Source organism: Grampus griseus (assembly GCF_964374135.1).
Source record: "Grampus griseus genome assembly, chromosome: 3".
NCBI lineage: Eukaryota > Metazoa > Chordata > Mammalia > Artiodactyla > Delphinidae > Grampus > Grampus griseus.
The window spans coordinates 35520489-35745978 of record NC_139019.1 but is presented as its reverse complement, the minus strand read 5'-3'; the positions used below and the strand labels follow the sequence as shown (position 1 = coordinate 35745978).

The 225490-nt window shown below is 42.5% G+C and overlaps 4 protein-coding genes and 1 pseudogene across 10 annotated transcripts; 3 read left to right on the top strand and 2 right to left on the bottom strand.

Annotated features, from left to right (window-relative positions):
- Nucleotides 1–11644: 11644 nt before the first annotated feature.
- CCL28 (C-C motif chemokine ligand 28) lies at nucleotides 11645–30363 on the top strand (the record flags this gene model as incomplete). Its single annotated transcript, XM_082651988.1, has 3 exons — nucleotides 11645–11708; nucleotides 26653–26779; nucleotides 30171–30363. The coding sequence occupies 3 exons, from the start codon at nucleotides 11645–11647 to the stop codon at nucleotides 30361–30363; spliced, it is 384 nt and encodes a 127-aa protein (XP_082508114.1).
- A 36489-nt stretch (nucleotides 30364–66852) lies between these two features.
- On the top strand, nucleotides 66853–85365 carry HMGCS1 (3-hydroxy-3-methylglutaryl-CoA synthase 1). 2 transcript variants are annotated; one of them, XM_082652048.1, is made up of 11 exons: nucleotides 66853–66973; nucleotides 72631–72691; nucleotides 76494–76951; nucleotides 77277–77402; nucleotides 77928–78092; nucleotides 79247–79412; nucleotides 80219–80389; nucleotides 81215–81321; nucleotides 82172–82297; nucleotides 82520–82683; nucleotides 83652–85365. In XM_082652048.1, exons 3-11 carry the CDS (start codon nucleotides 76504–76506, stop codon nucleotides 83739–83741), a joined length of 1563 nt encoding a protein of 520 aa, XP_082508174.1. In that variant the 5' UTR covers nucleotides 66853–66973; nucleotides 72631–72691; nucleotides 76494–76503; the 3' UTR covers nucleotides 83742–85365. The 2 variants fall into 2 exon arrangements, with proteins under 2 accessions (XP_082508174.1, XP_082508173.1); XM_082652047.1 differs by having other exon boundaries at nucleotides 66910–67026.
- A 6615-nt stretch (nucleotides 85366–91980) lies between these two features.
- NIM1K (NIM1 serine/threonine protein kinase) lies at nucleotides 91981–161676 on the bottom strand. The gene is made up of 5 exons (XM_082651277.1): nucleotides 161592–161676; nucleotides 136899–137020; nucleotides 112454–113411; nucleotides 95067–95335; nucleotides 91981–92739 (listed from the first exon to the last, which is right to left on the bottom strand). The coding sequence occupies exons 3-5, from the start codon at nucleotides 112743–112745 to the stop codon at nucleotides 91990–91992; spliced, it is 1311 nt and encodes a 436-aa protein (XP_082507403.1). The 5' UTR covers nucleotides 112746–113411; nucleotides 136899–137020; nucleotides 161592–161676; the 3' UTR covers nucleotides 91981–91989.
- Nucleotides 161677–169983: 8307 nt separating this feature from the next.
- On the bottom strand, nucleotides 169984–202876 carry ZNF131 (zinc finger protein 131). 5 transcript variants are annotated; one of them, XM_082650570.1, is made up of 8 exons: nucleotides 202130–202314; nucleotides 201774–201912; nucleotides 200697–200798; nucleotides 193092–193236; nucleotides 181662–182022; nucleotides 181337–181559; nucleotides 172496–172626; nucleotides 169984–171849 (listed from the first exon to the last, which is right to left on the bottom strand). In XM_082650570.1, exons 2-8 carry the CDS (start codon nucleotides 201901–201903, stop codon nucleotides 171163–171165), a joined length of 1779 nt encoding a protein of 592 aa, XP_082506696.1. In that variant the 5' UTR covers nucleotides 201904–201912; nucleotides 202130–202314; the 3' UTR covers nucleotides 169984–171162. The 5 variants fall into 5 exon arrangements, with proteins under 5 accessions (XP_082506696.1, XP_082506694.1, XP_082506695.1 ...); XM_082650568.1 differs by lacking the exon at nucleotides 202130–202314 and adding an exon at nucleotides 202807–202876 and having other exon boundaries at nucleotides 181337–182022; XM_082650569.1 differs by lacking the exon at nucleotides 202130–202314 and adding an exon at nucleotides 202390–202404 and having other exon boundaries at nucleotides 181337–182022.
- LOC309820541 (actin-related protein 2/3 complex subunit 1A-like) lies at nucleotides 174471–175799 on the top strand (annotated as a pseudogene). Its single transcript has one exon. The product of its transcript is annotated as an actin-related protein 2/3 complex subunit 1A-like (transcript).
- Nucleotides 202877–225490: the final 22614 nt, after the last annotated feature.

Genomic DNA, 225490 nt, shown 5'->3' with positions numbered 1-225490 from the left:
TTACCTGTTAAGAAGTTGGGAATTTATGCTGAGGGCAATGTGGAAGCATTGAAAGGTTTAAGCCTGAGGTTGGCATGATCAGGTTTGCCTTTTTTCCTGGAGACTCTAATTGGGAGCTCAATCCAAGGGCTCCTGCGTTTTAACTGCCGTCACGTAATCATGCGGCCTTCCCATGAAGAACTTTGGAGGTTAGAGGCACAACAGCAACAAGAAGCCTATGTTCGGGCTTCCCTGGTGGCACAGTAGTTGAGAATCTGCCTGCTAATGCAGGGGACACGGGTTCGAGCCCTGGTCTGGGAAGATCCCACATGCCGCGGAGCAACTGGGCCCGTGAGCCACAACTACTGAGCCTGCGCATCTGGAGCCTGTGCTCCGCAACGAGAGAGGCCGCGACAGTGAGAGGCCCGCGCACCACGATGAAGAGTGGCCCCCGCTCGCCGCAACTAGAGAAAGCCCTCGCACAGAAACGAAGAGCCAACACAGCCAAAAATAAATAAAATAAATAAAATAAATTGAAAGAAGGCTCAACATTTAAAAAAAAAAAAAGAAGCCTATGTTCTCGGTGCCACTTGCCTCTGAATCTGGCTACTCATAATCTAAGAATAAAACACTAGAAATACTATGTAAGCAAAATCACCCCTACCTTAAGCAAACCAGGGATGTGGTCCCTCTCCCGCTGATTGCAGCTGTTTGGTTCGGGTCTGGCCCCTTTACATGGAGCACTGGACTCTCTGCGGTGCCTGGAATGAACCGTGCTCCACAACACCTTTGTGCACATGCTGGACTGGAAGCCATTTCCTTCCCCGCTCAGGCGTCAGGGTAGCTCTTACTCTCCCTTCAAGACTCACCACAAGTGTGTCCTATCAGTAAATCATTTAAATCCTCTCAATTCAGCCTCCAAGGTTGAGCTAGGGTTCCACGTCAGTAAAGTGTTCTGCCTCCCTCTGTTTTGTGGCTATCACACTACGATGCAGGCTAAATGCTTTCCTGGTCCTACTACTCCCCGTCACCACCACCACTACAAAGTCCAGAGGAGAAGTCTTGTAACTAGAACAGATCTGGATGTGCACCCTTTGTTACCAATGCAGGATGCTTGGCAAGGCGAATGCTATCTTAGTATAGCAGCCCCAGGATATTAATTAACAAGAAACCAGTTCAGAGATATGTGAATGAAAGTGTTAGGACTTTCTCATCTCACCAGGGGTTCGCATGGGAATTAATCTTGGGGTGTTGAACCAACCCTAACCCTGCACAGCTTCTCCCCCACACCCATCTTTGCTGGGCAGCAGTAACTGGGCAGAGGAGGAAAGGACGGGGATGCAAAATCTGCAAGTCTCAAAGCACTGGTGAGGACAGAGACTGGATTATTTCCATAGGGAGGCGCCGGCGCCTGTGCGGAGGACCGTGAAATGGCAGAGCGCTGAGGGGAGAGGGCTGCTGGGAGGGAAACGGGGCACTGAGGTGGGAAATGAGGATGCCCTCTGAAGGCCCAGGGAGAAGGCCCTGAAGGAGGCCCAGGTGATAAGCCTTGCCCCTGAGAAGGAATGGCTCAAACAATGTGTTCCCTGCGGAGAAAAATATCAGGAAAATTGATAGATGAGGTACTCAAGGTTCCCAAACTTTCTTGGTTTACAGTTGATGTCCTTAATGTCTCAGTAATTTTTTTCAACATACCACTAGGCCAAAAGAAATACCAAATAGTGCCTGTTATTTGGTTGGATCCAAATGACTTCACAGTGGTAGTTGTGTGGCATCCGACAGTTGTCCTTGTATGTCTCTCAATAATTGAGAATATCCCACAGCACCTCTAAGAGTTCGTTTCACAGCACCTCTAAGAGTTCGTTTCAGCACCTGGGTGGGCCTCAGCACACAGTTTGGGAACTACATTACCAATGCAAGAGCAGCCTTCCTTTTTGAGGACTTGGGTTCTAGGAAGCATCAATCCCAGACAAGACGAAGATTCACCGAAGACCTGTAAGGGTGCTTGTTTTGATTTGCCCCACTTCAGAGTAACCTAGGGCTCACCCTGAGGAACAGAATAGGACAGAACCTATCACAGGAATTAACATTGTAATTTTTGATTTTCTTTCACTCTCCCTCCACCAGCAAGGATTCCTTGAGGGCAAACACACTGTCTGCACCTCTTACTCTTTCCCTAGAGCTGTGCTCAACACAAGGTGGGGACTCAATACAGGCACACCTCCCTTTATTGCACTTTGCAGATGTGTACTGCATTTTTTACAGATTGAAGATTTTGGCAACCCTGCGTTGAGCACGTCCATTGGTGCCATTTTCCCACCAGCATTTGCTCACTCTATGTGTCTCTATGTCACATTTTGGTAATTCTCGCAATATTTCAAACTTTTTCATCATTATTATATGTTATGGTGGCCCGTGATCTGTGATCTTTGTAGTTACTATGACTCCCTGAATGCTCCGATAATGGTTAGCATTTTTTAGCAATAACGTATTTTAAAATTAAGGTATGTACATTTTTTTTAGACATAATGCTATTGCATACTTAATAGACCACAGTATAGTTTAAACATAACTTTTATATGCACCAGGAAACAAAAGAATTCGCTTGACTCACCTTATTGTTGTACTTCCTCTATTGTGCAGTCTGGAACAGAACCCGGTGTCTCCAAGGTATGCCTGTACATTTTTTGTTGAATGAATGACTGAATGGTTATATCTATTTCACCCTTCCCTATTTTCTTAGAAGATATGCGCTGACATGTCCTTGACAGTCCTAACTCAGGACTCTTTCCTGAAATGTCAGCCAAAAAAAGGAAAATATAATTATCCAGGTTCAAAGCCAGCAGCAAAGACCTGGTGGGAGCTTAAAATTTCATTTGTTCTCCACCCTAAGGGAAATGCAAGGGGAAAGGTGACCTAGGAGCACAAACACAGGAAAAAGAAAGATGGACATTACTTTGATGTTTTATTATTTAAGATCGTGGGGCCTTTGTTTTGATGCTTTTAAAGAATTGCTAAATTATTGGGGTGGTTTGGGTACAAGCTAGCACTGAGATAGAGGAATACATTAATCACCCATTTAGAGGCAGTTCACAGCAATATTTCAGGTTCTCATGCTTTTCCAGAGGCTTGCCACTTTCCATCGAGAGGTAAAGTCTATTTCTCCTTCCTTTCAACCTGTGTAGAACTTTGTGACTGCCCCAGCTAATCGAATGCAATAGAAATGAACCTGCATAAGTTTCCAAGACAAGTCATAGAAGGCCATATAACTTCCACCTGGTTCACTCTCTTGCTCATGGGATACTCCTTGGAAGCCAGCCACCAGGCTGTGAGGAAGACAAACTAGTCACATGGAGAGACCCATGCAGAGACCAACCGAGGTCCCCAGCTGACAGCCAGCATGAACTGCCAGGCATGGGAATAAGCCCTCCAGATGATTCAGGCTCCCAGCCTTCAAATTACTCCAGGTGATGCTGAGTGGAGCAGATGTGAGTCACCCACTGCCTCAAGTGCAGATTCATGAGCAAAATAAACGCTGATTTTTTTTTTTTCCACCCCACGTGGCATGCAGGAGATCTTAGTTTCCCGACCAGGGATCGAACCCGTGCCCCCTGCAGTGGAAGCATGGAGTCCTGACCACAGGTCCACCAGGGAATTCCCCCAATGTTGTGGTTGTTTAAGCCACAAGTGTTGGCATATTTGTTATGCAGCCTCAGTCAAAAACTTTTTTTTACCACTGTATTTGAAAAATGTATACATAGTGTAGTAAGGAACACAGAACTCTGAACATAGAATGCCTGGGTTCCAATGCTAGCTCCAATACTTACTAGCTTTCAACCTTGGGTAAATCACTTAACCTCATGCCTGTTTCCTTATCTATAAAATGAAGGTAACAACAGTTCCTACTTCATAGGATGGCGCTAATCATTAGGTGACTTAATATGTGCAAAGTGTTTGGAACTGTGCCCACTATGAAATAAGCTCTACATAAGGATTGGATATTGCTGTGGTGGCGATGGTGGTCTTATAGTTGGTAATGTTGGTGTGTTCGGCAGAATTCTAAAACCCCAGTGACTCCTGCTTCATGGAATCCTGTCACTTGCTTCTAGTCAATAGATGTAATTAAAGTCCCTAAAACTAACCTTAAGTGAATCAAAAGGGAGATTATCCTGGGTGGACCTCACCTAATCAGGTAAGCTCTTTAAAAAGAGCTCTTTAAAAGAGGACCTAGAGATCAGACTCTTGCTGGCCTGGAAGAAGCCAGCCACCAGGAGTTCAACAACTGTGAGGAAATGAAAGCTAACTACCACAGGAACTTGGAAAGGACCCCCAGCCTCAGGAGAAACTGCAACCACGGCTGACACTTTGACTGCAGCTTGTGAGATGCTGAGCAGAGGATCCAGGTAAGAAATCATACTTGACTCCTGACCCGTGGAAACTGTGAGCCAATAAATAAACAGATGTTGTTTTAAGTCAGTAAGTTTGTGCTAATCTTATTCAGCAATAAAAACAAATATAATTGGTAAAAATTCAAACCATAAAAAAGTATATACAATGAAAAGTAGATTTTTCTACCACCCTGGACATTCATCCTCCTCAGAGGCAACCACTAGGAAAAACCTGTGTCTCATCATTCCAGAAATTTTGTATGCATATGAAAACATCTACATGCATCTGTATTTCCTTCTTACACACACACACAAGGATATATATATATAGTGTACATATATATATATATATATATATATATATAATATGGATATATATCTTGAAACATGGGCCAAGGGCAGTGAGTGAGTATGTTATCTCAGAAATCTGTATTCTTTAGAAACAATATAGAACATCTTCCAGCTGAAACAGCTTTTAGGAGAGACAGGATAGGTCCTCTTAAGTGCTTAGGTGGTTTCATGATTTACACTCTGTAATTAAATGTGTGATGGGGTTGGGCATTAGTCTGCCAAAGTAGAGAAGAAAGACTATTTTTCCACTGCTTTCCACTTTTTTTTTCCTTTCACTTACAGACCAGAGACCTTTACTTACAACACCTTATCTTTACTGCTACAGTAAAGTCCATCGTGTTGTGTGCCATGATTTATTTTTCTAGCACCCTACTGATAGGTATGCAGCTTGTCTTTAATAGTTTACTATTAAAAAATGCTACAATGAGATTCTTATGCTTACATCTTTGCATACATGTGTCTGTAGTATAAACTCCAATAGTCAAACTCTTACGTCTTCATTTTAAATTGATAGGTATTACCAAACTAATGTCCTAAGACTTTGCACCAAATCACACTCCTTCTAACCACTTGTGATAAATAGATACTTGCTAACACACTTTGACCTTTGCCACTCTCATAGGTGAAAAATGTATCTCACTTTGTTTTCTTTTTATTTGTTTACATAGTTTTGAATGTTGAATAATGTTGAATAATGTTTATAAGCCTTATTTCTGTGAACTATATGTTCATATCCACAGCCAAATTTTCCATTAAGTCACTGGCCTCTTCCTTATTGATATACAAGATCTCTTTATATAATAGCCCTTTGTCTGTTGTCTGACCAATGTCACCCCCCTCCACGTGCAACTTTATGCCATTTGTCTTTTATAGAGTTTTATTTTTCCATGACAGAATTTCACTTTTTTGTACAGTCAGATTTTTCATTCTTTTCCTTATGACTTCTGAGTCTTGTTTTATGCTTAAAAAGTTGTTTCCTGCTCTATTTTTTTAAGTTCATATTTCCTTTGGATACCTTTATATTTTATTTACATTAAATATGTAATACATCTGGAATTCAAAGCCTCAACTTTTTTTTCACATGGTTAACCAGTTGTTTCAAACAATTCATTGAATAATCCAGTTTTTCCTGATGTAAAATGCTAACTTTACTACGTAGTAAATTCACTCGTTATATTTTCTGGATTTATGCACTGGTGTCTTGTGTCTACTGTAACTCTTTTAATGATAGTAGATTTACAATATATTTTAACATCCAGAAAGACTAGTCATCACTCACAGCTCTTCTTTCTCAGATTTTCCTGAGGAGATTCTTTTTGTTTTTATTAGCTTGAGGTATTTATTTTTGATTCCCAATTTATTGACTAATCTTAGGCAAGTCACTATATTTCTGTACCTCACCATCATAAAAGACTGATGATACTGGACTGAATCTGGATTATTTATATATATGGAAAGCATGAATGCTAAAAAAGAAAAGTTATAAATTTAAGTCTGGAACAGAAACTACAGTGTTAACCAGGAATAAGAAATCCAGTGAGAAGGAAATTCCCTACTGAGGCTCTCAGGTTATACTGTTTCTACTTAGTCCTGCATTCTTTGCTCTGTTTACTTTGGCATACCTGATACCCAGCCCCATCAAACATTTAGTTAAGAGTATAAATCAGAAACTGTGGCACTGAAAGAGACCTAGCATGGCTCTCCTAAAAGCCATCTCAGCTGAAAGATGTTCTAACTCATTTCTAAAGAATACAAGTTTCTGAAATATCACATACTCTCTCACTCACTCAATCATTCACCCTTGACCCTTGTTTCAAGCATACAAATTCCCTGGTGATATGTATTTTTACAACTAACCGTCCATGCTTTAAGGAAAACTCAATGCATAATTTTTTTGTTTTCTGTGTGGTATAGAAAACAACTCCTTCTGAGAAATGTATATTTGAAATATTATTACCAATTAGACTATAGATATTCAGAAGAGGCCACAAGTACCAACCGTGGACATCTGTGACCACATTGGCAAGATTTTGCCCATGTAGTGAAGGCTTGTTCGAATAATCCAATTTCTTGTTCATTCAACACTAAGCCTCTAGTATTTGCTGAGCACTGAATGAGGCACTGGGGGTATAATGATGAGTAAGATACAGGCCCTGTCCTAACTGAGCCCCACTCTATTGGAGGGCAGAGGCACACACGTATATAAAACAGTGTGAGATAAGTTGGCAATATACATTAAAAAGTGACTTAAATGGGCATACCCTTTGAGAAGTTCCATTTCTAAGAATTTATTTAAGAAAATTTTGAGATGAATGAAGAAAGTGTATAGAACTTATTATCATAGCATTTCTGTAATAGTAATAAATACCAGAAAAGGGAAAAACCAAACTACCTAAATATCCAAAAACTGAGTAGAATCTAGTAAATAAACTACGGCAAAACCATGTGATTGAATACTATTAAACCCTTGCAAGATAAAGAAACAATACAGGGCTTCCCTGGTGGTGGTGTTTGGGAGTCCACCTGCCAATGCAGGGGACACGGGTTCGAGCCCTGGTCTGGGAAGATCCCACATGCCGTGGAGCAAGTAAGCCCGTGTGCCACAACTACTAAAGTCCGCACGCCTAGAGCCCACGCTCTGCAACGAGAAGCCACCACAATGAGAAGCCTGCGCACCGAAACGAAGAGTAGCCCCCTTTCTCTGCAACGAGAGAAAGCCCGCGTGCAGCAACAAAGACCCAGCTTAGACATAAATAAATAAATAAATTTATTAAAAAACAACAACAATGCAGATCCATAGGTTTGGCTATGGAGAGCTATTCCTGATTAATATAAAGTCACAAAACAGAGGGGGGAGGGGCAAAATAGGGGCGTAGGATTAATAGATAAAAACTACTATGTCTAAAATAGATAAGCAACAAGGGTATATTGCATAGCACGGAATTATAGCCATTATCTAGTAATAACTTTTAATGGAGAGTAATCTATAAAAATGCTGAATCACTATACTGTATACCTGAAACTACTATAATATTCTAAATCAACTACACTTCAATTTTTTTAAAGTCACAAAACAGAAAGTGTTATATGACTCTATTTTTGTAAGAATAAACTATACTTACAGATAAAAAATCAAAAAGATAAACATCCAAATGTTGGGCTTCCCTGGTGGCGCAGTGGTTTAGAGTCTGCCTGCCGATGCAGGGGACGCGGGTTCGTGCCCCGGTCCGGGAAGATCCCACATGCCGCGGAGCGGCTGGGCCCGTGAGCCATGGCCGCTGAGCCTGCGCGTCCGGAGCCTGTGCTCCGCAACGGGAGAGGCCACAACAGTGAGAGGCCCGCGTACCGCAAAAAAAAAAAAAAAAAGAGTAGATCCCAAATAAAGGTTTATTCAATGAATGAATATGCACAGAAGTAACACTGGAGGAATATGCACCAAAGGTTAAGAAACTTTATTTCTGGATATTTAAACATTTTCCTTCTTTATATTTTTTTACATATTCCAATTTTTTTACAGTGGACCCAATATAATTTTATAATCAGAAGGAACAACATACTATATTCAAAAATGGTAACTCAGAGCCTACCATAAAGTATTTGAAGCTCAGTTTTGAAACAGAGACCCCTGTTTGGCTCTTCATATCACAGAGGTTAAAAGGTGATTATTCTCATCACCCAAAGATTAATGGAGGAGCCCATTAAATTTTAAATTCTTCTAGGACATTTAAAAGTTGACATGGGGACTTCTCTGGCAGTCCAGTGGTTAGAACTCCACGCTTCTACTGCAGGGGACAGGGTTTCGATCCCTGGTTGGGGAACTAAGATCCTGCATGCCGTGTGATGTGGCCAAAAAATAAAAATAAAACAAAAATAAAAGTTGACATGATTTTCAAAATATCAATCTATATACTTATTTCAAGACAAATCTTCAAGGGAAATTAATTTTATTTTGTGAAAGCTACTGTTTAGAAATCTTCATCTCCCTAACCCAAACTGGCCATTTCTAGGGCCTGGATGGCATCAAGTATTTTTATGACAGTCGGAGGTTCACACTTTACTTCTCTTTAAAGTGAAAACGATTTGGTTTTTCCGGGTAAAGTAAAATATATGTATGTGCACGTGTGTGTGTGTGTGTGTGTGTGTGTGTGTGTGTGAGAGTGTATATATAAATTTTTTTTTTTTTTTAAGTTTGCAACCTGGTATTCTTTGCCAAGGACAATGGAAAACACAAAACCATACAGTTTTAGATTGTACTCAAACTGTTTCATTCTATTGCTCTACCCTCCAACTACCTTTCCCCTAGGTCCTAAAGGCATACGTTTCCCAGGCTCCTCCTCATTTGGTTTTGTAGAAGCCCTGAGCCCAGATAACAATATTTAAATAATCAAAGTTGCTCTGATACCACTCGGTTTTGTTTTGTTTTGTTTTGTTTTTGCGGTACGCGGGCCTCTCACACAAGTGGCCTCTCCCGTTGCGGAGCACAGGCTCCGGACGCGCAGGCTCAGCGGCCATGGCTCACGGGCACAGCCGCTCCGCGGCATGTGGGATCTTCCCGGACCGGGGCACGAACCCGTGTCCCCAGCATCGGCAGGCGGACTCTCAACCACTGGGCCACCAGGGAAGCCCTGATACCACTCCTGAAACTCCTTCCCAGTTAATTCTGGTCCACATCTGCCTAGTGAACACCCTGTCACACACAGACCTACACACCCCATAATTACAGCTTGCACCATGTTCTCTCCAGACAAAGTCCCATCCCAATTTTGCCCTCACCCCAGTCAAACTGATCTGCTGGTGGATGTCAGGTTTGCTTTTTAACACCAGGCTGACTTAATGCCTTGCCCCAAGGCTGCCATTCTAAAGGTGGTAATTTCACAAGTGCAAGCTTTAATGCTTTTGGTTCCACGAACCACACCAACTGTCTTCAGGTTACCACTACCCAAGCCACCATCTCAGCAGTGACCCCCAGGAAGGAGAGGGAAAGTACTAATAACCTGTGACACTCAAGGAGGGGCCCCTGTGCTCTCCAAGTCCAGATTCTGTCCCTAGGTCTTTTTCCTGGAAGGCCCATGGTGACATTTCCTAGCAGAGGAGAGAGGCACACAGTGAAAGGGAAGCTTTCCTGTTAAATAGAGAAACAAGTAAGAGTTCTCGAAAAAGTACACAGGGTCTGTCTAATCCCAGGTTCATCAAAACCGAGCCCAGCCTTCCTGTTTGATTAAAATCACTCCTATTACCCAATAGTCATCCTTCATTTCATCTGAACAGAGGCTTTTTTCTACTGCACAGAAGCCACCCTCAAGAAGGCCTCTTAGGGCAGGAACTTCAGGCACAGTGGCAGGCTGGTGACTGAATGTTTATGTACCTGTGTTGTTTCTGTAAATCAAAATAATTTCTTGACTGTGGCTGTTTCAGAACATAACTTCTGTGCAGCTTCCCTGACTCACCTTCAGAGCACCTGGTCCTCTGCTAGGTCCAGAGGCTGCTCAGTTGTGGTGGGTGCATATAGCTTCATGGGCCTTGACAGTCACCTCTGCAGCCGAGAACTTCAGCAAGAGTCTTAAGACCTTTGCTTAGTGGCAGAGTCTGGAACGGCTGCTCTGCATGACTAGGTCTTCCCATTCTTGGCCTAGCCCTGTGCCCACAAAGCTCCCATTTCCTATTGTATTATAACTCCAGTTCTTGATAGTGAAATTAGAGCTTGGTTAAGTACCACAACTTGACAGCTGGGGGACAATTCTGACCTCGAGCTCTTGACCTTATAAAGTAGCGCTGCCCAATGCAAATATAGTGTAAGCTACATAAGTAATTTAGAATTTTCTGAGTAGTCACATTAAAAAAAGTAAAAAAGCAGGTGAATAATTTTAATAATATAGTTTATGAAACTCAATATATCAAATATTATCATTTCAGCATATAATCAATACAAAAATTATTAACGAGATATTTTATATTTCTTTGTACCAAGTCTTTGAAATTCTGTGTGTATTTTACACTTACAGCACATGTGAATTTGGACTAGCACATTTCAAATGCTAAAGGACCACATATGGACAAGAAGCTACTGCATGAGACAGTGCAGTTAGAGGAAGCACGGCAGGACTTTGGAGGTCATGCAGCCTGCCTTCTTATTTAAAGAACATTTGCTAAGGTTATGTAACCAGTTAGTAGAAAAGGCAGGATTAGAACCCAACTACCCTCAGCCTACCCTATAGCTGTATTCACAAAGCTGATTAGTGACAAAGCTGGACTACAGCCCACACCTCCTCATGCCTGCTCACACCTGCTCTGGGGCTCTTTTTTACCAGGCATAGCCCCTCTACCTGTCTTATTACCTTTCTCCTAAATAAACTAACAGCCTCACTGGAAACACTTTGGCTGCAGACCAAGACCAGAATGGGGTTGAATTTTCCCATCTTTCCACCAGATAATGTTTTTTATGACTTGCCACCTTTGTCCCTAGAAACTCAGTTTCAATAAACTACTAAAAAACTGATTCCTTTACGCAATGGTTCTCAATAGAGGTATCCATCAGAATCACCTACGGAGCTTTTTAAAACTTCAAATTACTGGTTCTCTCCTCCAAAATTCTGATTTATAACTGTGGAGGAATTCATGTAGGTAGCTATTTTTAATGGTCCCCAAATTGATGCACACCTCCAAACTCACAGCAATCTCACCAGAGGTCAGATCACCACAGACATCACCTGATCCCTCAGGTGGTTGAACACAGGTCTGGTCTTAAGAAAGAGCCTGGTTTCAAGGAAAGAAACATGAGAAAGAGGTACCCTAGCACCTACCAGGGTGGAGCTTTCTGGCTTGCTTTCCTCCACGCTCTTTCTCTGCACCCAAGGGCACTTTTAGCCTCATTTCCTGATCTTAACAGGCTCACCTGCAGTGCTGTCGAGTTGCTGGGGCAGGCAGGAATGCAGCGGACAGGACTCGCTCTCGTGGCCTTGGCTGCCTGGGTGGCTCTTCAGCCCTCAGAAGGTGAGTGGCCGGCTGGCTATCTAAGCCTCCAGGGGAAGGAGGGGGGCTGCCTTCCAAGATGGAGCTGGAAGGAGTGAGGTACTTCTGCAGTTAGGGGTCAGATTTCCAATTATCTACGTGAGAGTGGCGTTGGTTTAAATTCCTCAACTCCAAGAGGCAATTTTAGGAAGGAACCTCATTTGCACTTAAATATCAGTAATTTGCCACCAGTGCAACTTTGAGCAGTGCTTTCTTTTCTGATGATAGTATCTTAAGAGAATCCCTGGGTAGAGGCTAGAGGAAAGCCCCTATTATTCAACTGTCTTCCCCCTTACCCTGACCTGCTGAACTGTCTGAATACAAGTGTGCATATTCCTGGAAGAAAGACAGACTGGACCTCTGGTTTATGTTTTGGTAAGTTGCAAGCTTTCTGATCAAAGTCAGCCCTGTGGTTACTGAAAACCAAAACTTCAGTCTGATCTTTAAAAAGGAACACAGGATAAAGGAGATGATTGAACCATACAAATTATATCAAAGAGAACTTCTATTGTGATTTGCTAGCATATATATGGAGACTATAACTGCGTCTGGACTGGAGGCAATCTTTTCTACTGTATTTAGGAAACTCTAAATATAGGTATTTAATACTTGACTGATTTGACTCTTTTCCACTGTCTTCTTTTCTGAAACTTTACCCTGAATAGAGTCTCTAAATTCAGAAGAGGTGAAATGTAAGTTTTGTTTGGTCTGCTTTTTGAAAAATTAAGCCAACATTTTTTTTTTAATTAAAAATATTTTTATTTATTTATTTTTGGCCGCACCGGGCGGCCTGTGGGACCTTAGTTCCCCGACCAGGGATCGAGCGGGTGCCCCCTGCAGTGGAAGCGCGGAGTCTTAACCCCTGGACCATCAGGGAAGTCCCGAGCCAAGGTTTTTAAACTGACAGATTCCAAATACACATACTCATATATACACACATACGAATTAGATTTTAGAGCTTCTCTTGAAAAGTCAGATCTGGCAACAATGGTTCCCCACTCCCCGGCAAGAACTAGCTAGAGCAGACCAGCCTCTGTCCTACTCTGGAGGTGGCTATCATTCTATGACTCCCAATAGAGTGCCCCAATCTACTGAGCTTTATTACTGAGCACAGTTCTTCATCTCTAGCCACTTATCTTAGCAAACCAAAAAGGTTTTCAGTTTATATGTTTCTGTAAATTTTTCAGAAAATTTCACCATTAAAATTTTAGGACTCACCCCCATTGTTAAACAAAAGTCTACCAGCTAAGGCTTTATTCCTAGTCTTGGCAATGCAGTTTTTTTTTTTTTTTCCTCACATAAAGCTTTGAAATAAAAGTGTATACAACTCCCCGTTCAGCTTCCGGGCCTATTTTATAATCCAGCCGCAGGAGCAGCAGCCGCCCTCCTCCAGGAGAGGAGGGAGGGAGGGGCCGGTGGAGGGGGCAGGGTAATGAGGGAAGCCTGCCAGACCCAAGGCCAAGGTCTGCATGGGACTGAGCTCTGGCAGAGGGGGTGGGACCACAAAACACAGAGGTGTTTGAAAAGGAACAGTTGGCGATGATAAGAAAGAGCTGAGGAGACCAAACAGTAACTTTCTGGGTTAGTCTTGGGCCTTTTTCCTAAGGCAGTTTGGGTCACAGGGAAATCACATTGTCTGGGAAGCTCCAGCTTTCTTATTTAAAAATAAGTGATGTCGGGGTTAAAATACATGAGAGTAGGCCTGAGAACAGTTGTGGAACTGAGGGGCAAGCCCACTGCTTTCCGTGCCAAACGTCCATTCAAGTGTCTGTGTGTCTCAGGTGCCTTGTGGGAGGTTGTAATGAATTCAGGCTGGGAGAAAGATCAGGTTGGGAGGGAGAGAGGGAGGGAGGGAGGGAGGGAGGGAGGAAAGTGAATACTGAGCAGCGCAGGGAAGGAGGTATACATGGCCCTGGCAATTGTCTCAGGCTGAGGGAGGGGATAGGGAAGTGGCCCATGGCCGTGTGGGACTTTGGGAAATACATTTTGTTTTTTGAGGCATTAAATGTTCCATTCTCTTAATGGTGCCTGAAGTGTCCATCTTGATGTGATGGCTCAGTAACTGGCATCCCCAAAATATTCTGCATAAATCAGGGAGCAGTTGACTTACCCATAATTAGAAGCCCTGGATTCTCCTCAAAGATAGGGCATACTCCACACCTGCTAACGTGGCTGCCGGCTCCCAGAACTCAATTCCGACTCCATAAAAATGTCTATCATCCAGTGGCCAAGAGCCAGATTATTTAAAGCCACAACCTAGGGCTTTGTGGGCCTTGCTGTTTTTATTGTGCGTTAAAGACTAAGCGTCCACTTTGTCCAGCAGATACAAGTTGGGGGATTTTGCTTATGTTCCAAATTGGCTTTCTTCCCATTTCCTGTGACAACCTATTTTCTCAGTGCAGGATGGCTCCTGATTAGAGATACTTGCTAGGGACTTGCTGCTTGCATCCTAAAAGAAAACTTTATCTTTTGTTTGTTTTAATCATAGAAGACTCACTAAGGAGGGTTGGAAGAATATACATTTGTGCTTGAAAGTTGTTCTGAACAGTTGGGACTCTGTTTCACCAGGAGTGCTTCCTGAGAAGCCAGACAAGACGTGCCCAGTAAATCTGCCCTTCAGTTTCTCTCCAAGTGTGCCCTTTAGTTAAAACAATAGGTCCTGATTTCCCTGAGTTCAATAACATTATTGGATTTAGCATCTAGATTTGGTTAAAAAAAACCCAATCATCATCTTTATAATGTAGTTCAGGTTTGTTTGGTTTTTTTTAATGTCCTTTTCTATATCTAGAGAAGCAGACTGGCTTCTTATAATAGCAATCTTCTCAAATTTCAGTCATATATGGGCCCCTTTAAAGAAAAACATTCTCTTTATTCTCAATGATGACTTTTAAATTATTTTACTACATCACTTGATGTATAAACATATAACTAGGTATAAACCCCATATATATGTGTTTATGTATGTATCTTCTGCAACTGTAAAACCAAAATAAATTTAAAATTTAAATAAAACCACAACTACAAAGCCAAGAAGATTTAAATGTAACAATATTAATTTAACCTAATGTTAATGTTTGGCCAAAACGAAAATCGCTATTCCAAACATGAATATAGCACTGATACTCGAGGTGCAGGTTTTGAGTTTCATGTGCATTAACTACCCTGTTCAGAATAAGAAGTGTTTTTTTCCCCACCATCTTTTTCTGTTTGAACCCTGATGGTATAATTTGCCCCTCCCTTAGCATGAATCCATTTTGAAACTCCACTCTGTTCTCTTATTGGCCTGGGACAATTAAGATAGTATCTGACTTGGTAACAACACTAGCATAAACTTAAAGCAAAATTCAAATGTCCTGCAAGTGCTCCTTTAAGATGGTCTTCCAGAAGGTCCAGAACATGTCTATGTAAAGATTATCATTGAGATGAAATATTAAATTTAGGCATTGTCTGGAGAGCTCATGGACCCTGAGAACACATCCCCAGACGTCTATGAAACCCAGTTTAAGAAATGCTGGCATACTGGGAAGAGTGTGAGCTTTGGACTCCAAAACGCCAGGTCAGAATTCTAACTACATGAACTTGGGGAACTGCTTAACCACGTATAACCACACAGATTTTTAAAAACATTAAATAGGACCATGAAAACGTTCCTGTACCCAATTCCAACATTTGTGTAGGTTTCCCCAGACCAACAAACAACACTGAACTCCTCTCAATTCTGACACTATCTACCCAGAGATAGAATCAGATTCCACAGGCAAAGGGGTCAGCCCCACAAGGCTGCCCTCCACTTCAGGTGCCAATCGCAAGCCCACATTGTTACCTGTGCTTCTGACCAACTGGCTATAAATGGGTGGTTCCAATGGTCTCCCTCCTTGGGTTTGATTAATTTGTTAGAGGGCTCATAGAATTTAGGAAAACCTGCTTACTCACCAGATTACTGATTTATCACAAAGGATATCAAAGGATATGAATCAACAGCTGAGTGAAGAGATACATAGGGTGAGGTCCCGAACAAAGGAGCTTCTGTCCTGTGGAGCTTTGGGCCCAGCACGGCAGCACATGGAAGCATTTTGGTTCCCCAACATAGAAGCTCTCCAAACCCCCTCCTTTTTTTTTGCTTTTATGGAGGCTTTATTACATAGGCATGATTGATTAACTCATTGGCCGTTGGTGATTTTTATTTATTTATTTTTGGCCATGCTGTGCAGCTTGTGGTGTCTTAGTTCTCTGACCAGGGATCGAACCCGAGCCCTCAGCAGTGAAAGCGAGGAGTCCTAACCACTGGACTGCCAGGGAATTCCCAGCCATTGGTGATTGATTCAACCTCCAGCCCCTCTCTCCTCCCTGTAAATCCGGGTGGAACTAAAAGCTCCAACCCTAACCAGCCCGCATCCTTAGGCGCTTTGCAAAAGTTACCTTCATTAACATGAACCCAGTTGTGGTGGAAAGGGCTTATTACCAATAATGACCAGACACTCATTTCACCTTTATGGTTTGAAGCATTTTCGGGAACTGAGGACAAGAAAACCAAATATTTTAACAAAAGATGCTCCCATTGCTCTTATTAAAAGGCAATTCCAAGCGTTTTGGGAGTTGTGAGCCAGGAACTCACGTATATTTGAAGATCAAATATATCTGAGAAATATATTTTGGTCATGTGAATGACCTATATTTTGGTTGTCTGAATGTCCAAATATAAATATTTCTTATAAATCACAAAACACAATCTACATACTGCTTTATATTTTTTTCCACTTAATCATAGGTAACAGCATATCTGTACAACACATATAGTCATTTCTTAAAAGTTTGCATCATTCATCTTAACAGACAACAAACTTCTTGGAACATTAAAGTTTCATTCATTCATTATCAATTAAGAGTCCTATCAAGAGACAGAAACCAGACAATAATTAGAACAGCAGAAGTTTAATACAACAAATTATCAACTATAACAAGAGACAGGCTAGAAAGAGGACACTAAAGCATACAGGAATAGCAGATTTTCCCGGGACAAAATAGAGTACTCAGGGAAGAGATCCTGCACCCCTTCCCTGCCCAGCTGAGACCAAGACCTTGTTGGAGGGCACAGCCATGCTCACTGAATGGCAAAAAAAAAATCACCAGGTCTGCCCTCCAGTTTGCAGGGGAAAGTTCTTCACAGGGAGGTGTCTCACTGGAGGGAGAGGGGGCCAAGGATGGGGCAGTCTGGCTCTTTAGTTGTGCAGCTGACAATATGTTTATTCTGTGGATGCCTCTGAAATGGGTGCCTTGGAAATCAAAAGCTTAATGTCAGCCACTTACATTACAATCAAAAAAGGTGGCTTTCAGGCACTTACACTACAAGGGCCCATCTTAATTTCATAGAATAGGCAATTAAGGGTGAATTTGAAGCTAAGGGGCAATACATTGACAATGGACACATTCCACAAACACTCAGACACCGGGATACCTACTATGGAGCTGGCACTGTGCTGTATATTGACCTCCAGATGATGTCTTTTTTGTTTCCATTTATTGTTTACTATTTGTCACTTCTGTTCTAAGCACTTAAATGTATAAACTCATACAAGCCTCACAACCCCATGAGGTAGGTGTATTACCATCTCCATATTGCAGATAAAGAAACTGGGACACAGAGTATTAAGTAACTCACCCAACATCAGCTAGTAAGTGGCAGAGCCAGGGCTTGAACCTGGTAGTCTGTCTCCACACAACTAATAACTGTGCAGTAATGCCTGTCAGCATGTCTCTATGGCAAAAAATTACCTAACCCCCTTCAAGACTACCCCCTGAGCACCCCAGTGTCCATGATGTAAGAAGTACTGGTGACCAAATCTGTTCAGATTAACTAAAGAAAAACCCTCATTCACTCTCCATTACACAAACATTATCTCAGGGCTCTAAGAAGTCTCTGGGAGAACTTTATTTGGGCACAGCAGCTTCATGCATCATATCTTCGTGACCCCTTCTTGCCTATATGGTGACAGCAGTGGACACCTTTGTCTGTAGGCATCCACAGTGTGAGTGGCTCCATTAAGGTGTGAAGTTCACTGGAAGGGGAAATGTGTCCCCAACCATATTTGGAACATTTCTTTAACTACTATCATTCTTTTTATAATTAAAAAAAATTTTTTTGTACCTATTGCCATTCTTAAGTTACACTTATGGACTTGAGATACTGACAGCAGCCAAGTGAATCTTTCTTATCATTTTTATCTTTATCCTGGGAATATTTCTCTAACAATGGCATGTACCTTTGCTCTGTTTCCTTTCTTGTGTGTTCCATAAAGTATTCTTGTAAGGCTAACTGGCCCGAAGCAGGGGAACACAATCGGATTCACAGGTTGCATCAGACCGAAACTCTCCGGACCACCCAGTTCCAGGAACTGACCTGGGGTCTTTGAACCCGGCCCAGCCTTCCCGCCTTTCGAGGGGCGGGACTAACGGTCCCCCAGGATACCCGAAAAGACCACCAAATAAGGAATACCCTGCGCCCTCCCAGATTCACCACACCCCTTTCCCTTCTTCCCCTATAAAATCTTGCCCAACTATCGCCCGGGTGCAACTTCTCTGGCCCCTTTCTCTCAGACCAGTGAACCTCGCCCGGCAGCGCTCCCTAATAAAGCTCACTTGAAGCTTTCCTCTGTTTCGCGGTGCCGTTTGTTAAGATCCGATCTTACAATTCTTTGTACTGGTACTTTTCAAACTGCATTTCTAATAAGCCCCCAAGGGACAACCATACTGGAGCTCTGGGAACCGTACTTAGCCATCCATCTAAGGAAGACAGGAAACTGGGTCACCTCCGTACATTAACAGAATCCTTTCCTTAAAACCCAGAATCTAATCTTTATATCCAAATTTGATGTGCAGTGTTTTAGTGCTGGTCTTAAAAGGTCTTGAGTAGGGAAATCTTTAAAGCCTTCTAGTTACTGACTAAAACTGGATCATAGACATAAAATCAAATCAGGGACAGACATTCCCATTAACCATCCAACTCTGACACTTAATACTGGAAACAATGATGACAACCCAAAACCAACAGAATCAACGGCAATAACACTATAATAAGACAAAATGCTTTTAATGATACTAATATCATCATCTTTAAAATATTAAATATAATATTTAATTATATAAAATTAAATATAATGGACAAATGATTCGTCATACTGAATTGACCCCTAATTACTTGAGGGTGGGGGGATGGTATGTTTCTGAAAAGCACTGTGTAATTTTAGGACACTTGAGACATAAGACCTTGATCAAAAAACGATAATCTTATTTTTTAAAAAAGGAAAAATATTTAAGAGCCTTAAAACAAGATAAAAGGAAACATAATATAAGACTACAACAGAGTTTAGATCAGCTCAAGAGACATTCAGCACTAATGCCAGGCACTGTGCTATGTGGTGTGGGTATAAAGGTATGCTGAGGGAGTTCACAGTCAAAAGACAGTCGTGTAAACGCTTAATTTTATATATGGTAAAGACAGAAAAGCACAGGGCGTTGTGAGACCTCAGATCCATGTGGGGAAAGAGCAAGACTGGGAAAACAGAGGCAACTGGGAGGGTCAGTTGGCCAGGAGCAAACTGATGAGGTTTGGAACTTGGGCAGTGGTAACAGGGACGAAAAGGGGGAGACAAATCTGAGAAATGTCCAGGGAGTAAAATTTACAGGTGTTTGTGACTGGCTGTGGAGTGCAGGAGGATGGAAAGACACACGGGTTTCTGGCTTGGGTAACTGTAAACGATGGTTAAATGAGATGAGAAAATGAAAAGGAGTAAGTTTAAAGTGGCAGGAGATAACGTCCTCAGTTGGATACAGAGGAATGACTGTATTAGGGGAATGAGGAATTTAATGTCTTGAAAATCAGGGATATGGAAAATTTCTAGGACGGAAAGGGTAAAAATGTCACATGCAGCAAGGAGGTCTTCTAAGATATTAGGAAATTGCTAGGGTAGGGACTCTGAGTTCAGGTACAGTGACTCACTAATTTTTGTATACTTAGTGCCTGGAACAATGACTGACACAAGGCAGGCGCTCAATAAACGCTGCTGAATTGTACTGATGTGGCAATTACCTTCATTGTAAAATAATACTTGATTCAAACTCAAAAAGATTTGTATGAGATATTGTTGCTCTTCTCCCAGGGAAGTTTTTTCTTGACCTAACCAAGCCTAAGTTTTCATTAAAAAAACTTTTGAAGGAAATGTATTAACCTTATCAATCCAACCGAAGGGGAAAAAAAGCAAAGAAAAAAGATGACTGAAAATACAAAATAAGATGGATAAATAAATTTAACCAAAAGTTTAGTGTCACGCTATTAATATCAGAAAAACAGAATTTACGCAAAAGTCTGTAATAGCCCTAGAGGAATCTTAGGGAAGGATAAGTACAATCAATTCACCAAGAAGGTTCACCCAAGGCTGAGAATAGGGTGGGGAAGTGATGTGACCGAGGTGAGTCGTGCAAGCGCAGGGTCGAATTTTGTTTTTATTTAAAATTGCAGTATTTCATTCATCATATATGTCTTTGTATTAATTCTTATTTTAAAAAATGCTGCATTAAAATGTGACTTGTCTTCGTTACTGAGTTTTTTGGCGCCCCTTTAAATTTGGCAACCGAGGCTAGTGCTTCTACTCCAATCCCGGCTGCATACCGGAAGGGTACTTGTACGCGTTTGAAAATATAACCCCAAGCGATGCATTGTAAAAGCTGACAGACTGGCAAGGAAAAAAAAAAAAATCTGACATAATCTCAACAACAGTGTAAGATTTCTTACCTATGTGCATGAGAAACGGATAGATCAAGCACCCAAAAACACTAACGAAGGTGGGAAAGACGTGCCCAGCGCAACTGACTTTGCCCCACAGCTCCAGGAAGGACAGCCCGCGGTAGGCCAGGCTGGCCCTGCGCGCCCCGGCCAGGCTCTCCCGCGCCGCCAGAGCGCGTCCTCAGGAGCCGCCGGGCAGAGGCAGGACTCGCGCTTCCGCTCGGGGAGGTCCGGGCGGCGGGCGCAGTTGTCTGCTGTTTCAGGGTCGCGGCCGGGGAGGCTCGCGCTGGCTGACGTCCGTGGGCGCGTGAGCAGCCCAGCCACCACGCCGGTCGCGTGATGTAACCCTCCCGGAGGCGCACTCCTTATACTTGCCCGCTTCTCCGCTCCCGCGCCCTCCCTGCGCCGCAAGCACCAAACACCCGCTGAGCGAAAAGCAGGCCCACCTTGCCTGTGGCGCCCAGCAGGTTGCACAGGCGCAGAGACCGGAAAAGCGGCGGGACGTGGCCCAGACAAGCGACGACAAGCACCACCCGCTGCCCGCAGCTGTCGCCCCGCACTCCTCCTCCTCCTCCCCTTTTTTGGGCCGGGGCTTCGGCTCCAGCACCTAGTCTCCAGATCCACGGCCGCCTTGCCTACAGATAGGTGTAGCGCGACAGCCGTAAAGCGCCGCAGCGTCGTGCTGGTGTCTTTCCCATCTTCGTTTTAGTTTCCTCTGATTTTCCTTTTCTAGGGTCGCGAGTTGAACCTTTTATTTTATCGTGTTTGTGTTTTAAATAAATGCACTTAGGCTAAATTTAGCTGTATCCTACCTGTTATAATAAATAGCACCTCCGCTGTTTTCCAGAATAAATGTTTCGTGATTTCACTTTTAACCAATGAGTTCAATGCATTTTTTTAGTTTCTAAGAAAATGATTTTTGTAAATTTATAAATATATTTTCTTTATTATTTAGACCCAGATTTTTTTTTTTTTTTTTTTTTTTTTTTTTTGCGTTATGTGGGCCTCTCACTGTCGTGGCCTCTCTCGTTGCGGAGCACAGGCTCCGGACGTGCTGGCTCAGCGGCCATGGCTTATGGGCCTAGCCGCTCCGCGGCATGTGGGATCTTCCCGGACCGGGGCACGAACCCGTGTCCCCTGCATCGGCAGGTGGACTCTCAACCACTGCGCCACCAGGGAAGCCCTAGACCCAGATTTTTAAACGGTTACTTTGCACAGGAACTGCCTCTTCAAACACTGTATACTAAAAAAGAACTCAACTGTAGATACGGTAAGATAGTGCTGTGATGTAGGGAAGGAAAAAAAATTTTTTCCTTCTACCCTTCTAGGTTCTGTACTAGGACCCCTGTAACAAAAGACAGATTAACAAGAGAAAAGCATACAAATTTATTTAATGGGTGCCTTTGAGGCAGGAGATAGATGGGCCCCAAGCTAGGCATTTACAACTGGCCTCCCGTTTACATTTCTTGGGGTAGGAAAAAAGTGGGCTTCAGGCAGGACCCTTACAACTAGCCTCCTGTTTGCATTTCCTGAGACAGGAGTTAGATGGGCTCCCGGTTAGACATTTAAAATCAGCCTCCTGTTTACTCTCCAAAATGGAAGCTATAACAGGGACAGGGTAAATAGCCAAGCTTTGTCTCTTGTGGATGCCTTAAGATAACAGTTATGGCAAGAACAAAGAGGGGCAAAACCTTGTTTGAGTAAAGGATCAAGGGATCTCCGTTCCCCCCCTCCTTGGGGCAAGGGAGACACTAAACATGCACAGAAAGTCTCCTTGGGGGTCAAAAGTCAGGGAACAACGCCAGGCCCTGATGAGTCTTGCTTCCCCACCCCCCCCAATCCTTTGTGTGGAGATCCATCTTAGCTGAGAAGTGCGTGCGCACCTACGGGGAGGGTCCTGAGACAAATTAGCCTAGGGGGACAAAGCAAGATGATTGGCCAGAAGGGAGACAAGGACCCAGAAAACTGGCCCCTCATAAAGGATTTAAACTTCCCAAAGGTGCGACTCTCTCTCTCGGAGTTTGCCTGTGCGCCTGTGCGTCTTTCCGCATGTACTGTGCTTTTCCAAAAAACTTTTTACATTTCTCTTTACCTTCTGCCTCCTCGCTTGAATTCTTTCCTGACAAGGCAGGGGTTTAGGCCCTAGCCGCTGGCTTCTGTGGTTTAGCAGTTAGGACTCCCGGTCAGGGAACTAAGATCTTGCTTCCAACTACTGCTCACTGCTGCTTGTTACAAGCTGCTGCTTACTGCTGCGTGCGTCCGAAATCACCTTCACGAGGAAATGAAGACCCAAAGAAGCAGTCTGAGTTACTGAAATGGAGCAGGACCCTATGGTCCTTCCCCCCACCCCCCATGTCCTCAGCCTGCCTTTTATCTGTGGAAAAAATTGAGCCAAAGAATAAGTTTCATCAGAGAAGTGAGAAAATGCAGGAACAGGAAAACAGTCAAAGGAGACCAAATTATAATAGTTCAGTCATTAAGCAAAATCAAGGACTTTTAGTTTCTCCTTAAGGTCCATAGACAATATTCTGAGCCATATCCGGTGAGCTGTACATAAGCTGCCACAGTTCCAAGAATTGGCCTCGAAAGAAATGGGAACAAACCAATCCCGGAACTGAAGATTAACTGTACCGAAAACAATCGATATGACGCTGGTCAGACCACCGATGACTGTCAGAGCTTCTGCACCACGTAGCCCCCTCCCTCTGTCTATAAAAACTCTTGCCCCCTGATTGTCAGGGGGGGAGTCGGCCTTTGGACAGGAGTCTGCCCTCCATACCCTGCCCCCACCCCGGTTTCCGGCATCCAAAATAAAGTAAACTTTCCTTTCCACCAACCTCGCCTCTTTATTGGCTTTTGAGCGGCGAGCAGCTGGACCTGGGTTCGGTAACATTACGACTTATATATTAAGTTGGACAAAGAGTGGTAATTGTGAAAACGTGAGAAGACAAAGGAACTTGGGCTAAAGCAGTTAACCATGGAAAAGTGACTAGGAACATAAGGCTTAGTTTAAAAAGGTTCGTTTGTGGTTCGTTTGTGCAGATTTTCCTTGGCTTCAGCTTCCTGTGGGGTGGAGATACCATCTCACTTCACCCAGAAGGTGGGGTGGTACCACCCTCTGCTGCTAAAAATTTCTTTCTTCCCCAGGTGTTGGGAGAGTACCTTTTACGTGGAAGTTTTCTCTCTTGCTTTTAGGAAGGTCAGAGTACCATTTCTGCATCTGTTGGTTTTTTAAGTGGCTTTAACTTAAAATAATCAACATGCCAGAGTGGCATATTTTGGGGTGGCGTGTTCCGAACTCTTTCAGTGACAAAACATTAGAAATTGTAGATGAAATGTACAATTTCTTAGAAAGCTAAGATATCAAAATTGACTGGAGAAGTTACAGAAAATCTAAATAAACATGTAACTACTAAGGAAGTTAAGTCAGAATTGAACATCTTTTCTTCAGACAGACAGTAGACCTAAATGGTTTTACAGGTTTTACCAAACATTGGAGGGACAGGTAATCCTTGTCTTACACAAACTTTTTCAAATAATAGAAAAACAGAGAAAGCTACCCAACGCATTGTTGAGATTAATATAACGTTAACACTCAGCACATTCAAGGATGATATCAGGGGATAAAGGTATGGAGTAATCTTTTTTATAAACATAGATGCAAAAAATATAAAAATGCAAAAATAAAAATATGTTTTTATATTTATATTTATCATCGAAATCGGAGGAAGTTCCTGGTGGTTCTTTCAAAATGGAAATATTGATAGGAAGCTGCTCTAGAAAACCTCTAGGGGGCGATGTTATCTAAAAGAATCTTACCTTTGCCCTAATGCAAACCACACTGTTAAGATTCTTCATTGCTTAACTCCTTGTGCACGCTTCAGAGGATTCCATCTTTCTTGGCCTTTTACATTTCCAGCTGCCTCACTAGGGCACCAGTCACATCTGTGAACATATGATAAATGCTGGCCTGCCTCTTGCCTTTCGATAGTTAATCTGTCTTAGGTTAAGTGATCTCCAGGTGAGCCCAGCCTACCTTTATATCTGAGAAATATAATTCAGTTTATTAAGTACATATAGGTCCTGAGTGCTTTTCTGGCTTAAAACTGTGCTTTGAATTGATGTCAGCACTCCGAAAACTCAAATTCTTAAGCACATAGGTTTGCCTATGATTCTTAATTCCCACAATGCTTCTGAAAGTCCATTTCATATTTTATAGTTGCCTGGGTTACAACTAATAACAGAAGTATGTGTAGTAGTAACTCTTCATCTTTCTACCCCCAAGGTCCAGCATAGTGATTCACTGTAAAAGAGCTCATAGCCATAAATATAGATAGTATTTCATTTATAAGAATTCACATAGTAATTCTTATATAGTAAGATGGGTGAATGAACGAATGGTTACATGAATAAACCCAAAACCTTGTTTGGGATAGTAAAACAGTTTGACTTGGAGAATAGGAAGCACAGCGTAGCTAAAGAAAGAAACAATTAGTTTAAGGAAATCAATGCATTAATAAATGTGAGGACAACCAGTGTCCTTCTCCCATCGTAATTTTTTAAAAATTGAAATAAGGAATTCCCAGGTGGTCCAGTGGTTAGGACTTGGTGCTTCGCTGCTGTGGGCCTAGGTTCGAAGCTCAGCACGCCCCCACCCTCCAAAAACAGCATATAATTCGGGGAGTTCCCTGGTGGCCTAGTGGTTAGGATTCCGGGCTTTCACTGTCGTGGCCCCAGGTTCAATCCCTGGTCAGGGAACTGAGATCCCTCAAGCTGCGGGATGTGGCTAAGAAAACCCAAAAAACAAACAAAAAAAAGGGGTACAACTGAGTGACTTTTAGTATATTCACAGAATTGTAATTCTAAATTACAATTGTAATTCTAAAAATCTAATTTCAGCCTGTTTCATCAACCCAAAAAGAGACCCTGCACCTATTAGCAGTCATGTCCCATTCCCTCCTACTCCCACCCCTGGCAACCACTAATCTCCTTTCTGTCTTTATGGATTTGCCCATTCTGAACATTTCATATAAATGGGATCATACAGTATGTGGCTCTTTGAATCTGGCTTCTCTCACTTATAATCTCTCCTTGTCCCAAGAGCAGGGACCTCTATGGCTTAGAGCTGACACCACTGAGGGGTTTTACTCATTTCTTTTAACCTCTAATTCAGGGGCTAACTTCTGTCTGTTATTATGAGACTGCAGCCACTGTTGACTATAATTTCTAACTTTTTTTAAAAAAAATGTATTACCCACTTGGAAGAATGGGGAGCATAGAATACTGTGTGCATGTGGCACGTAGGGATTTGCAGGTACACATTTTAGTAGGAGATTAGATTTCCTTGCATATTTCTGTTGCCCTTTTCTCCTTATATCTGGGTAACGTAAGCTCCTCCTAACCTGACTTCCTGCCCCGGTCACTCCTCCCTTATCTTATCCCCACTAGCTCATTACTGCAAGACAAATTTTCCTAAAACCCTTCTCCTTTCTCAAATCTTTAATGGACTCCATTTCATAAAAGATAAACCTCCTTAGACTGACATTCAATGGGGTGTGACCTCAGTCTATGCTTTGAACATACCTCCCATTACTCAGCTTCCCAGCCACTCAGTTCACACCAAGTGGTCTATTTTTCTCTATTCTCTAAATGTGCCCTGGGCTTTCCTATCTCAGAACTCTTGACCATGCACTTCCTTCGGCCTGGACAAGTTTTCTCCATTTTTCTCCACCCATCCAACTCCTTAAAGATTCAGTTAAGAACTTCCCTGGTGGGTCCATTTCAAACCTGCTCCAGGGACCCATGTGGTTGCTCCCTTCGGAGCTCATGGGACACTTTGTCAACCTCACCTCTTTAAGCAAGTACGGTTGCAACCCCAGTAACATCATCTGAAGCTGTTTCTCAACTCTTGCCTTGTTTTGTGTCTTTGCTTGTGCTTAGTTTTATCTCCCCACCCCCAATACAGTGTAAGTTCTGTAGGGTAGAGACGTGTCCTGCCCTGGAGTCTGCATGTACAAAGCCCCCAGTAAGTGTTTGCCTCTTGCTTCAGTGGGTTAACATTCTGTTTCTCTAGAGTCTTCAAGATAAGAGCCAGGCCAGTGTTCGGTAAACTGTGAGAGTTCACATTTCTTTCTTCTCCTCTTTTAGCCATACTTCCCATTGCCTCCAGCTGCTGCACTGAGGTTTCACATCATATTTCCAGAAGGCTTCTGGAAAGAGTGACTACATGTAGCATTCAGAGAGCTGACGGGGATTGTGACTTGGCTGCTGTCATGTGAGTGTTCTTGGGCAGGGAGGTCTAGACCTGCAGAGTGGTCGTTTCTCGTCTAGTGAACAGTAGGTTGGGGAGACTTTGCCTGATACGCAGCATGCATATAATTATTTGAACAAGGGAGGGGAGGGTGGAGTGAATGCGCACTCGCTCTGTGCCAGGATGTCCAGAGGCACTTGCTAACCCTCCGTTCCCTGCACTGCACTGCTGTGTTGAGAGAGAAATGCCTTTAGTCACCAGACAGTGTGCACGACTTTCCTCAGCCAAAAAGGGACATTCTGAGTGAAAACAAAAGCAAAAATAAAAACAGAAGATGACTCTATTCAATTTCATGGCTTTAACTATAATTTTTCCCTGCAAGTAATGGGCTGCTATGATTTTTCCTCTCTGAATTCATCAGAAGTGTATGTAAGATTCAAACAGAAGCGTGGAGGTGTCCATACCTGTCACAAGTGCTACGTGCAATCAAGTTCAAATGCCCTTCTTTGCTTTGGATTCTGGGCTATTGGCTCTTGGTGAATGTTCTCACCCCTCCTACCTCCACCCATGGCTCAGCTATTCAAAACTCCGGACTTATGATGTACTCAACGTCTCCACAGAGACTTTAGAATCGGAAATGCATTGGTACTTAGCAAATCTGGGTTCTGACAATAATGCTGTGAGGAAGGCGTAAATCATATCCATGTCGCACAGGAGAACGCTGTCACTGAGCAGATGACATAGCTCATCTGGTGACAGATAGCTAGTGAACAGCAGAAATGGAATGAGAACACAGGTCTCTTCGTTTAGAACACTATATTCCAAGGTCTCTCAAAACAACGGTGGGACTACCCATAAAATGTTCTCCCAAACTCCAAAGCATTTGGCACCTTTAAATCGTAACAAGGGCACATTAGGCATCTCCCAGGAGTGCTGGTTTTAATACCACTTGTGGCTCCAGGTGACACAAATAAGCCCAATGCTGATGCCTGAGTTCCTGAGTCACTGGGGAACCTCTTCATTAATTGAATGAATTCAACAAATATATATTGATTAGCGATTACCCAGTACCCTTCTATGTGCAAAGATACAGCAGTAACAAAACAGACTCTGCCCTCCTGCAGTCCCCAGGAGACTCTATCCAACTGGGTCCTGCAGACCATTCTCTGAGATTTAAGATACATTTTCCCCCCTTTCAAAGGAATCCATCCATTACTCATCCTTGAGAAACACTTCTCCCAGAAAATATTCTCAGAAGTTCAGAGGAAGAGTTTGTAAGCTGTCCATGGATAGACTTTCTTCAGGTCAGGGGGCTGTGAATTCCCTGAAATTTGTGGGTATGAATGTGTGAGCATTTTCTTAGGGAGAAGGTCCATAGAATTCACAAGCTCCTCAAAAGGATCTCATATCCAACAAAGTTTAAATATCACACTTGGGGTTAGATGTACGGAGGAAGACAATTCCTGACCCAAACTTTTAATAAGCACGGGTGTCTGTGGGGGAGAAGCGAGAGGACCGGAAATTCTCTCAGTGTCTCCTCAGATCACGCCCCTCACTGGCGCTGTCAGCTCAGGAGGGTTAGTCGGCGGGAACCAGTGACTCCCATAGCAATCCGGGGAATACTAACTGACGAGCTCCCTTCTGAGGGGATGCTTCACGTTCCCAACGGGCTTGAAAAGCTCCCATAGTATATGCCTGGCCAAGATCCCATCAGTTTTTATTTAATCTGAATAAATAGTGCTGGTAATAGTTGCAGAGTGAAAATTCATAGGCAGTTCACAGATAGGCAATGCTCTGGAAAATTGGAAACACCTGGGTATTTGTGTCAGCCCTACCTAGCTGAAGTAAATCTGCCTGAGGCTGCTCTCAGAAATGCTAGATTCTCAGCTTTCAATTCCCTCCACCTCACTGGCATATGTCACCTCAGACTAAAAAAGCCTTCAGAACTTGTAAGGGCTCCCATGGGACTCCCAGAAAGCCACAGAGAGAGAACCAGAGGAGGTGTCTGTGTGTATATGAGTAAGAGATAGATGCTGGGGACTCTCAGGGGACACTATTCTCAGAATTTCCAGAGAAGTTTCTTTGGGTTAAGCAGGTGTGAGATAGAGATCTAAAAGGTATAGGGTACAGGGACTTCCCTGGTGGTCCAGTGGGTAAGACTCCGTGCTCCCAATGCAGGGGCCCTGGGCTTGATCCCTGGTCGGGGAAATAGATTCCCCACGCCGGAGCTAAGAAGCCTGCATGCCGCACTAAAAAGTACGCATGCCGCAACTAAAGATCCCACATGCCGCAACTAAAGATCCCACATGCAGCAACTAAGACCCAGTGCAGCCAAAATAAATAAATAAATGAATAAAATAATAAATAAATGTTAAAAAATAAAAGGTATAGGTACAGAAATATTGCAAATCCTCACTTCGATAAAGGAAAATATGATCAAAAACATGATTCTTCATTTTAAAAAGGACTCAATTTTAATTAAAGGGAAACTCTGAAGCCAATCACTTGGATCTAAAAATACTTCATCCAAGTACAAGTTTTTAAATTGGCCCCTCTGTGCTGATAAGACAGCTGAAAAATATAGAGTAGTTATGACCTGGTCTCAAATAAGATGAAATTGGACTATGTAGTATTTTGTAATCATAAATTACAGGTCATCTCTGTTGTGTTTTCTGATTCGACATAAATAAATAAATGTTCTCTTGTTTTCAAATTGTTTTACTACAGACCATGTTTTTACTTATCCAAAATGTAGTCCCTTAACCTTGACTGTGTATAAAGACATTAAGGTTTGAGACAAGTGTTTTAGATGTAGAAAATATTGCAAGCGTTGAAAATACAATTCCCAAAAAGCATGTATCAATATTATTAATCACAATTAACTAATATAAATTAACTTACATTGAACTCACTAGATTTATTTCCTTGTCCTTTCTGCCTAGAAATAGGTCCTTTGGTTCACACCCTTTGAACAATCACTGGAATATTTGATGTCTGAGACAGCAGTTTGTTTAAAATTTCTCTACAGTGATTTCATTAAAGAGCTTCTAGCTCTTTCTAAACATAAACACAAGGCAAAGTTGTATATCTTGAGCAGAGCATTGCGTTTTTTTGTTTCTGTTTTTGTTTTCATCTTTTGGCCATGCCGTGCAGCATGTGGGATCTTATTTCTCTCCTTCCCTCCCCCTCCCCTCCCCCTCCAATTCCTTCTCCTTCTCCTTTTAGTATTTTCTGCAGGTGTTTGAGGAACCACAGGCAGCACCATAGTAAAGACTCATCCTTGTGGTCCTCAGCTTTAGGATTCAGTCTATGTCCAAAGATACACTGTCCCAAAGTGGGAACTGCCTATAAGTTCACTAAGTTTTTACTGACTTGTACTTTCTATCAGTGATTTTTTTTCTTCCCTTCTTGGCAGCCTTCACGTCAAGCACAGAAGAATCTGTGTCAGCCCGCACAATCACGTTATTAAGCAGTGGATGAAAGAACAGTCAGGCAAGAAAGATGCTGCAGGCAACATTTGCCGTAAGAAGAAACACCCCAGCAGGAGGAACAGTAAAGGGGCACATCAGGGGAGGCATCAAACACATGGCCATAAAACTCCTTACTAGAGAGAGTACAGATGAAGCTACACAGATGAGTCCTGAGTGAACTTGGCCGCGGCTGGCTATAAATATATCATGTGAATGTTCCAACAGGGAACAGGGCGAAGCAAAATATAATTTTGTAAAGGAACAATTATACAGATGCAAATGGAGCCAATAATATACTCAACTGAAAAATGAAATGAAGAGAGAATACTTATCTTCACATAATATTTTAAGCACAGCATACAAATGGAATTTCTCCAACCTTTTTATTATGATATTTTCCAAACCTACAGAGAAGTGGAAAGAATGGTACCGCGAACATCTGTATGCCTTTACCTAGATTAATCCTTGGTAATATTCTGCCACATTTGTTTTGTTTTCTCTCTTCTCTCCTTGTACATGTATATATAAAACATTATATACATAAAGATATAATTTTTTTTGCTGAACCGTTAACCATTTGAAAATGTTATAAACATCATGACACTTCATTCCTAAACTTCTTTTAGTGTTACAACTTGGCATCCCTCAAGAATAAAGACATTCTCTATATAATCGCATAATCAGCTTTATACCTAGCAACAATTTCATCATATATATGATATAATATATATGTTCAGATTCCACATTCAAATTTTTCCAACTATCTCCAGAGCATAGATTTTTTCCAACCAATTAATCAAGGTTCACATATTGCAATTGTTATATTTCTTGTTTTTTGGAATTTTGGAATTTTATTTATTTTTTTATATAGCAGGGTCTCATTAGTTATCCATTTTATACATATTAGTGTATATATATCAATCCCAATCTCCCAATTCATTACAGCACCACCCCCCGCCGCTTTCCCCCCTTGGTGTCCATACGTTTGTTTTCTACATCTGTGTCTCAATTTCTGCCCTGCAAACCGGTTCATCTGTACCATTTTTCTAGGTTCCACATATATGCGTTAATATATGATATTTGTTTTTCTCTTTCTGACTTACTTCACTCTGTATGACAGTCTTAGATCCACCCACATCTCTATATATTTCTTTAGTATCTTTTCATCTAAGAAAGTCCCTCCGCTTTTTTTCTTTCTTTCTTCCCATGGCATGAACTTTTAAAAAAAAAAAGAGTATAGGCCAGAACCTGTTCTACATGCTGTGTTTGTCTGTTTCCTCAGGCTTATGTTCAGATTTAACATTTTTTGGTAAGAACGCTTCCTTTGTGAATTAGTATATTTCTTATTGCACCATTTAGAGTTCATGAACAGCGGAGTTCATTTTCTACATAGAAAACTTTTAGCTGAATATCACCTTAAAACATGGAGTAGTTTGAGCATCTGCTGTTGTTTGGACTGACAAATTTGGATGCTGACAAAAACGCCTGCTTTGCTCTGGGGGCCATCTGCCTCCTAGAGTCAGCTCTTGGCGCTTGTAAGCGGTCCAGAGTTGGGTCCTGTGTGGGATGATTTTATGGTTTCCTAAAGAAGGAGCCTACATTCTTTCATTCCTAAACCACCTTTCAAGGCTCTGCTGCTCTTTGGGCCTCCTTGCTCACAGAGGCTTCGGGATGTAGAGTAAGAGGTCGTTTTCATAAACAGCCACCAGATGGCAGGAGCACAGGGTCCACTCAGCCAAGTGTCAGGCGTCTGAGTCGCTGCCGGCCACTCTCTGGCACTGGTGTTGCCAGCATGACTTGGAGGTGTTAGTGAAGCACACGGAGGTGCTGAACCTAATGTAGGTTAAAAATATCACCAAATGGCCGATTGTCTAATACTCCTCATTGACACTAATCTAGCATGTGATTGATTTATTCTTACCATCAATCCTGCGAGTTTTGTATTGATGTTTCCACTTTATGGATGAGGAAACCAGAAGCTCATGGGGTAAAATGACTTGCTCAAAGGCACACAGTAAGTGGCAGAGACAGCCTTGTACCCAGGTCTCCAGACGCTTCCTCTTCTCCCATCAGCCCCAGCAGTTGAGCCTAGAAGGTGTGGACATGGAAGTGGGGCAGAAGAGGAGGAATTCAGGTAAAGATTTGGGCATCAGGTGCTCCACAAAGGGCCAGGGATGCCTGCTGACAGTTTTACTTGGGTCTAGAATTAAGACATGTTGCTACTGGCATCGGTGCCAATACTGGCAAAAAACGTCTTCATAGATTAGAACAGGCCCCAACATGATTTTATTGAGTTTTGCACTCTTAGGAAGTGAAGGAAATTGCACACTATTTATGGCCTTTGTTCTGCAAAATCTCCCTCACCAGCTGCCTCTTTTCAACTTAAAGACCGATTTTGTCAGAAAATGAGGCATGCTTCCACTCAACTCCATCATGCTTTTTAATATGCTAATATGATAAAGCAGGTAATCCTGAGGAAAATAATTCCTAAATGTCTTAGTCCGTTCCAGCTGCAATAACAAAATCTAATACCGCAGATTGGGTGACTTATAACCAAACCTTTATTTCTCACAGTTCTGGAGGCTGGGATGTCCAGGATCACAGCGTTGGCAGATTCGGTGTCTGGTGAGGGCTCTGTTCTGGGTTGGAGACCGCTGACTTCTCTCTGTGTCCTCACAAGGTGGAAAGGACTAGGGAGCTCTCTGGAACCTCTGTCACAGAGCACTAACCCCATTCATGAGGGTTCTATGCTCATGACAAAAGCACCTCCCAGAGACCCCGTCTACTGATACCATCAACTTTGGGGGTTAAGATATCAACATATGAGTTTTAGGGGGACACAAACATTCAGACCATAGTGCTAAATATTCCCTTTTGATATTGTAGTCCTATCATCCAATGTCATCAAATTGCAGGTTCTAAAAGCTGAAGAAAGTGACATTGAATTAAAAATAATTAATAAAATAAGATAATAATATGGGAGTAACTTAAAGTCAATCACAAGTTTTAAAGTTAATTAATCATAACAGACAACATTAATGAAAAATTAAAATAAAAACATTGGTCTCTAGTCCTCTCGACCAACAACTTGAATTATTTTCAATTTTGTCTCCCTTCCAGTCCAGATCCAGAATTCTACACAATTTTTTGTAGCTATAAGGACAGTAAGTTTTATGCGATATTTAAAAATTTGGATTTTACTGCAATGCAAATAAATGAAGCTTTGTATAAGGACCACATGCCTGGGAGAACAGCTTCTTAAAGAAATTCCATTTTACAGGCCATCACATGTGCTTATTAAAACATTACTGTGTCACCAATACTGCACTATGAATATATCACCCAGGTTAACCCTCTAAGTTTTTTTTTTAGATTACATTTTTATTAAAATAATGCAAGTGTGTATTAAAATATAAAAGAAAAAATGCAGCAGAATTTATCATGAAAAACAACATCCTCTCACTCTGTCCTCCCTCTTCCGAGACCTGCTTCTTTGAGGCACCCTCTTAACCTTTTTAAAAGTTTTCCTCCTTCTGGAGGTGTAGGGGAGGAAAAAGTTTTTCTCCTCCTTCTTATTGTCCCTGGCTGGGTCTGCAAACTAAACTGACAAAGACAGATTAACAAGAGAAAACATACACATTTATTTAATATACATTTTATGTGACATGGGAGCCTTCAAAGGGAAATGAAGACCCAAACAAACAGACCTGAGTATTTTTATGCCGAGTTTGATGGTGAGTGGATAGTCATAGAGAAATGTGATAGGTCAAAGAATATGAAGGCAGTGTAGTCAACTGGGGGAAACTTAGAAAAGAATCCTAACAAACAGGTCTTGCTATGTCCCTTTGTCCTCAGAAATAAGGCTGCTCTTCTCCTCCATGTATAGGGAGAACACCTGTCACCTGAGGGTTTTATGACCTGTTTCAGGGAGGAAGGGTGGGGGAAGGTCAGAGTGACCTTCCTGCTTCTGCTGTTTTCTCAAACTCCTTCAGCCTAAAATATTCAATATTCAAGGTGCCGTATTTTGGGGTAGTGTGTACAGAACCCCATCAGTGGTTACCTCCATAATTTCAAGTGAAATGCTTAAAATATTATTTATTTGTTTATCAATTTTAGGCAATCTCTGTTGTCTCCTCATTACTTCCTATTTCCCTTCCCTTCTCCCTCCTCACCTTGATAGTTTTATCACTATTGTTTTTCCTTATCTTTATAACTTACAATATACCCACCTTCCATTCATTAGTCTGTTAATCCTAGAATTTCAGTCTCTTTATGTAAGATGTAGATAATACCCCATTCTCCTTTTCTTTTCCTCCTATCCTTCCATCTTGCATCTTGTGTCATATCAGCTATATTTTTACATTTATGTAACTATATTTCTGTACTATAATAATAATCATCTTTCATGCTTTTAGGCAGGGTCTCTCAACTCTAGCACTACTGACATCTTGGGCTGGGTAATTCTTTGCTGTGGGGACTCTCCTATACCTTATAGGTGGATTAGCAGTATCTCTGCCCCCTACCTACCACATGACATTCAGAAATGTCTCCATATATTGCCAAATATCTCCTAGGAGAGAGGAGTAAAGTTACTCCCAACCCTAGTTGGGAATCACTAGTCTAGAATCTAAGGTAGGTTCTAAAATTGAAAACTATATTGCTGGAAATTTTCTAAAATGATCCCCAAAATTCCCTGCCCTGACACACACCTTCTCCCAAATACTAATCTAGGTATTGCAGCAAAAATTTTTAAGGTCACAAATCAGTTGACCTTAAGATAGGGAGGGACTTCCCTGGGGGTCCAGTGTTTAAGACTCCACTCTCCCAGTGCAGGGAGCCCAGGTTCGATCCCTGGTCAGGGTACTAGATCCCATGTGCTGTAATAAGACCCGGCGCAGCCAAATAAATAAATATTTAAAAAAAAAAGTTAGGGAGATTATCTGGGTGGGAATGATTTAATCACAGGAACCCTGTAAGTCTGGGTCTAGAGGTCAAAGACAGGGTAGTCAGAGAGTTTCAAAACATGAGAAGAATTCAACATGCCATACCTGGCTTTGAAAACAGGCAGACCAAGTCCCAAGGAATGTGGATGGCCTGTAGTTGCTGAGAGAGGCCCCAGGCTGACATATAGCAAAGAAACAGGCACCTCAGTCCCACAACTATAAGGAACCTCATTCAGCCAGGAACAAGAATGAGCCCTGCAGCAGATTCTCCTGTGGAGCCTCCAGAGGGAATGTAGTCCAGCCAATATCTTGAAGATTTCAAATCTAGAAGATTTCAGCCTTCTGAAACCCTAAGCAGAGAACCCAGTCACACCACATCTGGACTTCTGGTGTACAGACAGTGAGCTAATAAATGGGTGTGGTTTTAAGTGGTTAAATTCATGGTACTTTGTTATGCAGCAATGGGAAATTAACACAGCCAGTAAATGGCGCTTTTATTTACCATCCTGACTATGTAAGTTATTGTTCGCTGCCAGGCCAAGTAGTGTGGTAGAGTTTAACATCCTTCTCTAACAATGAACTGTGTATGATTCACTATTCAGGCAGCTTGAGCCTAATGAAACATGACTACTTTCTACATTATTTGTGTGGTTTAGGTATTTTACTTCTTTCTCAAGAGTAGCCAGGTCTCCCTGTGAGCTCTGGGTTTTTATATTATCCATGAACAAATAGACATCTGATGTGTTTCACAATTTACATAACCAATTTGATGCTCTTTTGACAATTGTAGCCATTTTCTTCTTATTATTTTATTTTTATAAAATCATGCTTTCCCTGTGGTAAATATAAGAGAACTCCAAGTTCATCCCATCCTACCCCCAAAGCTGAGATTATGCTCTTCCTTATAATTCACTGACAGATACTTTGATCAATTGGTATATTGTAGTCTGTCCATCTTGTTGCCATTCTGCCACTGCAGAAACTATTGAAAAAGTAAACATCTCCTTCTTTCATTCAGGGTTTAGCACATAGCAGGCACTCAGATAAATATTTACTGAGAAAACATTTGTAGGCAACTGACCTCTTGCTTGGCCAATTCCAATGAAAATAAGACACCACAGAAGAGTCCTGCACTCCTGTAATGATCAACCTCTACCTAAGAGTGACAGAGATACTAAGGCTTAAATTCTGCAAGGTTCTGGCCTGGGAGAGTACACTAACTAAACCCAGGATGACTGGGCTCCATTGTCTTCAAGCTTTTCTTAATCTCAGAATTTTTATGTTTTTTTACCTCTTCCCTACATCTCTGACTCCAGCCTGTTCATAACATGGACTTTATCTTCATTTCTGATTATCTTTCTCCCAGGGCACAATCATCTGTATCAGGGAATTACAGAACTTTCTTTGCAGAGGTGGTAGGGCAGAAGAAACAGCTTCTGGTAGATTGACTTTGCTAAACCCAGATCACAGTGAAGGCAAATTGTACAATCTGCGAGAAAGCCTAGGTTTAGGAAGAAGTGGGGTGATAGGGGTTTTGGGGATTATAAACGGTGAAGAAAAGAGGTGACTCCCTATTTGATTCTCAACTTTCAGAGTTACCCTGCACCCATCAAAATGGCTAAAATTAAAAAGACAGAGAGGGCTTCCCTGGTGGTGCAGTGGTTAAGAATCCGCCTGCCAATGCTGGAGACATGGGTTCGAGCCCTGGTCCGGGAAGATCCCACATGCCGTGGAGCAACTAAGCCCGTGTGCCACGACCGCTGAGCCTGAGCACTAGAGCCTGCAAGCCACAGCTACTGAGCCCGTGTGCCACAACTACTGAGGCCCACCTGCCTAGAGCCTGTGCTCTGCAACAAGAGAAGCCACCACAGTGAGAAGCCTGGGCACTGCAACCAAGAGTAGCCCCCACTCTCCGCAACTAGGGAAAGCCCGCACGCAGCAACGAAGACCCAATACAGCCGAAAAAAAAAAAAAAAAAGGCGAAGATACCAAATGCTGGTGAGGATATGGGGTAATTGGGACCCTTATGTGTGCTGGTGGGGATGCAAACTAATAAAAATCACTTTGGAAAACTGTTCAGTAGTATCTACTAAAGCCAGATACCTACCTTATGACCCAGAAATTCCACACTTAAGCAATATCTGGGTAAGTAAATATGTTCACCAAAACACATGCATAAGAATGTTCAGGGCTTCCCTGGTGGCGCAGTGGTTGAGAGTCCTCCTGCCGATGCAGGGGACACGGGTTCGTGACCCGGTCCGGGAAGATCCCACATGCCACGGAGCGGCTGGGCCCGTGAACCATGGCCGCTGAGCCTGTGCGTCCAGAGCCTGTGCTCCACAACGGGAGAGGCCACAACAGTGTGAGGCCCATGTACCGCAAAAAAAAAAAAAAAAAATGTTCATAGCACCCCCAAAATTACAACTACCTAAGTGCCCATCAACAGTAGAATGGATAGGTTTTAAATGTTACAGTCATAACTGGAGAGGGTATGGAGAAAATGGAACCCTCCTACACTGTTTGTGAGAATGTAAATTGGTGCAGCCACTATGGAAAACAGTATGGACTTTTCTTTAAAAAGGACTTTTCTTTAAAAAACTGAAAATAGAGTTACCATATGATCTAGCAATCCCACTCCTGGGCATATATCCAGACAAAACTCTAACTTGAAAAGATACATGCACCTCAATGTTCATAGCAGCAATATTTACAATAGCCAAGACATGGAAGCAACCTAAATGTCCATCGACAGATGAATGGATAAAGAAGATGTGAGTGGAATGTAATACTACTCAGCCATAAAAAAGCATGAAATAATGCCATTTGCAGCAATATGGATGGACCTAGAAATTATCATACTAAGTGAAGTAAGTCAGAAAGAGAAAGACAAATACCATATGATATCACTTATATGTGGAATCTGAAAAAATGATACAAATGAACTTATTTACAAAAGAGAAACAGACTCATAGACACAGAAAACAAACTTATGGTGACCAAAGGGGAAGTGCTGGGGAGGGGTAAATTAGGAGTTTGGGATCAGCAGATATGAACTACTGTATATAAAACAGATAAACAACAAGGTCCTACTGTATAGCACAGGGAACTATATTCAATATCTTTTAATAAACTATAATAGAAAATGATCTGAAAAAGATCTGAGTCACTTTGTCATACACCAGAAACTAACACAACATTGTAAATCAACTATACCTCAGTTAAAAAAAAAAGTTACATTCATAAAATGAAATAGCATCCATCAATGAGAAATGACAATCTATAACTCATGCATCAACATGGATGTATCTCACACGTATATTGATCAGACACAAAGGAGCCAGTATTATTTATCTATTGATATGTAACAAATAAATCCAAAACTTAGTGCTTAAAGTGGCTTAGCTGGATGATTCTGGCTCAGGGTCTCTCATGAGGTTGCAGTCAAAATGTTGGCAGGAGCTGCAGGCATCTGACGGCTTGACTGGGGCAGGAGGACCCTCTTCTAAGGTGACCTGCTCACTTGGCTGTTGGCAGGAGTCCTCGGTTCCTTGCTTATCTGAGTGTTGGTAGAATGCTTTGTGATCCTCCTCTCGCTGGCACTCGCTCTTGTGTTCTTGGCTTACTTGCTCTATTACTTTCCTAGGGCTGCCCTAACGAAGTACCACAAACTGGGTGGCTTAAACAATAGAAATGTATTGTCTCACAGCTCTGGAGTCTAGAAATCAAGGTGTAGGAAGGGTTGGTTCCTTCTGAGGGCTGTGAGGAAGAATCTGTTCCATGCTCTTCCCCCAGTGGTTTGCTGGCAATTGGCATTCCTTGACATGTCTAAACAGGAGCCTGATCCCTGCCCTCATCTTTGCAGGGTGTTCTTTCTGTGTGCATATATCTATGTTCAGATTTCCCCCTTTTATAGGGACATCAGTCCATATTAGATCGGGGCCTACCTTAACGACTTCATGTTAACTGATTACATCTGTGATGATCCTATTTAGAAATAAGGTCACATTCTGACACACAGGGGGTTGGGACTTCAACATATGAATTTGTGGCACACAATTAAACCCTTAACACTTGTCTTAATGAAGCAAGTTGCCATGTGAGAAAGGCCCACTTGGCAAGGAACTGAGGGTGACCTCTAGCCAATAGCCATTGAGTATCAGAGTCCAGTGGCCTGTGAAGAACTGAATCCAGCCAACAACCATGTGCGTGAGCTTGGAAGTGGATCCTTCCCCCGTTGAGACTTGAGATGACTACTGCCCAGACCAACACCTTGATGACAGCTTGTGAGAGGCCCTGGGCTGACATCTTGATTGAGCCTTTTTTTGGGGGGGGGGGTGCGGGTGAAATAGAAAAGAATAGCTTTATTGCTTTGCCAGGCAAAGGGGGCCACAGCAAGCTGATGGCCTCAAAACTGTGTGTCCCAACCTGGAGGGAGTAGTGAGAAGTTTTAGAGTAGCGGTTCAAAGAGGGTGTGATCAACTCATGGACATTCTTCTGATTGATTGGTGGTGAGGTAAGTGGGAGTCAGAATCATGCACCTTCTAGTTCCAACTGGTCTGGAGTCTACGTGCTGGTGGGCAGCGTACCGTTAACTTCTCCCAGCTGGTGGGGGTTTCAGTATACCGTATTTCCGAGCCCCTAGTACCTCTCATTTTAGGGTGGTCCGGGAAACACATCCGTGTGGGTGTGGATATGCACATTTGGAGGCTCTGGGCCAAAAGTAAATTGCTCTGGTCTCAGGACTTAATGAAGCTCAGGTTCTTGATGTCTCATTGCAGAAAGAATTCAGTCACGGACAAAGTGATGAAGTGGATTTATTTAGAGAGATACGCATTCCATAGACAGAATGCAGTCCGTCTCAAAAGGCTAGAGCAGCCCCAGGGCATGGGGTTGTCTCGGAAAGTGAGAGCGGCCAAGGGCGAAACCAACTCCTCAGAGTATGGGTCATCTCAGAAGGCAAGAGGCCCCTGATTGAGCCTTTTGAGAGAGTCTGAAGCAAAGCACCAAGCTAAGCTGTACCTGCATTACTGACGCACAAATATTGTAAGATAATACAGGTGTGTTGTTTTAAGCCATAAAGTTTGAGGCAATTGGTTATGCAGCAATAGATAATGAATATAAAGAGATAGTGTAATCAAAGAAAAGCAAAAATGGCAACAAATTCTACAATTAAAGAACACACACACACACACACACACACACTGAGGATTGGGAATCAGATGAGGTAGCTTCTTTTTTCTTATTGTACTTTTAAAAATATTTATTTATTTATTTGTTTATTTATTTACTTATTTATTTTGGCTGCACCGGGTCTCAGTTGCGGCATGCGGACTCAGTTGCGGCAGGCATGTGGGATCTAGTTCTCTTACCAGGGATCGAACCTGAGCCCCCTGCATTGGGAGCATGGAGTCTTAACCACTGGACCACCAGGGAAGTTCTGAGTTAGCTTCTTTTAAATATATTAATAGAAAATATGGCTGACAATGAGAGCTATAGATATAAAAGGCAAAGAGAAGCTGAGGAAAAAGGAAGAGCTTAACTTCAAACACAGATATTCGAAGGCTGGCAGTAACCTGAGTGACAGAATATCTGAAGTCAAACGGAGTGAGAATGAGAGGAATGTTTGTGTTTGAATCTGATATTATCATGAGATGTCAGAAAAGACACTGAGGAATAAGAGGAATTGTTTCTTATTTAATAATTTGAGAAGATCCCATTTCTGATTATATAAAAGCCAAATACTAGAATCAAATATCTTTCATTGTCATTGACACGGTGCCATACATCTAAATTTTTTTAAATTAATTAATAAATTTATTTATTTATTTATTTATTGCTTCATTGGGTCTTTATTGCTGTGTGTGGGCTTTCTCTAGTTGCGGCGAGCGGGGGCTACTCTTCGTTGCGGTGCGCGGGCTTCTCGTTGCTGTGGCTTCTCTTGTTGCGGAGCACGGGCTCTAGGCGCGCGGACTTCAGTATATGTGGCTCACAGGCTCTAGAGCGCAGGCTCAGTAGCTGTGGCGCACGGGCTTAGTTGCTCCGCGTCATGTGGGATCTTCCCGGACCAGGGCTCGAACCTGTGTCCCCTGCATTGGCAGGCGGATTCTTAACCACTGCGCCACCAGGGAAGTCCCATACATCTGAATTTTTAAAAATCCTGATAATTATCTGATTTTGTTTTCAGTCAGACTCAGTCTAAAATCTGCTGATCAAAGAAGCCTTTTTCATTGCAGTTCCCCAGGAAGTTCAAAGCCCAAACCAGAGGGCAAAATATTAAAAAAAAAAAAAATACACTTACAAGGAAGTAAATGCTCTAATGGGGAGGAGGATAATAATTAGTAGATGCAATAATAGTAGTGATTAGTATAGGAACTAATTTGAGTAGCAAGAGAACCAGTTATCTGAAGAAAACTAGACAAGATCATTTTTTTCAACCACATAATGCCCTGAGAATAGTTCACTGAATTTTGACTTTTTGCCTTTGAATGTTTATATTTCATTCACAGGAGTGAGTGTGCCCATTTTCTCCCTTCCTCCAACCCCAAATTATAAATATCTTCCATCCAAAATAGAACATTCCACTTAGCTAAGAGTTACACTGAATGCTGCCTCAGACAGCCTCCTCTGGTGAACAGGCTGTTTATTAATCATTGTTTGTTTTAGTTAGGACTCTGGTCCAGATTCTGAAACAAAAAGTAGTCCAAACCAGACACAAGTTTATTTCTCTCTCCTCACATAGCACTCCAAGTGTAAACAGTCCAGGGCTGAAATGGTGCCTCCGTGCTGCCTTTTGCCTTGTTTCTCTGCTGTCCTCTTGTCCACATGATCAAACACGGCTCACCACCATGTGTGCTGGGGCCACCCCAGGCTGCAGTAAGAGCGCCTTAGTCTGCTAGGGCTGTCATAACAAAGTACTAGAAACGGGATGACGTAAACAGCAGGAATTTATTTTCTCAGTGTTCTGGAGGCTAGAAGTCTGAAATCAAGGTGTTGGTAGTCGCGGGTCTTTCTGAGGTCTGTGAGGGAAGGAGCAGCTCCCGGCAGCCTCCTTGGCTTGTCCATGGTCGTCTTCTCCCTGTGTCTCTCCCCAACATCTTTTCTCTACACATGCCTATTTCTGTGCCCCAATTTCCTCCTTATATAATATAAGGACCAGTTATACTGCATTAGGGCCCACCCTAATGACCTCATCTTAACTAATTACATCGAAAACAACCCTATTTCTAAACAAGTCACATCCTGGGGTACTGGGGGACTAGGACTTCAATGTAAGAATTTGGGAGCGGGGAGCACAATTCATCCCAGAAGAGGGAGGATGAGTGAGGTGGGAATGAGGGAGGAAATGCTCTTTCCTTTTAAGCGCATGACCCAGAGGTTGTATATAACACTCCCTCGAATCCTTGAGCCAGGAATGAGACACATGCGCACCCAACTTCAAAAGAAAAAGGAAACATAGTTTCTTGCTGGTGGTCACATGCTCAGCTAAAACTATTATTAGAGGAAGAATGGGAGGATGGATATCAGGGCAACAAGTAGCTTTAGACATATTACAGTTTGCAAAAATCTTAGGAAGCAGAGAGCTAACGTCTTCCTCCAAAGTGCACTGATAATTACTCTTTGAGTACTGCCTACCATACCAGAAATGTTATATTTAGTTCTCACAATAACTCTGAAAAGTTGATATTTTTTCCCCACGTATTTCAAAAAAGGAAACCTGGGCTCAGAGAGATTAAGCAACTTGCCCAAAGCTGAAACTATTAAAAGCTGGAGCCTGGAATCTAGCTGAGGATTTTGTCTGGTGCTGAAGCCTGATGAATTTCACCGCACCCACCGCATCCTGAACACTGGCCAGCAGCTCTCAGCATGCCTGCCTTACTGGTAACTGCTCAATTTCAGCTCACTTCAGCCTCCGTTCTGGTCGATGACTTGAAGATTTGTATGGGAGACATCAGAAATGCCCATTTCTAGACTTCATGGGTTAGCAAAGTGATAGGCAACCAAAATTTCATATACAGACACACAATGGCATAAATATGTAAAAGATTATATACATATAACACCCTACACAATACACATGCACGCATAGGTGCACACACATGTACCCCCCCACTCACACACACATTTTGCTTTTGTGGAAAACTATTATTGAGACAGGAAGGGGGTTAGGGCACAACCTTTAAAAGAATGGCAGCCGTTGAGGACACGACATAAACTGGTTGGAACCAACTAGGTCCAAAATGGCGGACAAGTCAACTTCCACTAGACTTTGAGCCTCAGTATACGCTCATTGTAACACATCAGCATGCTAAATGACACATCCACAGGTGCCATGACAGTTCCAAGGTCAACCATAAAGGTCAAAAAGTGGGCGGTGGCCCAATTCCTGGAAATCCCCACCCCTTCCCCCAAATAGCTGGACTACTCCTCCCAGTCATTAGCCTGTGAAATTACCCAGCCCTATAAAAACTGACAACCCCATACCCTGGTGTCTCTCGCCTTCGAGATGGCCCACACTCTGTCTGTGGAGTGTGTATCTCCCTGAATAAACCTTCTTTCACTTTACTATGGCTCGCTCTTGAATTCTTTCCTGCGCGAAGCCAAGATCCCGCATTTGGCCGTCCCAGGGACTCGCCCGAGACCTGGGACGTGAGCATCTTCTCGTGTCTCACTTTCTTTCCTGCAACACTATCCTTTCTTAATTGCCTCCCCACCTCCACCCCCAAGGCATCACTTTGCTCTGTGTTGCTCTAGTTAAAAAATAATCAGATATGATCTCTCATATGTGGAAACTAAAAAAAACCCCAAATTCGTAGAAATGGAGAACAAATTGGTGGTTGCCAGAGGCGGGGTTGGGGCAGTGGACAAAATGGGTGAAGGTGATCAAAAGGTACAAGCTTCCAATAATAAGGTAAATAAGTCCTGAGGAAGTAATATATAGCACAGTGACTACAGTGAACAATACTTTATCGTATATTTGAAATTTGCTGAGAAAGTATATCCTGAAAGTTTTCGTCACAAGAAAAAAACCTGTAACTGTGTGTGACGATGCATGTTAACTGTGTTGTGGTGATCATTTTGCAATATATATGTAGGTCAAATCATCATCTTTGCACACCTAAAACTAATATAATGTTTCATGTCGATTATATCTCAGTTAAAAAAAAACCCACAATGTTTATTAGAAAATGAAGTCTATAAATAAGAATTCTCTGGAGTTAAGCAGAGAAACTTTCATCCCTCTCCTTCTCCCCAAAGACGGAGACAGGTAAAGCAGTGCTGTTATGGTTTCAGTGGTCTTAGCCTCTTTCCTTCTAGGCAGACAGAAAGTCACCTTGGGATGGTGATTTGCTAGTCTCAATTTTTCTGTGGCTTCCTTTTGCTGCATAAATGTAAGGTCAGTGGACGTAGGCAAATGTCACAGTAAGAGCTCCCTCTCCCCTTTATGGCTTAGGAGCAGTTTCTTCTAAAATTCTGGGGAATGAGTATACGATTTGAACAAGGAGACCAGAGCATCTGGGAAAAGGGACCAACAGTCTAACCTTAACTGCTGAGATGGGAGTTAATGTCATGGTAATTTCCCAAGGTCTGCTAGAAGGCAAGGCACCAGTTGCCACTAAGGCAACCTCACCAGAATGGAAGTATTCTTCTCAGCTGATGACTCAGGCTTGACACCAGGGGCTCGGTGTTTGGGCACAAAGGTATATTCTTTCTACCTCGGTGTGTGGTTGACAGTCAAAGCTCTCAGAACCTGGCCACTTGGTATATTGTCTGAGCCTGTGTGTGACCCAGGAGAGCTGCAACTGTGGAACTAAGCATGGAGCATCTCCCTAAGCTGGTCCGTGTGTCTGGTCCAGTTAGGGCATCATCATCTGGACCATGGTATTGGGAAAGTCTCATGAGGATGGAAGCCATGTCTAGTGTGTTCTCAGCTACATCCTTGGTGTCCAGTGCAGCGACTGGTACATAGCAGATGCTCAGTGAATATCTGAGCATAAAATATCCTAATAAAGGGTCCAGGATCCAGAATTCAGTAACAACACCCTATGGTAGCAACCACACCAACTGTAGACTCCGATCTCTCTACCTGGTGCTTGGAAAGCAGGCGTGCCTTGCTTTGGACTGAATTCTTAGACTATTCAGGTAGAGGAGATAGAGTGTCCTTGAGAAGGAAACACTCTAGTTCTTGTGAATAAAGGTAAATTGATTTGCAATCAATTGATTGGAAGAATAAAAGAAATGTGACTCTATTTATACACCCCAAGCCAGTGGAGCAAGTCTTATGGGTTGCATAAGATATTATTTCAGATATCTAAATCTTGTAGAACACAGGTGCCAATTGCAAGGTTCTGATTCCCTGAAAGGACAGGCCTGAACAAGGTTTATTTCAACTGGGTGTAACCCTTAATATAAATGAGACAGGAAGGGGGCAGGGCACAACATTTAAAAGAATGACAGCCGTTGAGGACACGACATAAACTGGTTAGAACCAGCTAGGTCCAAGACGGTGGACAAGTCAACTTCCACTAGACCTTGAGCCTCAGCATAGCTCATTGTAATTCCTCAGCATGCTAAATGACACATCCACAAGTGCCATGACAGTTCCAAGGCTGACCATAAAAGGCCAAAAAGTGGGCGGGGCCCGATTCCCGGAAATCTCCACCCCTTCCCTAAAATAGTTGGAATAATCCTCCCACTCACTAGCCTATGAAATTACCCAGCCCTATAAAGACTGACAACCCCATACCGTGTGGCCTCTTGTCTCTCTCACCTTCCCAGATGGCCCACACTCTGTCTATGGAATGTATATCTCCCTGAATAAACCTTCTTTCTCTTTAATACGGCTCGCTCTTGACTTCTTTCCTGCGCGAAGCCAAGAACCCACACTTGGCGGCCGTCCCAGATACGCCTGAGACCTGGGACGTGACCATCCTCTACGGCCCCACTCTCTTTCCTGCAACATAAACACATCAATTTTTTTGTTAGAAATAGCTCTTTGATCCAAAATGGGCTCAAGTTGCTTTCCAGCGGTAAAAGGAGAAACTTGACATTTCTAGCTCCCCCAACCAAACCTCATAATCAGGCCAATTTCCCCATATTTCAGGCAGAGAAATTGGAGGCAGTGAAAATGGAGCAGATATTTATATTATTTGGAGCTAATATACTCATAATGATAGCTATGTAAATAACTCAAATAAAATATTAGTTTTAATAATCCTACTTGAGTTTTGTAGTGTTAGCAATTGCTAGTTTAAAAACACACACACAAAACTTAGAAAATATATGTGAAGGTGTTTTTATAAATCAAAATTCTCCAAAACTATGTCATTATTCAATTCGTTTTTATAAATTGAACTGTATTTTAAGTGAAGTAGAACAGTTTTTACCTAATTTCTCCAAAAATACTTGGATAAAATGAATATAATTTTTTAAAAGCTAATGTTGACGTTTGATTTTTTTTTGTTTGTTTGTGTAGCATTATGTGGTAGAAAAAGCACTGGGTTGTTTTGGTCAGACAGGCCTTGATTGGAATCCTTACATAGAATGTTGGTTTGTTTATTTACAAATGGAGATAATAAAACCAGCCTCTAGAGATTGTTGTGTAGTCAGAGAAGGCGATGTGATAACAGAAGAATAATCTGTCTCTAAGAAGAATTGTATGTTGTGACAAATTCTAGGCCGCCATGGCTGCCTTAGAAGATGGAGGGAGAGGACCACAGTCCATGAATGTGAGCAGCCTCTAGAAGCTAGAAAGGCAAGGAAGGAAATGAATGTTCCCCTAGAGCCTCCAGAAAGAATGCAGTTCTGCAGACACCTTGAATTTTGCCCAGCGAGACTGACTTCAGACTTTGGACCTCCAGAACTTTAAGACAATAAATTTCTGTTGATTTAAGACATTTTAAAAAATTGGTGTGGGGATTTAATGTAAAGTATAGTGCTGGCTACATAAGAGGTACTTAGGAACTGTTTGTTCGTTTTTGAGGAAGATTGCATTCTGGTTTGTTTAAGTGAGAAAAACCTTTGAAAGTGAAGCTTTCTCTCCAACCTGACTTACATTTTCTGATTCCTAGTACTTGAGCACCTGTTAGACATTATAACCTGGCCTCCGTCACGCCATGGAGAACTGGAGAAAGATCTGCTTTGTGCTTCAGAAAGCATAACTAAGGGGAAAGCAGTGTCCTCACAAGGCCAGAGTGGTGACATGGGAGCTGTTACTAACAGAACAGATGACATCTGTGCCCCTAAGAGCAGCGCCCGCACATGGGTCATTGGTAGCTGAGGCAGCAACAGGGCAGCAGAAGCAAGGCTGGAGCAAAAGCACACAAATCACCTGTCGCTGAGCACAGGTGGGACAATACCCTTTGGGCCCTGGGGGTCACACGGAAGAAAGGCAAAATCTGACCATTTCGTTGGTGGGATTACAAAATATCCTAATTGGGCATCAAAAGAACGTGTCCTGATCTTTTAGTCATACGTGTTATTTGTTTCACAGCACGGAAATAGCTTTCATTGATTTGGATTGGGTTGGGGAGAAATCTGAGAAAATATCATAGCCGACCCTCCCTTGGCCCTTTCTTTATCTGGAACCTCTGAGACCTGGATGGGACAGAGTTGGAAAACACAAGAGAAAAGGATAAAGTACAGCTGTTTCATGGTATCCTCGGCGGGGGTGGGATTGGGTCCAGGACTCCCATGTATACCAAAATTCATGGGTGCTCAAGTCCTTTATATAAAATGGCACAGTATTTGCAATATTACCTACACATATCCTCCCACATACTTTAAATAATCCCTAGATTACTTATAATACAATGTAAATGCTATGTAAATAGTTGCCAGTGTGTGGCGAATTCAAGTTTTGCTCCTTAAACTTTCTGGAATTTTCTTTTTTCCCAATGTTTTTGAACCTCAAAATACTGGTTGAATCCTCAGATGAGGAAACTGTGGATACAGAGGGCCAACTATAGCTATAGCTCTTTGAGATAAGGGCAAGATGTGGGCAGCTTCATAGTGTTCTTGTTTTTGTTTTTGTTTTCCCTCTGTTTCTACTTCACACCAAGACTACTTCCCCAATGACATAGCTGAAAATCAATGACAGTAACTTTTTTTTTTTTTTTTTTTGCGGCAGGCGGGCCTCTTGTTGTGGCCTCTGCCGTTGTGGAGCGCAGGCGCTGAACGCGCAGGCTCAGCGGCCATGGCTCACAGGCCTAGCCGCTCCGCGGCATGTGGAATCTTCCCGGACCGGGGCATGAACCCGTGCCCCCTGCATCGGCAGGGGGACTCTCAACCACTGCGCCACCAGGGAAGCCGACAGTAACTCTTAACCCCTTTCCTGTGTCCATATCAGGAGTGGCGTCAAAGAAGTGGTTCTTTCCTGTGCTGAAACTGGTGTCTACTATGATCATCCATGGTATATTGAATTACTGGCCCCAATTCTTGTCCTTCCCTGTGGCCACACCCTTTGCCATGTGACTTTGCAGCTCCTCCAACAAAAGCAGAGTGTATTCCCCTCCCCTTGACCTTGGACTTGACCCCATGATTTACCTTGGCAGGTTAGCAAGTGTGATACAACAGGAGCTTAAAAAGTGCTTTTGGAGCTTCCCTGGTGGTGCAGTGGTTGGGAGTCCGCCTGCCGATGCAGGGGACACGGCTTCGTGCCCCGGTCCGGGAAGATCCCACATGCCGCGGGGCAGCTGGGCCCGTGAGCCATGGCCGCTGGGCCTGCGCGTCCGGAGCCCGTGCTCCACAAAGGGAGAGGCCCGCGTACCGCAAAAAAAAAAAAAAAAAAAAGTGCTTTTGGGGTAGGGCTGGCCCTCTTGCATTCCATCATTGAAGAAGAATCCTCCACTTTGGGTAGTTGTTCCCTCCATTCTGGGTCCCAGGGTAAAAACACACAGAGAAGAGACATGAGCTGGCCAGACCCAGAGCTTGAAAAGAGCCGTTTCTGCTGAACCCAGCCTGAATGAGCTGATCCTTGGCTAACACTCAGACATGTGAGGAAATAAATGGTTGCTGTTTTAAATCACTGAGTTTTGGGGTGATTTGTTTCCAGTACTGGTTGACTAATGCACGTTTCTGTGGAAAGGAGGTAGAGGGAAAGGAATACTCTTCATGGGGATTCATAGGGATCTGTCACAGGGGAAATTCTGCTACATCAAGGAATAGAGGAGAAGAAAAGAGGTGATGGGGCCAGAGTGACAATGAGGCTCTGAGAACAAGATAAATCTGATGGATAAGAGAAAATAAAATCAGTAGAGTCTTATTATAGAACCAAACTTGGATCTGCTAACCTGCAGAACAGCAAAGCCAATTTACTGACACCAAGTTGTGGTGAAGGACAGCATTTATTGCAGGTGCCCTGCAATGAGAAAGGGCAGCTCATTCTCAAAAGACCCAAACTCCCTGATGGCTTTCAGGGAAGAGTTTTTTGTTTGCTTGTTTGTTTTTTGTTTTGTTTTGCAGTACGCGGGCCTCTCACTGTTGTGGCCTCTCCCGTTGCGGAGCACAGGCTCCGGACGCGCAGGCTCAGCGACCATGGCTCACGGGCCCAGCCGCTCCGTGGCATGTGAGATCCTCTCGGACCGGGGCACGAACCCGTGTCCCCTGCATCGGCAGGCGGACTCTCAACCACTGCGCCACCAGGGAGGCCCAAAGGGAAGAGTTTTTAAAGGTAACGTTTGGGTGGCGTTTCAGGAATCTTCATAACCAACTTTCTGGATCCAACCAGTCTGGGGTCTTTGTTCTTGTGGTTAGATGTAGTCACCATCCTCCAACTGTGTAGGCGTCTTAGTTCCTGCAGAACAACTCAAGGATATGTGTCAGATGGTTTGTACATCCCTTGAGGAGGAACTAGGACTGTTTTATGGCTGCACTATTGTTTCTTTACTGCTTTTCCTTTGTTTCTGCATCCCCTCACTTCCCTAGTTAGTAACTGCCTCTGTCTGCTCTTTGGAACTCAGGGAAGGCCTAGGAGACTAAAGCCTTTTCCCACAAACAGGAAACGTGGGACACAGAGGGGCTTTTGTGCCTGGGAGGGCCCCGCAGGGTCTGGCTTGGTTTCAGTATCACCCCTTAAGAAGGGGCTGCACAAAGAAACTTCTTCCAAAATGTATAGTATGGAGGGGAGGAAAAGAGTAGCTTCACTGTGGAGAAACCTGACAAACACTACCTGAGCTAGGTGATCAAGGTCAACATCAACAGTGATAAGTCACCTTGATATGATCTGATGAGAATAGCACTTTGACCTCTGATCATCTTCCAAGAAACAACATAACCCCAGAATAACCATGAGAAAAAACATCAGACAAACCCCAAATGAGGAACATTCTACAAAATGGTTGACCAACATTTCTCAAAACCATCAAAAACAGGGAAAGTCTGAGGAGTAGAGGAACTGAATGAAGGTGGTCAAAAGGTACAAACTCCCAGTTTTAAGATAAATAGGTACCGAGGATGTAATGTACAACATGATGACTCTAGTTAACACTGCCCTATTATATATTAGAAAGTTGCTAGGAGGGTAAACCTAAAAGTTCTCATCACAAGGAAAAAAACATTTATCTTTTTTTGGCATCTGTATGAGATGATGGATGTTAACTAACCTGTGGTGATCATTTCACAATATATGTAAATCAAGTCATTATGCTGTATACCTTAAACTTATACAGTGCTGTATCTCAATTATATCTCAATAAAACTGAAAGAAAAATAACTAAAAGCAGGGGCTTCCCTGGTGGTGTAGTGGTTGAGAATCTGCCTGCCAATGCAGGGGACATGGGCTCGAACCCTGGTCCGGGAAGATCTCACATGCCGCAGAGCAGCTAAGCCCATGCGCCACAACTACTGAGCCTGCGCTCTAGAGCCCGTGCTCTGCAACAAGAGAAGCCACCGTAATGAGAAGCCAGCACACTGCGACGAAGAGTAGCCCCCGCTCGCCGCAACTAGAGAAAGTCCGCGTGCAGCAACAAAGACCCAATGCAGCCAAAAATAAATAAAATAAATTTTTAAAAAAAGCAAAACAACAGCAACAACAACAAAACTACAGCAGGGAAGTCTGAGAAACTGTCACAGCCCAAGGTGACATAACAACTTAATATAATGTGGTCACCTGGATGGGATCACAAACAAGCAAAGAACATTAGGTAAAGGCTGAGAATCTAAATTAGTTAATGATAATGTGTCAATATTGGTCCATTAGTTGTGACAAATGTATCATATGTAGGAATTAACAATAGAGGAATCTGGCTGTGGTGTATAGGGGAGCTCTTCTGTACGAAATTTGCAACTTTTCTATAAATATAAAATTAATCTAAAATAAAAGTGTATTTTAAAAATTAGAAGAGTAGATTTTCTTAACTAAATCCTCACTTTTCCCAAAAGGCTTTTTAGCTTGGTTTCACTCATTCATATCTCTTCCCTCTCATTCTTCAAGTCCTAGTTCACCCACCTGTCTTTGAGATGGTGCCCTCAATTTCTCTTATTACCCTTCATTTGTTCCCATGTTGCCTGCTGTCACGCTAGTACATCTGACCAGGTTTCCAGCTCCCGGATTGGTGGGTATGGATAGGACAATGTCCCAGGCTGGATAAGACAGGGCAGGTCAGGACTTGCTGACTTACTGTCATGTCAACAACTCAAACTTTGTCACCTTAAATAGCATATTTTTCTTCTCACAGCAAAGGCTATTTCTTTGAGGAACTGTGAAAACAAGCCAGCAGTCCCATTTTAGGCATTTAAAAAATCTTAGAATTTAAGAACACGGCAGGGACTCTGAAGATCACCTGGCCGAATCCTCTCATTTTAAAGATAAAGAGAATGAGGGCCAGAAAAGATAAGGTTGACAAGGGTAAAGCACAAAGCTGGGTTCCCAGATTCAGAGATCGTATGTGCAGCTCACTACACAAAACTTTTAGGGAAACAATGACCCAGATCAACTGTATTCATATCAGAAAACAGTTATTAAGGATCTACTTTGGGCAAAGCATTGTGCTTGATGTTAGAGGTAATAGAAACATGAGCTAGAACAGTCTCTGTCCTCAAGGAGCTTCCAATCTAGGGATGGATGGGAAATAACAGCAACCTGCAGAATAACTGTAATGTAAGCAAGAGTATATGTGTACCATAAGAGGGATAAGGTAGGAAAGAGGCCTGACATCCAGTTAAGGATATCAAGAAAGGATTCATGGAGGGGGTATCACTCCTGGTGGACTTTGGAGGATGGGTGAGATTTTGATGGGTAGACATGGTGGTGGGAGAGAAATTCTAGGCAGAAGAAGAGCACAAGCTGAGTCAGAAACGTGGGAAAGTACAGACTGCACTGGAGGAAGAGCAAATTACCTGGTTTGGGGAGAAAATTTGGCAATAGGCCAGTATAATATTACAGAGGGCTTTGAATGATTGTGGCTTGGTATTTAATTCTGTACGTAATGAGGAACGCCTGATGTGTGCCGCTGGTAGGGAAGATGGGGCATCTTACCTGGCTTGGCTTGGTGTTTTCACTGCAGAGTGGTAAGAAGGTCAGAGGCACACTTATCCCCAGTCTGGAAGCAGAGCATAAGATGGACTGGGGGAAGCCATGCCGCTTGAATGAGGCGGGAACAGCCCGGGGAACCAGAGTGTCCTGTGAGGATATGGGGCTTAAGTAGGGCAACTCAAGCATAGCCAGGGAAATGTGTGAGCCAGGAGGAATGGGACATGCATCAGAGTAAGGACAGATAAAACTTGCGGCCAGTTTAAGAACCAGGGAGACCAAGAGATGTCCTGAGTAGTGAGCTATGAAATAAGATGGAGGTGAGGCTAGGAGGTTCAGGAAACTACAAATAAAAGGCCCATCAGGGGCTTCCCTGGTGGCGCAGTGGTTGGGAGTCCGCCTGCCGATGCAGGGGACGCGGGTTCGTGCCCCGGTCTGGGAAAATCCCACATGCCGCGGAGCGGCTGGGCCTGTGCGCCATGGCCGCTGGGCCTGGGCTTCCGGAGCCTGTGCACCACAACGGGAGAGGCCACAGCAGTGAGGGGCCCGCGTGCAGCAAAAAAAAAAAAAAAGTAAAAGGCTCATCAGTCTGGACTGTTCTCTTATGCTGGGCATCAAGGGGGTATATAGGGAAATTAAATTGATGTAATAGAAAATTCCAAAGTGAGTGCTAGAATAAGATGCAGCTTTTCAAAGGAAAGAGTAAAGCACTAGTTTGACAATTATAAAGACATTCGACCATAATAAGGGTGTGATGACCAGTTTTATGTGTCTACTTAGCTAGGCCACAGCCCCCAGTTATTCAATCAAACACTAATTAGGTGTTACTGAGCAGGTACTTTGTAGATGCAATTAAAATCCAAAGTCAGTTGACTTTAAGGGAGATTATTTTAATAATCTGGGTGGGCCTAATTCAATTAGCTGAAAGGCTTTAAGAGCACAGCTGAGGCTTCACTGAAGAAAAACAACCCACCTGTAGATGCAGCTTCAACTCTTGCCAGGGAGTTCCAGCCTGTCCTCTGGGAAGGCCTGCCCTATGGATTTGCTTCCACAATCACATAAGTTAACTCCTTGCAATAAATCTCTTAATATACATCTCCTATTAGTTCTGTATCTCTGGTTGAATGCTGACTGATACAAAGGGTATTGAAGAGTTGACAGAGGACAGCTTAAGAGACAATACAGTGAGGAGAATTTCTTTGGAGGGAGGTGTGCTTTGATCTCCTCAGGTTAGGTGGGGCTTCAATGGGACCACTGAGAGTTTGACATGTGTTCCCTGAAGCGTGGGACAGCACAGGCTGGTAACAACTGCTGAGGATGAGAGTTGGTGGGCTCAGTCCTTCAGCCAAGGAGCTACTAAAACCAGGACGGAGACTTCCAAGTGAAGACATGAATTAAACACACATTGACATTAGCTTCCAGTGAAAACTGACTAAAGTGACCATACACAGCTTTACTATAAAGCCATACATCTAAAAAGGTAGGAAGCTTAGAAAAAGAAGCAACAGGAACAAACTTTAGTTGGGAAGGAAGTAAAGCAGTGGTTACAACGAACAAACAAAAAACAGCAAAAGCTATCAGTATCATCTGAACACATAACCAGCTATTTGAAGAGAAGAAAAATTCTCAGTATTCCTTTACAAGGAACAACAGAGAATGCAAATGCTTAACTCCAAATTCTCAGATGCCTTTGGATAAACACAGATTATTTATTACTTTAGTATTGGGTTACCCCGAGTTTTAAAAAGCAGTTAAGAGTGTCAGAAAATACAATTGACTTGATGTCACTACAAAATACAATCAAATCCATATCTAGGTGTACTGCTTATGGATTTGCTGCTTCTTAGCTCCAAATTCACCAGTTTTGCCTGCTCTGTGAAAACAGTTCTGGTACCTTTAAATATTTTTCCTTTGCCGGCTGGCACGGTGTTGAGCTTTGTTGGTAGAGGGGCTGCTACAAAGACACTGTAGGAGGAAAAAGGCTCCTGCAGGACTCGGTGCCTGGGGTGGTAGGGGTGGGTGGCACCCAGAGGCCAGCAGCTGTCCCCCTCCCCTATACTTGCTCCCTGATCCTCAGCAGTTTTGTAGCCCAGCGCCTCTGGTGAGCCCCAGCTACTTCCCCAGCACCCCAGAGGGCAAATTTCCAGCAAATTATAAAGTGACTTCTCTGCCGTTCCACGAGCCACAGCTAAACTCTCGCCAACAAAGCGTGGGTCTCAGCCTGGTGGCGCAGCGCTTCCCTTCCGTGCTCTCCCTCAGCCCTGGGGCTGCTGGCTTCTCCTCCTCTCTGCTATTCCTGTATGCTTTAGAGTTCCCTTTACTTCTGGACTAGTCGATCCCTCTTAGACCAATCATATCATTTAGTAATAATTCTTTCTATTAAAATGTTCCTGTTTAACTATTGTGCATTTTCTCTTTCCTGACTGGATCCAGACTGATGTCAGAGGGAAAAATAGACAAATATTAAACTTTTAAACGTTTACTCAGGGACTTCCCTGGCTGTCCAGTGGTTAAGACTCTGCACTTCCAATGCAGGGGGCATGCGTTCGATCCCCGGTCAGGAAACTAGGAACCCCCATGCTGAGTGGTGAGGCCCAAAAAAAAAAAAAATGTTTACTCTGGAAGTACACATGGAACAATTTGTATAGACCTCTTAGAATCTCAGGGGGCTTAAATAAAAGCAGTCCTCTTCTGGACTCTCTTTCAGAATTGTCAAGTTCTGAAACAACTGTGGTTGAGATTTAAGTATTGCCTTTATTACTGATGAAAACCAAGGTAAGGGATGTGGTCTAGGTGTGTGGTGTCTATGGGCTTCCCAATACTGTGCCCCAGAATCATAGACTCACCCTCCCAGGCATAGGCAGTGGTGGATGAGGGCAGGCCTCCTTCAGAAGGGCCAGGCTGATACGGCAAGGTAGACAGCAACTAAGAGCATCCCCTCTCTGCAGGCCAACCAACCACTCCCAACACCTGGTGTCTTCTTCCAAAGCCTCTAATTAGGTAAATTGCTCCTTCTTCCCAGGGCAGGGGGGAGTCAGTGGTATGGAGAGGCCAGTAGGATTATACAGTAATACCCTCCACATGCTTCCCCCTCACCACCCCAACAAGGTCTATGCCATTTTTATGTTATTTTTCTGGGTTTCACAAGGACCAATTTAAGAAAGACACAGGCATGGTTGGATTATAACACATATCAGTTAAAATCCCATGTTCATAATCTCCCAATACCAATATGGAGAATGAAGTAAATTCAGGGTTCTTTTTTTAAATCATAAAATTCATTATAATAACTTCAGCAAGGTGCAAACATAGAAAGTTAGCCATTGTATCACACACCAATTCTGGCTGATTTAAACAGAAAAGGGATTTACTGAAATGGTATTGGGCGTCTTGGGGAATTTCAGAGAAATTCCTTAAAACCAGGATTGGAAGATGGGCAAAAACGAAGGGAGGCCAGCCAGTCGGCACAGCAGCCGGAGTCACGCCAGTCAGGAAGTGATTGTGAACACACTTTTTGGACTTTGCCCTTGGAAAATGGATGGTGCAGCCACTATCAAAATGATTTCTCCACTTCCTTGCTTCTTCGCCACACTAGCTTCAAAGTCCCAGGTGGATGCATCTGACAGATTGTTTTCTCCCTAGCTCTTAGTTGTTCTGGGAAAGTGATTATCTGTTGTTCTCATCTTCAGGAAGACATAAAGAGACATTCATGGGGAATTCCCCCAATATAGGTAAAAGGTCTACATGCTAAGAAGTCAAGAGAAAAGAATGACAAATGGGTATTGTCATTTTTGGCATCAGTGCAAATAACCAAATGTTTGCATGAATTAAAATAGGTCATGCTTAAACCCAAAATTTTGTATTCTATAGTACCTTTATGATCACCAGAGAGATGAAATACAAAGTGTGACTTAAAAAAAAATACACAGTGAATTTTATTTTATTTATTTATTTGTTTGTTTATTTATATTTATTTTTGGCCTGAGGCTTGCGGGATCTTAGTTTCCCAACCAGGGACTGTACCCAGGGCCACAGCAGTGAACGCACCGAGTCCTAACCACTGGACTGCCAGGGAACTCCCACAAAGTGTGACTTTTAAAGAATTAAAGTCCATAAGACAAAAAAGTAATACAGCAATATTACTTCATATCTTCATTCCAACCAGGAATCAAGAAAACATATAAACCAAGAAATATTAATAGTTCTATGTTTATTATATCATACGTTTTTATTAGTTTTTAAACTGGAAGCATTCAGTATGTGGGGACAGTGCTTCAACATCCTTTTCTCATTTCAGAAAGTGAACCTCAAGCCAATATTCAAAAATGGCAACCAAACTCTCATTTTTTTCCCTTCCTGTCTTTTTCTTAAGTATTCAGATTTGGTGATTATGTTGATAACTGTTCTGGGCATATTGTTCCTTAATTATCCCAATTATCCTAACAGTTGCTACAATTTGGGACTCTCATTTTCAGAGTAAGGTTATAAGGGAATATAAACAGTATTTGAAAATAACTTTTGCAGAGTAACATTTCGTTTGCTAGGTTGGAAGCCATGAGAGTTTAGAGCTCCCTGAACTTTCCCCACAGAAAGGAAACACATTCATCCTGGAAAGGACACACCTGCATGCATCAAAGATACTTTCAAAAATGTGTTTTTTTAAACATTTGTTAACTGACATTTCATGTTCTTGATTACATGTTTTGTCTGTGCTTTTCCAGGCAACTATCTCTGAAACTGGCATTCTAATTATAATACACACCATAAATTTGGTTGATATGAGTTTATTTCTGTGCCTTTTACTAAGAGCTAGCTTCTGAGCCCACAGGGCCAAGTGCCAAATCCTTGAGCATGTTCAGTTCCTCAAAGAAATGAGAACTGGCCTGAGTGGCCTATCTGGAGAAGCGACCCACCTTCCTTCTTTCCAATGTCGACCACCTCTCTCTGTCCTTGGACACCACTGTGATTTTGAGGGGTACACAGACTAGTGGAAAGAACATGAGTTTTGGCACAGAAGACCTGGATTTGAATCCCAACTTTGTCATTTACTGTGGGCAAACTACTTAAATGGTCTGCAGCTCAATTCTTCACTTGTAAACTGGGAATAATATCTACTTATAGTTTGGTGGGTAGGATAATGTACCTAAGCTGCCTATTACAATGCCTAGAAAATATTAGATGCTCAATAAATGGTATCTAGTATTAAAACATTTTCAAGTGATTAGCAGGTAACTCCTAGAATCACAGTGAGGAAGGAGTATGCCACTGAACTCACTCTTTTTGCCCAGACTGGAACAGAGGAAAAACCCAGCACACGGAAGGATTTTTATGCTACTGACTATAACTTCCATATTTCCCCTTATTCTCATGGTCCATTGTTACTTTTAAGATAAATTTCTCTCTTTTGGTTGAAGGTATGGTTCCATCTCCAAGTCTGACTAACTCCTTTTAGTTCTTCAAAACTCAACTCAGTCACACCTGCCTTTTGTCCGTTCTTCAAACAGGCAGAGTTTATTTCTATCTCAGAACCTTTGTACCTGCTGTTCTTCTTGCAACACCCAGAGCCTCATATAGCTGGCTTCTTCTCATCACTGATTTCTTGACTCAACTGTCACAGAAATTAATTTTTTTTCTAACCACCTCATGTATCACCAACTTCATCCCAGCCAATCATATTCTATCTTATTTATTTTCTTAATAATATTCAATATGGAAATTTTCATCTTATTTATGGATTTATTTATATATTTGTTTATATATTTCTCTGGCCCCTCCCCACCTTTGATATTGTGATTTATAATTAGAAATATATTTTTGATCTTCATTCTGCTTCTGGTACAGAGTTCCTAAAACCCTTGGAATGTCCTAACTCATAAAAGTGATAGAGGTATCTCGTTATTCAGTAACAAACTGTGAGTTTCAACCATACCTGAGTTTATGTTAACAAGGTGAATTTTAAAAAGCACCTAAGGATAGGGGCTGGTTGCCAAGGGAAACAACCAAGTGATTAGAAGGTTGGAACTTTCAGTACTCACCCTTAGCACCTCTGGGGAGGGGAGAGGGGCTGGATATTGAATTCAATTACTAGTGACCAGTGATTTAATCAACCATGCCTAAAAAATGAAGTCTCCACAAAGACCCAAAAGGACAAGGTTTTGGAGGGCTTCTAGACTGGTGAACAAGAACATGTCCACGTGCTGGGAGGGTGGCACACTCCAAACTCCATGGAGACAGATGCTTCTGTATTTGAGACCCTTCTGGACCTCGCCCTATGCATTTCTTCACCTGGCTATTGGTTCGTATCCTTTACTAACCTTGGTAATAAGCTAGTAATCTAGTAAGTAAATTGTTCTCCTGAGCTCTGTGAGCCGCTCTAGCAAATTAACTGAACCCGAGGAGGGGGGTATGGGAATTTCTGATTTATAGCTGGTGGGTCAGAAGTGCAGGTGACACCCTAAACATGTGATTGGTGTCTGAACTGGGTTGGGTTGGGGAGCAGCCTTATGGGACTGGGCCCTCAACCTGTAGAATTGAGTTAAATTGTAGGACACCCAGCTGGTGTCGAAGACTTGCTTGATGTGTATAAAATCCAGGTCTGCTTTCAGAAGTGAAGCCGTGTTGTAGCAGAGCATTGAGAGTGGAGGAGACGCACAGTGTGTGTTTTCCTTGGACTACTCCACTAGAAAGTAAGCCCTCCAAGAACTAGACTTTGTCCTGTCTTGTTTCCAACTGCTCACCTTATAGGATGGAGATCTTGGGCAAGGAAGGAGACTTTCAGAGAAAAATGCCAACACCAAGGAAATCATTCTTGAAAGATGGAGACCACAATAATAGTAAAAGACATCAACTGACTTCTTGGATCCAATTATCCTCGAGACAAAACCAACCGCCTGCATTTTTCGTTATGTGATCCAATTGATTAGGTTAGTATGTGTTAGTTTCTGTTCTTTGCAACCAGAACAGTGACTAACACACCAACAAATGGAATCTCCAAATTAGATCAACCAGCATCCAATTAGGGCTTAAAAGGAGTGAACCGTCATAAAACCGCAAGCCTGGCTGGCAGAGTCCTGTGATTGCGTGGCCTCCACGCAGCCCTTAGACACCCACACCCACACATAGGAAGTGGGCTGCTCAAGTGGAACAGCTCCCAGCTGGAGACTCCCCAGCATGGCAGATACAGTTCCTGCCTATCTTCAGCCCTTTGCTCCATCCTTCTTAGGAACAGAATCCAAATACTTTTTAGGGAAGGCTAAAACTAATTATGATAACTATATTCCCCCATAATGCTTGATTCTTGTCAACAACCCCAAACCTGGATTTAAACTGGGGGAGAGGAATAGAGGAAGAACTACCCTCCCTTCCTCCACAGGGCGGGAAGAAATTACCCTCTCCCCAAAATACTGGACTCCTCCCAGGGCTGATGACTCTTGACCTCCCTCTCTTCCTACCCTCACCATCACACCTTCTTTTAGGTTGTGAAGGTAGAGCAAGTGGTGGTTGATTTTAGAAAGATTTTTCGTTCACCAATTCAAAAGCCCTTTGTAGGACTACTGAAGCCCACATGCATGGAGCCTGTGCTCCACAAGAGAAGCCACCGCAGTGAGAAGCCCATGCACGGCAACGAAGAGTAGCCCCTGCTCGCCGCAACTAGAGAAAGCCCGTGAGCAGCAATGAAGACCCAATGCAGCCAAAAATAAATAGATTTATTTTGTAGGAATGTATCTGGCCCCAGCACCGTTCTTTTCAGACTGTAAGGTATTTAATACCTCATATCTTTTATCTCGGCTTTGGGCCTCTATGTTCATGCTTGCCTGTGTGCTCCAATCTAGGGTGACTCACTTGTAACCATATTGCATAATTCAGGCTGTTTGTGGTCTGGACGCTGTCTTAATACATTCCTTCCATACACCACTGTGAGGGAGAGTGAGGGCAGTGTGGGCTTTCAGTAGGTGGAGTCTACTGTGCGGTGCCCTCTAAGGATGGAAACAAGATCATCTGCTGAGGAATAAGCCCTAAGAAGTTGACACATACTGGAGCAGAGATAGAAAAAGTTACTTGAAAGAAACCAAATGTCACTCAGGCAATCAAGACTACACATTAGCCTGACTGATTATACTGACTTGTTTAGAGAATTGAGCACTGGAAGTGGAGATGGTGAGCCATGGACTCATGAAAAGGGGATTCATAGATACAAATGCAAACAGTGTCCAATTAAGCACAGTCCACAGAATAAGAGAGCTTAGGAGTAAATTTCAAGTATTCTAGTCTCATTAGCAAAGCCGGTCTTAAAGGGGCCTGGGTGAAGGCAATCGATGGCTTATGGCCTTGGCATATCTCCACTCCTATTGGGAAGACCATCTTATTGAGAAATGGATACATCATGTTATCTTAACGCAATAGCATGAAAGAGCTGTCTTTCCAATGTCTTCCCAATTCCATGTTTACCAATCAATGTTCTGAGGATGACTTGATTTCCTGTGTAGTTAATCTAGAGGTTGAGTCGTGTAGACTTTGAGGGTTGTGGTCCCTTTGGTTTTATAAATAGTAGGCTGGCATTCTGATTTTATGCATCATAAACTTGATTAATGTATTGCACCCCTCAGAGATGGACTTTCTTCGAGCAAGTTGATAAAAGAGGTCTGCTGAGCCCATGAGCCAAGCACCAAACCTGTTCTATGGTTAGATTCCCCAAGGGTAATAAGTGCTATCCTCTGAGGCTGCTTGGGAGAAGCTACCTACCTTCCCTTATTTGACATCTACCACCTCACTCCAGTCCACCCTATCTTTGAGCACAACTATGTTTCTCTATATAGAATAGTGGAAGGAATATGAGTTTTGACATCGGTAGACCTGAGTTGTTTTTTGTTTTTCTTTTTTCGGTACGTGGGCCTCTCACTGTTGTGGCCTCTCCCGTTGACCAGCACAGGCTCCGGACGCGCAGGCTCAGCGGCCATGGCTCATGGGCCCAGCCGCTCTGCGGCACGTGGGATCTTCCTGGACCGGGGCGAACCCGTGTCCCCTGCATCGGCAGGCGGACTCTCAACCACTGCGCCACCAGGGAAGCCCTAGACCTGAGTTTTTATCCCAGCTTTGCTACTTTGTAATTAACTTGGAACAAGTTACTTAACCTCTCAGTGCCTCAGTTTCCAAATTTGTAAATTGGGGTTTATCCAGTGGGGTTAACTGGAGGGATAATGTGTATAAGACACTTATTAGAATTCCTGAAAATACTGATAATAGATGCTCAGTAAACTCTCTTTACAAATGTTGACAGGTGAGCCATAGATTGCTCCCGGATCACATTTTGGGAAGGACATTCCATTGAACCCATTCCTTTTCCCCTCAATATTACAGAGAAAATCTTGCACGCTGCTCCATTAACATTCCTTTTACCTGAAAAACCTAGCACAAAGGAGATTTCACTGTTACCGTAATCTCAACTTATTTTATCATTCTTGATTAAGGCTGCAGTTCCCACATATACAGTTGATGGATGCCTTTTCCTGAAATGACTCCCCGTCCCCCTCCTCTTCTTCCTGCCCTCTGGTCCACAACCCAGATAACTTCTTAGTCCTTCAAAACTCAGCTTGGACATATGGGCCTTTTGTTTCCTGATTTTTTTTTTTTTTTTTTTTTTTTTTTTTTTTGCGGTACGCGGGCCTCTCACCGCTGTGGCCTCTCCCGTTGCGGAGCACAGGCTCCGGACGCGCAGGCTCAGTGGCCATGGCTCACGGGCCTAGCAGCTCCGCGGCATGTGGGATCTTCCCGGACCGGGGCACGAACCCGTGTCCCCTGCATCGGCAGGCGGACTCTCAACCACTGCGCCACCAGGGAAGCCCTTGTTTCCTGTTTTGAGGCCTGTTCCTCCCCCTGCATCACTCTGCCCCCAGAGCTTCATAGACTGGATCCTTCTCATCCTTCAAGTGTCACTGTTTTAGAGAGACCTTTCCTAACCACCTCGAGTACTTACCCATCCCACAGTAAGTGTCTGTCTCATTACTCTGCATTATCTTCTTTGTAGTATTATCACTACCTGAAGATATCTCAACTTATTTTCTTACATAATGTTTAGTCTTCACCAACTAGTTTGACTGGATCAGAAATTGTGTCTGTCTTGTTTACCACACAGAACCCCCCTGAACCTAGAACAGTGCCTGGTACACAGTAGTGCTCAGTAAAGACTCCTGAATGTGATAAATGAATGAATCACCTGCTCTGGAAAGCCTGCCTTAACCACCAGGATGGACTAGATACTCCTCCTTTGAACTTCCATTGTCTTTTGGGCATGCTTCTTTATGTAGCCCTTGAACTGTATTGTAATCGTTAATTGTGCTATTTTTTAAAATACCTTTCACGTATCCTCGAATGGTAGTAACCCTTTCAGGGGTGAGAAGGGTAAGAGGTAAAACCCTAGAGGGAAGTAGTGTTGGAAACAATGGTGGCTTGTTGGGGTGGGAGAACTAAATCAGTAGGGTTTTCAATCAAGTTCTCATTAGCGGTGGTAAAGTGGTTCTGGAGAGAGGAGAGTCTCTCCCTGGAAACCACAGACCTACTTTAGGGTGTAGCAGTACAGTTTTACTAGCATCAGTCTGCAGTCAGGTAGGGACTGGGCCCTGAGCCTCCCTCAAGTTCTTTTTTTTTTTTTTTTTTTTTTTAGATTCTATGTAGAGAATTTATGTATTTATGTATTTATTTTTATTTTTTTGCTGTGTTGGGTCTTCGTTGCTGTGCGTGGGCTTTCTCTAGCTGTGGCAAGCGGGGGCTACAGTGCACGGGCTTCTCAGTGCAGTGGCTTCTCTTGTTGCAAAGCACAGGCTCTAAGCACATGGGCTTCAGTAGTTGCAGCACACGGGCTCAGTAGCTGTGGCGCACAGGCTTAGTTGCTCCGTCGACGTGGGATCTTCCCGGACCAGGGATTGAACACGTGTTGCCTGCACTGGCAGGCAGATTCTTAATCACTACACCACCAGGGAAGTCATACAGGAGTTCCTTATGTCATGAAGAGGAAGGAAGACAGCTGAAACTCTGGCTGGCAGCATGGAAGGGTTTTGCTGCAAAAGGGGCTGAGTGAGCCTAATAGTGGGCTGCTGAGTGCAGACTACTGGGTAGGACATCAAATGAAAGTAAGCTTTGGGATTCTGCAGCACAAGAGAGCACCAAGGCCAAGGCCAAATCCTAGTCAGCAAAGGGAGGCCAGTACAAGACCCCACAACTAGGGCTGAGGCCCCTCTTCAGATGTAACAACAACCCAGTATGCTCTGCCCATTGCCATCTTGCCATGAAAAAGGGCTTCAGGAGAAATAGCTCTGATACGGAACTAAACTTTGAACGGACAGAATATTTAAGCAAAATAAAGCTGTTTAAACCTGAAGAGATAGAAATACCTTTAACTGACAAATTTGAAGGTTCCTCCTACCTCACCTTCTCCTACCCTTTTTCTAGTGAGATAGTGGCTGGAAAGCCAGCCCTTTGCTATATTCATTTTTCTCTCCTCCACTCTTTAGACTATGAACTCTTTAAGGACAGAGTCTGTCTTTCAACTGTGTCTTCCTACTGTCTAGCTCAAACGGGAGCCACAAATGGGAGCTGCATATGGAGTTTTACATTTTCTAGCAGCCACACTAAGAACTACAAAGAAACAGGTGAAGTGAATTTAATAATATATTTTATTTAACCCAATATAACTAGAATATTATTGTTACAACAAGTAATCAATCAAAAAATTATTAACGAGATAGTTCCTTTTTTGTACTGTCTTTAAAACTTGGTGTGTATTTTACACTTACGGTATAGCTCACTTTGGACTAGCCACCCTTCAAGTGTTCAAGAGCCATTGCCTTGCCTAGCACTTGCCTTATTGGACAGCGTAGGTCTAGCACAATCCCTGTCACAGAGTAAAAAGAAGACGGTTGTTCAATGGATGAATTTATAATACCAAATGTTATCATTACATCTTCCTGCTTCTTAAGAAACTTTTGCTCCTTTCCAAGTAGGGCACAACAATAAATTATACTTTCCCTTTGATGTACAGCATCTACAGTGCTTTACTAATACTATTGGAATTACATTTAGAAACAATGTAATAAAACATATATATTAACATGTCTTAAAAATGCACATTAGGGCCTTCCCTGGTGGTGCAGTGGTTGAGAGTCCGCCTGCCGATGCAGGGGACACGGGTTCGTGCCCCGGTCCGGGAAGATCCCACATGCCGCGGAGCGGCTGGGCCCGTGAGCCATGGCCACTGAGCCTGCGCGTCCGGAGCCTGTGCTCCGCAACGGGAGAGGCCACAACAGTGAGAGGCCCGCGTACCACACAAAAAGAAAAAAATATATATACATTCAAGTATAACATGCTTATGTCACATTGTAGCTCAAAAATGCTTGCAGCCTCTACCAAAATAAATATATGTATTTTGTCCTCAATTGCATGGAGAGCTCATATATGTGTAGCCTGGTATAATCTACCATTATATTTCACAGAATCACAGAGGCTTGTTTTTTAAAATTCAGTTGAGATGTTCTATATTTATTACTAACCCACTTCATTGTCTGTTGCTTGACTTCCCAATAACCATGCTCACTTTGCTTAATTGGAGATTAATTTGATCAAAAAGACAGTCTGCACCTTGTGGGAATTTCCTGTTGTGCAAAATGAACTTCCTCAAGACTATCTAGCTAATTATTTCCTATTGTGTACTCCTGTAGTTGGAACTATTTGCTATCTTTTTCTAAGGACAAAGCTATATCTTCTTTCTTGTGTTTATCCTTACTGCCTTTCAATGCAATCTAGTATGCCAAGAATGTTTAAAACCCCCTCAAAATTGCTGTTGGTCACAATCAAGCAGTGTCTCTTTCTCTTTGTCACCTAGTTACTCTATGAAGGTATAAATGACATTGATTCTGGAACAGAATGAATGTCATCAGCTACATTGTGGAGTATAACCATTGAGTAGTCCTCTCTCCCAAGTAACTTATGCCACCACTTCACAGTGGTTCCATTGCCAATATGATTGGCCACTTCGCAGCTGAGAATGTCTCTAACTAGGTTAGTATCTATAGTGGATAATGAATTTCACATAAAAGTAATTCTGTGATGCATAGAATCATCAGTGACCCCTTATCAATAGCGTTCCTGGGTCATAATGAAACCGAGGGGGACAGAGATACAAACAACTCTGAACCTGTCATGATCTCCTACCAAAGCTAAGTGCTACAGTGTCTCTATTTGAGAAGATGACGCAGAGTCTAATTTAAGGCCATAATCATCCTCCTTTGGATTCTCCCAAACAGTGTTTCAGTGATTTCCTCCAGCTTGAATTGCTCCTCTCTATCTTCTGGGGGAACTAGGCAGTGCTTATCCTGTGGATTTGCTATACTGAGAATTATGGGACCCCATCCTTCTTTCAACAACCTTTAATTAGACAACTACCGCATATTAAGCTCAGAAAATACAGTGGGGAATGGGCCATATGGAGCCCCTTCCTTCAGAATATATGGGCTAGCAAAAATCCTAGAATCAGGACCAACTCCCTGCTTAGGCAAGGCCCTTTACCCTCCTCATTGGTGTCTAATCCCAAACCATCCTGTTTTAGGTTTAGTTAGTTTGTATAAAGGTGACAATACTGAGTATCTGCAAATCTGGTATTTAGAATATTTACAAAATTACAAATTCTTGGTGACGTATTCTGCTCCAATTTGTCATGCAGGCACACTTGGATGCTCTGGGAAACTAGAAAACGTTAAGATTGAATTCAAATCAAGTATTTCAGAAATTTTACAGGTGAAGCCTAGCTCTGGTTGCTAGGCAACCTGACAGACTCTCCAGCAGGGACCAAATTGCCTTCCACACTTGACCATCTCTCCCCAGCGGTGGGACGTGGAGGCCTCATTGGCTCACATCTCCTCTCACTGGGTTCCAATTGGCCGGAGAACCTCTCACTCCGCTCCCGTTGGCTCTCGCCGTCTCTCGCTGCTCTGTCATTGGTAGGCCGGCTCTCGGGCCACCACACGTCACTCTCTCACCCCATTTCCTCGGCCCTCCGGCTTTGACCCCGCCCCTTCCCCCGCCCTTCCAGCCACGAGGGAACACCCCAGCGAGTGCCCGCCTCTAGTTTCCTTCGGATTGGTTGAAACCGGACAGGGAGGCGGGCGCTACCGGCCTACTCTGCCGGTCACGATTGGCTGCTAGGTCCATGGTCCCGCCTCCCACCGACTCCGGGCCGTGCCGGAGTCTGGTGGGTCGGCGGCTATAAAGCTGGTGGGGAGGGGAGGCGCCGCGGATTGCATCTTCGTTGGTCGTTCCTTTTCCACGGCCACTGCCCGCTCACATTTCGGTGAGTGTCCGAGTGGAGGAAGAAACCTGGGCTGCTGAGGCCCTGCGAGCAGGGTGAGGGCCCAGCGGATCCGTGTCCTTGACTAGGCCTGAAGGAGCTCCGGTTCCGCCAGGGTCTGGGCTGAGGCGTGGACCTAGCCCGGGAGGATGGGGCACCGTGAGCGGGGGCCGTGCAGGGCGTCCCCTGTCAGGGACCTGGGGCCGACCGCGGTGGGTCCTAGGAGGGGCCGGGGCCACTGATGTGGGCAGGCGAGTCGCAGAGGGGAGAAGGAGAGAGGGCATTGAGGGCTAGGCTTCTGATGACATAGGAGCTGGAGGTGCCAGGGGAGTGGCTGTGACCGCCTTGAGGGGATGGGGGGCCCACATGAGGGGGACGAGAAAGGAGTTGGACTGTCAAGGTGTTCCCGGAGCCTTGGCTTAGGGGTGGACGCCGAAGGATGGGGAAGATCACGCTTAGATGGAGGCTTGTAGGTTGGCAGGGGGTGTGTCCTCCTGCCACAGATTAGAGAGTTGCTGGGAGAAAGGGAAGTGGGCAGCATTACTCTTCGTCCCTAGCTCAGGTGCGAGAAAGCATCACAACCGTGGTTTAACCTGGTTGAGTACTTTGAATTCTTGACTGCTTCGGTCTGTGCTTGTTTCAGGTATCACAGATTCCTGCTTCCTACTTTCCCGCCTCCATATTTTTAATGCCCATTAAGATATATATATAGGTTTCCTCGGTGTTTTGAAATTTCGTATCTCCCTCCTGCCAGTAGCCTCAGGACCAACCAGACTTGCTATGATGATGTAATGGGCAGGCAAGCACAGGGTCTTCACCCACAATAGGTTTGGGTTGAACCAAGGACATTTCAAAGCTTGGTATATGGAGTCTTTGAAAAACTTGTGTCCTGCCCTGACCAGTGGTAGAGAAAGAATTACTCTGACCCACCCTGGAGGAGAGAGAGATTTGGACAACAGGTAGAGTGAGGCTGGCCCGGCTGGTCATGCTCGCCCCGTGGCCTTGGTTTAGCGCATCACAGGCTTCTTTGCTCACCTCTGCTGCAACTCTGCCCTCCTGCTGATGCTCTTGCCAAACTGCTGCAGTGGATGATGTGTTCTGGCTGCTGCTGAGTAACATTTGCTCTGTTTCAGGGATGAATCATGAAAAACAATGGCAAGGTAAATGACAAGATTGAGACAAATGGAAGTGCCTGTATAGTTAGCAGATTTTTCCTTCTGAGGTGGAGTTTGGACTTTTATTGCACAGATTTGTTAGAAGACTAATTGAAAGTCCTTAACCTGTATCTTTGCCAAATGGTTCTTTGCAGCTTGAGACATCTAAGCAGTTTGTGTTCTTTATGTTTAAAATTTCAGTTATTTTTCTGTGGATACGGAGGGCAGGGATAGCATATCTTATGGGAAAGGAGAAAGACTTTCTTTTCTGTGTGTCTAAACTTTGTAGGTCTCTCTCCTAAGTTTGTAAGTTTGCCCGTAAATCAGTTCGAGTTTAGTTCAGTTCAATTCTAGTTTAGTCAGTAACCGTAGTTCTCAGAAGGTGTTTCCGACGGGGAGAGCTAAATGGTATTATGTTTAGGGCCATAGAAGGCCACGTCATCTGTTAGACTAATCCTGGGCCTTGTTTTTCATTTTGTTTTTTTCTTAAATATTCCTTCAGGGTGCTTTTACATCTTGTTTCTCGTAACTGTGGGATTGATTTTGAGATTTTTTTTTGATTGAGATTTTAGATAGCTTTTCTCACAGGAAATGCAAAACCCTGATATTGGTGTAATGTGTGTTTCATGGGTACCCTAGCATTATTTAAAACAGTGGTAAGTCAGTGGAACTGAATGCAGGGAGATGCACTGGGGTTGTGGATGGAGGAGCTTGATGGGCTATATATCAGAATCTCTATTTAGTTTCATTTGGAAAGGAATATAGAGTCATAATTTTATGCTGGGTTATTAAAAAAACCCAAATATCATAGAAGGGTGTGATATTTTTGTTTCTCAAGACATAGAGATAAAAAAATGTTAGATTAAAAACATGTTACCCAATCTAATGGGAGGGTGGTAGGACTCAATTCCTAATAATTTAGTCAACCCTAAAAGCTTAGCTTGTGGTGATGTCCACTTGCTGTTAACTGAGTGTAGTGAGAGCAGTAGAGGAGAAGCTAATCTTCCAAAGCTCACAGGCTTCATCTTTGCAGGGTTCGTGGTTGGGGGTGTGTGCATTTGGGAATGATTGTAAGACCGACAAATGTTCTCTTCTGATTCCATTTGAACTCCTTACATTTTTCAAGGAATAATTGAAACCTACCATTTGCTTTGAACAGCAGCAGTAGAAAGCCAATTTTCTTAAACTTCTGGACACTGTTTGGTGCTGCAGCTCATGTTGAAAGTGATAGTGAAGAGCTCAGTAATGAGGGCCGCTGCTATTGCGTACTTGAATCTAAAAGATTTTTCCTCTAATTATAACTCCAAATTCAGCCCCTCAAAAAATAGCAATTCTACTGTTGGTGGGAATGTAAATTGATACAGCCACTGTGGAGAACAGTAAGGAGGTTCCTTAAAAAACTACAAATAGAACTACCATATGACCCAGCAATCCCACTACTGGGCATATACCCTGAGAAAACCAAAATTCAAAAAGAGTCAGTACCACAATGTTCATTGCAGCTCTATTTACAATAGCCAGGAGATGGAAGCAACCTAAGTGTCCATCATCGAATGAATGGATAAAGAAGATGTGGCACATATATACAATGGAATATTACTCAGCCATAAAAAGAAACGACATTGAGCTATTTGTAATGAGGTGGATAGACCTAGAGTCTGTCATACAGAGTGAAGTAAGTCAGAAAGAGACAAACACCGTATGCTAACACATATATATGGAATTTAAGGGAAAAAAAATGTCATGAAGAACCTAGGGGTAAAACAGGAATAAAGACACAGACCTACTAGAGAATGGACTTGAGGATATGGGGAGGGGGAAGGGTAAGCTGTGACAAAGCGAGAGAGAGGCATGGACATATATACACTACCAAACGTAAGGTAGATAGCTAGTGGGAAGCAGCTGCATAGCACAGGGAGATCAGCTCGGTGCTTTGTGACTGCCTGGAGGGGTGGGATAGGGAGGGGGGGAGGGAGGGAGACGCAAGCGGGAAGAGATATGGGAAAAGAAAAAAAAAATAGCAATTCTGTGTGCCCTTTACTCCAAAGTCTAAAAGGGATTTCAAAAGAATCAAAATATAGCCCTTCTCCCAATAGGAGTCTAAGTACCCAGTATTCTTAAGAAGACTGCCAATAACTAGTTTTCCATTGAGAGTAGAATATGAAGGCTTCAGTGTAGGTGTGAATGACATACCTGCTGTAGGAGTGCAGGGCCGTGATTAGAAAGCTCTAGGAAACCTTCCTGGAAGAGGGAGCTTAAAACAGGACCTTGAAATATGAGTAGAATCTCTGATAAGCAGACCAGTCCCTCTGGGGGGAGGCAGGGTGTCTGTGATTTTTACTTAGGGAACTAGACCGGAGTTGTACAGGTGTGGGCAAGGCTTTCCTAACAGTCGTTTTGCTTGCTTGCTCCTAAGGAGGAAAGGGTCATTCTCAGTTAAAAAGGATTCCTGGATTTCTCTCCTGTAATAGTGAAAAAGATCAGCAGGTAACTGCTTGTGGTTTATCGTGTACCAAAATGTGTACTGGGTGAACTTCTCCGACCATTTGTTTGAATCAAGGCTAACGAGGGAGCCAGAAGGAGGAATTCAGAACACTGAACAAACCCCAGGAGAAAGTTGATTGGCCCTAGGCAGTCTTATCATTCTTCAGTTTTAATCTTTGCCAAACTCGAAACGCCTGTATTTCAGCTCAGGAGTCTCCTCCAAACATGCTTTGTGATAACCTGCCCAGCCGCTTGTGATTCATAAACTGCTGTCTGAGCCACGCTGCTTCCCTCTATCACTTGCTCTGAAAAGACCTTCTGTTAGAAATAAGCTGATGACCTGCTTGCGACTTCGGCACTGCTGTTTTAGTCAGGATAGAGAACGCTCCTAGCAATTGCAGAAGAGAATGGAAAGCCTAATCCCTTTCTGATTGACTCTTCCCCAAAGTGGCATTGATTGCTCCATTTCCTTTCCTGGACTCCAGGCCTCTCTTTCTCCTGAGAGCTTAAGTAGCATGGCAGTCCTCTGTGAATCTTCTTTCTTCTGTCTTTCTTTGCTTGCTTTTGTGCGCTGGAGTTCTCTTTCTCCCTTCTCCCTCCTGCTCTCTCTGCCTTCCCACCTAACCTCCCTCCCCAGTTTAAATAATCAAAATTGAAAGAGGGAATATTGGCAGTTCAAGAGAAATGTCCTTGATGAAAATAGTGTCAAATGCATATGCAAATGTGGTTTCAAGAAGAAATATTAAGTTATTTAAATAGTCTCAACACTTAAGAAGGAATCATGTCCCCGCCCCCCCTCCACCAGTGAGAACTAGTCCCCATGGAATGCTTAATTTGCAGATTACAAAGGGATAATTTGAGAGAATAAGGAACAAAAAGTTATTTTCTCAAAATGTATATATCATCCTGGAATCAGAGGTTTTTTGGAATATAGAAGTCTTTTCCCACAAACCTCAGTATCGATTTATGGGATGGGGGTGGTGAACTTAATGAAGGGAAAGGAACTAAGTCTCTAAGCTCTTAAATGATCTAATCGTGTAAAAGAAGTAAAGCTTTACTAAACAGCAGCTGAGGGTAGTCTCCAGTTAATCAGGCAAGGGCGGATGCTATATTCACCAACAATTAAATAGAGAGCAAAGGTAATTAATTGTTTGCGTTAAACAGGAACTGTTGTCTCAAGTAGCAACCCTTCAAAACAGGTGGACTGAGGAAAATGGTCCAAAGCATTTTGTTTCCACATCATTTTGTTTCCACAGAATTTAAATGATGATAAAGCTTAATGCTCCTTGGTCTTGATATCAAATAACTACCTTTTTAACCAAGCACTAAGGGGAAAATCACTTTCTAAAAGGTTGGGGCAGGTGAAAGTGACCATGTTGAAAACTAGGAGCGTAAGATTAAATAAATGAAGATAATTAGGTCTTGCTAGAAAGATACATATTTTGTTTGAAAAATACTGAGAGCTAGGATAATAGTAAATGCTTTATATTATTCCCATATTTTATCTTCTCAACCATCCTTCACAATGAACTGGGAGGGCAGGTATTAGCTCCATTTTACAGATGAGGAAATTGAAGCTCAGAGAGGCACAAATTGTTCAAGTCACAAACTCCCAAGTGCAGAGCAAGCTCTTGAATATGTAAGCCTCTTTACTCCAGAAATGTATTAGCCTAGTACAACTCATTTATATTCCTTTCCCCCAATTCTTGAAAACCCTAATTTAGTAAAGAAGACTACAACTCTCCCAGCATCATATTTGGTTTAAAGCCTGAATCAGTGATAGAACTACTCACGTCAGTTCATTACCAGGATCGAACCTACCACTGTAAGAGCTAATAAGATAAGGAGAAAAATGTTTTATAAGCCTTAAGTACCATTTTTTCTAAGCAAAGTCAAACTCTGTTCTACATAATGTAATTGGACAAGGAAATGTTTCTTTGAACTCACTTTGAATTGGAGTCATTATTTGAATTTGTGTGGTGATTTATGACTTTAAAAGAGGTTCTTATTTGAAATTCCTAGTGCCTGAAGGAGGAAACAGAGTGACAGACCTGGAGACTGCCGTTCTTTATCCCTCGCACAGGTATGGCATCCTGTCATGCTGCTAACGGAAAGTGCACCTTTCTAATGGAAGGGGGAAATTTAATTTTTATCCTGAGACAAATAACCATTTGTGTACACCGCACATTCTTAAAACCCATGCTAGGATTACACCTTGTCTTTAAACATTAGTTAATGCCATAATGCTTCAGGAGACTGATTTTGTGTTTGTGAGACTAATGTTTAAAATCTAGAAACTAATCTTAAAAATAAGTGTTCACTCATAAGAGAAAAAAATCTAGATAATAAAATGTAACCGTATAAACTGCTTAGTCAGAAACAATCACAGGTAAGCATGTGTGCCAATAGTGCTTTCTGAATTACAGCCTCGAAAGATATCCATCAGGGCTGTAGATTGAATGTTTATGTAAGATTGGACAGTGGTTACATATGTGTTTGAACCAATAATCTAAATATTTGCAGCTATTGCTTTCTTCTATTACCATGGAGCTCCTCTTATGAGTCTGCTTTTTTCAAAAGATTAAGAATACATGCAGGTAATTTTTTAAACTGTCAGATGTTTAAACTGTATTCTATTTAGAAAATTTTTGTGATATTTAGAATAGTGAATTAACCAGAATATCCCATTCTTTGACTAAAGTTAATGCTATAATGTGAACATACCAGGTCTTTAGCTGGCCTTTTTTTCTTTTTTTTCTCTTTTTCTAATTTTTCTGGCCTACTTCAGAGAGCATTTGAGAGCACAACATAAGAGCACACAACAGGATAGTTAAAAGTAAAGATTATAGACCCTATAAAAAAAAAAAAAAAAAGATTATAGACCCTAAACTATACCAATCTTTTTGTTGTTCAAAATGCCATGAAGGCAGTTACTCCCTGTATTAATTTCTCTCTTTTTTTCTACTTTTCTCACTCTCCCTCAATTTCAACCAAAAGGTAAATATTTCAAATTAGATGGTGTTTTACCAGGAATGTAATGAAAACACCTTGGCTGTCAAAAATCCTCAGAGAACGAGCAATATTGACTGAGTTCAGACAATGTAAAAATTTTTTCCACATCAAGATCAGAGGCATGATTCGCTTTCATGAGTCGCTCTGATGGGTATGGGCTATTTTAGTTTAGCTACCTTTTTTTCCCCTCAAATGAAACAAGTCACTTATTTAACTCTAGGAGGCTTAAAAATAGAGTTACACCTTACTTAGTAAGTACCATATAGCAGTGACTAATCAGAGCTAGTTAGATTATGGTAAATATGGAGTAATTCTGGAATTAAAGCCTTCTTTCTGGCTTTTCATAAACTGGTTTATATCTTCAGAAGATTATATATATATTTGTCCATTTTATTTCCAACAGCACTGCAAGCTGTTGGGCCAGGCAGGGAAAATTATACTGTCCTCAGCATGTTTAGAGCGGTTTGAAGAGTTGAAAAGAATCTAAAGGTTAACCTTGTGGGAAAGGCTGGGAAGGTAGTTAATCCTACTGCCTCTGCTTTGGTGACTTAAAGGGTAGCATATAGGAGGGGTTCTTCTATAAGTATGTGGACTGTGTTTTTGTTTTTAACACTAGTTGAGTTTTTTTCTGTGGACTATGCAGAGGACTTTAACCTATTTTACTATAAACTTAGAATCTGCCTTATGACATATTAGATAGTCCCTTTATGTCTTCATTTCAACTTCAGTGTAGCAGAGTTTAGATTATCATAAAATTGATGGGTTTGCATGGAACAGGGGAAAGATAGGACAAACTGGAGAGGTGCTTCTCTGTTCACTTGTGTATCTGACAGTGAGTGATTCTGTCAAGAAATAAAACAGTGGAGGCTAGAAATCTGAAGTCATCCTCAGTACTTCATCCTTTTCCTACTATCTAGTCAGTCACAATTTCTGCCAGTTTTCTGCTTCCATATTTTTTTGAAGCTGTTCCTTTACTCTTCATGTAGTAATTGATGTAGTTAATGACCTACATCTCATTGGGCTTCTGTATCAGCTTCCTAACTCAGATCCATTCTCCACAGAGCACCAGTGACTGTGTAAAATGGTGACTCTCAAACTTTTCTGACTATGACCCTCAGTAAGGAATCCACAATTGCAACCCAGGATATGTGTGAATAATTGAGACAAAATTTTCATGAAAATTTCTTGTATTTAGAAGGAAGATTTTCTTAAGACCTTTGACTTAGATCTTGTGATTATATTTCCAGGTGCTTATTTTTCAGGTTTTACTATACTCATACCTTGATAACCTATGGGCTAAGGATAGATCTCATGATTTAAGGACAGCTTCTCTGCTTTAGATACTTTCTCAAGATTTCAATAATTAGCAACGCACTATGGCAATAGTCTGTAATTTCATTATCCCTAATGCTACACCTGAGTTGGCAGAGTGGCAGAGGACAAATGACATAGATACAGGATTTGCCTTTTGTCAGTGGCAGCAGCAGCAAGAGTGTGGGGCTTTGGCTCTAACTCAGCAGCAGAGGTGCTGGGACCAGGAGCTCTGGCAGCCTCAGTAGGAATGTGAGCTCATGGGGTCTGAATAGTAACCACCTTCCTCCCCTTTGCTCCTCTAGCCCAGCCAACAAGTTGGTAACCATTTCCCTGTATTAAATCCTCCTCTGTTAGAAATATCTAGAATAATTTCTCTTTTTCTGATTGATACAACCTCTAAAGAAATTGAGGCTCTGATAGGTTATGTGACTTACCCATAGGCCATAGCAACACTCTTGAGTGGCTAGCACATTTTCTTTTTACTGTTGGTAAATAAATCTAGACACTAGTTTACAGTGTGGCAACAGTCCAACTTTTTAAGGCCCTTTTTCAAACAGAAGGGGTTGTTTTAAGAGGTGTTATCTAAGATGCCACACAAATAATGTGTGGATTATCAGTTTTCAAATTTGAATCTGTTTTGGGGTTTTTTTGCCTGATTTAGAAGCTAAGTGATAACCTTGTGATTTTATGATCATTTATTGCCTATACACCAGCTGTAGAAAGTATAGAATATTGACTTTTGACTGTTATGGGTCCAGAAACTTGTCTTTGCTTTAAATTTTAATCATTTGGGTTCTGGGTGGGGCTTCTTTGGAAAGCTGGGATTATAATAGCAGGGGCCTTGAGTAGATTGCTATGGTAGACTTGACAGTGTGGCTTTTCTACTTACTGGTATTGTTTAGATCAATAAAGACTGCAATATTGTTTGTTCTAACAGTTTTAAAGTCCCATAAAGTCAATAGCTATGAATAATCAATATACCTATGATAAATGAATGAATGACTTTTTTTAAACTTTTTGAGGGGCCAGGAATAGATCAGATACTTGACTTCTGATTTGTGGGCCTTATTACTAAATTGTCATTGTATTTTATCTTACAGTTCTTTACAACATAGAAGAATCTTATTTGAGTTTTCTTTACCTCTAATAATCATATTTTAAATCAAAATATATCCAGCTCTGAATAAAGTGCAAGCCTTTCTAAAAGATGATAATTTTTTTGTTTTGTTTGGCCTTGCCCTGGGGCATGCAGGATCTTAGTTCCCCAACCAGGAATTGAACCTGTGCCCCCTGCAGTGGAAGCGTGGAGTCTTAACCACTGGGCCACCAGGGAAGTCCCTAAAAGATGATAATTTTAAATAATAATGGAGTTAATAATAACTCCAGTCATACTATAATTACTACTTTCACATATTAAAATTGACCCCCTAAGTAAACTAAACTTAGAAATTAATATTTTAGGTGATAATGAAAGTCTCAATGTTGATTTCTTAAGTTTGAACTTGACAGTCTGCAACCTATAATCTACAACAATGTTTTTTCTGTTTTTCTTTCTAAAGTTCTTTCACCATGCCTGGGTCACTTCCTTTGAACACAGAAGCCTGCTGGCCAAAAGATGTGGGGATTGTTGCCCTTGAGATCTATTTTCCTTCTCAATATGTTGATCAAGCAGAGTTGGAAAAATATGATGGTGTAGATGCTGGAAAGTATACTATTGGCCTGGGCCAGGCCAAGATGGGCTTCTGCACAGATAGAGAAGATATCAACTCTCTTTGCATGACTGTGGTCCAGAATCTTATGGAGAGAAATAGCCTTTCTTATGATTGCATTGGGCGGCTAGAAGTTGGAACAGAGACAATCATCGACAAATCAAAGTCAGTGAAGACGAATTTGATGCAGCTCTTTGAAGAGTCTGGGAATACGGATATAGAAGGAATAGACACAACTAATGCGTGCTATGGAGGCACAGCTGCTGTCTTCAATGCTGTTAACTGGATTGAGTCCAGCTCTTGGGATGGTATGTTACATATTATTCCAAAGAAACTCTCCTTGAAGGTGAAAACGCCCAAATGACCTTTAATTAATGCCGTATGCACACTTACCAGTTATGCTTGTTTGAACATGTTCAGAAAGATAGCTATGACTTTCAGCTTATCTGAATTATGAATTGGTTATCTTTATCATGTAGGACAAAATTATCTATCAAAATTTAGTCAGAATTTTTTTTTTCTTTACCAAAGATGGGGAAAGGATATTCTGGGAAAATATAACAGATTCAGTTTATATGTATGATATTTAGAGTGTTGATCACATTCTTGTATATAATACAAAATATTTTTCAGGACGGTATGCCATGGTAGTTGCAGGGGATATTGCTGTATATGCCACAGGAAATGCTCGACCTACAGGTGGAGTTGGAGCCGTTGCTATGCTAATTGGGCCTAATGCTCCTTTAATTTTTGAACGAGGTGAGTGTCTGGGAAAGCATTTTTTTTAATTTGTACAATATGCTGAGAAATTTGAAAATAAAAATAGAAGCTAGTACTTGGTGATCATTAAATGCAGGCACTACCTGCTAAGTGCTTTATGTGTATTATCATATTTAGTCTTCATAGCAATTGTATGAGGTAAGTGATGTCATCCCCACTTTACAGAGGAGTAAAATGGGTTTAAGTTGGGTTTAAGTAATAACTGGGAGACATAACTTAGCCATAGTCATACAATAATTTGTTTTCAGTTCAGTAGAGCAGTTATGATCTCCTGGTTAGGTATATGAAACTTGCATAAAATGTTGTATATCCAAAGAGTCTTAGGCCTGTCCGTGGATATTGTTATGCTTCATTTGAATTACATATTGGTTTCACCTTGTGACTTCTCTTCTGTGAGTAGTGAGTTGACTAGATTAAAGGGAAGTTCCCAGATGATGCAATATGCTTACTAACATACATCAGAAAGCAGAGATACATGGACCTCTTTCTTTTTTGTTCTAATAGGACTTCGTGGGACACATATGCAACATGCCTATGACTTTTACAAGCCTGATATGCTTTCTGAATATCCTATAGTAGATGGAAAACTGTCCATTCAGTGCTACCTCAGTGCATTAGACCGCTGCTATTCTGTCTACCGCAAGAAGATCTATGCCCAGTGGCAGAAAGGTGGGCTTTATCTATTTTCCTCGGTTTTGTTATCTGTTGAAGGCAGTATAATGTGCCGACTGTCTTTAGTGAGAAACTACTTCTTGGGCATCCTTCATTAGTGTCTCCTTAAACCATTTCTTTCTCACCCACCAAATAGCATAGTTTTCCCATAGTTTCTGGGAATGTGTAATGTAAGAGAACAGGTAAACTTTCCAAATGTAGTGTATTTCTATACAAATACTTAGGATGACTTACCCCCAGTAAGAAAATCAAAAGCAGGGTAAAAGAAAGTAACTTGAATTTTGTACATATTCTGAGAGAGGTATTCTCACAAGGTTTTAGTTTGCAACTGTGATCTGAAGAAAACTCTAATGAAAATAAATTATACCAAAGTGATCCCCCTGCCCACATAGTCTTTTTGCACTTGAGCTGTGAATTCATACTTGCTTTTCTCGTGTCATCATCAATCTCCATCTTTAACCCTGAGAAAGTTCTTGAGGTACCGAGAAGGACAGTATTCGAATTAATGCTATTAAAACACACCATATCATATAAAGTATGCTTTTTCCATAGTCCAACTTTGGGGTAAAAATAATATTCAATAACAGATATTAGGTAACATAGTGGCTTTGCATAAGAAGCATTCTTGAAGTATGTAAAATATCATACTGTTTGCCAGTATTTAACAATACAATGATTTTCTAACTTTTTACTAGGACCCACAGTAAAACGTATCCTTTACATTGTATGTGCAGTTAAATGGAAACTAAAGTGTCATGAAATTTCCTGCCCATGCTGCGGGTTATACAGTTTGCTATTTTCTACTCTAGTCTGTTTCATTAAAAACAAAGCACAAACAAACAAACAAACAAAAACCTCTTAATTATTAAGGTTAAAAAAATATATACTGGCCCTGACCCACTAAATTGATTACACAACCCACTAATGGGTTGTGATAGTTCAGTTTGAAAACCAGTAATACAGTAGTGTATATTGTTCTATTTCTAGATGTCTTTTTGATAAACATTTTAAACTATAGAGATGTTTCATTATACAGTGTATTTTTGGTTGCTGCTTAAAGATATAAAAACATCCCAGCCCTGTTCTAAAATCAAACTTCAAAAGTTAGTGGCTTAAATGAATTTCATAATTTCTTTGGATTTCTCTTTCAGAGGGAAATGATAGAGATTTCACCTTGAATGATTTTGGTTTCATGATCTTCCACTCACCCTATTGCAAACTGGTTCAGAAATCTGTAGCTCGGATGTTGCTGAATGACTTCCTTCATGACCAGAACAGAGATAAAAATAGTATCTACAGTGGCCTGGAAGCCTTTGGGTAAGAGGAATTATGATTTTTTCCCTTCTATGTGAGAGTATTTTTTATATCTGTGAAACCAATATTTGTACAGACATGAAAATTTTAGTCAAAAGAAGTCATCTTGTCTAACCTATTTATGTAATCACTGAAGAAGCTGAGTCCCAGAGAGGTGGTCGCTTACCTACATGAATTCTTTAGTCATTTCTACTCAGATTTTCTGATTTCCTCTTTTTAGATCTGTTGCCATTGTCACCATAATAATATAGCCCCACAAGTGTCTGTATTTATAGAGCAGCCTCTTAACTCTTCTCCCTGCCTCTCCCGAGCCCCTGTGCCCGTATCCATCCTGCACATAGCCACTGCTGACGTCTGCTTTCATGCTCCTTCCACGTTTTCCCCACCTCTACGGCCTCCTAGTATGCTATTCCTGTTAGACTCATTCTGTTTCTCCTTTCCTGTGTCTCTTCTCCTTCTGATAAAATTCTATTCAACTTTTTAAGACTTGGCTCCTATAATGTGACTTTTCTAACTAAATGGACATTATTATGGACTTGAAATAGTAGTATATTCTGTTTGGTGATGACAGCTTTAGTGGGTTATTAACCCATTCAAATTATGTTGTTTTAATTTGATTAAAAACCTTTCAGAAAAAGGACCATATATGTACAACTGTTATATCTTACCTAGCAATTAGCATACTGCTACTTAGTTTTTAATAAATGGGAAATCAGAATCATACACACTTATAGTTAGGTCCAATAAGTAATATAATAAAAATACAGTCTTTGAATAACGTAAGATTTTCTTTTTTCTAAATCTTTCAGGGATGTTAAGTTAGAAGATACCTACTTTGATAGAGATGTGGAAAAGGCATTTATGAAGGCTAGTTCAGAACTCTTCAATCAGAAAACAAAGGCATCTTTGCTTGTGTCAAATCAAAATGGAAATATGTACACATCCTCAGTGTATGGCTCCCTGGCTTCCGTTCTCGCACAGTAAGTATAAATTTCCGCTGATTCACTCCCCTCGTTCGGAGATGTTAGATTTCTAAGACCAGATCTGGTGTCAGGCATGTTGGTGGCAGGTCGCAGAATGGTATTTTATTTCCAGGCTCTCTAGCCTATTGTCTATTGACTTGAAGGACATATGGGATGAGGGTACAATTATTCCAGAGTATTTAATTTCATACTTGCTTTCCTGACTATTGTTCTCATGGCCTTATTATTCTTTTTTTTTTAAATAAATTTATTTATTTATTATTTTTTGGCTGTGTTGGGTTTTTGTTGCTGCATGCAGGCTTTCTCTAGTTGCGGTGAGTGGGGGCTACTTTTTGTTGCAGTGCGCAGGCTTCTCATTGCGGTGGCTTCTCTTATTGCAGAGCGTGGGCTTTAGTAGTTGTGGCACGTGGGCTCAGTAGTTGTGGCTCGCGGGCTCTAGAGCACAGTCTCAGTAGTTGTGGCGCATGAGCTTAGTTGCTCTGCAGCATGTGGGATCTTCCCAGACCAGGGCTTGAACCCGTGTCCCCTGCATTGGCAGGTGAATTCTTAATCACTGCACCACCAGGGAAGTCCTGGTTTTATTATTCTTGACCTACAGTTGAACCCCAGTTGGCAAATAACTTACATTAGGACATGATAACTTTCAAAAACCCCATCATTCCCAGAGAGATGAGAATTCTTGTTTTCAGTCTGCTTACTGTAATAGTAAAGCTTTAGGTTAGATCCCTAGGCCTAGGATGAATTTTATTCCAACTCGTGGTTTTCCACCCATTGTAGTTGGATCAATTAAGCTTTTTAATGTTTTTTTTCCCTCCTACACAGGTACTCACCTCAGCAGCTGGCAGGAAAGAGGATTGGTGTGTTCTCTTATGGTTCTGGTTTAGCTGCCACTCTGTACTCCCTCAAAGTTACACAAGATGCCACACCAGGTAAATGCTGAGTCTTTCAACAAGAATGTCTTGAGAACCTACTGTGGTAAGGTTGACTTAGCAGGCTTCTCAAGTGAGTGCTTGAATCTGTCCTGTAGATCATTATGACATTTTAATCTTCATTACTTCTTTCAACATACTCTCCGAAAATCTGCCTTAACTGGGTAAAGGGCAGGATTATGTCTGAGTCAGAATATCTTTCCTTCCTTCCAAGTCAGAAAAAAATGTATAATCAGCTGAAACTTTTTTTTTCTAATGGCATAGTGTGACTTTTCCTTCTTTGGCAAGTAACTTTATTTTCTCTTTTATCTCATTTTTAAAGGATATGTAGCCAGGGGACGTAGGTAGAGAAAGGGAAGCATACCTATTTAAGGCAGGTGGCTTTTGAGTCTTCACACCAATGACTGAGTCTGATCATATGAGTGAATAATACCAGGTCATTTCTTGGTTGGTTTACTGAGTTGTCTAATGTTTATAAGGGTATGGTCTTAGCTGTATTTAAGGATACTTTTGTGCCTTCCCTGAGCAGGGAGGAGCAAAAATATGGAGAAAAACTGATGGAAGACTTGGCATTACTCTAAAACTGTACTGTAGGTTGACTGTAGACAAGTTATTTATAGTTTCAAATCCCACCTATTTCCTAGCTTGTCTACTGGCTGATACGGAACAAACATTTAGTGAGAGGTCAGCGGAAGCTGTGCCAAATAAATAACAGCTTATCTTTTAACTAAACAATAGCCAGTAGTTCTGCAGAAATGCAAAGTTGTTTTTTTCATTTGGCAACATTTTGTTCAGGCTTTGTGGCATGCTATTTTTAGTCTTTTAATGTTGGAATTATTTGCTGTTTTAGGGTCTGCTCTTGATAAAATAATAGCAAGCTTGTGTGATCTTAAATCAAGGCTTGACTCAAGAACTTGCGTGGCACCAGATGTCTTTGCTGAAAACATGAAGCTCCGAGAGGACACTCATCACTTGGGTAAAAATATTAAATTGTTAATACATACCCAGAAGCCTATTGGAGGGCTCTAATAGCATTCAACATGTGATGTATCAGATTAGTCCAGATATCTAGGTGGGATTCGGTACATACCTGATGTTGGTGAAAATTATGGGGAAATAGCAAATTTTATCTTTAGTTTTATTACCAGATGAGCTGTATGTCATAACTAATTTTTCACATTCTCCGCCTTTCCTTTAGTCAGCTATATTCCCCAGAGTTCAATAGACTCACTCTTTGAAGGAACATGGTACCTAGTTCGAGTAGATGAGAAGCACAGAAGAACTTACGCTCGGCGCCCCTCTCCAAATGATGACACTTTGGATGAAGGCGTAGGGCTTGTGCATTCAAGCACAGCAACTGAGGTAAAGAAAGCTCATTGTGTTTGGTTCTGGGCTTTGACAGGGTAAGGAATTTCTATCCCCAGATCTTAGGGCTTAGGGGATCTAACTGAGATTTAGCAACTTAAAGGAATGTCAATAAAGCAGCGTGATTCAGAGCCAGGGCTCTGGTATTGGATTCTAGCTACGCCATTTTCCAGTTGTATAAAGTGCTTTGCAGTTAAATTATTAGCATTTTTAAGTGCACACTAAATACGAGGTTTTGTTAACAATACCAGAATTTAAACGAAAACTGATCTAGAGAGAAGGCTCACCTGTGGTGTGTGTCTTGGTGAGAGATGAAGTAGGGGCAGGATGTTGAGCCCCTCACATCCCTTCTCTCAGCCTACTGTCTAATCTGTCTCCAGTTGTCAAGAAGGAACAGAAATAGCTATGATTTGAATTCCTATTACGTGCTAGCCACTTTTTTCATTTTCTAATTAATTTAATTTAATTTTTAAATTTAATCCTTAAAAGAACCCCCTTGACCTAAATGATACTGTGCCCATTTTAGAGATGAGGCTGAAAAAAGTTAAATGACTTAACCAGGATCAGAGCCAGCCTTCAGACTGAGGACTTTGAAAACTCTGAAGTTATTAATCTTATCCACTCATCACAAATTTGCTAAATGCATAGTCTTGCTCCTTGAGGTAGCAAGTCAAGCCACAAGTGTTTGAGTTGCAAACACAAGATGTGACAAGTGAAATACTGGGTATGGTGGATCTCTGTGTCCTTCCTCTCCCTTGCTACACGGATAATTGTATAATAAATTCACCATAAAGTAAAGAAGAGATATTTAGCTCCCTCCGTGAAAAGTTATATAGAATATATATTGAGCATAAGCCTCTCCAAAGTTGCCCTCTATCAGTTTTCCTACTAGAACTTTAATTAGCAACTTGACTCTTCCTTAAAAAAAACACTAAGAGGCAACAACTTTTTTCTTTTGATTTTAGCATATTCCAAGCCCTGCTAAGAAAGTGCCAAGACTCCCTGCAACAGCAGCAGAACCTGAAGCAGCTGTCATCAGTAACGGGGAGCATTAAGATACTTCTGTGAGGTGGAGGACTTCGGGGCGGGGGGTATGTATGGGAACGGTTGGGGGAATGGGTTGTCTGGGGACAATTTTAAAGGATTACATGTTGCTTCAATTTTTATGTGACTGACATGGAGCCTGGAAAATTATCGTGTTCTTGGGAAAGTCTCTTTGCTCAGTTTCCTAACATGCTTCCTGTTGTGGTTTAGCCAATGCTTAATGTACTCGAATGATGTTAAGGGCTCTGTAAAACTTCATACCCCTCTGGCCATTTGTATGCATGAAGCTTAGTTTTTAAATGTAGTGTGATGAATTGTGCACTTCTGGCGAAGAAAGCAACGGTACTAGTCTCCAATTTTAATTTTTTTAAACACGTAAGAATTTTATACTTTGAACAAACAAGATTACTGAAAGTTCCTGTGGTTTTTGAAAAAAGTTTCTGGTTTAGGGAATGTGGTCTTAATGAGATGTGCACAAACCCTGTTTAAAAATGGCAAGACAGACATACTCTTTTTCTAGAATTTATGAATCCTAAAGAAGGAGAAGAGTTGGGACAGTTACACTAGTTCTAAAAACCGTTGCTTTAAATCCAGGCCAGCAGTGATGCGTTACTGTAATGACCTCTGTGAACAGAGAGATGCTGGCATTGAGCAGACGTCTGGTATAGAAAACATGGATGTAACTCTAGGTCTGCTCCTGACTCAGTTCAAGGTGTATTTTGCGGAACAACATTGAGATGTTATTGGAGTTGTGTATGAGGAAGTTGGTGGTTGCAATCCTTCTTTGCACCTTATTTTGAAGAATAAATAAAACATTTTTATGTCTGCCTTTTAAAAATTTAAAACAAAAAGGAAGGATAGGGGCAGGGCATTATTATTAGGTTATTTCTGATGCTTCAGTGTTATAAATTCAACTTAAAGACTGACAACCGAAACTCATGTTGTAAGTATCCTTTTTGGTTTTTGTATCTGTTCAATGAAAATTAAGAGGTACAACCGAAGTTTTTACATAGTATGACCAGCCAAAAAGTATCCCACTTCTCAAGGTCTGGAAGTAGGATATATAAAGCATTTTTTCAGACTTTCACCTTAAAAAAAAAAAGAAAAAACCAACAAAAACCATCATATGGAATAAATAAGAAGACTGGTTAGACAGTTTTGTAGATCTTTTTGGTGCTGAACTATGACATGAGCCTTATAGATTGTAAAATAGAGATAGTTGGAACTAATGTACAGAACTAAATTTTTTAAAATTTGCCATTGAATTCTGTGACGTTTCAGTTATCTAAAATAAAGTTACACAAATATAAAATGTAAGTTTCAGATTGCAAGGTAATATGTAATGTAGTGTTTGTAAAATACTCTTTGTCTAATATTAACTAGCGGTGTTTTGATTTGTACAGTCATAATTTGTTAAAATGACTTCATTTTAACATCCACGGATGTAGATTAATAACTTAAGTTCAGATTTAAAGACTGGTGGGAAAATGGTGCATGTAATACTTCTGCAAGTATTGGGAGTTTGGTATGTTTTGAAAAGAGTAATTTAACTTTTGGGGTGTCAGGAAATGGGTTTTCTCAAAGTCCATTGCCGGCAATGGGCAGGTCTACTAATACTGGCACAGAGCATAAACTGTACACCTTATTAACAGTGAGGTGAGTAACTTTGAATAAAGTTTTAGAGAAATACTTCAGATATTTGAGTATTCTTTTTTCCCTCCTGAACTAACAGTTTAGGCAAGAAATCAGCTAATATGTTATTTTAAAATACAGTCATTCATTTCATTTCAGTCCATTAATTCACTAACTCATTAATTCATTATTCAAAAAATGTGCAGACCTGATATAAGCAAGGTACTCTGCTTCCATCAGAAATAAAGATTTACAAGATATATGGTCTTGCCTTCAAGGAGCTATTTGTCTAGTATGGAGGAATTTATACTGATGGTTTATCATTCTTATACTTCAGACAAAGAAATTAACTCCCAAATTGGGTGCTAAGCATGTGTGAATTTCACTATAAATATTTATGAAGAGAGTTATTGTGTTTTCCTAAAAGCAAGGTAAGATTAAGGGTTGGCAATTAAACACTAAAAGCACATTTTACAGCCAGTATAGAGCTGCCATCTAGAGCCTCCAGCCTGAGGGTCTCAGGTTGCTGGTGCTCCCAGAGGTTTTACAAAGAGAATTTCTGCACTGGCAGTAATATTGGACTAGATAATCTCAATCCCTGTGAACTCTTAGGACTGTATGAATTGGGAATTAAACCAGATTATTTTCTAGTACTGATCAGCTATTTTATAATGCTGTCATGTCTAGATTAAATATTTAGTAATAATTTCTTTTGTTTTCTGGGCCAGTCTCCAATATCTCTGGGTCATTTAGAAGATGAGGCCAATGTTCTCTAATTCTACAAATTCTAGGATCCTGATTAATATGGCCTTAAGAATTCTATCCTTCCCCTCCTCCTTTTTGGAATTTGTGCACTTTTTTTTTTTCACCTTCTGGGTTTTGTTTACTTCATGAACAGTGATGAGTATGTTTCAGATTAATGCTGACAACTCAGACAGATGCAGCAGCTCCTTTTGACCCTCCTGTGGCTTAGTTGAAACACTTTATCTCTTGTCTGCTGTTTGAAATGTCGTGGCACACGAAAGTGGAAGTGAAGAGAGCAAGGAATGTAACAGGATCTTTAAACAATTTACAGCTATGTAATCTTGACATAAAAGTGAACACTTTCTTTAAAATTTCTAGCAACTGCTCTTAATTAAATCATAGGTTCCTATTTTTTTCCTAATTGGTGGTGGAGGGAAATAGTTGACCTGTGATTTTTTTTTTTTTTTTTTCCTCCTCAAACTATTTATTACAAGCGTGGTACTGTGGAGATGAAGATTATGAATACCAATCCTCAGGAAGTTTATATATCGGGGTTCTAGCTTATAATTATAAAAAATACATTTTCATTTTAAATGTTTAGAAGTGAAAAACAAGGAATTCACCTTTTTTTTCGGTCTTATTTCATCACTGTGCAGGCATCTACAGTAAAAATAATGGAAGTTTTGATCTAATTTTGCAAAAGCTTCCCTTTGCCTCCAGGTTTTTTTACATGCTATTAAACTAGCACCTCCGACCCATCTTAGCAAAACCTTGTTGATCTTTGGGGTCTCAGCTCAAGATCTGCTTCCTCCCGAAAGGCTGCCTGGACTACCTTAGGAGTAAGCACTTCTCACCCTATGTATCAAATTCCTTATTCAAGCTTGCAAAGTCCTGAGGGATCTGGCCCCTGCCTACTTCAACTCAGTACCACACCCACCAAGGCCTACTATGTTTTCATCCACCCTGCCTTCTCCGTTCCTCAAACATGCCAAGTTTATTCCAGCCTTAGAGCCTTTGATCTATGGATCAGAAACCTTGGGCCCACTTGAGGCCTTCTTTGCCCTGCCTTCTACTCTAGCCACATTTGTGGCAATTGCTTCCATGCAGTCTTTGACCAGGATTTCAGAGAATATGATAGTACCTCCCTCCGGATTCCTGCTACACGCCTCCCATTTCGGTCTCTGTGTTGCGGGGTGCTCATAGAAGTCATTCGGAACTCATAATATGGCCCAGAAGTGCAAAGAAGTTAAGTTCCCATGGGGCCACCCTTAACAGTAGTGGACCCTTACTTGCTGGTAGATAAATGCTTCCTCCTTTCATTCCCCTGGGCAGATAGTTCTGAGAAGCATTTCAGAAGGTGCCTCAGACGATCCTGCTGAATCAACTACCAGTTGCCTACAGCCAGTTTGGCAACACATCCTTATATGGGCTTGCCTCTTATTTTTCACTCCTGCGTCGTGGGATCATTTCCTAAATAAATGACTTACGTGCAAGCTCTTGTCTCAGGCTCTGTTCTTTTGGAGAATCCAGGCTAATACGATTGGTACCCAGAACAGCCCTATAAAGCAGACCCTCAGGATAGGTGGTTGGAGCGGGTTTACTGACCAGTCACGGCAAAAACCCCATTGCTGTTGGTAGTAGGCAGAATGATTCCCACCTCTGGGACCTGTGAATATGTTATGTTACATGGCAAAAACAGATGTGATTAAGCTTGAGGACCTTGAGATGGGGAGATTGGATAGGTCCAACCTAATCACAGGAGCCCTTAAAAGCAGAGAGCCTTTCTGAGCTGTGGTCAGAGGGAGATGTCACTATACAAGGGTGAGCAAAGAGATGGCCCATTGCTGGCTTTGAAGATGGAGGAAGGGGGCCACGAGCCAAGGAATCTGGGCCACCTCTAGAAGCAGGTACAAGCAAGGAAATGGGTTCTCCCCGAGTCTCCAGAGAGGAACCCAGCCCTGATAACACTTTGATTTTGGCCCATTGAGACCCACGATGGACTTCTGTCTCCCAGAACTGTCAGATAATAAGTTTGTGTTGTTTTAAGGCACTACATTTGTGGTAATTTGTTAAGACATCAGTAGAACACTAATGTGCTGTTGGTAAGAGGGTGCGGACAACCCCTGGCTTGCAGGAGCAGCACAGTTACTACCGAGGCTGTCATCTAGAGGTATGGGGGGTTGGGGAGATGAGATACTGGACCATGCGGCACCTGCGGCACCTGAACGGGAGAAATACTGGACCATGTGGCACCACTGCTTCCCTGGTGGCACAGTGGTTGGGAGTCCGCCTGCCGATGCAGGGGACATGGGTTCGTGCCCCAGTCCAGGAAGATCCCACATGCTGCGGAGCGGCTGGGCCCGTGAGCCATGGCCGCTGAGCCTGCGCGTCCAGAGCCTGTGCTCCGCAACAGGAGAGGCCACAACAGTGAGAGGCCCGCGTACCGCAAAAAAAAAAGATAAAGCCTCTGGATTTGGCTAGCTTTTGTTAACTGTTTTGGAAGCCTGAGGGGAAAACATGACAGGTTTAAGTCAGCCAACTATCAGCTCAAGGCACACCGAAAGCCCAAGGGCCTTTGTAGTGACAGTTAAGGAGAGGCTTCTCTCCTGCAGCAGAGAGAAAACTACCTAAAACAGGCGCAGGATCTCATTGTAAGGCTGGCTGAGCTGCAAAGGAGATAAAATATTCAGTCTTGACAATTCTCCTTTATTAAAGTCAGGGCCTCAACAGCAAGAGAGTGGGACACGGCAGCATAAACAGGGTGGAGGAGCCTGCAAATGCTGAACACCAGGATTCCGCGAGTGTGGGGCTGGCAGGGGCAGCTCGTACTTCCTGTCCTGAAGAGCCTGCCAAGGCCTCTGGTGAGGCAGATGCCCGAGGAGGAGGATGCTTGAGCTCCTCAAGATGCGCTTCCAACACCCTTATTCTCCAAGCCAGGAACCAGTCACGCCTCAGCACAGCCTGAGCAGAGAACTACAACTGCTGTCAGGGAGGAAATACTCAGACACTGAAGTAATTGCAGAACCTAATATGCTACCGCCAGGAACCGGGAGAAATGTGTGTGAGTGGCTCTTGAGGGTAGTGAGCCAGGGATGGAGGTTGAGGAAAGGCTATAAGGCAGGATAACGGAGAGTTTATCATCATGGGAGCATTTACCCGTGACTTGGAGTGAAGGACACCTGAAGCTGGTCCTAATATTACTGCTGAGATAGCTACTGAGGTTTGGACATGAGTCTGACATACAAATGAGGTGGAGATGGGGGAACTGCTGTGCCAGGATTAAGGAAAGGGTCAGAAAATTCCAGGAGGTGTGAATGTTAGAATGGATTCATTATGTGAGTCTGAAGAACCACCTAAGTTCCCAGGAGGACACTGCCTTCACACAGGTAATAAAGACTGCACTGGTGGGGCTTCCCTGGTGGCGCAGTGGTTAAGAATCCGCCTGCCAATGCATGGGACACGGGTTCGAGCCCTGGTCTGGGAAGATCCCACATGCCGCGGAGCAACAAAGCCCGTGCACCACAGCTACTGAGCCTGTGCTCTAGAGCCCGTGAGCCACAACTACTGAACCCACGTGCCACAACTACTGAAGCCCGTGCGTCTAGAGCCCATGCTCCGCAACAAGAGAAGCCACCGCAATGAGAAGGCTGTGCACCACAACAAAGAGTAGACCCCGCTCGCCACAACTAGATGAAGCCCGCGTGCAGCAATGAAGACCCAATGCAGCCAAAAATAAATAAATAAATTTATATCTAAAAAAAAAAAAAAGACTGCACTGGGGAGGGGGCACCAGCATCTCCAACAAGATCAGTGACTCCTGCCCTCTGCAGGCAAGGGGTGACAGTAGGAAATGCCAGTCATGGAACTGGGCATGCAGGGATAATGGGGTTCCAGAGTGGCAGAGGCCATGTGTCATTACTTAATTGTCAGAGGCGAGGTGGACATAATATAATGGACGGTAAGGCTGGAGCGGGAGTCAGGGTGCCTTGATTTGCAGGGCTTTGTGACAGTGGCTAAGAGATCACAGAGTCCTGAGGGACAGTTTGCTAGAGTGTTACTTGTATAGCCAAAAGAAAGAAAAGAGGCGAGCTGGTGGGCAGACCCATGAAGATTCAGGGGTCTGGTCACACTGATGAAGTGTTTAGAGGACCAAAGACCTGAGGCATGCCCACATACGTTGCACCTTGTACCCCTTAGCGCTGAGATAGAGGCACAAGGTTTAGTAGGCCTATCTGGGTTTTGGAAGCACATGTATTATATACTTGGCATATTCCTCTAACCCATTTGTCGGGACTGCTGGTTTCAAGTGGATGCCACAGAAAAAAAATCTACAGCAGTTTCAGGCTTCAGTGCAAACTGCATTGCTACTCTCTGTCTACGTGGTGCTTAAGAATATGGTGTGGAGTCTTTTTGGCAACCGCTGTAGAAGCTTACAGCACAGCCCTGCAGGGTCCTGGAGTGAGGCCATGCTTTCTGCAGCAGAGAGAAATACTCAGGATCTTGGTGTGTTTCTAGGCTCTAGGAGAGACGGAGCACCTGATTATGAGTCACTGAGGGACCAAGCAAAGGGAGCTGTCTCCTCCTGAGCTGGGCATTATCAGATCCACAGAGTCATAAATTCAGACAAACAGCAGTGATTCATCCTTATGGACTTGATATCTACTCAGGATATGGGTTCACCTTTCCTGCCTTCAGTGAATCCTCCAATACAATCATGCTAGGTCCTAGAAAATAGCTGGTCCATTATCATATATATTACATAACATTGCCTCAAGGACCACAGTTTTGGTAAGAGCCGTGTGGGCAATGGGCACATGACCATGGGATGTACCCCTCTTACCATATACCTCAACACCAGAAGCAGCCAGCATAGATGGATGGAGTGGCTCAGCTAAGGCACCGGTTATAGGGCAGCACCCTGCAGGGCTGGGGTGCTATCCCCCAGGATTCAGTATACATGATTTAACAATGGCTCATAGATATGTGTCCCCTGCTGTTAAAATACACAGGTCTGGGAACCACTGGGTAGAAGCATGATTGACTTTTCTTACCATCACAACCAGGGACCCACTTGAAGAATTTGTACTTCTTTTTCCTACAGTCTCGGCTTGGCTAGATTAGAGGTTTTCGATCCTAGGGGCAGGGGGATGCTTCTACCGGGAGACCCAGTAGGGGTCCAGTGAATTGAGAGCTATGGCTACCACATGGTCACTTTGGGATCCCCATGCCAGGTGACAAGCCGGCAAAGAAAGGAGCTATTATAGTGGTGGGAATTACTGACCCTGACTTTCATAAGGAGCTAAAGAGGAGTGTGTCTGAACCCAAGAGTGTTACTTTAGAGCCTCATAATAATGGTGAAGAGGCAATTGCAGCAACCACGAGCCAACAAGAGCAAGGCATCTAAGGGTTCAGATCCTTTGATGATAAAGGTCTGGGTCATACCACCCAATCCAGACCAGCCGGAATGCTGGCCAAAGGTGAGGGAAATTTACAATGGTTGATGGAGGAAGGAAGGTATGAGTCCCGTTACAGCCTCAGGACAAACTGCAGTAATGACTAGACTATCCTGCACAGGAGAGGAAGGACCTGGCCTATTTTTTATTTTGCAGCACCTTAAACAGCGCCTGGCACATGGTAGGCACTGCGTAAGTATTTCTCGATTAACTGAGTGAATGCTAGAGTTTGAAAACAAGATGAGGTTGCAAACCAAGCCAGAATCTGAGCTAATAGACTTTCTTTTTGGGGGGGGGGGGGGCGGAGGGGAAATGCATATCTTAAATTTAAATTTATTTAAAAATTACAAAAAAGTCTCCACTCAAGTTGGTGAAAAAATCTGAAAGCAGCAACAATGATCTTGCTTAATTACCCGCAGTCTAATGCAATTTATAAAATTGAACAAAATTTGGATGTGTGTCTTATGCCTCTGTAGACACGGGACCCCTTCTTTAGGTCCCTCTCTTTAGGGTCTGGTAGTATCATTATTGGGACACTTTCCAAAGCCTTTTTCTTTTGGACTCTATGCAAAATGATTCGATAGACGCCTGTGATGGAGCTTCGGGCATCTCTCCCTTGGTTATTTCGAATATGCTCTTCCGTAATGCCCAAGTGTTCTAAAGTGCTTTTGACCTCATTTTCTTCTTCTTTGAGGGTGCTGGTTTCTGACAAATGTTTCGGATCCAGTTGGAAAGGCTCCAGAGGGGTGGGGTACGGCACTCCTTGCATCCACTCATTGTTCATGATGGAGTCGATTCCGTACCTCTCGGCGGGCACCTGCTGGAGGACTCCCCTGATGAGCCGGAGGCAGGGCTCTGACACGTGCGGAGGCTCGCTGTACGTTCCTTCCAGGATGCTCTTCTTCAGTTTGGCCACGGTCTCTGCCCGAAACGGCATGGTGCCTGTCACCATGAAGTACAGAAGCACCCCCAAGGCCCAGATATCCACATAAACGCCAACATAGTGCTCGTCTCGAAAAAGTTCGGGCGCCGCGTAGGGAGGAGACCCACAGAAAGTGTTCAGCATTTCACCTTTCTTACTTACTGTGCTGAACCCAAAGTCCCCCACCTTCACACAAGTATTATTGGTATAGAACACATTTTCTGCTTTCAGATCTCTGTGAATAATCTGGTTTTCATGCTGTGGAAAGAAGACAAAGGGGGGAAAAGTCATCATTTTCAAAGTAATATACCAACATTAAAGATGCCTCAGTTGCTCTGAAACAATGAGGTGATAATGGTGTAACAACAGAAATTCAACGGAGATCAACTTAAGTCATGTCAGACCTCAGATCTTGAGAGCTGCCCTGTCATAACCGTTAGCCCAGGGTAAAGCCCACACCCTCCAAGCAGACCAAAGGTTCTGTTCTGTGGGGTGAGGGTTGGATTCTGTCCCCCACACGTGGACTCAGGAATTAGGGCCAGAAGTAAGACCCAGATCTTGTGAAACACAGTGAAACAGTAATCCTTAATCCTTCCTTCCTGAGACCATGTATGGGTTTTTCTGGCTGAGCAAGCAATCTCTTGAGTAGGGCCAACCCCAAGAAGGTGAGGAGTCCTCTCCCAAGTCCACAGCCCTGCTCCTTTGGGTGGGCTCCTTTATCGCTATAGGATTCAATAGAAGGGAGGATACTATGTTGGGCAAGGTTCTGGCAGCAGATCCAATCCCTACCCTTGAATTCTGGATCCAGACAACCTTGAAGACCCTTGACCAGTTTAATGCCAAGGGCTCTTGGGAAATGGTTTAATGTCACTTTTCCGGCTGGATCTCCTGTGGCAAGAATCCAGGCTTTGGAGCCTGACATCTTGGTTAATTCTAGATTCAACTATACCAGGTGTGTATGTGAGTGTTGCCTTCCTTCTTTGTAAAATGGGACACTGAGAACCGCCTCATAAGGCTGTTGTGAGAACTGCATGTGATGCTGTATCTATAGCATTCAGCATGGTCCTGGCACATAGCAAACAAACCTGATAAAATTGGAATCTATGTCTATCATTCACCCTTCCTCTTTTTGGAGACCAGAGAGCTAGGAGAAAGGTCAGGGTGTAGGGCCTCAGAGGACTCAGTCTGCATCCTCTACTGCTGGATCCTCTTCTGCTCTCCCACCAGATCTCTTTTCCAAGTAGAATGTGCAAGGCTCTGCCCATCCGCTCCATTGCTTGGTAAGGGTCTGGCTTATTGCCTGGCCCAGGGAAAGTTCACCCCAGCACAGGGCCACTTAGATGACAACCACAGGTCTGAAACAGCCACTACCATCACACTCAGGTTCTCCCTGCTCACTTCTTTTTCCTCCCCCTCTCCCTCCCAGCTGCCATCTTGGGCCCCTTAGGTCACTAGTAACCTGCTAATAATTTGGCCAGGAGCTCACTGATCCCAGTCCTTGTCTCACAACATCCGAACAGAGGAGCAAACTAGAAACAGCCTCTCAACTAATATAGACACCAGACAAGTGTCTCTTCCTGCCAATTGGACTGAGAGCTTGGCAAAGAGGGCAGAAAACCTTTGCACTAACAGAGTGGTACAAGCGGTCATCAGGTCTGCAAGTCAGATTCCTCCTGTGTGCCCAGCAGGACAACCAACAATAGGGAGGGCACAGGAGAACCAGTTCATGGAGGAACTGGGGAGTATGCTTATGGAGTCCAGGTTTATCTAAAGACATAATCAGAGAACTAAAATAAGAATGACACAAGCAAGTGTTAATGTGTTGAGCACAGAGGCAGCAAGAGCTAGTGGGGGGCTTCCCTGGTGGCGCAGTGGTTGAGAGTCCGCCTGCTGATGCAGAGGACACCGGTTCGTGCCCCGGTCCGGGAAGATCCCACATGCCGTGGAGTGGTTGGGCCCGTGAGCCATGGCCACTGAGCCTGCACGTCCGGAGCCTGTGCTCCGCAACGGGAGAGGCCACAACAGTGAGAGGCCCGTGTACCACAAACAAACAAACAAACAAACAAAAAAAAGAGCTAGTGGGGTTCACCAAAGGCATGAAGATCAGCGCAGGCTGACCCAAGATTGAAGAAAGTTTCACAGAGAGAGACAGAACTGAGCTGGGTCACGAAGTGTGGATGGGATTGAGGATGTGAGATGTGAAAAGAGGGGAGAGGGCATCCTAGACACAGAATTAGGGAGGCAAGGCCAAGAAGCAGTGAGAAGCCAGCTCTCTAAGTAGTGGAAGACGGGGCTGGAGGAATGCATGTGGCCAAGGAAGGGGTGATGGTCATCCGGCTGCTCAGAGTGAGTCCTGCCAACTTTCACAAAGGCCAAGAGGCTGCCGTGCAACTGGAGATCCCTGGGCATTGCTTCGGAGGCAGGGAGCACAATCCCAGCCAGACATCTGACTCTCGCAGAAGGGACTGCTGTCTGCCCTTGTAGGACTAAAGTCTTCGGAGATGCTTAGATGATGGTAAACTAAAGCCCCATGCTCCCACTGTGGGTAGAATGGGAGCAGGACTCTCCCTCCTCGCCCCGCTCACCATGTGCTTCACGGCAGACACAATCTGGGAGAAGATGAGCTTGCTCTCTGGTTCTGAGAACTTCCCTTCAGTGCTGATTTTCCCAAAGAGCTCCCCACCCCCTGCATACTCCATCACCAAGTGGAGCTTGGATAGAGTCTCCACGACTTCATAAAGGCGGATGATGTTGGGATGGTGCAGTTTTTCCATGCTGGAGATCTCGCGGGATAGGAGCCTTTGGGTTTTCTGGTCCAACTTGGTCTTGTCCAGGATCTTAATGGCCACCTTTTCTGGAAGAAAAAAAAAAAAAAGTCAAAGGATGTGCCTGAGTTCATAGCTAGAACTGTTCATAGAACAGTCCTTCCAGTTCATAGAACTGGAAGGAACCTAGTCCCTCTATTTCACTAGACACAGAGGTTAAGTGGCTATTTCCAGCTCAGAAAGCTCCTCAGCAGTAATGACAAACAGCAATTTTTGAGTTCAACATCCATGCTGGTCCCTTAGATCAGTGTGACTCTACCATGTACAGGTTTTAATGCCAACTCCTGCCTCCCAAGGAGGTTTCAGTTTGGTGAGCTTTATCCAGTTTTCTGGATAAAGTTAAAGCACCTTTATTTAGCCGACAGAGCCCCTCTTGATCAGGCCCAAGCTACCTCTTCAGCCTCATGGCCCACCGCTCCTAACCACCTCCCCATGCGCCCTGTAGTCTAACGTTACAGAACGTTTTGCTGTTAACTGAAAAGGTACAGGACATTCATGCCTGGGATCTTTCCTCTTCCTGGATCTACCTGGATTATTTCCTCTCTCTGGCTCATCACTCCTTCCTGTTCTTTACTCAGCTAATGCCGGATGAGTCTTCAAGGCCAGCCTCAGAACCAACCTCTTCCAGGAAGCCTTCTATGACACCTGTCCCAGGAAGATGATGACATCCAGCTTCTGTGTATTCTCTGTACTATCGTCTCAGCACATCTACCTATAAATATTGCCTCCTCATCTGTTTCTTCCTCCTACCCCCTTCCTTGCGTGGGCTGTTTGATCTGATTTGACTTTGTCAGTGCCTGGCACACCATGTACCAGTACAGGAAACACCAGTGCTCGGTGTGTCTGGATTGTTGGAAAGCCATGAAGAGTCGGGCACTGCAAGGTGCTGCTGGTGGGAGGACTAGTTGGTAAGATGGTTCTGGACTGTAGTTTGGTATTACGTCTTAAGAGTCTTTAAAATGGTCACACCCTTTGACCCACTCTTTTTACTTTTGGCAATTAATCTTAAAGAAATAATCGGACACGTGTACAAGATTGCTTGTGTAAGAAGCCTTCTCTAACACTGGGAACAGCCTAAGTGTCCAGCAAGAAAGATGGTTGAAGTGTGGTTCATCTCTCTCTCTAATGGTACAACATGCAGCTTTCAAAACAATCACGTTGATCTTTATTTATGAACATGGAAAGTTGTTCAGTATAGAACAAGTGAGGAAAAACACAAATGTGCATTCGCATAGGAAATCTGGCAAGATATACACCAAAATGTTTAGAATAGTTATTTTATTAATGGGGGGATCATGGATGGTTTTCTTTTTTTAAAACTTTTATTGGAATAGTATAGTTGATCTACAATGTTGTGTTAGTTTCAGGTGTACAGCAAAGTGAATCAGTGATACGTATATATATCCACTCTTTTTTTTTTAAGATTCTTTTCCCATGTAGACCATTACAGAGTATTGAGTAGAGTTCCCTGTGCTATACAGCAGGTTATTATTAATCTATTTTATAGTCACGTATATATGTCAGTCCCAATCTCCCAGTTTATCCCCCGCTAATGGATGGTTTTCCTTTAATTTTTCTTTTCTTTTTTTTACTTATCTGTGTTTTCTAATTTTCCTACAATTAATTATACAATTAACATAGATTGTGTAATAAAAATGGTTAATGTTTGAAAATGAATGAATCGCTACTCCGAAGTAACACTTCATTCATTTTTTGGTTCAAACTGGACCAGACTTTCTATTAGATAAGAAAGAATTTTGCAGGCAAATAAACAGGGAGAACGGGATGGCAGGGAGCCTGTTTGACCTACTTGCAAAACAACTGGTTTGAGGACCTTTTGGCACAGTGGTTATGGGCATGAAAATAGAAGCTGCTAGTTTAAAATAGGAGTGTTATCGGTTTGTTAAAGTAGGTCCAGTAGGACTCCTGGAAGACGAAGAGGCAGGGCTCGCTGGTGCCTGAGGTGGCCGCGCTTGCTCGGGTGGGGAAGGCGGAGGGAAGCTACACGGAGCAGGACCCTCAGGGCTCCCGCGACCTCCGCAGGCAATCCTCCCGGCAGACGGATGGACCAACACGGCCGGTCCCCGGGGCGTTCTCGCCCCGCTGCTCGCGTCCTTTCTGCTGTTGAGGCTTTAGGATTAAGATTCCCCGCCGCTCTTTACCTGAAACAGAAACTCTGGTTTTGTGTAGCCTGGTAGGCGAGCTGTTATCCCAAGGGCTAGAATAATGAATTCCGTCCTTCAGCCTGGCAGCCTGCCTGCGGAAGGGGCCGCTGCTGCGGCCGGTCCTCCCCAGCGCAGGCCAGGCTTCTGCTTAGGTGCGGGTCCCTCTCTGCCGCCCCCTCGGCCGCCGCAGCTGCACGCGCGCTGCTCACCCTGCGACCGCCCAAGAATCCGGTTGGGGTGTGCGTCCAGGCCGCTGTCTCAAACCTCCCTTTAGGACAATCCTAGTTTTAGATTTTCAGTTTTTTTTTTGAGCGGTTCTTAGGAAAGGCTGCCCTCCCACGGCCGGGACCAGAGTGAGGCAGGAGAATGTTTGCGAGAGGAAATGCGTTCTGAAATTCTACGCCCTCAGGCGTCCGATGGCTCACTCTAGTCCCAGCCTGTTTCCTCCGCTTTGTGTTAAATCAGATTATAGTCATGCCGCATAACGTACATGTATAATCATCTGAAACATTTGAAAAAGCCCTGGTGTTCTGAATTGTCACTAAGTGGTAGAAATTGCCGGCTCGTGAAGAACTAGGTCTCTAAGTCCACCTTTCAACAAATGTTCAGGCAGTACCTACTCTGCACCAGACTGAGAAAAAGACAGACATGTGCCTACAGTCCAGTGAGACTTTGAAAAAACCCTCATTACAAGCGTGGCACGTGTTAGGAAGGGGCGCACATAGAACAGAGAGATCCCTTGAGAAATGACACTTGCCTTGTGAACAGGAGGTGAGGAGGGAGGCCCAATACTTGGCCATGGGAAGGGGACAGTGTGCCAGGTCTGGGCGAGATGTCACGTTTGTGTTTCAGGATCTAAGAGGAGCCCACTCCGCTGGGCATGGAGAATTGGCAGGCTGGGGGGAAGGGGTCCCAAACCAGCCTGCAGCGTAGGCAGGCGTCACATTACCCAAAGACCTGGAAATTATTTCAAGAAATGTAGTCTTGGCGGTGGGAAGACGAAGAAATACACTCTCAGAGGAAAAAAAACTTTGCCGGACATATCAGTAAACAAAGGATGTTGCAGCCATTAAGCCTTCACATTACAGCCGCTGAAGGTTAGGCCTGAGGGAACTCAGGATAGAAATGGGATGCCAGCCATGAGCAGTCAGCCCTGCTGCCACCCGACCCCCCCTGCACCCTGAGGAGACTCAGAATGAGAAAGCGCAGGATACTGGCCCCAGATAGCTGAGGTGCACGTCAAAGGAATGATTTCAATGAGTCCCGACTTTTGCATCTTCCCATACCCAGAAAAGTGCTGAATTCCTTAACTTGCAATATCCGGTGTTCTTTAATTAACAGTAATCTTTTGAAGTTCTGACTACCTGGTCTTTGTTGCAAAAGCTCCTATATACTCTGGCTCCCCCCTCACCTCTTCAGAGCCATCTGAGAGACTGTGTCCCCAGCTTAAGTCCTCAGTTTTGTCTGCTGAATAAAAGATAATTCTCAACTTTAGGTTGTGCATTTTTTTTTCAGTTGACATGGTGATGGAGATTGAGGTACAAACTTCCACTTATAAAATAAGTCACAGGGATGTAATGTATAGTTCAGGGAATATAGTCAGTAATATTGTAATAACTCTGTATGGTGACAGATGGCTTACCATGGCGATCATTTTGTAATGTATAAGAACATTGGATCACTATGTTGTACACCTGAAAGTAATATGGTATTGTAAGTTAATCATACTTCAATTTTTTTTTTAAGCAGCCTTTATTTTTAGGGCAGTAGGAAGACACTACAAGGTTTAAAGGGATTGTCATAACCAGATATCCACTTTAGAACGGGTACTCTGGCTGCAGTGTGGGAAAGGGATAGGAGCAGAGCACACCTGAGGGCAGGGTGGTGGTTTTGGAGGTGATGATAGCAACCGCAGGGAGAGGACTCTCTCGGTAGTGATGGAGAGGAGAGAGAGAGAGAAGTAGAGAAATTCGAGAGGTAAACCTCCCCTTTCTCCAAATTTGTTGAAGAGACTGACACATTTCCTTAAACCAGGACTTGCAAACTCAAATGTCTCTAGAGGCCAGGGTGGAAACAGGGTGGAAAGCTTATTGTAAGGCAACAGGGAGTAGTGGGGACTGTGGAGTCCTGAGAAGTACATGCACCAGAGCAAAGGGGCAGCTGCTACTCAACTCCAGACAATTGTTACTGTTTGGGACGTAGACTCAGTGTTATCAAATCTAACTTTTTTCAAGAGATATCTGAATTGTAATGCAGTCATTGTAATCATTAAGTGTCAGCAACGAATTCAAACTTTCAAACCTAGAGTGGACCAAGCAAAATCTGTCTTTGGGACCAAAGGGACAGGGGGAGGGAGCAGATATTAGAACCTAGAGAGGGTTGTGTAGAGAAAGCTACCTTGAGGGGAGCTGAGACGTCCTTCCAGAAGTACAGCTGGCCTGAATCAACCTCACAGTCAGGCTGGGGGAACAGATCTCAGGCTCTCCCTCTCCTTCCTTTGATCCAGTTCAAGGGCTCCCTACAAGCTAAAGCCAACTGGAACCCACAGGACTAAAGAGACGTGATGAAGTCTGGGGCAGAGAGCAAAATGAAGGGTGGAAAATGGATCTGGGGAAGCAGGTGGAAGATGTCCAGCACAGTGGGCTAGGAGGGTAAGAGAGGGGGATGCAGTGGAGCAAAAACAAGGGGATGTACCCCGAGTCAGAGGGTCAGGGAAGATTTTTAACACTTTCCCTGGACTCTAAATGTTAACTAGAGGAAAGTAGGGGAGAAGCAATAAGGGGAGATTCTAATAGTAAGGTTGTATAGGAGAGAAGATCTTGAGGCAGGAAAGACCCTAATACCTTAGGGTAATGGTCTATACACTTTTTTGATTAGCTTCCTTTACTAATAAACATTTTTGAGCATTGCTCTCTATGTATATTTATTTATAAATTATATGCATGCACTACTAATATACACATTTTAAATGTATGTAATCATGGAAATTAAAAACATGTAATAACAAATAAATATAGAAAAGAAGTTCTAATATTTTCTTCCCTCATCCCAGTAGGCACCCCCATGGGTATGTGCACCCTACTTTGGAGACCACTGCCTTTGAGGAATTGAAAGAAGAGAGTGGAGCTGGCACAAATGAAGGAAAAGATAGGCCAAGACGAGGCTGGAGAGTCAGCCAGGGCCAAAGTCTGTGAGTCATATTCTGGACCTCAGATTAAGGGCATTGAGAAACCACTGGAGAGTTTCTTTTCTTTTCTTTTCTTTTCTTTTATATTGGGGTATAGTTGATTAACAATGTTGTGTTAGTTTCAGGTGGACAGCAAAGTGATTCAGTTATACATATACATGTATCCATTCTTTTTCAAATTCTTTTCCCATTTGGGTTGTTACATAATATTGAGTGGAGTTCCCTGTGCTATACAGTAGGTCCTTGTTGCTTATCCATTTTGAATATAGCAGTGTGTATATATCAATCCCAAACTCGCTAACTATCCCTTGCCTGCACCCTTCCCCTCTGGTAACCAAGAGAAACCACTAGAAAGTTTCAAGCAGAGAGCGAGCTATATGACCAGCCTTGCATTTTCTAAAAGACCGCTTCTGGCTGCAGTGCAGAGGATGACATAAATATGGATGAGGGAGACAGATTACAGCAATTTAATCCAACTAGGAAAGGGTGAGATACTTAGAAGGGAGCATCAATAGCACTTGGGGTTCAGCCAAGGGTTAGGGTTGAAGAAGAGGTAAAGGTTTCTGGGTTGAGGAATGGGGAGGATTGGTGGTGTGCGCTGGAGGGGCATCTTTTTTCTTTTTCTTTAAAATTTATTTATTTATTTATTTTTGGTTGTGTTTGGTCTTCATTGTTGTGCACGGGCTTTCTCTAGTTGCGGCGAGCAGGGGGCTACTCTTCGTTGCAGTGTGTGGGCTTCTCACTGTGGTGGCTTCTCTTGTTGCAGAGCATGGGCTCTAGGTGTGAGGGCTTCAGTAGTTGTGGCACACAGGCTCAACAGTTGTGGCTCGTGGGCTCTAGAGTGCAGGCTCAGTAGTTGTGGCTCACGGGCTTAGTTGCTCCATGGCATGTGGGATCTTCCAGGACCAGGGCTTGAACCCGTGTCCCCTGCATTGGCAGGCGGATTCTTAACCACTGCACCACCAGGGAAGTCCTGGAGGAGCATCTTTATTGTTGTTGTCATGGCTCTGTGTACTCCCTCAACATCTCTGGTCTCTCTCATCGTGTTTTCTCAGCTGAACCACACCCTGGTTAAATCCAACCTCCCACCTACTCTCTGCCTACACCCATGCAGTGACCATGACGGCTTGTCTCACTTTGAATTCATGATCTATAACCTCAGGTGTGTCTTTATTGCTCCTGGCAGACACACTATATTTCCCTGGTCCAATAGTGCCCCTACACTTTTAGATGACGCTTTCATGCCTTCTCTTCTCCCATCAAATCTCTAATACCTTCTCTCTCTCCTCACTCATAGCTGATGACTTAGATTTCTATTTTATCGAGTAAAGAAAGCCATAGAAGAGAATTTCAAGTTCCTTCTGCCACTTCTTCCAGCCTACCTGAATCTGTGCCCATAAACTCTGTCTTCCTGTTTCTCTGGGTAAATGGTCCCTGCTCCTATCTAAGGCCTAGCGAAGATCCCTCTACATGTTGAATAGATTCCATCTACTCTCCTCTACTCAAGAACAGGCATCCAAGATTTCTTCCTTCTCTCCTGCGTCATAAGTTTTAACCTTTCTACTGAATCTTTTCCATCTGCATACATTCATGCTATTTACCCATCTAAAAAAAAAGTCTTCCCCACAAAAATGCATACATGTTACCAAAAGACTGGTACTAGAATGTTCATAGTAACGTCATTCATAGTAGCCCCAAATTGGAAACTATCCTCACGTTCATCAACAGTAGAATGGATAAATAAACTGTAGTATATTTGTACAATGGGCTGCTATGTAGCAATAAGAATGAAGCATCTAAACTACATAAAATAATACGGATGGTTTTCCCACTTTTTTTTTTTGGCTGTGCTTTGCGGCTTGCACGAGGGATCGAACTCGGGGCTCCAGCAGTGAGAGAGCTAAGTCCTAACCACTGGACCACCAGGGAAGTCCCCAGCTTTCACAAGTTTAATATTGAACAAATGAAATAAGACAAAAGAAGACATACTGTATGATGCCATTTATATAAATTGTACAGGTAAACACAATCTGTGGTGTTAGAAGTCAGGGTAGTGGTTATACTTGGGGATGTAGTAAACAGAAGGGGGGAATAGGGGAGCCTCTAAAGTACTGGGAACGTTCTCTTTTTTGAACTTGGCAGTGGTTATATGGGTCTTTTTAGTTTGGAAAATTCATTTAACTGCATATTTGTGATTTTCATACTTCTTTTTGTATTTATGTATGTTAAACATTAAAAAAAGTTTTTGAGAAACCACAAAAAATCTCTCTCGACCCCACTTCCCCCTCTAGCATCAGGCTCTTCTTCTCATTCTTTTGTAGCAAAACTCTCTTAAAGAGCTGGTTCTACGTCACTGTCTCCAGCCCTCCCCTCATTATGTCTTGAACCTAAGAGATATTGCTACCAGAAAAGCTCCTCTCAGGGTCACCGATGACCTCCAAGTTGCTAAAACCAATGGCCAGTTTCCAGATTTCATCCTTCCTCCTAGAAACACCTTTGTCACTTGGTTTCTAGGAAAACACACGCTCCTGGTTTTTCTCCTACCTCTTGCCGCTTCTTCTAAGGCTCCTTTGCTGTGTTCTTTTCATCTGCCCAGCCTCTAAATGTTCAATACCTGAAGGCTTAGTCCTTGGACATCCCTACAATTTCCTCAACAATTCCAGATGCATAAATACTCCTGCCTACAAGACCCCTCCACTTGGTTGTCTCAGTTTGGCTTCTTACAGAAGCAGATCATGAGGCAGTGATTCAGGTGCAAGCAGTCGATGAAGGAGGTGGTACCCAGGAAACACTGGTAGAAGAATGAGGAAAGGCAGCCAATTAAGGATGTGTTACTAAGCGAGTTACCAGTTAATCCTGCATGGCTGTTAGCATAACTGACATCATCTCGGGCTCAAACAATTCTTCCTGTCCTTCCACTGACCCTACCCAGGACTGCACGATGCGGCAAATCACTTCTCTGTCAAGGGCTTTGTAGTTAACAGATATGTTTAATGATCGGTAGGTCCAGGTGGCCTCTATGCTCTGTTAGTTCCCAAATAATGATGAAGACCTTCCCTGACATTTTCCTGGTACCCACGAGACTAGTTACCCAATCAATCATCTTGACTTAGGAAGGTACTTCCTGTTTTCAAGGGTACTCCCATACCCTAGGTTAGCTATAAAATTGCCCCAGTGGCCCTTCGGGCGGTGCAGAGGACAGCTGCGAATGCTTCCAGATCTTTGTCAGCCCGATCCTGAACCCACCTTGTAAGGTACCCTACAATAAACTGATCCATTGAGTATATGGGGCTGCCTCATTTCAGTCTCAAGATGACTTCTCAGCTCGATGGGCATCTTTTGTTCCCTCCGTCTTCCAACGATCCTGCTGCCAGTTATCGTTTGAGTTTTATCATGAGAAGAGTGAGAGAGCTGGGGTATTTGTATATCAACTACCGCCAGTAACTAGTCGTTGGCTGTTCCTGGCAGACATTAATTGCCCTCTATTTCCCACGCATGCAGGAACAGCAGCTCCAGCAGCTAGAGGAAGCCCAGAGGCAAAGAGATGGAGAGACTGGCATTTGAAGGTCTGGCCTGCATGCACTGAAATGGTAAGGCCCAAGGAGACACGGGTGAGGCACCAACAGCCTCTGCTGTGCATGTGTAACAGGCACGCCCAGCATAACACGTCCAATACTGATCTCCCCCGCCCCAAACCTGTTCCTTCTACAGTCTTCCCAGTTTCAGTAAATGGAAACTCTATTCTTGCAGTCATCCAGGACAAAAACCTTGAGTATTTGACTCTTCTCTTTTACACTCCACTTTCAATCTGTCAGCAAATCCTGTTATCTCTACTTCTAAATACAGCCAGAATCCAGCCACTTCTCAGCCTTTCACTGCTCCCTTCCTGGGGAATCTCTCTCGCCTGGATTATTCCGATAGGCTCCTAGCTGATCTCTCCTTTTCTGCCTTTGACCCCTTGCAGCCTATTTTCAACAGAGCAGCCAAGGTGATCCTATTAAGCGTTAAGCCAGGTCGTGCTGTCACTTCTCTGCTGCCTCAAAGGGCTCGGGTTTCCCTCATAGGAAAAGCCGAAGTCCTGACTTTGCCATACTGCGTATTAACCCTATGTGGTCTGGTCCCTGCCACCCTCTGCTGTCACACGCCTCAGCCGTTCCTAGAGTTTTACAGGCACTCTCCCACCTTGGCGCTCTTCTGCTTGCTGTCCCCTCTGCCTGACCACGTTCCCCCATGGACTCCAAGGCCAGTTTCCTTATTCCCTTCAGTTCAATGATCACCTCCTCAGGGAGGCTGTCCCTGGCCATTTTGTCTAAAACTGCAGCCCCCAGTGCTCCCTCCCCTCCCCTCTGCTCTATCTTCCTTCCTGTCCCTTATCACTACGTAGCATAATGAATATTTTACTGGCTTACTTTTGTCTGTCTCTCCCTGCTAGAACATAAGCTCCACAGGACAGATTGTTGTCTATTTCGTTCAATTCTGTATCTCCAGTCCCTGGAACAGTGCCTGTTGCACGGGAGGTGATCAACAAATATTTGTTGAATAAATGATCTCACTTAACACTCACAAGAGCCCAGGATAAGTATCCCCACTGCAGTGTAACTCAAGTTTGCGCCTTGCATTTTCATTTATTATCGTGTCCCACGCATCCTCCATGTTACCACAGACTCTCCACAATTGTGATTTTTAATGGCTGTGTGACTTCCATCCAAGTGCATATGCTTTAATATCCTTGAGCTTTCCTGCATCATTGGAGCATATAAATTATTTTGAGTCCTTTGCATTATAAATAGGGAACTTCTTTTTGCTATAGTAATACTGAATTTATTTTTAGGATGGATTCACCAAAGCCAATGACTAACCATTCTTAAAGTAAGAAAACATAATTTTATTTATTTTCAATTTATTTTTTTATTGAAGTATAGTCGATTTATAATATTGCATTAATTTCTGCTGTATAGCAAAGTCTTTTTATATTCTTTTCCGTTATGGTTTATCCCAGGATATTGAATATAGTCTCCTGTGCTATACAGTAGGACCTTGTTTATCCATTCTATACATAATAGTTTGCATTTACTAACACCAAACTCCCAGTCCATTCCTCCCCCATACCCCCTCCCCCTTGGCAACTGCGAGTCTGTTCTCTACATCTGTGAGTCTGTTTCTATTTCATAGATATGTTCATTTGTGGCATATTTTAGATTCCACATCTAAGTGATATCATATGGTATTTGTCTTTCTTCTTCTGCCTTACTTCACTTAGTATGATAATCTCTAGTTGCATCCAGAAAACATAATTCTAAACTGCTGTTTTAGTGAATGTACTCAAGAGGAGGGACCCCTTTTTCAAAACCACTGGGCCTTCTCGGTTAAGCTTTACTGGAGCTTGCGTGAGTCCCCCAGCCCTGTCCTTCTAGGAGATTAGAGCATGAAGGACCCACCAGAGAGTACTGCCATGCATTGCTCCCTCCCATCTCTCTTCCCACCACTACTGGACTTTCCGGGGAAGTTATTATACTGACTTAATTCACCAAGTATTTGTTGAATATTTATTAGTTATAATGAACGTGGGGGAAGTCTGAGGATCAATATGATACAATGTCTGACACCAAGGAGCCTACGACCAGGACATACAAGACTTTCACTGTACCCCAGATTTATTAGGCCCCAAACCTTTATTTCTCATGCATACTGTCTCTTGGGTTCCAAGATGGTCACTGGGCTCCTTTACTTGACCTCCATGTACCTCCAAGTCACTGCTTCCCGATCTGCACTCTCAAATCCACTTCTTCTCCTGTATTCACTATTCACTGCTAAGTCATTAAGGCTGGAAACCTGGGAGTCATCTTTCCTTCTTCCCCTCCCTGTCCTCTCCTGCTTTCCCCCATGCAGTTGACCACAGGTTTCCCAATACTCTAAAATAGTTTTCAAATGCATCCCCTTCTCTCCATGCTCACTGTCACTTCCTTAGTTGAGGTGGACATCATCATTCATCTGGATCATTAGACTAATATTTTATTCTGACATGCCTGACTCTTGTCATGTCCCAACTTCAATTCCCTTTCCTCACTGAAATAATTAATAGTTAATCATTTTATTAATTGCTTGCTTCAAGCTCTTCAATGGCTTCCTGATACATAAATGACAAAATCCAAATATGCAAGAAGATTCTCCATGATCTAGTCCCTGCCTACATCACCCACCATATCTCCCACTGCTCTGTGGGTGCATCCCATGCACTAGCCTCATTGAATTACTCTTAAATCTCCAAACACTCCGCACCCTGGCTCACACCTCCAGTCACTTTACATCCTCTCGCTCTGACTGGAATTCCCTTTCCTCTGTGTCCTGCATTATTTCTCCGAAAACCTCAAGACCTAATGCAAGCCTTTCCTGATCGATTGACCCTTTCCTGATTTCAGCCACAGTCGAGCACACCCTTTGTAACCTCACCCTGTGACAGCACTTATCAGTTGTTTCCTGTCTGTCTCCATTACCTACTGCGAGTTCCTATCAGGCAAGAGCTGTATCTCATTCATCTCTGTAAGGCACAAGAGAGTTTATTATATTTTTTAAAAAAGAAGGAATGAACCGATGCATAAATAAATTGAGAGAGAAGAAGAAAGGCTTCTAGAAACATGAGACTAGAGTAACAGAGAAGAAGACCAGGGATGAAGGGGTCAGAAAGGACAGCAACAGAGAAAGGGACGGGCACCCATGGCCTCTTTTACTTTTGTTTGAGGCAACAGATGGGACATAAAATATTCAGAAGCCCAGTGCGTCATTTCTTTTGAGAAATTTCTAATCAGCCTAAAAGGGGTCTCATGATGGCTTCAGCCTGCCCGATCAGCTTGCAAGGCCCAGGAGAATCTGAGCCATTAGCTATAAAAATAAACTCCAGCCAGCAGGGGCCTATACTGGAGCCTTCTCTTTAGGGAGCCAGAGCAGCTGGTGTCTTTTTTTAAACTACTGTCTTGGGAGCTGCCCCTGGCACAGAAACCCTCCGCTTCCCTGGGAACCTCCTCCTTTATCTTATCCAGGTTGTCCATATTTCCTAGAAAACCTAATGACAATTCTTGGCAAGCTGGCTTTGCATGGGAACCGTATTTATACAAATCGCTCTTCAGACTATGTCTTCTGACATGGCCTGGTAATGGGACAGGGTATTTGTAATTCCCAGCAAAGCTAAACCACTCCCTGATAAATCTCCTTCCATTGTAGAGGTAAAGATTTTAGAGGAATGTCCCCCTGTCTTTCCAACCCAGTCTGCTCCTGGTAGCCTAACGTCCTCCCTCTTTTCATAAGTCACAATCTTCCAGTCTTGCCTCTGTCATCCTCCCAGAGTTCTCACTTCCTAGTACCTACACCGCCCGTCTCTTTCTTCATCCCCACATCGATTCACATCTGGGTCTCCCCTCCTTCACACTCTCAGTTCCTTTTGTCCTCACCTTCCTACTCTTTCCTGGGCTCACTTCTGATAGAATCCAGAAGAGAGATGAGCACGGTACCAGGACGAGGCCATCCCGGGATGAGTCTGCAAGTTGGGAGGTGAAATCTGGGATTCATTTTCCTGTTGCATCAGTACAATGTACAAAATGACCTGCTGTTAACATTTTCTGGCTTGTTTAAATGTGACTGTTGAACTGATTTTTCCTCTGCCTGTGCTTTTGGCCTTCCTCTCCTTTTGTGCACCCATCTCATCCCATAAGCAGAGGCTGACATTGAGCCTTTGACAATAGGGCTACTCTGTGGTGGTTTAGGAGTGAGGAGAGCATGATAGTGAGGCCACTGAGGCCCCCATCCACACAGCAGGAAAACACCGCATTCTCTGAAACTCAAGGGACTAGAATTAAGTGAATTCTGTAATCCAACAGGCAAGAAGCCTTTGGCATTCAAGAAGAAAGTCACTATGTAAACACCAATTGTGGTCCTTCCTCTTTCTTCTGTCCTCCTCACATAACAGCCTGTCCAAGGAATTAGACGCTTTCCTGCTCCTGGCTTGTGGTGGTTTCCCTGCTTAGCTGGTTATTGTCGCGGTGATGGTATGTCCATCAATCTACTGTGTTCTCCACTCTCCCATCTCAGAGACGCTTCTTTGGACCTCGGGCCCTGCTGACAGTGCAGTGGGTCGTGTGACCCGAAAGGCTGCAGCTGACTTGACATAGGCAGGCCCTTGACTCAGCGGTGGCCTATCGCCGGCTGGTCAGTGAGCGATTATATTCTCTTTTCAAAATCTGAGCTGAAATAGAATGAAACTAGTGGGATGGAGATGGGATAAAGCTGAGAGGTTATGTAGATATGGGACTGGAAACAATCATTCTTGGCCATATGCCTTTGGGTAATTAAGCAGAGAAGGCCACTCCGCAGAAAGAAGTACGAAGTAGAAATGAGAAGCCGCGCAACCCCAGAGAAAGGGGAGATGGAGGGGGTAACCTCCATCCTTGAAACGTGGCTCTACCTCCCTGCTGAGCGGCCACAAGATTCCCCTGCACACAAGTCACCCTGTCAGCGTGAGCTCATCTGAGTCGGCTTCTGTCCCATGAAACGAATGATGTGTGACTCACACAGGCCTAAAGGACCTGGACTTTTTTGAAAGCAGACTAATACTGGCACTTAATGGATACTTGCTACATGCTCTGTCCAGGTACATGGTAAATATTCGGTATATCATATCTTTTTAAAATTCGCTCCTCCTAGCAATCCTAGGCAGCTGATATATTTCCTTCACGTACACGTAAGGAAATTGTGGCACAGAATGGTAAAGTAACTTGTTCGGGGGTCACACAGCTAGAGGAAAAAAGAATTGGAATTCCACACAGGTCTGGCTGACTCCAAAGCTGATATCTTTCCACAATATTGCACTACCTTCTGCCACCTTCAAGACAAGGTGCCGCTCTCTCTTACACACTGTCTGAACGGGGAGGGCGGGCAGAAGGTAGGTGCTGCTTCTGAGTCTTGGTTATACACTCTAGGACTTGCGCATTGTCCCCTGCTTCCCTGCTGCAGGCACTGGAGGGCAGGATCCCTCCCCGGCAGTCCAGCCGCCAGGAAGGAGAATGGCTGGTGAGCAGGGTGGGGTCTGGCGGGGGTCTGGGGCTGAAGAAGGCAGTGGCAGCCCACTTGGTCGGCTTGTTCAGGGCAGCATGTGAAAGAGCTGCCCCCTCCACCCTGCACCAAAATCCCGAGGTAGCTTGCAGCAAAAAGGAAGCTGGGTTCTAAGCCTGTCTCTGCCATGACCTCGGGACAGCCACTTCTGAGCTCCATCTCCCCATTTGTAAAATTCAGGAGGGCTAGATGAGGTCAGTGTTTCCCGAAGTGGAACCTTGAACACTCATGGGGCATGCAATGATTTTAGTGCATGAAAACAGCCTTAAATAGCACCGAAACACAGCATAAAAATGTTATTTCTGTATCGGTTCTCCCTTCACTCTCCTAAGTAAGGTAAAGAGAAACTCACAGATGGGTTTTTGGCATGTTTTAAATTACTTTCAGTCACTTCGTAAGTTTCCTTTAAATTTTATTTTATTTTTTTGGCCATGCCGTGTGGCTTGCGGGATCTTAATTCCCCCACCAGGGATCAAACCCATGTCCCCTGCCGTGGAAGTGTGGAGTCCTAACCACTGGACTGCCAGGGAAGTCCCCCTTTAACATTTTTTGCAAGTTGCTAAGAGAATAGATTTTAAAAGTTCTCACCACACACATATGAAATTGTAACTATATGAGGTGGTGAGTGTGTTAAATGACCTTATTGTGGTAATCATTTCATAATATATACATACATAAAATCAGAACATGGTACGCCTTAAACTTACACGATATTATATGTCAATCACATCTCAATAAAGCTGGAAAAATAAATAAACAGAACTTTGAAATTTGTGTGCATTGTATTTATTTTTACCACTACCTTCTACTCATGGGTTTTCATGACTTTAATATCAAATTTCCTTCTGAAATAGGTTTAAGTAAAAAATAGACTTGCACAATGATAGCTACCATTTATTGAGTGGCTACTCTGTGCCATGTACTTCATATATATTATTCCTAATTTCCCCAACAATTCTAAGATACGAGTCATTATCTCTATTTTACAGCTGAGGCAACTGAGGACCAAAAAGGCTAAGTAATATGCATGAAGTCAGATACCTAGTAAGTGACTGAACGAGGATTTGAACAGATTTGTCTGATTCTGAAGCACATGTTTTTTCCACTATCCTATCCTCTCCACTAGAATCTAATATCTGAACCTACACTCGGGAAGCAGCTCCAACACGCTTTGCTCAGACTTTAGCCCCTGTGACCTCTCTGCCACAACGGACACTCTCCCCTTTCTGAATTCCTCTCCTGGTTTGCCTTTATGCAACTTCTCCTCTCCACTTCCTGTTCATGTCTTCCTTTCAATTTCTGGCCCCTTATCTCCTTATGTGTTTTATGTTGTCTTTCACTCTTGCTCTAGACTATTGAAAAGCAACATCTTTCCCAATTAGATGTGAATCGCAGCCCTAGAGCTGCTTTTATGAGTAACGTAATCAATGCTACTGGCTGCATTTTGTCAGCGAGGAACCTGAGGGCTCAGAGGAGCGCTGTAATGTCCCCAGGTAGGTAAGGTGAGTAGGCATGAACCCAGACACTCGGGCTCAGAGCAAGATAGAAGGGGACTTGGAGCTCCAGTGACTTGGGCGTGTGTGCACGCATGTGCGTGCGCGTGTGTGTGTGTGTGTGTGTGTGTGTGTGTGTGTGTGTGTGTGTGTAGGTAGAGGAGGTTGTGGTACTTTCTCCATAGGGGCCAAACAGGGATGAGCAGGGAATGGGATTGGGGGTTGGAGAAGAAAAGAAAACAAAACTCTGACACGAGAAAGCGCAGCCCTGGAGACGTGGTGGCAGCCTGAGTGCAAGGAGAATAAATGTCAGTACGGGACTCTCAGGGAGAGGGCAGAGCCCATGGGCTTTAGGAAGTCTGTAGATTATACCGAGTTGCAGGCATTCTTTCTCTGTCCTGTGACTCCGTTCTGACTATCTCCAGGCTTAGTTAGCTAAATTAGAGGTAACTTGGAGAAATGCCCACATGGGTTGGGCAGCAAAGGGCTGCTGGTCTCTCTACACAGCTCCTCTCTCAGGCCAGAGCGGTGGGCGCTGCTGGGCTAGAATCCAGAGTGACCAGCAACCAAGCAAGCGTGGCTATTGGTAGCAAGCAAGGAGCTAACAACAATGAGAACTAGTACAGAGCAGGCTGAAGCAGAGAAGTTCTTGAGGTCAAGTCCCTTTTCCCCAAACCTAACAGAAGCAGCAGCCTCTGGTAAGGAGGAGAGGCTGGACCCCGCTATCCACCGACCATCCGGGAGGTCCCCTGTGCCACTGGTATTGACAAACAAACACAAACAGAAGTTACAAATAAGGACCCGGAATACGAGTGGCCTTGGAATCAAGCCACACTCCCCTCCGCTCCTCCAAGGTGTAACTGGAGAGGACAGATTGCCCTCAATGTTTTAGTGAGTTCACCTGCATGCTATAGTGGGAGAGCTTTTGGAGTCAAAATCATCTAAGATTAAACTGCTAAAGCCACATTTGACATCTTTGGATCTTAGTTTCCTTATCTATAAAGTGAAATAAAAATACTGAGCTCACACCATCACTGTGAAAATGAACGGCGGCAACAATGGACGGCGGCCGGTATAGGACTTGCACTTAGCAGGGGCTCAGTGATGACGCCTCACCTGCCTCCTTGGCCCTGGACTCTTAACCCGACCCCCAACCAGGTCCCAACACCCTGGGCATCACCCGTGGAGTTTGGATCCTACCTTTGGTTAGGGAGTGAATCCCGAGCTTGACCTGGGAGAAGTTCCCACTTCCGATTTCCCCTCGGATGCGGTAGAAGCCGATGCGTTTCCCCAGCGTGATCTCCCTCACCACCTTCTGGTCTTGGGACATGTCCTGGGTCAGCTTCTCGAAGGGTGTCAGCTGGCGAGGCTGTCCCTCTCCGTCCTCCTTGGTGCACTCCGTCTGACCGCCACTCTCCACGCTCTCTCGCCGGTCCCACCTGGCATAGCGGGTGTTCTCCAGGCCGCCTCCATTCACATACAAGGCAGTCATCGTCCTCCGCAGGCCCACGTTTCCATCTCAGCAGAGGCACCGATGGGGGGGCAGGCTGGGGAGGGGCCGAAGGGGCCCGGCGGGCGGGAGATGGGAGTTGACTGCCAGAGCCCTGTGTCCTTGGGAGCTGGGCAAGCCCCCCCTTCGGCCGGGGGAGGGCAGAGGCCAATGCCAGAACCGCCTACCAGCCAAGCCCGAAGCCGCCCTCACTCGAGACCTTCCTTCACGCTGAACTTCCCAGCTCTAAGTGGACCATCAGGCACACGTCCAGGTACCAGAGCCGCTCCAAGAACTTTCTGGCTGGCCGTGCTGTGCTCTGTGGTAGGTGGCTGTGTCCCAAAACAAAGGCTCCAGTTTGCTATTTCCTTTGATGGCCAGGGAACCTTTTGCTCTGGTGTGTAAACGCCCCGCAGAGGCCCTCAGGTCCCCGCTGCTGGCGCGTATCTCTGATCTTCTTCATTTTGCACTTTTGCTGTCAAGTTGCAGGGCCCCGGAGACCTGATAATCTGGACCCCAGGAAAGAAGAAACTTGCAACAGCCTTCTGGTCACACGGGCAGCCAGAGGAGGATTAAATCCCCGCAATGCCACTTTAGCCGGCCTTTATTTAGATGAGCCTTCCTCTAAGCCGTGAGCTGTCTCAAAAACTTGGTGGGTGCTACTTCATCCTAAGAACAGAGAATAAGGAAATGTATTAGCCCGTGCTAATGTACAGTACGGGATTTATAATGAATGTGAAGCTGCTTGGTAAGCGCCAGTCTAAAAGCACTCTACAAATTTCAGTTATGACTCATATCAGTAGTAAATGCTTGATCACGTATGATTTAGTAAGAAGAAAATGTACGCACACACACCCCTCGATCTACATTTCAGAAAGGCCCTCACAGCCTGTAAATATTTCTAGCAAAATAATTTTTCTGCTTCTGTTTCTGGCTTCCTTTGAAGCCAGAACTTTTAAAATAATAATACAGTAGGGAATTCCCTGGCGGTCCAGTGGTTAGGACTCCACACTTCCACTGCCGGAGGCCAGGGTTTGATCCCACGAGCCACGTGGCACGGCCAAAAAAAAAAAAGAAATTAGTAGGTACAGTGGAAATTTCTTTAGTAAAATCTGTCAGCTTTTCTGGTTGCATCATTTATAAAATAAAGTGACCACGATGTCAAATTTTGAGATAAAATGATAATACGATCATCATAATGACAAAGATTTCCTATCAGTTTTCAAAAGTTCTTACACTGATTCGAATAACAATGTGTTATATTTCCTTTACATTGTATGTTCTCATACACTGGCTAATTTTTCTCCTAGGCTTATTTTCTAGGTATTTCTAATCAGGTGTCAGCCTCCAGGCCCAGCAGCTCATTTTGAAGGTTCAGAAACAGGGTAATGTTACTGGAGGGCAAAAGTCTATGGCCTCCTCAGTGATGAGAAATACTTGCTCAGCTAGAATATCTTCATGACTTTCTTCCATGCAGCCTCCAGTAAGAAATAATCACTTCCTCCCTGGATCCCCACAGCACTCTGTACAATTTCCGACAGGTCTCCTATCCCTGAAGGTGGGAACCAGGTTTAATTCATCTCTATATCCTGCTCTTCCTCCTCTCTCCCTCAGCATGGAGCATGATGTCCTAAATAAAGAAAGTGTTTGCTGAATGTGCGCTGAACTCGATTTTTGGACTTGAACATTCCAAACCAAAAAACCCGAGCGAAAACATGAGAGACTGCCTTGGAAATGGGAATTCCCAATTCTGTTTGATGATATCACATTATTCCAGTTAGGTACAGAACTGCTTACACTGTAATTGTGTTTAAGTATGGGGTTGCTGAATAAAGAGAAACAAGGACAGGAAAGAGGAGTGGTGGGAGGCTGCCCATCACTGTGCCTATTTCTGCATGGGGGAGGGGAAGCTGGATGAAGGATAAAGGACAGAGGTTTAAAAGGGGCCAGGTATTAGTAACCACACACATCTCTAGGCTAGAGTCTGAGTAGGGTGTTTTAAAAGACATTTTAAGGTGAAAGAGCCTGAATTCGCTTGAGGAAAATCTAAGCCACTGGTTCTTAAGCCTCCTGGAGTTGCACACTCCTTTGAGATTCTGATGAAGCCTGTGACCCTATCCCCAGGAAAAAGCATGCACACCTAATCTGCATCCAGTTTTAAGGGGTTCACAGACCCTCTGAGACCCATCCCTGTACTTCAGATTAAGAAGCTCTACAAAGATCTCCTCAGATCCCTGGCAGAAAGAGACCACGCAGACAAGAAGTGGTGTAACAATTTTAATCCTGAAAGAAACTTTAGCTTCACCTACGCAAAGAGAGTAAGGCCTTTCGACAGGATGCAGTGCTCCATCGCCTCGTGTTCCTGCAGGTTCCAGGACCTCCTGGCTCTGTGTCCTTCCTGGGCCTTGCTCAGGACTCCAGGCTTGCCTCTCTCCCAGTGCCTCACCACGGTGCTGTCATTACCAACCCCAACTAGATAAGCACCTGGAGGGCAGGAACCTGCACCTTATTCTTCGAACTCCCAGGGCTCAGCCCAGTGCCTGGAAGTTGTATGATAAGCATTTGTTGAAGAAGGAATGAATTAACCTACCAACTGATTGATCGTTACATTCAGGTATGATCTATTGAGTAGAGGTAAATATTTTATTTATAGACACATACCACTATCCCAACATTTACTTGAATTATCTCAGAAAGCTTATTTCAGTCCACATTTCCAAGGCCTGGGCTACCTTCTACTGGCCAATAGTATTCCTGGCCCCGCCTTCTTGTGTAGGTGAAAACTTAGTCTGAATTCCACCATCCAACTGAGAATTGCTACAGTACTGCTTAGAAATCCAAAGTCTTCAAATTATCATGCACTGGTTAGAGAGGGAAACAGGAGCTTCATCCATTGTTAGGGGTATGAATTGGTACAACTTCTTGGAGGACAACTGGCTATAGGTATTAAAGTACAAGTGTACGTATCCTTTGCCTCAGCTATTCCACTTGAATTTATCCTGCACGTACATTCACAAAGGTATACATATTTCTAATATAAATATGGCTAGATAGATATTCACTGCTGCATTGTTCTGTAGGAAAAAACTAGACATTAATTAATTAAATGCCCGTCAGTAGGGACAAGTTAAATGTTACAACACATACATATACAAAAATAGTGGATTATTTGTGAAATAATTCATTGTACTTGTGAATGAGTTATGATATCCAAGTTACATTGTTAAGTGGTCAGTAGAGTTTACATAATGTGATATCAGAAGTATAAGAAAGAGGAGGGTATACCTGAGAAACTGGCAATATTTACTGCATTTGAGGAGGGGAGTTGTTGGACTGGGAACTAGAATGAGAGAAAGGTGTGTATTTTTCACTATTTACTCTTTTTATATGATTTACCTTTTTTCACGTGCATGTATTTACCTTTAAAGAGAAAATTAAAAATATGTAATATGTTGCCATCTTACACAACTGGTGTACAGAAAGTTTGCTTTACTTTTGGTTATACAGGGAGATTGCCACACCTGATTGTCTAATACTAATGGACTGCTTTTAAAATCAAAAGATAATTAGGGACTTCTAGTTAAATACAGAATTTTATGCTTTCATTTATCTCTATTTCCTTCCAAACCCCCACAGTAGAAATAGGAGGGGAAAAAGGCATAAACCCATAAGGACAAACAGAGTAAGAGAGGTAATAGCAGATGTAAGATACCAACACATCTGGGGGAGATGGAAAGCAAATTGAGGAGTAGTTAATGACTCTGCAAAGACAGTGAAGAAAACTGCAAAACTGGACACGCCAATGAGATATACCTTTCCGAACGCTCAAGAGACTTCAAACTATAAGAGACCAACTACCTCAAAGTTTGGAGGATTGAAACAGACCAAAAATGTGGATTGTTTGAATGTAGAGCAGTGAGAGCCCCAGCCCCTTTTCTCCTCAGAGCCAGTTTGCTACTCCCTCTGCCCACTCCCAGGCCAGCTCAGGAGCAGAAGGCACAGGACAGTCCATTAGCTCAGATCCAGGTATGGGAGCACTGTTTCCCTCTTCTCTCTGCACCTCTAAATGCTTGAGTTTCCAGAATAAAGGGAAACATGTATATAATGCCCCAGGCAGGGGATTCCTCTTTTGGTTAAAGAGAAAAGACCTCCTGAAACCCATCTTCGGAGGTTCTCCAACCCAAAACCCGCCTGACCACCTACTGTGCAGTCCTCCAGGTGACAGTTTCACTTGCAGGCAAGGAGCTTCCAATCAGATTTAAGTGCCTTCTGCTTAGAATGAATGTCCAGCCAAGAGGTGCCAGACACCCGAGGAAAGGCTCCACAATGAAAGGAAGAAAGCACACCTACCCCCCCTCGGCCGCTCGCCCATGGGGTGAGGCAGGGATTCCGTGTGGCTGACAGGGTCTTGGTGCTCTGGCCACGTGTCAGGCCTGAGCCTCTGAGGTGGGAGAGTCGAGTTCAGGACATTGGTCCACCAGAGACCTCCCAGCCCCACGTAATATCAAACGGTGAAAGTTCTCCCAGAGTTCTCCTTCTCAACGCTAAGACCCAGCTCCACTTGATGACCAGCAAGCTACAGTGCTGGACACCTGATGCCAAACAACTAGCAAGAGAGGAACACAACCCCACCCATTAGCAGAGAAGCTGCCTAAAATCATAATAAGGTCACAGAAACCCACAAACACACCACCGGACACGGTCCTGCCTACCAGAAAGACAAGATCAGGCCTCATCCACCAGAACACAGGCAACTAGTCCCCTCCACCAGGAAGCCTACACAAGCCACTGAACCAACCTTACCCACTGGGAGCAGACACCAAAAACAACAGGAACTACAAATCTGTGGCCTGCAAAAAGGAGACCCAAACACAGTAAGTTAAGCAAAATGAGAACACAGAGAAATACACAGCAGATGAAGGAGCAAGGTAAAAACCCACCAGACTTAACAAATGAAGAGGAAACAGGCAGTCTACCTGAAAAAGAATTCAAAGTAACGACAGTAAAGATGATCCAAAATCTTGGAAATAGAATGGAGAAAGTACAAGAAATGTTTAACAAGGACCTAGAAGAACTAAAGAGCAAACAATGATGAACAACACAATAGATGAAATTAAAATTCTCTAGAAGGAATCAATAGAAGAATAACTGAGGCAGAAGAATGGATAAGTGACCTGGAAGATAAAGTAGTGGAAACAACTACCGCAGAGCAGAATAAAGACAAAAGAATGAAAAGAATTGAGGACAATCTCAGAGACCTCTGGGACAACATTAAATGCACCAACATTCAAATTATAGGGATCCAAAAAGAAGAGAAAAAAAAAGGGACTGAGAAAATATTTGAAGAGATTATAGTTGAAAACTTCCTTAATATGGGTAAGGAAATAGTCAGTCAAGTCCAGGAAGCACAGAGAGTCCCATACAGCATAAATCCAAGGAGAAACATGCCAAGACACATATTAATAAAACTATCAAAAATTAACTACAGGGCTTCCCTGATGGCGCAGTGGTTGAGAGTCTGCCTGCCAATGCAGGGGACACGGGTTCGTGCTCCAGTCCAGGAAAATCCCACATGCCGCGGAACGGCTGGGCCCGTGAGCCATGGCCGCTGAGCCTGTGCGTCCGGAGCCTGTGCTCCGAAATGGGAGAGGCCACAACAGTGAGAGGCCCGCGTACTGCACCAAAAAAAAAAAAAAAAAATTAACTACAAAGAAAAAATATTAAAAATAGCAAGGGAGAAGCAACAATTAACATACAAGGGAATCCCCATAAGGTTAACAGCTGATCTTTCAGCAGAAACTCTGCAAGCCAGAAGGGACTGGCAGGACATATTTAAAGTGATGAAGGAGAAAAACCTACAACCAAGATTACTCTACCCAGCAAGGATGTCATTCAGATTCGATGGAGAAATTAAAACCTTTACAGACAAGCAACAGCTAAGAGAATGCGGCACCACCAAACCAGCTCTACAACAAATGCTAAAGGAACTTCTCTAGGCAGGAAACACATGAGAAGGAAAAGACTTACAATAACAAACTCAAAACAATTAAGAAAATGGTAATAGGAACATACATATCGATAACTACCTTAAATGTAAATGGATTAAATGCTCCAACTAAAAGACACAGACTGGCTGAATGGATACAAAAACAAGACCCGTATATATGCTGTCTGCAAGAGACCCACTTCAGACGTAGGGACACATACAGATTGAAAGTGAGGGGATGGAAAAAGATATTCCATGCAAATGGAAATCAAAAGAAAGCTGGAGTAGCAATTCTCATATCAGACAAAATAGACTTTAAAATAAAGACTATTAGAAGAGACAAAGAAGGACACCACATAATGATCAAGGGGTCGATCCAAGAGGAAGATATAACAATTGTAAATATTTATGCACCCAACATAGGAGCACCTTAATACATAAGGCAAATGCTAATAGCCATAAAAAGAAAAATCGACAGTAACACATTCATAGTAGGGGACTTTAACACCCCACTTTCACCAATGGACAGATGATGCAAAATGAAAATAAATAAGGAAATACAAGCTTTAAATGATACATTAAAGAAGATGGACTTAATTGATATTTATAGGACATACCATCCAACAACAGCAGATTACACTTTCTTCTCAAGTGCTCAGGGAACATTCTTCAGGATAGATCATATCTTGGGTCACAAATCAAGCCTTGGTAAATTTAAGAAAATTGAAATCACATCAAGTATCTTTGCTGACCACTATGCTATGAGACTAGATATCAGTTACAGGAAAAAAACCTGTAAAAAATACAAACATATGGAGGGTAACGAATACACTACTAAATACCAAGAGATCACTGAAGAAATCAAAGAGGAAATCAAAAAATACCTAGAAACAAATGACAATGAAAACACGATGACCCAAAACCTATGGGATGCAACAAAAGCAGTTCTAAGAGGGAAGTTTATAGTAATACAACCCTACCTCAAGAAACAAGAAACAGCTCAAATAAACAACCTAAACTTATACCTAAAGCAATTAGAGAAAGAAGAACAAAAACCCCCCAAAGTTAGCAGAAGGAAAGAAATCATAAAGATCAGATCAGAAATAAATGAAAATGAAATGAAGGAAATGATAGCAAAGGTCAATAAAACTAAAAGCTGGTTCTATAAAAAGATAAACAAAATTGATAAATTAGCCAGACTCATCAAGAAAAAAAGGGAGGAGACTCAAATCAATAGAATTAGAAATGAAAAAGGAGAAGTAATAACTGACACTGCAGAAATACAAAGGATCATGAGAGATACTACAAGCAACTCTATGCCAATAAAATGGACAACCTGGAAGAAATGGACAAATTCTTAGAAAAGTACAACCTTCCGAGACTGAACCAGGAAGAAAGAGAAAATATAAACAAACCAATAACAAACACTGAAATTGAAACACTGATTAAAAATCTTCCAACAGGGCTTCCCTGGTGGTGCAGTGGTTGAGAGTCCGCCTGCTGATGCAGGGGACACGGGTTCGTGCCCCGGTCCGGGAAGATCCACATGCCATAGAGCGGCTGGGCCCATGAGCTATGGCCGCTGAGCCTGCGCATCCGGAGCCTGTGCTCCGCAACTGGAGAGGCCACAACAGTGAGAGACCCGTGTACCGCAAAAAAAAAAAAAAAAAAAAAAAAATTCTTCCAACAAACAAAAGTCCAGGACCAGATGGCTCCACAGGTGAATTCTATCAAACATTTAGAGAAGAGCTAACACCTATTCTTCTCAAACTCTTCCAAAAAACTGCAGAGGGAGGAACACTCCAAAATCATTCTGCGAGGCCACCATCACCCTGATATCAAAACCAGACAAAGATGCCACAAAAAAAGAAAACTACAGGCCAATATCACCGATGAACATAGATGCAAAAATACTCAACAAAATACTAGCAAACAGAATCCAACAGCACACTAAAAGGATCATACACCATGATCAAGTGCGGTTTACCCCAGGAATGCAAGGATTCTTCAATATATGCAAATCAATCAATGTGTTACACCATATTAACAAATTGAAAGAGAAAAACCATATGATCATCTCAACAGATGCAGAAAAAGCTTTGAACAAAATTCAACACCCATTTATGATAAAAACCCTCCAGAAAGTAGGCACAGAGGGAATTTACCTCAACATAATAAAGGCCGTATATGACAAACCCACAGCCAACATCATTCTCAATGGTGAAAAACTGAAACCATTTCCATTAAGATCACGAATAAGACAAGGTTGCCCACTCTCACCACTATTATTCAACATAGTTTTGGAAGTTTTAGCCACAGCAATCAGAGAAGAAAAAGAAATAAAAGGAATCCAAATCGGAAAAGAAGAAGTAAAGCTGTCACTGTTTGAAGATGACATGATTCTATACAAAGAAAATCCTAAAGAAGCTACCAGAAAACTACTAGAGCTAATCAATGAATCTGGTAAAGTAGCAGGATACAAAATTAATGCATAGAACTCTCTAGAATTCCTATACACTCTTGGTGAAAAATCTGAAAGTGAAATTAAGAAAACACTCCATTTACCATTGCAACAAAAAGAATAAAATACCTAGGAATAAACCTACCTAAGGAGACAAAAGACCTGTACTCAGAAAACTATAAGACACTGATGAAAGAAATTAAATATGATACAAACAGATGGAGAGATATATCATGTTCTTGGACTGGAAGAATCAACATTGTGGAAGTGACTATACTACCTAAAGCAATCTACAGATTCAATGCAATCCTTATCAAACTACCAATGGCATTTTTCACAGAACTACAACAAAAAATTTCACAATTTGTATGGAAACACAAAAGACCCCGAATAGCCAAAGCAATCTTGAGAAACAAAAACAGAGCTGGAGGAATCAGGCTCCCTGACTTCAGAGTATACTACAAAGCTACAATAATCAAGACAGTATGGTACTGGCACAAAAACAGAAATATAGATCAATGGAACAGGATAGAAAGCCCAGAGATAAACCCACACACATATAGTCACCTTATCTTTGATAAAGGAGGCAAGAATATACAGTGAAGAAAAGACAGCCTCTTCAATAAGTGGTGCTGGGAAAACTGGACAGCTCCATGTAAAAGAATGAAATTAGAACACTCCCTAACACCATACACAAAACTATACTCAAAATGGATTAAAGACCTAAATGTAAGCCCAGATGCTATAAAACTCTTAGAGGAAAACATAGGCAGAACATTCCATGACATAAATCACAGCACGATCCTTTTTGACCCACCTCCTAGAGAAATGGAAATAAGAACAAAAATAAACAAATGGGACCTAGTGAAACTTAAAAGCTTTTGCACAGCAAAGGAAACCATAAACAAAACGAAAAGACAACCCTCAGAATGGGAGAAAATATTTGCAAACGAAGTAACTGACAAAGGATTAATGTCCAATATATACAAGCAGCTCATGCAGCTCAATATCAAAAAATGAAACAACCCAATCCAAAAATGGGCAGAAGACCTAAATAGACATTTCTCCAAAGAAGATATACAGATTGCCAACAAACACATGAAAGGATGCTCAACATCACTAATCATTAGAGAAATGCAAATCAAAACTACAATGAGGTATCACCTCACACCAGTCAGAATGGCCATCATCAAAAAATCTACAAACAATAAATGCTGGAGAGGGTGTGGAGAAAAGGGAACCCTGCTGCACTGTTGGTAGGAATGTAAATTGATACAGCCACTATGGAGAATAGTATGGAGGTTCCTCAAAAAACTAAAAATAGAACTACCATACGACACAGCAATCCCACTACTGGGCATATACCCTGAGAAAACCATAATTCAAAAAGAGTCATGTACTGCGATGTTCATTGCAGCTCTATTTACAATAGCCAAGACATGGAAGCAACCTAAGTGTCCATCGACAGATGAATGGATAAAGAAAATGTGGCACATATATACAATGGAATATTACTCAGCCATAAAAAGAAACGAAATTGAGTTATTTGATGTGAGGTGGAGGGACCTAGAGACTGTCATACAGAGTGAAGTAAGTCAGAAAGAGAAAAACAAATACCATATGCTAACACATATATATGGAATCCTAACAACAACAACAAAATGGTTCTGAAGAACCTAGGGGCAGGACAGGAATAAAGCCGCAGATGTAGAGAATGGACTTGAGGACATGGGTAAGCTGGGACAAAGTGAGAGAGTGGCATGGACATATATACACTACCAAATGTAAAGTAGGTAGCTAGTGGGAAGCAGCCACATAGCACAGGGAGCTCAGCTAGGTGCTTTGTGACCACCTAGAGGGAGGGTGGGAGGGAGATGCAGGAGGGAGGAGATATGGGGATATATGTATATGTATAGCTGATTCACTTTGTTATAAAGCAGAAACTAACACACCATTGTAAAGCAATTATGCTCCAATAAAGATGTTAAAAAAGAAAAAAGAAAGAAAGCATACCCAACCAAAACAGCAGTGACTGAAAGGAACTTGAAGGAAACAGAAAGCATTGCAGGAAGCAGAAGACAAAAGACAAAATACTGCATCCATAAAACAAGAACAAAATTCTAAAACTAAAGTAAACCAAAATAAAAACCCTCAGAGAATAAGAAAGTTCTCTATTAGAAATTTAAATTAAGGAATTCAATCAAAGAGTTGTTTAAAAAAATCTAGAAGAGATGAACAATAGAGAAAAAAAGACAAGAAAAGGGGGTAATCAATTCATGAAGTCCAACATCTATTTATTAGAATTCCCAGACTCACACTATTGTGCTCCCAATAAACAAAGACATACGGTTTCTACTGTAATTGAATTGCCAACAAATCTCAGAAATTTCAAAATTAGTAATGAGTGAGGAAAAACTCCAGCTTCTCACATATTCCAATAGAATAAAAAAAGTAAAAGAAAAAATCCAACTAGCAAGATAAATCCTGTGTGGCTGTGGATATTCATTTTTATTTTGCAGGATTTTTTTTCCTAAAGACTTTTCTTAGATGTCTGGAAACAGAAATCCTGATTACACGTTGTGGCATTGCTATAAATAGTTTATATTTGGACTGCTTTCTAGTAGTGTCCTAAAATATCAAACTATATCATGTTGAAAATAAGCAATAATGGAAATTATGACATACCTAATTGCAGACGAAATCCTCCCTTTTCTTAGATGCAAGCATGGTTTGCTGTCATTTTACTCTCTGCCCTTTTGATTTTGACCAATTTTTATGGACATTAATGAGAGCTTAGAAACCCAACCAGCCAAAAATATAGAGTCGTGTCATTATAGATCAAAGTCTCTGAGGAGGCAGAATGGTCCTTAATTATTAGCTTACTGTGGATGCATAGCAATGCATTCAATAAGATTAAAGAAAACGGAGCTTACTCGGTCATTTATTTTCTTGACTTGCAACCCACTGTGAAAATAATATCAAAGAAAACCATTTCGTCTTTGTTCTCTTTGTCTGAGTTTAAATTACAAAACTTCTGGGCAAGGCTCTCAGACAACCTCTTCCTTGGTTGGCAAGGCCAGGCACTGGGCTGCTTAGAAAATAGCTGGGTTTTCTCTATGTGTGAAAACAGAAGGCGAGGACAGCCAAAGCCCACATAATCCTCCTCAGACATGGTGGGCCCTCGGGGGAGATCATTAGCAAACATGCTTCATTTGAAAATCTATTTTAACATTTAGAAATTATTTGCACCATATTAGCTTTTGGCCCGAGCTTTTTATTCCTCAGCATATTTGTCAGGATCCCCACGGGAGGGGAGTTGGGGGTGGTGGCAGCTGGGAAACTTTGAAGCAAATGGAAAATGAACGTGAACTGGTTCTGCCCTAGTGAGGAACAGCAGCGCGGCTCCTGACACGCCCTCTTGCCCCACTTGATCTCACAAGCTACTTTCCCAGCCAGGAGGCTGGGGTCTCCCCATTCCGCTTACACTCACATCCATGGCCAGTCCACCCAGGCTGATGGGCTTACATCAGCTCTTCCCTCACTGAGCTCTACCTCACTTGAGGTTCTCTTGACCATCAAGGTCACACACGCAAATGCCCAGGAGGGCCGTACAGGTGTTCAATGGGGCTTAGTGGAGCCCCCATGCCCAGCATGACGAGGCAGCCCAGGCTCAGCAACAGCCTGGGTAGCCATGCTGGAAGGCAGGCTTACTTTTTCCAAGCCTTTTAATTCTTTAAAGGCAACTGGAAATCAATAAATTTTTGGTCAACTCTCTCAATTTTTAAATGGTGGCTTAAATATTGTAAAAACACTGTGTGGCCTAGTGAAACTGAACCTTCAGGCCAGATTTAGCCGTCAGGTTGCTAATTTGCCAATTCTGCTCTAGGTTTTATAGGAACATCATCAGAAAAAAAGGGGATGGCAGTCCACAGGTCCATAGTCAAATACATCTGGGAATGGTACATATTACACCTTTCTTAGATATTTGTATTAGTAACTCATGATCTTCTGGTGTTTAAAACACACACAAATAAAATCTGTTTTTTGTTTGTGTTTGTTTGTTTAATTCAGTGTTCTCCAAGTTTATTTGAACATTGAATTCATTCTTCTTTTTTTTCTAATAAATTTCTTTCTTTCTTCACTTTTTGGCTGCGTTGTTTTTTTCATTGCTGGGCGCGGGCTTTCTCTAGTTGTGGTGAGCAGGGGGCTACTCTTCTTTGCGGTGCACGGGCTTCTCATTGCATTGGCTTCTCTTGTTGCGGAGCACGGACTCTAGGCTTGCGGGCTTCAGTAGTTGTGGCTCGCAGGCTCAGTAGTTGTGGTGCACAGGCTTAGTCGCTCCACGGCATGTGGGATCTTCCCGGACCAGGGCTCGAACCTGTGTCCCCTGCATTGGCAGGCAGATTCTTAACCACTGTGCCACTAGGGAAGTCCCACCATCGAATTCATTCTTACAAATCTTTTTCTGGCATTTTCTTACAACTCTGACTTCAGAGTTAGATAAAGCTATAAAATCCTCAATTAACTGTCAGTTAAATAGCTGTAAGAATTTAGGTCCCAAAAGGAAGATTATGAAAACAATTCAGTATAGAATGAAACAGAAAACAGAGTAGTGGAGTTTAATCCACAAATGTAGCCAGCTGGGTGGGAAGGGCCCACCTCTGTGAGGTCTAGGATGACATAGTAGTTTCTTAGTGATTAAGGTTTTTTTTGTTTGTTTGTGTTTTGTTCTTTTGCCACACCACGTGGCTTGCAGGATCTCAGTTCCCCAACCAGGGATTGAACCCGGACCAGGCCAGGGCAGTGAAAGCCTGTAACCCTAACCACTAGGCTGCCAGGGAACTCCCTTCAATTAAGTATCTTTTAACCTTGGGAAGATTTAGCAGCAAAACCAGAAATGTTTAAGAGACTCAAATCCCATATTATTAATATTTTTGTTTTGATGAACCTGTATGAAACTGGTATTTTATATACTTGTAATGTGAAGAAAATTGGCATAATAAAGTAACAAAATAGATTTGTGACTCTAATTTAAAATGAAGAATTGAATAATTGACTTTGGTGGTTTCGTGGAAATTTTACTGTTTATAAGTAGCACTGGAACATATTTAAGAGAACTTAAGGTTTACCCTGTTTGTATGCTTATCATTATATTTATAAGAATTATTAGTATTCTGAAAGTTATTTTTTCTAATCAAATAAAGTACTTTAAAAGGAAATGAAATAGATTAAATTATAAAGGCAGTTTAAAATGCTAAAAACGGTTTAATTAGGTTTTTAATAGGATAAACATTAATCTTTAAAAATGATTGTTAGATAAAATAATATGTCTGGAATTTGTTTCAAAATAATGAGTGGAGAAAATGATAGGAATTTAAATGTAACAAGACTGACCCATGAATTGATTTTTTTTTTTTTGCGGTACGCGGGCTTCTCACTGTTGTGGCCTCTCCCATTGCGGAGCACAGGCTCCGGACGCGCAGGCCCAGCGGCCATGGCTCACGGGCCCAGCCGCTCCTCAGCATGTGGGATCTTCGTGGACCGGGGCACGAACCCATGTCCCTTGCATCGGCAGGCGGACTCTCAACCACTGTGCCACCAGGGAAGCCCTGAATTGATCATTTTTGAAGCTGGGTGATGAGCACATGGAGGTTTATAACGTTCTTTGCACCTTTTTTGTATCTGTATTAAATTTTTCTAGAATGCAATTTTAAAATTTGTTAAAATCTACTAGATCAAAAATATAATGTTTGTAATTTTATAATGCTAGGTATTTTACAACAGACAACAGTGAAATGGATGAATAAGTGAATGAATGGATGAATGACATGGCCACCCTGTGAGGTAAGGTACTGTCACTTCCTTTTCACAGATTAAAACGAAAAACAAAACTAAGGCCAACTGAAATTAAGAAAGTTGCCCTTAAAGTTGCCCTCCAAGAGCGTGGAGATTGTATATTTAAGTTAACCTTACAACATGTGAAACCAGGAATTTCAAACACATGAGGAAGAGAATGGGGTCAAGTTCCAGAAGCAACATGGCAGAAACTCAGGCCCTTCCCCATAAAGATATGAATCTCAGTTATAATTCATTTCCAAAACACAGATCTTCCCAGCTCTTCTGAGGGAGCATGGTTGCCTCCATACAAATAAGGAATGGCATTAAGGTACAGAACGAAACCATGGGTTGAATCACAAGCAGGTGGCCCTGAGCAGAAAAACAAAATGTATCCTACATCTCCTCAGGAATAACTAATTTAGGAAACACAGTACAGGAACACTCATGCCTCTTTGCAGCTCGTGGTTTATTTTTAAGGGATTAAAAATATTTGCAAGTCAAAGCAGACACTGCTCTTCTGCTGCCTTATAACTTTCTTCAACTCTAATGTAGTGTGTTCACTAAGAAGCAGGAGCAACGTTTGAGTGATGGCCATAGGGGGTGTTCGAAAAAACATTTTTTTCTCTTTGAGCAGAACTCAAGAAAGTCTATCATGGCAGGAGGGCTGCAGCGCTACAGTCATGGAGGAGGGCAGCATTTCAGAATAAAAGCTCTTACTTTCACCATCATAAAAAATTCAAATTTCAAGTAAAATTTGAAACCTTTACTAAGATCCTCCTATCCATCATAAGTGATCCCTTTACATCCTACAAGAAACACATCTGAGGATTCTTAAATAGTTACCCAGCAGTGGAGGTACGTGAGGGGTGCTGGTGGCAGGGGACAAGGGGATGAATTCCAAAGCATTTGTAGGAAAAGAAAGCCCTCCTGAAGTCCAAGAGTCACATTGCCCCCCTCTGGACCTTTGTAGTCTTCACACAAGTGAGATGATTAAAACCCCATAAGCCTGCATGAACCTGCTGAAATAGGACAGTGGAATTCCCTTTTCCCCTCACAAACAATTCAGAAAGCCAGATTTGAAGGTTTCTAATAGAGGTATTAGAAGACAACCTAGGAAGGGAGAAAGGGCATCAAAGGAGTAGGTGTTGACATGGGGGTGGGGCTGAAGTCAGGAAGTTTGACTCATAATTTTATCTCCATTATTCCCCCCATATAACACGTACTACTAGCTATCCTTTCTCAGGTGCCTACTATGGGCCAGGAACCAAATTTTAAAAATCCTTCTGACAACCTTCCAGCCAGGCCTAGAATATCTGTGTCTCTAGTGGCTCCTGCTTAGCACCACAGTTTTGCCTTTTCCTCTCTAAGTTTTCCCCAACCTGCGAAGATGGCTTCTTTCCCATTTCCTTCTAGAAGCATACTTGAAGTACTCCTGACCACACTGCCACTCTCCTGTGGCACCTGAGATCTGCATCCACAGTCTGGTCCTTGACGTCACATTTCTTCCATTTCATTTGTGTGAATCAAGCCCCCTCGCAGCTCTCCTCAAGAGCAGGGTCCGCGTGCGGGGGTCACGTCCATTCCCCTAGGTTCCCCACCACCTAGGACGGTGCTGCTCACGCTGGGCTTGACGACTCACATGATGACTTTATCTCCACCTGGTTTCTCTGTAGGGGAAATGGCTCGTACTTTGGGTAGCAGTCTCTCATATTTACTCTAAAGTAGGAAAACCAAGCTTCTGACTTTCTTCTCCAGGCTTGCTCTCACATATTGGGGACTGGCAACACATGCTTCTAGCTGAAGCCGAAAACCTGGACTCCTCTTTTTATCTTATATCTCATGTTCAATCTGTCAGCAGATCTCACTGGCTCTATTTTCAAAATATATCCAGAACACAATCCCTTTATCCCATTATTACCCAAACCACAGTCATCCCAGTATTACCATTGAGTCCAAGCCACCAACAGCTTTTGACTGGATTATAGTTACAGTCTCTGCAGCTGGTCTCAGAGCTTCTGTTTTATCTGGCACCCACCAGCCAGGTAAGATAGAAGCTCTGAGACCAGCTCAGACATCGTCTGTTTCAAACAGAGCATCCAGGAAGATCCTTCTAAAAGACGTCAGATCATGTCACTTCTCTACTCAAAACCCTTGGATGGCTTCCCTTCTCACTCAGAGTAAAAGCTAAGACCCTTAAAATGGCCTTCAAGGCTCAGCCCAATGTGATCCCCTTCTTCTTTGATGTCATCTCTTCCAATCTCCACCTCACTCACTCCACCCAGCCGCACTGGTCTTCTCACTCTTACTGGAGGGCACCAGGCCTACTCTTCTGCAAATTCCTACTGATCCCTTAAGGATCATTTTAGGTGTTACCTCCTTCAGGTAGCTTGTGTACCTACACACCTAAACCAGGTGGAGTTCTCTTTTGTACTTCCAACATCTGTGGCTAGCACTGTGACTTTCTCCACCTCTTTGTACTATTATGACTTCTATGTTGACTGTCTCTCTCATAAATCAGATTGTAAGCTCCTTCAGGGTAGTGATCATATTTGACTTATACGGACTATATTCATAAGAGCTACAGTAATTGAGACAGTGTGTAAGGATAGACCAAAAAATCAAAAGAGAGTCCAGGAATTGACCCATATATACGGTCAATTGATTTTCCACCAAGGCGCCAAGCCAATTCAGTGGGGAAAGGCAAGTCTTTTTTAACAAATGGTGTTGGATCTACTGGATGTCTGTGTAAATAAAAGTTGAACCTTGACCTTTATCCCACACCAGGCACAAAAATTAATCCGAGATATGTCACTGACTTAAACATAAAACCTAACACCATAAAGCTTCTAGAAGTATATCTCCAGGACTTTGAAGTAGGGCAAGTTTTTTGGACTGGATACAAAAAACACAAACAGTAAGAGGGAAAAAAAATTTGATAAGTTTGACTTTATCAGCATTTAAAATTTACAGGTATCAAAAGATACCATTAAGAAAACCAGCAGACAGATCAAAGACTAGATTATATATCCAGGACTCTAAACAGTATTTGGCACACAATAAGAGCTCAATTAAATATTTGTTGAGCAAATGTATAAAAGATCTGGCTCTTTTCCACCAGAATACATGGATATTCTAGCGGGTACAGCCAGCCGAGGTGTCAATATCCTACGACTATTGAGTGGGCAGTGCTAGTTAGAGGGGAAATCTATCTTATAGGAGGAAGAAAAGTTATCAAGATTCACTAGTAGAACTGAAACGTGTAGTCAGCAAATTTAGGAGAATGTGTACAGGGCACCAGGACCTGTAGAAAATCAGACAAAATAAGGTGTGAATAACAGTAGAACACTCACATACGGAAATTAGCTAAAAACAGAGGAAGAATTTCACCAAATGGAGCAGAAGGCATATGCCTCATTCTTCGTTGCCTAGGTAATGCTAATGATTTTATAATGAGAAACACAGATGCTGTAACTAGCAAAAAAGCTGAAGCTACAAGTGATCTACCGTAGATCTCAAGAGGATTGAGAGTTCTATCACAGGCAAACGGTGAGGTCAGGAAGGGAAAATTTTGAGTTAGTTCAAAAAGGGCAAAATTGATCCTGCACACTTGAGACTGCTTCTGGACATGGCATAGACCTAGGCTGACTGTACATTCTGGTTTGCCTAATACTGTCCATGCGTTTCCCAATGTGATTAATATTACCTCCTTTCTGTATTCTCAAAAGTGTCATTGGGGCTTCCCTGGTGGCGCAGTGGTTGAGAGTCCGCCTGCCGATGCAGGGGACACGGGTTTGTGCCCCGGTCCGGGAAGATCCCACATGCCGCGGAGCGGCTGGGCCCGTGAGCCATGGCCGCTGAGTCTGCGCGTCCAGAGCCTGCGCTCCGCAATGGGAGAGGCCACAACAGCGAGAGGCCCGCGTACCGCAAAAAAAAAAAAAAAAAAAAAAAAGTGTCATTGTTTGGATGATATATAATGTGATCATTTTACTTAAATGTGTTATTTCTTCCTCTTACTTTGGATAGTTAATGAGGATAAATAATTGTGTAGCTGCATATCCACTGTTATTTGTTTTACCTGATAGCATCCCTCCCTAGAAGGCACCTCAGGCCAAGTAAGAGCGAGCGCTCACTTTCCTGACGACCAGTGTAAGACTGTGTTGACAAATGTATAACCTGATGTTTAGACTGCTTCCCTGCTCCTTGCTGTAACCAGGTGAGTTCGGCAGTAGAAGTCTTCAGTGTAATTATTTTGAATTAACATAGCTCTAGTCTACTCCTAAAACCACTAATTATATCAATACTTTCTTTTAAAGACATGGAAACCAAGGCATGAAATGATCCGGTTAAATGACTTGTCTGGGATCATTCAGGGTGAAAAATCTAGATAAGACTCCTATTTATGATAAATGTATTTTCAGCTCACCATCACCACCATCATTCATTCATTTAGCAAACATTTATTAAACACGTATTATGTGCCCAAACCCCCCTCTCCACATGATGAGTTTACTAAGGCTCCAACGACCTGGACACTCACTGTGCGTGCCTGGCTTAAAATAGGCGATCTGCTGCTGAGATAAGCACATTGGGTACCGATGTTCGGTGTTTAAAGTGTGTTCTATGTTTCAACTGAGAAAATTGACCGGAAGGGACCCTGCAGTTCTACAGTAAGACAAATCTTAATTGTACAAGTGAACTTTAAGGGTCCAAGCAATGCAAGTGGGTTGTGGAACACTTATGGGGAATACGGGAGTAGGGGGGAAGGGGCGGTTCTTGCATTCAGCGATGGAAATAAACATCCAACCTTTCTACTGTATCTTTCTAATCTAAAGATTTTTTTTTAAACCTTAAAAAAGAATCTTTCATGACGCTGCTCTTTTACATGATACAACCAGCTAGGAACAGCCATTAATTAGTGTTTTGAATGGCTCATACATTTACATTAGAAACATCACCTTTGGTGTCTTTGATTCCTGAGCCCATTGATCTGCCATGGCTTTGAAATTTCAGGCAGGAATTCATTCAGATCAACCTAATTTGAAAGAAAAGCAACTGCTTTCCTGCCCTCTGAATTATCCATCCAGGGGGCTCCTCTCTGTTCTGGTAACCTCTGGAGTAAAGCTCGTTTTTCAGAGGTAGAAAACAGCTCTTTACCACAGTAACCACATAACAAAATGAAATAAATATATATAAGAAGAGAGTTGTTGCTTCTCATTCGCTCAAGCTGTAAAATAAATAAATACATATATACATAATTGGCTGCTACTAAGGAGAAGCCTAGATAGATATGTAGTATGGAAAATGGGAAGTCTAAACTTTTATTGAAATTTATTGATAATCTCAACTATTCTAGTCTTTGTTTGATAACAATTATTACATCAATAATAATAGTTAGCTCTTACATAATATAATACATACGATGGGGTGGGCACTATTCTAGGTGCTTTATGTGTATTAACCATTTAATCCTTACATGAATTCTCGGTTTTACAGAAAGGGAGGTCAGGCGACTCCACCCATCCAGGATTCAAGCCCAGGCAGGGAGGCTCCAGTCTCGGGGCTCATCTTCACCACCACAGCGGGCTATATAGTTATTTCCAGAATGTTTTTACAATACAGTAATTTTTTATGTCTAGGACTTAATATTTGGCATAAGGAAAGCTGAGCACTTTGTTCTATGCAAGCTTTCAATAAATGTTGTGGGTGAATGAATGAGTATACAAATGTAGGAGATCACAGGTTTTCTCTCAGTTGCCTCCGCCAATCACTAATAATTTTCTTCTTCCCCTTCTCACTGCCCACCCTCCACCCTACCAGCTTGGTTAATGATAAATTTATTCTGTCTTCCCTCTGCTCAGTCTTAACCAATAGGCTTGCACTTCTTATCCTTCAGTAATTGGACATCCTGCTTAGGACCCACAAAGGGAGCAGGTGGTCCAGGCAGTCCAGTGGGGATGTGGGACACAAGGTGAGACCCCAGGAGAAGCACCAGTTTAGAGACAGAGGCACTGAGAAGAGACAGAGATTGTATTCATTTGGGGAACACAGGGACTTCTTCTTTATTTAAAAAAAATATATTTTATTTATTTGGCTGCGCCAGGTCTTAGGTGCGGCAGGCGGGATCTTAGTTGCGGCAAACGGGATCTAGTTCCCTGACCAGGGATCGAACCTGGGCCCCCTGCATTTGAAGCACAGAGTCTTAACCACTGGACCACCAGGGAAGTCCCAACACAGGGACTTCTAAGACTGAAACTCTCTTGCCTCATCCTCCAAGATCTGCACCAGCCATAGGATGCATCATTCATTCATTCAACATTTATTGAGCATCTGCTATGTGCCAACACCGTGTTAAGCCTCAGACACATATGGCACTGAATAAGAAAGACACTCTCACTTCTTCTCATTATGATTATTACCTCTCCCCCAATACACACAAGTCACGCAAACTTATTCTCTTAATTTTAATCTCTTCATTACTCATCTCTACATCTTATTGGGACTGTCTCTCTCTGGGACTTCATTGATTGTCTGTATGGAGATCATTATTCATTCATTTATATATTAAATGAGCATCTACTATGTGACAAACACTGTTCTAGGTGCAGGGGATATGATAATGAAACAAAGTAGAGAGGATTTCTTCACTCAAGGGGTTTGTAATAATCCTCAAGTCTATCTACACTTGCTATCCTTTCTTCTCTCAGCTTCTTTAAAAGACATTAAATCATAGAAATGAATAATTATAACAATATGCTGTTTTATTTTTAGTATATAAAGATACAATAGTTATAACAATAATAGTACAACAAAGAGGAGGAGGGAATGGAGCTATAAAGGAGTAAAGTTTCTTGATTTCACTAAAATTGAGTTAGTATAAATTTAAACTAGGTTCTGGGAGTTCCCTGGTGGTCTAGTGTTAAGATTTGTGTCGAGAATCTATAAATAAAATAACTCAATTAAAAATAAAAAGATAACACAAAAAATAACTCAAATAAAAAGACAAATAACCCAATTAAAAATGGGCAAAGGGGATTTCCCTGGTGGCGCAGTGGTTAGGAATCCGCTTGCCAATGCAGGGGACACGGGTTCGAGCCCTGGTCCGGGAAGATCCCACATCCGCGGAGCAACTAAGCCCGTGCGCCACAACTACAGAGCCTGCGCTCTAGAGCCTGTGAGCCACAACTACTGAGCCTGCATGCCACAACTACTGAAGCCCGTGCGCCTAGAGCCCGTGCTCCACAAGAGAAGCCAGCGAGATGAGAAGCCCGCACACTGCAACGAAGAGTAGCCCCTGCTTGCCACAACTAGAGAAAGCCTGGGTGAAGCAACGAAGTCACAACGCAGCCAAAAGTAAATAAATAAATTTATTAATAAATAAATAAATAATAAAAATGGGCAAAGGATCTAAATAGACATTTCTCCAAAGAAGATATACAGATGGCCACTAAAAACATATAAAGATGCTCAACATCATGAGCCATCAGGGAATGCAAAACCACAATGAGATACCACTTCACATCCACTAGGATGGCTAGAATAAAAAAGACAGGTAATAGCAAGTGTTAGAGAGGATGTGGAGGAACTGGAAACTTCATACACTGCTGGTGGGAATGTGAAATGGTGCAGCGCCTTGAAAAACAATCTGTCAGTTTTTAAAACAGTTGAATATAGTTATCTCATAAACTAGCAATTCCTCTCCTAGGTATATACCTTAGAGAAATGAAAACATGTCCACACAAAAACTTATATACAAATGTTCATAGCAGCATAATTCATAATAGCTAAAAAGTAGAAACAACCCAAATATCCATCAACTGATGAATGGATAAGTAAAATAGCTCCATTCCCTCCTCCTCTTTGTTGTACTATTATTGTTACAACTATTGTATCTTTATATGTTAAAAATAAAACAACATATTGTTATAATTATTCATTTATATGATTTTTATTTTATTTATTTATTTAATTTATTTTTATTCATCAATAAAAAGAAATGAAGTACTGACATATGTACAGCAAGGACAAACCTTGAAAACATTCTGGTAGGTGAAAGAAGCAGTCATAAAGGACCGTATATTGTATGATCCCATTTACATGAAGTGTTCAGAATAGGCAAATCTATAGCAACAGAAAGTAGATTAGTGGTTGGCTAGGGCTTAGAGGGAGGAGCTGGGGACACTGGCTAAGCAGAGCAACATTTCTTTTTAGGGGTAATGAAAATATTCTAAAACTGATTGTGGTGATGTAAATATGCACAGCTCTGTGAATATACTGAAAGTCATTGAACTGTATACTTTAAATGAGTCAATTGTATGGTATTTGAATTGCATCTTAATAAAGCTGTTAAAATACATTTGAAACAATTAAGGGAATTAAAATGTTACACTAGAAAATACTCACTTAATGCAAACTACCCAGCCAGCTGCCTTCAAATCTTTTACCTACTACCTTGACCATATTTTTGGATTAAATACAACCTTCTGATTCCAGACCATTCATGTTCCCTTTCTGCCATTCACATTTCTGCGCACATCTTCCATCCCAGCTCACTTTCTGTTTTTTGGCTGCGCCGCATGGCATGTGGGACCTTAGTTCCCGGACCTGGGATTGAACCTGCACCCCCTGCAGTGGAAGAGTGCAGAGTCTTAACTACTGGACCACCAGGGAAGTCCCTCCAGCTTGCATTCTTAACAGCTATCTCCCCTTTCAGACTTTTATTTAGATTTTGCCTGCTGTTCTTTGCCTACACTGTTCAAAATGGCTAGAACAAAGAATTACAGAATGTTAGAAACGGAGGACACTTCAGTGGTCCTTCCCTCCCAGCCCTTCACTTTAGGGCTTAGGAGACAAGGGCCAGAGAGATTACATGACTTGTCCCTAGTTCCCAAAATACTTCGTCTTTGGCCCACCTCTTCCCAAAAGCCTTGATTCATTAAGTCTCGATCCCTTATCTTTCTACCCAACCTCTGACACCATTCTTTATTGTACTACTGAACTGTACCAAATGCATTGATCTCAAGATGTCATTCACATTCAAACACAAATTTTGCATCCCAGAGGGAAAAAAGCAGCGCTTTTATCTCCATGGCTACTATATCTGCCGTCTCAGCTGCTGTAGCTTTTTCTTCTTCTGTTGTCATGAACAATTTAAAATTCATAAGAGTATGGACACCAAGGGGGGAAAGCGGGGGGTGGGGGGGGTGGGGGATGAACTGGGAGATTGGGATTGACATGTATACACTAATATGTATAAAATAGATAACTAATAAGAACCTGCTGTATAAAAAAAATAAAATAAACTTTCAATAAAATAAAAGAAAATTCATAGGAGGCTGGCCTCAAACCAGCCAGGAGCAAACACAGGGAAAACCCCCCACCCGGTTTCCATAAAGGACGTTCCCTCAACTTACTTCACAGAAAACCATTCCTGAGGTCTTCAGTAAAGAGCAATCTAGCCCACAGAAAATACAGCATCTCCACATTTTTAAATGCTCTCGGGAAAGAAAATGGTAATAAAGGGTATTTACATGTCTTTATAGGTCGATACCAGTAGGTATACCAGGATCAAAGATTAGTTGTTTTTTTAAATCAACTAAATATTCATCTTGATGAGAAATAGAACATCCTCTAGGGAGGCAGGAAATTCATAAATCATGTAGGTATAAGCAGTCATTCTGGATTTTACATGAAGAGAAAATACATTAAATACATTAATGTATTTTATGTATACATATGTATGTATGTATAATGTATAAATACATTATAAATACATTAATAACTGGCCTTCCGTGTGAAGGGAGTAACATAGTAAATAATAATGTAAATCCATTAAAGAACATGAGCCGTGAAGTCAAAGATCACGCAGGCCTACCTGGCTTGGAAAAGCAAAATGCACTGCTCTCTAAAAGGAGAGGAAGGGCCCTTCTGTCTGGCTGCGCCTTTGCTGCTCCAGGAACTGCTGAGCACAGGCATCTGCACAGAGGACCTTGGCGACTGAAGAAGAGAAAGGCAAATGTAATTAGAGACGCTTTCTTCCCCAGAGCGGGAACAATCTGGGGCTGGTTGAAGAAGAAGTGATTACACAGTGTTGGCGAGGCAGTTTAAGGGGCACCCACCAGGGAGCCAGGAGGCTTCTGGAGCCAGTTCTGAGAATTACATACTGTTCCATGGTGCTTGCTAATTGACCCGGTATTTCAGGCTGAAAATATTTCCCCAAGGAGGTGAGTGACAGTAGATAACAAGGATCTCATCTCATGGGGCAGCCCACAGAGCATGAGCTTTAGAGACCAGGTATTATTATTATTTGAATGTATAAAACTGCAAAAAGATCACAGACTGAACACGGAAAGATTCTGAATTATGCATCAAGAAGATTTCTGCTGTGATTCTCAGCCCACACTCCCCCTCTCCTCCCTGCCCTGTATTACTTTAGTTTGAATTTTATGAATTATTTATCATTGTAAAGATAAGGGGTATGTACGGATCTATGAAATGGGCACATCTCTGAGAGCTTCATGATAACAGTCACTTCATTTAAGTGGCCATCTACGCACACATAGGGAAAGATATCTACAAAGTGCAGGAAAAGTTCTGGTTGCGCAGTACCCGACTGTTGCCAAGGAGGAGGGAAATGAAATAGGGGACGAGGTGGAGAATTCAAGAAGCTCTTTCACATTTCACCCTGTATACTTCAGCGTGTGCTTCTGTTGTTGTCGCTATTTGGACTATTTATGATTATGACAGCGATTTTCTTGGCTTAAGGACTAAAAGTATACGTTTACCTCCACCGATTTCTGGGGAACACGGCCTCTCTCTGGTGACTGTGTATGTAAAAGTAACTCACCTCTGATACAGTAAACTGGCCTACCCACGTGGCATGGTCTAGGCCAGCATTCCAAAGCTGAGATTTTCCAGAGTTGTGAGTTCAGAAGTAGGGTGACTTGGAAAGAAATGAAACCTGGCACTTTGTGTCAAGTGGTTGAAATGGTGACATAATTACCAACTGACTGTAGAATACACCCCCAGGCAGAAGGGGGTGCTCCAATCTTGGTGATGAAAACGATACATGGCACTATGGGGCCAGTATCTGACACCAGGCCTGGAGGAACACGAAGAGGGAGTTAAAGCCCTCATGGAGAATATTAGCTGGTGTGCACCCTGCACTTGTTTTTGTTTCTCTCAGAGTTAGGGCTTTGGGAATCCCGAAGAAAACAGTATAATGAGCTCTAGTCCCAGGATCATGGGGGGAATTCTCTTCCCAACTGAGTTATGGATATTTCAGAATATTCAGAAACAATCCCAGAGATATATTTAGCTGCTGCCTGGGGCCTTTTGTTCCCAGACAGATTTGGGGGCTGGCAGTGGCTGATGACATGATGCATGTCATCGGGATAAAGCTGTGTCTCCACGGGCTGCATCTTCTCCTTCTGTCACTGAGCCACAGTTCCAGAGCAAGTAAGGGGACCAGGTTACCTTTGCACAGAGGAGCCACCTACAAGGGGAGGATGAGAGATGGGTGAAAGGAACGGGGGCCCCTGCTGAGCCCTCCTATCCGAGCCAAGGTTGTGTCAGGAGTCTCATGACAGAGCTGTGCTGAAACGGTGGTTATGTCAGAGGCTGAATCTGGTCCTGAGGATTTTAAAGTCTGTGAGGGATTTATTGGGGGCCCTCGGATGAGGGCATTTTAAAATACCCGTTGGAGCCTGGACTAAGTGCAAAGGATGGAGGCACTCTGCAGAGGGAACAGATGCTGGAAGGGTGCCTGCCTGGGAGGGGCCACGGCCAAATGTCAGCCATGATGAGCAGTAGGAATCCAAAGGCAGGGCACGACCCTGCCACCCAAGTCAGAAGTCTCGGCGCCGTCCCTGGCTTCTCTCTTCCCCTCATCCATCACTCAGTCCTGTTGATTCTCCCACTTCAAACCACTCCAGTCTTTTTACCCATCATCCTGACCACCGCCTGTACTGGGCAGGCTGGATCCCACAAGACACAGTGATGCACATGCTTTAGGGCACCAGCAGACCAGGGCACCAAAGAGAAGAGGCAATAGAAGTCTTAAAATATTTTGATATTTGACATAATTTTTTCAATGCATCTAAACAACCATCATAAGAAACATCAGAACTTGGGTTCTATTATCCTTATTTTATGGTTAGCTCTGCTTAAATTTTGAATTGCATGTGGGGGATGAAGGTGATGGTCTTTAAAGGTGTCAATCCCACCCGGTACCTAGTTGGCTGAAACAGCCTTCTAGCGGGCTTTTCTACTTCCTGTCTTGCCCAGTCAACTTTATTCTCCAGGAGACCACCTGCAGGATCTTTCTAAAATGTAGCTATTACTTTCCCACTTAAAATCCTTCATTAAAATGACTGCAGGAGGCCACTCTCACCTTCTGAGATGGCCCGCACTCTGTCTGTGGAGTGTGTTTCTCTCTAAATAAATCCACTTCTTACCTATCACTTTGTGTCTCGCTGAATTCTTTCTCCGATGAGACATCAAGAACCTGAGCTTCATTAAGTCCTGAGACCAGAAATGTGAGCAGCTTGAGGGCACGTGGGCAGCACGTGGGCAGCACCCTGTGCCTGGACAGCCCGTACGGGGGCCCAGAACGGCGGCCTGAGCGTGCAGGTGTGCGGCCCGGCGCTGTCCCAGTAGTGGAAGTTCTCGCTCAACCCGCAGCAGCAGCTGGGGAGCCGCCCGAGTCCTCCCGCGCCGTCGGGCCCCACGATGAGCACGTTATTGATTCCGTTTCTCAAACTTTCCAAGAAACTATGTATCTCAGTACTCCATCAGGGTCTGAAGGTCGGAGGACCTCAGCTCCGGGCGGGCGGCCCCGGAGCGACGAGGGCAGGGAGTTTCTCCCTCCCTTCCTCCCCACCCCACCACCCGCCGCCCCTGCCAGCCCAGCGCCACCGCGGATGGATGGTGGGAGCCCCACGCCTGCGGGCGGCAGGACCGGGAGGGAAGGGGCAGCTGCCGCAGCACAGCAAGGGGAGCTTTCCAACCTCCACTTGGATCCACTGACATCACGTACGGTTTCCACGCCGGTCACGGTCAAGGTCCCGGTCTTGGCATTTTCCCTGCCCCGCCCTCCCGACTGTCTTCCTAGCGCAGACCCCCTTCCACGTGGCGTACCTGCTCTCTCTGGATACGAACTTTTCTATGGTGGGACACTGAACACAGAGAGTTATAAGAAAGGATGTACGGTCACAGTTCCTACGGTTTCTGTAGGTCACCCTCGTCTTGTAAATTCTCCACAAAGCAGATCACAGCTGTGAGGAGGAGGGGCTGAGCCCTTCGGGGCCAGAGGGAGGAAGTGGCCTCCTAGTGGCTCCTCCCCGGAGCCTTACAGAGGGGTAGGTGCTGCTGTGGCCGCCACACTGGGGGGCTAGCGCTGCCCTGAGGCCCAGACCCCGGCTTCTCGTTTTGGCTTCAGCTGGGAGTCACGTCATGCTTTGTGCTGGAATCCACTTTTTTTTTTTTTTTCGGTACGCGGGCCTCTCACTGTTGTGGCCTCTCCCGTTGCGGAGCACAGGCTCCGGACGCGCAGGCTCAGCGGCCATGGCTCACGGGCCCGGCCGCTCCGCGTTATGTGGGATCTTCCCGGACCGGGACACGAACCCGTGTCCCCTGCATCGGCAGGCGGACTCTCAACCACTGCGCCACCAGGGAAGCCCGGCCCCATAGTATTTTAAGCAGGAGAGTCACTCTTTCTTCTCGCCTTGCCCTTCTTCCCTGAAACATGTTATACAACCCTCAGGTGAGATGGGCTCTCCCTATACCTGGAGGAAAGGAGCAGCCTCATCTCTGAAGACAAAGGGTCATAAAGAAGAATCCTAACAAAGAGGCTTTGCTAAGTTTCTACATGTTGACTACACTCAACTCGTACTCCTTAGCCTATCATATTCCTCCACGACTGTCAAGTCTTCATCAAACCCAGTGTAAAACACTCAGGCCTGTTTCTTTGGGTCTTCATTTCTTTATGAAGGCTCCCATGTCACATAAGATGTATATTAAATAAATTTGTATCCTCTTCTTGTCAGTTTAATTTCCAGACCCAGCCAAACTTTTCATCCCTTATAACCCTATATTTGAGACATATCAAAACACCTGAGGTCTCATAAACATCCCAGGCTGCTTCATGCTTCTCTGCCTTTGTACATGACATGCCCTCTACATGGACTGTTTCCATGACCCATTCACCATCAAACCTCCGAAACTCCATCCGTCCGTGAAGTCTTCCTTGACTCTCTTACACCCACGGGGCTCTCAAGAGTATTTCATGCATCCCTCTGGGTACATCTGCCTCTCTGTGGTGTCACTGTTTGTGTGCACATCTCTGTCTACCTGTTTAGACAATGAAGGAACTGAGAGCAGAGATGTTCTATTCCTTTTCTATCTCTGAACAGTGCCTGGCACAACATAGGTACCCAATGCATGTCTACGGAGTAGAAGAATTAACCAATGAATTAAAACAGGTTTATTTTGTTGGTAAGCAGAAAAATCATTTTAAACTCTTGTTTTACAAGAGATTAATTTCATTCCTTTTCTTAATTTCAGTCACCTAATGGTTGAAATTCTACGTATTCAAATTAAGACTACATTCCATTCTCTTTCCTTTCCTTCTTTTCCCTTCCCTTCCTTTCCCTTCCCTTCTGTTCTCCTTCTGATACTCCTCGCAAGAATTTAGCTCCTCCTCTGGTTTTCCCCCATGAACTCCAACATTTTCCTTCAACATCTTCAAATCCTGTCTGGTGTTTGAGTTACGTGGGTACGTATTTGTCCTCCTGAGCGGAACGTGGGTTTCTATGGGGCAGGTCCTCAATCTTATTAATTTCAGGATTCTGGGCACCCAGTACCCAGGAGGAGTATATAAATGCTGGCTGAAATGACTTGAATCGGACAGATACTTTAAAAGGTAGTGTGGATCTTGGAAGATACAGGTATTTCTCTAACAGACATCCTTCTCTGGCTGAAAAAAACAAAAAACCCACCACAAACAACTGTTGTATGATGAAGAAGAAAAGGCAAAAATCTAAAAAAAGACAACCAAACAAAAACCAAAACTCTTCAAGTGCTGTCTCCTAAAACAAGGGCAGGTTTGTTACAAGTGCCCCTCACCCGAGCACCTCTGGCTGGAAAATTTCTGAAACCTTGTGAGTTTGAGGAGATGCCCTACTGCTTTTGAACGGCACTCTAAGGTTCCCAGTGAAGCACACCTCCAATGTGGGTAGACATTCCTAAGTAGGTTATTTGAGTTGGAGGCATCCAATGTTTACAGACCAACGCTTGCTCCAGCCCACAGACAATAAAAACAACCCAATTACGGTCTCCCTTTGGAAGGCTACTGAGGTTAAAATGATCACAGTACAAGTAAAGAAGGCTCTGTTTCCCTCTGTTTTTATTTTAAGGGTGTGACACGTTAGTAGCCTCCAGCAGATTTTGCTGTGTTTTAAAGCATGAGAAATAATCCCTGCTCTATTTTCAAGACCTTCTCTGCACTCCTCAGTTCCTCCAAAATGGTTCTGCAAATAGACACACCCATGCACTTGCCTTTGCCCTTCTCCCTACTCCTTGCCTTCTTTGTGTTTACACTTCCCCATGGGAGCCAAAACCAACACTAATTAGTGGTGAATTAAATCCTACCACTAGGACACTAGAGGATCAGTGTTTACCCAGGATTCCAAGGCATCCCTCGTCCCCTGTCCCAAGCTCAAAGACTCACAGTTAAATAGGCAGCCCTGAAAGGAATTCTGAGATCTGAATCTATTATGCAGTTTATTCCTAAAATTTTACCATCCCTATCGTAAAATATTCTTTCATGCCCAGGTAGCCTGACATACCCAACTTGCCCTGACTGGAGCACACTTGCTCCTTGTCTCACTCAGGCTTCAAGACCCTGCTGAAGTATCACCTTCTTGGTGTTAGACCAGACAGAGTTCGCTGTTCCACCCTAATCACTCCCACTGAAATTCATTTCTTGATATTCTCAGATCTTATCCTGATGTTCTGTCTTGCTATCTCATATCCGATAACCTATCAGCTCATATTCTAATTATGTTTGGCCTTTCTAGACTGACCTCAGCTGCTTGTTTACCTTGTATCCTTAATAGTCCCCAGCATCTAGTCCTAGGATATGGTAGGCGCCAGAAAAATATTTGTTTTAAAATAAAGAATTAAAACAATATACGAAAGGTGAAGTAACATAAATCTATAAACCACAAACGAATAGCACCTTTGGAAGGACGACTGCAAGCAGTCATGCTTTTAGCTGGTGTTAGCATAGTCTTACTAGCATTTTATTCAATATGACAGAGAAGGTATATTAAAAGCTACTTTTATAAGCAATTACTATATACCAGACACTGTGCTTTTATATTATTGATTAGTCATTATGACAAACCCCGTAAGACAGATATTAAAATTCTCATTGCACTGATGAAATAACTAAAGTGTATAGAGGCTGAGGAATTTGTCCAAACTCAGAGAGCAAGTGAGTGTCAGGGCAGCATGGACACCAGGCCCTCCTGACTCCACTGGCTGCCTCCATGTGGTTCACACTACAGCAGAACATAATGCTCAAAGGAACAAGCCGTTGCCCTGAGGTCCAAGCTTGGGCGTGAGTTACAGATAGCAGCAAGGGCAGACAGGGGAATCAGAAAGGAAGAGTCTTTAAAGTGCTTTGTTTCCTAATGAACCACTGGGCCTGATGAATATCAGTGACAGTAAATATACAAATGGAAGTATCTTTTATTCACAACTACGTAATAGACTTGCCTTCCCCATTGCAAGTACCCGACCTGACTTGATGAAACTCTAGATAACCCTATGCTATTGGATGACAACCTACACAGAGAAAGATCCAAATGGTTCACTATGATTATTATTATTGCTAAACAAGTTCAAATGTCTCAATGGAAGTTATAAATAAATAAGAATACACAGCAAAAAAAAAAAAAAGAATACACAGCAATACTTGCTGTATATGTATACACCAGAGAAGAAACAAGCTAGATCACAGCTCAGGCCATCTTGGAATAGAATACCTGTTGAAATTTAGCAGACTGCACAAAAAAGTGAAATTATAAGCCAATTTCGCTCCCTAACATAAATATAAAAAATGTAAAATATATAGTAGTAAATGAAATCTGGCAGTATATTTATAAAAGTATGACCAGCTAAAACTTCTCCCAAGAAGGTAAGCATGGCTTAACAATAGAAGATGTGTATATTTAATTTGACACGTGAATCAATTAAAGGAGAAAAATAAAAGAACAGCTCAGCAGGTGCAGAAAAAGCATTCGATAAAACTGTACACTCGAGCTATTTGCAAGGATTTGGTTCAAGATGGTGGAGTAGAATGACATGCACTCACTCCCTCTTGCAAGAGCACCAAAATCACAACTAACTGCCAAAAATCATTGACAGGCAGACACTGGAACTCACAAAAAAAGATACCCCACATCCAAAGACAAAGGAGAAGCCGCAATGAGATGTTAAGAGGGGCGCAATCACAATAAAGTCAAATCCTATAACTGCTGGGTAGGTGACTCACAAACTGGAGAACAATTATACCACAAAAGTCCACCCACTGGAGTGAAGGTTCTGAGCCCGCCAGGCTTCCAACCTGGGGGTCCGGCAATGGGAGGAGGAATTCCCAGAGAATCAGACTTTGAAGGCTAGTGGGATTTGATTGCAGGACTTCAACAAGATTGGGAGAAACAGAGACTCCACTCTTGCAGGGCACACACAAAGTACTGTGTGCATCGGGACCCAGGGGAAGGAGCAGTGACCCCATAGGAGACTAAACCAGACCTATTTGCTAGTGTTGGAGGGTCTCCTGCAGAGGCAGGGGGTGGCTGTGGGGACAAGAGGACAAGGACACTGGCAGCAGAAGTTCTGGGAAGTACTCCTTGGCGTAAGCCCTCCCTTTGCCCACCATCAGCCCCACCAAAGAGCCACTAGGCTCCAGTGCTGGGTTGCCTCAGGCCAAAAAACCAACAGGCAGGGAACTCAGCCCCACCCATCAGCAGACAAGCAGATTAAAGATTTACTGAGCTCTGCCCACCAGAGCAACACCCAGCTCTACCTACCACCAGTCTCTCCCATCAGGAAGCTTGCACAAAACTCTTAGAGAGCCTCATCCAACGGAGGGCAGACAGCAGAAGCAAGAAGAACTACAATCCTGCAGCCTGTGGAAAGAAAACCACATTCACAGAAAGACAGACAAAATGAAAAGGCAGAGGACTATGTACCAGATGAAGGAACAAGATAAAACCACAGAAAAACAACTAAATGAAGTGGAGATAGGCAACCTTCAAGAAAAAGAATTTAGAATAATGATGGTGAGGATGATCCAGGACCTCGGAAAAAGAATGGAGGCAAAGATCGAGAAGATGCAAGAAATGTTTCACAAAGACCTAGAAAAATGAAAGAACAGAGATGAACAGTACAATAACTGAAATGAAAAATACACTGGAAGGAATCAATAGCAGAATAACTGAGGCAGAAGAACGAATAAGTGACCTGGAAGACAAAATGGTGGAATTCACTGCTGCGGAACAGAATAAAGAAAAAAGAACGAAAAGAAATGAAGACAGCTTATGAGAACTCTGGGACCACATTAAATGCACCAACATTCGCATTATAGGCATCCCAGAAGGAGAAGACAGAGAGAAAGGACCCAAAAAAATATTTGAAGACATTATAGTCAAAAACTTCCCTAACATGGAAAAGGAAATAGCCACCCAAGTCCAGGAAGCACAGAGAGTCCCAGGCAGGATGAACCCAAGGAGAAACACACCGAGACACATAGTAATCAAACTGACAAAAATTAAAGACAAAGAAAAATCATTAAAAGCAGCAAGGGAAAAAAGACAAATAACGTACATAGGAACTCCCATAAGGTTAACAGCTGATTTCTCAGCAAAAACTCCACAAGCCAGAAGTGAGTGGCATGACATATTTAAAGTGATGAAAGGGAAGAACTTACAACCAAGATTACTCTCCCTGGCAAGGATCTCATTCAGATTTGACAGAGAAATCAAAAGCTTTACAGACAAGCAAAAGCTAAGAGAATTCAGGGCCACCAAACCAGCTCTACAACAAATGCTAAAGGAACTTCTCTAAGTGGGAAACACAAGAGAAGAAAAGGACCTACAAAAACAAACCCAAAACAATTAAGAAAATGGTAATAGGAGCATAATATTGATAATTACCTTAAATGTGAATGGATTTAATGCTACAACCAAAAGATATAGGCTTGCGGAATGGAAACAAAAACAAAGCCCATATATATGCTGTCTACAAGAGACCCACTTCAGACCTAGGGACACATACAAACTGAAAGTGAGGGGATGGAAAAAGATATTCCATGCAAATGGAAATCAAAAGAAAGCTGGAGTAGCAATACTCATAACAGATAAAATAGACTTTAAAATAAAGACTATTACAAGAGACAAGGAAGGACACTACATAATGATCAAGGGATCAATCCAAGAAGAAGATAGAACAATTATAAATATATATGCAGCCAACATAGGAGCACCTCAATACATAAGGCAAATGCTAACAGCTATAAAAGAGGAAATTTCAGTAACACAATAATAGTGGGGGAGATTAACACCTCACTTACACCAGTGGACAGATCATCCAGACAGAAAATTAATAAGGAAACACAAGCTTTAAATGACACAATAGACCAGGTAGATTTAATTGATATTTATAGGACATTCCTTCCAAAAACAGCAGATTACACTTTCTTCTCAAGTGCACAAGGAACATTATCCAGGATAGATCAGATCTCAGGTCATAAATCAAGCTTCAGTAAATTTAAGAAAATTGAAATCATATCAAGCATCTTTTCTGACCACAACGCTATGAGATTAGATATAAATTACAGGGAAAACAATGTGAAGAACAAAAACACATGGAGGCTAAACAATACATTACTAAATAACCAAGAGATCACTGAAGAAATAAAAAAATATCTAGAGACAAATGACACGATGTGAAAACACGATCCAAAACCTATGGAATGCAGCAAAAGCAGTTCTAAGAGGGAAGTTTACAGCAATACAATCTTACCTCAAGAAACAAGAAACATCTCAAATAAACAATCTAACCATACACCTAAAGGAACTAGAGAAAGAAGAACAAACAAAACCCAAAGTTAACAGGTGGAAAGAAATCATAAAGATCAGAGCAGAAATAAATGAAATAGAAACAAAGAAAACAATAGCAAAGATCAATAAAACTAAAAGGTGGTTCTTTGAGAAGATAAACAAAATTGATAAACCTTTAGCCAGACTCATCAAGAAAAAGAGGGAGAGGATTCAAATCAATAAAATGAGAAATGAAAAAGGAGAAGTTACAACAGACGCTGCAGAAATACAAAGCATCATAAGTGACTACTACAAGCAATTCTATGCCAATAAAATGGACAACCTGGAAGAAATGGACAAATTCTTAGAAGGGTATAACCTTCCAAGACTGAACCAGGAAGAAATAGAAAATATGAACAGACCAATCACAAGTAATAAAATTGAAACTGTGATTAAAAATCTTCCAACAAACAAAAGTCCAGGACCAGACGGCTTCACAGGTGAATTCTATCAAACATTTGGAGAAGAGCTAACACCCATCCTTCTCAAATTCTTCCAAAAAATTGCAGAGGAAGGAACACTCCCAACCTCATTCTATGAGGCCACCATCACCCTGATAGCAAAACCAGACAGAGATACTACAAAAAAAGAAAATTACAGATCAGTATCACTGAAGAATACAGATGCAAAAATCCTCAACAAATACTAGCAAACAGAATTCAGCAACACATTAAAAGGATCATGCACCATGATCAAGTGGGATTTACCCCAGGGATGCAAGGATTCTTTAATATACGCAAATCAATCAATGTGATACACCATATTAACAAATTGAAGAATAAAAACCATATGATCATCACAATAGATGCAGAGAAAGCTTTTGACAAAATTCAACACCCATTTATGATAAAAACTCTCCAGAAAGTGGGCATAGAGGGAAATTACCACAATATAATAAAGGCCATATACGACAAACCCACAGCAAACATCATTCTCAATGGTGAAAAACTGAAACCATTTCCTCTAAGATCAGGAAAAGACAAGGATGTCCACTCTCGCCACTCTTATTCAACATAGTTTTGGAAGACCTAGCCACAGCAATCAGAGAAGAAAAAGAAATAAAAGGAATACACATTGGAAAAGAAGAAGTAAAACTGTCACTGTTTGCAGATGACATGATACTATACATAGAAAATCCTAAAGATGCCACCAGAAAACTACTAGAGCTAATCAATGAATTTGGTAAAGTTGCAGGATACAAAATTAATGCACAGAAATCTCTTGCATTCCTATACACTAACGATGAAAGATCAGAAAGATAAATTAAGGAAACAATCCCATTCACCATTGCAACGAAAAGAATAAAATACCTAGGAATAAACCTACCTAAGGAGGTAAAAGACCTGTACTCAGAAAACTATAAGACACTGATGAAAGAAATCAAAGATGACACAAACAGATGGAGAGATATAACATGTTCGTGGATTGGAAGAATCAATATTGTGAAAATGACTCTACTACCCAAAGCAATCTATAGATTCAATGCAATCCCTATCAAATTACCAATGGCATTTTTTACAGAACTAGAACAAAAAATCTTAAAATCTGTATGGAGACACAAAAGACCCCGAATAGCCAAAGCAATCTTGAGGGAAATAAACAGAGCTGGAGGAATCAGACTTCCTGATTTCAGACCATATTACAAAGCTACAGTAATCAAGACAATATGGTACTTGCACAAAAACAGAAATATAGATCAGTGGAACAGGATAGAAAGCCCAGAGATAAACCCATGCACCTATGGTCAACTAATCTATTACAAAGGAGGCAAGGATATACAATGGAGAAAAGACAGTCTCTTCAATAAGTGGTGCTGGGAAAACCAGACAGCTACATGTAATAGAATGAAATTAGAACATTCTCTAACACCATATACAAAATTAATTCAAAGTGGAATTAAGACCTAAATGTAAGACTGGACACTCTAAAACTCTTAGAGGAAAATATAGGGAGAACACTCTTTGACATAAATCACAGCAAGATCTTTTTTGACGCACCTCCTAAAGTAATGGAAATAAAAATAAACAAATGGGACCTAGTGAAACTAAAAGCTTTTGCACAACAAAGGAAACTGTAAACAAGATGAAAAGACAACCCTCAGAATGGGAGAAAATATTTGTAAACGAATCAACGGACAAAGGATTAATCTCCAAAATATATAAACAGCTCATGCAGCTCAATATTAAAAAAACAAACAACCCAATCAAAAATGGGCAGAAGACCTAAATAGACATTTCTCCTAAGAAGACATACAGATGGACAAGAGGCACATGAAAAGCTGCTCAACATCACTAATTATTAGAGAAATGCAAATCAAAACTACAGTGAGGTATCACCTCACGCCAGTTAGAATGGGCATCATCAGAAAATCTACAAACAACAAATGCTGGAGAGGCTGTGGAGAAATGGGAACCCACTTGCACTGTTGGTGGGAATGTAAATTGATACAGCCATTATGAGAACAGTATGGAGGTTCCTTAAAAAACTAAAAATAGAATTACCATATGACCCAGCAATCCCACTACTGGGCATATACCCAGCGAAAACTGTAATTCAAAAAGACACATGCAGACTTCCCTGGTGGTGCAGTGTTTAAAAATCCGCCTGCCAATGCAGGGGACACGGGTTCGAGCCGTGGTCTGGGAAGATCCCACATGCCACGGAGCAACTAAGCCCATGTGCCACAACTCCTGAGCCTGTGCTCTAGAGCCTGTAAACCACAACTATTGAGCCCACGTGCCACAACTACTGAAACCCTCACGCCTAGAGCTTGTGCTCTGCAACAAGAGAAGCCACCACAATGAGAGGCCCACACACTGCAACGAAGAGTAGGCCCCTGCTCACTGCAACTAGAGAAAGCCTGTGCACAGCAACAAAGACCTAACACAGCCAAAAAAAAAAAAAGACACATGCACCCCAATGTTCACTGCAGCACTGTTTACAATAGCCAGGTCATGGAAGCCACCTAAATGCCCATCGACAGAGAAATGGATAAAGAAGATGTACTACTTATATACAATGGAATATTACTCAGCCATAAAAAGGAACAAAATCGGGTCATTTGTAGAGACATGGATGGACCTACAGACTGTCATACAGAGTGAAGTAAGTCAGAAAGATCGTATATTAACACATATATGTGGAATCTAGATAAATGGTACAGATGAGCTTGCAAGGCAGAAATAGAGACACAGATGTAGAGAACAAATGTATGGACACTAAGGGGGATGTGGGAAGAAGGGTGGTGGTGGTGGGATAAACTGGGAGATTGGGATTGACATATATACATTTATATGTACAAAATAGGTAACTAATAAGAACTGCTGTATAAAAAATCAATAATAAAATTAAATTTAAAAACCAAAATACTGTACACTCATTATTAATAAAAATGTTAGCAAACTAGGTATAGAGGGGAACTTACTCAACCAAGTTAAGTCTATCTGCCAAAACCTACAGCAGACATCTTTTTAAATGGTGAAATATTAGAAGCATTCTCTACAAAATCAGGAAGAAGACAAGGTTGCCTGCTAACACTGCTTCTATTCAATATTTATTGGAGCCTCTGGCCAATGAAAGAAGACAAGAACTAAATAGTGAAAAGAAACAAAACTGTTCTGATTTGCTGACAAAGAATTTTTTTTTTTTTTTTTTTTGTGGTACTCGGGCCTCTCACTGTTGTGGCCACTCCCGTTGCGGAGCACAGGCTCCGGACGCGCAGGCTCAGCAGCCGTGGCTCATGGACCCAGCCGCTCCGCGGCATGTGGGATCTTTCCGGATCGGGGCACGAACCCGCGTCCCCTGCATCGACAGGCAGACTCTCAACCACTGCGCCACCAGGGAAGCCCGACAAAGAATTTTAAACATTGAAAATCTTAGAGACTTTACTCACAAACGATTAAAACTAATAAATAAGTTTAACAATGTTGCTGAAGACAAAATCAGTGCAAATTCAATAACATTTGTATTCACCAATAATAATCTGGCAATAATAAGAAAATATAACAATAATAAAACATATTCCATTCATATGAGTAGCAATAAAAATTCATGAGATACCTAAGGATAAATGCAACAAAGGAGATGAGAGAGACATAAATCATGAAAATTATGAAAGCTTATTGGAGAACAAAAAAGAATACATGGAAAAAACATACCATGTTTAATAAAAGAATACCTAAACTCAATATCATAAAGATGTAAACTCTTCCCTAAATGAATATACAAACTTAGTGAATTTCAATGGAAATCTCAATTGTTTTTTGTTTTTGTGTATGAGTATGCTTAAAACGGCATATTTCGTCATGTATTCCATAACACATGGAAGAGGCTTGTTCCAGTTTCATGCTTTAGATTGGTACACCTGCTCTCAACTCCAAATTTCAGAACAGGAAACATCTTCATGCCTTCTGAAAGAGGTATGAGCAAAACTGTTAACATGAGTCATTTAGAACAGCCACAGAAGTGTAGGGTTTTAAGCAACTTTCCAAGAAGGCAATGAGTTGTCCTGGGCAAAAAACGGGGGAGGTACCTTTTTCAACACTTCCGTCAGTTAGCTCAATCAGGAAGTGCTCAGCAGATGATTCTATCTTCTGACAAGTAAAAAGTTGAGAAAATGAAAATCTTACCTGAGGAAGAGTTCATAAAAATAAATGCGTTTTTAAGAATGGGGAAGAGAGGTTAGCAGAGAAGGTAGAGGTGAGAACTTCCAAGGAAGAAAAATTCCAAAATAATTATAAACCACATTAAGGGTGGTCAGAGGTGGAAGCCTGGAATGGGTCAGGAATAGGAGCTCTCGGTACCTTTAAGACATTAGTCCAGCATCACCATTTCAATAGGCAACTGAAATGTCAAAATCTATAACATGATTACTCCTTAAAATGTCAGTGTGACATTGTAATACTAATATATTCAGCTATTTGATAACATGATTTCCCAAGGGAAAATCTAAACAAAAACTAGTCGGGATGATTGAACATGCAAATTTTCTAGATTCTAAGTCTTTTGTTTCAAAAATAAAAGTGATAGGAAAATCATGTTGCAAAACCTAAGAGATGTCCTTTAGAAAGGAGGTCATAGTGAAACCGTGCAACTCAGATTGGGACTTGAACCCATGGTCTTTTTTTTTCTATTTTGGGTGTGTTGGGTCTTCGTTGCTGCGCGCGGGCTTTCTCTAGTTGTGACGAGCAGGGTCTACTCTTCGTTGCGGTGTGCAGGCTTCTCACCACCGTGGCTTCTCTTGTTGCAGAGCACGGTCTCTAGGAGTGCGGGCTTCAGTAGTTGTGGCTCACGGGCTCTAGAGTGCAGGCTCAGTAGTTGTGGCACACGGCTTAGTTGCTCCATGGCATGCGGGATCTTCCCGAACCAGAGATCGAACCTGTGTCCCCTGTATTGGTAGGCGGATTCTTAACCACTGTGCCACCAGGGAAATCCCTGAACCTATGGTCTTTTAATTGAGATTACACATCTGGTCTCAGGATTTAATGAAGCTCAGGTTCTTGATGTTGCAGAAAGAATTCAGTGAGAGACAAAGTGATAGGTAAGAAGTGGATTTGTTTAGAGAGAAACATACTCCACAGATGGAGTGTGGGCCACCTCAGAAGGCGAGAGGTGCCGAAATATGGGGTGGTTATTTTTTATGGGCTAGGTAATTTCATAGGCTAATAAGTGGAAGGATTATTCCAACTATTTCAGGGAAGGGGCGGGGATTTCCAGGAATTGGGCCACCACCCACTTTTTGGCCTGTTATGGTTAGCCTCAGAACTGTCATGGCACTGGTGGGTGTGTCATTAAACGCTAATGTATTACAATGAGTGTATAATGAGGCTCAAGGTCCACTGGAAGTCGAAGCTTCCACCATCTTGGACCTAGTTGGTTCTAACCAGTTTTTGTCATGTCTTATGGCTATGTCATTCTTTTAAAGGTTGTGCCCTGTCCCCTTCCCTCCTGTTTCAGTAGGAAACATGGGAGTGGGAGGGGTGGAGCTGATGATCAACCAGCCACAGACTGTGTCAAAACGGTTAGACCTATGAAGTGCTGTTAGACCACCACATGTAATCTTGGCTTGTTATTTATCTTATGGTTGTGGTCTATCTCCCTTATTAATAGCTACTGTTTAATGAGAGCCTACAATAAATAGCGAGTGCTCAGTAAGTAGGGTGAACACAGAATTTGTCACTCAAACCAAGACACTTTTGAGAGTAGAAGGGGGTGCTATTAATAATCACACTGGGACAACAGATGTAATCCAGAGCCTTCTCTGATGAACTGGGACACATGGTCACCCTATCAATCAGTGATGTTGTGGCAGTCACCGTAGGCTGGCTCACTCAACATCTTTATTAACTCTCCCTTCCTTGCCTTCTTCTGCTGTAGGGGCTGGAAAGCCCAGTTTCTCTTCCTTCCTCAGAGCTAGGGCTGTGGGATACTCCTCCAATAACAAGAAGAAATATCCAGGTCAGCAGACTATTTTTAAGTGCCTGCCTACTTTAAGCCAGTGGGTACGAGGTCCTCCCCAAGAGCCACATAGGTACGATTAAATCATCAGCTAGTGGGGCAAGGTAGACACCTAAAACAGATAATTTAAATATAACGTTCAAAGCATTGGGCCAGACATATGTACAGGTAGGGTGGGCACCCAGAGAACACGTGGGGTATGGTCAATGTTCAGGGAAAACTTCCTGAATGAGATGAAACCTGAAAGAATTTGCCCCTGTGATTAAGCAAGTGCTAAGATAAGGAAATGTAGGTCAGGGAAACAGAAAGTGAAATGGGGGTTGTTGTGTTTTTTAATGGCCATTGAATGTGAGGCAATGCAAAGGGTAGGAAAATCTGTACCTCACTGTCTGCTACAAGAACTAGTGCTGTTGATTAGGTCCAAAGGGTATTTGTCTAAACGAGAAGTTCAGAAAAGTTTAAAAGGTTTTTTAAAAAAACTTAATCATAATTAAATATGATCAGAGTGTATTTTATTAGCCAAGAATGGGAGTAATAGTCTGTATTTGCATCTTAGTCTCTGTTCTGATGGGCAACTTTCACCAATTAATCTAGCATTGAACAAAAAAGGTTTAAGTCACCAAATTTCAACTATCACTGAACATTCCATCAATGAGACAAACAGCTTTAAACCCAGAGTCTACTTACTTAGCACTGCTATATACTAACTTAGCACTGCTATATACTAACCTTTAAAGAAATGTTGCATCCTGTTTCCTATAGCTATTAACTATGTCACCTGTTTTATTGTTTTAAATCTTTTTTACTTTTCTCGGCAGACAGTAGTCACCAAACTACACAGACTAGTTCTCACATGGATGTGATGTGCTATACAGAGAGGGTGACTCTTAAGGAAGCCTGAGTTTAGGCAAGACAGAAGCATTCCTCCTCACCTTCTACATCACCTTCTATATATCTCCATCCAAAACCCACCACCCAGACCACAAGCCTCTGAAGAACTTCTCTGCTTCCCGAGAAGACAGTAATTCTCTAGCACGTGCAACATGACAGAACACAAACCCGCTAACATCAATTTGTCTCAGTGTTACATGGAGTGCTCTCAAGCGGCATGAATCTTCACTGGGGCTGCTCAAGGCTTAATTCCAGAACTCTGGAAACATTGCTAAGTCGACTGCTTCTGGCTACATAGGTCCTGTGTGAGTGAAGCAGACTGGTGACTGTCATGCACTGGGGAAGATCACGTCGGATCTCCCAGGAGATCAAAGCAGCCTCAGCTTTCAGGATGTGTCTGCACACAGAAGCCTTTTCACTGGCTTCCCAGCCTCACTTAATTGCTGAGGTTCCAAGGAAAAAATCAAAATATCAGATCCACATTCCATGTGGTCTCTGCCGTGCGGGTGGGGAGACCCACACCTCCATGCTTAATGGTCCCACTGAGTCCCACCCCACCACTTCCATTCTGGTTGTCACCCAGCCCTCCCTCTCCTCCTCCATCATCTTTTCATGTGAGTATCCCTTCATTTTGTTCTGATCCACACTTTTCAGATGCCATCTCCAGATTCTTCAGATGCCAGAATGCTTTCAATGTCTAGCGAAAGATAAGACCTGTCTTAAAGGTAACTGAGTCTTCTCGAATTCATGACAGGAAGACCTCTTTACACCTGTTCCAAACCCAAAGGGTCCAGGAGGAAGAGCTGGCTTCCCAGTCAGTTAGTACTTACGAAGAACCAAATTTGCAAGGCTCTGTGTTAGGGCCAATACAGGAAGCAAATACACCACACAGAAGAATATTGAACAGTCAAGCTTAGACTATAAAGACAAGTGGAAAAAGCAACATTAAAACTGTATGTACAATATGCCTTTTTTTTTTTTTTTTCAACTACCAAGAAACAACCCTTGGAATGTTAACCATGGCCATCTCTCTAGTTGGGATTATAGATGGTAGTAGAGACAGAATTAAAGATAATTATTTCTTTCATTTTAACATTTGTTTCTGTACTTCTGACAAGAATACTAGTGACATTGATATTTATTGTATGCCAGGCACCGTTCTAAGAGCTTTACATGAATCAACTCATTTAATTCTCGCAATTATCCTAGAAGGTAGGTACCATTATTATAGGCCCCCAAAATTGAGGTACAAAGAGGTAAGATAATGTGCCCGAGGTCACACTGTAGGTGAGTCACAGAGCCAGGATTCAAACTCAGCAAGCTATTCCAGAATTAGACTTAACCCCCACTTCTTTTTTTTTTTTTTTTTTTTTTTTTTTTGCGGTACGCGGGCCTCTCACCGTTGTGGCCTCCCCTGACACGGAGCACAGGCTCCGGAAGCGCAGGTCCAGCAGCCATGGCTCACAGGCCCAGCTGCTCCACGGCATGTGGGATCCTCCCGGGCCGGGGCACGAACCGGTGTCCCCTGCATCGGCAGGTGGACCCTCAACCACTGCGCCACCAGGGAAGTCCAACCCTTACTTCTTGCTGCCTCTGGAATATGTACTATTTTAGAATATATACTTTATGTATGAATATAATATGTCTTACAGTAAAGAACTATAATATTTCTTTATTTCTTTATACTAAAGAAAAGAAGATTAAGAAATGAAAAGAAAAAGAAATATAAGACAAGGTAGCCAAGCAGAGAGAGGAGACAAGGTGAAAGAATAATGGTTTAGAAAGGAGTCAGGAGAAATGACTCCACACTTAACATCTCAGGATTGGTTTCCTCCACTGTAAAATGTGAAGGTGAACAAGTCTATATTCTGGAGAGATATTTTACTCTGCAGGTTACCAATAGTTGACATGAAAGGTCACGAAACCTCCACCATCATTTTAGGCTTGGCCTTCACGTCATTGATTAGTCTGTAGCAAATTTGCTGTCTTTGTGCTTAGATTAACATCTTCCAACCAATATGTACCGTAACGCAGATGCCCAAAGAGTACCAAAACTATTAGTAGAGCTAAGGATATGGTACTATATGAATGAGAGTAGAGATCGGTTTTTAAAAGACCAAAAGTGGTGAGAAAAGAGAAACTGGTCTGGCAGCATGCATGATTCCAAAGGGCAGCACCCAATTTATTCAAAGCTAAAAATCCTGAGTTGATACAATTAACAATAATCAATACATGACAAGGAAAAGAAACCAATAAAATGGAATAATTTCCCAAGTATGCCTACATTAGTAATTCCCCATAATTGCAGGACATGAGTTTCCCGGCTCTACCAAGTATCTGAACATAATCCATAGAAAGTGAATCCATACTTACTGAAATTTCATAAAACAGTGAGAGAGTCCTACAAGGTTCCAAAGAGAAAAAACAGATTTCACGCCAAGAATCAAGCATCAGAATGGCAATGAACTTTCAGAAACACTGGAAGCTGGAAAACAATAAACCAATCTTTGGAAATTCGCAGGAATGAATAGCCAGTCTAGAATCCTAGACCTAGGCAAACCATCAATTAAGTGTGAGAGTGAAATAGACTTTTCCAGACATGCAAGGTCCCCCAAATTTACTTCCTGTACCCTTTCTTAAGAAGCTAGCAAAATGGATGCCCCATAAAATGAAAGCATAAACCAAGAAAGAAGAAAACAAGAGAACAGGGGGAACAGGGAATCAGCACAGAAGGAAGGTAAAGAGAAATCTTGGAATGCCAGTGGGTGTCAGGGCCATCAGAAAACTGGTTCAGACTGGAGAACTGAGGGGTCCATTTTGGAGGGCTGGAGTGGGTCCCAGAAAGAAGGCAATTGGCCGACGCATTTCATTGTGTGGAAAATACCCAGGAGAGGCATTTTAAAGAGCCTCTAGAAGAACTGGCGATAGGTTCTAAAAAGTAAACAAATGAAAAACTATTTTCCTCAAAATAGTTGTAGAGAAAAAGAAATACAACTATAGTTCGCGATTTGGCCCTGCAGCGAACAATAATCACACAGTCATAGCAATGCAAACACAATGTTGATTTAATTAACATTGCGATGCCACTTGTGAGAAGCACGATAGGGCAGGATTTTCCACGGAGAGGTGTGCAAGTCCTTGTCTCCTGCACTCTTCCTCCTCACTGTCCTAGCACAAGACATTAGCCCCTGAATCTTCCTCCCCATTCCCCTGTATAAAATCCAAATTACTCAAATAATGGCTACTAATCCGAAAGAGCCATTTCTCCCTTTTCTATCCTTGACCAACTATTTCTGAAGTTAGCAGAACTTTGGCTGCTCTGGCTAAAGTCCTAGGAAACATTTAGTCCTCCTTCCCTAAGCCTGATGCTCTATGGAGCTCTCCCCTGCCTGGTATTTGTAAATAAAGGGTTATACTAATGGTGCTCTGGCTGATTTTCTTCCACCAACTATGTTGCAGAAATGGAGGAAGGGGAAGTTGGACGGGTGGAGTAAGAGAGCTATACGTTCCCCTATAATAAGAGAAAGTACATAGATTCTGTCTAAAACTGGTAACTCAAGGACCAGTCACATAAGTGAATTATTTGGAAATGGGGAGGTATGTGATCAAATAGCCAAGAGCAGAGTCTCCCAAGGAGGGGGACTGTTGTTTTGTTAGAATCTTTTCACATGCTCTAATTCACAAAATTAGATGAATGCCTTACTTTGATAACAATTTAAGCGATTTTTAAAAGTGAAACCTGCAATTTAAAGTTTAATAATTGCAATTACATAATCAAGTGTGTCTACAAATTATCCCAACTAAATGATCCCAACAAGTGTAAATGTAGAAAGCTTTCTTAGTGGCTTAAGGATTGGGAAGAAGGAGGTCTAGCGAGCAGATGGGAAGGCTGCCTCAGCCCATACTACTGAGGAAGCGGTGACCCAGAGAGATTTTTGGTCCACCACTCAGGCCTCCCAAAGATCCTCTAAGTTGGAGGATTTTGCTAAATAGGATAGTGGGGGCTTTCTGGAAAAGCATCAGATTCTCTGTTCTCCATGGAAGATGAAGAGTAGAATTCTTTTTAGCTTCCTATTCTCCAACTTGTTTTTCTTTTGTTTTTGTTTTTCTGTGCAACTCTCTTTACACTCATTTTTTTCTTTTTACTCCCTTTCCTTTAATCTGTGAGTTTTCTTCTCACTTAAGACTTTTTCCCTACTGTTTTATTTTTCTCATAATCTTAAATTCTTCCTGCCACTCTACCTTGTCTCTCTTCTCACCTAGATTTTCTCTAAGTCCTACCTGATACTCATGTTCATAGACATGCCAGGTGATTTTAGTTTTCATCTCTTAATTTTCCAAGTAGTTAGCTGAGATGACTTGAGTCTTTAGAACACAACTTGCCCATCCATAAAACTGGTTAATATTCCCCAGTATACTGTATGATAATGGTTGAGCTATTTTTGAAGTTCTTGAGAAAAAAGTAATTTAAGAACTGTGATCTGATTAATTCAAATTGTAGACTATTGTCTTCATAAGAAATCTGAATATTTTCTTCTTTTCTTGAAATTTATAACTTCAATTCTAGAGAACTTTTTCTAGAATGACCATAGGAAGTGACAACCATAGAACGAGACTAATTTTATAAACAGTTTGTCCTTTCAACAACTGAAAGAAAATCAGCCAATGAATTAAGGCTCTTTAGTCCCTAGAGAAATACTGTAATGAGATTCAAAGAATGCAGTTGGATTTTACATTATATTTTAATTTTTAAGTTTCTTAAAATGGAACTAGATACTTGGCTGAAAACATTAACCTACTAGGACAAATTCTTTTTTTTTTTTTTTTAACTGTAAGTCTAGGGGCTTTCAAATTTCCCAGTCATATGCTATCAATATGTAAATTTAATTTATAGGATTCAATGCTCAGCAATTGTGAATGTGTAAAATATTATGGTCCTTTAAAGACATCAACACTTACTAATAAAAGTATTTGAATGGGACCATTGCTCCGCCCAAATTAAGCCTTTTTAACTGAAAACCTAAGGCCAAACCAAGAGCATAAAGGGCTCTATGGCCTATCTGTAGTTATTACTGGGAAATTGAGATTTCACACAAAACTGTCTTTATTTTAAATGCAGTGTTATTAGAAAAAAAGCACACACCTCAAACTAAATATCAATCCACATTTTTTTTCCTAGCACAGAATGAGGCCTCTCTGAAGGTTTTTACAGGCTTACCACTTAACAGTGGTCAAGCCAAAAATAAACCTACCAGGACTTTACTAGGCAATTCAACAGCACACAAAACACCAGTCCGTGGAGAGCTGGACTTAGCTTTTTCCCTATTAGCCTCTTTCTGGGCCTCCCACTCACATTCCCCCCTCTTCTAATTAGAAAACTAATTAGGATTCCAAATTTAACGCTTAATGGGGAGAGAGATCTGGTCACAGGCCAGGATTCCTTTAGCATCAAACACTCTCCTCGGCCTCCGTCCTTAGTGCAGAGAGCTGTGGGAAGGGAGCTGGGCCAGCGGGACTGATTGGCTGGAGGGCAGTGTTTACTCTCAGTTGTCTGAGAGGGAAGATCTGTTTCACAAATTGCACACTCTGAAAAGGTAAAATTAAACAACAACGACATGCCTTGGGCTTTTAGTACTTTAAAGAAACAAGTATCTTACAGGCTCGATTATTATTACCATGGTAACATGAGGCGACGTGGGGAGATCTCCTCAAGAACAGTTCCTGGATCCAGCCAGGCAGCCTCTCAACAGTGCCGGGCGACTTCTTCAGTTACCATGGCAACCAAAATTAGAAGTGCTTTTGCAACACTAACAGAAACCATCTTTTGAAGCTCTTCTGTGAATCAAATTGAATACTGATGATGCAAACTTGAGTGATACATATTTTTCAAACATTAAAAAATCCTATCGCCATGAACAAATACTCGTTTTAGATTCCCCTTTGCAATCTTGACTTAACTTGGAATCGATTTTTCGGTCTGGTTTTGTTTGTTTCCCTTTTGGATTCCCGCGGCCTCGAGTGCAAAGGCGATTTGTTTAACTTCCAAACTTGTCTGAAATTGCACGGGTGAGAGCTTAGAATGTGGTTCCTTCGCTCTCGGTTTGAAACGGGGTGAGGAATGGGGTGGGGGAGGGTGGGTCTAACAGAGAGCCCTCTTGTCTAATAAAGTCGGGAGGACGAAAACGGGGAGGGGTTGAGGAGACAGGCCGGGAGGGACGGCGGAGGAGGGAGAGAGAGAAAGGAAGAAAAAAAGTGCAGAGGGCTGAACCTCCGCTACCCTTATTAGGGCTAGGAGCACCTTTATCTGTTGCCTGGACCTCTCCATCCGCTCCGGTATTGTGTGAGGCACGCAAAGCTGATCGGAGACGGCATTTTAAAGACCCTGTTGCGATCCTCTCCGGGTCGCATCGCCCAATCCTCGAGCTCCTAATATTCCTGAAGGGACCTCAGGGAAGAGGAGACAGGTTCTTCCTTACTTGTACAGTCTTCCAAAAGGAGCGTTTTTCTTTAGGGCGCGTCGTGGCGTGGGTGGTGGTGGAGGGTTCCTTCCTCTGGGCCACAGCCGTTCACTGTCAGTTCCCTCCACTGCCCACTGCCAGCCGGGGTCACGCAGGTCCCCGGCCCTCGATACAAACTCTCGAGCTCTGGGCTTGCGCCCGGGAGCGCTGGTGGCGCGCAGCTGGTGTGCGCGGGGCGAGGTTCAGGGCGCGCCCCCAGACACGGGTGCCCGCACCAAGCCGGGACTCCGGGACACAGGCGCACACGCACCCCGGGCGCACGCCCCCGGGCACGGGCCCCATGCGCCGGCACACCCCGGTCTCCGCCTCCAACGCGCTTTCCTCCCAGGAGCGCTGGGCCTGGGAGGGGGAGCCCCTAAAAAGCACCTAACCTTCTCCTAACCCCAAGTCGCCCACCCCCGCCAGGAGTTGTGTCTTTCTTTCCCCTCGGGTCACGGGGAGGAGAGGCGTCCCTCCTCAGCACCCAGGTCGGCAGCCTGGCGGAGGAAGGGGCTGCCGGGTGGGGTGCTGGCTGCGAGCCCCGCAGCCCTCGCTTACCTTGGTGGCGAGCTCCTCTCGCGGAGTCGGCTGCGCGGCGCCCGGCCAGGCGCTCCCGGTGGTGGGCGCGGGCGCGGGCGGTGCGTGTGTGTCGGGGCGCCGCGGCCGCGCTGTAGGCTCCCGGAGCTGTCAGGGGTGGCCGACCTGACGGACGGCGGCCGCGGCAAACCCCGCCCACCGGCCCGGCCCGGGCTCCTCCGAGGGGACCCAGTCGCCCCGCAGCGTTTCCCGAAGGACCAATCCGGAGCGGGGGGCTGGCCCGGCGGAGGGGGGGAAGGGGAGGCCCGCGGGGTACCGGGACGCGGGCCTGGACTTCGTAGGTCGGTTTCTATGGCAGCCAGGCGGGAGGGGCTGGAGGGAGTGGGGCGCGCGGCGCGGGGACACCCGTCGCAGACACTCGAGGAGGGGGTTTGGCCCTGCCGCAGAGAGGACGCCTCCTAGAGCACGGATGCGAAGTGGCCACACAGCCGAAAGAGGGTTGACACAGCTCCCAACTCACGCTTCGTACTGAGCCGCTCCAGCCTCTGGATAAAAAAGGTTTCCGTGTCCTTGGGAGACAGCGACCCAGTAATCTTCCTAACAGAACGGGGTTTTCTAGCAAACCAGAGTGACGGCTCCTTCAGGTGAGTCTGGCAGGGTTTAGGCTCTGCAGAAATAAGCGCTAATGCCACCCTCAGCGTGGAGTCCTTGCATATATTAGGCCCTGTTGCTTTGGTGCCACTTAGGCAGTGGACCCCTAACTTCCTGTGTACTCCGCAGCTATGACTCTCTGGCTAATGATAGGTGCCAAATATTTTTCCAGTCTACAAACAAGGAGGGAATGCGATTCACCGAATACTGAAGCATAGAGTTGATTTATTGAAGTTCAAGTCCTTCATTTTACAGAGGAGGAAATCCAAGTCGGAGAGGTCAATTAACTTAACAAGGGCCACACAGCTAGTTAATGGCAGAGCCATGATTAGGAGCCCTAAGTCGCAGCTCAGTGAACACTCTTTCCTCCTCCTCCTGTTGCGGCATCCTCAATTCATGATTACCAGGGTGTATTTACAAAATCGAAAGAGCTGAGGAGAAAAATAACCTAAGTTTAAAACCCTTTTATGGTAGAAATTAGGGTATCCAAAGATTCCTTTTTTCACTACTTGCCAGGAACTGTGACACTTTCACAAAGAGTAACCGATTAAATCCTCACAATAACCTTTTTAGTTAGGTGCTCTTATTACCATCCCTGTTTTGATAGATGAGGAAACTGAGGCCCAGAAACGTTATTTGACTTGCTCAAGGTCACACGAGTCTGCAGCTCTTCCTTACTACCCTCTGCTGCCTCTTTGTATGATGATTAAAGGGGCCAGAACAGGAAAGACAAGAAATAAAACCTTGGACAGCTCCACAGACTGACCATTGAGATTGGCAGGAAAACCAAGAGAACCTAGAATAATTGCTTCCTTGTTTTGTAAGAGTGGTCATCTACCTGTGTAGGATAAAGGTTCTCTGTGAGAAAAGTGTGACTTTAAAGGGAGGACTTCTCCTCAAAAGACAAAAGGACTTTTTTTAAAAGGAGTAATCTTAATACATGCCGTCAGTCTCTCTAAAACAATAAAATACAGGATAAATCATTGCATATTTTTAAAATATAAAATACTCCTTGAATCCTACAACATGACAATACACAGAGCAGGATTTCATAAAGAAACTGCCTAGATACCAAGAGCCTCAAACTCCCAACCTGTCATGTACTCTGTCATAGGCCCTCCCACCATGTATGGACCCGTACAGCACCAGAGGGCGAAGCCGATGCTCGATTCTAGAGAATTAAGAGGTTACTGAAAACTTTAGGCTATCATAGAAAAGGAAAACTTAAAACTCAGCATCAGAAACCACTTCTCTTAAAGTCCATTGGCCAGACTCCATTCCAGGAGCCCCCTATACCCCAATTTCTCTTGCAGACATGCTGCTAGGGCCTGCTCCCTTTCAAATCATAAACCCTTCCTTCATGCCTTCCCTTCCCTTGGGAGTCCCGGGATACCCAGCCATACAGGGCTGACCTCATGGTTCAATTCCCTTCATTTGAAAAACGTGTTGTTTTTCTCCTAGAAAGGGCCATTCAACAATAGGTTGATTACAATGTAACAGTAATATATAGAGGTTAAAATGTCTTGTTTTGAATAGTATGGGGAAATATTTTCAACATGTTAAGTGAAAGCAAAAGTTGCAAAACAGAATGACAGAAATCTGTGATATATATAACTAGAAGGAACTACACCGGACATTGAAAATGTTTTTGGTTATGTGGCAGAATCTCAGGTGATTTAAACGATCTTAATACTTTCCAGTGTTGTTTGCATTTTCTACAATGGGTGTATATGTCAGAGAAAAATTTTAATGTCAGAAAAATATTATTTTCCAAAAGAATTGATGAAACTGTAAGACCTGTAAAGACAGTATAGACAGTTTCATGTTATTGCAGAGCTCATTAAAATTTAGTTTGCTAAACCCTGCTCCCTTGTGTTAGCGGAAAAGAAGTCAAAAACATTCTTAGGAACAACTGACTCTAATGCAGGAGGTCCTTGTTCTATACTTTGAGTAACATTGACAGTGGCTAAAAGTTTAGATTCTTGAGTCATAAAGCTACACCTTGACTCGTAGCTGTTACTTACTACTTATATGACACTCTGGTTTCAAGCACCTTCTAGTCTGTTTCCTCACCTGTAATCTGGGAGTTGTGAGAATTGAGACAACGTTTCTGGAAAACAGTAAACTAGGTTTTCTTAATCTGGAGTCCATGGGCTCAGGTGGTAGTCAGGAGGACCCCCCACTGACAATGTATCTGTCTACTCCTTTCATCACAGTCTCTAAGTAGCTGGGGCCCAAATGTCTAATAAATGCCTAATAAATGGTAGCTATTATTTTTATTTCAGGTTTTGAGGGACCTTTCCACCTTTAGTGCTGTTCTAGGGCATATAGGGACATTCTACTCTTATTTTCTGGTCATTAAGTTACCTGATACATAGCATCCCTGTTGAATGGGAACCTGGGCTATTCATGGGGTTTTCCTACCTCCACTCTCCTTCCTCTCTCCTGGTAGGCATATTTGACATATCTTGGGAGCCGACACAGAGCAAAAGTTTTCTAAGACTGCATATTGCTGTAGAGTTGAACCTGTAACTCAAAAGGTATATCCTGTTCCAGGAAAATTTGTTTTATTTATGCTGTTAAGGTTCTGTGTGCTACCCGAGTCTGAGACTTCATGTCTTACAGACACTTCAGAAACATTCTCAGACAATATCTCTTTGAATATGATCCCTGTCCCATGTTTATCTTCCTTTCAGGTTTTCCAGTTGAACATTATGTGTGTCAGACCCCCTCATTCTAGCTCATGCCTTTTTTCATATTTTCCAGATTTTTACCTTCTTTCAGATTCTGGGTAATTTCTTCAGCTCTGTCTTCTATTTCACAAATTCTCTCTGTGCTGTAATTAATCAGCTGTTTAATCTGCACACTGACTTTATAAGCCTTGACAATGCAAATATAATTAGCAAATCAAATTGAATCACTGACAATTAGTATTTATTAAAATCGCTTTTTCCTTAATTTTATAGGAACCTTTAAAGGACTAGTAGTAAAGAAACATTTATCTGAGGTTTATCCATGTATCCTGCTTCCCTTCTTATTTCTGTTATATTCGAGCAAAATTAAACCAAAAGAATTAAGACTAGCAGGGCAATTCTGTTTTTAAAAGTTCTCTCTCTCTTGTGCATATGTATATGGACAGATATTCATGTAATGTTAACAATAGTTATTTCTGATTAATGGGTCTTGGAGTAGTTTTTAACTTATTTTTCTAATATAGGTGAGTCTTCTACTTGAGCAAGTATAAGTTAACAACAACAACAAAGTAGAAAAAAAGGTTGTAAATTTCAGCAGCTGAGTGAGCTGCCACTACTCCTTCTGCCGGTCAGCTTACATTCTATTGATATACTGCATACTTTAATTCACTTTAGACTTCCCTGCCTCATCATTTAGTCATTAATGTTCAATATTGAGCTTTCTTTCTAAAGGTAAAGTACAACAGAGAAAAGAGAGAGAGGTGGGAGGGAGGGGGGAGAGAAAAAACCCCTAATTGTGATCTTGAGATATTTTCATATAAAAAGTGAGATTCCCTATAGTAGCAACTATACTCCAAAATTTTGACTATGTAGCCAAGTATAGCAATAAGTGTGATATTTTCTTATAATCAGCACTTGGGTATTATTTACAGTTGGACAGTGAACAGATGAAGGCTTTGGGCCCATTGATCCTGTAGTGAAATTATCTCATGAAAAGTTGTCAGAATCAAATAGTTACTTTTGTTTGATTTTTGTCTTTAGTTTTTCATAAGCACCATTTCAACTGGACTAGGGTTCTGAACCCCTATTATTCCCTCCATAGTGTTTCATAGCTGTATCTAATTGATAACTATTATTTCAGAGGACACAGTTACTGCTCTAATATGGGTGGTCTACCAAACTCCCAACCAGTTAATGATCTAGCTCTTCTTAGGTGAATTCATACATTGACATTTGCTCCTCAGCAGATAATTAGCTATTGTTTTGTCTCTAAAGTATATTTGAGTTACCCAGTGGAAGCAAAATTATTCAATTATTGTGATTTTCCAGTTTCTAATTTCTTATTCTCTAACATTTCATGTCTTTGTGGCATTTTCATTTCAGAAACATTATAAAGGCAATTCATTACTGAGAATACGTAGAACGCTCTTGAAACAAAAAAATTCAAGACTGTTGTCTTAGTCCAGTCCATTACGTGAATAGTAAACATGAACAACAAGTAACAAGATATTTTGAGTAGCACCTGACTACGCTACAAAAAAAGAAGAGACCCTCAAAACAAGTTAGTGCCACTGGCTAGTCATTTGTGCTTCCTTTAAGTACTCTGTGTCAGCCATTCTCCAGGTGTGGTTCCAGGACTAAACCCAGTGTATTACCTAGGAATGCAAATTCTTGGGTCCTTACCCAGACCAATCGAATTGTGCGTTTTAACAAAATGCTGATGCACGCTGTTGTTGCAGAACCATTGCCTAGATGGTGTGGTCTCAAGGCAAGGAGACTGGCAAGGAGCTACCAAAAGGCAATTTGCTCCATGTGTTTTGCCACCTTTTCCCATCTCCTGTTCCCCCACCCCAACCCCATCAAGGGCTGATGTAAATTACAAAAGGAAAATGGGTGTTTGACTTATGCTCTGTGCAATCCAATATCGTCAGCCACAAACAGATCTCATACAGAGGTAACTGTATTTTAGTGATCAAGGGTGTAGTCTGTGGAGTCTAACTCCCTGGTTTCAAATATTGGCTCCACTTTCTACCAGCTATTTCTCATCTCCTCCTCTTAGTTTCCTCTATTTGTAAAATGATAGCTAATAATGTTAATTACCTCATGAGGTCGTTGAGATGATTAAATGTAAAGTGCTTGGCATATAATAAGTGATTCATAAATGACACTATTGTTACAAGATTTTTCTCTCCTAGGCGGTATTTTGGTACAAATATCAAGGTGGGCATCACTTCAGTTGTATGTGTCATATTTAGTGTCGTATTAGGTTGTGGGAAAGTTGAGGAGAAAAAAATTATGAATTCACATGCTGCCTTCCTACGTACCATGTCAACAGAATTAATGAAGTAACATTTATAGAACATGTAGTAGTTTTAAGATATTCTGTAAATTCAGCATACATTTATGATAATGACAGCCTCTACATTTATGGTTTTAAAGCAATACACTTCTAGGCCTCCAAATACAATGGATCTCAGTAATTGGTGGTGATAGTTTTAATTCCTTCTGCTTCTCACTTGAATCCTTTATGACAAATTCTTTAAGAGCCATGGCACAGCTCAGCACATTACACATGAAAAACATTCAGCTTAGGTTTCTCTCTCCTGATATAACAAACACAGTGGTTAGTGTTAATAAATTCAAAGCTATTACGTTACCTCCAACAAAATCAGGCTAAACTTTTAAGAGGTCATTTACTTGTAATTTTACATGACAGTTATAAAACTGTTTCCATGTGAACACTTTAAAGACCATTTGTTTGGTCTTTAATTGTTCATTTGTTCGTTTAGAACAATCAACCCATGTTGAAGATGTGCATTAAAATCCACTTGATTTACTGGTTGACACTTTATCTACATCTAGGCCTCAGTCAATACTGTTTGCTTATTCAAAGTATAAAGTGGGTAATTAGAAGACTCTCATGGACTTCTTTAATCTTGAAATATTACTTCAAAACTGAATGTAGTTGGAGAAGCACTTACCTTTCCATGAAAATATTTCTACTTTCAATAGTATCATGAGGATGGCAGCCTTTTTAAATGGTAAGACTGTAAGATCCTTCTGTTTTTGTACATATCCAAAAGATTTCTAGATTTTAAATGTATTGACATGAGGGTTCAGTTAGTTTTCCTTTGAATCTCAGATGATACATACGGTATAATAAAAAAGTATGTATTCAGTCTTTGTCCCTGGTTCCTGGCACTAAGCTCCTAGAACCCTGGCAATTTCCTGAGTTACGTCTTTTGTTATTCCTAACAAGCCCATACCTGAGTTTATGTAATGAGGTGACTTTAGGCTCTGGTCACCAGAGGAATCAACCATATGAATCAGAGGGCTAGAACTATCAGCCTCACCCCCAAGATCTCCAGGGAAGTAGGAGGGGCTGGAGAGAGTTCAATAATCAATGGCCAATAACTTAATCATGTCTAGGTAATGAAACTTAAGTAAACAATGTTAAAGGAGCATCTGGGTAAACACACCCATGTGCTGGGAGGGTGCAGCACCAGGACAGGACAGGGAAGTGCTGTACACTTCTCCCCCCACTTTGCCCTATGCATGTCCTTCCTCCCATCTGTTCCTGGTTTGTATCCTTTATAACAAAACCACACTCCTAAGTACAGTGCCTTCCTGAATTCTGGGTCATTCTAGCACATTATTGAACCTGGGAAGGGGTGGGAACACCTAATTTGTAGTTGGCCAGGCAGAAGTGTGGGTACCCTGGGGACTCTATTGTCGGCTGGTGTCTGAAGTGGGGGCAATCTTGTGGTACTTCTAATTTCTGGAATCTACATTAACTCTTGGTACTGTCAGAATTGAAGGAAACCCAGTTGGTGTCAGATAATCAAAGAACTGCTGTTGAACAGTGGAGTAGGGGAGATAGAAGAGGCTCTCCTATCGTTCTCCAGTGCTCTTGGGATTCCTATGATGACCAATGTCTGGCACTACTGCCCAGGTGTCACACTGTAGACCTAGCTAAAAACTCCAGTAGGAGTAAAGTGAGAGGAACAAAATACCCAGTTCAGTACAATATACATCATGGTTTTTAATAGCTGTTACTGTAAAATGCTTTATGAACTGCCAAGTCCTAGTCAACCTAAGGTTTACCACCAGTGGGTAGCTTTCTCTCTTCTGCAATCACATTTACTGGCATTTGGAGCACGCTGATACAGCCTTCACTTTTGGGAAAAGTAAAATGAACTATACCTGTCCCTCAAACCTGTTCTGAAAGGCCTTGCCAAATCTAAAAACTCAAATGATAATTTTAATGCTTTTCTGTGCCTTTGTCCCTGATCTCTACCTTGTGGTCAGGGCTCTAGAAAGATTATGTTTAAAAGTAAACCTTGTTTCATACCTTGGCTTAAGGGCACAGCATGAGCTATTTTCAGCATTCAAAATTCACTAGATACTAACTAATAATTTATATACTTGAGACCACTGTTATGTCAGGAATGTAAACATTTCTTTAAACTACAACTAACTCAGGAACGTGGACATCTTAAGGCAAACTGAAAAATTCAGTATGATATAATTCTATCATTAGTATTTTCTGACTTCAAAAAAAGAAAAAAATATATATATATATAAATAAAAATATAAGCTTTGTAGCAGATACCCAACTGCCAAAGAGAACAGACTTGGAAATGTTCATACACTTTGATCCTAAAATAAAAACCACCTTCTAATTCCTATTATCTTTAAATCCATGACTTCTCCAGTTGTGTGAAGCCATCCTCTTCAGTAATTTCATAAATGTGATACCATTTAACATCAGCATTACTAAAAGTCATGTTGAATTGATCTTTTAAATTTAACACACTAGTAAGTGGAGAAAGTATTTTTAAAATAGGCTGTACTAAAATCCCATTGGCTATTGTGCTCCACCATACAGAAGAGCAAATATCAACCTCTTCCTCCTTCCTTTCTTTTGAACTGATTTTTGGGGACTGGAGATGTGTACTGAGAATTTTATATCTCAATTCGTGTTATCAGTCATGTTAATACAGATGAGAAGACATCTCTGACCACGAACCAACTTCCACACTGGTAAGGTGAAAAAAGAGTCATGAACACATAATTTTAAAGTTTACTTTAAAAATGTAAATATCTCCCAATATTTAACAGGTAAAGAAAATAGCATATTGGTGTATGTGGTTGTTATATTTTATTTTCCAAGTAATACTGATTAAAAATATTTACACACCTACTTTTAAGTCCACAGTTTAGCACTCTTATTTGTATGGCTTTAAAAGTTATAGCACAAGATCTTTACATTAAGGATTGGGGAAAAAGATTCATTCAAAACAAAGCCTAATATATTATATACATGTTTTTTCTCTGTACTTTTAAATACATTAATTTTTAAGTGATGCTCATCTTTTTTTTCATCTGGTGGTAAAATACTAGTGCAACTTTTCATCAAAATAAAGTTTACCACAGATATAAGTGAATTTTCCCAATTGAAAATGGCCCTTCAGCCGCCACTGAATGAAATTTCTCAATCTAACTGAAGTGAAAAAGAACCGGTAGCTGTCACTGTAAGGAAAATACCGAGTGCTATAGCATGACCTACATTGCTCCTTGCAACACAAACTCTGAAAGACCCAGAGGCGCTTTACAGAAGTTTAGTTGAATTTGAAAAGGCACATGGGTGTGGTTGGTTTTTAAACATTCTAGAAATTTGCCGCCACCACCACCGTTTCTGTTGCAGAGATGACATCTGTGACTGTCAGGGTAGACAAGAGTGTTGTTCAAGCTAAAGAAAGCCAGAAGCCAAAATTTAACTGCACAGTAACAATGCACTTTTCTTCATGCAGCCTTGTGTTTCCTATATATTCAAATATTCTAACATGCATTAGAATACATAAACTTGTATTCTAATGATTTTATGTTTGATTTTACAATATGGGGGAAAAAAAACTTGAGGAAGGACATGACTGGGCAAAGAGAGAAGGGAGAACCCTTACCACAATGAAAATAGATACATTCGTACCCAACTATATAATAAGAATATAATCCATTTCAGTTTTCCAGAAATATACTTCTCAAAGCTTCCCATTCACTTATGGGAAAGATCCCTCCTCTGTGGCATCAAGTGGGGGAAAATCAGTTTGTTTCAATAGAAACAGTTCAACACAACAGGAAAGAGCTTAACTTTGGTCCACATGTCTGTTAGCTTAGGGACAGTCACACTGCCCATCATCAGTTCAAAAACTCAACACATAAATTTAAAAATATATTCATTTGTTATTTCATTCTAAAACTGGCATAGGTGTTCTGTTCTCATTTTCTGACTTTTCAACTTGGGAATCCACTGTTGATTTGGTCTCTAAACCCTCAGCATCTTCGTGATCTTCTCTGGCCGCCTCAGCAGCATCTGCTTGGGTAGGCTCTCTCTCCTCTTGGTTCATGATTTCAGGGGTCACTTGATCCAAGTCTGCTTCTAGAAGCTCAGTTTGTACTTCCATTGGCATCTGATTTACCCGTTCAACGTGCAGCTCCTCTACATGTACTTCGGTACCTTCTTCAGTCTGAATTCGACCCACTTCTAGATAACTTACCTGGACCTGTTCTGGAAGCTCGTTCATATGTGAATCGTGCACTTGGCTGTCCTGGAGCAGATCTGGGTGGACCTGTTCCACAGTCACTTGTGCCGAATCCACTTGAACCTGAAGCAATGGTAACACGTGCACCTTCCCAACTTGTTCTATAATAGTCATTGATGTCACAGGTTCAGTTTGCACACGTGTTTCTACTGAAAGAACTTCTTCAGTTACTAGACGCTCTGAAATATTATGAGCATCACTGAGATGCCTCCTTAATTCATTTCCTTGCATAAACCACAAGTCACACAAAGTACAATGGTTGGGTTTATCTCCAGTGTGTATTACCAAGTGATCTTTGAACTGGTCCCAGCTGTTAAACACACTATTACAGACCTGAAATAACCAAACATTTGGTGTTAACATTTATATTCAAACTGAAGGAAATATGGATGCATTTATTCTCTATAAGAAAAAAGTTGAAGATTTTTCTGAAAATGTTATAAATATGACATGTGTAACATAGTCTAAGGGAATTTCATAATTCTTTTGTTTATTTGATCTTTTACCTGATTAGCTAACAACTTAAATCCTTTTGGGGAAACATTTTAATATTGCCTATATTAAAGGACTATAAAGTAACACTATTATAATTTCTTCCGTGATATCAACATTAAGAACAATTTCACCATGTGGGATAAATACACACTAATCATGGAAGAGCCGCCAATTATAGCTGGTCTGCCTCCTCCACCCCACTCCTGAATTCTAATGATTGTTCTATGGTTAAGAATAACCATAGTTTCAGACTATGTTACTTAGGACATAGTTTTATTGACATTGGTATCATCTAGGGTTGGATAAAAACAACAACTACTACTATTACTATTCCCCCTTATGAAAGCAGGACAATGATGTTCTTTACTCTCATTTCTTTCTGAAGTTGTCAGCTCTATACCTTTGCTCTAGGTCCGTCACCCTTCACCTCTAATGATTTCAAACGCAGACTCCTTTGCTAAGGACGGAATACACCCACACATACCTGACATTCATAAAGCTTCTTTCTTCCCTTTTTTGCCCCCACTCCAGTTTGGCATGCAGTCAGGTGACATTTGAGGGTGCTATTTCTAGCAAATCGTTCATGACAATTTGGACATTCAAAAGGTTTTTCACCTGTTAGAATAGAAAAAAAATCATATTGACAAATTAAGAAAAACAGAAAATGCAAAAAGTTTTTTCTTTTTGGTTAATTCTAATAGCACCTTCTTGAAAGAAGGATCAGAACTTATAACTCAGATGTTTCCACCACATCCGAAAGACTATTCTAAGAGGTGGAAATAGTAAGTTTTTAATGATTCTTGTGATTATATCTGTGCTCTGGCAAAGAAATAAAATTTGGATCTGAATATTGTTCCATGTTTTTGCATTTCTTAAAAAATTGTATATTTTCCCTTAGATAAAAATCAAGGTCAATTTCCTTTTTGGGGACATGCACCCCTCTCCATTCCACAAGCATTTTTTGAGCAATTATTGTGTTGCCAGGCCACATGCCAGGTAATGAAGATAAACTGTCCTTGTTTTTAAAAACTTCATATCATAGGCCAGAGTATTTCAGGAAGGTGAAATACATGAACATAAACAAATGCAATGCACCACAGAAGGCCTGTTACAGAGAAGAGGGCAATGGGAAATGGGACTGCAGCAGTACAGAGGAGGAGAGTGATGAATTCTGCCTGGAATGGAATGAGCGAAGGACAGGAAAGAAGTAGGTTATTCTAGGCAGAGGCACAGAAGTGTAAAACAGCATGGCAGGTGAGGGGTAAGGAGGGAGGTGCCATACTGACTCCCAGATCTCTGGCTTAGAATACCAACCAGAATAAAGAACAGAGGAGTCCCAGTAGGTTTGGAGTGGGATGTGCTAGGGAAGATTATAAATTCATTTTTGAGTCAGTGAGTCTGAGGTACTCAAAGCAAAGTGGAAAATCTGGTAGACAGTTACATAGACAAATCTGGAGCTAAACAGAGGGTGGACTGACATACAGATACAGAATCCAATAAAACATCCAGTTAAAACAGCAGGTAGATGAAGCAAGCAAAGAAAACAAAAAGAATAGCCAAAAGTAGAAGGAAAGAACACTGAGGAAAATTAAGAAAGAAATTTCAGGAAGATGAGGTAATAAACAGCGTCTAAGTGAACAGAAAGATCAGGTAGGATAACAACAGGGGATTGGAATAACTCTAGCAAGAACACTGTGAGTGGTATGGTGGAATCAGAAGCCACACTACAGTGGGATAAGGGAGCATGAGTGAGGCAAGTTAATGGAAACTGTCGGTACAGAAATTCTTTCAAGAAGGCTTGGAAGTAAAGAGGAGACATGGCTAGAGAGGGACATGTCAATAAGAGGTCCTCTAAGCCAGAAGAGAGTCATTACTTATTTGCTGAAGGAGAAGGAGAGAGTAGTAGGAATGACAGATGAAACATGGTCTTGGAGGAGACATCAAGGTGTGGGATTCAGGATTGGCCTTGAAGAAAAGGGAAATATCTTTCTCTGTAATAAAACAGAAGGAGACAACGAGGAACCACATAGTTTACAACACAGCTAGGTTGGGGGTAGGAAGTCAGACAAACATGTCATCTGCTGGGGTGGGGTGTGGGCAGAGGTCTTGAGTGCTGCACTGAAGGTCTAGAATGCCAATTAGGAAAGGAAAGATATAAATCAGACACCAAAACGCCTAACTTAAGGTCTGATAAGAATTTTTTCCAGCAGTGCTCAGCAGGGAGCAGAAGTAAATGACTGCAATAATTAGTTCCAGGATGTAGGGTTCAAAAGCCAAAGGGAGCTGGGCCTCGGTCCTCCGCCCGCACCTGCTGGAGCCTGTTCGCGTTGACTGACCAGAGTCCGCGAATTCAACGCTCCGAGCCCGTTCGGACGGCCCCGACCCCCAGCTTTCTGTCCTTTGAAGGCACTAAGAATAATGTCCCTGCGTCAGTTTTTTACTAGAGCCAATCACCTGTCATGCCTGGAACAGGGATCGTACCCAGATTGCCCTTAGCCCCAAAAACCACGAAGTCCACATCTATGAGAAGAACGGGAGCCAGTGGGTGAAAGCTCATGAACTCAAGGAGCACAGCAGACACATCACAGGTACAGACTGGGCTCCCAAGAGTGACGGCGTCGTCACTTGTGGGCCTGACCGCAATGCCTACGTGTGGAGTCAGAAAGATGGTGTCTGGAAGCCGACCCTGGTGATCCTGAGAATTAACCGTGCAGCCACTTTTGTCAAGTGGTCCCCGCTACAGAACAAATTTGCTGTGGGCAGCGGAGCACGACTCAGTTCTGTTACTTTGAGTCCGAAAATGACCGGTGGGTAAGCAAGCACATTTAAAAACCCATTCGCTCCACGGTCCTCAGCTTGGATTGGCATCCCAACAACGTCTTGCTGGCAGCAGGATCCTGTGATTTCAAAGGCAGAGTGTTTTTTGCCTACATTAAAGAAGTGGATGAGAAGCCAGCCAGTACGCCCTGGGGCAGCAAGATGCCTTTTGGTCAGCTGATGTCAGAGTTTGGTGGCAGTGGCACTGGCGGCTGGGTGCACGGGGTCAGCTTCTCTGCCAGCGGGAGCTGCCTGGCCTGGGTCAGCCACGACAGCACCGTGTCCGTTGCCGATGCCTCAAAAAGTGTGCAGGTCTCAACTCTGAAGACAGAGTTCCTGCCCCTCCTGAGTGTGCGCTTCGTCTCGGAAAACAGCGTCGTGGCCGCCGGCCGTGACTGCTGCCCCATGCTCTTTAGCTGCGCCGACCGCGGCTGCTTGACCTTCGTCTCCAAGCTAGACATCCCGAAACAGAGCATCCAACGCAACATGTCGGCCATGGAGCGCTTCCGCAACATAGGCAGGCGGGCCACGACCGAGGACCGCAACACGGCCCTGGAGACGCTGCACCAGAACAGCATCACTCAAGTGTCTATTTATGAGGTGGACAAGCAAGATTGTCGCAAATTTTGCACTACTGGCATCGATGGAGCCATGACCATTTGGGATTTCAAGACCTTAGAGTCTTCTATCCAGGGCCTTCGGATAATGTGAAGCTGAGCGAGCCTCCCAGGTCCAGCATGAGGACGGACAGGCTGCGCCGGGCAGCTGCGCCATTTGCATCATGGGTAGGAGAGCCGGCCGCCAGGAAACACTGAAGACACATATGGCGCAAACCTTGTTGTGTGTTTTGTTTGAGGATAATTGGTGAAAGCGTTGGTTTTTTAAAAGCAGCAGTGATTTGGGTTTTGTTTTGCTATTTCATTCCATTTTTTTTTTTTTTTTTTTTTGCGGTAGGCGGGCCTCTCACTGTTGTGGCCTCTCCCGTTGCGGAGCACAGGCTCCGGACGCGCAGGCTCAGCAGCCATGGCTCACGGGCCCAGCCACTCCGTGGCATGTGGGATTTTCCCGGACCGGGGCACGAACCCATGTCCCCTGCATCGGCAGGCGGACTCTCAACCACTGCGCCACCAGGGAAGCCCTCATTCCATTCTTGACCAAAGCTTCTCTTTAAGTAGTTTATTATGGAAAATTGTCACACTAACTTAAAGGAAGGGGGGGGAGGTATGTAAATTGTCCGCTAAAAAATTAAATAAAAATACTGAATGTGGGGGGGGGGAAGCCAAAGGGAATATGCTTAGAGTACAAGAAAAAGTGACTCAAGATATATACAATGAGGACAAGATAACGTCAGAAACGGGGCAATAAACTAGGTGGAAAGGGATATGGAAAGACAGGAAGGCTAAATGAGGTAGACTCCCACAGTCAAAGTAAGGAAAGCAGTGAGAATTCAAGAGACAGGATGATGCTTGTAGAGAACAGGACTAAGATTTCAGAGGTGGAACCTCAGTGATGATCTGGTCCTAGACATGACCCTCATACTCACGTGGAACAGACACAGTCAAGTAACTCTGAGCTGTGTTTTATCCCTGACAAAACAATTATAGCTTATTTTTTATATAATTTTCATGAGATGAAAAAATTAATTTGAGAGAGAAGACCTAATCACCTAGAATTATTGTTGGTATAGAAACTCCTTTACAACTCCCCAAATGTTGGGAGATACTGCTAACTAGAATAGTTTTAATAGTATATAATTTTTTACTATAAATGAAGCCTACAGATGAAAACTGTCATAACCTCTTTAAAGGGCAATTTGATAATATTTGCCAAGATTTACAATGCACATATTCTGTGACTTGGCAATTCTGCTGTCAAAAATTAAGTTATTTGAACATGTACACAAAGATTATGTACAGGTGTGTTTATTGCAGCACAGTGTGTAATAGTAAAAGACTAGCAACAACCTAAAAGTGTATCCACAGGAGTAAGTAAATTATGGCATACCCAAACACTGAAATACCATGCAGCCACAGTGAAAAAAATTAAGTAGATTCATGAATGTTTCACACATTAAAAAGAGTTCAAGATAAATTAAATGGCGTAACACTGTATTGCATGCTCCTGTTTGTTTGTTTCAAAACTTCTGTGTGTGTCTGTTTATGGTTACTTGAAAATGCAAAGAATATATCTGGAAGGACAAATAAGGAAACGATGTCAGTAACTGCTTCTGGGGATATCTATTTAAGTAGGAAAGAGATTCACTTTTCAGTGCACATCTTTTGAGCTTCTGCTATTTAAAAATTTAGTTTAATAAGCCCAATAAAATCTAGGAATTGTAAGAGATTGATTATACTTTAGATGTGTAGAAAGTACAGTCTTCCAAGTGCTTTTATCATTTTCTCTTATTTGTCACAACCCTGTAAAGTAGGCATCATTATTCTTATTTACACAGACAAGGAAAGAGGCCCAAAGATAAAGTTCATCAAGCTGACAAATGTCAGAACTGGAGCCTGGGAATTCCCTGGCGGTCCAGTGGTTAGGACTTGGCAATTTCACTGCCAGGGCCAGGGTTCAATCCCTGGTCAGGGAACTAAGATCCCGCGAGCTGCGCAGTGTGGCCAAAAAAAAAACCAAAAAACAAAAAATAAAAAAAACCTGGAGCTTCAATCTAATTATGGTTTCCGGACCCAGATTTTTTCCTACAATTCCACACTACCTCTCTGGGCAACTAGGGAACAATTACTTGAAAACATGGTTACAGGTAATCTTTGGATTCTTTCACATGCGATGTTCCACAGGCATATCTGTCAATATATCTGGCTCTCTCCCCCCACCCACAAATCTTACCCTTCTATATTTTTCTTTCTAAATTAATAAACTTCCAATCATGTAGCCACCCAAATCAGAAAGCTGGGAGTCACCTTCTCTTTTACCCCTACATCTCACCAATCACCAAACCCTGTTGATTCTGCCTACTTAATGTTGTATCTCCAACCCTTTTTCACTATTACCGCCTTTATTCAATCCCCCATTCTTGTTTAGATTACTCCAACAGCCTTCGAATTAGACGCAGTAGGCTTCACCCACTCCAATCTATCCTGCCAGTTCTCTCTCTCTAAAGCATAAATTTAATCAGAAAACTCCCTGGCTTAAATTTCTTTAAAGTGACCCAGAGTCTTTCAAGATAAAAATCCAAACTCATTTACAGCACTTAAATGAAAATAACTACATGATCTTAGCCTCATCTCCCATCACTTTCTCTCTCGTCCTTGAACCACTGGGAGATCGTCCATGATGCCTAAGTGCACGCCACATGGTCAGCCCTCCAAACTCTTTAGCTGCATCTCCTGGCATTCGGACCCAATCCTCCAGTCATAACAACCTGCTAGCAAGTACTCCAAATGAGTGACTTATCTCTCCTCTATGTCTGTGTACACTTAATTTCTTTTGTCTGGAATGTTTATCTCCTGGCTAACTCCTTTTCCTTTGGGAGTCATAGGGTAAACCCTCTAGGAAGCCATCCTTGTCTCTTTCATCATAAACAGCACAAGCAGGCATTCCCATAAGACTCTGTGCTTACCTCTATCAGCACTTAGCTGATTGTGCCTGCTTGTCTCCCCTAACGTAACTTTGAACTCCTTGAAGGCAGGGACTCTAAAATTTATCTCCATGACCTAGCAGGCTGGCATTATCATCACTATTTTCCAAATGGAAACGAAGTAATTCAGGACAAGTAACAGCCAAAATTTTGCAAATCAAGCGTGGATTACTGTGCATGCTTTAAGAACATACAAGAAACCAAAGCACTAAACTAATGAAAGTATACAAAATATGAAATTGAGGGGGGTATATTATGTATATGTTGAGAGCAGGAAACAGGAACGGGACCATTTATCTTTACACTTAGTTTGTTATAAGTGAAAAATGATCCACCCTTTATTAACACAAACACAATTAAAAACTGTTTACTGGGGGCTTCCCTGGTGGCGCAGTGGTTGAGAATCTGCCTGCCAATGCAGGGGACAAGGGTTCGAGCCCTGGTCTGGGAAGATCCCACATGCCGCAGAGCAACTGGGCCCGTGAGCCATAACTACTGAGCCTGCGTGTCTGGAGGCTGTGCTCCGCAACAAGAGAGGCCGTGATAGTGAGAGGCCTGCGCACCGTGATGAAGAGTGGCCCCCGCTCGCCAACTAGAGAAAGCCCTCGCACAGAAACGAAGACCCAACACAGCCAAAAATAAATAAATTTATAAAAAAAAAACCTGTTTACTTATGTTCCTCTTGAATTTACTAAATCACTGATCACATATGCTGTCTTGTGACTAATTACTAGTACAATAATTGATCGAGGTTAAAAAAGACAATAAAAGTTCAGTTTGCTTTACATACTAAACTGTTCCTTCAAAGGGCATCTGGTTCTGTAATTTGTAACAACTACTTAACTAAGTTACTTAAGTTATCTCACATCATTTTGAAGGGAAACACAGACATAAAACATAATGTGGGGCTTCCCTGGTGGCACAGTGGTTAAAAATCCGCCTGCCAATGCAGGGGACACGGGTTCAAGTCCTGGTCCAGGAAGATGCCACATGCCGTGGAGCAACTAAGCCCGTGCACCACAACTACTGAGCCTGTGCTCTAGAGCCTGTAAGTCACAACTACTGAGCCCGTGTGCTGCAACTACTGAAGCCCGTGCGCCTAGAGTCCCTGCTCTGCAACAAGAGAAGCCACCGCAATGAGAAGCCTGCGCACCACAACGAAGAGTAGCCCCCGCTCGCCACAACTAGAGAAAGCCCGTGTGCAGCAACGAAGACCCAACGCAGCCAAAAATGGATAAAATAAATAAATTTTAAAAAAAACCCATAATGTGATTTAGCTCTATACTTTTCTGCTCAATCCAAAATACAATGTGCAGGGCTTGGAAAGCATATTTAAAAACTTCCAAAATGGTTTGCGTTGTCCTATTTTCAAACAGGTAAGTCACTAGGTAGTGTTTTGGGTAAAAGAGACAATTGTTTCTACTTTCACACTGATAGGAAATAATATAGAAGTGATTATCTGTTGGGGTACTGGAAACTCCTATCAAAGTGTGCTAGTCACCAAGTAACATTTATTTACTAAGTTGTGCTGCAGGTACACCAATGCTTTTGCAAAACTAATCCACAGTTACCACAAACATGTTCATCAGAAGACCATTAACATAGGTGCTTATTTGTTTTTTAAGGACTAAAAACTATACCTTTAGGCAGTTTCCAAATATACCACAGGTCTTTACATATAATGTTTGTAAAACCAGAAAGCATTTTCCCCAAAGATTTCATGAATGCCTATTAGTTACCCCAAATTAGTTACCTTAAAGCCTTCTAAATTCATAGTGAGCCTTTAAGTAAATTAGGAGATTCCCTTGCTGTTCACTTATTTATCCAGTTCTTGAGTATTACTAACAAGGGTTTGAATAGTGAGGGATCCCACACTATTTGAATCTATGTTTTCTCAGTTTCAAGCAGTATGTAGCAAGCAACTCTGGACAGCAAGGGATCTACGAAAAAATTTCATCCAAAGTTCTCCAAACTCTAGCATCAAAGAGAAAGATTCTGAATAGTGTGGGATAACTATATTGTATTCACTGTATTAATAGTCTCAACAGCCTTAACCATCTCACAGAGTAAGAACTTGGGAACAAATGTCCAGAAGTCTGACACTTAGCACTCTGCAGCAAGTGCTTTCCCCACACCTTTGTCACAGGGGGTTTAGGGACTCCCCAAGATTCCAAGTCATTCGTGGTGGTAACTCCTGTGTATGGCACAGAAGACCTAGCAGAGAAAGCTTGGGGTGTGGGACCAAGGACAGGGACTCTGACAGGGAGAAAAATAGGCTCAGGGATGGATGCAGAACTAGAAGGGCCAGAGGTTCTAAGGCAGACTCCCTGGACATCTCCCTCACGTCTGGGATGGCTCTTAGGAGAGTACAGAGACCTTACACTTTTCATCTCCCTGGCTGTGCACCAGTCCTGACATGTTTGCCCTTGGAGAGATGAAGGAGATGGACAAATACTGCCTTCCTATCTGCCAGGTCAAAACAGATAACCAAATGTATGCAAAGGTATAAACATATTTGGGATTGTTTGCAAATGTACCCATCTATGTAATCTGTTAACATAAGGCAGGGAAAGTAAAAACAGTTAACAGTGAAGTTTCACTGTAATTAAAATCTCATAATCTATAACCGTTAATAAAGAATCACAACCGTTTTATGTATTTTTTTTTAAATTATAAAAATTGCCAAGATGTAAGAATGAAAATTACTTTCAAAGTTAGTACTGATTTTGCTTTGAAAGCGTAAATATTTCAACGAATATTATAAAAACACTGTGTGCTCAGCCGGCACATTAGGGAACACAGGAAGTGGTTCCTGTGGTGCTAATTAAAATAAGAAAAAAGGATTTAGACACTTAGCTTCAAGTGAATGTGGAAAATCTATACTTTTAACATAAAGTATTTGCTAATTACCTGTATGCTTTCGAAGATGCTCTTTAAAATGTCCAAAGTGGTCAAACTGTTTCTCACAGTACTGACATATGTGAATTTTTTTCCCAGTTCTTTGCTTCTTACTGACTCCACCTTCTTCAAGGTGGTAACAATTGAGGTGCTGTTTCCATGCGCTCTCCCGAAGATACCTTTTATTGCATATTTCACACTTGAAACTCTCAGTGGAGTGTGATTTCATGTGTTCCTTAAAATGGTAAAACAATTTAAATGAACGGTTACATTTCTCACAATGGAACAAGTCCTTCACATGTGACAGCTGAAGTTCCACAATTTCAATACCTTCTACCTGTTTGCTTGTGGGGTCAGAGGCACAGCCATCTTCATCTTTAATCTGCCCTTTTCTATCACCTTGACGGTACTTGCTGGTGATATCTGCCAATAATGCCAGAGCGGAATCATCAGAGGAACCTGTGCTCTGAATATACTTTATGGACTGCCTGGCAGTAGCCACATCCTCTAACGTTTCAATGCCTTCATCTTCCACTTCGATTGTGCCTTCAGCAATCTCCACCTCGATTTCAACAGGTTCAGATTCTGCAGACGGCAATGACTCAGTGATAACATTTGAAGTTTCTGCAATCTTTCTTTTTTTTGCTTCACTTTTTCCTGTGGTAGTTTCCTCTAGTGGAGCTGAGTTTTCTTTGTTCCTGAAATACACAATGTATGGATTAAAAAAATCTATAAGATCAATCAAAATCCTACCAGGCTTTTTGGAAGAATTGATAAGCTGATAATAAAATTTGTATGGAAAGGCAGAAAACAAGACTGTAAGACTTATACTACCCGATTTCAAGACTTACTATAAAGCTACAAAATTAAGACAATGTGAAATTGGTGAAAGAATACACATGGAGATTAATGGAAGAGGATAAAGTCCAGAAATAGATCTACATATATATAGTCAGCTGACTTCTGAAAAAAGGTTCCAAAGTAATTTAATGGAGAAAATATAAAACAGTGGTGTTGGAACAACTGGTATCTATATGGGAAAAATAAACCTTGACCCTTACTCTCATATTATACACAAAAAAATTAAAAATGAATCATAGACTTAAATGTAAGAACTGAAACTATTACACTTCTAGAAGAAAACAGGATAAAAATCTTTGCAACATTGAAAGATTTCTTAAATAGCACACAGAAAGCAGAGACTTTCAGCAAACATTGATAAAATGGATTTCATCAAAATTAAAAACTTGGTCCTTTGAAATACACAGTTAACAGAAAGGCACACCATAGACCAGGAGAAAATATTTGTAAACATGTATCTGTCAAAGGTCTTATATAGAGAATACAAAAAGAATTCGTACAATTCAATAAACTCAACGGCTTAAGACAACTGTTGGGAGACAATTCCCCGCGAGTCCCTTGTGTTTCTGCGTATCTTGTGAATTGACAGCTTTGGTTCTGGACTAGTTTTCAAGGATGTTTGCTGAAGAGCCAACAGCCTGGGAAGACAGAGTGGCTGCTACTGGAGAAGAGGACACCTTTACTTACTGTCCAATATAATAATGTTCCCCACTGTGGGATAAAGGTCAGGCAGGTTTGTTTGCAGCCCATTCTAAAAGATTTTGGTTTCCTAAGCTGGAGATCCTTCAGCTGTGATGAAAACGACCACATGCAGAGCATTCACCTGGGCCACTCTATGTTACCCCTGTGGGACTTAAGGAAGGGAAAAGTGGCACAAATAGAAAACTCATGCTGCCTGCTGTGCAGAGAATAATAAAGTCCTTCTTTCTGACCTACGAGACCCGTTATCTTCTATCAGCATCCATGAAACCATGGCAGGATAATTTCTTGGCTTGCAAGTAGGATAAACACTCAGATCTCTCACAGATCTTGCCAAAGTTTGGCAACCAAGAACAGGATGCTGAAAAAGACAAGGCTTTCTGGAACAGGAAGGATGAGACCTCACAGAGCAAATGGAATTTGAGGAAGCCTACTAGAGCTGGCAGTAAACCTGTTTACCAAATTGTATGGTCAACTGGGCAATAAATGGTCCTCTACTTATTTGCCTATTGCTCTGAGTTCAACTGTGTGCCCCCAAAAGATATGATGAAGTCCTGACCCCTGATACCTGTGAATGCAACCTTATTTAGAATTGTCTTCGCAGACGCAATCAAGTTAAGATGAGGTCATTAGAGCAGGCCCTACTCTAACTAAGTCTTTATAAGAAGAGGGACATGTGGACCCAAAGAAGAGAAGGCCGTATGAAAACACTGAAGGAAGACGGCAATGTGAAGATACAGGAAGAGATTGGAGATATGCTGCCACAAGCCAAGGAACACCTGGGGCTACCAGAAACTAGAAAGGGCAAGGAAGGATTCTCCCCTAGAGGCTTTTGAGGGAACATGGCCCTACCAACACTTTGATTTAGGACTTCTAGCCTCGAAAACTGTGAGAGAATACATTCGTGTTGTTTTAAGACATGCAGTTCATGGTACTTTGTTATGGTAGCCCCAGGAAATGAAGACACCTATTAATGAGGAAAAACTGAGAAGGTGGTTACAGGATGAGTACTGGGCAGTAAGTTTAAGGACAGCTGCTGGAATTGTGTCCCAGTTGCTGCAAACTTGCTAGGGGTGGGGGAGGCAGCGGAGGACTTCCCTGCCAATTGGGTGGTCAGCCTGAAGTCTGCCCACAGTAACAATTAACACTAAGATTCAAAGGGAGTAGGAGGGTGGAGACAGAGGTTCTGCCCCTTTATAGACAAGTTACTGCCACATGTACCTAAACCAAGTGTGCCAGGAGGGAAATTCACAACTGCTACAAGCAGAAACCAGTTGAGTCATTAGAACTTTGGCTGGTCCACATGGGAGATGAGGGGGCAACATAATGCTTGTAGAGCAAGGAAGAATTGCAACACCTGGGCCATCTCAGGGCTCAGCTCCTCCTGCGGTTTGTCATGTCCACCTGAGATCTATTTGGAGATGACTGTAAAAGGCTTGAGTTTTTTTTGCAGTGGGTCCTGGCTGCCACAGGGTGCTGTGGATGCTCTTGGAGAGACTTCTCTGAAGCAAATTCCTACGATGAGGCATTGACTAGCAAGAGTCTTCCTGCCCAACTGGGTTTATAATGCTGATGAAGATGAGTCACTGGGGAATGAAAAAAGGATCCAAAGTAATATAAAATTCTTTGGTCAGGCCTGCTGAAAAGCCCCCTTTTATGTTAGACCAGGAAAAAGTGTAAGAGATGTTATCATGACAGTGGGGCAGCAAATATCCAAGATTAAGCTACACTCTTGAAAAAAAGCCACCACTGCGGAAGTCAAGTCTGAGTCATCTAAAAGGCATAAATGACATGGCCCCAACTAGAAATCAATGTGGATGGGGCTACTGAATCAAGGGGTCCCCCAAACTGACACTGATAGTGTCAGTAGTGATGACTTTGCTGCCGGATAGAGGGCTTCGAGTGGGCTGAAAACACTGGAGGTTTGTTTGGCTGAGCCACGTGCAGCTCCAGTGCTGCTTGAAACCAAAATGTACCTTGCTCACTGGCAGAGAATCACTTTCTCCCTCCATACCACTTCCCCCCTTCTACCTTCCTGTTGCCTCTAACTTGACCTCACCAGCTTGGAAAAGATAATTAGGGTTGGAGCCAAGGTCTCCTTGTTCCCAAGGGTGAACAGTGAAGACACCATGTATGCATCCAAGTATGCTGAGGAAAACTCAAGAATGGGAGAGGCTCAAACTTCCATGGCTCTGTTTTATCCAGCAGGTGTCCCACTCACCATCCCACCTGGTTCCACAGACAGGAGGCGCTTACATTCAACTGATGGGGCTTGGGCAAGGTTCACAGCAGGAAAGGGAGGCTGTCCTGACCCCATGGGTGGGCCTGATTCTACATACTGTTGTTGCTTTGACATCTGAATACACAGCAGGGATTGGTATGGCATGTGCATTTACCACTTCTCATCCCGTAAGTACCAGATATGGAACATCCCAATTGAGAAGAGCCAGATGTAGAGAAGAGCTACTGGAACAAACTCCCCTAACGTTAGCCACCAGTAGCTGGGTCAGGATTTAGCACAAGTGTCTTATCTTTTGATATCTAAAATTTGTACTATACTGTTGATATCCTACTGACTGGCAAGCCAGAAGTCTCAGTCTCAAAGGCCCTGACCATAGTGTTATGACACCTCTACCAGCAGAGGCTGCTGATAAATCCCAACAAAATTCAGAGGACTGCTCACCAGGTAAAGTTTCTTGGGACTAGACAGGCAGATTCACAACACTCAATCCCCTGCAGCAGTAAAAGAAAACCTGTTTTTTCACCTCCTCCCTCTTCCCACCAAAAATGAAACCCAGCATCTTACTGGACTTTTTAGGTACTAGAGACAATATGTGCCTCACCTGCGCATTCTACTTTCTTCGTTATATCAGTCAATATGCGAAACAGCATCTTTTAAGTGGGGCTCCAACCAACAGGCTGAATTGGAAGTTTCCATCAAGCTGTGGCACAGTCTCTACCTTCGGGCCCCAAAACCCTAACGACCTCTTTGAGCTGTAAGTCTCTGAGACTGACGCTTTTTGCAGATTAGAGCTTCTGGCAAAGGGAGGTGGTCTCCACCCCAAGGTATTCCCTGGATTTTGGACTTGCCAATTCCCTGACATGGCTACAAGGTACACTCCCTTTGACAAGAAAGGATTAGCTTGCTATTGCACTCTTGTTAAAAGTGAAGCCTGATCCATGGAAACTTGGAGGCTCTCTAGCCTGATACTGCCGTTTGGGAGTGTGTTAACTAAGACTTCTTCATGACTAGCAAGGTAAGATGTGCCCAACAAGTCTCACTGGTCATAAAGAAACAGTGACAGTCAAGAAAGCAGCTGGTCTCTCGGCTTTACATGAGAAAGTGGTAGCTCCCCCACGCTGCTGCCCAAAGAAAGCCACTAGATCGATGGGGTCTTTGATTCACTGATGGTCTGGCTAAGCTGAAGGCTGATGGTATTCACTGGGCTGCTGTGGATGCTCAGCCTTAGCACCAACTTTGCAAAACCAAAAGTGGACATGGCTGCTCTGCTCAGAAGGCAGAACTCAAGGCTGTCTTTGTCGCTCTGGATGACACTCTCCACTATGAGCCTTGTTGTATTTTTACTGACTCTTGGGCTGTTGCAATGGCCAAGCTGTCTGGGAGACCTGCAAGTCTTGGCAGATTAGACACCCATCTTTCCATAACTGTGGAAATGAAGAGCAGCTATTGATTCAACTCTCTGGATAACTGATTAGACGCTCATGGTAAAAGCCTGTTCTCTGATACCAACTGGAATCAAGTTGCTTATCAACCTACACTGCCCAGACTTCCATCACTGCCACCTAGGCCCAACATTATTCTGAACATGGTGACACATCCACCATCAGAAAGCCAAAGACCCTATGCTTCTGATGGAGAAGTTGCTACCGCATGTCAGACTTGTGACACCTGCCAAAGTTGGCCTGTTTGTTTCATGGTGAATGAGGCCAAATCATACAGGGCATTGTGTCCAACTGTACCTGGCAGACTAACTACACTAGACCTTTCACCCCATCTCAGGGCTATCCCTGATGCCTCACAACTACTGACACTTTTTCAGGTTACACTGTTGCTGTTCCAGTCTGAGCAGTTGGTTCTGGCCACACCAGATGGCTCTTGAAACGAAGCTGTGTCATATGTTTAGCTTTCCGGACCATCTGCAGTCTGATAATGATGCACCAAAAGCTATTCAATTGGCTGTTAGTCAAGGTATTGTTAAAACTTCCAAGCTCCCTGCCATCCACAGATATTGATATTGTAGAGAATTACAATAGTTTCCTCAATTACTGACTCAAAAAGATTTCAGACTCTACTTCCCTCACTTCCTCCTTGTCCAAAAGTCCTGGTAAGGCAGTTTGGTCATCAAACTGAGCTCTACCCGGAAAAGGATCATCTGTTTTTAGCTGCCTCCTGGGTAATGATCAAGCCTAATGGGGTGTGAAGTTACATAAACCTAAATGGAAGTTCAGGATCTGTCCCGACCATTCTCAGACACGATCTTTTTCCTTCTGCCTAATGGCAACCCTGGGACAGCCTGGTTGGTACCACTTCCAGGTGACAGCCTGGTCAAAAGTGGGCCTAACAGATTCAAACCTAGTTCAAGTTCAGCCATCTGGATTCTCTTACTGAATGGACATCATCTTAGATCCTAAGAATAATGACCACTTGGTTGAATATACTGCTTGCCAAGTACAATCAGATTGGCCCTTGTGAGCCAAAGTGGGAGACATAACGGGTCTCTTAAGTTTTATAAAATGTTCTTGTCCCTGACCATTCCAGATGAAAGGTCTGGGTAAGGGGAGGAGATGACTGGAAAAGGGATTGAGTTACAGCTACTAGAATAGGATACACTGATTTTGTGGAGGTGGAGGGAGAACCACCACCCTGGAACCTGGAGAGAAACCTCTTAGACTCCAGGAGGTATGGGGGAAGAAGGGACATTAAAAATCTTTGTTCTTCAGAACCGCCCTTAGAGCCTTCCTCAGGTAGGAAGAGGCTCTCATGCAGCTCTCCCCAACTGTTGCAACGTGCTGGATCTGCCATCCCACGCCAGAGGGCTCTGACAACTGGATCACCATCTCCCTTAACTTTACCGAGAAGTATTTTGCAAACAGCAGGGGATGGCCAAGCGTCCTGCATGCTCCATGCAAAACAAGAGACGTTGGCCCACTACCATTCCCAAAGCTGAGGCTCAGTTCGCGAGGTGGCTGACTGCCGTTCAGCTGGCATCCAGGTGCTCAGGATAAACAGAACAGACCGAACTGGCTGCCCTCAGACATTCAGTCCAAAAACAAGGCCTAGACCCAATCATTCTGAGCTGGGAAAGAGGGAGACAACGTTGGTGACAATGTCAACCTGTGCCCCTGACTGATGAAGGTCCCCCTTTGGGGGCACAAACAACTATACTTCCTGTATGGAAGCCAGGTACTAACTTCCTTCCCTCCCAAAAATATGCCTTGCAACTCTGAGGTGGGAAGAAGGGACCATCCAGTGTTTAGGGAAACACCACTGGTAGATCACTTTAGTTCTCAGATGACCATGGAGGTCTCTCCAAAATGAGCCTACCCTTGGGACTTCCCTGGCAGTCCAGTGGTTAAGACTCCGCACTTCCAATGCAGGGGGCGCGGGTTCAATCCCTGGTCGGGGAGCTAAGATCCCACATGCCGCCTGGGTGGCCAAAAGTGAGGCTACCCTTGGTTACTTGGGGGAGTGTCCTGGAGGAATAACTGACTTATTTATGCAAGCCCTACGGGCAGTTTTCTCTACAATGGGAGTCATCCAAATAAAAAGGTGGGGACTTGAGAGTCCGCCTGCCAATGCAGGGGACACGGGTTCGTGCCCCGGTCCCAGAAGATCCCACATGCTGCAGAGCGGCTAGGCCCGTGAGCCACGGCCGCTGAGCCTGCGTATCCGGAGCCTGTGCTCCGCAACAGGAGAGGCCACAACAGTGAGAGGCCCGCATACCGCGCAAAAAAAAAAAAAAAAAAAAAAGGTGGTACAAAATTTGTGCCTGACTCAAGACAATGTGATCAATGACACTACTTGGGCTCTGGAAGGTATTCATGTCAGCCTTAAATCACTGGCCACGGTTATTATGGAGGCTAGACTTGCCCTAGACTTCCCCCTGTGGACCAATGCTCAGACTGTGCAATTGCTAAAACATCTTGCTATACTTAGATTAATGTTTAGGGCTAAGTGGAAAAGTCAATACACAAACTAAAGGAGAAAGCCACCTGGCTTTCTAGGGATTTGTTCAGTTGGTTGAGTGCAGGACCTTAGCCGGGGTAGGTGCACGCTTAAGCTTAGCACTGCAGGGTGGCCACATCCTGCTACTTGGAGTGCTGCTGATAGTTGTCTTAATTAAATCCAGTGTAAGAAAAACTGAATGGATTAGGTCCCAGTCCCCTATTTGTCACATTAATCAGAGTGGTCACGGAGTAGTGTGCTCATGGGAAAATTCACCAGAAGCTAAAACAGTGTAGAAGAAAACGCTCCATGGATCCCTCATGTTTCTGCATATCTTATACACAAACACACTGGCAGTCTTTTGTTCTATCTTTCAAGGTTGTCTGTACAGCAAATTGCCTTAGAAAATAGAGCCTGTCTTCCACCAGAGTGGAGGGCAGGTTCATTTATTATACAGAATAAAGATAACAGCCCCTCTGGGGCAGAAGCTGGGCAGGTTTGCTTACAGCTCATTATAAAATATTTGGGTTTCCTAAAGCCCAGAGTTCCTCAACTGTGATGTAAACCACTGTGAGCACGGTACACACCGAGGCCACTGCATCGTTCCCCACTGGACTCAGGGCGGGGCGGGGGGGGAGCAGCATGAGCTTCATGTTGATATGAACATGAAACTCATGCTGCTCCATATGCTGTGAGAGAAATAAAGTCCTTTCTGACTCATGAGTTTCATGTTTTCTGCCAGCATCCATAAAAATGTGGCAGGCCAACTTATTAGCTTGCAAATAGGATAAAGTCTTCCACCTGTCAGTTCTTGACAATATCCCAATTTTAAAAACGGGCAAAAGATACTTCACCAAAAAAGATAAACAGATGGCAAAAAAGCACATGAAAAAATGCTCAACATCATTAGTCATTAGGGAAATGCAAATTAAAACCACTATATACCTACCAACTTGGCTAAAATGAAAAAGTATGATCATACCAAGTATTAGCAAGGCTGTGGAGCAGTTGCAACTCTCATACACTGAAAGTTGGAATGTATCACTTTGGAAAACAGTTTGGCAGTTTCTTAAAAAAAAATTAAATACATCTACCATACAACCCAGCTATTCCAATACTAGGTATTTACTGAGAGAAATAAAACCATATGTCCAAAGACCTATACACAAACATTCGTAGCCGCTTTATTTGTAATAGTCAAAAACTGGAAACAACCTAAATGTCCGTAACAGATGGTATATCCATACAATGGAATAATAATCGGCAATAAAAAGGAACCCACAACAACATGGACAAACCTCTGAAATATGACGCTAAGTGAAGAAAGTCAAAGACGAAAGACTACATGTCTTAGGAATCCATTTATATGACATTCTAAATAAGATAAAGCCACAGTGATAAAAATCAGATCACTGGTTGCCTGGGGCTGGGGATCAGGGTCAACTGCAGGGTCATAAGAAAACTTAGGGTGATGGGAATGTTTTTATGTCTTGATTGTGGTGGTGGTTACACTACTGTGTACAATTAACAAAATTCAAACTCTACATTAAGATGGGTGAATTGTATTATATGTAAATTACATCTTAAAAGGCTGGGGAGGAAAAAATCTGTAAGGCAAATGCTTCTTCCTAACAAATAACAGGAACCTTCTCCTACAGTTTTAAATAAACAATGATGGAATTTCAGCAAAATAAGGTCCTAGTATTTTTTTTCAGTGCCATTCAAAAAGTGTACACTATATTCCAAAAATACTTGCATATTGCAAATGTGAGAAGAGCCTTATTCACCTTCCATACCTGCAAAACAGTTATACAGTAGTCTACTCAGTATAGAATTGCCTTCACCGGTTGATTTAAACACAACTACATTATGTAATTTTTATTCCTAAATTGTATAACATTATACACAGCCAATTATAAACAGCCAATATGTAATACTGCTATCTTTCTGAAGAATTCTTCAGAGTATACTGCATGCCTAACTGGTTCATGAAACAATTCAACATGCTACTATATTTATATTGTAAAGCGCTGACAGTTATAATTATTATAAGGATCCCAGTCTTATAATAATAAACTTTCTAAAAGGTTCTAAATAGGCATAGTAAAACAGCTGTATCCAGCTGTTCTTACCCAATGACTAGACACATGAACTCAATTAAATGCCTACCAAATCCAACCTGGGCCGTTGTCACAGAATATATTCCAATGTTCTGTTACTCAGGACTTTCCCTGTAGTAAGATGCTACTCGCTACCATGAGCAGCAAAGGGACCACACAGAACATGTTTCCAAAAAGTTCTCATACAGGATTTAACCACAAATCTGATGTTGCCCCATGCATATATATTCCCCTAGTCTACCTCCACATTGAGAAGGTATGACCTAATCAGGTATATATCCTCAACACACCTCTATTTTGCTATCCGTGTCTTAGCTCTCTCTGCAGGAGAATACTGGCTTGGTTTTAATGGGCATGCACCCATCCATCCATTCATAAATGTTTACTGAACACCTACTATGTGCCAAGCACTAGTCATCAGAGAAAATATACACACCACGCTCTTGTCAGAAAAGTCTAATCTTGAACTCTGTCACCAAACTAATTAAAAGCTCACTAGGAGAAATAGTATTTTTGGATGACTACAGTTCAATTATTTCTTAGTTATTCTAAGTTATATCTTTTGACTGAACCACATCAGTGAGTCAGACTAGATCATTCTGTCCCATGTGAAACTGATTTTACCAAACTGCACATTAGTGTTATACCAATGACCTATATTGAGGGTCACAAGAAACAAAGCCAGGAGATAATAACAACTCCCATGCCAGACTCCATGCTAACCACTTTACATTCATTCATTCAACCCTCACAAATAATCCTATGTAGAAAGTACCATTTTTATCCCCATTTGACAGATAAGGAAACTGAGTAGCTGATAGCAGACCGAGGCAGTCTGACTCCAGAGCTCTTGTTCTTAGACACTACCATGCCACTATTCATTATGTAAGATGCTGAGGTCTTTATTCATTATATCACTTAATGTTTTCCTAATAACTTCCTATGAGAAATTGTGTGTTTTAATACCAAGAATGGCTCCTAAGCAATTGATTTGTTCTCATCTTATTATAAATAATGTAACTGAGGTGTTTTTTTCCCCTTTTTCTTTTCGCTTGGTACTTCAGAACTCAGAGCTAGACTCAGCCCATCTAGCAAGTGTACAGACTTAAACAGCATGCATTTTTGCCATCACATTTCTAACTTCACTGATTATCACTTCCACCTGGCCTATTTCTTATATCTTCATCTTCACCGATTTCCTCACTTTTTTTTTTTTTTTTTTTTTTTGCAGTACATGGGCCTCTCACTGTTGTGGCCTCTCCCGTTGCGGAGCACAGGCTCCGGACGTGCAGGCTCAGTGGCCATGGCTCACGGGCCCAGCCGCTCCGCGGCATGTGGGATCTTCCCGGACCGGGGCACGAATCCATGTCCCCTGCATCGGCAAGCGGACCCCCAACCACGGCGCCACCAGGAAAGCCCCTCCTCACTTATTTTTAAACAGTACCATATTAATCTTTGTAAGCCAAACCACTTTTAGAGTAAGTCTTGGTACAATTAACAACCTGAATCCACAGAATAGATTATAGGAACCCAGAGAACCCCTAAAAAGATGCCTAGTCCTCCTTATTTTATTAGAAACAAAAGATGCTACTTGAGTTAATATTAGCACAGTTTTTACATAAGGACAAGAAATCAAGCGTGAAGGAAAGAACAATCATAACCAGTAGAACTTTATAGATCCTCAAATACATATTCTTAATTTCAAAACATCAGTTCTTTACAGCATGATACGTACAATACATTCTTGACTAACAGGGTGAACATGACTGAATATAACTCTCTCTGCCTCACTAAGGAAATCAATCCCTTATGGCATGACATAATAAATTCTTGACTAACAGTCAGGGTGGACATGACTGAATATAACTATTCGTTCCCTATTAAGGAAATAAGTAATTACCTGACTTCAAGGGCTTTGATAGCTTCTAGCATTTGTAGAAACTCTGCTGCTTTCCATACATCGTTGGCTTCTTCTTCTCCTTGTATCATTAATTTTGCTGTATATGTGAACTCAATCAAATGACGAAAGGCCATTTTACTAACACCTGTAAAAAAAAAAAAAAAAAGACATGCATTAAAATGTATTCACATTGATTCAAATCTTGTAACATTTAGTAAAGAAAAAAATAGAAGCCCAATGTTTGGAAAATGATTAGTATTTGTCACTTTGGAAGATAATTTCCTGGCAGAATTCTCATTTACAGTATAATAATTTTGTAGCCAAGTTCAGCACTAACTAGCAAACTACTTTAAGATCTTTCCCAAAGACTTCCTAAGGCTCTTACAGAACAGTAAAATCTATCACTCAAATACACGAATGGGCTATTACATCAGACATGCTATGTTACCTGCCAGGGAGCTCTGTGTCAACTCAGCTCCAAAATCATCAATAGCTTTCAAAAGCTTAGCAAATAAAGTTCAGTACCATTCTGCCTTTATTTCAAGGTCCTTCACATTATTTTTCTACTTACCACTATTTTTCCTTCCAAATTTTAAACTATATCAAACCTACACTATATACTGATCCTCAAACAAACCCTTCACTTTCTAAGAATTTCCTTCCCTTCCTTAACACCCTCCATCCTGAATGCTTTATCACCTTACCTCGACAAATCCTACCACCCTTGAAGGACCAATTTTAATGCCACATCTTTAATGAACCTCTTTAATAGTTCCCTCAGGCTGAACTCTGTACCTGGTCTTATAGTTAAAATTCATGGACAACTCTTGACTGTAAGCTACTTCACGGAAATTTGCCTCTACACCCACCTCACAGTACCTAACACAATGCTTCCTAAAATGCAGGCACACAAAGTAGGTATAAATGGGTAAAGGCCAAAGTCACTTTCAGAATTAAGCTTCTACAATTCCAAGCTTTCTTTGCAAGTTTGTTTAAATTTTGGCCCAAAATGATACTCTACTTCTTTGTGCTCTTCAATGCTATATAATATTGTTTCAGTGTGCTAATGCAAGGCTATGAAAAGCTATTGACAGGAACAAAGAGGAAACTCGTTTTTATAGATTTTTTTTTATGCTAAAAAAATGCCCAAGACCAAGCTGCACACAATATGCACAATTACAAATACAAAACAGGAATTTCCTGGTAGTCCAGTGGTTAGGACCCCACGCTTTCACTGCCAAGGGCGCTGGTTCAATCCCTGGTTGGGGAACTAAGATTCCACAAGCCGCCCTGGGTGGCCAAAAAAGAAAAAAAAATAGGAAAAGAAAAAATATTTTTATGTTCTTCCCATGTACTTTATACACCTGAATGTGGCCTTCAGGACAACAGTAAGAATACTGGTGGAATATCCACCATCTTCTATATGTGTTAGGAAAAAATATCGTTCAGGAAGCCAACTTTCAAGTTTCAGTTCAGTCTCTCCATGACTTGTGCAATCTGGGGCAAGTCAGAACCTCTGATCCTCAGAAAACTCATCTTCAAAATGCCTGAAAACAATCTGAATATTGAGAAGCACCATAAAATATAATGTAATATGACCAAGTTACATGCTACCAAATAAGCAAACTAAAAATGACTGGATTCATTAATGGCTAATTTATTGGGTCCCCTAATCTTTTTTCTCCTGGTTGTCTTATTTATTTATTTATTTAGTTTTTTGCGGTACGTGGGCCTCTCACTGCTGTGGCCTCTCCCGTTGCGGAGCACAGGCTCCGGATGCACAGGTTCAGTGGCCATGGCTCACGGGCCCAGCCGCTCCGCGGCATGTGGGATCTTCCCGGACCGGGGCACGAACCCATGTCCCCTGAATCGGCAGGCGGACTCTCAACCACTGCGCCACCAGGGAAGCCCCTCCTGGTTGTCTTTTAACCATGTTCTTTATTATATGAGAGTAGCCTGAGAAACAGACAACTAGATTTTGCTGGGTTTTTTTTTAAGGTGTTTTGACCAAATATTTAAAAGTGCAACAGAAATCTTTCCTAAAAACAATGTGTAAATTTTTCCTGAAGCAGAATGAGATTTTGATTTTTAATCAAACACACATATGTATGCCTACTATACATATCAGACAGGACTCTAAACACTTTACAAATCATCAACTGACTTAATCCTCCCGACAACCCTATGAAGTACTATTATAATCCCCATTTTACAGATGAGGAAATTGAGGCACAGAGAAGTAACTTGCGAAAGTCACATAGTTATTAAGTGATAATACTAGAAGCAAACCCAGATGGCCTGACTCCAAAGTCCATGATGAAGATTTTTAAATACGATGATGGTAGGAAACATTCCTGCTTGGAAGCGTCTGAATACCCATGTCTCATTCACTACAAGACTGCAATCTTTTACTCCTATTTCCAAAGTCCCCCAAATCTCTTAAAACCAGAAGTTTTCCCATAAATTTGGCAGCAAAATTTGACCTGAACTGACATGAGGCTATTTATAATCTTTATCCCACTTAGAGTAAATATTAATAAGCTATGCTGCTTATTAATAATACACTGGATTATTATGTGCTTATAGGATATTGCCCCAGACCCCAGTGGGAGTATTATGTAATACACACAGTGAATTACCATAGAAAATTCTAAAAATTAGTAATTTCAAGAACCAACTGGCCTCCAAGAACTTGTGGACTTAGTTCCCAATCTTGGTTAATCAGAATCACCTGTAGACTTAAGCATGGGTCCCTGATCTCCAGAATCAAAACTGGGATAGGGAACTCCTTTTTATAAGCACCCTGAGTGCTTCTTTTTTTAAATAAATTTATTTGTTTGTTTTATTTTGGGCTGCGCTGGGTCTTCATTGCTGCACACAGGCTTTCTCTAATTGCGGCGGGCGGGGGCTACTCTCCGTGGCAGTGCACGGGCTTCTCATTGCGGTGGCTTCTCTTGTTGCAGAGCACAAGCTCTAGACGCACGGGCTCAGTAGTTGTGGCTCGCAGGCTCTAGAGCGCAGGCTCAGTAGTTGTAGCGCACAGGCTTAGTTGCTCTGCGGCATTGGGGATCTTCCCAGATCAGGGATCAATCCCTGTCCCCTGCATTGGCAGGCGGATTCTTAACCGCTGAGCCACCAGGGAAGCCCACCCTAAGTGCTTCTTATGTGGCCAGTCCAACACTGGTCCTAGGAATAAGCCACTGACTTAATTAGCTAACAGGAACCAAACTTACAACACCTGCCCAGGTAAGTGAAGGGTTGGTAGATGATGTACAGCTGCAAAAATATTTTATACTCTATTAGGACTAGTTTAGTAACTTTCAAATTTCAGTCCATTTTCTCAATTCCTTACTCCTTTCATAATATACAATTTTTCTAAGGAAGTATCTAAGAAAAATGTTAATATAAACACCTTGACCTGAGTCATTTTTTCCCCTTAGGAAGAGGCAAAAGTGGGGGGTGGGCATTCTGGAATTTCTCTAGTCTTACAGAATTCCTCAACTGGTGGAAAACTCCTACTCAAATAGGATGTATGAATATGTGCTTGGATGCTCTGTCCTTGATATTAGGGGCTAAGATTTTGGACGCGATGGTAGAGTTGCTGTTTGAGAGAAACTAGGTGCTTATGGATCTGTGGTTTCAGAAGTAAAGAATGGATTTGGAAAACTGGAGGCTCGGGTTAGGAGAAGGCTGTTGTGTTCTGAACAAGGGAGTGAATGTCTGCTGAAGATTTTATATGGTGTGAATCCAAGTCACAAAGCTGAGGTGGGATGCAACTGGCTTCAAGGACAACAATTTTGACTTAAATCAAAGGTGAACCTGCAGTCCTAATCAAAGATAACTTACTTCACCAGGGATCCAGAAAACAGGGAGAGCGCTGGCTCAGCTTGCATCTAATGACAGTTTATACTCATAGAGCATATTTCAATTTAAATTCTCTTTACATACATTTGCTTTTACAAAACCCTATAAGGCAGTGGTTCTCAACACTGGCTGCATACTGGACTTGTCTTAGGGCAGTGCTGCCCTAACTTTGCTGTACAAAGGAATCATCTGAGGATTCTGTTCTGATTCAGTAGGTCTAGGGTGGAGCCTGAGAGTCTACAGTTCTAACAAGCTCACAGGTGATGCCCACGCATTACTGATCCTCAGACCACACCTTGAATAACAAGGACCTAGAGAACTTTTAAATACAGATGCTTGGATCTCACCCCTCAAAGACCGATTTAATTGATCTGGAGAAAAAGCCTGGGTATTAGTACTTGCAAAAGCTCCCCTGGTGTTTCTAGTGAGCGGCTAAAGACAAGAACCATTCCTATTTTACAGATGGGAGTTCTAGTTCTAGCTAAGATGAAGAATGCATACGCCACCCTATCTTGTCCATTGATTATAACTAAAAATTCTGAAAAGAATACATAAAGCAAATATACAAGGACTCCGAAGAAAAAACAGAAGCAAAGAGACTGGGGAGAGAAATCAAAACTCAAAGAACAGCAGTAAGTTTCCTGGTTTTATATTTTTCCTCCCACATAACCCAGCTTGAGGACAGCCCAACTCCCGTAACTGGGTAGCAGGTGCAGACAGAAAAAGCTACAGGAGAAACTCTTTCCGGCTAGAGAACCAGCAAAGGGGATGGAGAGTGTGTGGGGGTGGGGAAAAATAGCTGGTTTTTATTTCTCTCTCAGCCCTCCCTCAAGACAAGCCCCAGTCTGACGCTGCACATCTATGGCTAGTTGCCACCAAGCAGGCAACTCAACCCTAAGAAAAAGTTCTCTCTGGCTGAGAACTAGGAAAGAGATTATCATCTGAAGAGCATGGAGAGAATTCTTGTTATTTTCTTCTCTCACCATGTTATTATCCAGGAAATGGATTCCACTGCAGAAAATGTACGACAGCACAGGGAAGCTAACCTCCTAGTCTTCCAGCCAGAGGACCAGGAAAGGGAGCTCAGGGGAGCTAAGTACAGAGGCCATCAGGAGGGAGCTGGAGAGAGGTCCTTTAAATCTGCGTATGCAGTCTTGAGCTCACCACCCAGCTGCACGTGTGCAAAAATGACGTGAGGCAGCACAGCAAAGGCTTTGAGAATTACACTGTGGTGTGGACTACCACCCAGGTCGGCACACCTGGGACCTGAACAGAACAACAAAGGTTTTGAAAACTAAATTGGAATTGGATCCACAGTCTACACAAGGCAGTCTGAACCTAATCAGGTTGATTGCTAAAACAAAACAAAATCAAAACAACAACAAAAACCAAAAGCATTCTCCAGATGATTCTAACAGCACACAGAGGGTCAAAACATAATATTCAAAATGCCCATGACAGGGACTTCCCTGGTGGTCCAGTGGTAAAGAATCCACCTTCCAATGCAGGGGATGCCGGTTCGATCCCTGGTTGGGGAACTGAGATCCCACATGCTGCGGGGCAACTAAGCCCACGTGCCACAAGCTACAGAGCCCATGTGCCACAACTAGACAGAGAAAAACCCACACGCCACAACTAGAGAGAAGCCCAAACACGCAACAAAGAAACCTTGCACCGTAACGAAAGATCCCGCATGCCTCAACAACCTGACACAGACCAAAAAAAAAAAAAGGAAAAAAATAATGCCCATGACATAATCCAAAATTACTTGACATTTTCTGCAGATTAAAAGAGAAAAAAGGAAGCTAAGATGTCCAATGTTACACAATTGACAAACAGTAAAGCTGGGACTACAAGTCAGGTTTTCTAAATGCATGCCCAGGGCTTTCTCTACAGCCAGGTGACCTAGCCAGATAGTGCAGCAATTCCAAAGTTAAGGGCTTAAGAAGACATTGAGCCAAATTGATTCTTTAAACCTGAATCTGGCAAATAACAAAAACAGAAAGAATGTTTTTACATTTTTCTTTCTTACTTTCTACAGTTTAAATACTGAAAGTTGTGTGTCCTGTACTATAATGGACAGAGCACATCAAAAGTACAAGAGATAATCCCAAGGTGATTAGTCTTTAGAAGAAAAGACCCTACTTCTCCAGGTAGGTCAGTACTCCACACTCCACCAGCAATGCATATTCTAGCCTGGGCCACTTATTTTTTGACTTAAGATTCTGCCCAGAAGTTGACTCATCTTTGAAATCCTCCTTCTCTCTAAAGTAAACTAAACCACTCATCCTCCCTCCTTAGTGACACCATTCTGCAACAAAATTCTCTGCAACATTTTTTGCACTCCTTAACTGTTGCTTATCCATGATTAAATTTGCAAATTCTCTAAAGGCTGTCTTATTAATCAATTTCTCATTTCCTGGGTCTGGCATGGTATATTATAATAGGTATTAAATCTGATAAACAGCCCCAATCTATTAAGCTTTGACAGTGCACCAAACACTACGCCAGGCACTCTGCAGATGCCATTTCAATTAATCATTAGCACAACAGTACAAGCCTATTAACCCACTTTTCAGATGAAGAGGCAAATATGCAATTGAGATAAAGTAACCTGCCTGGGGTCTCAGTACCTCAGGTGAATAAATGCACAAAACTTTGGCTTGTAACAGAAACACCGTCTAGGCTGATGGATTCTCACTTTAGTAAGCTTTGAGGATTTCCATCATGCCTGTGCTCTGTCCATCACAGATAATCAAAGATAATCTATCTATGGATATCAGCCAGAATGCTAGGTAAGCTGGAACTATCAAAATAAGAGAATACTCTTAACTCTACGTTTTCTTTACTCCCCTAGACACCAAATTTTTCCAAGGGAATACTGTTTCTAGGCAACCCATTCATAACAGAATATATACACACTGAGAGAGATACAAAACCCAAACTCAAGAACCCTGTATTTATGTAGGTAAGCTGACTTATTTCCCACAGTTTTGGATTGAGGGGTAGAGGGCTAGGTATTGTAGCAGCAGAATTAATAGAACAAACTGAATCCCCTGCTAGCTGGGCAACCTCAGACAAGTAACCTTTTAGAGCCTACTCCCTGATACGTAAATTGGAAGTAAAACCACTTACTTCAAAGCACTGCTGTGAACCTCAGAAAATGCACACAAACTACACAGCATAATACCTGGCACTTGGTGGGCTATTATTACAAAAAGTCAAACAAGTATAAAAATTTCTATTTTAAGACAGTGTCTAGTAGATGACCCCCTTCCATCCTAGACTTTCTATAGCCACTAGAACTTCTTCTGAATGCTACTTCAGTTAATCTTTCCTAGCCTTTTCCATATTATGACAGCCCATTTCACACTGTGCGTGTCATGCTGCTAATACAGAGGCCTGCAGCATCTGGACCAGTCTGAAACATAAGCCCACTAAATAAGATGGAAATTCACTTTTAATACATGTTTTCAAAAGACAGTGATCACTGGTATTAGCAATGAAAAAGACTCCTTTAAGAGACCAACCATTTAACGTAAGAGTTTTTCCTGGAAGATCATTTTACGAAGCACGTTACTAAAAGTAAGAATTCTCAGGTGTCAAAAGAACAATTTATCCAGTCACCGAATAGAAACCATTGATGCCTGTTTCCCATGGTATCTTGCTAAATTAACTGCCTAAAACTTCTTCATCAAATTATAATGCTTGCTAAATATTGTATTTAAAACAAGCATTTACCTTCTATCTCCACCAAAGGTTCCTGAGTAAACTCCTGAAAGAATTTGTAAAAGAACTTGCTGCAAGCAGCCAAAACAGCCTTGTGGGCCTTAAAATGGTGTCCTAGAGAAAAAACAAAATAAAATCATCATATTCACAAAACTCAAATATAAAACAAGTTAAGAAATTAAAGTAAAATAGGTCTTTTGTAATATAATTATAAAACTATATTCTGGACAGCTATCTTGACAAATTTAAATCTCAATTTGACATGAAGCAGGATCTTTACCTCAAGGGCCTTATTAAGTCAGCTTTATAAAGGCCACCTTACAACATTTCAGGAGGTACCACTTAAGTCAAAGGCATATCCTATTCAGTTGAAACTGCTAAATATAAACACAACCCAAAAGGTTATACGTCATTTGAAAAGAGAAGAAAAAGCCACAGAATAAGCACCAAGCTGGATGTGTTTGCTATGGAAAACATTTTAGTATGCCTAATATTTGGAAACTCAACCTACAGCAGACCAGCTGTAGGCTATAATAAAGTATAGCTTGCCTCAAGAAGTCTATTTTCACTAAACAGAAAAGATACCCAAGCTGGGTTTGCATCCATTATAATGACTACTCCTAAGACTGGTAAAGACCGCATTATATTTTGGGGGTTACCAAAGGGGGTACCAGTGCTGCAAAGGAATCTCTCACATTTTCCCTCCAAGACCATTTGGGAAACTAGAAAGAACACTTCCCAAATGACTCCTGTGAAAGACTGCTCAAAGCAGCTTAGCAGCAGAAGTCTACTAACCAAACATTTAGAGACATCCTCCCTATCCCCGCCACCTTGCACTCAAGTGTACAATGCGAACACTTGAAAAGGCTGCAAGAAGTTAAAATGCCATGATTATGTTGAAAGCGTGACTATCCTTCTGCAGCATGGTCTACGTGAAGGGACACTGATAAGTGTCCTCGGGTTCCAGAGCACACAGTCCGCAGACTTTCGATAGGGAGTCCACAGAAGGTGGATAAAAAAGGCCGATGGGGGAAGGGGAGAGAAGATCTGAAGCCACAAATTCGCTCCTCGGCCCACCACGCTACCCACCGTCGACAATCAGGGTGATGTCAGTAAACCGGTCCTGCTCTCGCTGTTCATTCAATCGGTCCAGGATCATTTTATGATGTTCAGGGAACTCCTGAAGGCATTCCATCGTCTCTTCGGCCTCCATGGCCATCGGGTTGTTCTACAAAAGAGGAGCATGATAATGTACACCCATGAGCTCGGGCTGAGGAACAAAACCCCTAAAGCATAAAACAACAAAAAACAAAACCCCAGCAACGCGAAAAGAAGGGGGGAGGGTGAGACAAGAGGAGAGGAAGGCGAGGGAAGAAAGAAAGGCGAGCCGGGCGGCCGCCGCGCGTTGGGGGCCGGAGCCGCGGCCGCGGGACTCCGAGCCTGACCTAATTGGAGTCGGGAGACGCGAGCTGGAGCGGGGTGGGCACAGCGCCGGAGGCTCCGGGCTCCGGGGCGCGCAAGTCCGGCAAGGGAGGAGACCCGACAGCCGCCGCGGCCCTCTAACGGCCCGCCAAGCCCTTCGGCCCGGCCCTGGCTCCCGCCGCCCCGGGACCCGGTCCGGCCCGCGGCCCACTACGACTCCCGGGTCGCCTCTCCCTCCCCCGCCCGCCCTCTTCTCCCCCGCCCAGACCGGGCCGGCACTCACTCAAGGAAGGAGGAGCGGCCCGGGCCTGCGCGTCACTTACGTCGACGTGCCGCGTCAACGCGTTGGGGTCCGGCTGACGCGGACGCCGACTGAGCGCAGACGAGGGAGTGGGCGGGCCACGCCCCCACCCGCCCTCCTCTAGTGGCGGGGCGGAGCTAGCTGAGGGGATTTGGCGCTCGAGAAGGGCAGGCCGCCCGCGCTGGGAGGAGGAAGTCGAGCTGTGGTGGGGTTGGGCCGGTTGCGGGCCTGCCTTTGTCTGGGTGGGGCTCCACCTTCCACCCACCCGCGCCAGACTCCAGGTGTGAGCACTTCCGACCCGGACCTTAGAATAAACTCGCAGCCAGATTCAGGTGTACCTTTATACCGCTGCCCCCCCCCGCCCCCTTTCCTCCCAAAGCCTAGGTCGGGACGCCTTACCTAGCTCACGATCCTTCCTCTCTCCTTTCCGTCCCGAAAGCCTTACCTTCTCTACTCTCCCCTCTCGGGGCGTAACTCGCCCCACACTTTTCCCTAACCCTGAACAGCGCCTCGCCCGCCATTTCCTCGCGAGTGCCCGGGCGCTCCCTCTGCTTGGGTCCGGCCGGCGCACGTGGGCTCGCTCCGAGACCCGAACGGCCGCGGCGCGGGCGGCGGCGGCCACGGGCGCGAGCACGTTCCGGCCGCCTAGGATCTTCCTCCCGGGTGCCCGCCCTCTCCGTGCTCGGCGGGCAGCACGTGTTTGCTGGGCTTAGGACCTGTAGCTGCAAGATTATTTACGCATAGTGCTATTACTGCAGCTCTCCATTCCCCAACCCCCGCGCTTAGAATGGCCAGTGACCCATAATCAGCCTCACGTGACTGGGTCATTCATTCATTCCTCTGAAATTGGCTTTGTGAGAATGAGATAGTCAAGACTTATTCTATTCTCTCAAAAGAAACATTAGGATTAGGGAATTTTTTTTTACATCTTTATTGGAGTATAATTGCTTTACAATGGTGTGTTAGTTTCTGCTTTATAACAAAGTGAATCAGTTATACATATACATATGTTCCCATATCTCTTCCCTCTTGCGTCTCCCTCCCTCCCACCCTCCCTATCCCACCCCTCCAGGCAGTCACAAAGCACCGAGCCAATATCCCTGTGCCATGCGGCTGCTTCCCACTAGCTATCTACCTTACGTTTGTTAGTGTGTATATGTCCATGACTCTCTCTCGCCCTGTCACAGCTCACCCTTCCCCCTCCCCATAACCTCAAGTCCGTTCTCTAGGAGGTCTGCATCTTTATTCCTGCTTTACCCCTAGGTTCTTCATGACATTTTTTTTCTTAAATTCCATATATATGTGTTAGCATACGGTATTTGTCTTTTTCTTTCTGACTTACTTCACTCTGTATGACAGACTCTAGGTCTATCCACCTCATTACAAATAGCTCAATTTCGTTTCTTTTTATGGCTGAGTAATATTCCATTGTATATATGTGCCACATCTTCTTTATCCATTCATCCGATGATGGGCACTTAGGTTGTTTCCATCTCCGGGATATTGTAAATAGAGCTGCAATGAACATTTTGGTACATGACTCTTTTTGAATTTTGGTTTTCTCAGGGTATATGCCCAGTAGTGGGATTGCTGGGTCATATGGTAGTTCTATTTGTAGTTTTTTAAGGAACCTCCATACTGTTCTCCATAGTGGCTGAACCAATTCACATTCCCACCAACAGTGCAAGAGTGTTCCCTTTTCTCCACACCCTCTCCAGCATTTATTGTTTCTAGATTTTTTGATGATGGCCATTCTGACTGGTGTGAGATGATATCTCATTGTAGTTTTGATTTGCATTTCTCTAATGATTAATGATGTTGAGCATTCTTTCATGTGTTTGTTGGCAGTCTGTATATCTTCTTTGGAGAAATGTCTATTTAGGTCTTCTGCCCATTTTTGGATTGGGTTGTTTGTTTTCTTGTTATTGAGTTGCATGAGCTGCTTGTAAATTTTGGAGATTAATCCTTTGTCGGTTGCTTCATTTGCAAATATTTTCTCCCATTCTGAGGGTTGTCTTTTGGTCTTGTTTATGGTTTCCTTTGCTGTGCAAAAGCTTTGAAGTTTCATTAGGTCCCATTTGTTTATTTTTGTTTTTATTTCCATTACTCTAGGAGGTGGGTCAGAAAGGATCTTGCTGTGATTTATGTCATAGAGTGTTCTGCCTATGTTTTCCTCTAAGAGTTTGATAGTTTCTGGCCTCACATTTAGGTCTTTAATCCATTTTGAGCTTATTTTTGTGTATGGTGTTAGGGAGTGATCTAATCTCATACTTTTACATGTACCTGTCCAGTTTTCCCAGCACCACTTATTGAAGAGGCTGTCCTTTCTCCACTGTACATTACTGCCACCTTTATCAAAGATAAGGTGTCCATATGTGCATGGGTTTATCTCTGGGCTTTCTATCCTGTTCCATTGATCTATCTTTCTGTTTTTGTGCCAGTACCATACCGTCTTGATAACTAGCTTTGTAGTATAGTCTGAAGTCAGGGAGCCTGATTCCTCCAGTTCCTTCTTTCGTTCTCAAGATTGCTTTGGCTATTCGGGGTCTTTTGTGTTTCCATACAAATTGCAAAATTTTTTGTTCTAGTTCTGTGAAAAATGCCAGTGGTAGTTTGATAGGGATTGCATTGAATCTATAGATTGCTTTGGGTAGTAGAGTCATTTTCACAATGTTGATTTTTCCAATCCAAGAACATGGTATATCTCTCCATCTATTTGTATCATCTTTAATTTCTTTCATCAGTGTCTTATAATTTTCTGCATACAGGTCTTTTGTCTCCTTAGGTAGGTTTATTCCTAGATATTTTATTCTTTTTGTTGCAATGGTAAATGGGAGTGTTTTCTTGATTTCACTTTAAGATTTTTCATCATTAGTATATAGGAATGCCAGAGATTTCTGTGCATTAATTTTGTATCCTGCCACTTTACCAAATTCATTGATTAGCTCTAGTAGATTTCTGGTAGCATCTTTAGGGTTCTCTATGTATAGGATCATGTCATCTGCAAACAGTGACAGCTTTACTTCTTCTTTTCCGATTTGGATTCCTTTTATTTCCTTTTCTTCTCTGATTGCTGTGGCTAAAACTTCCAAAACTATGTTGAATAATAGTGGTGAGAGTGGGCACCCTTGTCTTGTTCCTGATCTTAGTGGAAATGCTTTCAGTTTTTCACCATTGAGGACGATATTGGCTGTGGGTTTGTCATATATGGCCTTTATTATGTTGAGGAAAGTTCCCTCTATGCCTACTTTCTGCAGGGTTTTTTATCATAAATGGGTGTTGAATTTTGTCAAAAGCTTCCTCTGCATCTATTGAGATGATCATATGGTTTTTCTCCTTCAATTTGTTAATATGGTGTATCACGTTGACTGATTTGCATATATTGACGAATACTTGCATTCCTGGAATAAACCCCACTTGATCATGGTGTATGATCCGTTTAATGTGCTGTTGGCTTCTGTTTGCTAGTATTTTGTTGAGGATTTTTGCATCTATGTTCATCAGTGATATTGGCCTGTAGTTTTCTTTCTTTGTGACATCATTGTCTGGTTTTGGTATCAGGGTGATGGTGGCCTCGTAGAATGAGTTTGGGAGTGTTCCTCCCTCTGCTATAGTTTGGAAGAGTTTGAGAAGGATAGGTGTTAGCTCTTCTCTAAATGTTTGATAGAATTCGCCTGTGAAGCCATCTGGTCCTGGGCTTTTGTTTGTTGGAAGATTTTTAATCACAGTTTCAATTTCAGTGCTTGTGATTGGCCTGTTCATATTTTCTGTTTCTTCCTGATTCAGTCTTGGCAGGTTGTGCATTTCTAAGAATTTGTCCATTTCTTCCAGGTTGTCCATTTTATTGGCATAGAGTTGCTTGTAGTAATCTCTCATGATCTTTTGTATTTCTGCAGTGTCAGCTGTTACTTCTCCTTTTTCGTTTCTAATTCTATTGATTTGAGTCTTCTCCCTTTTTTTCTTGATGAGTCTGGCTAATGGTTTATCAATTTTGTTTCTCTTCTCAAAGAACCAGCTTTTAGTTTTATTGATCTTTGCTATTGTTTGCTTCATTTCTTTTTCATTTATTTCTGATCTGATTTTTATGATTTCTTTCCTTCTGCTAACTTTGGGGTTTTTTTGTTCTTCTTTCTCTAATTGCTTTATGTGCAAGGTTAGGTTGTTTATTCAAGATGTTCTCTGTTTCTTAAGGTAGGATTGTATTGCTATAAACTTCCCTCTTAGAACTGCTTTTGCTGCATCCCATAGATTTTGGGTCGTCATGTCTCCATTGTCATTTGTTTCTAGGTATGTTTTGATTTCCTCTTTGATTTCTTCAGTGATCACTTCGTTATTAAGTAGTGTATTGTTTAGCCTCCATGAGTTTGTATTTTTTACAGATCTTTTCCTGTAATTGATATCTAGTCTAATAGCGTTGTGCTCAGAAAATATACTTGATACAATTTCAATTTTCTTAAATTTACCAAGGCTTGATTTGTGACCCAAGATATGATCTATCCTGGAGAATGTTCCATGAGCACTTGAGAAAAATGTGTATTCTGCTGTTTTTGGATGGAATGTCCTATAAATATCAATTAAGTCTATCTTGTTTAATGTATCATTTAAAGCTTGTGTTTCCTTATTTAGTTTCATTTTGGATGATCTGTCCATTGGTGAAAGTGGGGTGTTAAAGTCCCCTACTATGAATGTGTTACTGTCGATTTTCCCTTTTATGGCTGTTAGTATTAGCCTTCTGTATTGAGGTGCTCCTATGTTGGGTGCATAAATATTTACAATTGTTATATCTTCTTCTTGGATCAGTCCCTTGATCATTATGTAGTGTCCTTCTTTGTCTCTTCTAATAGTCTTTATTTTAAAATCTATTTTGTCTGATATGAGAATTGCTACTCCAGCTTTCTTTTGGTTTCCATTTGCATGAAATATCTTTTTCCATCCCCTTACTTTCAGTCTGTATGTGTCTCTAGGTCTGAAGTGGGTCTCTTGTAGACAGCAAATATATGGGTCTTGTTTTTGTATCCATTCAGCCAATCTGTGTCTTTTGGTGGGAGCATTTAGTCCATTTACATTTAAGGTAATTATCGATATGTATATTCCTATTCCCATTTTCTTAATTGTTTTGGGTTCGTTATTATAGGTCTTTTCCTTCTCTTGTGTTTCTTGCTTAGAGAAGTTCCTTTAGCAGTTGTTGTAAAGCTGGTTTGGTGGTGCTGAACTCTCTCAGCTTTTACTTGTCTGTAAAGGTTTTAATTTCTCCATCAAATCTGAATGAGATCCTTGCTGGGTGGAGTAATCTTGGTTGCAGGTTTTTCTCCTTCATCACTTTAAATATGTCCTGCCAGTCCCTTCTGGCTTGCAGAGTTTCTGCTGAAAGATCAGCGGTTAACCTTATGGGGATTCCCTTGTGTGTTATTTGTTGTTTTTCCCTTGCTGCTTTTAATGTTTTCTTTGTACTTAATTTTTGACAGTTTGATTAATATGTGTCTTGGCGTATTTCTCCTTGGATTTATCCTGTATGGGACTCTCTGTGCTTCCTGGACTTGATTAACTATTTCCTTTTCCATATTAGGGAAGTTTTCAACTATAATCTCTTCAAATATTTTCTCAGTCCCTTTCTTTTTCTCTTCTTCTTCTGGAACCTCTATAATTTGAATGTTGGTGTGTTTGATGTTGTCCCAGAGGTCCCTGAGACTGTCCTCAGTTCTTTTCATTCTTTTTTCTTTATTCTGCTCTGCAGTAGTTATTTCCACTATTTTATCTTCCAGGTCACTTAGCCGTTCTTCTGCCTCAGTTATTCTGCTATTGATCCCTTCTAGAGTATTTTTAATTTCATTTATTGTGTTGTTCATCATTGTTTGTTTCATCTTTAGTTCTTCTAGGTCCTTGTTAAATGTTTCTTGCATTTTCTCTATTTCCAAGATATTGGATCATATTTACTATCATTATTCTGAATTCTCTTTCAGGTAGACTGCCTATTTCCTCTTCATTTATTAGGTCTGGTGGGTTTTTATCTTGCTCCTTCATCTGCTGTGTGTTTTTCTGTCTTCTCATTTTGCTTATCTTACTGTGTTTGGGGTCTCCTTTTTGCAGGCCGCAGGTTCGTACTTCCCGTTGTTTTTGGTGTCTGTCCCCAGTGGCTAAGTTTGGTTCAGTGGGTTGTGTAGGCTTCCTGGTGGAGGGGACTAGTGCCTGTGTTCTGGTGGATGAGGCTGGATCTTATCTTTCTGGTGGGCAGGTCCATGTCTGGTGGTGTGTTTTGGGGTGTCTGTGGCCTTATTATGATTTTAGGCAGCCTCTCTGCTAATGGGTGATGTTGTGTTCCTCTCTTGCTAGTTGTTTGGCATAGGATGTCCAGCACTGTAGCTTGCTGGTCGTTGAGTGAAGCTGGGTGCTGGTGTTGAGATGGAGATCTCTGAGAGATTTTCGCCGTTTGATATTATGTGGAGCTGGGAGGTCTCTTGTGGACCAGTGTCCTGAAGTTGGCTCTCCCACCTCAGAGGCACAGCAGTGACTCCTGGCTGCAGCACCAAGAGCCTTTCATCCACATGGCTCAGAATAAAAGGGAGAAAAAGTAGAAAGAAAGAATCAATAGAAGAAAGAAAGAAAGAAAGAAAGAAAGAAAGAAAGAAAGAAAGAAAGAAAGGAGGGAGGGAGGAAGGAAAAAAGAAAATAAAGTAAAATAAAATAAAGTAAGATAAAATATAATAAAGTTATTAATATAAAAAATAATTATTAAGAAAAAAATTAAAAAAAAAAAACAAAAACGGACGGATAGAACCCTAGGACCAATGGTGGAAGCAAAGCTATACAAACAAAATCTCACACAGAAGCATACACATACACACTCACAAAAAGAGGAAAAGGGGAAAAAAATCACAAATTTTGCTCTCAAAGTCCACCTCCTTAATTTGGGATGATTTGTTGTCTATTCAGGTATTCCACAGATGCAGGGTACATCAAGTTGATTGTGGAGCTTTAATCCACTGCTTCTGAGGCTGCTGGGAGAGATTTCCCTTTCTCTTCTTTGTTCGCACAGCTCCCAGGGGCTCAGCTTTGGATTTGGCCCCGCTTCTGCGTATAGGTCCCTGGAGGGCGTCTGTTCTTCCCTCAGACAGGAAGGGGTTAAAGGAGCCGCTGATTCGGGGACTGTGGCTCACTCAGGACGAGCCTGCGGCAGCAGAGGCCAGCATGACATTGCACCAGCCTGAGGCACGCCATGCGTTCCCCCGGGGGAGTTGTCCCTGAATCCAGGGACCCTGGCAGTGGCGGGCTGCACAGGCTCCCCGGAAGCGGGGTGTGGATAGTGACCTGTGCTCGCACACAGGCTTCTTGGTGGCGGCAGCAGCAGCCTTAGCGTCTCATGTCCCTCTCGGGGTCCGCGCTGTTAGCCGCGGCTCGTGCCCGTCTCTGGAGCTCCTTTAAGCAGCGCTCTTAATCCCCTCTCCTCGCGCGCCAGGAAACAAAGAGGGAAGAAGTCTCCTGCCTCTTCGGCAGGTCCAGACTTTTCCCCGGACTCCCTCCTGGCTAGCCGTGGCGCACTAACCCCCTGCAGGCTGTGTTCACTCCGCCAACCCCAGTCCTCTCCCTGCGCTCCAACCGAAGCCTGAGCCTCAGCTCCCAGCCCCGCCCACCCCGGCGGGTGAGCAGACAAGCCTCTCAGGCTGGTGAGTGCTGGTCGGCACCGATCCTCTGTGCGGGAATCTCTCCGCTTTGCCCTCCGCACCCTGTTGCTGTGCTCTCCTCCGCGGCTTCGAATCTGCCCCCTCCGCCACCCGCAGTCTCCGCCCGCGAAGGGGCTTCCTAGTGTGTGGAAACCTTTCCTCCTTCACAGCTCCCTCCCACTGGTGCAGGTCCCGTCCCTATCCTTTTGTCTCTGTTTATTCTTTTTTCTTTTGCCCTACCCAGGTACGTGGGGGGGGGGGGGGTTCTTGCCTTTTGGGAGGTCTGAGGTTTTCTGCCAGCGTTCAGTAGGTGTTCTGTAGGAGTTGTTCCACGTGTAGATGTATTTCTGGTCTAACTGTGGGGAGGAAGGTGATCTCCGCGTCTTACTCTTCCGCCATCTTCCCGGAATCCCAGGATTAGGGATTAGGGAAGGATTTAAATAGCTGTCTGCAAGAGTAAATGTAATCATTATTTCAACCGACATTTATTGAGAGCCAGCGTTGCGCTAGGCGCTGTTTAAGGGACTGGGAATTCCGATGGTGAGCAAGGCCTATGTGGTTTCTGCCTTCCCAATCTTAGTATGATGGAGTAAATAGACATTCTGAACAGTGAATTGACTCGGTGCTGACTGCTGAGTGTTACAAGATGTGAAGAACAGGACAATCTGGAGGTCAAGGAAAACTAGTGACCTATAAGAAGCAATATGAAGTCTGAGTGTTCTTAGCCAAGAACCTGCAGAGACACCAAGATTATAGCGTTCCGAGAACTGAAGGAATGTTGCTGGGCAGACCCACAGGGGCCTTGGAAACAGTGTTAAAGATGTTAGATTTTCTTATCACAAAGGAAAGTCTTGGAGGTTGAACAGGATAGTGACATAGTAAATTTTACTTTTTAAAGAGAATTCTACGGATAATAGATTAAATGGGACAAAATAGAAGTAGAGACCAGTTGGGAGGCTGTTAGTAATCTAGATGAAACCATGGTGGCGAATGGGATTAGAAAAGTGATAGAGGGAATTGCCTGGTGGTCCAGTGGTTAGGACTCTGTGCTTCCACTGCAGGGGTTCAGTCCCTGGTCCAGGGAACTAAGATCCTACAAGCCGTGTGGTGCAGTCAAAAAAAAAAAAAAAAAGGCAACTATATATGGATCCGTATAGAGCATGGAGGAGAGAGTCAACCTTAGAGATTTGGAAAAATTTAGCATAAAGTGGATATTGAAGCCATGGAAATAGATGAGATTGTTTTAGGAGAATCTGCAGGGATGAGAGACTAGCAGCTTGTAGGTTAAATTGGACTGCTGGTGGTTTAATATTATCATTATTATTCACAGAGTGTTTTTAAGACTAAGAAATTGCACCTAGAAATAGGCATTTTAGAAATTCCAGTCTAGACGGCTACTTGCCTATAAAATAACAATTGGATTAAGCCAAATAGAGATTGCCGTCTCTAAATGGGATTTGAACTATCTAGTTCACCATGGCCCCCATCACTTTTTAGTGTCTTACACCCAGTACATATCATTCATTTTTACTTGCCTTTTTCTGAAAGCATTTGAATTTGGACTCTCTTGGCCTTACAGGGTCAGAATGGAAGAAGGTGTAGAACTTTATCCCTGAGAAGTATCAACGTTTATGGGTTTAGTAGGAAAAAAAGAACCTGAAAGGACAGTATGGCAGCTGGAGAAAGGAGGAAAACCAGAGGAGTATGACTTCAAGGAGGTCAATGTTTCAAAAGACAGGGTATGATCAGCAGTGCGAAATGCTGCAAAGTGCTCAAGTTAAATAAGGATTAGGAATGTTCCATGGGGGGTGGGGGAGTCTAGGAATAAATAAGTAGGTTAAGGAATAATTAGGAAAATAAGTTGAGTTGACAGTGACAGAACTCTCATTAAAAAATAAGGGAGGAAAGAAAGGAGTACTTGTAGAGGGTGATAGGTCAAGCCAGTTTTAGTTTTTGTGTTTTGGTATGGGAGAGACTTAAACAACTTAAATGCTGATAGAGAAGAACCCAGCAGTGGAAGATGATAAAAATACAGGAGGAAAAGGGGATAATTGTGCAAGAGAGGAAGAGACTGAAGAAGATGAAGTTGAGAGGATAGGTGAATGAATCAGCTTTAGATAAGAAGAAGAACATCTGTTAACACTGGAAGGATTAATAGATTTGGTGTTCTTAGGAGTGTAGATTTGCTTCCAGGAGGTTGAGAAAATTCCCGTCTAACTGAAAACCTCTATTTTCTCTATGAAATAGGTGGCCAGGTCATCTGCTAAAAGCCAAGATTAGGAGAAGAAAGGTGTGTGTGTGTGTGTGTGTGTGTGTGTGTGTGTGTGTGTGTGTGTGTGTGTTGGGGAGGAAAAGTTTGAGATTGGGAGATGTATTAGTTATTTAAGGCTGTGTAACAAATTGCCCCAAAATGTAGTGGCTTAAAACAATATTGTTATTTCACAATTTCTGTGGGTCTGAGGATATCACTTAGCTGGATTTTCAGGGTCTCTCACAAGTTTCTAATCAAGATGTTTGCTGGGGCTGCTCTCATCTCAACTCTTGGCTAGGGCAGAATCTGCTTCCAAGTTCTCTTAAGTGGTTGTTGACAGAGGTCAGTTTCCCCTGGGCTATTAGACAGAGGACTTCAATTTTCTTTATACCACCTCCCTCCATTTGGGTCTCACAATAGGGACTGACAGCTAGATTCCATCAGAGCAAGAGAGAACAAGCAAGACAGAAGCCAAAGTCTTTTTTTTTTAATAGATTAAAAAAAATATTTATTTATTTATTTTTGGCTGCATTAGGTCTTCATTGCTGCAGGCGGGCTTTCTCTAGTAGCGCCGAGCAGGGGCTACTCTTCATGGTGCTGTGCGGGCTTCTCATTGCAGTGGCTTTTCTGGTTGCGGAGCACGGGCTCTAGGCACGCAGGCTTCAGTAGTTGTGGCACGTGGGCTCAGTAGTTGTGGCTTGCGGGCTCTAGAGTGCAGGCTCAGTAGTTGTGGTGCACAGGCTTAGTTGCTCTGTGGCATGTGGGATCTTCCCGGACCACGGCTCGAACCCACGTCCCCTGCATTGGCAAGTGGATTCTTAACCACTGTGCCACCAGGGAAGCCTGAAGCCAAAGTCTTTTTGTAACCTAATCTCAGAAGTGACATTCCATCACTTTTCTGTATCCTATTTGTTAGAAGCAAGTCACCAGGTGCAGCCCACAGTCAAAGGAAAGTAATCATACAGTGGTGGAACTACAGGCACACCTCGGAGATATTGCAGATTCAGTTCTAGACTACCGCAATTAAGTGAATATCACAGTAAAGTGAGTCACATGAATTTTTTGCTTTCCCAATGCAAACAAAAGTTATGTTTACACTATACTGTAGTCTACTAAGTGCGCAATAGCATTATGTCTAAGAAAACAATGTACATACCTTAATTTTAAAATAACTTTATTGCTTTAAAAATACTAACCATCATCTGACAACACAGGGTTGCCACAAACCCTCAAGTTATTTAAAAAACACAGTATCTGCGAAGTGCAGTAAAACAAAGTGCAGGGCTTCCCTGGTGGCACAGTGGTTAAGAATCCGCCTGCCAATGCAGGGGACATGGGTTCGAGCCCTGGTCTGGGAAGATCCCACATGCCACGGAGCAACTAAGCCCATGAGTCACAACTACTGAGCCTGCGCTCTAGAGCCCATGAGCCACAACTACTGAGCCCGCATGCCACAGCTACTGAAGCCTGCACACCTAGAGCCTGTGCTCCGCAACAAGAGAAGTCACCACAGTGAGAAGCCTGCGCACTGCCACAAAGACCCAACGCAGCCAAAAATAAATAAATAAAAATAAATAAATTTTTAAAAAGTGCAGTATGCTTGTCCTAGCATGATCTTTGGCATGATCTTTGGGAGAAATCTTAGAAGCTGCCTACCACAGAATGGAAAGGTTCAAATGGATCTTGAACATAATAATATCACAGTAGCATCAACAGGATCTGGTAGAAGTTGGTGACCTCGAATTTCTGTGATAGCAGTCTGTCAGACATTGTGATTTCCTCCAGAAGCATTTAGTAATCAGGTACCTAGAAGAATAATAAGGATGAGGACATAAGAATGAAGTTAGTGTTAAAACACAGTTTTCTGTGGTGCAGATTTTGTGTCAGTTAATAATAACCAGGTTTATAGATGTTCTCTGGAGTTAAAATGGATTCTTCAAACTTGAGGAGAGTTGACAAACAAAGGGTACTTCTGGCTACCATATTCCTGTATATGTTTTTTTTGTTGTTGTTTTGTTTTTGTTTTTGTTTTTTTTGCGGTACGCGGGCCTCTCACTGTTGTGGCCTCTCCCGTTGCGGAGCACAGGCTCTGGATGCGCAGGCTCAGTGGCCATGGCTCACGGGCCCAGCCGCTCGACGGCATGTGGGATCCTCCCGGACCGGGGCAGGAACCCGTGTCCCCTGCATCGGCAGGCGGACTCTCAACCACTGCGCCACCAGGGAAGCCCCATCCTGTATATGTTTTAAGGCAACATTGGGAAGGAGATAGCCTTGTGGTTAAGAGTTTGGTTTGAAAGATAGCCTGGGCTGAAGTCTTAGTTCAACTTAATAGTGGGGTGACTTTGGGCAAATGGTTTAATTTCATTTACCTTCCATTTCATCATCTTTAAAATAGTGTTGTTAGGGGAAGCAAATGAGATAATACATGGGGAGCACCTACATTAGTACCTGGTACGTAGTAAGCTTTCATTACATGGTCTTCATTGTTATGCCCCAGTATAAGGTTTATATTCTGTTTGCTATCTGCTAAAATTTTTAAAAAGTTATTTATGGGTCAAAAAATGAAATCTTTGGGAATTCCCTGGTGGTCCAGTGGTTAGGACTCAGTGCTTTCACTGCTGGGCCCTGGGTTCAATCCCTGATCGGGGAACTAAGATCCCACAAGCTGTGTGGCATGGCAAAAAAAAAAAAAAAAAAAAGGAAAGAAAAAGAAAAAAATCTTCTTGTGGTTGCCCAAAGGAACTAAAAATCCAGGATGTCCCCAGTGAGCCCACAGATACAGCAAGCTGATAAAAGGATCATAACAAGCCCAGATTTTTCAGAGCAGCACATATTTTACATATGCCACAAATAAGAAACTGATCAAATTATTAGGGTTATTTCCTCCTTTTCTTCCTTCAGGCAACATGCTGGAACCAGGATGTCAGTATGTGCTTGAGGACAGTTACTTAGTTGCTTCCCAACTTGTAGATGGTGACGTTTATTCTTATACTAGTCAAACTTTAATGTTGGCTTGGAAACTCCAAATTAGGAGAGTACTCAATCATTACTGTGGAGCTGAGGAAGGCAGGACAGCAGCCGGATAGCAAAAATCACAGAAGACAGCAAGTTAAGCAGGGGATGACACACCAGACCTAGAAGTTTCTTTTCAGCATTGTTGCCTGAAGTGGCTGCTAAATCTTGAGTGTTCAAGTTCAGCTCTGGTCCCATCTTGGCATAACAACAATATGAAATGTAATAACACCCAGGTGTGGAAGTGGTTACTATTCTCCTGGAAGTTGGAGAAACTCATGAATGCTGATATTGTCAAAGGGTCCTTTAGGATCCATGCACTGTGCTTTTATTGTTAAATTTTTATTGCAAGCATGAAACTCACTGAACTCTTCTTGGTCTCTCTGGATATTCCTGTTTTCCTTAACTTCTCAATGTTCATGTGCCCCCCCCATTAATTTTATTGTAATTCTAATATATTTGAGATTAAATCTATTTTGTTAACATTTGTTTTCTGTTTGTCTTACTGTTCTGTGTTATTTCTCCCTCATTTCTTGCCTTATTTTGGATCTTTTTTTTTTTTTTTTGGCTTCTAAGATGACTTCTAAATAGGACTGGAACTAGGGTAAGGTGAGGGAGACACTTGCCTGAGTTGCCAAATTTAAGAGGGGGTCAAAACTCAGAAATCAAGATAAATAATATTCTCATACGATGTTTTTAGAAACAAAATGAATGCAAGACCTCTACTGCCAGGAAGATAGAGTAGATGTACTTTTCACTATTTCACTCACTAAGCACAACTAAAAACCTGACACTTTATGTAAAAAACAAACATAAGAAGACTCTGAAAGATTAGAAGAAAGAAGACTGACTAGGGACCTCAGAACCCGAGGAACAACACAGTGGTAACTTCCTTGAGTTTTCTTTTGGCTTATGTATCCCAGATTCGTAGGCAAAGAAGCCAGCAAGTCAGAGGTGCCAATGAACACACGAAAAAAAAAACAACAACCCTACAATAGCCTGCTCTCTCTAGTCAAAGGACCAAGAAAGGGGAAGCCTCACAAGACATAAAACTTTTAGACAGAAACTGCTCTACTGAGGCCAAACACCACAGAGAAGAATGTGGTCCCACCGCTACCCATGGCAGCAAAGCTGAGTGAGGAGCCTAAACGTTTGCCTTCTCCAGGTTGTAGTGACGCATCCCAATTCCCCTCCTCTCCTGGGATGGTGTCACAGAAGGCCAAGTAGGAACCCAGATTTTAATCCAGACCCAGCAGTAACAAGGTTCCCCTCTCTCTCCTCCTGGGGTGATGTTACAGGAGGCCTAGTGGAGCATCAGGACTCTCACCATTATTCAGCAGTAAGAGGCCAATTCCACTGCAGTGTCAGTGAAGACCATGTGGGAAGCCACAACATCCGCTCCTGCCCAGTAATGACAAGGGTCAACCTCTTCCTTGGGTGTCAATGGAGGCCAAGTGGGGAACCTGGAGTTCTTCCTCCATCAGGCAGTAATAAGATGCTTCTTTCCTCTGCAGGAGCAGTGTCATAAAAACCAGTCAAAACAGAAGGTTTAAATAAAATCCAGAGTCTCATAACATGTGAAATATCCAAGTTTCAACTTAAAAAGTCATTCATCCTAAGGGGGAAAAAAAATCACCTATCCTACCAAGCAAGAACCAAAAGATCTCAAACTATTTTCAATCAATAGATGCCAAAAAGATGGCAGAGATGTGAGAATGAGTAGACAGTTATTATCCATGATAAAAATGCTTCAAGGAGCAATTATGAACATGCTTGAAACAAATGAAAAAGAATACAAAGCCTCAGCAAAGTGATAGAAGATATAAAGAAGGACTGAATGGAAATTTGAGAACTAAAAATTCAGTAACTGAAATAAAAAGCTCTGTGGATGGGTTCAGCAGAAGAATGAAGGGTACAGAGGGAAGAATCAGAGAACTGGAAGATGGAAGAATCAAAAGACCTAGCATTAATGGAAACTGAGGAGCAGACTTAGGGGAGGGAGGGAGGCAGTATTGGGAGAAGAGACTGTTAGACTTGGAATATTTAACTCAGGTTTTAGCATTGTTAGAATAATAAGACTTTATATACTAATGAAGTGGGGCTAAAATGACTATAAAAAGCAAAAGCATCTGTAGACATAGACATTTGTCCACCCACAGGCATATAACCACACATACTCAGAGAATAGTGAACAGATCTTTGAGTTACCACTCATTTTGCAAGACTTAAAACCAAAAGAACATATTTTCAGATGGTTAAATAAAGTATTATTCTGAAAAAAAAAACTCAATTTGAAGAACAGAGAGAAAAATAGACTTAAAAAAAAAGAGAGAGAGAGAGAGAAAGAGAACAGAGCCTCAGGAATCTATGAGACTATAACAAAAGATTTAACATTCATGTCATCAAAGACCCAAAAGGAAAGGAGAAAGAGTGAGGCTGAAAAAGTATTTGAAGTAATAATGGCTGAAAACTTCCCAAGTTTGATAAGAGATTAAACCTATGGATTCAAGATGATGAGCAAACTCCAAACAGGATAAGTCACAAGAAATCAAAATCAAGACACATCATAATTAAACTTATGAAGCCTAAAGACAAATTCTTTTTTTTTTTTTTTTTTTTGCGGTATGCGGGCCTCTCACTGTTGTGGCCTCTCCCGTTGCAGAGCACAGGCTCCGGACTCGCAGGCTCAGCGGCCGTGGCTCACGGGCCTAGCCGCTCCACGGCATGTGGGATCTTCCCGGACCAGGACACGAACCCGTGTCCCCTGCATCGGCAGGCGGACTCTCAACCACTGCGCCACCAGGGAAGCCCAAGACAAATTCTTGAAAGCAGCCAGAAAAAATAAATAAATAAATAAAATTAAAACTTACCTATAGGGGAAATACAATTCAAATGACTGTAGATTTCTCATCAGAAACCGGAATGTGGCATAATATTTTTCATATTCCTTCTGTTCCATTTGCTATCTGCTTTTGAGATTCCAAATACCTGTGTATTAGACTTTCTACTTGCATTCTCTATGTCTTTGCCATCTCTTGCCTTTTCTCCTTGCTTTCACATGGACATTTTCTTCTGATCTTGAAGCTCACCGATTCTCTCCTCAGGTGTGTCTAATCTGTTACTTTATTGAGTTCTTAATTTGACTGCTATATATTTTAGTTATTTTTACCTTTTTGTTATCATTTCAAATTCTCTGAGTTTCTCAATCTTGTCTTTAATTTTCTTGTGCACATTAACAGTGGTTATTTTACAGTCTATGTCTCATTATCTGGAGACTCTGTGTTTCTTTGTTGCTTCTCGATTTTTTTATCATGTTGTTTTGTCTCCTTCTTAATTTTTTTATTGAATTCTGGACATTATTTGTGAAAATTTTTATAAATAATTTGAGGCCTAGGATGACTTTATCTTCCTCCATAAAGGATTTTTTTAAAAATCTATTTATTTATTTGGCTGTCAGGTCTTAGTTACAGCACAAGGGATCTTTTGTTGCGACACGTGGGCTCTTGGGTGGCGTGCGGGCTCTCTAATTGTGGCATGCGAGCTCCAGAGTGCATGGGCTCAGTAGTTGCGCTGCACAGGCTGTCTAGTTGTGATTCATGGCGTGCCTCCACAGAATATTTATTTTTGCTTTTGGCAGGCAGCTAGGGACATTGGTAACTGGGATAACCTTATCCAATGTCAGAAATAGAGGTGATTCAAAGATTAACTTCTTGCCCTTTGAGGAACAATCTACTTCTTGTTCTCCTTTAATCCTAGGGTATAGGTTCTTAACCCACATCAAAGCCTCTTCTTTGTCAATATTGTTTGGATTTTTTCTCATTGTCTGTTTCTGGAATGTTATAATATTCCATAATTGTCTATGCTGGTAATCAATATTTTGTACTTACTTGGGCCAGACAGAGTTAAAGGGGAAGTAGTGCCATGCCCTGGCTAGCATGAGGTGATAGTGATAAATAAGAGTTTTTCAGGTCTAAGGAAAACCACTGAGATAGAGTGAGGGCACATGGGTTTAGTGTGAGGATCCCTCTCTCACCACCAGGAGGTACTCCCTTTTGTGTAAGCTTTAGAGCCCAGAACATTATTTTTATTGACGAAGGTAGCACCTTCTTATATGTTCACTGGTTTCTTCTGAATCTTTTAAACTCCTGTTTTGTTTTGTTTTTTCCTCTGAGGATCAGGCAAACAGAGTCCTGCAGTTGATGTTAGTCAAAAAAGAAAAATAACATTATAGTGGGTATAAAGGAAGACATTGAGGATTGTGCTGTATGAACAGTCTGTTTATAACCTGTAGTGGGGAGGAGACCTGGGATGGTCTTAGTGCAGACTCTTAATTTGGATAGACTTCCAACCAAATAACTTGTCTTCCCTTGAAATAGATATAGCTCATAATCTCACTTCATAAGATGACATTAACTAGATGAAAAGAGGCAAAGTAACTTGTTCAATACATTTTGAACCTTTATTGAAATGAAATGATAGGAATAGCAGAATGGGACATGGAATTAGTTGAAAATTGAAGAATAAATGGAGTGAAATAATTTAGCATTTCCCCCCTCACCACTAAGTACTTCAATTTAGTATCTGTTTCTGGCCAAACCGTTGTTATTGTTGTTGATACTGGTTTGTCTTGAAAGATTCTCGCATAGGGCTTAAGAAAGCTTCAGGTTCACACAAAACTGAAATGGCCTGTTAATGTGTGTCTGTCTCCCCTTAGATTGCAAGTTTCTTGAGGGTTGAGACTATGTCTTGTTTGTGGTCTCTCAGGGGTCTCTCTCATTTTTGGAAGTTCCTCACATATTAAAACACCGAGAAATCCTGAAACAATTTTCCAAAAATTGTAGCCTGTTTAAAAATTCTGATTTAATAAATTTCTGCTTTTTCACAAATTAAAGTATAATATAATATAGTTATGCTTTTCCAAAAAAAATGACAGGATTTTTAAAAAGAAGATACTTAATTGTGCCAAACAGGGACAAAAAGTTAAAGTTGTAAAATTACCACCTTGCATTCCTGTCACTGTAGCTCTGTTTCTGAGGCCTTTCAAGTATATGACGTCTTAATTCAAATGGGCCTCCTGCCTCCTCTGGCTCCAACTCTTGCATTGGCCCTGGTCTTATTCATCTTTGTACCAGAAGCCTAGCACAGTTGCTGGTTCATAGCAGACATTCAACAAATGTTTGTTGAAATTTGTTTTTATTTATTCTTAATTTATTTTATTTTATTTTTCTGGGTCTTATAATGGTTTTTATTTAAATTTTTACTGGAGTATACTTGATTTACAATGTTGTGTTAGTTTCAGGTGTACAGCAAAGTGAATCAATTATACATATACATATATCCACTCTTCTTTAGATTCTTTTCCCATATAGGCCATTACAGAGTATTGAGTAGAGTTCTCTGTGCTATACAGTAGGTCCTTATTAGTTATCTATTTTATATATAGTAGTGTGTATATGTCAATTCCAATCTCCCAATTTGTCCCTCCCCCACACCCCCTGGTAGCCATAAGTTTGTTTTCTACGTCTGTAACTCTATTTCTGTTTTGTAGATAAGTTCATTTGTACCCTTTTTTTAGATTCCACATATAAGCAATATCATATGATATTTGTCTTTCTCTGTCTGACTTACTTCACTCAGTATGACAATCTTTAGGCCCATCCATGTTGCTGCAAATGGCATTATTTTATTCTTTTTTATGGCTGAGCAATTTGTATGGAAACACAAAAGACCACGAATAGCCAAAGCAATCTTGAGAAAGAAAAACGGAGCTGGAGGCATCAGGCTCCCTGACTTCAGACAATACTACAAAGCTATAGTAATCAAAATAATATGGTACCGGCACAAAAACAGAAATATAGATCAATGGAACAGGATAAAAAGTCCAGATATAAACCTACACACCTGTGGGTGACAAAGGAGGCAAGAATATACAATGGAGAAAATACAGTCTCTTCAATAAGTGGTGCTGGGAAAACCGGACAGCTACATGTAAACAAATGAAATTAGAACACTCCCTAACACCATATACAAAAATAAACTCAAAATGGATTAAAGACCTAAATGTAAGGCTGGATACTATGAAACTCTTAGAGGAAAACATAGGCAGAACAGACTTTGACATAAATCACATCAAAATCTTTTTTGATCCACCTCCTAAAGCAAATAAAAACAAAAATAAACAAATGGGACCTAATTAAACTTAAAAGCTTTTGCACAGCAAAGGAAACCATAAGACGAAAAGACAACCGTCAGAATGGGAGAAAATATTTGCAAATGAAGCAACCAACAGGGGATTAATCCCCCAAATATACAAACAGTTCATGCAGCTCAATATCAAAAAAACGAACAGCCCAATCAAAAAATGGGCAGAAAAGGGCTTCCCTGGTGGCACAGTGGTTGAGAGTCCGCCTGCCGATGCAGGGGACATGAGTTTGTGCCCCGGTTCGGGAAGATCCCACATGCCGCGGAGCGGCTAGGCCCGTGAGCCATGGCCGCTGAGCCTGCGTGTCCGGAGCCTGTGCTCTGCAACGGGAGAGGCCACAACAGTGAGAGGCCCGCGTACCGCAAAAAAAAAAAAAAAAAAAAAAATGGGCAGAAGACCTTGGGACCTCCCTGGTGGCACAGTTGTTAAGAATCCGCCTGCCACTGCAGGGGACATGGGTTCGATCCCTGGTCTGGGAAGATCCCACATGCCGAGGAACACCTAAGCCTGTATGCTACAACTACTGAGCTTGCCCTCTAGAGCCCACAAGCCACAACTACTGAGCCCTCGTGCCACAACTACTGAAACCCGCGTGCCTAGAGCCCGTGGTCCACAACAAGAGAAGTCACCACAATGAGAAGCACACACACCGCAACAAAGAGTAGCCCCCACTCACCACAACTAGAGAAAGCCTGTGTGCAGCAACGAAGACCCAATGCAGCCAAAAGTAAATAAATAAAATAAATAAATTTCTAAAAAAACATATGGGCAGAAGATCTAAATAAACATTTCTCCAAAGAAGACATACAGATTGCCAACAAACACATGAAAAGATGCTCAACATCACTCACCTCACACTGGTCAGAATGGCCATCATCAAAAAATCTACAAACAATAAATGCTGGAGAGGGTGTGGAGAAAAAGGAACCCTCCTACACTGTTGGTGGGAATGTAAATTGGCAGAGCCCCTATGGAGAACAGTATGGAGGTTCATTAAAAAAACAAAAAATAGGGGCTTCCCTGGTGGCTCAGTGGTTGAGAGTCCACCTGCCAATGCAGGGGACACGGGTTCGTGCCCCGGTCCGGGAAGATCCCACATGCCGCGGAGCAGCTAGGCCCATGAGCCATGGCCGCGGAGCCTGTGCTCCGCAACGGGAGAGGCTGCAACAGTGAGAGGCCCGCGTATTGCAAAAAAAAAAGTTAAAACTCACTTTTTTTAAAATAAAAATAAATGAATTTTTAAAAATGTCCTTTCAGTTTTAATTTTTCCACAGTCTTATCCCATTCCCAGACTGAAACATTTAAATTTAAAATTTTTTAAATTTTACTTATTTTGCTGATTATGTCCATATCACTAAATAATGTGTTTTTCCAGAAACTTATCAACTCATCTTCTGTGGAGGATAATTGTGCTAGATAATTCCATTTTCTAGTCTCCTAACTATCTGGAATTTTTTTTTAACATCTTCATTGGAGTATAATTGCTTTACAATGGTGTGTTAGTTTCTGCTTTACAACAAAGTGAATCATCTCTACATATACATATATCCCCATATCTCTTCCCTCTTGCATCTCCCTGCCTCCCACCCTCCCTATCCCACCCCTCTAGGTGGTCACAAAGCAGCGAGCTGATCTCCCTGTGCTATGCGGCTGCTTCCCACTAGCTATCTATTTTACATTTGGTAGTGTGTATATGTCCATGCCACTCTCTCACTTTGTCCCAGCTTACCCTTCCCCCTCCCCGTGTCCTCAAGTACATTCTCTAAAAACTCACTATCTTTTGTTGGTGGAGTAATAGTCTGTTTTTCTTTTCTTCCTTACAAAGTTCGGTATTTTCTAAATGTTTTACACCAAGCATGTGCTATTATTAAATGTAAGCTCCATGAAGACAGATACATTTTTTTGTTTCCTTATGTATCTGAAGTGGCCAGAACAGTGTCTCACACATAGTAGATGCTTAATAAATAATTTAAAATTAATCTTTATAATGTAAAAAATAAAATGAAAAGGGATAAATGTATTAGAATTCCATTTCCTGCTCTTCCTGGATTGTGTCTTATTTTAATATAATCTTTATCCCTTCCTTTAGAGCACCTTTGGCTAAAAGGGTCAGCAGTGGCCATACCTGCACAAGTCATCCCTAGCTCTTGATTTTTCTTCCGCTCAACTTTACAAAGGTTTGCCTTCTATTCTTTCCTTTCACCTCTCCCAGCAGATATTTTTAGGAAGAGTGGTACAAAAGGAGTTTTCAGAAAAGTGGCATCAGCATCGTGGTGGAATACGATGTCCCTTGTTTTTGTCTTCCCCGTCAACAACATTAATTTGCCATCTGTTCACAGACAGAGGTGCCTTTGTGGGAGCTGTGGGATCTCATACCATATGCCAAGGGACCCAGGAGAAGTCTTGCCCACCTGTGCACCAGGTAATATGCATTTAGACCTTGATCCTGCCTATGGACACTACGGTGGTCTGTGATCTATCTCCAGCTTCCCTTGGTTGTGGCCCAGGAGCCCCTGGAAAGCACCGTTTTAGAAAATCACCAATGGATGACAAGACCCTTTTGTGGAAGTCCAGGTTTCCAGAGAAGTTCTAGCACATCACTGGAGGGAAAAATACACACACACACACACACACACACACACACACACACACACACGAGTTTAGATGCATCAAAGGGTGTAAGAAAACAGCTTGACTTTACTTGCATCACCCCTCCCCCAAAGCAGCACAGTAAGGCCAAGAGAGGTTTTCTTGGTCTATGATCTTCCTTATATTAAAATAAGATACACTGCTTCCCCAGCTCTGCAAGATGCTGACAAAGAGGCCCTCTCCCACTGTGGTAGCAGGAGTGAGCTTTGGTAGATGGCTAGTGAGCATGTGCATAAAACCTGCCCAACTCTGCAAGCCAGAGTGTGCCCAAACTTGAGACTGAGCGCCACCTTTGGGAAAACAAAAGAGAGGCAGTCATCCCTAGGCCAGGTTCATTGCAGAATCCAGAGAAGGCATACAAGCTAAGAATTCTGCCACAAGACAGAGCAAGAAGAGTGGAGGAGGTGTACCTATAGCCAGTCTGAGAATCCCTAGAAGGACTGACAGAAGACATTTCTCTCCCAAAGGCAGTTAGTAAAGCCTGAAGGAGGTGAGTGCTATTTCAAATGAGAAGACAATGATGCAAAACTTCAAGGAACATGGAAAGTCAAGGAGTAACATGAAAACATGAAAGCATACAACACACTGGGAAAGGTAAGTATATAGTCAAATACTCTAACACTGTAATATGGTGGTGTGTTAACCACTTAACTCTAGTATAAATGTTAAAGGATAAGAGTGTTAAAAATAACTATAGCTACAATAATTTGTATGAATACATAGTATAAAAAGAGGTAAATTGTGACATCAAAAAGATGTAGTAAAAGGGTAGTTTTTGTATGCAATCAGTTATGTGATTATCAGCATAAAATACTGTTCTATCTATAAAATGTTTTATGTAAGCCATCTGTTAATCACAAAGTAAAAACCTACAGTAGATTCTCAAAAGATAAAGAGAAGTGAATCAATGCATACCACTACAGAAAATCACCAATTCACAAAGCAAGGCAGCAAGAGAGGAAGAAAGGAACAAGGGAACTATAAAACAGCCATAAAACAATTAATAAGATTGCATTAGCAAGTTCTTACCTATTAATAATTCTCTATTTGGAAACAGATTAAATTCTCCAATCAAAAGGCATAGAGTGGGGGCTTCCTTGGTGGTGTAGTGGTTGAGAGTCCGCCTGCCGATGCAGGGGACACGGGTTCGTGCCCCGGTCCGGGAGGATCCCACATGCCGCGGAGCGGCTGGGCCTGTGAGCCATGGCCGTTGAGCCTGCGCGTCTGGAGGCTGTGCTCCACGACGGGAGAGGCCACAACAGTGAGAGGCCCGCGTACCGCAAAAAAAAAAAAAAGGCATAAAGTGGCTGG

Excerpts from the sequence above, each read along its gene's own strand:
- NIM1K (XM_082651277.1), bottom strand. The coding sequence starts at position 112,745 with ATGACTGCCTTGTATGTGAATGGAGGCGGCCTGGAGAACACCCGCTAT. Across the intron at positions 95,336-112,453 it reads GATTCACTCCCTAACCAAAG|AAAAGGTGGCCATTAAGATC; the intron begins GTAGGATCCAAA and ends TTTTTCTTCCAG. Across the intron at positions 92,740-95,066 it reads TGTCTGCCGTGAAGCACATG|CATGAAAACCAGATTATTCA; the intron begins GTGAGCGGGGCG and ends TTCTTTCCACAG.
- ZNF131 (XM_082650568.1), bottom strand. The coding sequence starts at position 201,903 with ATGGCCATGGAGGCCGAAGAGACGATGGAATGCCTTCAGGAGTTCCCT. Across the intron at positions 200,799-201,773 it reads CATCACCCTGATTGTCGACG|GACACCATTTTAAGGCCCAC; the intron begins GTGGGTAGCGTG and ends TTTTTTCTCTAG. Across the intron at positions 193,237-200,696 it reads ACCTTTGGTGGAGATAGAAG|GTGTTAGTAAAATGGCCTTT; the intron begins GTAAATGCTTGT and ends TTTTTTTTACAG.
- HMGCS1 (XM_082652048.1), top strand. The coding sequence starts at position 76,504 with ATGCCTGGGTCACTTCCTTTGAACACAGAAGCCTGCTGGCCAAAAGAT. Across the intron at positions 79,413-80,218 it reads AGTGGCCTGGAAGCCTTTGG|GGATGTTAAGTTAGAAGATA; the intron begins GTAAGAGGAATT and ends TAAATCTTTCAG. Across the intron at positions 80,390-81,214 it reads CTGGCTTCCGTTCTCGCACA|GTACTCACCTCAGCAGCTGG; the intron begins GTAAGTATAAAT and ends CCTCCTACACAG.